This window comes from Mus musculus, chromosome 19 (genome assembly GCF_000001635.26).
Source record: "Mus musculus strain C57BL/6J chromosome 19, GRCm38.p6 C57BL/6J".
NCBI classification, from domain to species: Eukaryota; Metazoa; Chordata; class Mammalia; order Rodentia; family Muridae; genus Mus; species Mus musculus.
In genome coordinates this window covers 14,391,444-14,679,801 of record NC_000085.6, presented here as the reverse complement: position 1 = coordinate 14,679,801, position 288,358 = coordinate 14,391,444, and the positions used below count along the sequence as shown (strand labels likewise).

General features: G+C 40.1%; 1 protein-coding gene and 2 long non-coding RNA genes across 11 annotated transcripts; 2 read left to right on the top strand and 1 right to left on the bottom strand.

Moving 5' to 3' along the window:
* The first annotated feature begins 81,618 nt into the window (after positions 1-81,618).
* Positions 81,619-231,730, top strand: Tle4 (transducin-like enhancer of split 4). 9 transcript variants are annotated; one of them, NM_011600.3, is made up of 20 exons: positions 81,619-82,434; positions 82,948-83,045; positions 84,149-84,212; positions 85,374-85,418; positions 115,351-115,413; positions 134,940-135,014; positions 161,829-162,030; positions 163,427-163,443; positions 211,531-211,650; positions 212,569-212,622; positions 213,101-213,253; positions 214,384-214,516; positions 214,865-215,058; positions 215,417-215,493; positions 224,812-225,061; positions 225,976-226,223; positions 227,235-227,382; positions 227,588-227,738; positions 228,083-228,159; positions 229,961-231,730. In NM_011600.3, exons 1-20 carry the CDS (start codon positions 82,390-82,392, stop codon positions 230,066-230,068), a joined length of 2,322 nt encoding a protein of 773 aa, NP_035730.2. In that variant the 5' UTR covers positions 81,619-82,389; the 3' UTR covers positions 230,069-231,730. The 9 variants fall into 9 exon arrangements, with proteins under 9 accessions (NP_035730.2, NP_001289876.1, NP_001289879.1 ...); NM_001302947.1 differs by having other exon boundaries at positions 161,826-162,030; XM_030250862.1 differs by lacking the exon at positions 81,619-82,434 and adding an exon at positions 82,467-82,713 and having other exon boundaries at positions 229,961-231,659.
* Gm31441 lies at positions 112,809-113,937 on the bottom strand. Its single transcript, XR_386564.2, has 2 exons — positions 113,822-113,937; positions 112,809-113,094 (listed from the first exon to the last, which is right to left on the bottom strand). It is a non-coding gene; the product is annotated as a predicted gene, 31441 (long non-coding RNA).
* A 12,121-nt stretch (positions 231,731-243,851) lies between the features above and the next one.
* On the top strand, positions 243,852-282,315 carry Gm8630 (predicted gene 8630). The gene is made up of 6 exons (NR_152176.1): positions 243,852-243,946; positions 247,196-247,278; positions 257,082-257,232; positions 260,773-260,861; positions 276,640-276,715; positions 281,027-282,315. It is a non-coding gene; the product is annotated as a predicted gene 8630 (long non-coding RNA).
* Positions 282,316-288,358: the final 6,043 nt, after the last annotated feature.

Genomic DNA, 288,358 nt, shown 5'->3' with positions numbered 1-288,358 from the left:
ACCTTTGAAACTGTAGGCAAGTCCCAATTAAATATGCCCTTTTATAAGAGTTTCCTAGCTAGGTGACGGTGATATATGCCTTTAACCCCAGCACTTGGGAGGCAGAGGTCGACAAATCTCTACTAGTCTAAAATAGTAGGCCAGACTAGTCTACAGAGCAGTGTCTTGTTCCTACTGCCTCTGCTCCACAATCATGGACTCTATCTGGAAACATAAGCTCAATCAAACACTTTTCTCCTATAAATTCCTTTAGTTATAGTATTTTGTCACAGGAATAGATAAGTGATTAAAACACAGTCCACCACTGAAGAAAAGCCAAGGCAGGAACTCAAGCAGCTAGCCAAGAACACAGATAATCAAACACACCCATGAAGCCTTCATGCTTCATCTAGCTTTCTAGGAAAATGGTGTCTAGGTCATCAATTAACAATCCCCCATAAATATGTCCACATCAACTAACAATCAAGATAATCCCCTATAGACATGTCCACAGGCTAATCTGATCTCAATAATTCCTTAACTGTACCTCCTCCCAGGTGATTCTAGGTTGTAAAAAAGTTGGCATTTAAAAATAACCATTGCGTATTTAAATTATCTATCTTACATATGCTGTATAGCATTATATTTTTATCATTCTTGTTTAGTATTTTAAATAGGTTTGTGAGACTACTGTGCTCTGCATGGCTCCAGGGATTGACCTAACTCGGGTGAGAGGACTGAAGATAGGAAGGACACATAATACATATACAGAAAAGTTGGGCTCGGGTCGGCTGTATTAGTTCTGATGAAGAACACTAACTGCAACAACCTATAATAACCTCAACCTGTTATTTCATACACATGAGGCAAGGGGGGAAATCTATCATATACTGCTGAATTAGGAGGCAGGTTTATGGCATACAGCTGAACAAGGAGGCAAGGTTAAGTAATCTCAATAGACTAGGGGAGCAGTGTCAGTCTGCAGTCACCCTGGAGGAGGAAACTGTGGTTGATAGTTGTATATACACTGTCAACATCCCCACTCAGACGAGAGGAAGTCTTCGTCATCCCTCTGAACCTCACCTTTGGAGGGCTTTGCCACGCCTATGGATTTGAGGCCTTGGGTCGTTGGCATGGCCATACTCAAAGTCAAACAGTACAGACTCACTCTGTCTGCAATCCACAGCTAGAGCTATGGAGCAGGGGTAAAGTGCTTATTCATAGCCAGAGGACCTGAGTTTCGATCTCCAGCTCTCCTGTCAAAGCTGAGTGCAGCACCTGTCTAACTCCAGCACAGAAGAGTGGAGACAGGCAGGTGCTGGGTCTCACTGGCCAGCTAGTCTAATCAAAATGACAAGCTCCTATTTCAGTAAGAAACATTGTCTCAAAAAACAAAAGCAAAACCAAACAAACAACCAAACAACAAGTTGAAAGTAATTGAGAAAGACATCCTAGACATCCTGACATTAGCCTCCACATCTCCCACACAGATGATCATGCCCACAGGCACATGTCCATGCATATAACCATACTCTCATACACCATACATACAACACACACATATAGAGACACACAAGAAAAGAAAATAAAGTTTAATGGTTGAATTGTATTTCCAAGCAGGTTACAATTTAATTGTCCTGACACTAATTCCATAGGCTATTCATGTACTATGTAAAAAAAAAAAAAAATCAAAAGTAAATATAGCTACTTAGAAAAATAACAATGTTACTTTGAAACTGTAACTCTCCTAAGATATTATGGACTGTATGTAAAGTACAGAAGGACAGTATGGGGTGCTCTTTTGGTATCCTCCAGAGAATATTCTGGAGAGCTTAACTATTAACTATTGGTTTTTGGTTTTTTTGGATAGCTAAATTATAAGAACATTTTTTGCCAAAATAATAAAGACTGTAAGGCCATGTAAAAACATATCTTTTTCATATTGAGACTCATCTCTTGAGGGTAAATTCTTAGAAGTTAAAAACAAAATATCACAAGTGTAAGCTCTTTCATGAGTTTAAAGTTTTATCACCAATATTGCCAAATTTGCTTCCCAAGTGGTTCATGGTACATAGATATTCATATGACAAACACAATGTCATTCCAGAATCACTGTAATATTACAAACAATTCCTGTTCTCAGATTTTAATGTGCATGAGAAAACAAAGCAATATCCATTCAGCAATACTATTTCCACATCATGCTAGGCACACACTATTATTTTTCAAAGGCGTATCCCTGTGAGATTTAAGGACTCTGAGCCTCAGTAAATGCCATGTCTTGTGCTTCACCTTGTCCACAGTATGACAGTGTTGAGGTGGTAATTGGAGACTATGTCTTCCAGAGTTAATGCTGGTCTTCCATAGTAAATTAGTTCTCAAGAAAGTGGATTGTTACAAAGCAAGCCTGTAGTTAATCAAATTTAAATTTATCCTCATTAGTTTGTGAATGAATGAGACACATACTGTGGCTATTTCGTGTGACTTTGCTCCTTATCTACTCTTCTAACTGCAGACCTGACTACTTCCCCAGTAGGAAACTCCAAATGCCTGCTGTTTCTCCTGGCCATGTGCTCATGGTCCATCTCCTCTCACAGCAGCTCCTCCTCTTTCCTCTGGTTCCTCTTTCCCTTCCGCATTAACTCAAAACCCACCTACCTCTAATCCCTCCATTAATTGGCTGTAGCCATTTTTTGTTTAACCAATAGTTTTAAATTAAGGAACAAGGTTTGCACAACAAAAGCTGGTAAACGTGAGAATTCACTTGTAGGCCTAGACTTTTCAGGAGCAGAATTTAGCATTACAATGCACAGTAGCAGGCCAAACCTCAACACAAGCCTAAACTCTGAAATTTTCTCTCTTATTCTGGAATCTGTTCCATATTCATTTATTTATCTGCCAGGTTTTGCAAAAGCTAGCAAGCCCTGACCAGGATACCAGCACCCTTTGCTTTTAAGTTGTCCAGCCTTGAATATTTGGGTATAACAAGCCAAAATTAACTAAGACAATAAGATAGTTTTGAGTATCATTTATGCAGATTATAGACTAAAGTTCTGTTGACTATCACATATATTCAGATTATACTCTAAGACTATTTTCTATTGGTCACAAAGACACTAAGGGTTACACTGGTTTTTTTTTAAATACCTAGATAGAAAAAGACACATGATATACGTGTCTTTGCATATACCATGCAATTGAGCAATGATAAAGTGTATGTAATCCATAAACCAAAATGTTTTTTCCTAAGCACCTATTTAGAAACAGTCCTCTTTTCCCCGTCATCCCTTACTACAGTGCCGACTACAGAGCATTTAGCCAACTCTGAACTACCCGTGACCAAGTTATGCCACAGACTTTTCATATAACTGATGGGACCTTGGGGTGCTTGTAAATGCTGATAGAAGGAATGGGAGGAGAGGCCAGCTTTGGGAGACAAGGCCCTTTGTTAGCTATGTGACCTCTTAATCTTCTCTGAGCCTGAAAGTATGAAGAAAACAAATATCCTTTCATGGGTGCCTAGGAGCTCAAGTAGACAGAAAAGCACTTTGAGAAGTCAGTGCCACGTGGAAGAAGTAAAGCCAGATTACAGTTGCTTTCCCCAGTGTCACAGTGACCATCTTAGCCAGTGGGTAAGACAAAGGTAAGGGGGCCACAGGCAGGCACTTTTCACTGGGGATCAAGACTGGAGAGAACACCAACATTTTCGGAAGAACAAAGGTCTCCCCACTTGGTAGGTTTCCAGATTCTTTAGAAGTTGTTAGAAGCAACAAACCTCTGAGTAATTTTCTTGTTGACAACTGGGATTATATGGTATCTCTTTTATCCTAGACTTTTTTGGGTAATGCTAGTTTTATTGGGTTTTAATCAACATGATTTTGGGGAAAGCTTTGAAGTTTAATATAAAGGCACCATGAGTAAAGGTGAGTGGTGGAAAATAACAGCATTGTGGTAGACCTAATAATAAGTAAATGACAAAGCAGTGGTAATTATGTGTATTTACCGTAGACGTGTTACTTTCCTAAGACCTATAAACAAAGGCCTTTGGAATTTCCAAATCTGTGAGTCCAGAAACAGGAGCATGGTGTTTCTGCTGAAAGCCCCTGGCTCCTGGATATCAATGAATTACCTGCAAGTAGATGTACTCACTGCTTCCCAAATTCCCAGTTATTATCCAAGAACCCATCATTTATTTTCCAGTTTTGCTGAAGTATAACTCATATACAAAGCTGCATATATTTATTACATTCAACTGAGAGGTTTGGACATGTTCATACAACCATAATAGCAGTCATTATCACTACTGTCAAAGGGGAAAATACCATGTCCTTCATTTCTAAAAGTTAGGTGTACCCACTTTTTAAATAGTTTTTGGTAGTAACAACAATTATCATAAGATTTACTGTCTACCACCTCCTGTAGCCAGGCAGTAACCCCAGTGGGGCATTAGGGACTCCAACCCACCCATACAACTTTCAACCTTAAACTTATCCTGTCTACAAGAAATATAGGCGTGGAGGATGGAGCAGAGCCTGATGAAACAGCCAACCAGTAACCGGCCCAACTTGAGACCCATCCCATGAACAAGTACCAGTCCCTGACACTATTCATGATATTCTATTATGCTTGCAGACATGAGTCTAGCATGACTGTTCTCTGAGAGGCTCCACCCACCAACTAACTCAAAGAGGCAGACACCCACCGCCAAACAGTGGATGGAGCTTTGGGACTCTTATGGAAGAATAGAAAGAAGGATTGCGGCCCCCTAAAACAATAGGAACTCCATAGGAAGACCAATAGAATCAAGTAACTGAGACCCTTGGGGTTCTCATGGACTGAACCACCAAGCAAAGAACATACATGGGCCGAACCTATGCATCCCCACACATATGTAGCAGATGTGCAGCTTGGTCTTCATGTGGGTCCTGAACAACTGGGATGGATTGAGAGGAGGGAGGAGGGAGGATGAGGCGGAGGATGGGGGGGGTGCTACTCCAAAAGCTGTTGCCTGAATATAGGATGTTCTTCCTGGTGAGCTGCCTTTTCTGGTCTCAGTAGAAGAGGATGCACGTAGCTACCCTCAAGACTTGATTGCCAGGGTGGGGTGATGCCCAGGGAGTTCCCACTTGCTCGAGGAGAAGGAGAGATGGGAAGATGGGAGGAAGGACTGTGTGTGGGGGGGGGGGGGGGGTGGGGAGAGGGGTGGCCGGGAGAGAGGCAGTGAGTAGGATATAAAGTAAATAAGTAAAAAATGTAAATAATATTAACTAAATAAATAAAAATTGTCCCTCAGAAAAAAATTTTATGAACATGTTACCATAGTACTAACTATATAGCATTATGTAGTACAACAGACATCTAAAGTTTCTCATCAAGCTACTCCCCTTTCAACCTGCCCCACCCCCTGATGATTGTCTCTCTCTTCCTGTTCCTTCCATACACTCCTCTCCATTGTCCCAACCCTCTCCCTTCCTTTTCTCTCCATCCCATCTTTCCTTCCATTAGCCTTGACTATAAGTGACAGCATGTAAGTATTTCCTGTGCATCTTCTTGAATTTCTTTACTCCCGTACTACCAGTTGGCTTTAGAGGCAAAGGAATGTTTTACAAAAAAATAAAATAAAATAAAATGGATTTGTTTGTGTTGTTTGACTCATTCCATGACAACTAACTATATGTTACTTCTGTCTGTGTTCTTCTACACAGAAAATCCAAAGGAAAGAGCACCCTCAGGCTTCTCCCAGCATTCACTCGGCAGGATATAAAGACACCGCCCACCTGGGCAGTGGAGAGAGATATCTCATCTAGTGTGCAGAAGGCACTTGTGTTTCTCAGCACCTGACAGTGTGCAGCATCCCTGAGAACAAAGACTCACCTGACCTTAGATCTTAATAGGGCAAAGTATGGGAAAACCTAACTCGGGGAGAATTAGAATAATACTTAAACTCAAGAATAGCTGAAGTATTAAGCCAGTCTCTTGTCCTTTCTTATCTCTTTTAAACTTTCCTGTCCACAGACTCCATCCCCACTTGTTGCTCTATTTCACAGATTATGCTTGGTGGGGCAGAACCTGTCGTCCACAAGGAGGACCCGCAGTCTAAGGGTGTATCTCCAGTTCAGAAGAGTGGCAGGAAACCCACATGCTTATACTCCTTAAGCCATATTGATTAAGTGGGGGAGAAAAAAAACACGCTCTTTTTAATCTCTTTCTTCCTCCTCCCCCTCCCCCTGCCTTTCTCCTTCTCTCTACTCCCCTCTCAGTGCATTTAAGCATAGTTAGAAAATGGGTTACTTTTTTTCTGTTCCTTCAAGCTGCAAGATTATGTGTAATGAAGACATGAGATAGGAATGCTTCCTGGCCAGCTGGTTTACTGACTACCTACCTAGCTATAGCTATGTCCATTTTCACACTAGCTCTGCAGTTGACCAGTTGAAAATAAACGGTCACAGCAATGAGTGCTGGAGGTAGGGCAGTTGGAAACACTAACACCCTTAGAGGCAGAGACCGAGAGGACTGGTTTATTTAAAAATGGAAGAATGTTCCTGAATGGGAACAAAATATACTCGTGGTGCCCATGTAGGATGTACCTGGTACATCTATTTCCAATTTGAAGGCAAGAGTAGACATGTGTCATTTTTTCACAACAGAACCTACATTTGCTCCCATAAAACCACTTTTCTTATATTCTTTGTCCAGGTGGCCCAATTACGTACCCGGCTATAAAGCCAGGAATGAAGCAGAGGCCCTGCCCATGCCATCCTCAACTCCTCTAGGCATCCACATGGCTCAGCATAAAACACAAGCATATGGGCAGCTCAATAGTGGGGGGTCTGATGGAACAAACTAGAAAGAGGCATTTTTTTTTTTATTCCTACTGACTTGAGGCTATGAGATAATTAGCCTGAGCTGAAAGAAACATGATTCACAAAAGAGAAGCCAATATACTGAGCTGCAGAGATAGCTTCGTGGGTAAAAGTAATTGCCATCCAAGCATGAGGAACTGAGTTTAGATCCCCTATCACTCCCACAAAATCTGGGTATGGCTACGTGTACGGGCAATCCCCGTACTGGGCTGGGAGTGGAAATAGGAACAGGGGCTCACTGGCCAACCAGCCAGTCTAGCTGAAATGGCGAGCCCCTGGTTCAGTGGGAGACCCTGTGTCAAGGGGAAAGGTGAAGTGCTATAAAGCGGGTCACCTGATGCCCCCTCTGCTGTCTGCACAAGCACACACACACACACACACACACACACACACACACACAATCACTATTTACAGTTCTGAACACTGAGAGGCATAAAGGACAAACAGATCCTAATGGAATCATTTGATCATGCCCAGTTTTTAGATTTCTTAGTTACGTGAGCCAATAAATGTCACCGCTGCCATGCTTTGCAAGAAAAAAAATGCCCTAAGTAAACAAAGACATCAACCCTGGACTTGTCACGTCAATCTAACCCTAAATAAAATAATCTCTTCTAATCCTGGGTACTTAACACACCCCTCACCTTCCTTCCCAAATTATACACTTTTGGTCTCATTTGTTCAGCTTCTCTGTTTGCATTTGAAAGCATTTCCTGTTTGTCATGGATAAAATGTCATGGTGAAGTGATGTTACGAATGAGATTATAAGTGAACCATCATCGTGTGAAAACATGATTTCCACGCTTACCTGGCCAAATCCTTGGAAAGGCTCACCATAACTGAGTCTGATTCCTTAGTAATGACTAAAAATAACAACAGAATTTTGTCACTAGATCCTACCTTTCATTAGTACTTGGCTGATTTTTCCATTTAGACAATAATACATTGGATGTGACTCCATGTCTCCCATACATACCAAAATCTAAGGATGCCCAAGTCCCTGTTTACAAGATAGTATACCTTTTCCATATATTTTTGTATATCTCCCCATGCTTTGGATTATCTCTAGATTACTTCTAGTACCAAATGGGATATTACGCCAGTCTTTGCTATGATACAGTATTTAAAGAATGATGATATGAAGAACAGCTTGTAATAGGTCTTACAGCAAATTCTTGCCATTGTTGATTCAAGATTGGTTGAGTCCCACAAAATCAGGCCCTGCAGATCCAGAGGGAGATAGTGTTATGATAATTGTCTTCTGAATTACCTCAGTTGAGCCTTCACCTATAATGTAGACTTCATTTTTCTATTTTATAGAGGAGAAATCTGAGACATAGCGGGGCTTCCTTAGCAAGATACCAAGGGTCATGAATCTAACAGGAAGTGGCAGTACAGAGAATCAGATGGGACTCCAGACTCTATGGTCTTCACCACCCTCTCTCCCTTCACAAGAGCACTCAGACAGAAGTAAGTCTCATTGTAGCAAGTTTCCTTAGCAGTCAAACGGTGAAAATCAAGGCTAGGCCCTATTACTTATCTTTCCAAGGACATCCATCCATAAAGAAACCCCTTGACGGCATTGGCAGGGAATCATTTTAAGATTCAAAAATTTGCAGATGAAAATATCCCAGAGTTGGTACCCACTAAAAGATGTGAGTGCAATGACTTCAAACGACCAGCCTGCTGTCTCCAGGTCTGTTTTACTACTGCAAAGAGGAGAGGAAGGGAAGTGGGTGATAGCAGTGATTATCGGGGTTCCTGCTATGTGCATTAAAATAGCCCTTCCCGTCCATCTGCTTCAAACAATTGCCTGTTAGATCCCAACCTTCCGTGGTTACCGAGTGGGAATGAATGGAAATGTTTTGCAAAGGGGTACATAACACACAAATGCAACTGGCTGAAAGGCTGATTAAAAATTCTGTGTTTTACAGAAGGTCATTCTCCTTTTCTTCTTTGTAGGACTGTGTGTTTGCACTTGGCAGACATGCACACTGTGGCCATTATCCCTGCTCTGGGGCAGCAACCATTGGGTTTGGAGTGACTAAGAAAGAAAGTGCTTAAAGCTGAGCTCTTGGTGGTCTGTTTAACCTTTTGGCTGAGTCCAGTTGCCCTGCTGACACCTAAATGGACTCAAGAGAAGCCAGAAAGCTTTGTGAATATGCAGGACTTTCCTCAGAGGGCCACAATAGGCCTCCATGACTAAAAGAAAATTAGGTTCCTCAGCAGCAAACTGCCCTCTAGGGGAGGGCGGGGCGGGGGGGGGGGGGAGCAGATTCCAGAGGAGAGAAGGGGAGAGAAAGCAATACATTTCAAACTGTTCTTCCTAATTATAATCAAAACTAGAGCCGTAAATGACAGCAGACTTTTAGATTCTGCTTGCTTGCCTGGTAGTCATCTTCCAGCCCATGGTCTCTGTACGTGTTTATTTTTTTTAACTGCCGTGGGATCTTTGGAGCATCTCGGGTGTGCTGGGCCACTCTTGCGTGTTTGTACGGCTCCAGCTTGGTGCAGTGGCTGACCTGACTGGATCGTGCACTGCTTTGATCACTTAAAAATGAAAGCCGTTTTTATTGCAAATTGTACTGGAATGATTTCAAAACTAAACAAACCACAAGGGCTTGTTCTGTTTATTCTTTATTACTCGCACATTTAAAGGAACACAAAGGCTCTCGTTCCCTCACGCCCTCAAAGAAGGATGTTTAGGACATTATTTTGAAACCACCCTCTCTTTTCACATGTCAGGCCAAATCCTGGTGAGGGTGCTTCTGAAATGGGTCAACAGGTTGGCATTCTCCATATGTACAGGACATCTTGAGTGTCTTCACTATGTCCTTGCCTGGGTCTGGGTTACAAATCTGGGAGAATCTGTCTAAAATCTAGCACTGTATGGTCATGTATCATTGGGTACAATAGATAAACTCTGATTTTTCCCTTACACATAAAGTGGTGGTTAAAGCCCTGTCTTGTTTAATGTAGGTTTTAAAGGAAAATAAATAGATGTGATTTTTTTTTTTTTTTTTTTTTTTTTTTTGAGACAGGGTTTCTCTGTATAGTCCTGGCTGTCCTGGAACTTACTTTGTAGACCAGGCTGGCCTCGAACTCAGAAATCCACCTGCCTCTGCCTCCCAAATGCTGGGATTAAAGGCGTGCACCACCACGCCCTGCTCTAGATGTGATTTTTATTTGTAGTGTTATTTTCAACTTCCAAATGAGGAAAATGGACTCAAATACCCATTCAGCTATTCACAGATTAACACAGGTTAGGGTGCAAAGACCAGCCCTGCTCTGGTCTAATGGTTTTGTTGTTGTTGTTGTTGTTGTTGTTGTTGTTGTTGTTTTGGTTTGGTTTGGTTTGGTTTGGTTTGGTTTGGTTTGGTTTGGTTTGGGTTGGGTTGGGTTTGGTTTTGGTTTTTTTTTTGTTTTTGTTTTTGTTTTTGTTTTTGTTTTTTTCTCTTTTCTTCACAGGAAAGAGTTAGAGAAGGGAGAATTTCATTACCTTGAGTCTTTAACACCCCCTTAAAAAGGACCAGCACAGAGTCCTCCTTAGGAAAACATTTTAAAGCTGTCATTTTCTCTATCTTATTTTTTTTTATTAAAATGTCCCTAATTAACTGATACTATGATGACAATGAATTGAAAGGCCATGGCTTTAAAGGCACTATTTGCATAATGAGGTGTCTGTAGCAAGAGTTGCTTCCTTTGGTCTTTTTGATCAACAGTGGTGATAGCCTTATCTCCTCCATGCTATAGTCAATAGGTTATTAAAAGGCACCAAATACCCTAACAGCCTCATACTTTTGATTTTCTGCCATACTTTCCAAGTTAATGAGGAAGAGGGTCAAGGGAATTTATTCCTGTGCTTCAGGAAATCCACAAACAATATTAAAAGAGAAGTTGGTGGCAGATTAAGAAACTTTTAATAACCTTGTGCAAACCTTCCAGACACTCATTACTCAGTACAGGTGACTGAAATATGCAATCTCACAATATGCTATGGGATTTAGTGGCGAGCTAGAGGCTGGGAGTTGGGGGAAGGCAGAGCTAGGGGGAAGGGGTAGACCAAGCAGGTCAGTGAAAGAGTCAGCTCCACTTTCAAAAACATTACTGTATTTTAACTAAAATAATTACATAGAGAGGAATGGAAGAAACCTTGAAGGGCTTGGCATACAGTTTCTTGAAAGCCACTAACCAGAGACCATTGGTGACTCATCAGATGCACATGTGGTTCTTCTCCCTCCCCCCCCCCCCCACCGCAACCTCTCTCTGCGTATTTGCCCTTCCCCCTTTTCTTCTCTTTATCACTTCCTCTCTCTTTGTAAGACATTATTTTTGAAGAACTTTCCTGATTTCTTGACTACTTAGAGTCTAAAGGTTGGACATTTCAAGACATTTCCTGCTTCCTTATTAAACAGGTCTATTTCTCAGCACCAATGATGAATTCGCACACAGATAGGGATTATCGCCGTCACTCGCCATCTAGCCTCAGCTCCTTCTGGGGACTTAAGCCATCCACATAATAGATTAACACAGAGTGCATTAGGAACTAAAACCATTGCAGCTCTGCAGTCCTGTAGGCAAGAGTCCGGGTTCAATCTTTATCAATATGGAAAACAAGAAGGAGAAGGATCACAGCTGACAGAACTAGGTAGCAATTTGTGACTCAAAAACCTAAGCGACTTACCTGAAGTCACTCTAATATTAAGTGAGGTTTAGAATATCTTAACAAACCCTGGTTCCAAGACCTGCAACCTGGAATCAGTTTCTTCTTTATAAAAACCATCATTTTTATCATCTCTGCACCCCCTTTTTTTTTTTACTTAATTTTTTGAAATGGTCAAATATACTAATATTTGTGAATGATTCATAACGTCAACATAACTGTAAGCAAATGTGCTTCTGAGGTTAAAAGAAGGCAATGTATTAGTTCCTGTTCTTTATGCTGTGACAAACACTTGCGAGATAAAACTGAAAACCAGAAAGAATTACTACAGATCATGGTTTCAGGGGTTCTGTCTCTGATCACTTGGCCCCAGGTGCTTAGTTAGTATATCATGGCAGTAGGAGCATGTCGCTGAAGAGAACTGCTCATCTCTGGCAGACAGAAACAGAAAAGGGAGACAGAAAAGGGCCAGGAACAAGATAGCCCAGTGACTAACTGTCTGGGCTCACCTATTATGTTTTCAGATCCTCCCTAAATAACACCACAAGCTTGGGGCCCAGATTTTGACTACCAATCTTTTTTGAGGGTATTTCACATTCAAATCATAACAGCGAGTTATAGTGGTAGAAATCCCATGGTCAAGAACAAAGAGACAATGTCACGCCTACAATATAGTCAAGATCACAGGGGCTATAATGGAGTGTCCTGTGGCAGACCAGAAGTAGAAACTATTTGCTATAAAAGAGAAGAAGAGTAAATATTACAGATTTCGTGGCCCATTTGTTTTATTTCACATGCTCGACTCTGCAATTAGAAGCAGCCTTTAGCAATATGTAAATAAGTGAGTATGGCTGGCGTCCAATAAAACCTTATTTGTGAACACAGACATTTGAATTTCATATCGTTTTCATGTTTATAAAACATTATTTTTCTTGAGGTTTTTATTTTAATCATTTAAAGATGATATGAAAGACAATTTTAAATTGCAGGGCATTCTCAAGCAGATGAGATTTGGCCCACAGGACACAGTTTATAGATCTCTGATATAGAACAAAGGAAGTGATAAAATGGCTGACTTGGGTAAATACTATTTGGTAGGAAATACCTTGTTACTAAACTTCATTATGAAGAAGATCACAAAACTGTATTAGAATCAGGTGGTGGTAGTGCACGCCTTTAATCCCAGCACTGGGGAGGCAGAGGCAGGTGAATCTCTGAGATCAAGTCCAGCCTGATCTATAGAGTGAGTTCCAGAACAACCAAGGATACACAGAGAAACCCTGTCTGGAGAAAACACACACACACACACACACACACACACACATACACACAACAATAACAACAACAGAATGTATTAGACTGGGGCGCTTTGCATCACAAGAAATCTCATCTCAAAGGACTACAAAGACATTTACAATATGTGTAACAGGACAGTTGAATGTAGAGACCTCAGGTTTCATTTAGCAATGTAAATGCCACTGGAGACCTGAGTTCTTTCCATCAGTTGCCCCTTCCACACCCAGCACATGGACCTTCATATTTATGCATATCCTGAAGACTTTGGCCACAGGCCCAAGCACTGGATCACCTGAGCATTTTCACCTGGCAGACAGAAGTTTCTTTTGTCAGAAAGCAAATGCTTTCTCAGAAGCCTCCCTTCAGACAACCCTATTGTTAAGAGGGTGGAGGGAATGATGTGGCCACACTTTTGCATTGCAAACAAATACAAAGTTATCTCCGGTTGACTCAGACCAGTCATCAGTTGACCCAAACAGAACTGGGATTCTAGAAGCAAGATGGAAGTCATGGCTCTTGCCATGGTCACTGACAGGATCTGCCTTAAAGGAGCAGTGTATTGTGGGAACTTGAGCCAGAGGCCAAGTGCAAGTATGATGAAGCTTTATATTCTCATATATTTTTTATGTTGCCACTTACCAAAAGTGTGGGGGCTGAGGGGGCAGAATTAATGTTTCTATCTTGTAAATTGACAAAAACAAAAAAGCAGGATCCAGGTCTGTGTCTTACTGTCTTACTCGTTATGGTGCCTCTGCTCATCGAGGGTCTAGTTCTTGAGGTATAGTGAATACTTAAAAAAATGAAACAGGACTTATAGATCACATTAAACAAGTTATCCAGTTAGCAAACAAAAGAGAAGGAAAGACAACAAGAAGAGAAAAACTGAAAGGAAATAAGAATGGGGACAGTCCATGAATTGTGTGGCACACGAAACCTTCAGTTTTCCCTGGAAAAGAAGCCAAAGACCTCCTGGGAACAGTTTCTGCTCCACACCCAGGTTGTTTGGTATTGTTGGATTCTCTGTGGAATTGAAAGATTTTGAGCAGTCTTTTGTGTCATCGTAAGTTCACAATAACAGAATACCACAGTCTAACTATAAATGATGATGGGGTATGTGAAAACATTCAAAAGAAATGCCAGTTTAAAAAAAAATGACAAGAGATGCTTATATTTGAGATCCTCCATCAATCAGCAATTTGGGGATTAGAAAAGAGCTGAGATATTACAATGATTGTCTTGCTTGAGGGCATGAACTTGATCTCCAGAAACTACACTAAAAGAAAACACAGGCGTGTGTTCATAATCCCAGTGCCGAGAAGACTAAAACAAGCAGATCCCCTGGGCGCCCTGGTCAGCTAGCCTAGCCTACTTGGGGAATTCCATACCAGTAAGAGATCTTGTCTCACAATGAAACATAACACACACATAACACACACACAAAGAAAGACAAAATAAATAAATAAATAAATTTTAAAAATAGAGAGGAAGGAAGGAAGGAAGGAAGGAAGGAAGGAAGGAAGGAAGGAAGGAAGGAGGGAAGGAAGGAAGAGGCAGATGGCACCTGAGAAATGACACTGACACTGGATGGTCTGCAGCCTCCACAGGCATATTTGCTCACATGCACACACACAAAAGCAGTTTGGAGAGAGGTTTCCCAGTACCAAAATTTAGAGGTTTCATTTTGAGTTCCCCCATTTTATAAGAATATGTGTGAAACTGTATTACAGTCTTTTCTACCTAATAAACTGTGGCCTTGAACTCTGTACTGGTGCCAAACACCCAGTGAGTAAGATAAGGGAAGCTGTGTCAGGAGCAATAAAGACAGCAATGAATGTCTTTTGTGTCTAATTTTTGAGATCATGTATTATGAGTTCAATGTTGTCATCAAATAAAATATTTAACAGGTACATTAATAATGTGCTCATTATTTGTCATGCTGCATGGTAAAGAGACAGAAAGAGAAGTAGCTCATATACGTGGCTATAATTACTATTAATCATGTAGGAAAGCACACATTTGATAACCTGTCTTTATTACTTTAATGCTTTCTGTAGCCATGTCAGTGCTTATTATCTTGTGTGGTTTTCGATCTTTACTCATATGGACTCAGGTTCATGGGTAGCACAGTTCATACAAGAATTGCAGGCTCCTTACAGACCAGTTTCTGAGGTCTATCTCCTTCACTGAGTTTCCTTTGTCTCCACACTCTTATCTTCTTGTTTATTTCTTCTACGCTTCCCACTCCCTCTCATGTCCCATTAGGTCATAGAGGAATGAAGAAGGAGTTTTCTCTAGAAAGCAGGTTCTGTAGAACTACACAAGTTGCCTAGGGAGATGTGTTGAGAACACCATGGCCTTGGCTGTAAAGGGAGCTGGTGGTCCTCAGAAGGTGATAGTTGATTTTCCTGAGACCTATAGAACTTCAGCCTGCCCTAGTCCATGGTCTACTGCTGTGAGGAGACACCATGACCACAGCAAGACTTATAAAAGTGCTTGCTAGCAGTTTCATAGGTTTAATCTATTAGCATCTTGATGGGGAGCATGGGGGCTGAAAGGCAGACGTGGTGCTGGAGAAATAGCTGAGAGCTACATCTGAATCCACAGGCAGCAGGAAAAGAAAGCTACTGGGCCTGGCTTGGGCTTTTGAAATCTTAAAGCCCACTCCCTAGCCCCCAGTGCCACTTCCTGATGACTAACATTCAAATACACGAACCTATGGGAGGGAGTCATTCTTATTCAAATCACCATACAGCCCTTAGTGTCCCAGCCAGAGAAGGGCTTCAGACAGCAAGAAGGGCCTGGAATCTCAGTCCTTCTTGCCAACAAGACATCTTTTCAGGCTGAGGAGGTGGGAAAGAGAAAGAGAAAGGAAAGGTGCACTGAAATAAAATATGGACAGAGAACACAGACCATGGGGGGGGGGGGGGAGAATGGAACTTGAAAAAGAAGCAGTCAAAGGAGTGAATGGGAAAACATTGAGCCAGCGGAAGGAACTCGTCTGTGAGTACAGCTGGTATGCAGTGAAATCAATTCCCCATTCCGAAGACGAGGATGGGAGAGAACTTAAACTATTCATAAGAAAAAAATACCCCCACACATGCATGGATGTACAAAGACACCATCATTACACACACACAAGCATACATAGTCTTCACCTTTACCCTATTCAAGTCCCTTCAGCTCGGAGCTTCACACTTCTTAAGAGTTCCATTTTTATCCAGGATTCCCATCACCCTAAGACATTAGCTGCACAATTCCCAGTGGAAAATTTGGCAGTCTGCTGATCAGTATGCTGTGCAGACCTACAGATGTATTTTTCTAGGGGGTTGTTGCCAAGAAAGCAGAATTAGCAGCAGGTTACAAATAGTGGCTTAGGCATCTGTGTTTGAGAACTGGGGGAACCACAATGGCGCACAGCTTCCACTCCCGGTTGGGGGTATGAGAGCGATAACTCATTGGTGGAAACAGGAAGTACAGACAATGGTCAATGAGGCTAAACGCCAGACAGTAAAGTCCCTGGGGCAATCTATTGGCAAGACTGCATGCAGATTGAGTCTTCCTCTAGGAATTAGTCCTACCTGCTGTAGTAATTTACCTGAGGTCACCTGCCTCCCCTACCTTTTTTCTCATTCTCTCACAAATGCTTTGTTCTTTGTTTCTGGGATTCTCAAACCAGAACCTGAAGGTTTTTAATCCCAGAATTCACTTTATATCTCATAGATTATATGTCAGGTGCTAGATCTGGCTGTTTCAGAAATGAATAGTGCTTACTTAACTCAGGAGTTTACCATCTAAAAATGTAATGGAAAGGGATAATTAATTAGAAAGCCACATCCTTGCTCAAATTTGTATCAAAGTGCTAACTGTTGTCACCATCAGAAGACACCCTGTTAGGGCTGGAAAGATGACCCAGCACCCAATCAGGCAGCTGGAAACTGTAGCTCCAAGGAATCCAACACTATCTTCTGGACTCCGAGGGAACCCGTTCATAATGTGCATACCAACACGGAGACACCCTTGGACTGACTTAGGCCCTCTGCACTTGGTAACAGTTGTGTATCTTAGCAGTCACGTGGGACTCCTAATATCAGAAGCTGTCTCTGACTTGGTTGCCTGCCTTTGGGATCCTTCCCCGCTACTAGGATGCCTCCTCTAACCTCAGTAGGAAAAGATGCTCCTATTCTTACAACAACTTGATATGTCAAGGCTGGTTGGTATAAATGGAAGGCCTCCCCTTTTCTGAAGGAAAGGGAGGAGGAGTGGATGGGTGGTTGAAGGAACGACTAGGAGAAGACAGAGGGGAAACTGAGATCAGGATGTAAAGTTAAAATAAAATTTTAACAAGTCTTGAAAACAAAAAACAAGCAAGCAAACAAACAAACAAACAAACAAACAAAAAAAACAAGTTGTCTTCTTTAGACACACTGTCCAAAAATGAATCTCTGAGATCAGGAAGATGAATGCCTATAATTGACTGTAGTCTAGCAACTTTAAGACATGTCCCCCTTACTTCCAGGGAATATATGTGGCAAGATACATGACAAGGTTGGAAACACTTTTATCTGTAACAACTAAAAGCATGCACAGAAGAGATATAAGCTGGAGTGACACTTACCACCCTGTCCTGCGTAGTATGGACCAAGCAACAAAGAACATGGTCAGCTCAAAACCTGAGATCTTCTACACTATATTAACATCCCCACACACAGTTTATCCCTCTCCTTGTTGGGTGCACCATTGCTTTACATGTCTTTCTTCTCATTGAGTACAATTGGCACTATTAACAAATGCCGTATTTATTGGGTGCTCTGGTTTGGGATGTGGCCCCAGCTCTGCTCCAATGCTTTGGAAAGAAAGGTTCATCCCTTTTTTCCCACTGATCCATTCTCTCCACAACTTGGATGCACCCTCCTCCGGAGACATCCCAGGAGCTCACAATGAAGGGCTGGGAAGAATTATCAAATCAAATTCAGATGTGTTATCAAATCTGGATTTCAGAAAATTGGTAAATACTTCTTGAACAAGTAGGACATGTAAAATTTGAGACAATTAACATTGAGAGTTTGACTATAGCTTAAGTTTGTTTTTCGTTGTTGTTGTTTTTTTTGTTGTTGTTGTTTTTGTTTTTTTTTTTAAATTAGGGAGGATTGCTGAGACATGATCTCTTTCTGTAGCTCTGGCTGTCCTGGAACTTGCTATGTAGACCAGAATGTCATCAATCGCATATAGCTCTGCCTGTCTCTGCCTCTGCCTCTGCCTCTGCCTCCCAAAGTATATCCTGTGTGATAGTTGAAAAGTAGTTAAACTCTAAGTTATTCTTGAAACTAAAATTCAACTTTTAAAAAAATATTTTTTTTTGTATATGAGTACTCTGTAGCTGTCTTCAGACACACCAGAAGTGGGCATCGGATCCCATTACAGATGGTTATGAGCCACCACGTGGATGCTGAGAGTTGAACTCTGGACCTCAGGAAGAGCAATCCGTGCTCTTAACCGCTGAGCCATCTCTCCAGCCTCCCTAAAATTCAATTTTAATGGAGTAGCCTATATTTTATCTGGAAATTTTTTCTCACCTTTACATGTTTTTATATCCTCTCAACTTCTATGACATTATGATTTATATTCCATATTCTGTACTTTAATAACTACATATGATAATTTTCTATCCACAAGTATATTTTAGCCAAGCGAGTAAAATCTAAATTTGAATGTGTGTGGACCCTGTAAATTTGAGGAGTGACTTTTGTTTAGAAAAAAAATATTCTAAACATTTTAAGAACCCAATAAATATTTGGCGGACAGTGTTTCATATCACTTTGCGCTATGCTGGGAAACTCCAAGCTCTGTCATTTCCAATGGGTGTTCCTAAGCCATGACTGTGAGACAAAGACAAACTGATGATAACGATGCCAAAGGGAAGAAAGCATTACCACCAACACAAAACACACACACTGACTCGTCCCTTGTGTGAAAGCAAGCTGAAGAACAACAGAGCAGTCTCATGGAGAGCCTTGGTGCCCAGAGAGCCATGCTTCTCCAATGGTTCCCTCCATTCCCCCAAAGTGGACTTGATCCCCAAGTGTTTGCTGGATCTAGACCCGGCCCTCTTATCCACGTTTCATAAACAAAGAGAGCAAAAGAAAACGAAAAGTTCATCTACCATAAAGAGCTTCCTTTTGTAGAACAGAGCTGACAAGCTCTTTGCAGTTGCATGGGGGGCAGACATATATTCAGGTGGCTCTCATATATTCAAGAGAGAAGTAGACCAGCTTAATGTGAGACTAGCTGCTGGAAGACAGGGAAAATGGTTGCCTGATTGGAAAGGAACACCTTTGACCCAGAGCTTCTTCAAACCCACTCTCTAAGTTCATGGATGCTTGTGACATGTGCTCTTTGAAAACCGATTGGCAAAGCACTGGAGAAATTCCTGACCAACATCACTCTCAAATTCTTGTCATTTGTTTGCAATCGCCCTGTTTTTACCACCTTTCTCACGGTTTCAGTACACAGACCTGCCCTCCCTGAGATTTCATCTGTATCCTGCATCATGGTGAATTTTTGTCTGTTCCCATTTTATCCCTTAAACTGTAGATATCTTGAGGTCAGAGGTGACTTAGAAATCACGCTTGTGGTCTCCAGTTTTTTACATACATGACACATTTAATATTTGTTTCTTGAGTGAGTCTCTGCCTCCTGCTAAGTGTGGCAGTGTGGTATATATACACAGGCATGGAAGGGAGACATTCATTTTTATCATTAATGGTTGCAAAGATAATGTACTGCAGAGATTATTTCATTTTGTTAAGCGGATTTGGTAAAGAGGGGAAATGAGTTTGTTTGGGAACCATAGGAAGCTTTTTAATATAATTGATGTGAAAGTCTTAAGATTTGGGATAAAAAAAAAAATCCTGCCCCAGTCTGCTCAGAAAAGCTGAAAGTCTGCAAACCTTGCCATTACTGAACCGCACGGTGTAGAAAGGCTGTTAGGGAAGGCTAATGCCTATACAGCTGGTGTAATGAAGAAATGGAGGTTTAGGCACGGGAAACCACAGCTCCAACAGAAGGAGCTGAAAAGATATAGATAAGATTAGTGACATATGTAAAGGCCCAGATACTGTGTGACAAAGCCTACCCAGCTGAATAGGCTGAAGCCAGAAGTAATAGGAAGGCCGTGTTCTCCCTAATCCTCCCAGATAAGCTGTTCCATCCAGAATTATCAGCCAACAATCTTCAGGGTATCAGGCTGAAAATGAAGTTTCAGACTGCTTTGATTCCTCATCCATAAATGAGAAAGTGTCTGAAGGATCTTTATTTATTCTCGCTCCCGCCGAAACACTCTTCAAAAAGTGCCAATATACTAGCAACAGATGCAGAAAGCCTCCCTTCCTTTGATTGACAGAACATGATATAAAGCAACCCTCACTTGACATTTCAGTTTCATAAGGTTCCTAGCAGGGGCAGAGAAAAAAAAAAAATCCAGGAGGAAAAAAAAATCCACTAGAAAATAAAGAGGATTTATGCAAACTCACATGAATGTTTTCAGAATTAAATTTAACAGTTTTCTTTCTCTATAGTCCATACCTGATATTTTGGGTGTAGATAAAGAATTTCCGTAGAAATAATTTCAGCCACGTGCATATTAATGCTCATGGCTTACTAAAACAAAGTATTTACATGTTAATGTTTGTTGATTACCAGGTACTTAAGTTGCTTAGTTATAAATGATTGGGGTATTCACTCTGGGGAGGAGATGTCTAATTTGGTGTTGTGTGTGCTTTAATTTAGACTTCAAAATATGTAATTGAATGAGAAAATGTCATTCCCACTTTTGCATTTCAGTTTTGAAAGGTCATCCCATGGTTAGTTTGTACATTTTCAAATTCTTGTCACATTGCTCAATAAGATATTAAAGTCAACTGTACCCGTCGACACATTTCTTGCAATTGACATATAAATGTTCTATTGAAATAAGGAGTGAGCTTCAAGCCTACAGACACCTTAAGGAAAAGGGCTCAAAGAATCTTACAGGTGAGTCCTCCAGAAAGATACTAATTTTTTTTGTTTTGTTTTGTTTTATCAAAGCCAATTCTTTATATTCAATCCAAGTTTTCTGATAGATTCTCTGTACTGGAGTAGTTAGCTCTGTGGAAACTCACAGTCTTCTGGAACTCCTGGCAAACTTCAAAGCTACTTTAGATCCTGGGGTTCACTGTCTGTCATTCAAAGAGCATTTTAAATGGAAATCTTCAGATTGCAAAGCAAGCTTGAGGTGAGGAAGCCCACAAGGAAGAATGAGGCCCATGTGACAAGGCTCAGTTGGGTGGCAGCCAGATGTTTCCAAAACCAACTCTCTTATCTCTGTCTCTTCCTGCTTGCCCCTGCTTCCAACAAACCAAAAAGCAAAGAGCAAACAAGTGTTACTAATAATTGTATTTGGTGTTCATTGTGGTAGGTTTTGGAAGCATTTGGGTTGCTTAGAAATCTTGCCGGGCTGTGGTGACGCATGCCTTTAATCCCAGCACTTGGGAGGCAGAGGCAGGCAGATTTCTGATGTTCGAGGCCAGCCTGGTCTACAGAGTGAGTTCCAGGACAGAGAAACTTTGTCTCAAAAAACAAAAAAAAAAAAAGAAAAAAGAAAAAGGAAAAAGGAAAAGAAAAAAGAAAAGAAAGAAAGAGAAGAGAAGAGAAGAGAAGAGAAGAGAAGAGAAGAGAAGAGAAGAGAAGAGAAGAGGGAGAGAAAAGAAAGAAATCTTGATTACTTTGCAGAAAGAGGCAGAAACCTGAAGAAACCTGACAGAAGCAAGCAGAGGGGCAATGGTGGTTCCTCCAGCTGAGCTCTCAGATGCCACCAGATTACTTAGGAACCTGTCTCCTTGTCTCTTTTGATTGGGTAAGAAATAGCTGTAATGTTTTCAGACCCCAACCGACTACTAGGGGCCCTTAGACGCCTTAATGAAGAACAAGCTTCACCCTGGGAGAGGGAACCCTGTCTGAATTCCTTCAGCTGGGAGTAGAGAAAGAGACAGGAAGGGATGAAGGGAAACATCCAGATAGAAAGCTTTCCCATAACCCTGTAGAAGGGCACTTTAAAGGCAGACCTCCAAAGCCTGTCCATTCAGCACTGACATATCCAGCTTCGGTGCACAACTGAAATGATGCGTGCCAAATAGATTAGGGTAGGAGGGCATTGAGTGGAGTTGGGTATCAGACTATATGACTACGCCCTAGGAAAAATTTAACTAAATTTTGCACATTTGTTCAATTACAGGCCCTGACAGGGGAATAAATGTGAAAGCATATATAAAACCGACTCCTGAAAACCTCAGGGCTTGACTCCCCAAAACATCCATGGGAGATATATGAAATAACTGTAGTCCTCAATGCCTCAAGCCCCTTCAATTTATAGTATTATTTATTTAGCAATTCAACAAATGCTGTCCTGGGCACAATAGTCTTCTCTCTTCATTCCAACACATAAGGCTGGAAGTGGGACTGTGTCCACAATATCTTCCACCCACACTGGGCAAGACGAACATGCCCTTCGGGGTTCCAAAAGCATTGTATCATAACCACACCTTAAGAAGAAACACCCCAAATCAGCAGACAATATTGAAAATGTGGTTGCTATGCAAGTTTCTCCTGAAATTTTGATAGTCCTCTTTTAAATCTCCTAATGAGAATAGAACTTTGTATGTTTTGCCTCATTGAATTCCCCAATAGTCTCTAGGAGACAAGCAATGTAATAAGCCCTAGTTCACATACAAGTCAGAGCCTGACTGTGAGAGGTACATTGTTCAAAACCATACAGCTAATGAGTAGCTGAACTCAGTTCTGCATTCAACTTGCCTGACCTCAAGCCCAGCCTCTGGTCACCACTTTATATCGCTACATTTATGACTCTTTTACTTTTGCACCCTTAATTTATATTGTAATTTGCTTAAGTTCAGTCTGCATTTTATTTGTAAGGTCTCTGGCTCTTCAGGTGTGAAGGAAATTTCTGAGTATGCCATGTGCACAGGATTGCCACAATATAATTATATGGTATCAGTGTGTACGTGTGTGTGTGTGTGTGTGTGTGTGTGTGTGTGTGTGTGTGTATGCTTAAAAGTCACGCCATCATTCTAAAATGTACTTTTCATGGATAAGAATACATACTTTGCTAAAGGCAGCATGTCAGGATAGCAATTATAGTTTCAGGATAAGCACAAATTAAGTCTACCACTTAAAATGCAAAAACTTCAAATATACAGACTAGATTCCAAAAATGGCCATTTAACATAGAGGTGTTGAATAATTCATGCCACACTATATGGGCAAAGCTTGCATACAGCTGGCATTGGTACAAGTCACGTATAAGCTTACACACTCCTGGTTGCTATTTATTGCCCAAATTTCTTACAAATGTATAATGTTGATTATAGAGGAAAGAAATGGAAATGTGGATGAATCTGTCAAGACTCCCTGACTCTCTTACCAGGCCTTGTGTCAGCAGAATACAATATTTACAAATAAAGACTGTGACTTTTTTTATAAGGTAAATATAGGCATACACTCATTAACACAGGAGATGCATTCCCAGAAAAGGGAGTGCTAAGTGAGGAGAAAAAAAAAATGAACCCTGTTCATTGTGGCATAGCCGTTATGAATCTATGTCCCTGAGATGTTTGCTCAATCGTTGTTAACAGTGCCTAACAATCCCTGTCCAAGAACAGACACTCAATAAATACTTGAATGAATGGATTATCCCTTGACCTCAACTCTCCTGAAGTCCTTGCATGCCTTTGGCCATTATCTGTTCTGCATAGCAGCCACACCTTTGGAGCCTGCCCTCCAGCCAGGAGAAATGTCTATCTGATCTTTGCATTCTCCTTCCACACAGTGGATCTTCCCCTAGGGTGCCTCAGATCACCCTCACAAGTTAAAATGCCAATTGATAGGCTTTCAGCCTTCTGGTCCTATCTCAGCCAAATTTCCTAACAAGCCTTTTATCAGTTAGTAGGCATTGACCTTGATCTGGTGGACACAAAGGGACAGCAGAACTTGAGTGTCAACAGAGGCTGACAAACCCTCTCTTAGTTGAGGACAGCCCAGCACACTTTAAATATCAAAATGGTGAAAGAGTTCCACTGCTCCGTACCTTGAGCTTTAATACAAAGATGTGAGTCGGTGGGGAGACTGCACTCCATAGTCTAGTAAGAGAGTAAGAGATTTGTAGTACAGCTTTTTAAAATACAGCATGCTTATCAGAAAGTGTACAAATCTAAAGAATTTATTTGACTGAATTTGGCAGAAGTGAGGAAATCACCACATAATGCAGATACAGATGATTATCAGCGAGGCTGTGATCTTACTCATAGCCTGCAGCCATTACTCACCCCTTGCTTATCTTATTTACTAGAAATGGTTTATCCAGTAAAGCCTCTTAGTGCAATATAAACTCACCCAGTGTCTTTCATCCAATCCTTTATCCTAGTGATTGCTGCGGATGGTTACAGGTGCTGTGACTCATTGCTGCTTCTTGCTGGGGAGTGGCCCATTGCATCATTATATCACCATTTGTCTAGGGTTGGGCTTGGTTCCTCCTGTCTGTAATCCCAGCGAGCAAGAGGCTGAATCAGGACTGCTGTGGGGTTGAGGCCAAACAGGGTTATATCCCAAAACCCTGTCTCAAAACAAAACAAAATACAAACAACAAAAAAGAAAAACCATGCTGCCTGAGAAATGATTCAGCATTTAAAAGCATTTGTTCTTGAAAAGGACCCAGGTTTGAGTCCCCAGCATTCACACGGCAGCTCACAACCATCCAAAGTCCAGTTCCAGGGGATCCTATATCTTCTTCTGACCACAAAGGACATCAGGCATACGTGTAATACACAAACATACATGTAAACAGAACTCTCATAAACATAAAATAAATAAATTTTTAAAAAGCTTTTTCTTTAATTCTTTAATCTTTTTTTATAGTCCAGTCTTTATCCCCTGCCCCCCACCTCTCCTATCCCAGTCTACCCTCTGGCTGTTCCTCATCCCATACCTCACCTCCCATCTTCAAGAGGATGTCCACACCCCCACACCTCCATCCCCACTCCCTGGGGCTTCAAGTCTCTTCAGGGTTAGATGCATCTTCTCTCACTGAGTCCAGACCAAGCAGTCCTCTGCTGTAAAAGCAAAATGAATAAATAATATCTGGGTTATTTGTTTTGTTTTTTTCCTTTTCTGATTTGGGGCTATTATACATAACGCCGTCTTCAATATTGCAGTATATTTTTTAGTGTTGGTATATGGCACTTACGTCAATATATATCTAAGAGAAAAATTAAGAGAGGCATATGGGGGTATGTGTTTGTATGTGCACATTCTCAAATGTATATATAAATGCGGAAGGAGGGGACAAACTCAGGTGTCACTCCTCAGACACTGTTGGATTTTTGGGATGGGTGTTTGTCCTTTTTTTTTTTTTTTTTTTCATAATGACAGGATCTCACACTACCTTGGCACTTGCTTAGCAGGCCAGGCTAGCTGGCCAGTAAACCTTGAGTTCTAGAGACCCACCAGTTTCTGCTCTCTTCCTCCTTCCTACTTCTTCCCCTTCTAACCCCCCCCCCCACCTCCCCATGCTGGAATTATATGTGTGTACTACCCACCTAACTTTAAAAAAAAAAATCTTCTTCTAGAAGCCAAACTTGTCCTTGTGCTTGCATGCACATTATTGACTTTCCTCCCATCCTGAAAAAGCATATTTTTAATGTATGGAAGGTAACACCAAAGAATTTGCCAAATGCATGAGAATTCCAGCTACTCCATTAAGCTATGGTTTAGTATCATTTTGGACTCTTTGCTTTTTTTGTTTTGTTTGTTTTCCTGTGGTTTGGGTTTGTTTTAGTCATTCTGTGGATGTACGGGGAGGCATGAGTGTGGCTCTGTTTGCATTTCCCAAACACCTACTGCCACTAAACATATTCAAGGTGATTGAAGTCTGTTGCAGGATATTTGATCACACTGTGAAACAGAAGATTGTGTCATTTACTGGGGAAAAAAAATCTGTTTCTAATTATGGTGTGGCTCACCCTTATCATACCTTTAACCACCCTGGCTGGAATGGAGACTTCCCCTTAGTACACACCTTTAATCACAAACAATGAAGGTAAAGTTAGTTTGTAGAAAGAAGTACCTATGTCTGAAAATGATGTCTAATTGAGGAGCAGACAACGTGACAAATCAGAGAAAGATTTGACAGAATAGGATACGCCCAACTCTCAGAGGAGAAGAGAGAAGAAAGGGAAGCTACTTGAAGGGCATTGTAGAGAGAGAAAGAGGCAGTTTTACTGGGGCAGTTGTACAGAGGAGGTTGCAGGGAGAGAACAAGCTAGACACCAGTGAAGACAGTACGAGCCAGAGAATGAGAAGGAGCCAGAAGATTAGAACATATTGCCAAAGTTAATACGAGGCCAAGCAGAGCAATTCAGGGGAAGCCAGATCGAATCAGTCAGTGTGTAGAAGAGTTCTGAGCCAGAACAGTTAAATTGACTAGCTGGTAAAAGTTCAGAAAGAACTAGAAAGGATGAGCTTATTCAGCAGCAAGTCTCAGAAGCTGAAAGCATTCTAGGCCTAGATAAGATTGTACAGAGGCTAGAAGCTTCCAAGACGAGGCATGGGTTAGCAGAGGGAGACAGTAAGCCACCAAGATGACAATTACATCTGGTGAATAAAAGGCACTTTTACAGAAGTCATTTTCACAAAATGCTGTCTTGAATTATTGGCCACTTTATCATTAACTACTCTTATATATCTGCTTGCTTGCTTTCTTTCTTTCTTTCTTTCTTTCTTTCTCTCTCTCTCTCTCTCTCTCTCTCTCTCTCTCTCTCTCTCACACACACACACACACACACACACACACACACACACACACACTTATATAACTCTAGAAGGTCTTTGGTGAAGATATAGAACAAATATGTTTTCTCACCAGACCTTCCCACTACCTGAATGGTCATGATCTGCCAAGTTCTCAATTTTAATATGATTCAAGCTTGTCAGCCTTTATGGCTAGTCTTCTTAGCATGCCATTTAAGAGAAGCTTATAGCTGCCCAAGTGGAAAAGAATCTCTCTGTGACCTTCTAAAAAGCCATAAAGCTTTAATTTTTCAATTTAGTTCTATGATCTTTCCAGAACTTTTTTTTTTATCTTAGTGGAATTGAAGGATGTTTTTATGTTTAGAATAACAAATGAATCCAGCACCGTTTTCAAAATGTACTCTGCTCTGCATTATAATAAAACTTCACATTTGTTGGAAATAGTATTTTTTCCTGAACTTGATATTTTTCTAATTATCTGTTTGTCCAATGTGCATGAATACAACCTTAATTAATACATATATTTTGTTTGTTTTCTTTGTTTTGAGGCAGTGAGTGTTATAGGAGGTGGCCCTAAACTCATGGTGTTTTTTTGTTTGTTTGGTTGGTTTTAGCTAAATAGTAGCAAGTTTGCTTTACATTCTTTAAATTATAGCCCAACTACACAGTGATCCTCCTGCCTCAGCCTTCTGAGTTCTGAGGTGATAGATGTGAGACATCAACCTGGAATAACTGTATGTAGACCTCAGTCCCCCTCTGTCCAACAGTATCTCTGCTAGTCCTTCTCTCTTCACCTCCGAATAAACTTTAGAGTCAGATCGGGAATTTCTACAAAACAAAAGTTAAAATGGATCTTGGAGTTGGATTGTGCTATTACTGAATGCTGGTGAAGTTAGGATCGTGTCATAATGATAATGGGTCTTCACATAGTGCTAACCCTTTTACTCGAGCACTTTAAATTTTATGTTAGCAATTTTTCTTTTGCATTTTTCTGTGCAGATATTTTATAGAATGTTTGCTAAATATAGTCACAAGCACTTGATATGACAAAGGAGGAAAAAGCCCTTAGGTATGTTTGTATGTTTCAAAAGATACAGACCATCAGATTGTACACACTGCCTTCTATCCCAGTTTCGGGAGCTTCAATTATAAATAAATGTTGCTTACATAAAAATGTCAATACGTCTATGGAAATGACCCTGTCATTTTTCTCTTTTATTCAATCAATGAAGGCAATTCCATTGATTATCTTGTCAATTAGTTTTGTTTGTTTGCTTACTTGCTTTTATGGTTTTGTTTTGTTTTGGTTTGGTTTGGTTTGGTTTGGTTTGTTTTTGTTTTTGTTTTTGTTTTTGTTTTTGTTTTTGTTTTGTTTTGTTTGAAACAGGGTTTCTCTGTGTAACCTGACTGTCCTGGAACTCACTTTGTAGAACAGGCTGGCCTCAGAGTCAGAGACTCATCTGTGTCTGCCTCCTGAGTGCGGGGATTAAGGGTGTGCTTCACAGGGGCGCAGCAGACTGTTTTGTCATTAGGTCAATCTCTCATATTAGGAAAATTGTAACTAGCTTTCTCTCCCCTCCACCTGATCCTCCTTTTCCTTCCTCCTCCTGTTTCTTTGTTTTTTCCTGTTTCTTTTTTCCACCCCAGCACTAGGAGTTTATCACAGAGCTGCTCAAATGTTAGGTAAGTACTCTTCCAGCAAGCTACAGCTTCCATCCTACTTTGATTTTTTTCCTTTGAGACAAGGTCTTACTAAATTGCCTAGAATCGCCTTGAACTCACGAAGTCGGCTTTTTAATTTGTGAGCCTCCTTGTCTCAGCCTCCTAAGTAGCTAGTCATGACAGGCCTATGCCATCAGACCTGACTCTTATTCCTTTTACACATTCCAGCATTTAATTTGCAGATTTCCTTCAGAAATATTACCTCCATGTTAATAAGCTCTAAACATGGAAACCTGTACCAGTCAGCAAAACACAGAGCAGAGGGCAGGGGTGTGTAGTCAGAGTCATCATGGTGGATGCTCTGTGGTGCTGGCTACCTGCTAACTTCTGGGAAAGAAGGAGCCAGCCAATCGTGACCCTTCCATAGTTCTAAACCAGGGCACTTAACCAGATTGTAATTCTATTCATGTTTGTTTATCTCAGAGCTTCTGTAATGAGTGTTGTTTGAGGATCAGTAGGGGTTCCTCATTTCAGAGGGGCTGTGAGGTCAAAATTATAATGCTAACATAGCAACACAAATATTATCTGGCCTCTTTCCTTCATTACTTCATGAGAGCCTGAGAGGAGTTCCAGGAACTGCACATGAAGTAACAGTCGTTTATAGAATCTGACACTAGAGAAACTTGGTACCATAAGTACCATTCTTCACACTGTTTTGATCTAAATCATGTAGTCCCACTAATAAAATTTCTGTCCACATTGACATCTAAGGGTTTATTGCTTCATTTAAAAATAATTTAATAAATACATTAAATAATTTTCAATCATTGATTCCTACAATGATAAATATTGACAGATAAAAGACTATAGGACCAAAAACTGGAATTCTCAGGAGGACTTAGCAACATACATGGGTCCTGAGAACAAATGTTTGAGAACCATTGGTTTACCTGGCAGAGTTAAGGCCCCATGAGAAGAGTATGGTCCTGCGTGAATCAAATATACAAGATAATTATTAACAAATGATCTTGCTTGGGGTTCCTCTAACTTTAGGCAAAAATTGAAAGCACCCGCCTGCAAACTGACACGTCCAGCCAAGCATTTCTAATGTTCCCCCTACCCCAGTGTTTAGCAGGTTGTGGAGAAAACACTCTGGATATTTGGATGAGCAGGGGCAAGATCCATGATGAAATTCTCATCCAATTACCTGGTGCCCATAGACTCTGCCTAGGCATTTTCCATTTTAATTGGAAAAGTTTGCAGCTTCTTGCTTATAGCACAAGGGATAGGAAACCAGGCATGCTTATGTGAAATAAAAATAGAAGCAACTCCTCAATTTTAACTTCTGCAATGTTTCCCTTGAAATGGTGCCTACAGGCCTCTCCACCCAATTACTCCACACCAGGCCTATCTAGCCACTATCCACAGTGATCAAGCTTGAACCAGACTCCACAGAATATTCAATAACTTCATTCCTCAGCCTGCAATCTAAGAACCAGGGGCACAGTCTGTCCATCACATTTTAAAATAATTTGACCCCATTGACAAAAGTAAAGGTGATAAAACTGCTAACCATAAATGCTCCATTATGGAGGAAAAGTTTACCTAATGTTCATGAAAAAAGGTGATAGCACAATAAAACCTAACTCCATTCTTTTGTCATGCCAAAGAAAAGCTCCATCTGTAAGACCATACATATTAGTCAAAAACTAAACAAGCTCGCTCACTCTTTCTTCCTTTCTTTCTTTCTTTCTTTCTTTCTTTCTTTCTTTCTTTCTTTCTTCCTGTCTTTCTTTCTTTCTTTCTTTCTTTCTTTCTTTCTTTCTTTCTTTCTTTCTTTCTTTCTTTCTTTCTTTCTTTTTTATTAGATATTTTCTTTATATACATTTCAAATGCTATCCCGAAAGTTCCCTATACCCTTCCCCCACCTTGCTCCCCTACCCACCCATTCCCACTTCTTGGCTCTGGCCTTCCCCTGTACTGAGGCATATAAAGTTTGCAATACCAAGGGGCCTCTCTTCCCAGTGATGGCCGACTAGGACATCCTCTGCTACATATGCAACTAGAGCTCTGAGGGTACTGGTTAGTTCATATTGTACCATAATGCTACTTATACTATTAGTATAAGTAAAAAAAAAAAAAAAAAAAGCATGAATGGGGACCTGGCGAGCCTCTGGGTGGCTCAGGAATTGTGGATACTTGCTGCTCCTGCAGAGGACCAGAGTGCTGTTTCCAGTACCCATGCCGGGGGCTCAAAAATCAACCACCTGTAACTCCAACTCCAAGGGATTGGACATCCTATTCTGAGCCAATATACGCACATATACAAACATACATACATACATACATACATACATACATACAAAAATTCTCTTTAAAAAAAAAATCTCTTCAAATTAAAAAGAACCGCTAAAAATACTCCTTTCCAGTCTTCCTCTATCCATCTGTAACAACTCCTTACCAAATACGAAACCTTTTTTTTTTTTTTTTTGACTAATGAGACATTTCTAGATTGACACTGAAGAGTACACATGCCACAAGCAATCAGTGTGTAGCTTTCTTTGGTTAAAGACCTGCAAGTGTTCTAATCCATTTTGAGACGATTCTATTAGGGACATTCCCTACCATACCTATGTATGTATGGTATCTATGTCTTACCTATGTGAATACTGAAACAACAGTTATTTATTGCTTCTGTAATAAACCAATCTTTCCTATTATGTATTCTTCACACAAGTGTCTGTGAGACAATGACACAGGCTGCAGACGTAAACTTTCCAGTTCAGATAGCGGCAGCTTCTGAGGGGCTCTCAGGAATGAGGAAAAGAGGAAAGGCACGCACTGGAGTAACAAACTCGCTGTGTTCTTACTTTTTGTTCTGGTGATGCAGAGAAGATTTGACTGGAAAAATAATATTCAAAGAATGTAAGAATGTCATAAGACCATCCATAAGCTGTTAGTAACTAGAACTACATCGTGATGCTCTGTGATAAAAAGATAAAACATAAATTTGCATTTTTGTCAACAGAATTTTGTAAAATCTTCCATAAAGTGACCAGGTACTTGGAGATCCTTATTCATATTGTGTTAATTTTTCTAAGCTTTTCAACATAACTATGATTTAAAAATGTGGAAATATCTACATCAAAGTACTTGTGTGTGTGTGTGTGTGTGGCAAGAAGGCAATTCCATTATTCACACACACAAGCACTTTGATGTAGTTATTTCCACATCATTGCACACGTGTCTTTATCTTACCTAGGGGTTTCTATTGCTAAGAAGAGATACTATGACAACTCTTATAAGGGAAAGCATTTAATTAGGGGCTGGTTTACTTCATTTATCATCAGGTAAGAAGCGTGGTGGAGTGAAGGTAGACATGGTGTTGAAGAGGGGTTTGAGAGTTCTTTATCTGGATCCTCAGTCAGCAAGAAGGAAGAGTGAGCCAGTGGGCCTAGATTGAGCTTCTGAAACCTCAAAGCTCAGCCTCAGTGACAGTGACACACTTTTCAACAAAGCCTAATAGTGCCACTCTCTATGAGCCTATTGAGGCCATTTTCATTCAAACTGCCATTATGTATATGTATGTGTATATACATATGTACATATAAACATAGTATATGCATATGTATGTGCAGTATATGTATATTATTCATATGTAGCATGTTTACATATATGTGGTATATGTATATGGTGTTTATGATATAGATAGATAGATAGATAGATAGATAGATAGATAGATAGAGCTATATATAGATATATGTAGTCAGAGACCCTTACCTGAGTATCCAGCTGCACCCTATCACCTGTTGTATGCAACTGTAGCTTAGATAGGAGGGGAAGCTTCATCTATATCACAACAGAGAAATTATGGAGAAGCCTGCATCCTTGATGAGCAAAAACTTTTATATTTTATATACATATATGAACATATGCACATGTACACAGATACACGTATATATCATATACACATCATACACATGTCATATACACACATACACATATATACATCATATACATATATACATGTATACATAATTTGTATATTTATATGTATATATCATATGCATATATTTATATGTATACTATATGTACATAACTATATGCATACACACATATATATATGTATATCTATATCTATATCTTCCTGTGTAATGCTAATAGAATTTTATAAGTGTAAACACAGGAAAGAGGGCTGTGGTGAGTTGATTATGCTTGGCCCAGGGAGTGGCACTATTAGGAGATGTAGCCTAGTTGGAGAAAGTGTGTCACTGTAAAGGTAGGCTTTGAGACCCTCCTCTTAGCTGCCTTGAAGCCAGTCTTCTGTTTGTCTTCAGAACCAGAAGTCATGTTCTCAGCTCCTCCTGCACCATGCCTACCTGTATGCTGCCATGTTCCCACCTTGTTGATAATGGACTGAGCCTCTGAACCTATAAACCAGCCCCAATTAAATGAGTGCTTATAAGAGTTGCCTTGGTAATGTGTCTCTTCTCAGCAACTAAGACAAAACCCTAAGACAAGCTCTTATAACCATATTTATTTAAAACAAACCAGGCAAAATATTAAAGTCTAGTATTTACTATTTGACACAGATAAATGATTTCCGCTAGAATTTCAGGACTCTTCTCCATTCTCTCACTTGATAATGTTGCTAGAACAGTGCCAGCACACAAAACAGCTGACCTTGCTCATTCTGCCAGTTTGAAGCTAAGGAAATTAATTGGCATAGTCACTGGGCAGAAGTGACTGGCAGAATTAAGCCTGAGGAAAGGGCCAGTGAAGTAAGAACATTGATTAGTTACAGAATTGAAATAATAAATAAGTTGAAAATAATTGAAAGTGGGCTTCTCACTGTTGCAGGCGTTACACGTACAGAAAGGGTAGAAGTTACTATTGGAGTTTCCCAATGTCAAGTCATGATTTTTTAACAAACATGAACAGAAAACTAGAAGCGTGCGTGTAGATATCTGGACCCACACAGATTTCCTCTACTTCCCTCTGCAAAGATGGCCTCAATACAATAGCACAGGGATAGTTAAGAGATTTGTTTCTTGATTTTCTAAATAAAGGAAGAGTCAAGTGTCTTGGGGAAGGAAGCAGCTGAATCCAGAGTGAGGACACAGAAACAAGGTACAACTTGTTTTTGAGCTTGGAACAACTTAAGCCAGAAAGTAAGAAATCATTTAAAGAGTTGTTAACGGAAGTCAAAAGGACAAAGATTTATCTTGAAGACACTTTCATTAGCAAAATATGGGATAATTCAATCTTTGAGATATATAATAGTAGCAGTAATTAATAATATATTATTAATTATTGTTTTTGACATAATTATCATTATAATAATTATATGGTATATTAATTAATAAATAATAAGTGAGATTGATATTATTATATATTGTATGTTCTTTTCTTTTCTGTTGCAATGATAAAACACCATGACCAAAGCAACTCGTGGAAGAAAGGGTTTATTTGGGCTTGTGGTTCCAGGAGGTGAGTGTGGGACTTGGCAGGGAAACATGGCAGAAAGCAGCCAGCTTAACCAGGATGCCGAAGGCTCAGATCTTTAACCACAATCAGGAAGCAGAGGGAATGAACTGAGGATATCACATAGTTTTGAAACCACAGAGCACATGCTTTGAATTCCAGTGCTCAGGAGTGGCAGGTGGATCTTTGTGAATTCAAGGTCAGCCTTGACTACAAAGTAAGTCCTTAGACACAGGTCTGTTACAGAGAGAAACCCTGTCTCTTTACCCTTCTCCCCCACATACTACTGTAAATTATTTGACAGTGTAAAAACCTGAAAAGTACCTTTCTAAACTGAATGCTCAGATTTAAACAGCATTTAACCTGAAGCATACTGACATCCCATACTTCCAGAAAGTATCTCCTGAGGAACACATAGTAATTCTATCATACTTTTGCCAAAATGCATAAGTATCAAGTTAAAAAAGAGAGAGAGATTTAATCTAAATTTCTACATATTCTTCAAAATAGCCTGAAATTTTCAAGAATATCAAGGTCATAAAAGGCCAAGAAAGAACTCTGGAACTTTCCTTTTTGTGAAGAAGACTGAAGAACCATGTTGGCTAAGCGCAGCATGCAGGCTTTTTTATAGGATCCTGAGGTCTACAAAACCCTTTTTTTTTCGAAGTTGGTAAAACTGAATGGGACTCAAATGTGTTAAATGGTAACATTTCCTGGCTTTAAAGGATTATCTGGGATTGTGTAGGGCAGTGACCTTGGACATGGGAAACAGTAAGTAATTTAGAGGTAGGTTCTTTAGCTTCATAAAAATAGCAACATGTACACATCTGCCTATTATATGGGCATGTGAAGAAAAATACAGCAGCAAAGTTATTAAGTGTGCTGGGGCTAGGGATGTAGCTCTGTCGGTACAGTACTTGTCTGGCATGAAAGAGACTCAAGGTTGAATCCTCAGCACTGTATAAATGGGCAAGGTGGGACACGACTATAATCTCATCACTTGGGTTGGAGGTCAGGAAGATCCAAAGTTCAAGGTCATCCTCAGCTACATAGAAACTTGAGCTAGACACAGTTATCTCACATACAGACACATGAGTGCCCTTGTGGCAGTGTTGAGAAGTAGGACCACTAGGAGGTGATTCTGTCCTTAAGAGGATTAATGCCTTTCTCCCCAGGCTGAATTAGTTACTACTAGGGGAAGGTGCCTCTCTCATGTCTGAGTCTTCCTTACGTGCCTGCTTGTTCTTCTAGTTTTTTGGTTTTTTTTTCTGCCATTATGACGTGGCATAGACTCCTCACCAGATATAGCCATTGGACTTACCCTGTCTACATCTATAAATGTCTATGCTTTATAAATTACCTTGAATCTAATACTCTATTATACTCTATTATAGCAACAGAAAACAGACAAAGACATATGCCGGAGGTCTGTGTATTCATTTTGTGTGTTTTAAAATAAGTTTTTAAATTTAAAATCATTTCAACTGAAGTATAAGTGCAAAACCTCAATTTTCCCCAGTAGTGAATAAAAGAGGTAGACAACACAGTTTTAAAAGATGTAAACACACACAAGAAACAATGGCTCAGAGAGTTGACCAAAAAATAATTCAGGGTTATAGCAAACTAAAACAAGATAAAAAACACTTGTCTATTTCATACTGTTTTATCTCCCAAGAGATGAATCTCAAAATTTGAGTTTGAAATTTATATGCACTTTTCTCTATTTCAGTGTATTGATTCGCAGTTCCTTAGAGAATTATTTTGGCAGATGTGTCCTTTTTCTAATATTTCTTAGTGAGGCCACCTTCCAAATGCTCTGCTTAAGGTTTTATAAATGTTCCAGTGTGGCACATATATCTGCCCTATGTGAGAAAATAGAGAGATTTTTAAATTTCTAGAAAATTCCTAGACAACAACTAGCATTAGCTTGAGATAGTGTAGATGATATTTTTTTCTCCCACTAGCATCTGTGCTTGAATGTGGTAGAGGAGAAGGGCATTGTTAGAAATGGTTCTCAAGAGTCAGACTTAATGTGCAATCCCATCTTTTCTCTACGGTCTTGGCTAATTGTGAATATCATGCGTCATAGTTTAACTGTGAAACTATTTCTTAAACCTCTTATTAAGAAAACAAATCTTGGCCTCAATATTTATCTACGTTATGAATTGCAATAAGCAATTTTGTCATTTTCATACTAACATTTAACATTCTTTAAAGTAGTTTGTTTGAGGAATTTAAATAGCTTCCCCTGAAATAAACTAAATACTGTGTGGGAGAGATAAACCAATTGAATCTGGGTAGAAACCTAGACTGCAGAGAATGGGTCAAGGCGAGGCTATGGCGGCTCACAGCATCGTTAACCTTATGTAACTCTATGAAGCTGGTACTATAATTAGGTTCGTTTTATTAAGTGGGAGAACTGGGTTACAGCAAGAACAATCGCTTGTCAAAGATCGCAGAATAAATAAAAGGTGATCCGAGCTCCAAATCCAGGTCAAAATGTCGCTCTCACACCAACAGGGTTTGTGAACTACCAGTGGATCTTCCATATTTCCTCAATTTTCATGCATCATTTAGGTCTCCCCATCTCTGCTCTGTTCAAAGGGTGGAGGCTCTAAACTTAAAACTCTAAAGTTACACATTTTTCAGAGCCACAGGTCCTAGGCACACAAGGACACTTGAGTCAGCACAACTGAAGAAGCTAATCTGTTTTTTAATAGGAATCTATTTGTTTTCTACTATTGCTTTTTTTTTTTTTTTTTTTTTTTTTTTTTTTTTTTTTTTTTTGAGACAGCGTTTCTCTGTGTAGCCCTGGCTGTCCTGGAACTCACTCTGTAGAACAGGCTGGCCTCGAACTCAGAAATCTGTCTGTCTCTGCCTCCCGAGTGCTGGGATTAAAGGTGTGCGCCACCATACCCGGCTTCCTTTTTTATGATTCTCTATTCGTTTCTGCAATAAAAGGTGAGCCATGGAGAAAGTGAACAGCGAATTCGCGCATTTTTCTGACCACACAGGCATTTGAACTGATAAGCTGCTGTTCTTCAACCTTCTCACAGGTTGGGAGAAGCTTGTTTGAGTGTTTGAACAGGTCTGGTGCACCAACCATTACAGCACTCAGTAAAAACATTTGTAGAACGAGTTCTTTGTGCCAAGCCCTTCATAAATATGCTGTGAATTGGGCAAAGACGTCCCACTCTAGAGTCAGGCTAGAAAACAATGAGAGCAGAATAGGACCGGGCATGGGGAAGGTCACATGTGAAGGTAGAAAGTAGACCGGAAGTAGAAAGGCACCACAGAGGGAAGGGGACAGGAAAAGGAACGACAAAAAAGCTCTGCGTGAAAATGCCATAATGAAACCTACTTCTTTAAAGCTAATAAAAATTATTTCAAGAGCTGGGCATGGTGGCGCACGCCTTTATTCCCAGCACTCGGGAGGCAGAGGCAGGTGGATTTCTGAGTTCGAGGCCAGCCTGGTCTACAAAGTGAGTTCCAGGACAGCCAGGGCTACACAGAGAAACCCTGTCTCGGAAAACAAAACAAAACAAAAACAAAAAAATTATTTCAAAAGTTTTTCTTTTCTCATGGAGATCAGTGCAGGAGGAGCTTAATAAATTACTTATTAATTTATTTCCCACAGAGAAAAGAAGAGTGAAAGGTGTCAGCGATGGTAGGCAAGGGCTAAACAGCAGGCTGGAGTGTGAAGCAGGGACAGCTTCAAGGAGTTGTCATGGGAATCAGTCCAAGCTCTTTCATCTAACCTGTTCCCAGGCTGCTTCCACATGCATTGCCAATAAGTCACCATAAACTTGTGCAGATGAAAGTTTCAAGTGGAAATAATTTAACTGGAATGACTTAAATTATTAATTGAATCGTATAAACCTTGCATCTGGTGACACAATTGAGGGGTGAGTTAGAGAACTCTGAAGTTCTAAAAGAGGAAAAAGTCTCCTAGAAAACTCGTCCCATGGATAATGGAATTAAGGTTTAAGATTTAAATGATTAAGGTCCAAATCACAGGGCCAATAAATGGCTTAAGGAGAACTGAAACCGTTGTATCAAAAAGTTATTTTGTAAGCAAAAGTTTCAATTTTTTATGACGTTTACTTTTCTGTTTACTGTCTAGTAGGCACTCTGTCTTGTCTTAAAAGCCTGGAAGTAGGCATGTGCTAGCTGTCATTCAGCGGTCTATGGTGAGCCAGGAACCTGAGTCCGGATTTCTCTTGCTGCCATTGTTCAAAGCAGGCGAGCTTTCTGTGGCCTCTCAACTGTAAAAGGCTACGACGCTTTTAAGTACTATATGCCTCAGAAGCAGTGTAGGGTGGGTTAAAAGATCCATTCCGCCAGCATCTCTGCATCATGATTCAGGAGGGAAAGCCCTACCTGCCAGGCTTCCTGTTAGACCACATCACACAACAGATTCTAAACCAATTAGTGTATAAAACAGTCAATCAGCCCCAGGGGCTTGTGGGCAACTCCCACCCTCCCGGGGTCAGCCACCAACCCCTAAAACTCACCGGAGAATTGTGTTTACTGAGTCCACTGTTAGCAGTTTGTACACTATGGGAACCCAGAGTTGCATTAGCTGTGGTATGTAATCTTCTTACAACCCACACCACTGTGCCATTAGTTAGTGTTTTACCCAGCTTTCTAGCATTTGTAGCAAACACGTGACTTGTCAATTTAGGAGGAGGAAAAGTCACTCTGGCCACAGCTTCTGAGGTTCTGTTCTATGCTGGGGGTTGGGGGAGGCTGCTGCTTTGGGTCTGAGGTGAGGCATGTTGTAATAAGGACTGCTGTGGTGGCCCAAACTGCTCAGCCTAATGCATCCTGGAATCAAAGTGCAGAAGAAGGACTGGGGGTCCATGGATCTTCTAGAGCACACTCAAATTTGGCCCGGGGACTAATCTGGGGCCTCACTTTGTAAAAGTTTCCACGGCTTCTTAGTAGCTCATGGGTTGAGAACCATATATTGGACTTTAGGGACACTTATTCAAAACATACCAATTATCTACTGTTTTAATAAATACTTTTAAGGCCATAGATATTAAAACATTAGAGGAAAAACTCCATGAAATAAGAAAATGAAGGAATGAAGTGAATAATATCTTGGATACCACATGTGAGATGAAGCAAAAAAAAAAAAAAAAAAAAAAAAGCCAGGCTCACAAACCTGGTTATATTAAGGTTATTTCAAAATATAAACTTCACAGACTATAAGGAAGTGATTTATTACAATTATCTCAAAGGATAATTATACATGTGTGTATATGTAAGTAGATATGTGGGTATGTATGTATATGTATGTATGTGTGTGTGTGTGTATATATATATATATGTATATATATATGGGATTGGAATTGAAGGAGACTTTCCTCAAGCAACTTCACAGTGTTAGTTAACTCCCTTCTTACTAATATTTCAAAGAAAAAAAAAAGCCTCAAAGCAAAGACACCTAGCAGATATGACCTTAATCAAGGGGTCGTGTTTAACCTCACCAGCAATGAGACAAATTGAAGTCATGTGCTGCTGGATAAAACTGCAAAGAGGAGATTATCTTGCCAAATGTGAATAACCTGCATCTCATCAAGCCTAAATGAGGGGCAGGCCACAAATTGCCTCCTCTCAGTCATCTTAAGTGTGAAGGTCACACAGGTTAGGAGGACGGAATTTGGCAGCAAACCTAAGCCAGAGACTGAAACGTAATGGCAGCTGAATGCCTTGCCTGTCCTAAGGAAGAACAGTAACAAAATGACAATGTTTGACAGGGATTATGGGAAAGATGCAATGGTCATATTTCCTGATTGTGGTATCCATGTGTTTATTTTGGTGTCTTATAGGAGAATGCCTTTGTAAAAGAAAACGCATACCAAAGTGTTCGGAGGTGATACTCCGAACAAGAGCATACTCTCAAGTAACTCAAGGGGGAAAATGTACTTTTCATTATTCTTGCAAATTTTCCATGAGCTTGAGACCATTCCAAAACAAACAAACCAAAACTTACTCCTTTACCATTCAACTGATCCTCACCAATGTGAATCTTAGTAATGTCTGTAGAGTATTCCGCTGTATATTAGTAACTAGTTGTCTATGAATGGCATCAGGTTGTTCTCAGTCTTGTGCTATTATAACCTATGTAGCAATGGTTATCTAGGACCTTGTGCTATTTTGCACAAGTACTGCCTGATTAGGTAAATATTCAGACGGAAATCACTTTAGCTGGTTGTTAGTAAAACACTGCTATGATTTCAATGTATTCATTAAAGTTGATGTATTAAAATATGATTCTCAGTGCAGCTGCCGAAAGGCATGTCTAATTTGAGATGTCTGGGTCACAGGACACTGTCCTCTGTGGGTACTTGGTACCTTACTATGGAAGTGTTGTGGTATGGGGTGTGGCTTCCTTGTAAAAGAACAGGTTATAGCCTCTCTTCATTTCTTTGTCCTACCATGAAATGATTGCAATATAGGCCCTGGCCAAGTTGTAGTCATGTGACACTTTCCAGTATCCAGAACAGTCAATAATACATTTTGTCAATTACAAATTACTGGTCTCTATTATTCTGCTATATCGCTGAAAATATTAAGACAGAGATAATGTTCCAAGATAAATAGCACAGAATGCAATAGAGTGAAATTCACTAGCAGGATTTTTAGGATGATAGATCTGGTTGAATATCTCAGTGCATTGATCCTTGTTCAGTCCTCTATAGCAAACTGTTTAGTCTGGGACTATAGCTGAAAGGAAGTGACATGACTACTCCAAGGTATAGTTGGGGAGAAGAGTTTTATTGTAGAGATGAAGGAGGGCATTCAGAGGCATCTGGAAGGATCTAGACTAAACTGGTATGAGAGGCAAGATGGGGAAAGCAAGAGAGAAACATGAGAGAAAGGGGGAGAGGAGGAAGGGGAAGAGGAGGAGGAGGAAGAGAGACTGCAAGCAGATCAAGAGAAGAGCGCTAAGAGCCAAGAGCAAGCCAAAAGCCAAGAAAGTGAGTAGCCAAAATGACTAGTTTATATAGAAATCAGAAGGTGGAGAAAGAAAAAGGAAGGCTACCCACTGTGCTGGAGAGGTTGAGGTAGAGGACAAGGACAGGGTGAGAAGTGCTGGGAAGAGCCATGGGTACTGAGTAAGACTTGTCCTGGGTTTCTTGGGGACCTGAAATAACTGTAACCTTTTTCTTTTTCATTTTTATTGGATATTTTATTTATTTACATTTCAAATGTTATCCCTTTCCTGATTTCCCCCCACAGAAACCTCCCATCCCATCCCCCCTCCTCCTGCTTCTATGACGGTGTACCCCTACCCACTCCTGCCTCCCCACTCTTGCATTCCCCTACACTGGGGCATTGAGCCCTCATGGGACCAAGAGCCTCTCCTCCTATTGATGTCCATCAAGGCCATCCTCTGCTATGTATACAGCTGGAACCATGGGTCCCTCCATGTGTACTCCTTGATTGCTGGTTTAGACCCTGGGAACCCTGGTTGGGTTTTTCCTATGGAGTTGCAAACCCCTTCAGCTCCTTCAGTCCTTTCTCTAACTCCTCCATTGGGGACCCCGTCCATGCTCACTCAGTTCAATGGTTGGCCGAGAGCATCTGCCTCTGTATATGTCAGACTCTGACAGAACCTTTCAGGAGACAGGTATACCAGGCTCCTGTTAGCAAGCACTTTTTGGCATCCACAATAATGTCTGTGTTTGGTGACTGTATATGGGATGGATCCCCAGGTGGGGCAGTTTCTGGATGGCTTTTCCTTCACAGGAGCAAATTCGGAGACAAAGTGGAGCAGAGACTATAATCTTTTTCTCACTGGGATTCTTAAGCTTTTAAAGCTTAAGAATCATGCAGTCTAGAATGGATTCATGTTTTCTTACTTAAAGTATGTCTTAACACTAATAATTTTTAATGGAGGTTTAAAAAAATGTAATAGTCTCTCCCCCGCCCCGCCCCCCCGCCCCCCCGCCCCCCCCCCCCCCCCGCCCACTGCGTTTATAATGAGGAAACTCTTGAGAAGCGGATAGCTTAGTAAACATGCAGTTCTTTGTGTTGCTATTAACACTTACTTTGCTGTTGTGGTGGTCATTTCCAACCAGTCTAGTTTATAGTATGCCACAGGGATTTCTGGATTTAAGCTTTATCAGTTTGGTCTCATCTTTTTTTTTTTTTTTTCTTTTTAATGTATTTTTTCAAGTTTCCTTTCCCCACATATCTTCCAAAAATAATTCAGGAGCAAAAACATTCATAAAAATATTTCAGACATAAGTGGAGGCCACTGAAGACACTCACTCCAGGAAATTGATACTTAGAGAGCTGACAAATTGCTCAAATGGCCTTTTATGGATATTGATACCAGCTGTGCAGAGGAAGCTCTCCACCAAGAATTTATCAAAAAGAGCTACAAAATAAACAACTGATAATCTCAGAGTATCTCTAGTCAGAGTAGTTAAGGAATAAATAATAACAAACAATTAGGACACAATTATAAGGAAACAAAATCTCTTAAGGTCAGGAAAATAATTCTTCTAAATCAAGGGTTGCAGTCAGACCTGTCAGCCAGGTTTGCAAGCCGACTATGATCTTTACAGAGGGTCTGGGTGAGGCCAGGGTCTGGGATAGTATGCAGGAACACCTTGATGGCTTTATATTTCAGCTGTGGTGACTTAGAGTGGAAGGCTGTGATTATTTTGAATCAAATCTGGGTAAAAGCATGGCAGAAGATTGCATCATAGAGGTAGGACACAGACGTGAACAGGCAGAATCACTGGTGCCGAAACCTGGGCAGTTTGTAGCACTTTACCACTTTTACATTAGGGATCACGTTAGATGACATCTTTGTTAAAGACCCAGATGAGCTAGCTTCTTACCCCATGCCTGTCTTCACATTGCATCTCGTACATAAAACTGTAGAGAAAAGCCCACAACCCCCATTTACTACCACACTTGTTTTATACTCATGTTCCTTTCAGTTGGAACTCTGCTTCCCTCCTATTCAGCTGCAGGATAACATCTTCCAAGCTTGGTCTTGCTCACTGGCTTGTGCCTGTGAGCTTGGAGACGTGTGTGTATTAGGAGTGAGAAGAGGAAGTCATAATGGAGGAAGGGAGTCAAGCAGGAAATTCAAGATGAGGCTTAGCCTGAGGGAGTCCTTCAGGGCCAGCTTGACAAGAGTGCAATTCTAAAGAGCTGAATCTATCTATCCATCCATCTATCCTTCTATCTATCTATCTATCTATCTATCTATCTATCTATCTATCTATCTATCTATCTATCTCTATATCTCCAACCTCTCTTTCTCTCTGGATTGAACATGCTGGATAAACACTATACCACTGAGGTATAGTCAAAACTGGACTAAATCTAAAAAGCTAAAGAACATTTTAGTAGAAGCGAGACAGTCTGATATTTTTATTTAAGAAGATAATCTGCTGCAGTAAGGGCCAATTAGAGAGGATAGCAAAGCCACAAATCTAAATGGAGCCTGACTGACTGATCAAGAATTTCTAATGAGTTTTCTTCTCCTCTATCTCTCTGGTGAACCAAGTAAGGATGTTTTTTGTTGTTGTGGTGGTGGTGGTTTTTTTTTGTTGTTGTTGTTTTGTTTTGTTTTGTTTTTTAAACAAAAAAACGAAAAACAGGAATCCTGGAAACAGAGAAAGCATTAAGGAATGAGTGTTGTGGTCTCTGGGGTATGAGTCTGGCTGTGTCAGTCTGGCTTCTCCCCAGGGTTTTGTCTCTGCCCCTTTCCCTTTCTAACGGAGAAGTCAAGGGGTGAGATAGTAGTGTATTCCAATTTATCATATTGGAGCATGGAGAGATAATTGAAGACTCGAATGAAGAAGGAGCACGCTGATAAAGGCAGTTACCACTTTCACACGTGGACTCTGCTAGGAGCTTTCTAGCTTCTGAGTTCTTCAATTTTATCCTGCAGTTATCACTGGGAGGCTTATTAAGCTATAGCCTGGGTAACTCTAATTCTGCTAACGGCCAGGGATGTGGCCAATAATTTGCATTTTTAACAAGATCCCTTGGGGGGTCCATGATGTTGATCCTTGGGACTGCTTTTGAAAAGCACTGCCCTAATTTATTCTACCTTATTTTCTCAAAACCCTAGCAGGACGGTATGACAGCAACCAAACTGCAAACTGTCTAAAAATGAGAGAATTAAACAAACTGTGCTCTTCTGTACAGCAACTTGTAAGCCAGAAGCAGCCTAACTTCCACTTGCTATCTTGAGAAAAAACGCCCATGCTTTCCCCAACAGTTCCTTTTCTTCCTCGGCCGAGACTTCATGGAGACTGTGGAGCTAAAAGCTGCTAAAGCCAGCCAGCTCTTTCCATCACTCAAACTGCCTGCAGCATCTAAGGGGGATGTGCACTTAATGGAACTTCCTGGCCTTCAGTGTTTCCTTTTCTCCAGTAACGAGGCCTTTTCATCATTTCAGTGCCTTAAGCTGCAGTTGCTCATTCTAACCCTGAAGGTTGTCCAGATACTGAGTGTGCGTTTGCTCTGACACTTCCTCTAACTCGGGTTTAGAAGGAAATAAGTGTGTGGAAGGGGTGGGACCTGTGAACACCATCTGCCTTCCGTGCTTCCTCCAGTGAACCCCGGCCTCCCAGACTTGCCCTGTGCCCCAGGCAGTACTGGCGAGTGCACAGTGGGGGGTGGGGTGGGGACACTCCATTGTACTTGAGTCTTTCCAACTTTTCCCAAATATTTCTGCAGGCTGGGGATGTCCTGCCCAACCTGGTCCTCCCTTTTGAGTGTTGTCTCTTGGCTGTTGTCCACTTTCAGATATACAGAGAGGAAGAGAATCCTCCCGAATCCTCCCGAACCTTCTTTTTGTTGCCGTCATTTTTTTTAAAATTGACTATAATTACACATATTCGTGGTTACAATGTGATGTTTTAACATCTGTTCAGTGTAGGAGATAGTTAAGGTCTAGACTTGTACATGCAGCTTGTACAGCAAATTCTCCAAAACACGTACAAGGGCAAGCGGTGCTGACCTCCAGGGAACACTGCTGAGCAGCTGCCGGCTCGCAGGTTGGAATCACCACTTTTCTATGTCTGCCCTTTGCTCCTTCTTCAGTTTTTGCCACATGCTTGTGTTACCTTCACTTCACATTTAAGAAAATAAATACTTAAAATATTTAAATGCTTAAAAATACAAATTAATTCTGTTTCCAATCAAAATGCTAAGATATCAGTTATCTCGGGAAATTCCAACGCAAATTCTTGTATTTAAGATGGTATAGCCAAACACTACTCAAAACCACAGGATAAAGCAGTGCATTATGGAGCCAGGTGTGGTGGTGCACACCTTTAGTACCAGTACTAGAAGAGGCAGGTGGATCTCTGCAGCCTGGTCTACAGAGTGAGTTCTAGGATAGCCAGAGCGACAGCGACAAGAGAAACCCCGTCTCAAAAAACCTAAAACAAAACTAAACAAAACAAAACAGAAGATGCAAAAGGAGGGAAAAGAAAACCAAAGATTGTATTATAATACAGAGTAAAAGGGGTTTAGGTTCAAATCTGATGCTCTCAACAGCAGTGACTTTGGGCTAAGAACTTTTTCTCACCCATCATCCTCTTTCCTTATCACTAGAAAGACTTTGTTTGGCAAGGGTTCTAGGTTCTGCGCTCCTGGGGATGAACCCTGTAAACGTCACTTGTTGCCAACCAGGATCTTGGAGAAGTAAACGGCTCTCTTCAATCTCAGGCTCTTCATTTGCTATGAGTGTTTTAGCTTTACATCAGTATATCCAAGAAGCCATGGATTACTTCAAATGTACATTTTATCTTCTAATAATTTCTAAGAATTACAATTGGAGTTATATCCTGATTTCAAAGATTTTTTAAAGTGAAAAACATGTATGTTAAAGTTATTGTAATATACTGACATCTAAGGGTTAAATACACACACACACACACACACACACACACACATGAGAGAGTGGGGGGAGGTGTCCAGTGGTAACTGAGAAATAAAGAGACAAAATTAAAAAAACTCAGGCATGCATCAAGAAATTCTGGGTTGTTGGGAAGAAAAAAATGGTATACAATGGAGAAATAAATATTTCAATCTTTACCCAGTTTTGACTGTAGAAGCATAAACAATTTGCACATGCCTGTAAGTAAATTAAAAACATAACACAATAGTATTGAGATTGCTTCCCTGGAAGGTTGCACTGGTGTCAAGAAGCACAAACAAGAACCGCAAGCTGTTCTGTGTCTTGCAGTGACATGGCAATAGGAGTACCAGATGTGCAGTCTCAAGTTGGGAGTGTAACCAGACAGCATCAGGGGCTTCATAGGTAAGCACAGGGACAGATCGTCTTAAGCCAGCATCTTAGTGGAATCATAAAAGACGATAAAATAAGAGGCTTAGAAAATAAGTCAACCGTCACAGATATGAACTACAGGGAAACTGTGGGCCTGTGTAGTCTCCTGTTGCCCCTATGAGAAGAAAAACTAAAAAGTAATGTAGGAGAGTGGTCCAGAGCACCTTTGCAGCTCCCATGCCTGCCTGGTTAGCACCATAGACTGGACCTGAACCTAGAAAGACAGTCATTCATAGGAAGGTGACAGGCCACACCTTAGTGTCTCCAAGATGACAGGGGTCCAGTTAAACCTGTCCTTAATATCCTCATGGAGGATGGGTTTGGGGAGGGGGTGACAAAGAGGGCATAAGCTATTACATCCTTGAGGTATTGAAAGAAGAAATGACATCATTGTGTTAGGTATATGGTACATGCTCAATAAATGTTATTGCTAAAACATGCCTTTGTTGAGCACAAAATGAAATTCAAATATTTAGACTATATAATTTAAGAATCCCTCACAGTTAAATCTTGGGTCTTGGAGATCACAATCTAAATCTCTAAGCAGTCATGCCACACTATGCTTTTTTTTTTCATGCACTATGACTTTAAACTGAACCCTTTTAAAATAAACTTTATTATATATGTTTGTGCACAAACAATGTTTTTTACACACAGGTGATGTATAGCTTACAGATATTTCCATAATACTTACAGCATAATGTAACACAAAAACAGATATTTTTTTTTCTTTAAAGCGCAAAGCCTCCACAATTCTTTTGAGCTTTGTTCTATCATTTGACTGCATTAGATCTCTGATGTTCAATTTGCACTGAGTACATTATGGACTTCTCTAGGGAATGGATTTTTTTTTAAGTGAATGTAAAATGCTTTGATAAATCAAAACATGTGAGTGAAATTCTTTAAAATGTTCCAGTCTGTTTTGAGACTTAAAATAAAGCCTGGTCTTTAATATAATAAAATCTATTAACCTAACAGCAGCAACAGAAAATTTTTGAGAAGTAATGCATAAGGCATAGTTTAAAAGGTTAGTTAGATAAACTACAAGGAAAACTATTTCTTTACGATTGCCATAAGCTAATCGTAAGAAATAGAAAGCTGCTAAAGTCTATGTAACTGTTATATTGTAAATTGGCAATGGCATCTCTCATACTGAAAAGCCAGTCACCTAAATTTTATGGAATCTTACATCAGCACTACCTTGATAACAGCAGGGACCTTGACTGGATTATTTATAGTTGCATTTCTCACTAGAATAGGGTTCCCCATGTGTGGTGATTTGAATGAGAATGGCCCCATAGGTTCATGTTTGAATACTTGGTCTCTAGCTAGTGGAACTGTTTGGGAAGGATTTGGAGGTGTGGCCTTATTGGAAGAGCTATATCACTGGGAGTGGGCTTTATGATTTCAAAAGCCCACACTGGGCTCAGTCTCACTCTCTGCCAGTTGCCTGGAAGATCAGGAGATAGCTCTCAGTAACAACTCCAGCACCATGCCTACCTGCCTGCTACCATACTCCCTGTCATGATGATCATCGACTAAACATCTGAAGCTGTAAGCAAGCCCCAAATTAAATGTTTTCTTCTGTAGGTTGCCTTGGTCATGGTGTCTCTTCACAATACCAAAATCACAGTGTGATGCAAAAATCAGTACTCTCTTCTTCCTAGGCACACAAACTAGGCTATGTTTGTTTAATGGCAAAGTGCATGCTTGTGTACACATTATAGGGAAGTGATGCAAGGGTGTGCACTGGGGCTAATAAAATCTCCCATGTGTAGTGACAATTCTGGAATTTTGGTTTCTTTAAAAAACACAGAAATATTATATTTTCTCATTTTAATCTCAGGTCTGGGATATGGAGCTGCTTCAGAATGTTCACAGCAGCTGCCTATGATTTGTCTTGGACTCTAGCAGGGGCGTGGTGAGATTGTGTGACATTGGGAAGTCTGAGGACCTTTCAGAGCGTATATAAATGAGTCTCAAGAGGAATGGTGGACTGTTGATTGGTTGGTGGTTGGTTATTAGTAGGTTGTTGGCTGGTTATTGGTTTTGGTTGTTGTTGTTTATGGTTGGGCATGGTTTGTCAAGTTGTCAAGTACAAAGAAGAAACAGAAGAAAAAAGAAATTAGTTATTCTGACAGGTGAAGATTAAACTTGCCCCAAGAAATTCAAGGTCCCTAATCAGCAGGAAGTAGTCTAAGGATAATGTTACCCCTTTTCTGACCCCTGGCTTTATTCAGAAATCTCTTTCCTTTTCTATCCTCTTTTCTTTCTTATCTAGTGTTAGTGGCTTGAAGTCATGGAAGAAAAGGGGGCCAGGCGTGGTGGTGCATGCCTTTAATCCCAGCATTCGGGAGGCAGAGGCAGGCAGATTTCTGAGTTCGAGACCAGCCTGGTCTACAAAGTGAGTTCCAGGACAGTCAGGGCTACAGAGAAACCCTGTCTCGAAAAACAAAAAACAAACAAAAAGGGAGGGGTGGGGGGTGAAGAAGTGTCTCTTCTGTCTCAGACCAGCAGAAAAGAGCGACAACACAGCATTCGTCTCAAAGCAGTTTATTCAGGAACCTTTCAACATGCAAGCAGGAATCTCCCCTAGCCCCCAATCGCAATCCCTTATATAACCCCTCAACCTCGCCCCATCAGCCCAGTCCGGGTAATCTCAGTTCTTTGGCCTTCGTCAAATGGCCTGATCTTGCGTCACGGTGCGCCTGCACAGCTCTCACGATGGACGTGGCTTATTTTCGGGTGTATGAGGAAGTCAGGTGCAAGTCATAAGACTTGGCTGGAGTCCCGGGTGCCATCTTGGGACTACTGCCACACCCACTCCACACAAAAAAGGGTGGAAGAAAGAACCCACCACAAAGTAACCAAAGACAAGTAACACTCTCGTGTATTTCTCCAAGCTCTGACCCTTCCTGTTGTCTCAAAGGATGATCCCTCCCCCACCATGTCCCCTGAGTTATTTTAGAAGCTCTATTTTGAACATAATAAAGCTTCATCTGCCAGAATCTCCCAAACAACAGTGCAGAAAAACAGATACTTACTGACACTCCACAAAAGTAGTAGATAAACTCCACAGGTCCTTCATTTTACTGCACACTCGGCGAGCATAAACATTAAATGCCTTGATCCAAGACTATTTCTCCAAGGACATTTGTATAGCAAGCAACGCTGAAAGAGAAAGTCACCCTCAGAGGTAAAAGAGAGATTTGTTTATTTCCAGTAAAAATAAAGATAATGTCTTTTGGGGGTGCTAAGGGCAGATTTGGGTACCCTGTGTTCAAGGATCCTCGTCTCCAGTTCAAACTCACTCCATGAATAGCCTTCAACAGGTATGTCATACCAAAAGGACTTGAGGGTCAACAAGATGTTGCTTGCTACAAAATGAGTGATACAGACATTATTCTCTCACGTAAGAGTCTTGTGTCTTCTTTCAGCTTCCATGAGCCTGGAGCCAGCTAACCTGAGAGCCCTTGGGTAAGGGAACATCCCCTACATTCACAGTTCTTGGCACTGGCTCGCTCTCCCTCATCAGAAAAACAGCAAAGAATAGAATAAGGAGTCATTGCCTTTTGGTCACCGTTTATAAGCAGAACAGCAGTAGATACATCCCAGTTTTAAAGGACAAACAATAGGGTATTAGAGTAATAAAGTACCAATGTCTGCCAAATAAAGAAGTAAAAAATTAAAGAACATGAGTCTCTTAAATGAGGATTAAAACTAAACCCCTCTCTCCTGCGGCTCCCAATCTAAATGGTGGTTTATGATTTGAACACTTGTTCTTCCCTCTGTTGCTAAAATTTAGTTTATCCTCAGTGCAATGGTATTAAGAGGTATGGGTTTGAGAAATAATTTCGTCCTGAGACCTCAGCTCTCATAAATAGGAATAGTGACCTTAGAATTGAGCTTGGGCTGGGGTGGGGGGTGGGGGGTTGTTGTGCCTTTTGCCCTTCATCCTTCTGCCAGGTCAGCAAAGGACAGTCTTGGGAGCAGAGAGCCCTCACCAAACACCACCCCCAGGGGATGTCAAGACCCTGCTCCACAGAGCCCTTACCCAACACTGACTCTTCTGCTGCCTTGATTTTGCATTTTTTCAACTTCTAGAACTTAAGGAAATATGTTCTTACTGCTGATTAAACATGAAGTCCATGGCATTACGCAGAATGGACTAAGACAGATAGCCTATATATAAAATGTTTGTGAAAATGATGTACCAGGTTCAGCTGTCTTATAATCCTGTTTTTACAATCTCACTACGCTACCTTAGAATCAAAATGCAAATCAATGTATTCATGATTCTGAGAAATCCTGATGTCAACTATTCACATTATTTCTCCAGCAGGACTTTCTTTTCTTTCTTTCTTTCTTTTTTTTTTTTTTGGTTTTTTGAGACAGGGTTTCTCTGTGTAGCCCTGGCTGCCCTGGAACTCACTTTGTAGACCAGGCTGGCCTCAAACTCAGAAATCCACCTGCCTCTGCCTCCCGAGTGCTGGGATTATTAAAGGCGTGTGCCACCACACCCCGTCCAGCAGGACTTTCTAAACCTTCAATGAAACCCAACTCACACTGACACGCTGCGAGAAGAGAACTCAGTGCAATACAGAGGGTTAGAATGCAGAGTTGGGTGATATCTGAAATCCCTCTATGATTTAAGTGTCTGAAGTACGTAGCGAGTAGCGAGTGTTAACTTAATAAACAAATATGGCTAAACACAGGCCATATGGTGATCTACCTAAAATGTGCATTCAGGTTCAGAAGATCTCCACGGGGCCTGGTATTCTGTATTTCTAACTAATTCTCAGGTAATATCAACGTCCTGCTCCACAGAACACTCTGTGAGTAGCAAGGATCTTGTCCATGCAGGATCTAGAAAAATAATAGTTAAACACTCTTGATGATGGTTTAAAACTATTTAACGCATTCCTAGACAAAGATACATTACTGCAAATACATTGTTGTTGTTGTTGTTGTTGTTGTTTTGAGGGGGTAGAGAGTGAGCCAGGGTCTTCCTTTGTATCCCCAGACTGTTTTGGAACTCATTTCCTATCCCAAGCTAGTTTCAAATGTACAATAATCTTCCGACCTCTGCCTCCTGAGTTCCGCCCTGGCTGTCCTGGAACTCACTCTGTAGACCAGGCTGGCCTTGGGTTATATATTTAAAGAACCATCTCTACTAGACAACATGGGAGTGATTTCAGACTTTCTGAGTTACAATTAATGAATTCTGGGGCATTTTGGTTTAGTAGGAAACTTCTTGGATTTAGTATAGGATTCTGCACCCCTGTGCAGTCCACTTCTCTGTGAGAAGAGCAAGAAAGGCAGCCGATCCAGACACTAATATGAGCTTGTGAGCAGGCCCACTACAGAGGGATACATACATGGTTCCTTATACACTCAGAGCTAAAAATGACTAAAAACTGTTCTTGCCAGAAGACAATTTTTTTCTTTTGTTTTCTCCTAACTTAGCGTTGAACTCCCTTAGCCCTCGTTTCAAGGATCATCTTTCCTGCTTTGCTCTAACTGTTCTGTGGCAGAATGTTTCAGTGTAATAGAAGGCATATAAGATCATGTAGAAAGGTTACAAGGAGATGAGCTTTCCAGAAGAATAAAAAACCTAATATCAGCGAAGTGACTTCCAACAATGAAAATGAAGGGGAGTCTGACATGTGCTAATTAAGGAGTTTGAGATGTGTGAATTTGTTTCCAATTATGAGATCTGAGTCCAATAATGAATTCTTTGAACCTGTTTCCAGAGTAACATATTTGGTCCCAGAATAAAATCTTATACCAATTCTTAAACAAAAATAATTTGCAACCTTTATGACATATAGAAGGAAGATGTCAAAGGTACCCGGCATGATCTTAATGGGAAAAATACCATATTTAAAATTATAAGCATCACGGAGAATTCTCAATATAGCAAGTGAAATAAAAAAAAGGAAAGGAAATGTATCTTTCTATAATTTTAAAGGTGCTGTTTAGCATGAGGGTCACAACTTCAGGAGTAAATTTCCCTTTCAATCTCATCTCTATTAATATTTTTTCCAGTAGTGGTAGAAACTTAATCATGTCAATGTGCCTTCAGAAATAGTATTGTTTTTGTCAGAAGAACTTGGAACAATGCCATGTTTGTTTGGCTAGAAGTTTTTGTTGCTTTTGTTTGTTTAATGTATTAGGATGGAAGAAAGGTTTATTGGTCAAAACTTTGTCATAATGCATAAGACTAAACTCTACATAGGGAGTAGATAATATATAGAGTGAAAAGGCACATGGCATGCCCAGAATGAACAGTTGAGAGTTTAATAGACTGTACGGACTAAGAAAGGTTTAGAGTAACCAGCAAGGGATAATGCAGTTCCATGGGAGAAGGACTTGGATGTAGAAAGCTGTTGACATAAAAGATGCAAAAGTGGAGCATCCAGTGGTACCTGGCTTGGAACAGTTAGTGGGACAAACTACCAAAGGGATAGATGTAGCACATGGATACTAGCTGGACAGGGAGAACCTAAGGAATTGGTACCCCAACCACACATCTCTGCTAAATTCCAGTTCTAGATCCTAACCAAAGGCCACATTTCTTGGTGAAGGTAACCTCCATGCCCAGAGAAGGGCTAGAGGGGGTGGAATGAACAAGTCGAACACTTGTATGAGAAGCAGAGAGAGCTGTACAGCAGTGTAGGAAGCCAGCTGTGTCTCTGTACACAGGTTCACAGGCAGCTTGTGGCCAAGGACTTCCAGCTAATGCAAGTGAAGAGAAAACAGCTCGTTGCATGTTTCATTCTCCTTGTGTGTGAGAGGAACCATGCTGTGTATGCTTGGCCAAAATAAAATGGTCTCAAGCAGCCTGCACTCATGTCTCCATTAAAATCAAGGGCCAAGGGTCTTAAAAATGAGAAGAATTCTATCAGACTGTGATGTAAAAATCTGTCCCAATCACATTTTCTTATGGCATATTTTACATGTATTTTATGTATGATTAATCAATCATGCTTAGTCACCATGGTAACTTCCCCCACACACATAATTCTCCTTTGTGTTAATGATCATAACTGTCATATGTTAAATGTGTACTCTGTGTAGAAGTTTCTAAGATGCATCCACTATTATTTTCTCTATTTTAACATTACATGGATAAGAAGCTAAGGTGAAAAGTAAGTCCATTAACTTCTGCAAATCATATTGCCAAAAATGATTGATGGTTTGGAGTGAGTCAATCTACAAAGACCAGAATTTTAAATACTCTATTGCCTTTCTCTCTGGAAATATATTTTATTTTAATATTGAGGACGACAGTTGATAGCTTTCAAACTTTTTCTTGAAAGGTAATCAATAAAAGATAAACCTGTCGATGATGGAGGAAAAACAAGGGAAATGTCAGTCTAAGCAAGATGAACTGAGCTGAGATGGTAGACAAGGAAGGTCCTACACTGAGTTCAGATGCTCTCTGCTCTGTGCCCTTCCTTCTTCCCTCCCTCCCTCCCTCCCTCCCTCCCTCCCTCCCTCCCTCCCTCCCTCCCTCCCTTCCTTCCTCTCTTCCTTCCTTCCTTTCCTCTTTCTTTCTTTCTTTCTTTCTTTCTTTCTTTCTTTCTTTCTTTCTTTCTTTCTTTCTTTCTTTCTTTCTTCCTTCCTTCCTTCCTTCCTTCCTTCCTTCCTTCCTTTCTTTCTTTCTTTCTTTCTTTCTTTCTTTCTAAAGATTTATTTATTTATTGTACACAAGTACACTGTAGCTGTCTTCAGACGCACCAGAGGAGGGCATCAGATCTCATTACAGATGGTTGTGAGCCACCATGTGGTTGTGGGCTTTGAACTCAGGACCTTTGAAAGAGCAGTCAGTGCTCTTAACCACTCTGAGGCATCTCACCAGCCTATGCCTTTTCATTTAAACTGGATATTTGTCCTTCCCTATCCTTAGTGATTATTGCAAATACTTAAAAGAGGGAAGCCAACATTTTGATGTATCTGTGTTAGTGGCCCGTATTCAAAGGTCTAACATAACATCATTGCCATAGGCCTTACATTCATTCTATGCCAGCCTTGTTCACTAACAAGGTAAGAAGTATGATGGAATTGTGTAATGCGAATACAGCCATTATATCAGTCTGTGTGTTCTGTTACGCTACTCTGTTATGGTATCATTTATAAAGTATGAGAACCAAAAACAAAAGTTTTGGGTTTTTTTCTAATAGATTTTTTTCTCCCCAGCAGAACAAGATGCTCCTCTATCTCTGCATGGGTGGCTTATTTTCCTACTTATTTCATGGTAATTCAAATAATATGTACAAGTAGAACATTTCAGCCAGTTAATGAATGATTCATTAAAGCTTGGACAAAAGAAGGTTGATGATGAAATTGAAACACGTAGGCAAATGACACATAAAGGTTAACACTTAAGACTCAATTAACCATCGTATCCATCAGCGTGAAGATGAAGAAGTTGTTACAAACTTCCTAGAGCACAGGATGCTTCATAGTTGAAGCATCCATCAGAAGAGATGAGCAAGAATTTCCTGGCTCATCGGTCATCTGATTTGTCTGGTGGCATTATGGCAATCTCCATGGCGATAGATGTGTGAACTGTAGCCTACTAACACCAATCTTGTTATGGCCCTCATCTTAGCTACATTTGAGAAGAGACTTCATTTGCTCCAAATCTAAGCTTTTGAACTATTGTAGTGGTCACTGTCATATTTGCCTCTGTGGCATCTCTGTCTTTTCTCCTTCAGATTTTCAGATTTTCAATTTCCTTTGTAGAGTTATTTTATCCCAATCTCAGATCAAGTTGTTTGAGATGTCTCCTGTGATTGATACTTTTACTACCAAAGCACTGAAATTCCTTGGCCATGTTGACTGTTCAGAAATAGGCATATGAGCTAGGCCATCTCTTCAACAAAATTACATCTGTTTGTGTGTATTGATTGATCTGGGGATAGGTATAAATCCAAAGTAATCTAATCACAGTGTTGATTATAAGTATTGAGTAAGTGTAAAATTTTAAGAATATTTTGCCCCTAACATGACTGGCATTACCTATAATATAATCAATCTTAAAACTAAAGGCAATTTACCCAGAGATTAAGAATGGTGTCCATGAATATAATGGACATAAAGCAGAGGATCCTGGTCAAACCTTCCCTGAAGATATAAGCAATACATTTTTAGACTGGCAGTCATTTTTTCTTTTATTTGCTTAAATTAGCTTGAAGTAGTTTTATTTTTTTTTCCATTTGCAATAAGATTGTTCTAGAAAATACATTTCTTAACTCCATCTAGTGTCACTTGCTGGCTCTAGAAAAATCTCTCTATTGATTTCCCTTTTGGTCTAGCACTGTTGTGTTAAAGAAAATTGGACAATAAATCTCTGGTGTTGAGCTTGAAGAGCAGAGTCCGTTCTCTGCCTTAACTTGGCTGCATCCAATATGTGGTGTAGCAGCGTGAAGCCAGTTGAGAGACAGAGACAGAGCTTTAGGTGGGAATTGGTCAAGATGCTGTGGTCTGCCTGGGGAAAAGGAAGCTTTGGTGGCTAAGAATAGAATATTGCAATCATTTCGAAAATCAGAAGTAAAATAAGTAGGAAATATTGGAGGCACAAAATAAATCTCTTAGAGACATCATTCTTGGAAATCATTGCAGCTTAAAGTTAAGTTTTCCTCCATCCTTTAACTCTTGAATCAGATAGATGATACACAGAGAGCTAGGCATGTGACTAGGCCACCAGAGCTCATATGTGTGAGAGCAACCAGGCTAAATCTACCTAGTGAGGGAATGTAGGCCACAGCCAAAAGCACTAACCCTGTTGATATCTCTTCATGAAAATAGATAGTCCTGGGCTGAGCCCACAAACCCTTCATTAGTTTTAACTGGAGGAGACAGAAGTCAGGAAACAAGGTAGCAGCCAGCAGTTGCCACTGGCCTTCCTGTCCTGGTTAGGATTGGATGCTTTGGCCTGGAGAACAACTTAGACCTGGAGTTAAGCCCACCTCTAACTGCCACTTGTGTGATCTTAAGCAAATGCTTGTGTTCTCTGTTCTTTTCATCCACAACTATTCCTTTCCTTAAGTTATAATTGTGAGGATTAATTGACAAATGAATGACCAGTGCTTGGCACAAAGCATGCAGTAAATGCTATTTTGCCCTACCCTGAATGCTTCCATTGTGATCAGCTTGATACACCTTTCCGGTATATTCACAGTGCCTTCGGTATCTATGTGGTCTTTTTTCTTCCTTTATGTTTTCGACTGAAATGTTACCCATCCATTAACATTTAATTCAAAACTCCCAGTTTCATCACGCCTTACTCCCAGCTGGATGCAATCTTTCCTTTGACTCTGGCTCTTTGTGTCAGACAGAAAGTACATTCAGGGCAGTGCTTCTTAATCCTGGCTGCATATTAGAACCACTTGGAAATCTATTAAAAATATTGATGGCTGGGCCCCAATCCCAGAAATTCAGATTTAATTGGTCTGGGGTGAAGCTCAAGCACCAATATATTTATAAAGCTCCCCAGGTGATCCAACTGTGCAGCCAAGATTTAGAGTTACTGATGGGTGAGTAAGTACATTCTTAAATAATGTTTATCAATGAATTCAAGCTAGGATATTAATGGCTTAAAGTTTTAATAGACTAATCTTTAGAATACTTGCATTTTTATTAAAATCAATGCAATGCAATCCAAGAATACAAAGGTAAATAAGTTTTTTTTTAAATGTCTAGCCTAAAGGAAGAAATCACAATTTAATTAGATGGATGTAGATAGAATTGTAAACATAGGTGATATAGTTACCTCTAACATAGGTGTGAGGTACATCGGAAGCGTAATGAGGAAATGGATGTAGCAGAGAAGACAGGAAAGGGACTTCAAAATGTGGATGACATTTATCTAAATATTGAAGATATTAAACTGTTCCAGTTCATATATCTTACTAACAGAGTAAGACCACAGTGAAAAGATGCTGAAAAGCAGCAAGCTCTTCCCCAAGAGCTTCTCATTCTATATATGTAACCTGGGTTTGTTGATGGGCTCCTAAAGACCAGCTCCTAGCTTGCACTGAAAAAGAAAAGAGTAAGAATTGACTTCCAAAACCAACGCATAGGAACAATGGATGAGACAAAGTTTGTGAACTATTGTAAAGGAGACTGGAGAGAGCTGAGGTTTTGTTTTTCCATTGTCTAGGTACTCTCCAGGTGTCAATTTTAGTGTCATAGGCTTGCTTTCTCCAGGAGGCCTTGAGCGAGGTCAGCTCCTGGATTCATGGATTCTCATACCTCCCACTGTCAGAAGCATTTTGAGTGGCCTTCATTATTAAGCTGGATCATCTCCTAGGAGGGGGGAAAAACCGATAAAGTTGAGCTATGGGATAACCAAGGTTGGGATAGATATCCATCTCTGGATAATCACTATGGCCAGGGAAACAGAGTCTACAGTAAGTTTTCTGATAGTAGGATCTATGGTTAAAATAGGGACTTCTTAGAAAAGAGGTATGAGCAGCTTATAAAATAACAAGACTGTTGAGAATATCTGAGTGATAAAGAGATCCTGCCATCTCTTGGTCACCACCTCTTTCAAATACTCTCTCCTCTTATTTACATAATTCCCCAAGTGATTTTGTGGTTAACTGATTGGAAAAAAATGTTTGTAGTTCTCCACTTTGCCCACAGTCACAGTATTTACTATATGATGTTGTAGTAACCTCCATCAAGAAGTGGAGCCTAAATCTGGGCACAATTACATGTGCTTATATTGTCAGCTACTCAAGAAATTGATGCTGAATGATTGCAAGCTCAGAGTCAGCCTGAGCTAAATATTGAAACACTTGTCTCCAAAATGCTTTACTTAAAAAAAGAAAGTAGAGCTGGATCCCTGGATCACAATATGGGCCAGTCACTGGACCTCCTTTCTCTCAATCTCTTCTCTATTTTTGTCCCCACAGTTCTTTTAGACAGGGAAAATTCTGGACCAGTTTGTGACTATGGGATGGCAACCACATCCCTTCACTTGATGCCCTGTCTTTCTACTGGAGGTGGACTCTACAAGTTCCCTCTCCCCACTGTTGGGCATTTTATTTAAGGTCTCTCCCTCTGAGTCCTGAGCATCTCTGGTACATTCTAGAGGGTCCTTCCACTGACTGGCCCAAACTGGGATCCAGCTCAAGGGGAGGCTCCAAGCCTGATATTATTACTGATGCTATGATATGCTCACAGACAGGAATCTAGCATGGTTGCCCTTCCAGGAGCCCAACAAGCAGCTGAAAGAGTCAGATGCAGATACTTAAACTCAACCAATGGACAGAAGCTGGGGACCCCTGTGATTGAATTTGCGAAAGGCTGGAAGAAGCTGAAGAGGAGGGTGAGCACATAGGAGGACCAGCAATCTCAACTAATCTGGACTTCCAAGATCTCTCAGACACTTAGCCACCAACTAGGCAACATACACCAGCTGATATGAGGCCCTAATACATACAGCAGAGGACTGCCTCTTTTGGCTTCTGTGAAAGAAGACACACCTAACCCTCAAGGGACTTGAGGCCCCAAAGAATGGGGAAGTCTGGTGGGGTGGGTGGGAACATCCTTGGGAGAAGGAATGGGATGAGGAACTGTTGGAGGGTGGACCCCAGGAGGGAGATAACGACTGGTCTGGAAAAAATGATTAAAAAATAATAATAAAAAGAAGATCAATTTAATAGAAAATAAAAAGAAAGTAGAAACTATTTTCCCACATCTTTTGTGACTTGCGAAGGTCAGCAGAATAGGATACAAGGGATTAATTATAGAGTAAATCTGATTTCAAGAGGCCCTATGTGCTTTCACTTCTTTCAAAACCCTGCCATCAACATCAGAACAAGCCCAAGCTGGTTTGTGGAGGAGGAAAGATAATGTAGGCAGAGCCAGATGGTTCTAGATGAGTCTATTCTAGACCAGTAAACCACCAGCCAAACCACCAGTTGAGTCACAGACCTATGAGTAAGCTTAGCCAAGATCAGCCAAGCCTGGCCAAGACTAGAACTGCCCAATAAAGCCACAAACTCAAGAGCTAAAGAAAAAGATTGTTGTTTTAAGCTACTGGATCTTGTGGTTGAATGTTAACAGAATTTTTGTGGAAATAGATAACCAATATAGGCATGGATTTACAAAACAGAATAATCCCACATTTAACCACAGATATAATCAGTCTACCTCAGTGCTACTAGTGTAATATCCAGAATCCGAGGGTGGTCTGATCCCATCCACAGCATGCAAATGTGATCCTTCCGTCACTAACAGTTAATGCTGGTAGAAAATGACTACTCCCACAGTCGAGACTGCTCAGGTAGAAATGGGGAAAAGACGAGGTCACAAGTTGCTGGTTCTTAATACCAAATACTCCGAAGTAATTTGAGATCCCTCTCCCTCCCCCTCTCCCTCCCCCTCCCCCTCTCCCTCCCCCTCTCCCTCCCCCTCTCCCTCCCCCTCTCCTTCCCCCTCTCCCTCCCCCTCCCCCTCTCTTCCCCTGCCCCACCATGTGTGTGTGTGTGTGGTGTACCCTTTGCAATAAGGTAATTCCATTATTCACACACACACTATCCAGCTTGATGAGAATAATAAGATAAATGATGGCTTTAGTAGGTGTCATTGGCATCACAGTGTTGAATCATTTTCCTGGCAATACATTGAGCTCTTTAATTGGCCAATCTGGAAACTCAGCTTTTGCCAGCTGGGCAGTTTCCCTCCTCCATTTTCTTCAGCTGCAACAGGAAGATAAAGGAAAGGGACTTGGGGAATTTTCATAGCCCTCTAGCTTACTACAGTTGATTCAGGAAAACTTAGAGGACCCTGGATTTCCTTAGGGATTAAGCAATCCCTGGCTCCTGTATTCAGGTTTGGGATTACTCTTGCAACATCACAATCAACTCGTCATCATTGCCAGAAATAGAGTCCAGCTCAATATCACCCACACTCTTTTTCTCTTAACCTCTGTTTCCTTGGGGTTTAGTTTAATAAATCAGATCTTTGCCTATGTTGTGTGGTTACAAGGGTTGGTAAAGGAAGTTGGTAAAAACTAACCTCTCTCCTAACCCTAGCTGAGAACTGAGGAAAGAAAGCCAGATTAGACTTCTCAATTCTCCAGGGTTTTCCATAGAATTCCTTATCACATTGGACTGAAAAATAGTTTCTCAAAATTTGACAGGAATGGCAGATGAGCGGTATAGAACCAGTGCTGACAGATGCAAATGGCTCTGTTTGACAGTGATCTCTCTCTTCTGATGCCAGTGTGCTTTCCAGATGGGTGAAGTTCACCGCTTCTTGTAGCATCGTACAGAATGTCCCAAGAGAAAAGCCCTGAAAGCCACTACTGTGACATTTTTCTACCACATCCTTCAGAACTTTAGCTTCATGGATGATACATAGTTTGAATTCCAAGATACCACAGGCTAGAGTTTAAGCAACTCTAGCCTGTGGTATCTCCAGATTTGAACTCCATGGTTTGAAGGCTGTTTCCAGAAGCAGGGTGCTCTTTTTAGAACAAGCATATTCTGGGTAAACACAACAAATTCCTGAGCACAGCAGCTTCATATGGAAGACTTCTCCAGAACTGAGAGATGAGCTGCATCCCCAGTGGTACTGAGAGCAACCCCACATCATGTCCAGGTAGTATGTAAGAGATGCTCTTGATTAGTCAGTTCCATTTGCTAAGATCAAGGGGTAGCAGAGTAACACATTATGGTCATTTTTGATACTTCTGTTCTATTTAAATTTAACTGAAGATCAGGAATGTTATGTGTCTTTGTCTTTTCAGAATGGGAATTTAAATGTTGATGAGCATTTGAAATAAAATCTAGAAAGAGTCTAATGAAAAAGAATCAGCTAAACCTCCCAACAGAATACCATCACTTTTAAGAAAACGAATTCACTTGTATAGAAAATTCAATCCTGTTCAGTTTGTTTATATTTAAATATGCCATAGCCATTCCCAGCTGAAGTTGTCACATAGGCACACATATTTTTCTTTTTAAATAAAAAAATATAAAAATTCAGATAATAGTCATATTCCATAAAAGCAATCTTAATGTTTTGAGGCTCACAATCCGTATTCTGTGTGAATCTGTTTGATAAAGATCAGATACACTTTAAAACTGTTAGAATCATGATAAAAGTTACATTTACTGTTCTGCACTTTGAAAACTGTAGCTATCTATGGATGGGTATGTTATATTTACCTCTATGCACTTTTATATTTTTGGTGACTTAGCGTTGACCTGTTCTTTCCAGAGTCTTCTAATCTCCTGTGCCAGTTGTCAGAACATATTTTAGCAGAGTGATGGTTCTAGCACTCTATCCATAAAGAAGAGCGGGTCTGGCAAAGGCTATAATCCTTCCACTAACTCTCTGAAACTGCCAGTATGTGGGCACGTAAGGAAACCTAAAAGAAGCCAAGCGTGGTGGCGCACACCTTTAATCCCAGCACTTGGGAGGCAGGGGCAGGTAGATTTCTGAGTTCGAGGCAAGCCTGGTCTACAGAGTGAGTTCCAGGACAGCCAGAGCTATACAGAGAAACCTTGTCTCGAAAAAACAAAAAGAAAAAACAAAAACAAAAACAAAACAAAAAAACAAAAAAACAAACAAACAAAAAAAAAACAAGAAAACCTAAAAGAATCAGATGATGAGAAGAAGTTAGCTATGGCAGCAGATTTGGCCTCAGCCTTAGTAGAGACTGTGATAGTGGCAGTGTCCAGTCCATGGGACAAAAAAACATAGAATGTGCTCAACAAATAATTGCTAAAATGCTGACCTTGTTCGCTTTCTTTCCTTTTATTAGCCACATGCTTATCCCATTGCTCCAGACAATGTGTCTGAGCTAAAGTCAGGAAGTGCTGTGCCAGTTAAACCCGTTCTCCTTGATGAAGGAGGTAAATTCTTTCCTGGAAACCATCATCCAGAAACAGAAAGGAAGTTCTATTAATAAAGAAGAAGTAGATAAATGAATATTGCCTTGACAGCTAATGATGTATCCAACTAGGAAAAAGAATTCCAATGAGGCAAGAACTCTGGTCTCCTGACAGACATCCTGGGAGTCTGGACTAAGGAAATGAATACCCAATAAACATGAGCCCTAATCCCAAGGGTCAGAGAATCATTTCAGTTTAGAACCAGGCTCTATCTCTAGATATGAATGTGTCACCTCTGATGGGAGAAGACATCTTCATTTCAAAGCAGCAGAATTACTGCACTTCCGTAATCTTTTCCAATCTGGCAGGATTCTTTTGAAGGCAGAGATGGTCCTAGGTGTTCAGAATTAAAGGCATGTTCCCCAACATGTTCCCAAAGTAGCCGGGATTCTTGTTGCTTCATCCTCCACTAACTGCCTCCCAGGCTCCTGATCTGGATCTGGCCTCTTCTTTCAGTGTGAACTCTCCCATAAGGCCCCACTAACCCAGCAATGAACCTTACCCCTCTAACCTTTCTCTGAGTCCACTTCCTCTGACCACAAGAACTAAACAGTTCCATGCTCTACCCAACAAAGGCTCCAAACACTGGGCCCGAGGAGTAACTAATAGGTTTTTTTTACAAGCCTCAGATAATCCAGACATTTAAATATTGATGTTCACTTCTGGGTAGCTATAAACACAAAAGGAGGAAAGAGCATATGTAACCACTTCCTCTCATTCATCTCACCACCGTAATGGCCTTCAGTCAATAAGCCCAGCTTCATAAAAAGAGGAGCCATTCAAATTCAAAGAGAAGATCCAATGTGCTCTGTTATCATGACACAATGGGCCATCCATTTTATGTCACTTGCTCTGCTTACCCAACACCTATTACCTAGATATACACAAGTGTACACCCAGGGTTGGGAGTAGGAGGAGAACTGGAGGAATTCTGGTCCTGAGCTGAAGGAAAAAAAGCCACACAGATGATGTACATCAAGGCTGGAAGGCCATGATGTCATCAGTGAGGAAGATACATACGGACTGTTAGGATGCCATGGGTAGACCACAGTGCTAACATGCCTCAAAGAATCCACAGTTCCATTTCTATTTCTCTCCCAATCTGCTAATCCTCTCTGGTCCTTCTCTGCTTTGGCATACTGATCTTAAACACACTTCTCTGTGTATCTCTGCCATCTGTTTATCTTTCTCTAGCTCTATATTATTTCTTGAAAGTTCCTTCGAGAAGCAGACATTAATTTGTTGCAGTGCTGAAACTTCTGTTGTCACCTGTAACTGGCAGTTATGATTAAATGTTTATAATCCACTGCAATACCTGCTTGCTTCTAAACTAGGATCAAGGAATAGCATTAAGACCTCGCACAGCAATCTTAATACCGTCCTTAGGTTCAGTGAAAACACCATTAATGTCACAGATGATGCTCACAGAATCACAATGCGTTGACGTATTCATAACTGAAAGTTGATCTGCCTTGCACAGGCCTTCATGTTAATGGACACTTTATGCTATATTGATGTGGGTTTCCCTACTATCACTCATCAGAGTCTTTCCTTCTTGTGAGTGGTGCCTTCATTAATTACTCTGAGGCCAAGAGTCACAGATTCATCTATATTACCAACAGATCTTGATAGAAGCAGTTTCTCCCATTTTTCTATGAACTGATAAATACCTACCTAGGCAACGGAGATTCAAAAAAAAAAAAAAAAAGAAGAAGAAAGAAAAGAATATCACTGGATTTAACAATCTGGGAGACTGCATCCTCTCTCTAGTTTCTCTGTATCAACACTCAGCCTGCTTAGGTGAAGTGCTCAGCCTTAGATTTCTGCCTTTGTTCCCAGTTCCTGTTCAATATCGCCTCTGGGTACAGTGGGAAGGCAGGGACCTATGGAGCTTTGTGGCAACAGTAAAAAGAGAATCCTCAGAGGCACAGAGTTTACTATGGATGCTTGTGGAATCTAGGGCAGAATATCTCTGGGCTGAGGCGCTAATGACCAAAGAGGCTTAGTGCCGGGCCTTCTAGGACTGTCTGCTGCAGAATGATCGGGAGGCTGGTCAGTCGGCTCCTCCAGTTTGATTATTGTTATTCCTCCCTCTGATGGTTGAGTTCTGCATTTGTCCTCGATTATACTGAGCACTCTGAATGGACTCTTCTGACCTGCCAGTTTTCAGCTGCTGTTTTATCACAGTGACTGTCCTTTTAAGGAGCATTTGGAAGTCTACAACCTTTTTTTTTTTTTTAAAGATTCATTTATTTGTTTTATGTGAGTACTGTAGCTGTCTTCAGACACACCAGAAGAGGACATCAGATCCCATTACAGATGGATGTGAGCTACCATATGGTTGCTGGGGATCTGTACCTTTGGGAGAGCAGTCAGTGATCTTAACCCCTGAGCCATCTCTCCAGCCCAGTCTGAAACTTTTTATACTTTCTGGGTCTCATTCAAGCAACAGAAAAATAGAGAGCACTTTAGTAGCCTGTGAACCACCCCACCCCAAGCCTGAGTGTACAAGTATGTTTATGTTAACAAGGCCCTGTCTGGTTGCCTAGATGGCCTACAAGAGCCCCATGTGGAAGGTTACTTTTTCTTCTTCTCCCTAACTTAGCATGCCTCACTGGATTAATGACGTATTAGTTAGTTACACCAGTGTTCTGAATTAGGAAGCTCTGACTCACCCTGATTCATTCTCATTGGATGCACGAGAAAATGTGCAAATGCGAAGTCAGCGGAGTAACTCCTGCACCCAAAGGAGTCCTGCCTGCCCCCAAGTGGAAAGATGGTGGCCTGTCTGCACCGGGCTTCCCTTCCCCCTCCAGCTCTGCATTTGGTGATGATGCAGTTTCTGGGTCTAATGGTGGAAGAGGAGCAGGCTATGGGCTATTTTGGTTCTTGTTATATAGTCCTCATCCAAGTTTTCTATCTAGCTTTTCCTCAGCATCTTGTTAACTGCATCCAACTCCCCATGTGATGAGTTTCATAAGTGTTTGATTTCAAAAGCCTGATTCCAAAGAATACCATAACTCATAACAAAGTTCTCTTTTGTACTTAGAATTTGAATATTAGCTCTTTTAAAAACCTATTTTATAATTGGTGTTAGAACAACCCTTACTTTTTGAAATTTTGGATGACTAACAAAATGAGGAGGAATTCAGCTTTAAAACAAACAAAACAAAACAAAACACCCATCAGGAGTGGGAGGATGGTTCAGGGCCTAAAGTGCTTGTTTCACAAGCCTGAGAGCATGTGTTCATTCTCTAGAACCTATGCAAAAAGCTAAGCATGGCAATGTGCACCATCGAAGCACAGGAGGCAGAGGCAAGAGGACATGGGGAGGCTTGTCAGCCAGCCAGCCTACCCAAATTGGCAAGCTTCAGCTTCAGTGAGAGACACTGTCTCAAAAAGCAATGTAAAGAATTAGAACAGGATACCTGATGTTGACATCTGGCCTCCACATCCACCTGCACATATGCATGCACCTTCAAAACTTTCTGTTTCTCTCTCTCTGTCTCTCTCTGTCTCTCTCTCTCTCTCTCTCACACACACACACACACACACATAACAAAATATCAGAGTATATCAAATTCTGCAAAAATTAAAACTAAGCAAAAAGCAAAACCACATAAACTACTAACAGAGTAGTTTTTTTAAACGATTTATTTTCTATTTTATGTGTATAAGTGATTTGCCTGCATATATGTCTATATGTATACCACATGCATACCTGATGGCTATGGAGGTCGGAAGAGAGTGTCAAATCCTCTGGGACTGAAACTGTAGACTATTTTAAGCTACCATGTGAGTGTTCGGAACTGAACTCGGGCCTTCTGGAAGAGTAAAAAGTGCTCCTAACTACTGAGCCGTCGATCCAGCCCCATATCACATGAAAAGGCCTTAGCATGAAGCAGTGGACAGAATGGGCAGAAAGTAAGTTCTAAGTGAGAAAGAAAAGACAAACATCTCTCTCCTTATCTTCCCATTTTCTTCTGTAAGTTGGAAAGCAAACTGTATCATTGCCTTCCTTAGTAATTTCTCGCAAAGCTAAGTCAGCTCTTGTTTTCAAGGTATACAGCATGGATGGTGATTTAGTAATTGACCTCTTCGTTCTTTTCAAATGAAATGGAACCCTGGAGCCCTAAATGTTTTTGTAGTCTTTGGGTAGCAATCTTTGACAAGAAATGAACATTTGATTCTAATTGCTATTCAGTACTAATAACTCATAGGCAGAAAGAAGTTATATAAGAAAATTGATACTATATACAAATTTGACTTTTTAGCAGTATTTTGGAGCAAGCCCAAAGAGATAGCCAGGGGGCAGGTATCATATTATAAAAGTTTTGTCTGCTACTGAAGCTTTTTCTTCTTTGTTGCTTTATGAAGAAACTCTGGGTCTGGAGATGCAGGTCTATGATGCTAGCTACTCTGAAGGATAGGCAGGAAAATTGACTAAGCTCAAATTTTGCCTGGTCTGTAGAGTGAGTTTAACACCAATCTGGGAACCTAGTGAGACCCTGTTTCAAGAGTAAAAACTGGGAACGTGCTTGATCTGATGATAGTTACTAGGATAATCAATTGCTTTCTGATTGGATTAAAGGAATATTGCCTAGGAGGAAACCCATGCCTCCTACTATAATCCTGGCCAAGGACCCATGGCTAGGGCAGTCATAGGCCCTTGGGGAGAACCTACTATTACTATTTTTGCAAAGTGGGCATAAGATCAAACTATAAACTGACTGTCTAAATACTTGTCTTATGTCTGTCGATTAGGGCAGCACTCAGCCCTCATCAACGAAGCTTTCTTGTCGTTCAGTAGATGCAGGTAATAGAACTGGTCCTAGGGTGAAGAAAAAATAATTGCTACCTGCTCAGCTCTAAATAGGACCTTTGTACCACAGTCTATTCTTATGCTCAGGGAACATCTTGGCAGGGGGGAAAAAAGAGAGATATGCAATTATCTTAGACTGGGGTTGGGGAGGACTCCCGTGAAACTGTGTCCTCTGGAATAATGTGACTGGTACATAGTCATTTGTGGCTGCCAGCATAAGACCTGTACTAGATCAAGACAGTCTACATTTCTGCATGGCTCAGAAGGGGTGGGGCCCTCACACTCACCTGAAGAACTATTGGCACTCGGTGGTTTGTAAGGGAAGAGAGGGTCATTTTTCTCCAGGTATGTGACCCATGTTGTTTGCTTGCATTCCAGTGGGTGGTTCTATACATAAGTGCATATGGGCAGCTCTATTAGACTCAAAGGACTATTCCCTAAAAGAGCCTAGAGATAGACGTCAGCTCAGTGGTAGACTGCTCGCCGCTGTGTGTGTGTAAGGGACAATGCTAAATCTTCCACATTACAGAGACAGAAAATAACCAACTAAACGAACAAAAGAAAAAGAAAAAACCCAAACTCTCCTGAGAATCCTGATTCAGTAACAGGCTGAGCTTCTTTTTCCAGGAAGCCGTTACTTAGGTAGGAAGAATGTCTGATAAGGCCCAACGTTTGTACAAGCCTCAGGGCACTGACAACAGAATGTAAACATGGTTCTTAAATTGGCTAGTCGATATATGATCATGGAAGATTTTAGGAGAGAACAGAACAGGATTGCCCAGATTTGTAAAGTACAAAGTCTTTCAAGATGATATGGAGTCTTTCTTCACATTGTGTTCTCAAGCCTTTGTCATATTTTCAGCTGCAAAGCTTTAATCTTGCAGCTCCCATTTAAAAATAGACTGTTTGGAACTGGGTGTAGTGGTGGATCAATGCAGTATCGAAGTTTCAGTGGCAGCCAGAGGATAGCAAGGTCGTGGCCAGTTGGGCTACACAGCTAGATACTACCTGAAGCAAAAATAATAGAATGAAAAGAAACAAACCAACAACAACAACAACAAAAACAAATAAAAGGATACTTGGGAGGAGCAGATACCTTTTTTTGTTTGTTTTTCGAGACAGGGTTTCTCTGTGTAGCCCTGGCTGTCCTGGAACTCACTCTGTAGACCAGGCTGTCCTCGAACTCAGAAATCCTCCTGCCTCTGCCTCCCAAGTGCTGGGATTAAAGGAGTGCACCACCATACCAGGCTCAGATACCTTTGATGATTCATTTGGACATGTATTTATTGGGCAAAATTGTGTGTGTATGTCTGTGTATCGTGGGCATTGCACTGACTCTCATAAGCCTGACTTCAACTAGACATTGTCCAGGATGGAGGTGACAAACTCCTAAAATTCACATCACAGACATTCCTTTTGGATATTGATAGTCAGCTAAGCCACTGTCAGTCTTGCGAACTGATGGTTAAGATCCTAAATAATGAACGTTTTTAGTCAAATAATTATCACATGTCTGGAAGAAGGGCCTTTCTTTTTTTGGCCCCTCTGAATGGCTTCCTCTGGTGGTACATGCAATGTAGCTTCTCCTCATCCATTTCTCCCGATGTTTGAGATAGGGCCTGCATTGCCAACCAGCAAGTTAATAGGATGCAAAGCACAAAAAGGGCCAGGGAATCTGTTGGTTACAGTCTACTTCCTGAGGCCGTGGCTCGGGCACTGCTTGCTGAAGTAAGGGAAAAGGCACCACCCAAACATAATCCAAGGAAAATTCAAGCTGATGTAGCACAGAGATGCTTTGTTTAAGGACGGCACAGATTTCTAGCAACTATCTGCAGGATGGGAGGGAGTGTAATCAAATAGCAAAACAAACCCAAACTAAAAGAGAATCTTCATAAACCAGCACAAGGACACTTTGTTTTGAAGTGCACACAATGAATTTTAAAGATCTTTGTTCAGAAGGAAATAAAGTATTATGAAGGGCTGACACATTTGATAGATGGATGGTTTCTAAAAACCACATTATCAATTACTTTTTTTTTTTTTTCTTATTTGGCTCCAGTCCAGTAATTTTTATTTGAACAAGCCACATGCTAGCATGGATTTGATTGCAGGAAGTGCCTGGTTGCGGCTAAAGGGCACTGTTTTACCGATGGGCTTATCTCTGCTGTCCCCCACTCCCCTTGCTGATGGGACTATGATAGGAAAGACACAGCTTCAGTTGTTGTAAACAGTCTAGGATTGTTTGCTAGACCCGCCTGTGTTTTGCTTGCAGCCTTCTGTGGTACAATCCAGGGCCTGCATCCAGCAGTGCTCTAGAAAGCAAACCCTTGAGTTCGGCTTGTATTTGTCTTTAACTTGGGTATGAAATTTGGACTCTGCTTCGGCTGTGTGTCACAGATCTGTGTTGGTTAGCAAAAACCCCTGAAGATATTATATCCTCTTAAAAAATTCTAGATTACTCTCTCAAGTGAATCTTGCTGAAGGGGTTAGAAAGAACAGTCACTCTAAACTGTCTTAAGATTCTTTTCAAACAATAAAGTGCAACTGTTCTAGTGTCGTCATTTTATCTTACCAAAACATGTATATTAGAACACTGTTTGCTAGTATAATATAAGACACACAGCTAATTAAATGGTATTTTTAAGTATTAAGTATCCCCTCCCCTCTTTGACTAAGGAAGGTTTGAGAATGATCATCAATTGGAAGGAGGTTACCTGTGACGTAACTGAAGACACATTCAGGAGAATGCGTGCCAGGATCATTTGATCTCAGCTTTATGGCTGTACTGCTTTTACATCAGCATGCCAGGAACTTACAACATTTCTAAATTCCCAGGGGTACCAGGGAAACCCTAAGCTTTGGGGGCTTACTTAGGTATGCACCCTAGTTCTTTCTGTATTTTAAACACTAATTTTAATGATTATTCCTCTGCTGAGAATTAAAACATAAAATGATTATCTAGAGAATGGGCCATTTGATTATTCATCAGTACATGAGAACAATTTGAATGAATTAGAATTTAATCCTGTTCAATGGAAGAAGTATAAATTTAGCAGCCATTTGTTGATTTACTCTTCATAGGGCAATTCTGAAAGATCTCACATTAAAAATACACACAGCGCTTTAAACTAGGTGTGGTGGTGCATGCCTGAGATCCTTGTATTTGGGAGCGTCAGGCCAGAAGATGATAAGTTCAAGGGCACATTGCACTTCCTAGCGAGGTTCCTGAGCTTAGGATAACTAGAAGACCCTGTCTCCAAAAGCAAAATAAAATGTATTAGTAATCACAGGTTAATCTTTTAAAGCAAAAACAAAACATAAAATATTTATATATGTGTTTGTATGGTGTGTGTGTGTGTGCTTGTGTATACATGTATATATAGGATTTGAATGTTTGCAGGAACTTGTATGTATAAGATTTGGGTTTAGGCAGGGGCATGTATATATAGAATTTGGGGGTAGACACTCCATATATTTGGAGGCCCAAGGTTGATGGTGAATTCATTCTCTACCTTGTTTCGTCTCTTACAGAATCTAGCGACTGGCTTTTGGCTGTCTAGTGACTATTGGGATCACCTGCCTCCAGCTGTCCAGCACTGAAGTAGGCAAGTTCGCCACTCTTTATGTGCCTCCCCTGCTGTGCAGCAAGAGCTTCATCACCCAGCTCCAAAAAGGTCTTTTAAAAATATCAAAATTATGTACAAAAACTGGTCATAATAGCACACCACTTTAATCTCAGCACTCGAGTGTCAGAGACAGAGTATACATAGTTTTAGAGCAGTTAGGACTGCATATAAGACCCTGTCTCAAAAACAAAAATTAAAATACATACGTGTCTTCTTCGTTTCTGGCAACAAAGAGAGTGGTTTGGAAACCACAGGTAACCTTCTAGAAAATAGTCTTGGATTTGAATCTGACTCAGTGATTTGCTAGTTGAGTGAAGTTAGAGAAACCTGTCCCAGACCCCACAGTTGTACTTGTAAAGGCAAGTGAGGGGAAACGTAAGGTATTACAGTCGGTTTTATTTTACTTTATTTTATTTTAGTGTGCTAGAAATTGAACCTTGGGTCTCACATGCTGTAGGCAAACGTTCTGCCATGGAGCTATATTCTTAGTTCTCTTTTTAATTTTTCTTTCTTTTTAAATCTTGAAGCAGGGTCTCACCGAGTTGCCCAGGTTGGGTTTCAATTTTCTGTAGTCCAGATAAAACCTTGACCTTTCAATTTCTCCCCAGGCGCCTTCTTAGGTAGGTGAGATTATTGGCTGCCGAATCCTTGACACACTCTCAGAGACTTGGGCAGGACTGGGGCATTAGTAAGGGAATGAAGAAAAGACAAACAGATGGATCCACCTGTAGGAAGCTGGGGTCTGTTGGACTTGACTTTCTGATGGAGAAACTGCAGGACCCCCAGGACTCAGCATGTTTATTATAGAGATGAACAGGGAAGGGGTGGGGGAAGGAAGTCGATGCTATGGCGTACAGCTGGCAAAGAGACACGGTTGTTACATGCGGATAAATGAGGAGGAAAGATCTATGATATACAGCTGGATCCAGCAGACAGGTTTAGCTGATGTAGGTGGGTGCAGTTTCTGTTAGGCAAACAGTCTTCAGACCGCACGAAAGCTCTGGTGGACGTTTTCAGCACACGCTATCCACATTTGCGCGTGGGCCAGAGGAAGGCTTTGCCTTTGCCCTCTGAGGCTCATGGCAGGGGAGCAGCAGGGTTGGGAGGCTTTGTCCTCAGTCATAGGTCTGAGGTTCAGGGATCCTTGACAAGACTATGCCCATGACAACAGCACGCACTCACTCTGGACTTCTCTGGCTCAAGTCTTCCTCTGATTCCTACAACTGGCCTGTACCACCAGCGCTTACTGTGTTCAACCGCTGATTGCTGCAGTAGTGCCTTGCAGTCTCAATAAATGTTAGGGATAGCATACAGGTCCTTTGCAGGGGATAGCAGAACACTCTTCCAAAATCCTGAGAAACCACATCTTCCAACACTTTCTTTTTACACTCAAAAGTCAACGTAAAATTGCATGTCCTCTTTGTATTACTTTTTAAATTCCCATTGAATCGACTAGCTACTATCTCATTTGACAACCCTTCTCCCTTAAATGATGGCTTGAGATGATTTGGGCTTAATTAGTAAAGTTCGAGTTGTATATGCAGTAGTTTTGCAGATAATAATGTTTTAATTAGAGTTACTTGACACAGCGTTTATAAATTTCCTGAGCATTGCATAAATAATTAGAAAATATATGTGACTAACATACACCATTTAACAAAAATGTAGTTTTCTCAAACTCTCAAAATCAGTGTTAAATGCAGTTGTTTACATTGAATTATTGTAAACATTCCACCCTCAATCTAATGAGAAATGTAGTTAGCATTTGTTTTACAAGCACAGTAGCTATGCTTAGCATGGGTCTCTGAATGTGACTATTCTTTACAACGGGATTCACTTATTTTGTATTTTTGGAAAAAAAAATGTTGGAGAATAGATAGATTGCTGTATAGCAGCCTAATGTTACCCAAAAAAGTCTCTAAATTGAACTTGCAGTAAATATTTGGCAATTCTTTTACCTTGCCACTGTCTTATTAAAGTATATTTATACATGACAATTGCTATCATACTAAATAATTTTTCAAACAATTAGTTGTATTCTAGAAAATTTAAAGAACCTACAATTCTCCGCGGAGTTAAAAATGAACTGTTTCCACTGGGCGGTGGTGGCACACACCTTTAATCCCAGCACTTGGGAGGCAGAGGCAGGTGGATTTCTGAGTTCGAGGACAGCCTGGTCTACAAAGTGAGTTCCAGGACAGCCAGGGCTATACCAGAGAAACCATGTCTCAAAAAACAAAAACAAACAAACAAACAAAAAACAAACAAACAAATAAAAAACCTGTTTCCTTTCTAGAAATCCTAAGTACCAGCTTTCTAATGCTTGTAAAGGAAAAATTGTCTACACAGCATACCTGCATAGTATTCAGGTCCTTCATGAACCTTCTTGGAAAGTGTATTATTATTTTCACCATGCCTTTCCTTTTCAAAGCTTTAATTCCTTCTTTAAATTCCTACTGGATAAATTATAAAAGGTATTTTGCTTTGAGTTTCAAGTTGAGAGTGGGAAATGAGTGAGTTTTCTTCATCTCTTTTGTATATATGTTGCGAAAGTCAAATTCAAAAATCTATCCTAAGCTATCAAATACACTGCCCGGGTTCAACTCTTATCAGGATATGTACACCAGTCCCACGTTCTGTGGATTTCGCCTGTTTTTAGACATGCATAGGAACCATGTGGACCACTCTTTTCTGAGTTGTGTGTACCATTTGGTAAGACAGTCACAATTGCCATTTGTTGTTACTTAGCAGTTTTATAAGGGAACACCTCATAGCGCACAAGGCAATGAAATTATTGTACAGCATTAAAGGGTAGCTTTAGTACACTGGAAAGATGTGAATTCTGAAAGCTCAGTCTTTATTTCCAACTTGTTTGCTTACTACAGTTGTGTAAGATTAAAGAGACTATTGGTTTTACAGAAGCTCTGTTTGTTAGGATGTACAATGGGCATTTTAAGACTTGTTTACCTCTTGATGCTTGGTATATATTGATATATAATAATAAATGATGGAACTCTGTAAACACTTATGATCTATTCAGTAGCCATCTCTCTTTAAGACATTGTGTTTGACAGATATCCGTAAGAGACCCTGGGAAGATGACTTAACTCTTAGGATCACATAGGCTCTTTGCGAGAACCCAAGTTCTGAGCCTCGCTCCTGTGCTGAGTGACCCATGACTGCCTGCAGCTCCAGTTCTAAAGTACCAGGCACCTTCCTCTGGCCTATGAAGGCATCTGTACTCAAGTTACATACACATTTATATACATTTAGTTAAAAATAAAGCTTTAAAAAAAAAAAAAACTAGGATAGGGCTGGAGAGGTGGCTTAGCGGTTAAGAGCACAGGATCTGAGTTCAAGTCCCAACACCCACACAGAGACTCTCAACTGTCTGTAACTGTGGTTCCAGGGGGCTCAACCCCCTCACACATACACATGTACAAACAATACACCAATGTACATAAAACATAAATATATGATAAAAACTAGGATTAAGAGCATTACAATTTTGTTCTATGTAAACGAAAACAGTGAAGGAAGAGGGCAGCTCTGAGTGAGAATTCCTAGGGTGTCAAAGCCTTTTCCCAAAGGAGTAGAGCAATGGGATGGGTACACTATTCATACCCATTCATACTCTCGTACAGGGATTGCTGTTAAAGGAAGTCATGTGATTCATCAGAGTTGTCCTAAGCAGTATAATATTGAGAATGTGTACTAGACTGAATGATAGTAATAGGAGCCCGCATACTACTGGCGTGACGATGACAGACCCCTACAGTTTAGGTTACTTTGTGAAGCCATCACTTTTCCCCAAGTTGTCTTAAGCCTTCCCCCACGTCCCCCAATCCACATTCCAACAGTTTATTCCTTGGGAGATTCAGGAAGATGGGCAGAAGTCATACTCAGATTTAGCAAATGATCTTGACTAAAAGTCCTCTCTGAGTTAAGATTCCCACTTCCAGCTGATGTTTTTAGAAGTGCCAGTGCCTGTGTCTAGGTAGGAAAGGGTGTGGAGACCACATGGATCTCCTTTAAGGAAAGACTCCATGTCGATAAGATCAGAAAGGTTGCAAGCTGAATAGATGATGAAGAAATGGGCTACAGGTAGAGGCTAAGCTATAAGGGACTTCCATTAATTACTTTCTTGTATAGAATGATGGGTTTAGATGTTCTTTCCTACACCTATCCCGTTCTCAAACTGCCAATTTCAGAAAGTAAATATGCAGTTTTGCTCCTGTAAAATCTGCCCTGCAGGTTGTTGTGATAGTTAACGAGAGCAGGGCGCCTGTGTGAAGGCGCCATGATCAGCTGCACAGGTGTGAACCCCGCTGTTCTCTGAAAGCCAAAGTACTGCTTCAGCACCCGTTCATCTCCCTTGAATCTCACTTATCCAGCCTTCAGACACTTTAAGCAGGCAACAGAGAGGGGGTGCTGCTTCCTGTGGCTGTGGGAATACTCAGTTTCTGCTTTTGCCCCGAGGCACCGGCAAGTCATTCCTGGATTCGCCTTCCACCCACATTCCAGCAATAAAACATATGTTTAAAAAGGCTTAAACCAGGCAGGTGAGCTGAATAGTATTTAAATTGCCTACTTGAATTGAATATCCACTTGTGGAGTTTGGGTTTATGTAAGGCGTGCTATAAGGAGGCAGGGGACAGGAGTTCTGATGTTCTTTAAGTGGTTTCAACTTGATGTTCTTAACCTTGGGCGAGTAACTTGTTTAGGGTCTTAGTTGTTTAGCCTTTAAAGTAAAAACAATGATACCGTGTTTGCATACAGTCATAGGACAAAAGAGAACAACTTATTCAATGTTCCTTCTAGATTCAAGGAAAATGATGATAATGTGAGTTTTTCTCCAGGATGATGGTCCTAGAGTGAAGTGAATCTACAGTTCTCGTTAACTAACTGCCCAGGTTGGTGAGACTTCTAGGGTCTCCATCAGATTTCAGAACTGTTGCTGACTTAACGTCTGTCTATTGCTGCTAGTTTTATCTCCACACACTGAGTCATTGGGTTCAAAATACTCCAATAGTACCAACCTCTTTCAGTATGAGGAAGGTATTTCTTGAGCTACATAAGAGCCTGGTTCACTGGTCCACTCCGTATTCAATGCTAAAAATCCGATGGCCATTCCCCATCACACAAACACAAACCTTGTTGGTACCTCTGCCCTTAGCAGGGAGAAGGACCTTAGTTACCACCAGATGAGAGTGATCTTAAGAGGTTCAAATAATACACTTCAGTGAAGAATGAGGAGTGCTCTTTTCTCCCTGAAGTCTCCTCAGTACCTCTGTAAGTTTGTCTATTCCATTTCTGTACCATTCCTCTCCCAGTAAAACGGGAAACCAAATGTCTATTTGCCTTGCATCCACCAAGTTAAGAAGGAGCATCCCAACCAAAAGGTAGCCTTTCCATCAACACGAAGGCAACTACCAGGATAAAAATGGTCTTCTCTGTTGGAGCTTGCGTTTCTCTACCTCCCCCTCCCCAACCCCCAGTCTAGAAATCTGCCACTCCCTGAGACACTGATGTGGTAAGTTGTTTCAGATAATAAGACTACTGTGTTGTTATCTCCATCTTACCATAGATGAAGGGGTGGCAAATATTTTGCTGATCTAGAAATGGTCTCCGTGACTCTTGCCATTTCTGTTGTACATTCAGAGTAGACCTAGCATTTCTGAATTGCAGGTAGCCTCAGCTTAAAACTAAAATTTACCTGCCAGTCATTAGTGAGCTAATGGCAGATCCACAGTAGTGTCAGATCCACAGTAGTGTGTGTGTGTGTGTGTGTGTGTGTGTGTGTGTGTGTGTGTGTGTGTGTGAATTGTAGCATGTGTTTCCAAAATTAACTGCCCACAGATAAAAACAATAGATACATCATTATTGACCTGGACTCTTGAATTAATCTTAAATTGCTCCACCTGCTCCATACTTGTCCTTTGTTGTTTTTATCTCTCATCTTCATCAAATTTTTCGGAAATTGAAGCTTTTACATTCACCTGATTCATTCCGTGGTGAGTTTATTTAAATTTATTTATTTATCCACATTATAGCCTGATCACAGCCCCTCTCCCTCCTCTCTTCTCAGTCACTCTCTCACACCCCTCCTCCATTCTCTCATCCCATTTTTCTCAGAGAAGAGGAGCCTCCCCCCCCCTCCCCCATGTGTACCAATCCATCCTGGTACATCAAGTTGCAGCAGGACTAAGTGCATCCTCTCCCACTGAGGGCAGACAAGGCAGCCCAGCTAGGGGAATAGGACCCAAAGGCAGGTGACAGAGTTAGAGACAGCCCCTGCTCCAATACCCACACGAAGAACATGCTGCACATCTGCTATGTAACTGTAGGAGAGCTAGGTCCAGCCCCTGCAAGTTCTTTGGTTGGTGGTTCAGTCTCTGTGAGCCCCCCTGGCCCGGGTTAATTTACTCTGTAGGTCTTCTTCTCGGGTCTTTGATCCCTTCAGCTCCCTCAATCCTTCCCCTAACTCCTTCACAAGAATCCATGAGTTCTGCCTATTATTGTTCAGCTGTGGGTCTCTGCATTGTTTCCATCAGCTACAACTTGTTCTTGACATTCAGGTCTGTGCTTAAAACAGCATTTCTTCCAAGAATTCTTCCCATCTGATGCAGAGGTTGGGGTCCCCTCTCACTTCATTTCTTTGCATAGCATTTGCCTACTCTTCCATGTCATACTCCAACAGAGAAATGCAAGATCCCACAGAGAAGACACTTTTTGTTGATTAATATCAACCTGGGTCCATTCAGAAGAGAAACATACAGTAATCTAAACAAGTAAAGTTCAATATAAAAAAAATTACCCAAGAAAGAATCTGAGAGAAACGACTGGTAAAGGTTACAGGGCTCTACATCAATTCCTCCTTTTTCTACTTGTTAATTTTTTTTTTTTTTCCTGAGACAGGGTTTCTCTGTGTAGCCCTGGCTGTCCTGGAACTCACTCTGTAGACCAGGCTGGCCTCGAGCTCAGAAATCTGCCTGCCTCTGCCTCCCGAGTGCTGGAATTAAAGTCGTGTGCCACCACTCTCCAGCTTGTTAATCCTTTTTGCTAGGGAAATTTTGGGTAACCTTGGGTCAAAAAGTTCATTAAGTAGGGATACAAATGAAACATTTACTGATAATAAGCCAAAAATAAATTTGTCTTGAAATAACTCATTGATGTATATATAATTTAATCATTAAAGATGAAAGGACATTTGCATAGTAATGAGATGGGCTTATTTATTTTTACACAAAGAATTAAATCCCAGTTGAATATTTGATGCTGCTTCAGGACACTTCCACATTTTTCAGAGTTGACAGATATTATGATGATGATCATCGATCCGGAGAGCACCACTTTGCATAAACACATAAAATCCATGGCAGAAGTATGTTTAGGGCCACTTTGGAAATTGTTGGAGATTCTGTCCTAATCTCAAGCCAAAATTCATTGAATGATTTTTTTTTTTAATGAAGCTCAAGTCAGCAATTCAAACAGCAATTTTAAAAATCAAACATTCTTACACAATCCTATCCAAAGACATACTAATTTGATACTTACATGCAGAAGAATAGCGGTAGGAAAATATTAAAAGTCTGTTTTCTATAATTAAATTATTTTTCCATAAGAGTGGAAAACTTTGTACGTACACTAAAAACACTGAAATTTATCACTTACATCAGTCTAGACTCAGAACACCAAGGTGTTCCAGGGGGCTTAGAGTGGTTCTGTATGTCTTGGAAGCATGTACTTGTGTGTTAAGAATCAAGGCTACAGCCCTGCAGTGCAACGTTGGGCCAGAAATACCTTTGATTCATTACGTGTTTGATTTTGAATTTGTCTTTGGTTATGTGTTCAGATTATTTACTGTAGTCAGTGTGTGTGTGGGAGAGAGGGGGTGGGGTAGGGCCCTAGTGCAAAATAGGTATAAAGAAAAACATCTGCTCCCACCCCTACCCTTCTACCCTAACCAAAAAAGAATTGCTCCTGGAGGACCCTGGAAGCCTAAGGGCTTAGAACCTGACCTTGCTAGAGAGAGCTGTGCAAATGGTAGAGGAACAGGTGATTCCAGCTGGAAGTCTGCTTTCTGGAACTTGCCAGAAGTCCACACACCAGAATCTGCTGAAAATGCATCTTTTTGCAGTATCAGGAGAAACTGTTTGGGGGGGGGGGGGAGGGAAGGGACACTTGCTCCAAAGCCACCTAACTCTGGACTGTGGACTGAAGGAAGCTGCTGGTTGCTGCCTCCTCCTGCTCCTTGTCCTTTGGGGAATGACCCTGCACACACACTGGACTAGGAGGCAACCTTCTTTGTCTTGGAATCTCTCCAGGGCTCTCTATTGATGAACCTTTTCTCTCAGCTGGAAAATATTTAAAGGGCCCAGATTCAGCTTTCCTGAGCACACAAGGAGAAAGAGCGAGGGGTAATAAATCAGGAATATCCATGCTTGTGGGTAAATTCTCTTATTTTGGCACTTACTATATGCTCAGTTGGAATGTGGTAAAATAGTGATTTATAACCTTTGATCTTAGAAAAAGGTGTCCTTGGGAAGGCATCTGTCACTTTTGAGACTGAACCCGGCTAGGCCTGGCTTTTTATAAACCATTAGTGCCACCAAAGTCATCTCATACGAAAACTCTGGAGTCACCCAGTTTGTGGTGGAACAGAATAAGCCCCTAACCCATTTTCCAGATTGGCTCAGCAGTTAAGTGTTGAGAAGCAAGGGTGGGGCAGAGTAGGACAAGATCAACATTTAGTGCTTTGGAGCAGGGCTGAGTATGTTGGCCCATCTGACATCTTTCAGATACATGTAACAAATTATGTAGCTCTGTCACAAGGTTAAAATGTGACACATATACACAGGCTGAAGTTTAAAATTACATTTAAAAAAGTCAGAAACGCCCTGTTTTCTCCAGCTACTTTCTCTTGATATAAAGCTGGTGAGAGAGGTTAAGAGAAAGGTCTTTTCCTCTAAACTGATATTTCCACCCTGACCCTTTCAATAGCCCTCAGGCTCGAGCACTAAACTTCTTGTTTCCTGTCCCGGGAAATGACTGCATGGATCCTAATGACACAGCAGCGTTCTATACTGAGAACACAAGGCTTGGATTTGCCAAAGCCATCAACAAGCATTTACTGAGCGAGCACCAGGTACATGCCAGGCCCCATCCATGGCACTGGAGCATAGCCCTGATTAACCAAGGCCCAGTTCCCATGGAACCTACTGCCATTTTGCCTGAAATAGTGAAAGAACATGGAACTTCCTTCCCACAGAGACACAAAAAAAGTTCCAGGGAAAGCAAATAAGCAACCTCAGAAAAACGGCGCTGTTCTTGTTCTGAGACTCAATGTCCTAGTGCAGACACGGTTATCACTCAAGCCTTCTGAGAACGATTCAGAACACTGCTGTACATCTGCGAGCTTCAGGAAATAACTTGGAGCCAGCAAGATAGCTCAACAGGTACATGCACTTGTCACTTGATCTCCAGGGCTTGTGAACACACAAACACACACACACGCACAGACTCAAATCCCCCCGCCCCCCCCACACTAAATAAATGTATAAAATTTTTCAAAATTTCTAAGAAGCAAGTTTTTTTCAAACAGGCAAAATAAAGCCATTTTGCTTAACTGATAGCTTTAAAAATGCAGTCCTAATATGCAATTATTGTTGAGCTTAAAAAAAAAAACCCTCACGTGTTCAAAATCCTCTTTATGTGAATCCCCTTTATTCTGGATTGGCCGCATTTTAATAATTGGGTATGAGACAGAGGCAAGTCCTCCATCCTCTTATTTTGGAAATTAAATTTACAGAACGGAGGCATTGTATGAGCCTCAGTTCTGGATTTTTAGCAAGACTACTGCAGTCTTTCTTTGCCTCGGTGTCCTCAGTGGCCAGTACTAGTGAGGCCCACAGAACGCCTTGAATTGGGCATTAAGCTACCGGTTCCTCTGTCGTGGAAAGCGCTATCATTAGGAAAAACGTTTTTCCCACATTTGTTGAACCAACAGCACCGTATTAGCCTGCACTTCGAGTTAAGGTGGGACTCAGAAATGAATGTCCCAAACACAGCAGCCTTGGCTACAATCCTGCTTGACTTTTTCCGAATTCTTTTGATTGCCCAGGGGTCAGAGGTTCCTTAGCTCAGCCTTAAGGCTCCCAACACCCGCCAAGTCTCAAAACTGCCTCGGGCGGGCTGCCACTCCCGGGTTCTGACCCTCTTCCGTAGGCCATCACAAGCCCAAGGCCCGACGGTCCACACTCGGACCCTCTTTCAACCCCGGAGTAAGTTGACTGGTGCCTCTAAAGAAAGGGAATGTCAAGAGTCTGCCGGCCGGGAAGCTCTGGGACCGGCCCAGTGCACGCCTCCCGGCTGCGGCTCTAAACCGGGCCGACGGCGTCCGCGCTCACGCGGAAAATTATGCCGGCTCCAGCAGCGCGTAAAATGGATGTGAACCGCACGGAGTGGGATCAGCGCGATCCTCCCTCTCTTGTCTCAACAGGGGTTTCGGCGCGTTGCACAAGGCCGAGCTTGTCTCTTTACGGAGACATCGGGCCCTAATTAGTGCGCACCCCCGCGCGGTCGCCAGGCCTGGGCTCCGCGTCGAACGGGAGATGAGCCTCGGAGGGCGTCTTCGGACCGGCCTGCAGTCTCACCGCCATCGCCGCCGAAACCTGCTTCTAAAGATGCAGCCAGTGCAGCAGCGACAGCAGCCGCCGCGGCTCGCCACCCCACGTTACTTTGATTGACAGCTGAACAAATGTTTCCGCGGTTCGAACGCTCGCACTAGGGAACAGCGGCCAGGGCGAGGCTCCGCCCCGGGCGGGCCGCTGCGCCCCGCCTCCGCCAGCACCAATTCTTTGCAGTTATTGGTCGGAGCTCCACGCCACGCCCTGTCCCCACGTGGGCCTAGCCTGCCCGGCCCCGCCCTCCTGGCTTGCCATTTGTCAGCGGTGAAATGATGGGCAGTAACACAGAACCGCGATTAATGTTCAGCCATCTCCGATTGGTTGATGCGGCGCCCTCGCGCCGCGGGAGGGCGGGGCTCCTGGAGAGCGCCGCGGAGAGCGCGCGGGGCTAGCCGGAGACTGTAGTCAATCTGGAGGCATCCTTGGCCACAGTAGCCGCGCGAGGACTACATCTCCCGGGATGCTCCTTGGGCCCTCCGCGGATGGTCGTGAATATGTATCAGAATGTTAATGATTAGCTGCTGCTAAATTTGGTCAAAGAAGTCACCTACACAGAGCGCGTTGTTAGAGCTGTTCCGAGCGGGCGTTCGGCTGTTGGCTGCCTTCTTCCCCCTCTTACACACTCGTGTATTATTTTGAGGTGGTGTTCGCAGAGTTTGAAAGAGAATTTTAAAAAGCCGCAAGCGTTTCGCTCTTTTATTTTTATAATCCCCTTCAATTTGGGGCTAAAAAAACAGGAAGGAAGAAAAGGAAATGAAATGTGGTAAAAGAAGCTAAAAGGTGCCTTTTAAAAGATCGTTGCTGTGAAGTGAAAAAAAATCTCCAGAGAACCCCCAAGCGCCGCGAGACCTCTTCCGAACCAAAGGAGTTTGCGCTCGCTCTCAGGGAAGAAGCGACCATTCATTCCGAGGAATAGCAGCCAATTAAAAGACAAATAAAAAAAGTTTGGAGTGGGGCGCGAGCAGGCGGGCGGCGCTCGGCGGGCGCGGGGCTCGGCGGGCGCAGGACGGACGGTGCCCGCCGCCCTCAGTGACGCCCGCGGGGAATGCGGAGCCGGCCGCCCGCGCCCAGCCGCCGCGCCTGCCTGCCGCCCGCGTCACGCGAGACCCGCAGGCCCGGGACGCCGCCGCGGGGCCCTCGAAGCGGATGAGCCGCGCGCCTCTGCCTGGCGCAGCCAACTAAAGCGGCGTGGATGATTCGCGACCTGAGCAAGATGTACCCGCAGACGCGCCACCCGGTGAGTGGCGCCGCGCCCGCAGCCCTGTCCGCGGCCGGCCGCTCCGAGGGTGCGGGAGGCGACCGACTTGTAGCCATTTTCTTATTGTTGTCTCTGAAGCCCCGGGAAGCAGCGCGCCGCCGCTCTCCGCCCGCGCGGCTCTCCCGAGGGGGGCGAGCCGGGCGGCGCGAGTCTGCGGGGTGGAGGGCGCCGGCGGCCACAGGCCGGACTCGCTCTGCTAGCTGACGGCCGCTCGACGCCATGGCGCGGCTGCCTCCGACGGGCCACTTTCGATTCCGGGTAGGGAGGGATGGGAGAGCCGGGCCGGGGGCTCGGGGGTTTGGGGGGTGACGGGGGGAGGCGGAAGCCAGGCTGAGAAGCTGAGCCGAGGGAGGCCGCCCGGAGGCACCGGGACCCCAGCAGGCGAGCGAGAGGCGGGAGCGGCGCGACCAACCCCCCCACGTCTCGGACCGCGGGCTGTCCACCCCCCACCTGCGATGTGGGCTAATTAAATATTTTATTGTTGTTCTTTAGGCACCGCATCAGCCTGCTCAACCCTTCAAATTTACAATTTCAGAATCCTGTGATCGGATTAAGGAAGAGTTTCAGTTTTTACAGGCTCAATACCACAGGTAACGATATTGACTTTAGCTGATCCTTCTGTTTGCTTAGCTCTTGTCTTACCCCCTTCCAACACTACCCCCCTCCTCCCCCACCCCCCCACAAAGGTATTACCATTTCCCCCCTGTGGGCAGAAAAGGCAAGTCAGGGCCTCTTTTTCCTTTAGGCAGGTGTAAAGAAATTAAGCATTTTCTTCTCCGGTAAACAGAAAAGGAAGCAGAACAATCGAAACTGGGGAGACTTGGAAAACGCTGAGGCCAAACTTTCGATATTGATTTATTGGGTCAGGAGGCTGGAAGGTTGGGAAGATTCTGGGGCCCTTTGACTTCTTGCTTCTTTATTACTCTGGGCTGCATTTCTTCCTTCTACCATCATGGCATAATTTAAGAGCCAGGGAGTTAAGCAGTGAGCCATTTCATTACTTTTATTAAAAAAAAAACAAATAATAATAATAAAAACAGGACACCCCCCCCCCCCAATGCTTTTGTGTTCAACGCTCTTAGACTTGGAGTGCTTTTGAAACATGTTTGTTTCACCGGGTCCTTAATGATGCAGAATTCTTATTGCAAGAGCCCAAACAAGCTGCTGGACCAGATCAACACCTCCCACCCCCACATGCTATTCAACTTGTCTGTATTTTTTGGAGGGGGAAAAACAATTTGTCAGGAGACCGTGTTGATTCTGATTTTCATTAACCTCATAGAATATTAATGATAGAACCTTCCCTGTGGCATTTTCATGGACCTAACTTTGCTTATATATATATATATATATAATTATTAGCGATGTTTATTTCCTTGTTTTAGTAAGTGAATTTAGTGAAGAATAGTCAATTCTGGGTGAAGTCTCAGAATTCAATTGGGTAGAGGGTTTATTTCTTTAAGACATAAACCCCTCTTTCCCAACCCCCACAGTTTAACCTTATCAAAGAGGCAAGTCCTGGCTGGTTCTTGTCACTCCTTCCTCTCTCCTCCCTTTCACTAGTAAAGTGCTGTTTGATACCATTGATTTGACAATAGGAGGTGATGATTTAGAGGAAACGACGTGGATTTGGAGTTGGAAGGATACGCGTTAAGTTCTACACTGTACTTAGTTGATTTTATGTCTTGAATAGTCTGAAGCTGGAATGTGAGAAGCTCGCCAGCGAGAAGACAGAGATGCAGCGGCATTATGTCATGGTAAGAAAACTGTGTCACAGATTCAAAGTGCTCATTAGCTTGGGAGACTGAAAGCAAGAATACGTTTTAAATCGCTGGAGGCTGCAGGATCCATCACAGTGGCCCTGCCAGTGTTGTTGAGGCTGTGGGTATGTGTCCATTAGCAACCTGTAATTCTAGGTGGTTACAGCTTGGCTTCGACAACCAGCTTTGATTTAAATTTTCAAAAAGTTCAGTTGCGTGGGGTATAATTTTCTGTGCTTTGTTTTTACAGATTTTTACAAAAGTGGAAAAAAGAACTCATTTATTTTTTTTGTTTAGTCAGAAGCAAAATGTTTTTGTTAGTGGTTTTCTTTGTTGTTTTATTGCTTTTGCTCCAGTTGTAACCAGACAGCTTTCCTATACACTCTTAACATTGCATGCACTGTATGCCTTTTAATTAATGATTCGGATAGGAAATGACACCAGACCCCTTCTCAGAAAATTTCCCACTCCTCATGTTAATCTGTTTATATTTTTCTGTGCATGCCTTCAATTTCTATAGTGTTATTTTGGTTCTTAGGAGCGCTGATTTGAGCTGCCAGATTTTCTGTACTGTAGTTACACGCCCATTCAGACAAATCAAATCTATGTTTACAGAAGTATAATGAAGCATTTTTATGATTCAGAAGTATGTTTGGGGTTGAAAGAGCTTGCAGGCTGGTGCATTAATTTCCTACCCAGTTCCTCTGCTTTGCATGTAAGAGTGAGTAGTCCACTCTAAGCAAGAAACCGAACTCTGAGGAAACATCACCTTTTTCCAACAGTTCTTTCAAAACCTCAGCATTTGTATGAGATGCTTCTGCTGTGCTTAGGAATTAGGAGTCACGTGGAACCAAATTTTCATGACTTTTTCAGTTCATTTGCTTATGATGTAGAAAGACAGTTGTACAAGTTAAGAATGCTGCGTTTTAACATTTTTATTAGTTTTGAGAGTTTTTCTCTTGGGTGTGTCTTAACATGGCCTCTAGTGTTTTAAAGAGAGCAGCAGTTGGGCATCCTTTTTATTTATTGACTGGGGTATTTTGGTTAAGGTGAGGTCTTTGTGCTAGTTGCCTTGTTTTCCATGCATTCGGGCAATTTGAGTTTACTGGCGAGATGATTTGAAGGATACAGGTTTAATTGCTTCTCCTTCTTTGACAGTATTATGAAATGTCCTATGGGTTGAACATAGAAATGCACAAGCAGGTAAGTTATTTCTTTATAATCATTTTATGTGACAGTCATACTCATGTACTTTGAAAAGAAAATTGTATATTTTGTGATTTTTTTTTTTTCTTTTGTACATTTGAGATGTCTACCTATATCTTAAAAGACTTGGGGGTGAGTAAGAAGGCAAGTCTTTTGTGTGTGGTTCCTCTTGTTCCATATTATCCTAACTTTTGGAAATTTAAAATTATTAACTCAGAATGCGTATTAAACTTTTCTGCACTTTCAAAAACAGCATGCAGAATGTAGAATGTGTATTGTCTTTTTGTAAAGAGTTACCTTATATATTTCAGGCATCAAAATTCTCTTATGAAAGAACTTTCCTTGGAAAGTATTAATGAATAAAATTGTAAATTGTGTGAAACCTTTCCTGTGAAAGAACAGAGGAGTGAGCTGGGAGGATCAGATGAAATCTGCAGAGCTATAAAAGAAATTGATGTAAAAATCTGTGCACTAGTCCCTGGAGCCTACTTAGTAGATCTTACCAGGAACTCTGGCTTCGACTTCCAAAATTTGTGCAGAGTAAATGAACCTGATAGGAGGATGTGATTAATGTTAAGCCCTGGGTCTTGAGATCTAGCAATTACTTTGGGGTTGGGGGAGAGCGCATTGGTATAGGTATATGTGACTACTATAGCTGCTACAGGGTTTTGTTTTTGTTTTTGTGTTTTTTTTTTTTTTTTTTTGTTTTTTGTTTTTTGTTTTGGCTAGAGACCAAAAAAAATGATTTGGTTTAAGTTCCCTAAATGGAAAAGATAGCCATATGTATGTATGTATGTATGCATGTATGAATGTATATGTACACACACACACACACACACACACACACACACACATGTAAAATGCTATTTAGCAATAATTCCTTTAGGAAGCATTTCTTTGAAGTCATCTCCTCATGAAGGACTTCGGGTCTCATCACCCATTTCAGAACAGATAACATGTATATTTGCCTGCTGAGAAAGAAGCGATGGACAATTTTCTGTTTTCCATGTCTTATTTATTTGTGGTCAGGGTAATGTATGTACCTTCTAAGATTAAGAAGTGTGAGATGACTAGGTCATCAGGCTGTAAGGATTCTTTTAACTTAGTTATTTTCTACATGGTCAGAATGCACCCACATTAGTAGTTCATTAAAAGACATCTCTTGAACAATAAAAGCAACCAGATAGTATTTGAAAAAATAAAGTTGGGAAAATTACAACAGTATTTACATTGGTGACTTTATCTCAAGTTCTGTTTTACTCTGTATGCTATTTGGTTGTGCTGATGTTAGCATATTATATACGGTATATGATAATACATACATGTTGGAGTTTGAATGGCACATACTTACATTTATATTTTAGTATCTTTGCCATTTCTGTTTAGGTTAGTCATACATATACTGCTTAAGCAAAATGTATTCAGCTTAGGAGTGGACTCCCTTTAGCTCTACCTCCCAGGAATATTGTTACCTGATTACAGTCTGGATCTTGTAAATACTTTTGTTTGTTTGTTTGTGTTTATGTACCTTCCCAGAACTAGTTTCTCTAAAGGATGGACGGGGTGAATGCCCCTCCTTTTCCCCTTTGTATCCTTTCCTCCCCTGACCACTTAGTCTCACTTGGCCTCTGGCTTTTCTTGGGCCATCTACACCTGGAAGGGTCACATATCTTTATGTATTCATTTTGGTGTTGGGTAGATGTGAGAGCCTTTAAGTTTACACATTTTATATGACTATGAATTTTGTCATCTTCTTGTTCAACTGGCCTCAGATACCATCCATTTAAAACTGAGTAGAGTACACTTTGCCTGCCCCCTCCTCTTGCTTTTGAATTCAGTCATATCAAGAATCCCCAGGGCAGTTTATCACATTATGAAATACAGACAGCCCTGCAAACCACCTACTTATTATATTTTCTTTCTTTCCCCGCCTTAAGCGCAGAGGCAGATCTGTCTTTATTTGTTTTCCTAGGCAGACAGCCTGACTTTCTCTTAGCTGCTCTTGCAGATGCACTCGCTGGATACCCTTGTAATGGAAAGGAGCAATAATGCAAGGAAGTTGCCCCGAGGCATAATTGTGCCTATTTCTCAAGATCGGTTTAGGCTTATTCACTTATTAGATTTGTGTCTCAAAGGGTTCAAGAGTAAGAGTCCCAGGAGGCCTCAGAAGTACCCTAGTAATTGGTGGCCCCGATATTTGAAACCCCTGTGTATTTTTTCTTTTGTTGTTGTTGTTAATATTCCTGTGTTCCCATTCTTCTTGGCTGCAGCCAGCCACACAGAGTATTTTTTGAGGAATTTTTCACTGGGACAGAAAATGAAGGTTTTGAAGAAGCCATGACTCCGTGACTTAGCAAATGCATAAACAGTGGGAAACAGGGAGGGTCCCCGTTTTCCCCCTCCCCTAGGTGATGCTCATCATCAGTCGCCCTGGGTTGATTCTGATAGAGAACCATAAAATGAAACCTATGGGGAATTTGTCATTCTGAAATGAAAGCTAATGTAATTAGTACCAATTAAAGTACATTTAGTAAATTGGATTTAATCTTAATTAAGCCTGCGTAATGTTGCCAATTTTTAACAATTATGTTTGAGAACATAATTAATTTAAATTTTGGTAACTGAGTAAATAGCATTAGTCTGGTAAAATTAGTGGATTTTTTTTTTTTTTAAAAGGGAAACTCAGTGACATGACATGGAATTGGAGCATAAAATATGAATGTAATTTTTAGTAATCTTTCCTAGGATTGAACAGATGAAGCTGGGGAAAAAACATCCGGAGAAGTTCAAGTGGAATGTTCTAGGGCACAGTGGGAATTAGTACTTTTCCATTGTCTTCAGTTTTATCGTGAATATGGTCATGATAATTAGGACCTGATTAGAAATGGCCTGGAATTCATTCTGATGTCTTCAAAGTAGAGTTTTTAAAAATCAAAGAGCATTGATTCCTTCAGGATTTCCCTGTCTATAGGGCTTTGCTTTAGACAGAACGGTTGGTCCAGGGTTCTTGTTACTTTCTTCTGATCCTTTATATAGTTTGGTTGGGTCAGTGACCCTGGGCAGATAGGGTGTTGTGTGTGCAGTTGATGCCACAGCTAGATGCTGTTGGTTCGAGTCCTTTGCCTGCAACTCTATAATGGAAGAATTCTTCTCGAATGGAGTCAGACTCTGGCTGTTGCCACTCTGAAGTGTGAATATTGGATGTAGATTAGGAGTTATTGATGTGTGAATTCAACCTGTAGAAATGAAATAGGTGAACATTCTATGTTGTAAAAAGTGGGGATGAGAGTAACTTGCAATTTCTTCATTGTGTGTTTTATAATTGGAAGATCTCTTCTAAAATTTACTTGCTTGGTACACGAATTTTAAAAACTGTCAGAAAACCTTTGAAATTTGTTGACACTTAAAATCTAAGCATGCAACTTACACAATTATATGAAAATAGGTGTTTGCCATATGTGCATATTCTTGTGTGTAATTTTTTTGCCCTTAAGTAACAAAAATTTTATTTCATCCCAAGCCATGCAAATTTCATTACAAGATGTGGGCCACAACCATTTGAGTGCTGCTAAAATATTAATTGAATAGAAATGAAAGGCCTTGCCAACTGATAGGATATCATAATCATAGCCTCTTTGGTCAATGGTAAATGATGATAAATGACATTAGGAACCTTTTAGCAAACTGTAATAACTACAAGGGGGGAAGCAGTATGGATTTGCATTATATCTGATACCCTCTAGTACCAAGTGGATTGCCAATACTGCTTGTTTAGCATTTTCTAAGGGCAATAGGATATTGATTTCTGACTTACAAGGAACAGCTCTATTTTCACCATTGAAAAGTATTGCAGGTTGTTAAGAAGAAATTGACTTGAAGAGGCCGACTGCTGCCCATCATGGAGCAAATAAAGCAAACCTGCCGAAGCATGGTGGAGCAGCGAGACGGGCCCTCAGCAATTTGTTGCTATTAATTTACCATGCTCGACAGCAAATCAATCGGCATCTACTTCATCTGCTGGAGAAAATGCTGTCCAGGGCAGATAAAAGGCTCGGCATGGTACAGAGAATAGACTGGCTTGGCCAAAAGGAGGCTGCAGTTAATGTGTAAATAAGTGAAATCAAGGCCACTGTTGCAGAGGAAGCAGTTGTTAATTAGGTTGGTGCTTTTTAGTGAACTATTTTAGAAAGCAGCCTAGGATTTGGAGAATAAGGAGGGATTTAGTGAGGTTGAAGTAATATATGACTGGCTTGACATCCAGCCTTCAGTGCACTTGATTTTAGGGTGCAGTCAATTTATTTGAGGATAGCACTTGCAATGGAAGTTAAATTATTTAAAGTTCTGTGTAGAGCAGATTTCTCTTAAGATAATTTTGTCGAGGGTTATTACTGATATCTTAGATCTTGTATATGTTTATATTGGAAAGAATGCTTGGAGAAGCATGTGTCTGAGTATGTAGATAAAAGTAAAAATTTTAACTAGTGGCTGCTTTTCTGAAACGAGTGTGGTTAAACTTTTGCATATGTGAACAAGGGAAGCGTTATTAAAAGAGGGGTGCTCTATTTGACAATAACAGACAAACCAATGACAAGTTTTGCTACAAGAACTTTCTTTTATATCCATTAAGGAATAATCTACTGTTGGGCGTGGTAGCATACACCTTTAATCCCAGCATCTGGAGGCAGAGGCAGGCCTCTTTAAATTTGAGGGCAACCTGGTCTACAAAATGAACAAAGATGGATTCTTCTGGCTATGGGCTGGGACATTTTAAAGAGGCACAAATAAAATTCTGATGCTTAAATGTAAACTCCAGCGGGAAGAAAGGAAGGAAAGGGGCTCATGTTTGTTTGTGTGTTTTTTTGTTCTCTATTGAGGTTTGAAGCTTGAAGCAGCATTTTATAACGTAAGATTACTGATAATCTGATTGATATTAATGAAATAGAGGTTTATGGTTTTGATTTACCTCGTGGCTTTGGATGTTTTAGACTAGGGACAAGTTTACTCCTGTGTAGTAAATCTAAATGGTGGAAATTTAACTTAAGATTATTTTCCCACACAAACTGTCTGAGGACCCGATATTGTGCCAGTTAATCCCAGGAGGCAGTTTCTTGGGCAAGACCTAGGAGCCTTTTATGCTCTGCAAGAGGATCCAGAAGGTGAAATTTAACCACTAGAGTGTGTATATGTGTTAAGAGGAATATTTTCTGAATTCTTTGTGTGATTTTTTTTTCTTTCTTGTGTAAAAGTTTAAGTTTTGAGGCATCATAGGAAAATATCTATAGAATTGTTTTTTTACCTTCAGTTGAGATTGTTGAGTTGGAATTAAGAGTTTCCGTCCAATAGAAGTGAACATTTATTATATATCTGGCATGTGCTTACCACAGACCTGGGCATGCTGCCAAAAATCTTGAATTCTTATAAAGATCCCAAGAAAAGGATTATGTCCAATCAAAGGATGATTAAACAGGGTCAGATCTGTTCATGGTGATATAGTAATAGGTGGTAGGTTGGAGTGGATTGCCTAGGAGGCTGCCCTGTTAGGAAATGGATTGGCCATAAATTAGAGATTTAGGCCTGAGCTCATTGCTGGAATGGAGAAACCCTTGGCTACTAAGAACAAACTTTGATTTCTGCCTGTGAGCACCTGAACTTTGGACGTCCACCCCAGAACCCCTTGAAGAGTCCAAGGCTGGAACCATTCAGGATAGGCTCCCTGTCCAGGCTGCCTCAGTTGGTGGGAGGTCCTGGATGGCTTTCTCCTGGTCTCCCACTTGTCAGCAAGCAAAGCTACTTGCTGCTGCTTGTAAGGAAATTCTGTCTTCTCTCCAGGCTGCCTGTTTGTTTATTTACGAAGGATTCTTCTGTTTAATTTATCTTTTCCTGTGGCTTCTTAGTCTGTCTGAAGACAAGGGGGCTGTTTGTTAATCATCACCTCAGGGCTTCTGAAGGGGGAAGCTGGGAGGGGAAAATGTGATGTTTTGTGGCCTCTTTGTAGTTCAGAAAGAGGTTCTTAGATGCAGGAAATCACACAACTCAAACTTTTAAATGAAGGCAGATGGTTTGCTTTTCCTGTTGAGAATTTCTTTGTAGCATTCAAAGGCATATTTCCTACTCACTGCTCTGCAGTCTCTGCTTCTATTGTTTATTTTACTTATCATTTTGATTGACAAATTTGTATTTAGGCAGTGTAGCTCTGAGCTCTGTTGGACTAATGAGCTAGACAAGAGTGAACTGCATCTTAGATGCTTTCTTAGATGCATCTTAGATGTCTCAGTGAAGGTTCATGGCTACATTTCTCATTTAATTTTACTTTTTTTCCTTTGCCTTAGATAATAGTTAAAGGGAGTTGGTAGTTATATGTTAAACACCTAGTAGTTCTTTATATTTGCTTTTAATGGGAAACTTTTATTACATTTCATATTTGATAGCCTGGGTTGAGACTTTGGGTTAATAATGATTTGCTAGTTAGAGAGGGAAAAGACGATGTGATTTCTAAAAGGTAGTTTCCTTTACCATTTTCATACCTTCTTTTAAAATGTTCTACAGGCAGGCACCCAATTCTTCATCAGTTTGAGGTCAGTCTATTTTACAGGGTGAATTCCAGACCAGGCATAGCGGGACACTGTCTCAAAATTAAATGAATTAAGTTAAAAAGAGGGGGTGGAGAGATAGTAGAGTTGTTAAGAGTGCTCACTGCTCTTGCAGACCACTGGGGTTCTGTGCCCAGCTCCCATATCAGGAAGCTCATAACTCCCTGTAAGTCCAGTTCCAGGGGCTCTGACCCTATCTTTTGACTTCTGGATATCTGCAGTTCTGCCTCATCCATGTGCACATAACACACTTACAGTGTCATTTGGGTAATGGAGACATGCTAGGTTGTCCGTTTTGCAAAGCGTGAGGCAGCACATTTAAGCGTGGATACTGATTTACACTGATGACAGTTTGTAAGGTTTAGGACTTCTTTAAAAGTCAGTACTCTGAAGACCGTTTATGAAATTGTTAGACTAAGGGGGAAGGCCTTACAAGTCTTAGCCAAAGTGAAAGACAAAGCTGTTTTGACTTTGTCTTAGTAACAGCTGTCAGTGGGAGTTGCTTTCTGCCTGTAAAGAGGGATTTAGCTGGCCTTCATCGCTGCAAATCTATATATCCTCTCTGTTTTCACTGGAATTGACCCACAGCACTGATGCCAGGCTTTTGCTATTTCTATATCACAGAGCCATGACTTACCTTCTTCAGAGAGCTCCAGTGTGTAACCTGCACATCCAGGGGGACAGATGGGCAAAGCATAGATTTTCTTAGCTGGTTTGTCAAAGAAGCAGAATGGTAAAACTCCAGGTTACCCTTTGGGCACTCTGTCCTCTGGGAGATGAGTTGTCTTGTTATCTTTAGGTGATTTTTTTTTCTCATAAATACATATGGATTTGTGTTGTGTAGGGGCTTCTGCATCTTAGAACAAAGGCATAACTTCTCCCCACCCTGTGTAGGGCCTTCCCTCTTAACTACAGCCACCTAGGCAGGTGAGAGGTTGGGAGGCAGACTAGCAGCAATTCTTTGACATTGCTGCTAGTTTCTTTTCAGACAAGATCTCACTGTTGCTTTGACCAGACTTGAATTCTTAATCCCCCTGTCTCAGGCTCCTGAATACTGGGATTACAGGTGTGAGCGTCTACACCTGATTTTATTATTTTCCAACTCTATATTCTACTTTGAAGGTTTGTAGGTTCTTTTGGTTCAAGGTCTTAGAAAGGCCTGGAAATACATCTGGAAAGAATAGTGAGTGCTGTTGGAAATTAAAAACACTAGTACCTTTCTTTGCACAGAGCTTAAGGCATTTTACATGCTTACTTCAGGGATCTTGATGTTCCTGTAAAGCGGGTAGCAAGTTCGGATCTGTGTGTTTATTTAAGTAGCTTCTGTCAGTAATGTGCCCTACAGTTTGCCAAGCAGTGTCATTCCTCTGGCCTCCTTTAACAGATGACACTAAAGCTTAAGGGCTTAAGAGACTAGCCTGGTGTGACAGTCAGGAAGGATCAGCACATGGGTGGGGATACCAGAGTTCACAAAGGGCAGTGCCTAGGCCTGAGTGAGGTCACATAGGAAGTCAGCGGTTGGAGGGGAAATAGTTTAACTTCCCTTCTGGAGTCCCTCACTAGTAGTAGCCTGGCCATTTTAAAATAACAAATGTGCTTTTTTTTTCTGTCCTGTTCTTGGCTTTCTGCAATAGAGAAGTAAGGTGGCCAGGGGTGGCAGCCCAGGAGTGAGAGATCTGATCTGTGTGCTTGAGATGAAGTTCAACTGTTCCCCTTCCCGCCACCCTCAGTGTCCATGCCCTGCCCAGAAGGAGGCTGGGATCAGCAAATTGAAATCTAAAGCTAAGATCCACTTTTAGCAAAGTGGTTAATCAAACTGGCTGCTCCCTCATTCCTGAACCATGCCACACAAACAGGCTGTTCTAGACACACACTTGTTTATTGCCCGTTTCCCCTTCTCATCGACCATGTAAGCTCCACTTTTAGAAGTGCTTTCTGCAGCACACCTGATACGACAGTGTGCTGGTGCCATGGGATACTTGGAGAAGGAGAGAGCACTTGCATTCAGGTTGTAGTTGAGCCTCTGTGATTAGTATTTTTTCCCCAGGGAATATTTGGGTAGCAGAATAGATAAGCAGTACTGAACCTTCAAGGATAGCATTTCTTTTTTTTTTTTTTTTAATATTTTTTATTAGGTATTTTCCTCATTTACATTTCCAATGCTATCCCAAAAGTCCCCCATATCCTCCCCCGCACTCCCCTACCCACCCACTCCCACTTTTTGGCCCTGGCGTTCCCCTGTACTGGGGCATATAAAGTTTGCAAGTCCAAGGATAGCATTTCTTACTAGTGAAGTTTGTAGGAAAATGACATGTGGAAAGAGGAAGTGAAAACAGCTGAACATGGGGTTCAGGAATGAGAGCAGTTACAGTAGAATGTGTGTATTTTGATGTGATCAGTCTGAAAGTTTTCACTGGAATCATTTCTAATGGAATTTAAAATTCACTTTGAACCCTCTTTAGTGCATATTTTTGAAATGTTCAACTATTAATAACTGTACATGCGGCTTGAATGTATGTGAGGAGATATTGGTCTTTACTGTGGGGAGTTAGCTAATTTTCAAATTTTTTTTTTTTTTTTTTTTTTTGGTTTTGGTTTTTCGAGACAGGGTTTCTCTCTGTATAGCTCTGGCTGTCCTGGAACTCACTTTGTAGGCCAGGCTGGCCTCGAACTCAGAAATCCACCTGCCTCTGCCTTCCGAGTGCTGGGATCAAAGGCGTGCGCCACCACGCCCGGCTTCAAATCTTTTTAGAGAGGGCTGGGGAATTTTTGAGATGAGAGTTTAAGTAGTGAGATAGAATAATGTTGAAAGATAATTCTAATAGTAAGCAAGTTTCTACAAATTATTGTGTAGGTGTCTCCTTTCCCTAGGAACCTTATGAAATGACAGAATTATTATTTACTTTCAGCTAACTTTTCAACCTGTGAGAAGGCAGAGATATAGAGAATTTAAATAACTGCAATAGGCCCCAGACGTTTTGTTTTGGTTTTGGGGGTATAACAGGCTTTGCACCTTGGAGACTGGTGCTCTGTTCCTGAACTATACTCCGCACAGAAAGTTCCTTGTAAAAGTTTCTCTTAGTTTTTGAAATTTATAGTTGCCTGTTAGTCCAAGAAATGTGTATCTGTATAGATAATACTTAATATTTTGCAAGACGCTTTGCTTTGTCCATCTCTAATTTAAGCCTCAGTAATATCAGCATTATCCCCATCTGTTTATGAGTAAACTAGAGCCCAGATGAAGCGCCACAGTTAATTAGTAGACGGTTTGGAGTGTTTTGGTTCTCTTAGGATCTGTGTTCAGGCTGAAGTAATGCTCACGCGGGGTTAGTTAAAGCAGCTGTAGTCAACTATGTAGATTAAAATGCTTAAGAACCGATTTAAAGTTGTCAGGTTTTGTATTTTTCCTTTGGCATATACTGCTTGGGTTTCAAAGTTGTATGCCTTACAATGTGATTTGCAATAATTTCTTCCCAGGATAAGTGCAAAGGGGTATACAGGAGTTTATTACCTGTTGAATAACTAACCCTAGGGATTACTTCCTGAAGTCTGTGTAGATGCTGCTGCTCTCTAGCTGAGGTTTATCTCCTGGCACTTGGGGGGTCGGAGGGAAAGGATGTGGCTGACATTGAACTCAAGTCCTTGGATCCTTTGTGCCTCGTCCGTCTCACCAGGAGCCTTTACTTAGGGAAAGTTTAGACTATTGAACTTGGTTAAGACTGAGCTTATGATTTTAAACAAATGACAGTGGTAAATAACATAATAGAGGAATGTTAAATCTTGGCTTTATGATTCAAACACTTAGCAGCGATCAACTTCTTTCATGTGTAGTGTAAAGTCACTGCTATGTTTTGTGTGTTTCTGAGCTCCTAGGGTAAACTTAACTTTATGATGAGCAAAAAGACTTCTGCTAGGCAATCAGAGGTTGGAATATGTTATCCTAATTCTTTTACAAGTCTCTGAGTGGTTTTTAAAATGTAGAGTTGGATGTAGGGGGAGCTAGAAGAATACTTGCTTATCTAATGCGCAAGCCTGGGCTTCAGTTTTTACCACCATAAACAAAAAAGTGAAAGGTAGAATTAGTGGATTATTTTCTATCATTATTTTTTTTAAGTTTTAAAAACTTTTATGTAAATGGATATTTTGCCTGTTTGTATGACTGTACACCATGTGCATGCAGTGCCCGCAGAGGTGACCAGGGTGTCAGATCACTTAGAATCAGAGTTACAGATGGTTTTGAGCCATTATGTGGGTGTTAGAAATTGAGTCTGGGTCCTCAGGAAGAGCAGCCAGTATTCTTAATTACTGAGCCCATATCTCCAGCTCCTTTTAATTTTCTATTGTATGACACCAGTTCTGAAAGTTAAGGTTAAAGATAATGTTATGTAAAAAGAAATACAGTTGTTTTGTTTTTGTTTGCTTGTGCTTTTGGTAGAAACTCTGTCTGAACAATGTTAGGATATTGTAGACAGTTACAATAATTACTTTTACCAGTGATTCATGATCTAGAATCATCTACTATAGTATGGACTGGTTTTTGTTTTTTGTTTTGGTTTTTTTGAGACAGGGTTTCTCTGTATAGCCCTGGCTGTCCTTGAACTCACTCTGTAGACCAGGCTGGCCTCAAACTCAGAAATCCACCTGCCTCTGCCTCCCAAGTGCTGGGATTAAAGGCGTGCGCTATCACACCTGTAGTATGGACTGTTTTGTTTAGCTTTGTTCCATGCTTTTTTTCTATGTCAAGAGTTGACTGTGTATAGCTAGAGAGATTTAGATGTACATAATTGATCATAAGTCCAGGTTGACTGAGAACCTCATGGGTATCAGGATGAAGGAGTTGATTTTGACGTCTTAATTTAATTTCCCCATTTTTAAGGAAGGGATCGAGGTATCCTCACTGTGCTTGAAACCTAGATAATAAAGGATGTGCAGCTGGTAGGCTGAAGGATTAGTACTCAGGTGCAGGAAATCCGCCTTCAGAGCTCAATTCGGAACCACGCTTAGGTGAGCCTTCCCCTGAGGCAAGTTTTTTATATTTTAAATGTACTGTAGACTGCTGTTGTGCTCTGTATAGAACCAGATTGAATATTATAAGTGATAAAGAATCTGCTTTTTAAAAAAATGTTTGTCAACCAGTGTGCTAAATTAGTGGATCTACCTCTATCAAGTCTTTTAAATCGCAGATTCTATAGCTTGTTGTTTAACTGATGATCACAGGCTCTGGATATTCTTATTCGTTTCAAATTGGGATTTCTAACAAAAGCATAGTGTCTTTTTAACCACATGAGAATGGCTAGGCAACATCAGAACTTTTGAATCCCTTCCTGGAGTGGAGATGGGATGGAGATTTTTGGCACTTCAATGTTTAATTGCATGCTCTTGCCCCAGAAAGAGAAAATTGGGACTCAACGAAAGTTAGTTCAGGAGCTCCAGAGCAAGAGTCTCAAACCAGGACTATTCACCTGGATATGTTGGGTGGTACCCAGTGATACTTGAGACTGCAGTGGCTGAGTTGTAGCACTCACTTCTAGTGGGTGGAGGCTGGATATCGTTGAGCATCTTGCAGTGCATATGACAATCCCTACAACAAAGAGTATCCATCCTAAAATTTCAGTTGTGTCAGGGCTAAGAAACAGCAGCTCCAGAGAGTAGAGTATTGTTATTTTGTTGCATTTTTATGCTTGGGCGCATTATGACTTTTTTGAATAAAGAGATAACCCAAAAATCAGCCTTGAATGACTACTGAAGAGTCCTTCAAACTCTTCTTGACTTGAGTCTTTTCTCCTCCCTTTCCAATGTAGAGTTGATGGGAGTTTTATCAGGTTCTGAATGGAGACATTATATTACATGATCTTTTTGTAATCATTGTTGTCCTAAAGAAAGGAAGATAATAGAATCTTTTCACGAGTGGAGATGTTTTACTTTTTGACTTCTTGTTGGATTCTTGATTTTCTTCCAAAAACAACCCCATGGTTGTTATGTTGTTATTATGAAAGATGGAATATTTTTTCATTGACAGTACTGGATGGATCTTTAGAAGGCACTGGGATCATTATTACCCATTGCTAGGTAGGTTTTCAGAGGATTGATTTTCACTCATCCTAGCAAGCCTCCCTGGAACAGCAGTCTGGGTAGTACCACGATAAATATTGCCGACTGGACCAGCTGAGGATTCAGTAGACCCCTTTGCCTGATTTGCTCTAGCAGAGGGATCAGGACATAGCTTGCGGAAGAATAGCTCTTCTGTTCATTCACTTAGGTTCTGTTTGGAGCATAGTTTATTGCCCAGTGAAATACAATAAAATCCCGAGTTTTCTAAGTAGCTAAGGTCTAAAACATAGTGAGTGTTAACTTGACACAAAATAGAGTTACCTGCAAGGAGGGAGCCTCAAGTGAGAAAACGCTTCTTCTATAGGATCTAGCTGTAGGGCATTTCTTTTATAGTGATTGATGGGAAAAGGCCATTCTTTGGGTGGTGCCATTCTTGGATTGGTGGTCCTGCATTCTATAAGAAAGTAGGCTGAGCAAGCCATGATGAGCAAGCCAATTAGCAGCCCCCTCTCCACGGCCTCTGCATCAGCTCCTGCCTCCAGGTTTCTGCTCTCACTGCTTTGATGATGAACTGCTGTATATAACTGTGAGTGAAATATCTCTTTCCTCTCCCAAGTTGCTTTTGGTCATAGTGTATCACAGTGATAGTAACTGTAAGTATGACACATAATCAGTGAGCTTGAGAGTTTTGTGTTTGTTTGTTTTTGTGTTACTCTGGCTGTCCGGGAACTCAGAGATCCTCCTGCTTCTGCCTCCAGAAAAGGTGTGTGCCAGCAAGCTCCTGAGTTCTGTTTTGTCTTGTTTTTTGTTTTTGTTTTTGTTTTTGTTTTTGTTTTTTTTACCTCCTGTATTGTGCTGTGAATATGGAAGGCTTTAAAGTTTGGGTTTGATGGACATGTTTAGAGTGTAGCTTTTAAAGCATGTCTACCTTGATCAACCTAAATAATAATAAAGAAATTAATGGCCAGTAAAAAGTATCAAATTCACAGCTACTATAGTGTTTCAACTTTGTTTTTGAGGTAGGTGCTTGTTTAGAGTTTTTGAGAAGAGAAACCATGGCCCAAAAAAATCCCAAAATACTGATGGCTCTTCTAGGTATAGAGAATAGAGCCAATACTGGAGCTCTAGTAGGAGTAGTAGATTTGTACAGAGCTGGATTGGACATAGTACATTTCTGTACAAAATCCACATTTCTAAGTGTTTGATATAGCTGGTCTGTGAAGGCTTTGCTTTACCCAGATTAAAGTGGAATAGATAGAATTTTTTATACTTTAGGCAAGAGCTTGAAGGTTGTTTAGTTTCAGTTTGGGATGTGATTTAGTAAGATAATATCCTGCCTTCAAATTACACTTCTTTTTTTTTTTTAGATTTATTTATTTATTTATTATATCTAAGTACACTGTAGCTGTCTTCAGACACACCAGAAGAGGGCATCAGATGTCATTACAGATGGTTGTGAGCCACCATGTGGTTGCTGGGATTTGAACTCAGACCTTCGGAAGAGCAGTCAGTGCTCTTAATCACTGAACCATCTCTCCAGCTCCAAATTACACTTTTAATTCCCCTCTTTCTTTGGTATTTGACATTCCGTATTTTTGCTGTTTTCTTTTTGTTTGAGGCTCACTATTACTTACCATGTGATTGCACATCCTTCTGTATACTTTAGACCATCTCTCAATTACTTAAAATACATATATAATGCAAGGCCCTTGTAACTAGTCCCTATATTGTATTTAGGGAGTGCTCAAAAACCATCTTTATACTTATAAATTGACATAGTTAACTCCTTAAATCCAAGTATCTAGGGTTAAATTTGTAAAAGTTAAGATTGTATCTTGAACGCATAGCTTTGTGGGGTTACATAATTTCTCTGTTGGAAGGGTTATTAGATAAGAAATTATTACAGACCTGGATGCATCAACGCTGTGATGACTTTTATATTTTTAATCAAACAACAGTTACTTAAACTCATATTGCAACATAGGAGCTATGAGACCTATGGAGTTATGAGAGGCAGAAGGTTTGTCTCCTCAAAAAATAACATCTTTTCTTTTGACTCAGTGTAAACAGTACAGTGGAAACACAGTTGTGATAGAAACTGGAGAGTAGGTCACCTTTCCGGCTCTGGGGCTATTAAAGGTGCTGTTATAGGATGACGTTTAAGGAGGGAAGCCACTTAGGAAGAATAGAATGGGAAGGATTCTAAGCAGAGTCACAGAATCAAGAATGTTTTGTGCATGTTCACACTGGGTCACCATTTCCAGGCTTGTTTAGTAGTAGACAAGAGAGTAGTAGATGTTGGTTTAGGAGGCCTTTACTCCTCGGTAGAGTGCTTGGACATCTGAAGGACACAGAGTCAATTACAACCCAGGATCACATCTGTGTTGTTGGTAGACTCTTCTCTGGGTCCAAGAGCAAAGACCAGTCAATGTTGATTGAAGCCATGTGGATAGAGAGCCAGCACTGAGGAGGTTGTGTCTGAATTAAAGGAACATCAGGAGCAGCAGTGGGACTAGAAAGGAGGAGCCATGTCCATTAGGTCAGGGCTGTGATAGTGCTTTGCAGAGGACCCAAAACTCTACAGGGTGGGAGAAATGAGGGGCATCAGCAGAGACATTGGATGGGGAAGAACTGATGACTGACAGGTGTATTGCAGTATGAATGCCTTGGGAAGAAGGTGGGAGGGAGGGAGAAGTGGAGGGAGAGAAGAAGGGGGTGAGGATAAGAGCGAGGAAAAGAATGAGTTTGTTTTTTCATTTCTCCTGGTACTGAATCTTATGCTCTTGTCAAGCGGATTCCACTGTTAGTGCCTGTATTATATACCCAGACCACAAGAGAGTTAGCCAGGCAATCCTTGTGGGCAGTGGTTTGGGGAACGTTTCCTTTTAAGGGAAACATTTGGCTGTTGGGCGACTTTATAAGCTTTTGTGAATCATTTTGTGTGATTCTTGCCATAATTATTATATCGATAGGAATTTTGAGTAATTTTACTTTTAACTTCTTCCTCTTTGGAGATATTCTGAATATTAATATAGGTTCACAATCCTCTAAATTATTTATCAGGCATTGAAGTATTTCAAATATTCTTGTCTTTTATAAAAGTCTTATATCCTTGACTCACGTTCCTGAGTACATTAGTGATTCTTTTGTTGTGTTGTAACATAGTAAACATGAAACTTGAGTTAAATTTGCTTGAAGAACTACTATTTTTCAAAAGAAATAATGATTTTTTCCCATCCTGTTCTTGATGAGCTAAACACAAAAACTATAATAGGTACTTTATTTAGTAAACATAAATTTTTTGTGTTTGTTTACCCCTTCCCTCAATATGGAGCATGCGTCACATACAGTACCCTTTTAGAAACTTCTTAAGCTTCTGCAGTTGAGTTGGAATAGCAGTGATAGTAAGAAAAGTTGAGTACACATGAAATTAAGAAGCCCAAAGAAAACATTTGTAACCAAAATACTGCTTGGTGGCATGGCATGACGCCACAGATCTAGTCTAAAGGGGGGACAGGGTGTGGTTTTACTGCTCTGTCATGCAGTCTGTTGTAACCATCAGAAACATACGTTGCTTTATGGAGTGTGAGATGTTTTCTTTAACGTTAGCACAGCTTTACATTGCCTGTCCTGAACCCATACAGCTGCTGGTAATTTAGTGTCATTTGAATGATCATCAACAAGAAGGTCAACAGTGGTAGAAATGTTTTCTTGGGTCTGCTGCTTATGGCTTCTATGTTTCTGAGTGCTTTCTCTAAACACAGTAATGACCTGTTTGTTTTCAGTCTGAGGTAGACTGAGCTCTTTAAAGATAGGGCTTAGATGCTTTGTTTTGGGTATAGAAAGTAATATTAAAGGAATGGAATATTAACAGAATTTCAGCAAGCTAAAGAAGTTACTGTGGACCAGGCAAAGGCTGAAGGCAGGGACTGTGCTGTCTTCTATACACTGGCTGATGAGGTCCTGCTCCTCAATGAATTCAGATTCCAGTGTGAATACCGGAAATAAGTGTGGTTTTATTTCATTTTAAAGTATCAAAGAATATATGATAAGGTAATTTGATAAAAGACTTGTCTGTATTGATTATGCCCAGATAGCTTTATCTTTTCACTGTCCCCTAAACAATGAAGTCCACTTGCTACTCATAAAGCCCTTGCATTGCATTAGGTATCTTAAGTAATCTGGAGATGAGTTAGAGTATGCCGGAGGCTGTGCGAGCTTAGGTGTGTATGTACTAGACCGTTTTACACACTTGAATGTCTGTGGTGTTTGGTACCCTAGCGGTCGTCCTTCAGGCAGTTCACTGTGGACAGGTACCCTACAGGTCCTAGAGGCAGTTAGTTTCCTATGGATAGAACAGGGTGAGCTGATACTTCCTTTTCAGAACTTGGTCGTCTCTGCCCCAGTCTAGTAACTAGCAGGTAGACTGTTCCATTGTTACAGAGAAGATGGTGGTTTTTCGTTTCCCCCTTTGCTTTGTTCCCTGAGACACCCCACTCTAACGCATGACTTTCAAATACCTTTTTCATTGTGGTATATTTTCCAGATTGACCTCCACATTAGAGTAAGTAACCAAAAACTCATTTTGGAGAATTTATTAAATATATTAAGTTAAAGCAAAAAATACCACTTTAGAAGTATATTTTATTGTGGAAGTTCAAACATAATTTCGCTGAAGTACAATAATGCTAGTTTTCATCTCTCATTGGCTATGCTAATCTTAAATTTCATGTTATTTTCAATGTCTCATAGTAGTATTCAGTAAGAAAATTCTATTTATAATTTGTGGTTAATCCCCAGATTAGTAGGCAAGATCTAGGAAGACTTCTAAATGACTATAGACTAGTGGTTCCCAACTTGTGGACTGTATATCAGAAGCATTATGATTCAAAACAGTAGCAAAAAAAGTTATGAAGTAGCAATGAAATATGTTATGGTTGGGGTCACCACGACACGAGTAGCTGTATTAAAGGGTTGCAGCATTAGGAAGGTTGAGAAGCACTGCTCTAGGCCTTCACTCCCATAGTTCCCAAGAGATGGTATAGCTATGGCCATTTAGCTCCTCTAAGCCAGGAAAGAAGGTAAGAAATGTTTTCTTTCTTGGAACTGTGTTGGAGAAGCTTGCTGCCTTGGAGAAACATCAACTAAACAGTTTGGGGATTACAGCTGTTACTGTGGAGTAGGGTTACCCATGGTCTGTGGACTGGGGCAGCTATGTGAACTTTTGATAAAATTGGGCAATGAGATAAGGAGCTTGTACTAGAATATAAGTCAACACCCAGCTTCTTTTGTGGATAGTGTCTTTATCTTTGAAACAAAACAAGAGAGATCCACCCACCTGAATAAACTAATTGATTTACCTCCTGACCAAAATTGCTTTGCTGTCCTGCTGATTGGTGATAATCTGGGGGGTGGACAGCTTTTTAGAATTTGTAGTCAATCAAAAAATTGTCAGTTATCTATAAGGTGAATATGAGTGGATATATGAGTATATAGACTGACTGAAATAAAGTGATTTTTTAAATTGTCATCTTAAATACTTAAAAGCAAGTTAGTCAAAGATTTGATCAAATTTGGCATGGATATGCATAGCATGACCAAGACATTTGACATGTTCACAAGTTGGCAGCTTTGGTGGGCATTGCAGGTTGTCCTTCTGGGAATGTAAAACTTGTTTAAATTCTTCTAAATCCTTCTAAATTCTTCTTTTAGAGGATTCCCCTTTCCCTTACTTTTTACCATGAACTCAATGAAAAGAATGTTTCTATATAAATCTCACATAACTTTTATTCTGCAGTCCTAAAATTTAGGACGTCATCATCAAAGAAGCTTTAAAATCAATCCCAATTGTCTCTCCTGCACCCGGAAGCTGCTGTGCATAAGTTATACTGCACCCTGAACATGTATCTGTTTACTAAAAAAAAACAGAAGAGAGATCCTTTGTCAGTAGCAGAATGTGAAGACCAAGAATGTCTTTTCTGGGTCATAGTGCACCAAAGTTTGACATCTCCTGCTTTAGATCTTTCTTTAGCCTCCCCCTGAGTCCTACAGCCCTTCCCTTGTGGTGGTGTGTAAATTAGTGAGGGAAACTTTCTTAAATGAGAGTTGGAGCCCTGAGCTTCAATCAATACCTAACAATACAGCCATTTGTTTTGTTGTACTATCTAATCTCAGTTTTGTTCTAAAGTAACTATTGACCTTAAAGGCTTTTATTCATACCTGACCCACACGAATACTTCTGCCATCCATATCTGAGGCAGCTCTCTGATTTGAGGTTGTGAGAATGGAGTTTGGAATCACTTGGGTGGTTGCTTAGTCATGGCTCCACTAGATTACTAATTAGAAAATAACTTGCAGATCTGGGAATTCGTAGCTGAAGATGTGTATGCACTGTGTTTTCACAATGCTTATAGTCATCTGAGGCTGAATTGTCCCCATACTGTCCCACAACTGTTCTCCAAAACAAACCCTGACACAAACCTTTGATTTGCCTACCTTGATATGTATCTGTACATCCAGACTTCTTTTCTATTTCATAGGCTCCTTCTGTTGTCCAGTCCAGTCCAGTCCAGTCACACATATGCTTCTCTCCATGCAACATGCCTTCTTGCCTTATGGTCACTCTGGCTACCATAATTGTTCATTAGACTTTTGTGCTAGAGACTCTTGGCTTCTTGACTATTTTTTTGCTGGTAGCCTTTGCTGTCTCTGTATTTCTGGTACTGGGTCATGTTTAAGGGCAATGGAAATCCGCTGGCATCTTCAGTATCGTCTATTGATCCGTGGCTGCTTTATCTCATTTACTGTTAAGTAGATGAGCCTTGCCTCCCTGTCTTTCTCTTGAGTGTCTCATAGATCGTTAAACCCAACATGTTTTCAAATGTTGTGCTCTCCCACAAGCTCGCTTGTCGTTCAGTGGGCCTATGAAAGGAACCTGTCTACCCAGTTTCTTCAGGCAGGACGTCCTCAGGGGAGGACAAGATCTCTGTCCTGACTCATTAGCCACACCATGTATCGAGGCCACAGGTTTTCTACAATCTGCCCCTTGCTATTCCTGCTTGCTCTCTTTCTCTCTCACTATCTTTCTGATTATGATGATTTCTTGAACACTTTACTGTTCTTGTCTTAAAATAGGGATAAGAGTGAAACTCTTAAATTACTCTAAGCATTAAGTAGTAACACACTTTACACACAGGCTGTTCTTGATTGTTGGGATGGTTGGTGTGACCTGATGCAGCATTCCTTGCTACCATATTTAGAATCACTCAGTGGGAGTAAGGTAGTGTTTAAGTGGTCTCACCTGATGGGAACAGTCCTGTCTGCTAGGTCTCTGAACCTCTTCTGTAGCCACATCTCGTACTGCCATAGCTTTTCCTGTGCTGTACGTGCCCCGGGCTGGTGTGGTAGGATCAGGGTTTTCCTGCCCTTCCCTTCTATCTTCATATTTCAGGCTCACTTTATCTTGGTCCCTCAGGATAACATTCTTGCTTTAACCTTTGAGAAATACTATCCATCTCATTTACTGTATTATATTGGCTTTGTAAATCCCATCTGTTCTTCCATTCTTTTAGATGTAACATGGAACCTAGTATAGTAGTAGAAAATTATTAAAGATTGAGGTTTTACTATGTTTCATATAAGGCATTCCCCCCCTCCCCCCATCCTTAACCCTTTCCCCAGAGTGGGGGATTGAGCCCCAGGCTCTGCCTGTGATAGGCAAGTGAGCTAAATGAACTATAACCCAAGCTTTTACTTTACATCCTGGAATGGTGTATCATTATGTTGTCCAGGCTAGCTTTGAGCACATTTTGTTGCCTTAGACAGGCTTTGAACTTGTGATGCCCCTCCTTCAGCCTCATTAGTTCCCGAGATTACAGGCCTGTGCCACAAGCCCAGCATCTTGTGTTTATTTCTATTTGATCTTCTTCCTTGCTAAACCATAAACACCTCATGAGACCAGACCATTCTGCATTCACTAGACTGGGTGCCACAGCTGCTAGCTCAGGCGATAGCCAAAATTTGAAATCATATTGTTGCATTTCCTATGTTCGAGGTGCTTTGAGAATTCATTCTGTTCTTACTCTAAAATTATCTTTCAATTTCCATCTTTCCTTTTGTAGTATGTTTTGTGTTTATATTCTCTTTCCACAGCCATTCAAATGTAATCAGTGGCAAGAAGAGGGTTAGATCTCTAAAGACATTGAGATACCTTAACATGCTAGTAAATTGTCATCACTTTCCTAGAAATTGTCCCTGCTACCTCAATTTTGTCTTTTAATTGTCGTTGCTACCTAACAAAGTTTGAGCTCTGGAGTGTGGCGTTAAAGCCCTGCCACAGGGCTGCTTCTGTATCTCTTCCCACTCACTGCCTTTTACTGCATGTATCCTGTGTTCTAACATAATGGTTTCAGTCCTGCCTCTACATTAGAATTACACAAAGAACTTTAAAGTGGAACACTGATACCTGGGGCCTACTCTTGGAATTTTTGAGTTAATATATCTTGGGTGAGTTCTGGTTTATGAAAGTACTGACCAGCTCTTTCATGGGGATATTGTCTGAGATCTTTTAGGGTTTTATAGTCAAGGAAGTTTCAATAGTACTGCTTTTTGTGTACTTCATTCCAAAGATATTAAACTAATAGTATTAAATGTGAGGCTTTTAGATGTCTCATAGAGAAGAGAGCTGTTTAATTTTGTTGAGATAGAGTGAGGCCATCTGGTCAGAGAACACTTTGCATGTATACTTGTTAATGACTTCTACAAGGTGTGATATGGAACCGCATTGGGAGATGATAGTTTCAGACACATTTCAACTCTAAAATCACTTTTTTTGTCCTTTTTTGACTATCCTATCCAAACCAGACTCATCCTTACTCTAGGATTCTATATAAATTATCTTCTTTGTGGATACATTTTTTTTCAATACTTGAAATTCCCTTTCCTATGTCCATGAACTTTTCTTTGTCATTTTACCCTTGTGTGTTTAACTTAGAACAGCAGGGAATTTCTTGTTCTCTTCACTCTCTTCACCACCTAAGAGTCCTGACAGTAGTAAGTAGAAAGTTAATAAATACTTGGAGAATGAATACCAGGTAGTCATTTATTCATGGCTTAGGCTTTTACTAAGGTGCATGTGTTTAAATGTCATAAGTTATATGCAATTTAAAAGTTATTTGAAGTATAGTCAGCGTCTGTGTCCATGGGTGCGTTTATGTAGTCAAATGTCGACTCAGTGGATTTGGACGAAACGTGCCTGTTCTGAGCACATGTTTTTTTGGTTTTTTTTTGTCTTCTTTCCTAAACAATAAAGTGGATTAAAGGTATTTATGTTGCATCTACATTCTGTTTGGTGTTATAGCACCTAGAAATGACTTAAAAACAGACAGAAAGGATATATGGGTTATTTTCAAAACCCTTGCCATTTAATGAATAATAACTTATCTTCAGATATAATATTTGTGGAGGATCAAAGCACAAAACTCTTGTGGACACTGAGGGAGATGACTGCACTCTTAAAGTAACTCAGATTATAGAAATACAAATAGATAACAATAGTTTCCTTTACTTTTCTCAACTTCCCTCATGGAGTATTAAAAGGAAACGAATAAACAAGCAAACAAACAAAAAGAAAACAAGTAAAAGTTGCTAGATGTCAGACTACAGGGAACATTTGTGGGTTTTATGGTTATTGGGGCAAAGTGGAGCTTGGTCTGTTGAATTGGACTTTCTTTTTGCTGCTTAGTTTTTGGGCAAGTCTGTTCCAGATGGCTTCCCTCAAGGAAAAAGGGATTGATATCTCAGTGTGAACTGTTGAAAGAAGCTTGGATGAGAAGTCAGTGAGTGATGGCTCCCTTTTTGTAGAATATACCACTCCAGCAAGACCCAAAAGTTAGGCAAGGTATTTGTTTTCTCTTGGCAAAAATTTGTGATTATTAAAATATTGAGTAAGAGTGTATTCAAACGAGTTTGTCAGGTAGATTGAGGAACTTGTTTGGGTACCAGAGACAGAATCCCAAGTTGGTTTTCCTGATGCCCAGGGCTGATGGAACAATAAACACCGAAGCTATTCTTGACCTTCTTAACAAGGCCCCTGTTCTCGGGAGGCATTGTTGTTAGTGCAGCTATGTCCATGGCTCCTTGGACCTCGAGCTCTCATGGTGTATTTTGAACGGGGTTTTAATAGGTACAAGGTGAATATACTGTAGCACGTGTAGTTCGTGGGAACTATACATGCTTCCCATGAACTACACATGCATGTTGAATTAGCAACGGTACTTTTACTGCCTATGAGCCCTGTGATGTTGCAGCATGACTAAGGCCTTTCTAAGATTGATTCTAACCAAACTGATTTATTCCAGGTAGGTACTAGTTCAGAATTTATTTTGAACTCTCCATACAAAGTGCTTTCCCAGTCTAGCATTCTAGCGAGTGCTGAATGCCAAAGTCTCAGATGATCAGTCATCTCTGTTCTAAGCAATATGAGAGGGAGACCAAGCTGCATCTGCATCCTGTTTCTAAATAATCTTTTAAATTACATCTCCTGCCAAGAATTCAGAAAAGAAACGTGAATCATTGACTCACCAGCCAGAGGTTGTCCAGAAGGAATTTGCAGTTTTCCTTATTATCCAGTAAGAAGATAGATATATGTTGCTTTTTGAGTGACATGGCTTCCTAAATGTCAGAAAACATAATGTGCTAGGAAGCCAAACAAACCAATTTGGAATGTGAGTAGATCTTCAAGATGGAAAGTCATTTATGTTTGTTACATTGATATAGCATAGCTCTTCCATAACAATTTTTTGCCTGCTTACAAAAAAATTAGGAAAGTCTAACCACTTGGTTTGGATTGTAATTCATTTACAAAATTACATTATTAAATGCCTTTTTGTACTCTAACCATATATAAATGTCCTTGTTGATTACATGTCTGCCCTCATCAAGATTATGTGCTTTAAAAATTTGCTATTCCAGAGTAGAATGTTACCCAAGAGGGGCTTTCCCTTCTCTGAGGAGAAGGGGAGAGGGTATTTGGGGGGTGGATAGATTTCAGAGGGAGGGACTGGTAGGAGATGAGGCTGTGTGATTGAGTTGTAAAGTGACTAAATAAATTAATGAAGAGAGTCCTGAAATAATTTGCTATTCTGCTTGAGGTCTGTGTGTTCTATGGCACATCCGTGTCTCTCAGCATCATCTTGGAATTTGTTTAGAGTATACCTTTTTCATGCCCAACTCTATCTGCTGTATACCAAGATTCCCAGGCAGTTGGTAAACAGATTAAGACACAAGGCTGAAATGGGTCAGTGAGTATGAGAAGAGAGATTCTGTTGTGCAGACATTGGAGTAAGAGGGTATTTTATGGCCTGAGGTGAGAAATGACTCCTGGGACAGACCCTGGTGAAGGTGGTTTTAGGTAGCAGGATCAGCAAGAACACACTTAAGGAAGAGTCTCTGTCTCTGTCCTTGTAGTACCTTCTGTACCAGCTGGCCAGGGCTGGGAGTCACCTGTCCAGACTGTCTAATTCCGCACTATAGCACTGTAGGTTAAGAATAAATCACGGCTTTGATTTTGAATACACTGGGTGTTCATCACCATGAGAAAACATTCAAAGGACTGAAAAGATGCTTTGCAGTGATGGCTTTAAATCGTTGAAATTTCAACTATATTCAACAGCAGAGGGAGGATGAAGACATTAGAAAGACTGTGCTACGGCTGGAAGGAAGAGAGGAAAAGAAACACTCAGGAATACAGGCACAGAGGGAGATCTAGTGGAAAAAAAAGGGTGATGGCAAGAAGAAAACAGATAAAGAAGTGCTGACCTAACAAGTATTGTCTTTTGCATTGAAACATGATTTCATCTGCAAATGTCTTAGGCTGCATTCATAGCTGTCTTAGGACATGTGTGCCTTGTGGCCTGTGGCCTCCAAGTTTGACATGCCTGGATGTGACCAAGAAGAAATGACCAAATCATCTGGCATGGTTTCTGTCTGCTTTCATGGGTTTTACAGTGTAGGGATTGTTAATGAGATCTTGTTAAGGACCATAAGTTGGTTTTATTTTATTTATTCCTACGTTCAAAAGTCTTCACTTGGGCTGGTGAGATGGCTCAGTGGGTAAGAGCACCCGACTGCTCTTCCGAAGGTCCAGAGTTCAAATCCCAGCAACCACATGGTGGCTCACAACCATCCGTAACAAGATCTGACTCCCTCCTCTGGTGTGTCTGAAGACAGCTACAGTGTACTTACATATAATAATAAATAAATCTTTAAAAAAAAAAAAAAAAAAAAAAGTCTTCACTTTTGGTTATTTCTCACATCATTTTGGTCATATCAGTCCTGTTGGAGAAAACTGAGGTAAATTGTTTCCATTTGTTATCACAAGGAATATTTGTCTCCGTGCCTAGGTGTGTGAATGTGTAACTGTAAATTAGCATTCAAAGGCCCCAGTATATTTATGAGAAGAAAGTAGCTGACAGTACTTGCTGACCCTGACAGAGAAGTATTGAGGAGAGAAGCATTTCAGAGCTTGCTGAGCACAGCCAATCAGGTTCTTGATGAGCTTTCCACCCTATACTCTGAAAGCTCAGGTTAAGTCAGCAGAGAAGTAAAATTTCTTTGCTGCCTTCTGCTGATAGCTGACTTTTCTCTCTCATCCTCCTTTCTGTATTTCCTGCCCTTCCTCTTTGAGCTGCTGAGCATAACTGATAACATTAGTTACATTGTTTTTTTCAGACTTGAGAACTGCAGTGATTTGACCTTGTATGAGTGAGTGAATGTCAGGCACATGGATCATTAATCTTTCCTGGATAATACAGCATTCTCTGGGTCCCTCTTAAAGCTAGAATAGTATTAAATATACTATCAAAAGTCAACTAGTATGGTAATAGGTGACTACGTAAGGTTTTCTTTAAAGAAATACTTTTAGAATGTGTAGAGGTGAGAGGGAGCAGAACAGTTTATTCATTGTAGAAAGTTCTCATAAGACACAGGCGTAGGCTGAAATAGCTTTGTGAGATGGAGGGACTCTGGGCCTCCCTTGAGGATATTGTCCTGCTGCATATTGCTGCGTGAACAGCACCAATAGTACAATGTATCTTGTTAGTGCAAAGAAATGGAGTACTTGAAAGTGTTCAATTAACCAAGTTGTGCAGTGGCACTTGATAGCACGTTTTATCATGCACTAAAATGGCATACGAGTGAGTTCAAAACATGAGCCAGGATAACATTGTTGTAGTGATACCATTAGTAGAGACTTTGTTTTAGTGTAAGTCATTGAGGGATGTGTGGAGAAGTAAAAAAAGAAAAAAAAATTGTGTGATATTGTTCAATATAAAATACATTGAATATCAACAGACAGTTCCTCTTAATAAAGAAAGTAGAATGGGCAGCATTTAAAAATAGTCTTAGCCTGTTCTACACAGTAAATACCAGGACAGCCAGGGCTAAGTAGGGAGACCTTATCTCAGAAAACCTAAACAAATAAACAAATTTACAAAATAAAAACAGCTTTATTACTTTGCAAAAGTCTTTTCTATGCTATAGGATAGTTAATAAGTTTTCCAAGTTGTCTTGTGTCTGAGTTGAAATAGAGTGGTTTGAGATTTTTCCCCTGCATTCTCGCCCTTCATTATTGACAGGTGAATCCTCTGTTCTGCTCCTCATTGCTTCTCTAGAGTTAGCATGATGGTATCTAGTATCAGGGGCAGAGTCAAGGCATTTTCATTAAGTGGCTTTATTTTTGTTGTTACTTTTTTTAAAAGATATTTTGCCAAAACCAAATGGCTTTTTTTTTTTTGAGTGGGGATGATTGTCATATTTATTGATTCTTTTTGTTTGTTGTTTGCTTTTTTTGAGGAATATGATACAAAGGTAGAAAATAATAGTATAGTGGTGAATTGAGGGTAGGAAAATATGTTCAACTTTTTTTTCTCTAAATTTGAAGAAATTTTCTGTGTAGGGGGGACTGAAATGTGTATGCACATATGTGTGCATGTGCCAGTGTACAGAATAGGGTGTCTGATCTCTTTAAACAGGAGATAACAGGTCTTTGTCACCTGCCAGATATGGGTGCTAGGAATGAAACTCTGGTCCCCTGTAAGAGCAGCAAGTAGGCCTAAGGGCTGAACCATTGCTTCAGCCCCATCAACTACTTTTCTTAAATGTATATCTTTATGACTAGAAAAGATGTAATAGAAGTGTCAAATGTTAATGTATTTGTCAAAGTATGAGGGTTTTTTTGTTTGTTTGTTATTTTTGGACATGAACAATTGTCCTTTTATTAGGACTATTAATACTGATTTGGAGTATCGTGGGTGTTAAAGGCAGTAGTTTAGCAGTGCCCATAAACCATCAAAGGCAATAATAACACCATGTGATTCTAACAACGAACAGTATTGCAGCATCTTTGCCTGTTTCAATAGGCTATCTGTGAATGCATTGCTCAGGGATGCGTGACCCACATCACCTATAAATTTGATTGGAAGCCAAAGAACTGGCAGAGGCTGATGGATAGCAGATTAGAATCCTGATTAACCATGTGATTTGAAGACTGGAAATATATTGTCTAAGCCAGATTCATCAGATGCAATCAGAATTTCAAGTGGTCAAATGCAATTCAAATGTGTATTGTGGCTTTTCCTCCTCAGTTGTCTTTTTGCTTCTTTCCCCAAAGCTGAAAAATACTTCTTTGATGAATCTGCTTCTTACCCTAAAGCTGTCTGTCTGTTATTCATCAGAAAGCAGGTCGCAGTTCAGTGAGCAGAAGAAAAGATTTTAATAGAAGCTGTGCCAAGGGCTGTAATGCATCATTTTAGGGCCCTAATTACATTACAATGACAAATATCAATGGTGACAACAGCAATAACCTACATCCTTTAATGGCTGTGCTAGAAAAGGAGTTTGGGCCCCACGCCATTAGATTAGACTCAGTTTCAAAACATAGGCCATTAGAAGTGTGTGTCCACAGTATTACTGGTTGATCGCTGAAGCCCAGTGGAAAGGCCTGAAAATAAATGATGCCTCCCCAAAGCTTGGTCCTGTGGGACAAAAGAGGTGAAATTAGATGACCATGGAGGCAGCAGTGTTTCCGAGGCAACTTTAGCTTTCAAAGTGAGGAATGGCCTGCTTAATTGTATGAAATCACAGAGACATACCCCACCCCCTCGCTGCCAATTAGCCTGTCCAAGAAAATCTATTGGTATGACAGCATAAAGAAATTAAGAAGTCTTTTAAACAAAAGGAGACCTTTAAAGAAAAAGTTTGAAGATTTTACTCTTTTTCTGTTGGGATGTAGGTTAATATACATAATTTTTAGTACTAAGACTTGTTTTTGTTTTTGTTTTGGGTGGGTTTTGTTTGTTTGTTTTTTGTTTTTGCCTTAAGTACGTACTCAGACTTTAAATAGCTTATTAAAGCACCAAATACCTCATTTTTATTTTTATTTTACCAGACGACTGAGTTTCTTTAGTAGTTTTTACTGCCTACATTATGTAGGCAAATTAAAGAACTCAGTTTTCCTACATGCCCACATATTTTTTTTTCAACCCTCCTAGCAAGGGACTATTTTATTTATGTAAACAACATAATGAGGAAAATATGCTTGGCAGATGGTTCTAAGCACAAGAATCATCAGTTTGGTCTGCCCCAAAGTCTCATTATCTTTTATTTCTATCCCCACCTCTCCATACAGAAAGCCTAACCACCAATGCCTCTGAGGCACTGAGCATTCAGCCTTCTGAGTTCTATTCTGCTTTCTTAACTTACCTCAGAGTTTAACTCCATCACCACTGTGGAATGCTCATCCAGGTGGAGAGGGCCTTGGTGGTTCCCATTGCAGCCTTTCATGGTGGGTTAAGCATTCTTAAAGGATGGCTAAATGATCCATGGGGCCAGGGCAGTGAATTAAATCAGGTCAACACAGTGGACTCTCAGTCATTGCTGCTTACTGGTACTGGGCTTTGTCTGTCTCATTAGGAGATCTGGCTGGAATGGGAAGCCAAGCCGACACTGGGAACTTCATTGTAAATTGTGTGTGTGTGCTGATGAAGTTTTTAAGGTGCTGGCATTTAAGAAATTGCATGCTTACCAAGTTAAAAGGGCTGCGGCATAAAGAAGGAAGACTAGATTGCACAAGCACTGTTGCTGTTGTATAATGACTTAGCAAGAAAAAGCACGTTTGTGTGCTTTCATAAAATGAACTGATTCTGCGTGATATTTATTTTAATATAATTTAATGTCTCAGGGATATTAATTGCATTGCATTTTCAGTCTTAAAATTTCTTAACCTCCCCTTTTCACTACCCCATCATTAGAATATGAACAATTTTGTATGTATATATTAAAAACTATGTTTATCACAAGATATATAATATGCCATCTGAAGATGCATATTAAGATGAACACCAGTAAAGCTCTGATTAAAGAAAACATGTAACAACACATTTTCCTTTTATTGTTTTAAAAACCTTCAGTTGCGAGGTAGGAGAATCATGTGCATTGTCCCTGTATTTCCAAAAAAGAATGACTTCTATGGTCTCACTTTGTTTAAAACCTCTCCAGGTTGCTCTATGCTGAATGTAGATCTTAGTAGGCTCTAAATTGTACACTGAAAAATCCTAGCTGACAGTTAGAACCTTTACTGTTTGAAAGTATCCTATTATTCAGCAATTATTAATTATATCAGTTTACTTGATTGCTGCCCCCTTTTGTTGATTTCAAAAGATTGGAAACTAAGTATAAAACCACTGTAGTGTCTATAAGCAAAGGCCGGGTGCAGCTGCACATGCCTAAGACTTAAGCATTCTAAAGGATGCGACATTGAGCTGGGTAAGTTCAAGGTTTGCTTGAACTTAAGAGAGGGTAAGGGAGTGAGTATTTCTACACAACAATCATTTGGTTATGGAAACAGTTGGGATATGTAGAGAATAAAAATGTATGTTATCCCATTAAATAAAGACTTGGGGTTTTATGAGAACAACAGTAGATTGGGCAAGGGTCCCTCCTGCTGAAGGCTTTTGAAAACTGGTTTCTAGTCATGGAGATTAAATTCATTTTTTATTACTCTGGTGCTTGAAGATTAAATTTTAAGATGAATGCTGTTTAATAAATCCTGCTGTTAATGTGACTCTGTTGTCACTGCCTCCCTTAATGGGCTTGCTGAGAAGGTAGTTTTCCTCTTCCTTAGATGTTGCCAGCCAGAGTACAAAGTGCCTTTTAATATCATCTGGTTAATATTTTGGGAATCTATAACCATCTGACTATTTTCTTATATTGTGATTCTCTCTTTTTTGCAGGCAGAGATTGTTAAACGACTAAATGCTATCTGTGCACAGGTCATTCCTTTCCTGTCCCAAGAGGTAAGATTGTTGATCTGATAACTAGGAGTTGTGGCATTTTATTGATTTTTTTTTTTTTTTCCAGACAAGGGATTGTAGACCCAATTCTGGTCTCGTCATTTTCTTGATGTTCATATTTCACATTTCTAAAATATAGTGTTCTCATTTCAACTTCTGAACCTTATTAATGTTTACTGTGATGTAATTTAAATGTCTTTATTAATGGGATATTTTATATTAAGTAAAATTTAATTATTTAACTATTTTACTGTCATTTTTCAAACTAGTGTTGCTCAGCATTATACCTATTTGTTATAATGCTATCTAATCATAAAACTAACCAGCAAGACGAGATCTTGATCTGTATATCTTTCACTGAGCATTGAGACTCAGCAAGAAATGTACCATATGGGAGGGCTTCACCTAGTGGATAAACTAATGGGACTTTTTGCTGCTGCTTTGAGAAAGTTATTTTTCATTACCTGATTAATTCTTTATGTTGACTATGGATTTGGAAAAGACATCCAAGGTAAATCCAGCGTACACATTTCTGTGTCACTTTAGGCTTTTTGATAGGGGCCTTTTTATGTGGCCAGTGCCTGGCATGAGGCTCACTAGTTTTGCTTTGTTCATTACTAGGGGAAGTACAAACTTCACAAATTCATGCAGGTTAGAAGGAAGGTCTGTCTTGCTAGTGTTTGGTGGTTTCCTTTGTCTCCCCTCTCCCTTTACTTTGTTTATTTGCTTGGTTTGAGTAGGTAGAATACTATTAAGAATACTGGAAAAGGATGGTTTTGCTTTTAGATTATTGAATCTTTTATTTGCTCTCAATCCTTGATCAGCTGTAAGAAGGAAGAACTATTTCTAACGTCTTGGGGCAACAATACTTACTTGGTACTTTCGTTTTAGGCAGAGAAGGCACCTTTCTTCCACTCTTTTTAGTTTCTATGTTCTGTCATTGCTTTTCAGAACAGCTGTTCACAAACTTGTCTAACAATGGCATGGACTGGGTTGGGCACAAACCAGTATTCTGAATTAGTATATGCATTACAAACATGTGATTTCTGTCTGACTTATGTTGTCCAAACCAGGATTCGTTTTGAGTAGCTATTATGTTGAAGGAGACACTCTTATTCACAAACTTTGCTACTGTCTTGATTCACAAGCTGGGGATTTTGCTTCCCTTTAGCTGGAACCGCTGAACCTCATTATACTCATTTATTATTATACTCATTTATTATTATTTATCATTATACTCATTTATCTATTTTTACTTTGTATTTGCCTGCTACTGGATTAGGTGTGTTTTGACTAAGAGTGTCAATGGGACATACTTGCATTTCTTTCTTCCTTCCCCTCTTTCTTCCTTATTTTACAATATATTTTTCTTTATTAATATCTGTGTGTGCCTCTATGTGTGTGTGTGCGTGTGCTTGCTTTCTTGCTTGCTTGCTATGTATGTGTCTGGTGCTGACAGAAGCCAGAAGTAGTGCTGGAAAACAGGATCAAGTTCCTCCACCCCTGACGCAGGTGTTTGTACCATTCAGCCCTCTTGCTAGTCTGTATTTTCATTTCTTTCTCTTGGCCTCTCCTACACTAGCGAGTGGCTCTTATTTGAAGTTCTACTTGTGGCGATAGAGAGTGAGATGTTCTCAAAGCTGTAACCAGACTGGGATGTGACACCCAAAGGTAGCAGAAAAAAGCTACAATTATTACTAGGGGTGCTGTTAGGCTTGGGCCTAAGCAGGCGCAGACTGCTGTATGCAGTTACTAGGACAGGTTTGCCCCTATAGCATTTCCAAAGTCTGGATTATCCTCAGAAGTAGAAGGTGGTCTTGAGGGTACTGATAAGGTATTTTCCCACTTGAGTCATATTTTTTTGTGTGAGCAGGCCAGTAGGAACAGAATGTGAAATGGTAGCAGAGCTAAGTAAGACTGGACTGGAATTAATTGATGAGGATTTTGTACCCTGTAGAAGAAAGTCATGGGGGAAATATTAGCAACTCCTTTCTGCTCTAGGCTGAGAGGGTAGACGTTTAACTCTTTGCTTTCCTAAGGTTTTGACAAGTTCTTCATTTCGGTCTTTGGTATACATTTTGAGCCTATATCACAGTTTCCTAAGCCCTAATGCTGTATATATCTTCTTTTACTCTTTCTCATTTTCTAAGCTGGAGTATGTCTTTTAAAATTTAAGCTACAAATATGTGTATTCTTATTGTTTCAGGATTGCATTTATGTTTGAGGTTGAATACAGTCTACCTTGTTTCTTTGGCGTATTCTGTAAGCAGACACCTCACTTTTTCCCTGAGGACAGATGGACCTTAATCTGGAGGGCGGGGAGGAGGCAGGTTATTAGAGAAAGAAGGATTCTATTTCCTGTCTCTTTAGAAGCAGGAAAACTACTTTTGCATGGAGAAGGGCATCACTTAGTGCCAGGACTGAAGGCTCTTAATCTGACCTTTTAACACCAGCTCTCTGTGGGATAGTGTCACTGCCAGAAAGGCAGCTGTGGCATTACTGTTTATTTTTAAGTGTTTTTTATTTAAAAATTAAATGATTCTATCTGGAGAAGGAGGGGAGGGGGAGGTAGAGAGGGAGTGTGTGTGTGTGTGTGTGTGTATGTGTGTGTGAGTTCTCTGGAGACTAGAACATAAGCTACAGGACAGTGATTGGAGGTGTTTTGAGCATCTGAAAGTGGATCCTGGAATCTGACAGGAACAATAGGTAAATTTATATTCGTGTAGATTCTGCCTTTAATTTAGCTTTGTGTATTGATTGGTTTTGCTTGTGTATAGTTTATCATTTTTTCCCAAACTTACAAAAAATTAGTAGTGAATTATAATTATTAAATAAATTTGGTTGGTTTTAACTGTAAAATATCTTTATAAGTCAAGTTTTAGCTCAAATATACTTAAGGTTGATATACAGTTTTAAAATTACAGAAAAATATTTTTTGTAATATAATTCACTACAACATTAAAAACTAGAGCCAACAGGTACAGCTACGACTAAAGTTCTAGGCATTAGACAAAAATAGTGCCATCTTTTGCTGCCAAAAGTAAATAACAGAGTAACTATTACTTAGATTTTAGAATTTCACAGGATCCCCAATACTACAATTTAGAAACCATGAACCCTCATCTGTCTGAACCTTTCCTCGTCGTGTGCCCCCCTCCCCCCCTTTTTGGCTGTTTCTTACCTGATTTTCTATGATTTTTGTCCTCATAAGATATAGCTCCCGGTAATACCTTCATTCTCTCTCATGGTATATCTCATTTTCAGGCAACAAATTTCCAAGATACTGCCTTCAAGCTGGCAGTTTCTAAAGAAGAAACAACAGCGGCTAGTTTTTGGACCAGGAATCGGGTCCTGGCTTCCCAGCTACAAATCACATGACTTTGTCTAAGCCAACACAAGTGTGACTGTTAGCAAGTACTTTGCCTCTTTCAGCCTCAGTTTCCTTATTTGTGTGAAGGGCCTTTGTACCTGGGCAGTTAGTATACACACTTCCCATGTAGTCATAGTGGCTCTGGCTACAGTGGTTTCAGAAGACGGGGCTGTAAGTTCTCTTGGGGGAAGACCCAGAACTGCTTCTAAGTCCTTTTGAATCATTGAATTTTGGAAGCATGTGAATTGGTTATAGTCCTTCTGGTCCTCAGTCACATTGAATGATGCCATTAAATGTTGTCTTGATGTGTGTTGTCCCACCTCAAAACCACCTCCCCTTTTCAGGAGTTTGAGTCATGTATATATGTGTGTGTGTGTGTGTGTGTGTGTGTGTGTGTGTGTGTGTTTGTATATGTATAACGAGTACAGTGTAGCTGTCTTCAGAAACACCAGAAGAAGGCATCGGATCCCATTACCAGCCACCAAGTGGTTGCTGGAAATTGAACTCAGGACCTCTGGAAGAGCAGTCAATGCTCTTAACCACTGAGCTATCTCTCCAGCCCCAGCTTGCATCTTTTTTTGTTTGTTTGTTTGTTTGTTTTAGGTATTTTCCTCATTTACATTTCGAATGCTATCCCAAAAGTCCCCCACACCCTCTCCCCCACTTCCCTACCCACCCACTCCCACTTTTTGGCCCTGGCGTTCCCCTGTATTGGGACATATAGAGTTTGCAAGTCCAATGGGCCTCTCTTTCCAGTGATGGCCGACTAGGCCATCTTTTGATACATACGCAGCTAGAGTCAAGAGCTCTGGGGTACTGGTTAGTTCATATTGTTGTTCCACCTATAGCTTTCATCTTTTAAGGCCACTATGATGTGAATTGAAATCTGTGTAATAATGTTGCATCTTGGAAAGAGAGGCAACATTTTTGCTAATGTGTAATCAAATCAAAGCTCTTCATTGATTTGTTATCTCTGTAAGCCTTCAGTGTTCCTGTATAAGGAGGAGAACAACTCTCTTAAAATGTATATTGTATGTATGGAAATAGCATCTGTTATAGTAAGTGCCCAGTTCCTCCTCTCCTAGTGTTCTTTCAAGAAATGGAATCTGAATCCTAAGACGTTTGGCAAGGAAGAACAACCTGGGAAGAGTTGAAGGTAATATTTCAGAAGAGCTGGCAGTGCAATTTCTAAGCTTTACTAGTCTAGCAGTAGGCAGTCAGTTCTGTCATTATTTTGACTTATTAAATTTAAAGTATTAAATATTGAGCACCTAATTGTGTAACCAATTTGGGAACAGTTGTGGGTTTGGTCCCTTTTATTTTCCTAAAGGGTTATATTGAGTCCATCAGCATATTCTTGATGCTAATCAATCAAGTGTTCTAAGACCTTTGAGAATTTCAGAATCCTAATAGGCTGTAGGTTTATAATATTATAGTTGAAATTCTCTTCTCAGTGAACAGTATTTTGCATTGATAACAGGGAACAGAGGTTGCCGTAAGAGACAGATTATGTGACAAGTGGCAATGTGATAAGAACCTGAGCTCATCCGGACTCAGGACCAGAATGTTATATTCTTTGTGGTGGTGAGCAGAATCCTGGACTTTGTAAGGCTGCAGTTCCCAGGTTTCTGAACTAAGCTCCAGGGCTACCTATACTTATATAGGTATACCTATACTTATATACCTATACTTATATACCTATACTTATATACCTATACTTATATAGGTATACCTATACTTATATAGGTATACCTATACTTATATAGGTATACCTATACTTATATACCTATACTTATATACCTATACTTATATACCTATACTTATATAGGTATACCTATACTTATATACCTATACTTATATACCTATACTTATATAGGTATACCTATACTTATATACCTATACTTATATACCTATACTTATATACCTATACTTATATACCTATACTTATATAGGTATACCTATACTTATATACCTATACTTATATACCTATACTTATATACCTATACTTATATACCTATACTTTTATATACCTATACTTATACCTATACTTAGGCTTATACTAAAAATGGGTGATAATGTAAAAAAGACCTAGTTTAACAGAGCGCAACTTACCTAGCTGATTTATTTATTAAAAAAGCTTATTCTTCTCAGGTAATAGTTGTTCTATAAGAAAATTTTGGCAACTTCAGGATGCTATAAATTTTGGTCTCCATGTTCATTATCTCTTGTCCTATCTATAGAAATGGGAAAGGAGGGGGAATACTTTTTTCCTTTAAAAGGCAGAATGTGGAAGATGCTCATTTCTACAATATTTTTAAAATGTCCCAGATCTAGTTACTGTCCCTATGTAGCTATAAGGAGACTTTGAAGTGGAGTCTTACACAGCCACCTAAACCTTATAGTAAGGTAAATGAAGAGGGATATAGGGATACGTTTAGATGTAGCGCTATGCATAACATGAAAATAATGGCTGTTTTTGCTATTACATGGTATTATTGCTATTATGTGGTATATGTTTATATAATAAGTACTCTATCTGACCATATACTTAGCAAAACCCATTTTAATTGATAGCCTAATATATAAAATAATGTATAGGTTTTGCTATAAAAATTATACATCCAAATAGTTCAAATTTTGCTGTACTGTAGCTTATCAAGGAGTTTATACTTGATATAGTCACACAGTATAGAAAAGATTGGAGTACATATGAACAGATATGGACCATGTAGACTATCTGAACAACTTGTAGAGTCTATATGTGCCTGTTAAATATTTATAATCCTAGGATTCTTATTTGTTGTTGCTGTTTGTTTCTATCTGTCTTTCTTCCTTTCCTTTCCTTTCCTTTCCTTTCCTTTCCTTTCCTTTCCTTTCCTTTCTCTCTCTCTCTCTCTCTCTCTCTCTCTCTCTCTTTCTTTCTTTCTTTCTTTCTTTCTTTCTTTCTTTCTTTCTTTCAAGACAGGGTTTCTCTGTGTAGCCTTGGCTGTCCTGGAACTCACTCTGTAGACCAGGCTTGCCTCGAACTCAGAAATCCTCCTGCCTCTGCCTCCCAAGTGCTGGGATTAAAGGTGTTTGGACAGTAGCTGTCTTCTAACTACGAAAGTAATTTGTAGCTGTAGGATACAATCGTATAAATATTGTCAGTATATCCATTTTCAAGAATCATGAATTGGAGACATTGACATCATAAAGTAAAACAAACTCCACATACGTCTTTCTTACAATGTGATTACCTCTTTTTCACTCCAGCTAGACTACTTTTCCCACTCTTGTCTCGCCTTTGTATGACTTGATTGGAAGAATATTTTTCAGAGATGAGAACGTGGGAATACAGTTTGCTCTGTGTGCTATCTTTAACAAGATATTCCTTTTTATTTTAGTTAAAACAGAGTATAACTGACATAGATGAATAACCTGCATTACATTAATATTTTTTTTTTTAATTTTAGACAAAATTTTTTATTAGATATTTTCTTTATTTACATTTCATATACTATCCCAAAAGTCCCCTATACCTTCCCCCCGCCCTGCTCTCTAACCCACCCACTCCTTCCTGGCCCTGGCATTCCCCTGTACTGGGGCATATAATCTTTGCAAGACCAAGGGCCTCTCCTCCCAATGATGGCCAACTAGGCCATCCTCTGCTACATATGCAGCTAGAGACACGAGCTCTGGGGGTACTGGTTAGTTCATATTGTTGTTCCACCTATAGGGTTGCAGACCCCTTCAGCTCCTTGGGTGCTTTCTCTAGCTCCTCCATTGGGGCCCTGTGTTCCACCCAATAGCTGACTGTGAGCATCCACTTCTGTATTTGCCAGGCACTGGCATAGCCGCACAAGAGACAGTTGTATCAGGGTCCTGTCAGGAAAATCTTGCTGGAATATGCAATAGTGTCTGCGTTTGGTGGCTGGTTATGGGATGGATCCTCAGGTTGGGCAGTCTTCCTTCTTCTTGAATTTCATGCGTTTAGCAAGTTGTATCTTATATCTTGGGTATCCTGAGTTTCTGGGCTAATATCCACTTATCAGTGAGTACATATTGTGCGAGTTCCTTTGTGATTGGGTTACCTCACTCAGGATGATGCCCTCCAGGTCCATCCATTTGCCTAGGAATTTCATAAATTCATTCTTTTTAATAGCTGAGTAGTACTCCATTGTGTAAATGTACCACATTTTCTGTATCCATTCCTCTGTTGAGGGACATCTGGGTTCTTTCCAGCTTCTGACTATTATAAATAAGGCTGCTATGAACATAGTGGAGCATGTGTTCTTATTACCAGTTGGAGCATCTTGTGGGTATATGCCCAGGAGAGGCATTGCAGGATCCTCCGGTAGTACTATGTCCAATTTTCTGAGGAACCGCCAGACTGATTTCCAGAGTGGTTGTACAAGCTTGCAATCCCACCAACAATGGAGGAGTGTTCCTCTTTCTCCACATCCTCGCCAGCATCTGCTGTCACCTGAATTATTGATCTTACCCATTCCGACTGGTGTGAGGTGGAATCTCAGGGTTGTTTTGATTTGCATTTCCCTGATGATTAAAAAAAAGTTTAATCCTAGGATTCTTTAAAGTATTTCTCAGTTAAAGACTAGACTATGGCAAATTATACTTGGTTTGCTGTATTTGTAGCAAATTTGCTGGCTGGAAAATGCTTTTCTTTCCTTTACTATCTCACATATATCTTGAGGCAGTGAGATTTAAATATTTTCCTCCTCCAAATCAGGAAAGAATCATACTGTAGGTCATTGGTTTTTAGATGTTTTTTTTTTGAAAGATCTGCTTAAGCTGGGTGGTGGAGACACACACCTTTAATCCTAGCACTCAGGAGGCAGAGTCAGGTGGGTGGAACTTTTTGAGTTTGAAACCAACCCAGTCTATAGAGTGAGTTCTAGCATACCCAGGGTTACACAGAGAAGCCTGTCTTGAAAAAAACAAAATAAAAAAATTAATCTGCTTAAATTTATTGTTTTACAGAATAAGGTTGATCCATTTTAGTGACTTGTATTGTGGACGATTTTTTTTGTTTTGTTTTGTTTTTTGTTTTTTATTTTTCAAGACAGGGTTTCTCTGTGTAGCCCTGGCTGTCATGGAACTCACTTTGTAGACCAGGCTGGCCTTGAACTCAATCCGCCTGTCTCTGCCTCCCGAGTGCTGGGATCAAAGGCGTGCGCCACCATGCCCGGCTGTGTGATGATTTTTAATATAATAGTTTTATTCTTTGGGAGTTTTGATCATACCCCTTATATATCATCTCTCTAGTTAATGCCTCCCAGACCCAGCCTCTCTTCCCTAATCCCCAATTTTATATCTTTTCTTATCTTATTTAATAATGAAATCCATTTTGTGCTGCCCAAATATATTTTTTAGCATGGGCTGTCCACTGTAGTATGATTGAACTAGTAGGGGCCAAACCCTTAAAGAAAGCTAATTCTCCCTCCCTCCCCTAAAGTTGTCGTCTGTCCATAGCTTCTCAGCTAGTGGGGCTCACTCTTCTTCCATTTTTGTGCTAGATTACTGACTCAGCTGCTGCAAGTTCGTGAGTGCATGGCCCTGTTCATGTCCAGAAGACACCGTTTTGTTTTAGCTCTTACTGACTTCTCATAAATCTTCTGCTGCTCTCTCAGGATGGTACTGAACCTCGTGTGGTTGTGATGTAGCTGTCCCATCTGTGTCTGAGTACTCACTGACCTATTCTTTGCACTTCTGCAAACCATTTGTAGACCACAGCGTGAAATAATCATGTAGAGTGAAAGCAGGCAGTGGTTCCTTATGAGCAGTGGCTGCTCAAATCCCATTTCTTAAACTCATGGTCCTTGTTTTAAATCTTGCCATCAATAAATTGAACAGCTTGTTTCTAGTCATTCAGTGCCAAGGGGAATGGATGTTTGGTTCCTTCCTCCTTTTGGAACTCCACAGCTAGGTATTTTGTTTGTAAGTTATTTAAACAGGCAGAGCTCCTTGGGAGCTGGTGGAGGCATCATGTAGGCTGGACCTCACATTGACATGAAATTATTTGTAGTCTGGGCTCAGAAAGGAGCAGAGCAGTTTTTTTCTGTGCATCTGTTATTTTGAATAAATACTGGTTTAATAAGTGAAATAATTAATTGGTTTTTCTTTACAACACTTAACAGAAATGTTCTAATCATTAGACTTCTTAGACCTTAAAAGCTAAATTATGAGTGGAAAATTCTAGTCTTTTACTTCCATCTAACATTTACTTAGGGGAAAGGTAACTTTAACTTTTAATGCTTTCTGGTACAAATCAGTTACAGCTTAGAGCTCTCCTTTGCCCATTTCCGTTAGGTTTTCTTAACCAGTTGTATCATATTGCAAATTTACTTTGTTTTATTGTTTATTTCATCAGAAATTTGTAGATTAATTTGGACTTTCTACATTGCTTTACAAAGAGTAGACAATGGAGGTTAGAGAGATTGCTCAGTGGTTAAGATCACTGTGTGCTCTTCCAGAGGTTCTGAGTTCAATTCCTAGCACCCATATGGTGGCTCACAACCATCTGTAATGTGATCTCATTCCCTCTTCTGGCATGCAGGTGTCAATGCAGATAGAGCACTCATATTTAAAAATAAAAGTATCTTCTGTATTCATTCCTATATTGAAGGACATCTGGGCTATTATAAATAAGGCTGCTATGAACATAGTGGAGCATATGTCCTTATATGTTAGAATATCTTTTGGGTATATGCCCAGGGTCCTCAGGTAATACTATGCCCACTTTTCTGAGGAACTGCCAGACAGATTTCCAGAGTACTTGCACCATCTTGCAGTCCCACCCACAGTGGAGGAGTGTTCCTTTTTCTGCACATCCTAGCCAGCATCTGCTGTCACTTGAGTTTTTGATCTTAGCCATTCTGGCTGGTGTGAGGTGGAATCTCAGGTCCGCGCGCCCCCCCCCCCCCCCCCCCCCCGAACTAAGGATGTTGAACATTTCTTTAGGTGCTTCTCAGCCATTCAATATCCTCAGTTGAAAATTCTTTGATTAGTTCTGTACTCCATTTTTAAATAGGCTTATTTGGTTCTCTGGAGCTACCTTCTTGAGTTCATTGTATATATTGGATATTAGCCCTCTATTGGATGTAGGATTGGTAAAGATCTTTAACCAATCTGTTGGTTGCTGGTTTGTCCTGTTACACAGGGGAGTACTTACTATGCAGCTATTAACAATGAATTAATGAAATTCTTAGGCAAATGGATGGAACTAGAAAATATCATCCTGAGTAAGGTAACCCAATCATAGAAGAACACACATGGTATGCACTCACTGATAAGTGGATGTTAACCCAAAAGCTCAGAATACCCAAGATACAATTCACAGACCACATGAACCTCGAGAAGAAGGAATACCAAAGTATGGGTTCTTTGATCCTTCTTAGAAGGAGGAACAAAATACTCATGGGAGCAGAGACTGAAGGAAAAGCCGTCTAGACTCTGCCCCACATGGAGATCTATTCCATATACAATCATCAAATGCAGACACTATTGTAGATGCCAAGAAGTGCATGCTGACAGGAGCCTGAAATAGCTGTCTTCTGAGAGGCTCTGCCAGAGCCTGACAAATACAGTGGCAGATGCTTGCAGCCAACCATTGGACTGAGCAAGGGGACCCCAATGGAGGAGTTAGAGAAAGGACTGAAGAAGCTAAAGGGGTTTGTGACCCCATAGAAAGAACAATATCAACCAACCAGTACCCCCAGAATTCCCAGAGACTAAACCACCAACCAAAGAGTACAAATGGAGGGACCCATGTCTCCAGCCGCATATGTAGCAGAGGATGGCCTTGTTGGGCATCAGTGGGAGGAGAGGCCCTTGGTCCTGTGACCGCTTGATACCCGTAGTGTAAGGAACCTTAGGGCAGGGAGGCAGGAGTGGGTGGGTGGGGGAACACCCTCACAGAAGCAGGGGAAGTGGGGCTGGGATAGGGATTTCCCCAGGGCGGGGGGAACTGGAAAGGGGATAAAAATTTAAATGTAAATTAAGAAAATATCCAATTTAAAAAAATGAATCTTAAAAAATGTAGATAATAACACAGTTATATAGTAGTGGTCATATGGATTCGATAGAATTATAATTCCAAGTGATAACATACATTTTTGTCTCAGATAGAATGTGATGTGAAAAGAGTGTTTTCCTTCGAATGTGATGTGAAAAAAGCCTTTTTGGGCCTGTGATAGAGGGGTATTGTCCACACCATTTACTTTAGTATGTGGGTACTTCATTTCTCTGAATCACATTTCGCATGTACAGAATAATTGAGAAATGGAAGTTGAAAAATGTGATTAGGCTCTTTCTTACTGTGCCTTAGGGCGGAAAGGAACAAAATAATACAGTGGTTACATGCACTGGTAGCAGAGTTATTGGTCTGTAATGGCTCCACCCTAATTGCTCATATTCCTTCTTTACGTTTTAAGAAGTCACTGGCTTGTGGTGACATGGTGTGATGTAGGTGGGCTTGGCTGAACTGCTCAAACTAGGAGAACATAAGAGTGTCAGCAGCCTGTCTCACATAAGTCTCCCTCACATTATGGAGTCAGTTTGTCAGTTTCCGAAATGGGTTCCAGTGCATTCTATGCGGAGGATGTCCTGAAGGATGTAATATATATGCATTGGGCTTCTTCAGAAGATTTGGTCCCAATTTGTGAATTTTACATTTAGGTATATGCAGGGTAAACATCATTTAAAACATTTTCTTTCTCCTCAAAATCCTGAGCTGTCAGAGAATATAATACTCCCCTGTGTTCTCTTGGTTGACTAATTGTCTTGCTTCACCTGGCCATGTGTTTTCATCACAATCGAGTGGCATAATGGTAGCCGTATGATCTGTTTGACCTCAGGAAATAAAAGATAACTCTCAGGGGGTCATTTTCTGTTTCTCCTGCAGGTTTAATTAAATGTGGGCTTCCCTCCAAAGGCCGAATTGACAGCCTTGTATGCATGTTTCCAAAATTAATATATGCTTGAAAAACCTACTAACTTTGAGTGAAGATAAACTTCAAAGTACTCTGAGTATAAGCAGAGTTGCATTGTCTAATACAGAGGTAGCAACGTTAATTTAAATTATAATTAAGCCTTAAGAAAATGTAGAACTACTGTCTCAGTTACACTAGAAACATTCTAAGTACTTAGTGCTTATTCATTTGTGGTTGGTGGCTGACATATTATTAGTGCAAATGGAATGGTGTGAACATTGTAGAAGGTTCTTTTGGCCATCCGTGAACCATAGAGCTTGGGTATACAAATAGGAATTCCGAATACTTTTGTGAAGAAGGAAGGTGGCAAGGCATGAGTAGGGAAAGACTTGAACAGCTTTTCCAGTGTGTCCCCAAGAGCTTTCTTTTATGCTATGTTTACTTTTCATTGTTTTACAGAGTAACAGGCTTCTTTATGGTATTTTCATTCAGCTGGGTTGAACTCCTCCCCTCTCTCATTCCCTCTTTTCTCCCATCTCTCTGACCCCATTCCTCCTTAAAGCCTTCCATTCCTAGTGTTCTTCCTTCCAATGTCCTATGACCCTCTCGATTGTATTCATTAAAGCCCTACCCCCACCTTCTAATGGGCTCCCCCTTTTTGTTTCTTGGTCTCTCTACACACCCCACAGAAATACACTATATAGAACTAAGAGACTGGTATCTGCATATGAGTGAAAAAATGTAAGGTGTTTTTCTGAGCCTGGGTTTCCTCAATATTTTCCAGTTCTATTCATGCTCTTATCAATTCATTTTGTAACATTTGAATAAAATTCCATTAGTACATATTTAGTGCAGTTTCATTATTATCTATTTACCAGTGATGGACAGCTAGTCTGATGGCATTGTGACTAGAGCAACAGTAACTATTGATGTGATGGTAACTATTATAAAATAGTCCTCTGTGTGTGTGTGTGTGTGTGTGAGAGAGAGAGAGAGAGAGAGAGAGAGAGAGAGAGAGAGAGAGAGAGAGAGAGAGAAGTTCTATTTGTAATTGTTGAGAAACCTCACACTGATTTCTATAGTGGCTGAGAGTTTACTCTTTCACTAATAGAGAATGAGACTCTTTTTTTGCCACATCGTTGCCAGAATTTTTGTCTTTTTTTTCTCTTGATGATAGCCATTTAGCCAGAGTGAAATGAAGCCTCAAAATAGTTTTAAATTGCATTTTCTTGATGACTAAGGATGTTGAACACTGAAAAGTATTGGCAATTTGTATTTCTTCTTTTGAGAACTTTGTTTACATCTGTAGTCTTTGATCCTATGTTTCAAGCCAAAATTGTTTGGTAGGCTATGTGTATGTATCCATCATCTGAACTGGCTTTGAGAAGTTCTTCATTTTACCAAATGTTGGTGATATTTATGTCTTTTTTGTTGTTACTTATGTTTTATACCTTCTTTTGAGAAACAGTTTTGGAGCACTAGGACAGGCAGATTTAGGAGGTATATTTAAATTCCTTATGTCCCTGTAAACGTAGTAAGAATTCTGTAGAAGATAAGTAGGATTTCAGTGAGACTTACAAAGCATGGAGTGGTGTTTTCACTTGAACTTGATCTGTTCAGTTGCACCTGGAGTTTTGTGTTCTATCCACATTGAGTATGGCCTGAGGAATGCACAACATTAGAGCCATTGACTGACCTAAGACTGTTTAACCTGAAAGGGAAGTAAGCTGAAGACCCAGTATACTATTTTCAGATGCAAATTCAGAGAAAAAGTTGGGGCCAGCGGGAAGCTTTGGGAAAGCAGATTTTAAATTATAGTATTAGGGCTAATTATCCTCCAGTAGAAAAAGCTTATTAATAAGTATCATGAGTTCTTATCAGAGAATGACTAACAGCTGGCTAGAATGCTTCAGAGGGGAGTAAAGTAGTGGATATACTAGTGGTTTTTGACCTGTGGATGATACTGCAGTTCTCCCATACCAACCCAAACAGCATTTGGTTTTCAGAGTCTTGTTCGGTGCTTAATAAAGCCTAGTATCTGAGTCTTAGAATCTCTAAAGGTTCATTCTAGGGCCAAATTATGATAAATGGGTGGCATTTATCTACAGATGGCTAATGCTTCCGGTTAGGAAGAGCATTTGGTTAAGTCCTGTCTGGTATAGTGCATGGCTCTCTACTTGTCCTCACTTTGTGGACTCCCCGCCCCTGCCTTCTGTAAGGTCCATCTTATTAAACTCGAGAAACTGATAGAATTCAGTGGCTTAAAACATTTTCATTATGTCTCACTTTCTACCAGGGTAAAGTACAGCTGTTTGTCGTGTCATGCAAAGTCCTACACTGATGGCCATATTCCATTTCTTCAGATTTTATTCCTACCAATATGTGCATATCTAGAAATACCTCTGTCATACTCCTGTATCTCCATGCCTCCGCTTTTGTTGTGAATGCCTCTTCCACTTTAAAGAGATTTTGCCTGCCCTAAAGGCCCTATATATCCTACTCTGCCTGTCCTTTGGAGTTCCTCAACCCACTCTCCCCGTCACCCACAAGCTTCTTTCTACTTCACAGACCTTTGTCATTGCTTCTTTTGTCTGTTATTTTCTTTCTCTTTCTTCTTTTTCTCTCATTCTTCATCCTAAGAAGTCCTTCTAGTTTCAGCTGTCAGTTCAGCTTCCTTAGGGACTCATCCTCTAATACTTAGATTAGATTAAGATATTTCCTTGATAAATGATTGCATAACATCCTCTAATTTTCTCTCGGAAATTATTCCCCTGTAGTAATTATAGAGCTTTTTGAGTATTAATTCTCCATCTTTCTTCATAGAGTTTTTAAAATTTAGATCTATTTATTTTTTCACTTATGAGCGTTTTGCCTGTGTGTGTGTGTGTGTGTGTGTGTGTGTGTGTGTGTGTGTGTGTGTATGCGTGTGTGTATTGTACACGCATTGCCATGGAGGTCAGAAAAGGGTATTAGATCCACTGGAACTGATGGTAGAGATGATTGTGAGCTACCGTGTAGATCCTGAGAACCAAACCCAGCTTCTCTTCAAGAGCAAAAAGTGCTTCTAACTTTGAGCTTTTTCTTCAACCCCTCTTTGTAGAATTTAAACTGTGAGACCAGGGTGTCTGGTCTGTTGATATAATCCTAACCTCTGTGCCTGCTGCATATTAGGAACTTTATACATATTTGAATCAATGAATGAATGAATGAACAAATGAATGAAAAACAAAGGCTTTCCTGATTTCCTTCTAAAGCCTCTTTTGATATTTTATGTCTTACATTTCCTTGTACTCTGTCTGTGGGCTGTATATGAATAGGGAATGGGAGTGGTAAGTCTGTTTTTTTTATTTCTGTAGCTAGCAATATGGTGTTCATTGTAAGAATCTGATCATCTTTGCATTTCTGCCAGTATTTTTTCTTCCAGTATGGGCAGTAATTCTTAAAATTTTCAAGTTGTAACAATTTTGTTATTACTTTTCTTATTAACACCACATCTCTCGTCTGCCTCAAAATAGTGAAAAACCTATTCTTCACATAACTAGTTCATAAAGGTCTGTTTATCAGTAAGTTGTATTGTACCTACATGGGCTTATATCCTTTCAATTTCATGGAAGAAACATCTGATGCATTTCTTAATATTAAAAGTCATTTTGTAACAATGAAAATAATTTAGTGTACAGATTTTTGTCCCTCCTCCCAGCAACACCTGTATTCTTTAAATCACAGTATTCTTACATACACCATAAGTTCATTTTATTTTACATGTAACTCAATGGTTTTCAGTAACTCTGCAGTCATAAAGTTATTCCTGCAGTACAGTTTTTTTTAAAATATTAAAGTGTAATTTTTAATATTTTAAGGAATAAATAATTGGGCATATTTTGTTTCCCTTAAATCCCAGTCATCTCCTTTGCTTGTTAATCTTTCCTCAGTGACATTTTGCTTGGTGCTGCTGAAACAGAGAGGACGGTTCCCTTCTGCTGACTGGCTGGGGCTAAAGTGGCTGTGTCACCACTTGAGGTGTGGTAACAGGATAAGCCGGAAGTGGGGCTGGAATCAAATGAGGGCAGAGTGGAAAAGCCATCAGCATTCTAAAAATGTGTGAAACACTTTATGAATTTTCTGAGTCAGGGACCTTGTTTGCTAACAATCTGAGCATGAAAAAACATACATATATCCTTGTTGGGCCAGCTTTGGGGAATAGTGTGGGTTTCGGTCTCAAGAGTTACCTTCTCCCATTTATGGCCTTTTTGCCTCCTCTTTGTGCCTGAGTTTTAATGTCCATACTACCTAGTGGATGTGTCCAGTCTGTGTGGTGATGCGCGCTTACCATGTAGCGGAGTGAGTAATGGTGGAGTGCTGTTGGTGCTTTCAGAGCTAACAGGAGAGGTGGCGTTGTTTGTCTCAGCAAGCTTATATCATAAAGGTGCTTCGACAGTGAATGTTTCATGGACTGTGAACAGAAATAAGGAAGTTGAATTCCAATCTGCAGGTAAAGTCCAGAAACTGTATTAGCTCTTAGCCATTGCTGTCCAAACAGACAGCTGAGTCATGACTTCCATATTAATGTTAGCTTCCTAACAAGTTACTGTCAGATCTGATGGCAGATCAGTAAATTGAGCTTTCTCAAAAATGTACTTGATTTTAATGCCATAGAGCCTTGCTACCTGAGGTGTCTTCACCTGTCTTAGTAGTTGGGATACGGCTTATGAAGCTATAGTTGCACAGTCCTGGTACTAGAAAGGCCTATGTAGATACGTTTAGTATCTACTCTGTCCCAGGTAATTGATTTTTTTGAATACTATTAAATAAAGGAACTATTACAGTAGCTAGAGATATGGCAATGGGAGGAGCTTGTGCACACAGTGGTAAGTGAATGAATGTATGAGGAGAGCGAATGCTGTGCATTGTGGATGAGTGTAGATGTTATCTTTTGTTTGACTTTCTTGAAAATTTTAAGCAGCTATCCTTGAATGTTGCAAGTACAAGGGGGAAAGTTTTCTGCACATCATCATGCATGGAGGGAGCTGGAGAGAGAACTCAGTGGTTATGAGTGGTTCCCAGCACTCATGAGAAAGCCTCACAGCTGCCTGTATGTAACTCCAGCTCCTGCAGGGGATTCGATACTGCTGGTCTCCGGGGCGCACACCCGCAGGCACACACACGCATTTTTAAAAAATATATATGTTAAAAATAAATGAAGTATTAAATTGCAGAGTCCACTTTGCAAGTGCTGCTGCTTTTCATTGCACTGAAAACTATCATAAGTTTAAAATCGGCTTTGAGCTTGGAATATAGTACAAGCTCAGTAAACATGGTCCGGGGTCAGACTGACTTAAAGATAGGATGAAGTTGTTACTGGCCATTTTATTGACTTGTAATCTCATTTCCTTCTATGTATGTGTTTGTATGTACATACTTGTTTGTGTACATATGTGTATATGTGCTCGTGGAAGTCAGAGATTGAAATCTGGTGTCCTTGGTTCTCCTCTCATATTACTTTTTGAGACAGTCTCTCACTGAACCTGGAACCTGGTTGTACTGACTGGAGAGGGTGTTTCTGAGGTCTTTTCTCTGCCTCCCCAGTGCTGGAATTAAGTGCATGCTGTCTCAGCTGGCCAGCATGTGATGGGGAATACAGTTTACATCTATCTACTCACTCTTTTGTGACAAGCACCTTACTGGTCTCCTGAGCTATTTCAGTAGCTAGAGATATGGCAATGGGAGGAGATTGCGCACACAGTGGTAAGTGAATGAGTGTTTGAGGAGAGCGAATACTGTGCATTGTGGATGAGTGTAGATGCTATCTTTTGTTTGACTTTCCATTTCAAGACTTTTATTTCAGAAAGAGAGAAAATGAATTATTTCATTTATAAAGACCAAGCTTACTTCTTAGGCTATGGTTTGAAACTGAAACTCCTACAACTAAAAACAATTAATAAGTATATCATTTAATGGTTAATTTCTAGTGAAAACTTAAAAGGTATTAATGTGTTTAATATTTTTGTATGAAGCAAAGGATGAAAAGATTTTAATATGCAACTACTTTAAGGCAGTTTCCTTTCCCACAGAACTTCCTCTCATGCCTACACTCAGGTCAGAAGTAGAAGTTAAGCTATAGTATTATAGATGTTTGAGAGTTTTGAAGTGGAAGCTTGACAGTAAGGGAGAAAACTCCATGTTTGATGGCGAGCCTCTTGAATGTTGTAAGCAGTTTTATAGTTGAACCATGTGAAGAACATATGCTAAAATTTTACCAAAGATCAACTAACACATACATGCCTCTTCTGACCACACAGAGAAATGCCTGTAACATAGCCTTTTGTCCTTTGTCCTAAAGCTACTTGACAGATTTCCAAAGACCAAATGTGAGTTCTGTAGACCACACTCTTCGTGTGTGCTTGGAGTGATGTTACACTGAGGGTCTTACACAACCATTTGTGTATGTCTAGGTTTGTAAATGTCCCATGTAAGCACTTCTGTGTTAGGGTTTTGTTTTGTGTGTGTGTGGTTTTTTTTTTTACCACTATTACAAAATTCATATCAGTTATTGCTTGTTATCTTTGGAAATGAATCAAGAGTGGAGAGATTTTTTCCAGTAGTAATGACTCTATAGTGTTTCTAAAAAAATAATTTAAAGTTCTAGGTTTTAGTTTTTCTATTGTATTTTTAAAAAGGATATGAGTACTTCCATTTCATTTGCATGTTTGTTTAAGCACGCAACCCTTTATGACAGAAATACAAACATAGACTTTTACACTTCCCGCAGAGATAGAACATGGAATTAGAAATAACCTTTTGATGTTCATGCTAATAAACACCTGAGGAGAATTTAAAAATTAGTACCTGTAGAGAATACTTAAAGACTCGTTTTCCCCTGTAGGTGGCATAGAGAGAGGGAGCTGCAGAAAGGAACAGGGGATGAGTTGAGCTTTGTCTTCATACTTGCGGATGGTAGAGTGCTCTCTTGCCCTGAGCATGGAGTCGGTGCAGACAGTGCAGATGTAGGAGGCATCTTCCAGGAGCACAGAGATGTGTACACCTGACAACTTGTTACTCCTAATGACCCTGGACATCTTGGGTAGTCATCTACCACCTGGGGGTTTTATTTGGAACTCTAGAGACCCCTAAATACTATTTTGCATGTAAAGTTAGAGGACATATTAGGAAAAGTTGTTTCTGACTGAGTAGAAAACAAATAATTGTATTCTGTTTCTGATCTTCATTTATAGCACCAGCAACAAGTGGTGCAGGCTGTGGAACGGGCCAAGCAGGTGACCATGGCAGAACTGAACGCCATCATTGGGGTACGTGGCCTTTCCATTTTAGCTCTGATCTTAGTGTGTGTCCTTAGCTTTCTTGCTTTTCTTTTTTAAATTTTGTTCCCACAAAGGGGCAAAATGTAGTAGATGACCACAGTGACTTAAGCTCTTCCCTTCAGTCTCCTGAGGCATTTGCCAGCTTCTCAGAAGCTCTGGACCAGTTTACTCATTAAGTTGGCTCATGAAAACTCCCCTGAGGAGACTGGATAGCTCTTTCTCATGTTTCTTTACTGTGCCATTAGTTTCTATTGCTAAAGTAGACAGGGGAAAAAACAAAAGATACAGGATTGCTCTGATGTTACAAATGACCTGATTTTTTTTTTTTTTATCTTTCCACAAATGATTTAGATTGCCTTAATAGCACTTTTAGTAAAATACGCAGTTTTGTATCGTCTCTCCTACTCTTTCTCCTTTATGCTGAGTGGCTATGTCCATTTTTAGGATAAATAGTAGATGAACTAAAAGAAGAAGAAAGAAAATCCCTGGCACACTTGGAAAAACCCTAGCTGGCAGTAGAGGGAGTGGCCTTTCCTAGAACCTGCTGGACCCATAGGTTTGGCATTCCCTCCAGCTCCAAATGTAACATCTAATAAACTTAGAATAACAAAGAGGAGAACTCTTGTTTGTGCACAGTCCAGTACTAACTGAACAGTTTATGCAGAAGTGCAAGCCACACTTTAGCACGTTCCAAAGAAGACCCCCTTTCCTTCTTCCTGCTCCCTCTCAAATGCTTTCTGTTGTGTATACATTATACACAAAAGTCTTTTCTCTTTTTTCTTCAGTGTATCAAACACACTTTGAAATGCTAATTATTCCATCTACTTTCATTAAAATTCAAATTGCTAAGTGAAGATACAAATAAGGGTCGCCTGATAATCAATCTGAAGTGAAGACGCCTGCTTCAGTTACGCCAATTGTCCTTTCACAAGGAGATCAGAACTCAAGGATCATTGCACTGGTGTGGATAGCAGTAGTCTGATTGGAGCTTGTTACTTAATGGGCTATTTGAAGGTCTGTTTTCTGTCTCTCTGACCACAAGAAAAAAAATGCTGGAAATTAGCACACATCATAAACAAAAAAAAAAAAAAAAAAAAAGAGTTAGAAAAGTGCCCCTTGGAAAGGAAAGGCTAAATCAAAAGGGCCTATGGTCTCAGGAACCTTTGTCACACATCTCATGCTAGGTGGGGGGCCAAGGGCAGTGGAGAGAAAACATTTTATGATGTTCTTCTTTCTTAAAACACCAGAAAATGGCAATATATCTATTTTTTAATTAAGAAAGTTCAATTTTAAGTTAGTCTAAGTGTATTTAGTGATTCTACTTTTTTTTTTTTTTTTTTTTTTTTTTTTTTTTTTTTTTTTTTTTTTTTTGGTGTGTGAATGTGTGGTCATGCCAGAATAGAATGTATGTGTGTGGTTTTGTTTTTAAATTATCTCTCACACGTCAAACATGATAGAAACTACCTACAGTTGCCACTTCATGGAGTATAATGTACACAGTGGCATTGTACAGTATGCTGCCTGAGAACCTTGCAGGGTCATTTCATGAGCTAAAAGACAGCGATTCCTACCTGCATCTGATTAGCACCTGTTTCTAGGAAAACAATGCATTTTTGTTATTTATTGCTTTTCTAGTTTCTAGTGACCAAGTTGTGCAATTGAAACATGAGCTAAATCAGACCTATATTGTTTTAGATGTTGCTTAAAAATGAAGAGAGGTGAAAATTACATGTTTCCTTATCTTTATCATTTTACATATATTTTAAGGCTGTTTTATGCTGCTTCATTTTGAATGGGACAATACATTGCTCTTAGAGAAACCACTTATAAGTTGTAGCTGTTACTAATAGTCATATTGTCTATATAGATTTAATTTTAAAAATTAAGCCAATTTAATTTTGTAATCTAAAAGCTTACTTGAAGAACGTAATCCAGAGAGCTTCATGCTATCAAAGCAGCTTCTGTCGGTGCTGACGGGGTTTGTGGAGTTTCAAGCTATTTGTATTAGACAAAGAATGGAGTTTAAAAATACCACGTAATCTGACTGTTCTGAAAAGCAGACCTTACAAAGTGAGCGGAGCCATTCTGGGCATCCGAAAACTCAGAAGAAAGGAACCTGGTCACAAACTCATGTGACCAGTTCTGCTGCTGACTCCCTCCCTCTCTCCCTCTCCCTCTCTCTCTCTCCCTCTCTCTCTCTCCCTCTCCCTCTCTCTCTCTCTCCCTCTCTCTCTCTCTCTCTCTCTCTCTCTCTCTCTCTTTCTTTCTTTCTTTCTTTCTTTCTTTCTTTCTTTCTTTCTTTCAAAAGCATGGTGCTAGTCTTCTATAAGTAGGTTTCAGAGAGTTTATGTGGGATTGTGGGATTTTAAATGCACCCATGTCTTCAGTCCTCTTGAGTATCATACTAATAGTGATAGATTACATTTTTTTAAAGCATTTATCTATTTGTGTTGGGGTGGTAGGATACTTGGGCCATCTTCATTGGAGAGGCTAGAAGGCAACTTGGTGAGAGCCAGCTCTCTCCTGCTACCACGTGGAATCCAGGGATTAACCTCAGTTTTGCAGCCTTGGTAACAAAAGTCTGTCTTTATTGGCTGAGCTGTCTCACCTTTCCAGGAAATGGCAGTACTTTGATTTGTTACCAAAATGATGACTAGTCAGGTTTAGAGTTCTTTGCTTAGATGTTAGAATGGAATTGGCAGTGAATTTCTGCACAGAAGAAAGAAATGACAGTGTTTCATCTAGGAGGCACAAGACCCATCTCTGCCACTGCAGACCTTCATTTATTTATGCCTCCATATGCACCTGCTTTATATGTATGCACACCATCAAGACAGGAGGGAATGTTCCCAGATTTAATGAAATCTGATGAAGCACCTTTTAACTCTGCAATATTATTCTACCTTCATTGGTAAATGAGCCAAACCAGTGATCCATGCAGTTTAAATGCAAAATGCTGAAGTGAGCCTGAAACCTGGAGAGGTGACTGTTCTCCTGACAATAAGCTAGTGTGTTTAATGGAATGAAACAGTTATAATGATTTCTTTCACAGGTCATGTTCAGTTTAAAAGTGTTGATAGATTGAAATAAGTTAAATATCATTTTATCTTTTAATTATAAGAAAGAAAACCAGACATTTTCCCTTTTTGTTTTTGTTTACAGTTACTGTCTTGTATTTTGATTTCATATTTATGCATTCCTTGAACTACCCTAAATGGGCTGGAGGAAATGTTATGTATGTAGTTTGGTCCTGCCATGTGTCCTACTAGCCACTGTGTTTTTAAATTAGAATCTCTGTGAGATTGCGCTGTTGGAACAACACACAAATTGCAGTTTTAAATCAGTAATATGATCTAATTAGAAATGATGTTTTCATTTCCTGTATTATTAAATTGAGTCATCTGACTATCTTAAAATGCTTTTTAAATCCATTACACTACATAATCAGTGCATGCTGTGTGAATGTGGTTATGCTTAACAAAGGAGGCTAACGTAGATGCATAAGAATTCCAACAAACTTCTATTAAGAAAAAGTTTCTTAATGTGAGCATTAGGAAAAAAAAAGAGATTCGGCTTATGAAAATAGAAAATGTATTTTAAAAAAATTCCTCATCTTCATTTCTGTGCTAACTTTTTAAGGGGAAAATGATATAAATGTAAGCATTAAAATCCCCATCCCAATAACCTTTATGAACAGGTATGCCATGGTGTTGCAGGAAAATGCAGTTTAGCACTAGAAACGCCGAACCTCAATTTTTAGCAGTGACATTTTAATGATAGGAAGTCTGCAAAATTATTTGCCATCAATTGTGAAGGCAATAACAAGCCTTGGTGGTTTTTCACACTTTCTGTGTTAAGTGCTTTCAGAATGACAGCGTAAACTGTGTTAGAGAACTCCAAGGAAGGAAAACTGATTAAAATGTTCATGCTTGAATGGTGCTGATGGAATAGTTCATTTGGACTTTCTCTACCTCCTGCAGCTCAAGCTGAAATATTAAAATTCAGTGGATTTAAATCTCTCTCCTCTCAGCTCAGGAAAAAAACATTACATTTTAATAGGTTTTAAACCCATAATTCATTGGTTTGGAGCAGCACTATTAAATCTATTTAAATATTACTTGTATTACTAAAGAAATGATTTAAATGCTTTTGCCTTTTACTATCCTATGTGTTTGAATTATTTTTTTTAAGAGGCAATATTTACTGTTTCTATTTTCTGTCTTAATACTTCCTTGTCCTTGTCATATGATTGACCCTTACTGAGATATAAATTGTGTGTGCTTATTTTTGCTGACCCTCATTTTGTGTGTGTGTGTGTGTGTGTGTGTCCACGAATATGCATTTGTTTATTTCAGATGGACATTCTAGGGCTGAGTCCCATACAACAATTTAGAAAATATGTCCCTTCTTTGCCATTATAAATTTCAAAACTACCATTTTATGTTTCAAATGCATTGGGATGAAGCATTTCGATAATTTCTCAGGTCTTTTAAAATAAGTCTTTAGGTAAAAACCTTAAGGGCATTCGTGTATAGGGTATGTGAGATAAGTGCATGCAGCTGGCTCAGCATTACGAGCAGTAACTATTGTAGAGGACCTGAGTTTGGCTTCTTAGCGTCATCCACATTAGGCAGCTAACAACCACTTACTACTACAGCTCTGGCTAGTCTCATGCCTTTGGCCTTCAAGGGCACCTACACTCACATGTACCCCTTCACGTATACATAATTAAAAATGAAAATAAAGGTAAAAACAAGTTTGTGTAGGGTATCCTGTAGGCATAGTGTTATTATGCACTATGTAATGTTTACCCTTGTATTATTCAAATACTGGCTTCTCTTTCTCATTATCTGGTTTCAATCATTGTAATACTTATGCTAAAAATCTCCTGCCTAAAGTTTCTGTAAACAGTCTTCACCCATTTATTCTTTGCCTTGTCAATAAAAGCTGGAAAAGCCAATAATTAGGCAATAAAAAGAATAGGATGGGACTTCTATCAGCCAAGGGAGGGGGAGAGAGGGAAGGAAGAAGAACGAATTCACCATGTTGAATGGGTGTAGAGAGACATTGTGAGAGAACACAGGTTGAAGCCCAAAGAGCCAGACCAATACAAAAATTCAAGTTTCTAGGGGATTTTGCCTGAGAGGTAGCCAGATTAGATTAGAGGATTAGAGTAGAATTATAATGCCTAGTTGTGCTTTTAAGTTATAAATAAATCTTAGTCTTTCTGTGTTGTTATTGGGGAACTAACTAGGATAAAGAAAAACAGCTGCTCTATTAATTAATTTACTGCATATATTTATAATACTATTATTACAGAATTTCTTCCCTTTTATAAGAATTGTATAATGTATATACCTGTGAATACATAACCTCTAGTAAGATAAACCTGAAGGAAAATGAAAAGCACACTTTACTTTTTTAATAAAAGCCAAAACATAGTAAATATCCAAGAACACTTTTTCTATTTCTTTATGTTCAACAACAAGCCACCAAAGGCCTTGATTTGTCTTGGCTGTCCTCCTATACTGAGCATGGCTATCCTCCCACACTGCTGAAGTTGTCTTTCCTAGGCTCATCTCATTCCATTAACACATTTCTCTAGATGTTGCTGCTAAAACATGTGCCACAGTTTGAGGGTGCCAGATACGGAAGGCTTGCTTTCCTCTGATGCTTTGTAAAAATTGATCCTTCAAAGGGTCCTGGCAGGATGGCACTGAGTTGCCCACCATAGTCATAAAATTATGAATACCTCCTTCTTTTCTCAGTCCCCTTTCCTTCAACAGCAATACCATTGTTTAAAAGAGTAACACAGCAATGGTGTTAGCCTTTCCTTTCCTAGAATTTGTATCACCTGCAGGGTTTAGCTTCATAGGTGTCAGTTTGTGAATGGGCTTTATCATATAGGGAGATTACTGGGTCACATGTAAGAATTGTGGCTTTCTTCTGATGTCAGGGTTATGTGTAAACAGTCTTTAACAGCTCAGCATTTACAACTTAAGTTACTTTTAAAATATAAGCAAACCTATGGCCAGTCATTTTGTTTTTCTCTTTAGTCTTTACTATTGTTACTTTCTATTGCATATGATATGAAACTTTTAAATGAGCTATAAAGTGGATATGTGTTTCTCAGAGATTGCTATTTCAACTTGGTCATTGCCTTCACTGAATAGTAAGTATTCCTCCTGGACCTTAAAGGCTTTGGAGACCAAGACTTTTATTATTTTTTTTAAATTGTATAAAATAAATTTTTCTCATTATTTTATTATTAGATATTTTCTTTATTTACATTTCAAATGTTATCCTCTTTCCTAGTTTCCCCTCTGAAAATCCCCTATCTCCTCCAAACTCCCCCTGCTCCCCAACCCACCCACTTCCTGGCCCTGGTAGTCCCCTGTACTGTGGCATAGAACCTTAACAGGACCAAGGGTCTCTCCTCCCTTTGGTGACAGACTAGGCCATCCTCTGCCAACTATGCAGCTAGAGCCATGAGTTCCACCATGTTTTCTTTGATTGGTGGTTTTAGTCCCAGGGAGCTCTGGGGGTACTGGTTAGTTCATATTGTTGTTCCTTCTGTTGGGCTGCAAACCCCTTCAGCTTCTTGGGTACTTTCTCTAGCTCCTTCATTGGGGACCCTGTGCTCAGTCCAATGGATGGCTGTGAGCATCCACTTCTGTATTTGTGAGGCACTGGCAGAGTCTCTCAGGAGACAGCTGTATCAGGCTCCTGTCAGCAAGCTCTTGTTGGCATCCACAATAGTGTCTGGTTTGGTGGTTGTTTATGGGATGGATCCCCAGGTGGGGCAGTCTCTGGGTGGAGACCAAGACTACCTACACTATATTATCAACCCCTTTCATTGAAGGTATGTTTATGTAGTTCTGGATATAGATACACAAATAAAGCATTTACTGATTATAAATCATAAAGAAATTTACCATAAAGTAGTTCTTTGGTGTTGTGTGAATGTAATGTATGTATATAGTTTTACTAATTAGTAAGATGAAAGAAAATTTGCATACGAATGAGATAAATATTGGCTGAGTATTTGGTAATATAAGGTGTAGGGCAGTTCAGAGTGTTTCAGAGTATTCTTATTTTATAATATTGAGTGCTCGCAACCCCACTTCACATAAACAGAACAAAGTGATCAGCGTAGGGAGACTTCCAGAACTATTGGAATCTGTCCTAATTCTAAGCAAAGTTCACTTGGTGATTATTTGTGAACTTGAGTCAGCAACTCCAACAGCAAATGTTAAAATTAAACATTCTAATGTAGAACAATGCAGAGATATTCTTGATAAGGAAGAATAGGGAGATAGTTAAAATCTTTATTTTCTGTAATTAATTAGACCATTATGTTTTTATAAGAGCAAAAAAAATTGTATGTGTAGTAAAACAGTGTAATTTGTAGCATACAACAATCTCAGTTATGAGCTGAAGTGTTGTAGGTGGTCTTTAATGGTGTTGTATGACTTGATGTGTTTAAAATCAAGGCTGCAGTGCGTTTCCATGCCACACAATACAGGAGAGCACTGCCAGAAACACCCAGGTCCATAATGCATTTTAAATTTTGGTCATTGCTTTTAGAAACATTTTATTGTGGCCTTTTGTTTGCTTGTTTTTCACCCACAGTTTAAGAAGTTTGGTTGTGGGTTGTGCTGGGGGAAAGGGCACTGTGTAGATGTTCCTGGGCCTTAGGCACTTACAGGGCTCAGCTTATATGTGAGCTGTGATGATGCTTAAAACTACAGCACTTTTGCATCAAGTAGTTCAAGTAGTTTATGTTGATTCTCTGCTCTCTTCCCCCCTTGGAGAAAGGAACTGCAGTACTGAGTGATGTAGTCGCAATTCAATTTTTGTGATGCAGTGATGCTGAGACCCTTAAGAGGCTTTGATGTCTCTTGTAACAAAGGCTCTCAGATATTTAAATATTTTTCAGTTCCGTTTTCAGTTCAGAGCTCACAAACTTTCTATGTTAGGGGTATGGTTTCTGATTTGTTGCTTGTGCTGTGTATTCAATTAATTTTTATTGGAAAGCTTCTCAGAAAACCAGTCAATTTATCTTCTCTCCAAATTGTTGGTAACCTGAAATACTACTTATTTTTTCTGTTTAAGGAGGAACTTTCCTTCCTCCCTTCCTTCTTTCTACTAATAACTACATGTATAGAGCTCACTTTGAAATGAGCAGAGTCTCACCAGAGTTCTAGAAATTGTCTAGGGTTGGGTAACCAATGAAGCTTAAGGCCAGGTGGGCCCTGGGACTCCACTGGGAGCAGCAAAGCTACTAGATTTGCTAACCTGTGCATAGACTGGGTTCACTATTACACAGAGAAAGCAGTTTGCTCAAATTAGCTTGTAGGTTGGCAGTTCTGAATTCTTAATCTCTTTATTTTATATACATAATATATGTATATCTACATTGTGTGTGTGTGTGTGTGTGTGTTTATGTATATGTGTATATTTTGGTCTTCCACTTTTCTGTGATAATTTCTTGTGTTATTTCACCATGCAGCATCACCAGTTGCCATTCAGATTGCTTGTGGGCTCAGCCTAGCTTTTGTATACCTCAAAAAATGGAGAGGGTAGAACAAACCCAGGATCTAAGGGAGAGACGGACTTACCTGGAACAAGCGTGACTGACTGTGCATGACTCTCGGGACTTTGGGAAAGGCGTAAGGACTTTTAATCTGAACACTCAGAATTCCTAAGAAACTAATTTTAGGTTTCTTCTACCAAAAAGTGCATTTGTGCCATCAATGCTGTCTTAAAGATTTTTGTGGAAAGATTAGATTAAAAAGGGTTAGATAAGTCAGTTGCCACACATTTCTCTTCCTCAATTCAGCACTTGTTCTGATGCCTTCATTACCCTGTTCAGTATTTTCACTTGAGGGCCCTCAAATTACACCTATCTTACTTAGGATTTGGGAGTTGTAAGTTTTCTGGTATTACATTTTACTGCCCAAATCTACCTTAACACATCTTAATTAATTAATTAATTACCAGACGGGGTTTCTCTGTGTAGCCCTGGCTATCCTGGAACTTACTCTGTAGACCAGGCTGGCCTCAAACTCAGAAATCCACCTGCCTCTGCCTCCCAAGTGCTGGGATTAAAAGCGTGCACCACCACTGCCCAGAATTTTATTTTATTTTATTTATTTTATTTTTTTTTACCACCACCGTTCTGCCCTATTTTCTTTCTTTAAAGATAAGTATTTTTTAATTTTTCAGGCTTATTTATTTTATTTTATGGATATGAACATTTTGTCTGCATGTTTCTGTTGCACCATGTAAATGCCTGGTGTCCACTGAGGTTAGAAGAGAACAACATCAGATCCTCTTGAATTGGAGTTACGGCTAATAGTGGGCCATCATGTAGGTGTTGGGAATTGAACATGGATCCTCTGCAGGAGTAATGATTGGTCTTACCAATGATCCATTTCTTCAGCCTTGCATATTTTAGTATCAAAAAAAAAAATGTTTGGAAGGCTCTTAAAACAAGATAAAAATTGAGACTGTAAACATTAATGAGAATTAAAGATACTCATGTATTCTTCTTATATTTGTAGATAAAGTTTTTAGATGTCTGGAATTAAGAATTCAAAAATATACATTCATTACTGACTTTAATGTTCTTTTAAGATTTAGTGTGGTGTACGGATTTTGATAGCTGAATACAGTTGCAGAGCCACTACCACAGTCAGCAGGGAATAAGCTCCCCCCCCACCCTTCATTCCCCGTTTTTCTTTTCATAGACAGTTTCTTTTCCGTTTGCATCCTCTCTGGAATAAAGGTTGTTTTTCTCAAAGTGAGGTTGTTGGCGAATGTACTATAAGTGGACTTGTTATTACATAGCCTTTTAAATGCCTCTTCCTTGAACATAAGACCTTGGAGACTTGGCCATGTACTTGCCTTTGTCCATAGTGAGGGTCCCATGTATTGCTGAGTGATTCTCTATTGTGAATGTAGTCCAGTCTGCCTATTCAGTCAGTTTTCAGAGGACAAAGGAATTGTCTTCAATTTTGAGTGATTGAGAGTAGTACTATAAGAAATAGTCACATCCACATTTTTGAAAGTGAATGTCTCATTTCTTCTGGGTGATTACCTAAAAGTGAAAGTGCTAGGTAAGTGATATGCTGAGTGTGTTTCAATTTGTAAGTGCTAGACTGTTTTCCACAGAGGCCCTGCTGTTCTGCAGTCTTGCTGATAGGTCTAGAGAGCCTTTGCTCTTTATCCTCACCAACACTTGAGATCACAGCTTTTTAGTTGGTAGTACTCACTATGCATTTCTGTTTTGTTTTTTCACAAATGTTAATGATTGTCTTAGTTAGGGTTTCCATTGCTTTGAAAAGATACCATGACTAAGGCAACTCTATAAAGGACAACATTTAATTATGGCTGGCTTATAGGTTTGGGGGTTAGATCCATTATCATCAAGGAGCATGGCAGCGCCTAGGTAGACTTGGGATTGGAGAAACTGAGAGTTCTTCTATATCTTGATCCAAAGGCAGATCAGAGAAAACTAACTTATAAGCAGCTAGAGAGGAGTCTCAAAGCCCACCCCCACAGTTACACACTTCTTCCAACAAGCCACACCTCCCAAAAGTGCCACTCCCTAGGAGGCTAGTATAGTCAAACCACCACAATGATGTTGTCTTTTTATGTGTGTTGCTAACTCTGTTATCTAAGTGTCTAATGAAATCTTTACCCTTTTTCTCTAGTAATTTATAAGTTTTGGATGCCTTTTAATATCCTAGTTATAAATATTTTATGTTTTTGTCACATATATTCACTGAGGATACACCTATATCCAGATAACCTCAAACACATATCCTGCCTTGGCAGTAACAGTCAGGAGCTGCTATGGTTAAGTGCACACTTTTATTTTTTCAAAATTGAGGTAATTCCAGTTTGATAATTGTTTTTTTCTCGTGTGTTTTTTACTTTAGTTTTGTCTCTAAGTAATATTTAACTCATCACAAAAAGTTTTTCCTATTATTTTCTTTGAGGAGTTTTAAGTTTAGGTGCATGGTCCCATGTATTTTTGTTATGGCAGTTGGTTTTATTTTCTTTGCTAAATATACAAACCTTTTGTTAAAAGTGCTGTATAATTCCTATCTTTGCTGCTCTAGTCCTTCATAGCTGCTTTCTTTTTTTTTTTTTTTTTTTTTTAAAGATTTATTTATTATATAAGTAAGTACACTGTAGCTGTCTTCAGACACTCCAGAAGAGGGAGTCAGATCTCATTGCAGATGGTTGTGAGCCACCATGTGGTTGCTGGGAATTGAACTCGGGACCTTCAGAAGAGCAGTCAGTGCTCTTAACCGCTGAGCCATCTCTCCAGCCCCCCATAGCTGCTTTCTAATAATGATGGGATTTTTAGGTTTTGGATGGTGTTGGCTGTTGTTATTCCTTTATTTTAATTTGTGGACCAAGGCTTCAGTGATCTTTGTTTAATATGTAAATCAGATCTCATTGCTCCTTTGTTTAAAATTTTCTGGTCATTGACCTTTTTTTTTTTTTTTTGGGAGGGGGGAGGAGTTTCGAAACAGGGTTTCTCTGTGCACTCCTGGCTGTCCTGGAACTCATTTTGTAGACCAGGCTGGCCTCGAACTCAGAAATCCGCCTGCCTCTGCCTCCTGAGTCCTGGGATTAAAGGCGTGGTGGCGCATGCCTGGCGGTCATTGACCTTTTTGCATAGGAAAATTTCTCTGGGAAATTGAGTATCTCACAGTGCCTTCAGACTCCTCCCCCCCACCCCCTCACCCCCAATTTAACAGTTGATAAGCAGCTCCCAGCATGTTCTTGGTGAGGTTGTGTAGCTGGTCTACTGTTCTCCACAATGCCCTCTTCATGTCCTAAGCTTTCTTAGTGCTTTTCTTCAAATGTTGATTCAGATAGCCTTGCCTCAGGAAAGGTCTTCCTGGCTGGCAGCCTTTCTTACGGGTGTGTCTTTTCCTTTGGTCTCTGTGCCATTAGCCTCTTGTATTTTCTTCATAGCACTTAGTATTGATTTGTGTGTCACTCTTGTCTTGTTCACTTTTATAGCCACGGTGCCAAAGCATTGGGTATCTCATTTTTTCAATAAATGTTTGTAAAAAAAATATTAAGCACTATTTTTCAAAAGTAATATGGCTTATAATAATTAGTAAATCTATAGATGTTTATATTTTGAACTGTTACTTGACTTTTTTTCCTCTACAGCACTGAGCCCAGGTAGAGAGGAAATGTAGACTAGTAGGAAATATACAAACCACAGTGTCAGATCTTAGTAATGCCATTTAATGTTTCTTTTCTATAAAATTCAAGGCTGGAGTTGATAGCCACCAATTTGTCTAATTTAACCTTATAATCTTGCTTTAATGATTATGGAATTGTTATTTTAAAATTTAGGCTCCTTTTTACTTTAGTTATCTCTCTAGATTTATTACATTTCTAGGTTTTTATTCTTTACCTCAGAAATTTTCTGGATTTGTTTTTTGTTTCAAGCACTATGCTAATAAGCATTTATATATGTTTTGTTTACTTTTTACATGAAACTCTATGGAGACATAGTCACATAACTTTATAATAATGAAACACAACTTGGAATCTAGAAGTAACTTCTGTAGGTGGTTGGTTATACAAGGAGGAAGGGGCAGAACTGGGTTTTCTACTTCTACTGTTTGCACCATCATCCTTTATTTGTTCATGACTGCTCTCTCTTTTACAGTGAGCATATTGTCTTTAGCTTCCAAGATATCATTTAGGTGTCTCAGGGCTCAGTGTTGGGAGGGAAGTGGGATGAATGTGACTGATACACATACTAAATTAGTTAGCACAAATTATCTGATTTATGTCACCTTTATAGATTGGTTGCATTATCTTGATTCATACCATGCTTCTTCCTATCTGCTGATGTTACTCTTACATGTAAGAATCAAAAGCTGAAATATATATGTAAATACCACCAGTAAAATAAAGTTTCTTATGTTTAGATACAAAGGGGCTCATACTGCAAATGATGTTTTGATCCTATGCATACTATGTAATAAAAGTAACAACAAAACAAATATGAAGTAGTAAACCACTATGGAATATATGTACACAGAATGTTTATGTTCCTAGACGTTAAAGAGGCATTGTTGGCATGATCTGTTTATGCACTAGGTAAAGATTTCCTTAGTATTATTCATAATGCTGATTTGATTTCTCTGTCACAAAACATTGAGTGCAGAACCCATTTTGGTACTGTTATTCACATTACTGCATCATATCTTGTAAACTCACCATCCAACAGCTTCTAATTGATGTAATAAAGAGCTGACTGGCCAAGAGGCAGGACAGGAAGGGTGGAACTTCTAGGGAGAGAGAGAATTCTGGGAAAGAGTCTGAGGGGAGGGATTTGCCTGTTGATCAGAGAGATTCATCAGTCAGCCAGAAACTGAGTGTGGGAACAGAAGAGGTAATTAATAAGCCACGTGGGGGGACAGTTAGTTGAGGGTCTGTTAAGCTAGGAACAAACTTTCATAATTAATAAAATGTCTCCATGTTGTTATTTGGGAGCTGACCAGCCAAGAAAGTCACATTATAGAACAGTGCAGAGTTTATTCAAAATTTGCTAATCGGGAGTCTATAGTGAAGTTTTTCCATATATTGTCTAGGGAATTAGAGACAGTAGGGCTTATTAAGGATTGGTGCTTGCTAGCTAATTGTAAGCCATGGCTGAGGAAGCAGGTGACTGAGGAAGAGGAGGACAAGGCCAAGACCAGTCAGGGAGAAATTGAGTTAGAAGTCACAGGAGTTGCCTTACGGTTCGAATAGTTCTTTCCTTGAAATTATGCCATTTTCTCATAGTAAGCTTTGTTCCTTTTTTTGTGGTTCTATTTTCTTGTCTTGTGTTTCTATGTTGCTTATGAGTAGCAAATACTTTATGAGATAAGAGTAATACTCAAACCTAAAAAGTGTTGTTAACCTGATAGGAGTAAGAGCTACCTCCCTACCCTCTCAAGAAAAACTCAAGATGATCATTCTTGAAACTTTTAAAAGGTTTGTTATGTTTCTTACTTTATTTTGTTAGTGGAGCCATAAAATAGGAGAGGTGAACATCACCCAGATTTGTCTTATGGACAGTGCCACTTAGGTGCCAAAGCAAAAGGGTAGTCATTAGTATCATTAGTATCATTAGTATTTTCACTAGTGTGTTTCTGCGTTCACTCAAAGCAATTGCTAGATAGTGCTCTGTACAAATTTCATACCTAGGAGAAGAAACCATTGAGGGAAAACAAAGCAAACACCCTTCCAGTCTAAGTTGCTTGTTATTCGAATTGAAAATTGGGAAGTTGTTTTTGGGTTTTTAAACAACTTGTTAGAATAATCAAGACTAAATGGTAGTTCTTCATTATACATGGGTTCCACCTTCTGTAATGGAGGCCAGCATTCTTGATGCCTTGTCCTCCTTACAGGTAAGAGTGCCCAAGACCTATTCAAATTACTGAGAAGTAAAGGTTTCTCCTTTGGAGAAAATGTCTTGCTGTCTTCTTATTATATGAGAAATAAAAAACCTATTTAGACCATGTTTATTGGCTATTCTATAACTTGAAGAGTTTTAATGCCATGTGTCTATGTGAAAATAGTGGAAACAGCCTGAATATCGAGTTACTGGTAATCACTTCAGTGAACACTCACCTATTACCATCAAAGCAGAATCACTTAGAGATACAGACAGCAGACTAAACTAAAAGATATCTTGATGTTTTCATGTAAAAATTCTTATATGTGTTGAAAATATACTACATACATACAGGATATTAGTGTTTACTTTGGCTGGTCAGATTAATTTTTTACTTTTAATTTTTTTATTCTTTATCTCTTCATTTCTTATTGCAAAAACAGGGCAAAATTCTATTCCTTTTTTCTCCTGCTCTACATAATTGGTTTGATCTGCCTACTTATGTAAGGTCCAGTTTTATAAGGTATGCTGAGTTCCCTAAGTTCTTAAATCCAGCTCACATAGCCATGGCTTTGGAATTGTCTTCATAAAAAGGTCTCAGTTCCTCTTTTTCTCCGGTTTGGTTTGAGCTCCCGATTTTTTCTGTTTTCGTGTTGTTCATTCTTGCTGCTTTCAGTGTAGTCTCTGCATAGTATTCTAAACTTCAAATAATTAAATACCTTTTTGTTTTATCTTAAAATAGTCTTTTTAGGCTATGTTTAGGCAAGGTTTATTTTTCAGCCAAAATTCTAGTTGCTTTTTAACTGGTATCAGGATCATGAGCATCTGTTGGTTCTATGTTACAAACTCCAGTTCTCAGATTCTAGCTTTTCCTCTCATTTTCTGTAAGGTGTCAACAATAATAATAATGATAATAATAATTATTATTATTACTATGACTCCTTTTTGTCATACTTGGTGCTTCTTGTGGCCTATTTAAGAACTTCAACTCCAAGATTTAAAGTACTCAGACATAAGGGCTGTAGAGATGGGTTAATGGTTAAAGACGACTTATTGCTTGTGCAGAGTACCTAAAGTTGGTTCTTAAAAGTTTCTGTAACTCTACTCCAGGGGATCCTCTACCCTCTTCTGGTACATATATATACATGCAGCCTCTCACACACAAAATAAAAATAAACCTTTAAAGTACTCAGACATAGATATGCTTTTGTGACAAAAGTATATGCAGATAAGAGAAACTTACAGGAGCCAGGCATGGTGGCGCACTCCTTTTATCCGAGCACTTGGGAGGCAGAGGCAGGTGGATTTCTGAGTTCGAGGCCAGCCTGATCTACAGAGTGAGTTCCAGAACAGCCAGGGCTACACAGAGAAACCCTGTCTCGAAAAACCAGAAAAAAAAAAGAGAGAACTTACTGTATGTCAACAGCTTGTTAGGGATAGCAAACTGTTCTTAGGGAGAAAATGGAAGTTTGACTCCTATATCTCCTGATCTGTAATAGTCAAGAGGTTAAAAATCGAAAAATTTCAAAAAAAATTATATTTAGTTTAACTTCTTAAATGGGTCAAAGAAAGCTCAAACTATGAGAAAATGATTAATAGTTTTTATTACTCAGTTAAAACAAACACAACTGTTTCTTCAAAAGATACCTTACAAAATGAGATGACAAGTCAGCTAGCAGGAAAAGGCATTCATAGACATAACCAGCAACAAATCCTTTAGTAGCCAAGTATGTTAGCACACACCTTTAATCCTGGCGTTTGGGAGACAGAAGCAGGTTGATGTCTGTAAATCCAAGGCCACCGTGGTCTACATATACATAGTGAGTTCTAGAAAACCCAGAGCTGTGTACTCTGTATACTCTGTATACTCTGTATACTCTCTGTATACTCTCTGTATACTCTGTGTACTCCTGTATACTCCTGTGTACTCTGTATACTCTGTATACTCTGTGTACTCTGTATACTCTGTATACTCTCTGTATACTCTCTGTATACTCTCTGTATACTCTCTGTATACTCTCTGTATACTCTGTGTACTCCTGTATACTCCTGTATACTCTGTATACTCTGTGTACTCTGTATACTCTGTATACTGGCGAGAGCCCGTCTCAAAGCAAAATGAAAACAAAACCAAAAGACAAACAAGCAAAAGCAAAAGAACACCAGAATGTGATGTCTCAAATAAAGATGCTCACTGACTAGCACCCCCCCCCCCCCAGTTCAATCCCCACAGCCGACATGGTAGGCGAGCACTAACTCTGACTTCAGCATATGCGGTGTGGCAGGTGTACGCGTGCATATATGTACACGCACACACACACACAATAAGCAAAGTTACTCTAGTTCCCATCATCAGTCTTTCTGTTAGGGTCTTATTAAATAAAGGTACAGAATAGCCGGGCGTGGTGGCACACGCCTTTAATCCCAGCACTCGGGAGGCAGAGGCAGGCGGATTTCTGAGTTCAAGGCCAACCTGGTCTATAGAGTGAGTTCCAGGACAGCCAGGGCTACACAGAGAAACCCTGTCTCGAAAAAAGCAAACAAACAAAAAGATACAGAATAGAAAACATAGTGTACACATAGTATTTGTTTAATATGTATATGTATATGTACTAAATTAAAAAATGCTTACTCTTTTTGATATGAGTAATCTGAGTAAAGTTTTGTTTTCTTTTATATATATATATATATATATATATATATATATATATATATATATATATATAAAAATGTACATATATGCACAACACACAAAGGTGAAGCAAACATAAGCTGTCAAATTGTTGAAAATCAACATAACTAGAGATAGCATCTAGGGGTTCCCTTCTACCTCTCAAATTAAGGGGACATGAAATATTTAAGTTTTTTTAAATGTTGCCATTTTAAGATTGTTCAAGTAACTACAGAAAGCTTTCTCATCAAAATCCTTTCACTTGATGACTTCAGTAACTAAAACTCACAAAATAGAAAAGTCAGAGGTGTTAAATTTTATTTTTGAATACTTTATGCCTTCATTAGTTGCTCAGAATTAGATTCCCTAGTAAAGCCTAAAACAATTAAGGGGGAGAAAAAAGTGGCAGCATAGTTTCCAGTAGGAAGGTTAATACCCCCCCCCCCCAAAGTGTTTGGGAAAGGACACAGGCACAATGTTGGGCCAGAATAGCAGGTCAAGGAGATGGATGAGGAATATGAAATTTTCAAGCAGAAACAAAGAGAGGCGCTAAAAGGGAAGGGTCTCCTGGCCACAGGTAGAATTAAGAAATTTTACAGAAGCAAGCTGCTCCTTGTACCTGAGGTGATACCATCTTCCGTTCCGACATACACATGTGGATGTCCAACCGTAACACCTTTGCTACCTATATAGCTAGAATGAAATGTTGTCCAAGAACCCCATTGCTCAGTGTAGTAAGCATTGGTTAAGTGCAGAAGCCTCCTCTCATTTTCTTCAAGTACATCTCAAAAGTGAGAGTATTTCACCATTAATACTTAAATATGTGTCTTCAGTGGGCAAGACTGTTGGAACAGTGCAGTTAACATATCCTTTGGCCTGTGTGAGAGTGTATCATCCTCTTTCTTTGTCCAACTGCCTATAGAATGTCCTTTAGCATTTCTGTTACTCTTTTTTCTTTGTGGTGTTTTTCCAATTCAGGGTTCATATATACTCACTGTTCTTTCCATCTCCATCTCTCTCTATTCTTCTTGTCTTTAAAACAAACCCCAAACCACTTTGCTGTATATTTTGTTTACATTTCAAAGACTTTAGACTTGTCTTGTGTAATCTTCTGTATTCTTGATTGTTTGTTTCTAATTTTTTCAAGGTTCAAATCAGGTTAAGGGTTTTGTTTTGTTTTGTTTTGTTTTGTTTTGTTTTAAGTAGGAATACTACCAAAGTGACATAATATATTTCTATTTATCACATTATAGAGAAGCTAACTAATCTATGGAGTGATTCCTGACACTGAATAACCTGTTTAACAACTTTGTACCCCATAATCTTAATATATGTTTTGAATTAATTAAGAATGAAAAGGTAATATCTTATAAAAAAGAGCTTCTCTCCTTTGGTGGCCATATGATAGCAATAGAAAAGAATTGATACACCTTGTGTGTGTGTGTGTGTGTGTGTGTGTGTGTATTTTGAGAGGGTATAGATACCTGTTTTATAAGTAATAGTAACAGGTATAATATTCACAGCTACTCTGGGACGTAGATGTGTGACTGTCCCACATTTGCATAAGAAGCAAGCTTGGGAACATCAGGTGACTGTTTCTTGTGCACTTCCTTGGAATGCTTCTTGAATAACCTTCTTTCTCAGACTCATCCCAGTCTTGTAGTTATGATCTAGGTTAACAATGCTGTTTGTACTAAAACACTTTTTTTTTCCCTCACCATTCACTTACATTACTTCTGTCCAGCATGGTGCTTCCTTCTGGCTCCTTAAGTCTGTTTCAGTCTGCCTTTCCTTCCTGGTATAATTTCTTATAGCTAGATCAGATCATTTCATTAGATTAGATCAGTTTATGCTCTGTGAATAGCTGGTAGGATGGGTGTGCTCTTTGGAGCCAGTGGCCTCTGGGTTTGAGAGTCTGTACACCTTTAGTGATTTACAGGAAATGTCTGTACTTCCATTTGTTTACTCAGGTTAACAAGGAAGGATTTGTGAAGATTAAACAAACAATAAACACTATGTTGCAGTGATTTATAGCTGTCTTTTAAGATGCTGTGAGGCTGTATCCTTATTGCCAGTGAGTTCCTTGTTCTGATACAGTTTGTCTGGATAGATTTCTTGCTCTCTAGCAAAGCTCCCCCGAGTCCCACACACCTTTTACTCTGTTCGCTTTGCTTTGCTTTTGAAAAGCCAAGATAAGAGGGAGTCAGGGGTTAGGAACCAATATGTGGCATAGTGTTTGAGAAGTTCGCTGTTGAGATTTTGGTAGATATGAAGGGTGGAGTAATGATCTTGGGATGGGCAGAATTCCTGGGCCAGTGTGTGGGAGCTATTCTACCCTAGTTAGCTCCTGTTTCATTTTTGGCTAGTCAAGTCCTGGTGATCAAATAGTTGAGGACCTTTGATTTAAAAAAAAAATCCTCCCTTTTACTAATAGAGAACGCATGCAAAATTGAATTCTGCTCTTCTTTCTGAACTTGAGATTATACGGGAATAGTTGTTTATTAAGGAATAGCAAGTAAAATGCAATTAACAGAATTGATTGCACACAGCAAGGCTTTGTGTGCCACCTTGCTGCTAGGTTTTTTTGTTTTGTTTTGTTTTGTTTTTTGGTTTTTTGAGACAGGGTTTCTCTGTATAGCCCTGGCTGTCCTGGAACTCACTTTGTAGACCAGGCTGCCTCTGCCTCCCTCGAGAGTGCTGGGATTAAAGGTCTGTACCACCACGCCCAGCTATTATTATTATTTAGCTTGTTTTTTATTTTTCAGAGTGGTAACTACTTTGATAACAAATCTGTGTCAGCATTCTGTATCCACATAGCCCTTCCTTTAATCGTTTAAAGGCGAGGATAAAGTAGGAAACCTACTTACTTTGCAGTAAGCACAGGTGGGCAGGGATGAAAGGATTGTGGACTCATGGTTTTACAAGACAGTCATAGATAGTAGCTGCAGAAAGCTTACTCCTTTCCACACATTCTGCTTTGTCGGGAAGAAGCCATAATAAAGATTCTTTTTAAAATTTAACTCTTAAAGAAGATGGTACCTAATGCTGGCTGTAGTTCTATCTAGGTCTGTTCTTATGGTGAGAACTTGGAAACAAACTTTTAAAAAATGGCTGCCAAAGTTAGAAAGGAGCCTGTTTTTCTGCTGTGAAAGTCACTGGAATATTTTGGAATATCTACGTTTTGTCATACACATTTTTTTATTGGGTATTTATTTCATTTACATTTCCAATGCTATCCCAAAAGTCCCCCACACGCTCCCCCACCCACTCCCACTTCTTGGCCCTGTCGTTCCCCTGTACTGAGGCATATAAAGTGTAAACGAGTAATGGGCCGACTAGGCCATTTTCTGATTCATATGCTGCTAGAGACATGAGCTCCAGGGGGGTACTGGTTACTTCATATTGTTGTTCCACCTATAGGGTTGCAGTTCCCTTTAGCTACTTGGGTACTTTCTCTAGCTCCTCCATTGGGGGCCCTGTGGTCCATCCAATAGCTGACTGTGAGCATCCACTTATGTATTTGCTAGGCCCCGGCATAGTCGCACAAAAGACAGCTCTATCTGGGTCCTTTCAGCAAAATCTTGCTAGTGTATGCAATGGTGTCAGCGTTTGGAGGCTGATTATGGGATGGATCCCTGGATATGGCAGTCTCTAGATGGTCCATGCTTTCGTCACAGCTCCAAACTTTGTCTCTGTAACTCCTTCCATGGGTGTTTTGTTACCAATTCTAAGAAGGGATAAAGTGTCCACACTTTGGTCTTCGTTCTTCTTGAGTTTCATGTGTTTCGCAAATTGTATCTCATATCTTGGGTATTCTAAGTTTCTGGGCTAATATCCACTTATCAGTGAGTACATATCATGTGAGTTGTTTTGTGATTGGGTTACCTCGCTCAGGATGATGCCCTCCAGGTCCATCCATTTGCCTAGGAATTTCATAAATTCATTCTTTTTAATAGCTGAGTAGTACTCCATTGTGTAAATATACCATATTTTCTGTATCCATTACTCTATTGAGAGGCATCTGGGTTCTTTCCAGCTTCTGGCTATTATAAAAAAGGCTGCTATGAACATAGTGGAGCATGTGTCCTTCTTACCGGTTAGGACATCTTCTGGATGTATGCCCAGGAGAGGTATTGCTGGATCCTCTGGTAGTACTATGTCCAATTTTCTGAGGAACCACCAGACTGATTTCCAGAGTGGTTGTACCAGCTTGCAATCCCATCAGCAATGGAGGAGTGTTCCTCTTTCTCCACATCCTTGCCAGCATCTGCTGTCACCTGAATTTTTGATATTAGCCATTCTGACTGCTGTGAGGTGGAATCTCAGGGTTGTTTTGATTTGCATTTCCCTGATGATTAAGGATGTTGAACATTTTTTCAGGTGCTTCTCTGCCATTCGGTATTCCTCAGGGGAGAATTCTTTGTTCAACTCTGAGCCCCATTTTTTAATGGGGTTATTTGATTTTCTGGAGTCTACCTTCTTGAATTTTTTATATATATTGGATATTATTCCCCTATCTGATTTAGGATAGGTAAAGATCCTTTCCCAATCTGTTGGGAAATCTGTGTCTTTTGCCTTGCAGAAGCTTTGTAACTTTATGAGGTCCCATTTATTGATTCTCGATCTTACAGCACAAGACATTGCTGTTCTATTCAGGAATTTTTTCCCCTGTACCCATATCCTCGAGACTTTTCCCTACCTTCTCTTCTATAAGTTTCAGTGTCTCTGCTTTTATGTGGAGTTTCTTAATCCACTTAGATTTGACCTTAGTACAAGGACATAGGAATGGATCAATTTGCATTCTTCTACATGATAACAATCAGTTGTGCCAGCACCAATTGTTGAAAATGCTGTCTTTTTCCACTGGATGGTTTTAGCTCCCTTGTCGAAGATCAAGTGACCATAGGTGTGTGGGTTAATTTCTGGGTCTTCAATTCTATTCCATTGGTCTACTTGTCTGTCTCTTTACCAGTACCATGCAGTTTTTATCACAATTGCTCTGTAGTACAGCTTTAGGTCAGGCATGGTGATTCCATCAGAGCTTCTTTTATCCTTGAGAAGAGTTTTTGCTATCCTAGGTTTTTTGTTATTCCATATGAATCTGCAGATTGCCCTTTCTAATTCATTGAAGAAGGCTACCCACTCTCTCCCTACCTATTCAACATTGTACTTGAAGTCCTAGCCAGAGCAATTTGACAACAGAAGGAGATCAAGGGGATACAAATTGGAAAGGAAGAAGTCAAAATAATCACTTTTTGCAGATGATATGATAGTATATATAAGTGACCCTAAAAGATAAACAGCTTCAATGAAGTAGCTGGATATAAAATTAACTCAAACAAGTCAATGGTCTTTCTGTACACAAAGGATAAACAGGATGAGAAGAAAATGAGGGAAACAATACCCTTCACAATAATCACAAATAATATAAAATACCTTGGCGTGACTCTAACTAAGGAAGTGAAAGATCTATATGATAAGAACTTCACGTCTCTGAAGAAAGAAATTAAAGAAGATCTCAGAAGATGGAAAGATCTCCCATGCTCATGGATTGGCAGGATCAATATAGTAAAAATGGCTATCTTGCCAAAAGCAATCTTAAGATTCAATGTCATATACATTTTAATGACATGTTATATTTAATATTTTACGTGTAGTTTTATATTTTAAAACACTTAAATAAAAACCATTCCATTGTGGAGAAAACCATGATGAATATATTTTTATTGTTTAGACATTTGTAGGGATGAGAGACTTGTGCCATGAGTTTATGGTAGCCTTTTTCAGTTTGTTTCCTTCTCCAAATCTATTCAAACCAGGTGCTATTCATCAGTAGGACTATACTTGATTGTAATCATTCCTAAAATCTTTAAGGGATGTTTAAAAACAGAAGTGAGATGTGACATCTTTAAATGTCAGTAGTCTATCATGGTCTGAATTCTGGAGCAGAAAAGGTACATTGGTGTCGGGTAAGCAGGGTCTCAGTTGGTTGGTAGCTGGGGTGATAGTGATGTGCCGGTGTGAATTTTTCTAGTTTGATAAAATTGGTAAAACATTATATATGACATTAATGTTAGTAATGGAAGGTAGGCAAAGAGTAAATGGGAATTCCATATATTCACTAGAAACAATAAAAGCTTTGGATATACAGTCATATGACTGAGTATCTTGAGTTCATTTGTTTAAGGAAAGTTTGGTGGTAGTTCTCTTTAAGAAATTTGAAATTTATATGAAAAATAAAAAGCTCATCAATAAAAATAAGCCCATAAGTTTTATGTGAAGAGGTACCAAGCTCTTTAATTTTATCATGATACTATGGATCTTCCTTATTTTAGATTGTAGTTGTTTATTTTTAAATTGTCATAAATGAAAAATATAGTAGAATGAGCTAGCTTTCTTCTGGTTGTATTATAAATTTTGAACTTCATATCATTGGAAGCCCAATATTCATCTGCTTATAGTATGGTGCTGACCTTAGTTGATAATCTATTTGATACATACTAAGAATAAGAAATCTCTAGTAATGTGAGAATTTTTTTTAAAAGAAATAGCTCTATGAATAAACTTGTAACTAATGTATTTTCATCTAGCTATCCCTATACAAATCTCTTTATTTTCTTGGGTTCTTGAGTGTTATTTATGTGATTTGGCCTCAAGTGCCATCAGAATTCAGAGGCAGTGCTAGAGCACGTACAGTCAGTGATTGAGTATAATCAGGGTGAGGCATTCCCTTCCCAAGGAGGTTAGAATAGAAGGATGGAGAGAATTTCAACACACAGAAACAGATTTATTGAGTCCATGTGTTTGTTGGTAATGACTAGCGGTGGTAATAATAACAATAATATATGAAAATTTGGAGCACATACTCAATTGGCTAGTATTTCAGCCAAAGTTCCTTTGCTGTTGTATAGTAGTGCATAGTCAAACTGATACTAATTTTATGGAAAATCTGAGTGGTATGAAATCTGAGCTGCTTTTATTTGGAGAGTGGTTATTGTTTTAAAACCATGGAATACTTTTCAAAGAGGCATTTTTATTAGAGTACTGTCAAGGCTGAAAACCCCTTTTGGTTCCCTACTGTATTGGGGTGACTCTTGCTCTTTATCTTGTTCCTCACATAAAGGAGGAAGGAGATAAATGGGCCCTGTTGGAACTAGTCTGAAGGGGAGTAGACCAAACGGGACCTAAGAAGCTTACTGTGGCTCTCATGTATAGCAAGACATATATATTTTCTGTCCTTGAAAAATGTCATGGTTAAATGGAAAAATAAGGCAGGTAAAGGTTTTTTCATTTTTCTTTCTTCAGAGAGAAGAACAATATACTGTAATGTATCATTTAGGCTGTTTTCTTTTTATCATGAATTATGACACAAATATTCTTGAGCATATCAGATAATATGCAAATGCTCTGTGTCTAAAAGTTCTGTGTCATATAGAGACTCCTCCCGTCAAAGAAGAAATACATTCTCAGCTGCTTGTACTTCCCTGACAGTTGAACTTAGAGATATAAGCAGCTATAGGCCCCAGCTATACACAGAAATATTAATGGAATTTTGAGGAAAAAGAAAACTGGAACAATTTGTCAACAAATTGAACTAGATTTTAAGGTAAATTTAATATGTATTTACTTAAATTACTATATTTATCAAATATGTATCTCTACATATTTAGAAAATAAAATTTTGATGTACACTTTGGTCAACTAAATAATATTGAAGGATTGTGGAGGTGACTTAGGTCACTCCTGTGAGGAACCGTCTAACTTTTCTATATACTTCCTTCTTCTAGCTTTATATGAGTTTTTAATACTTTCCTTCCAGCCCTTCCCAACTCCCTTCCCTCAAACCCCTCTCGTGCACCTCTACTTTCAAGTTAATAGCCTATTATTGTTATACCTACATGTATATGTATATATGTGCACAGGTGTGTATATGTGTGTATGGGTGCACTATATATATAGAGAGAGAGATAGATGTATATGAGCTAGATGTATTTATAGGTATGTGGATATCTATTATATATTTATACATTACATATCATGTAACATGTATTATATATGTGTTATATGTACTATATGGAATATATACATATCTGTCTCTGTACTGCCTAGTCCATTTTTGTTGTTTATATGTTTTCAAGCTAACAGCTCTGTATTGCGTGACCAATCAGGGCTGCTGTTCCCAAGGTTCATGTTCCCAAGGAAGAAGCGTCTGATTTAAAATCTACAGGTAGAAAAGGCTTTCTGTGCATGGAGTGCGAGGCTAGGTTAACGGAGGGAGTTCTGCTCCCACTTTCGATTCCTTGTGTGCCTTTGCTGTTTCAGTTTTACTTGCTACGTGTTAAGTGTATGAACCAGATGGTAGATGCAGGTCAGCAGGAGAAAAGAACTGATTCATGATATACTTTAGTTACATACAGGAAGGCACACAGTCAAGGACGAAGAAAGAAAGTAACTTGAAGAGAATAAAATTTTATTGTTTTCTTTGAAATACTGAAAAAGCTACTTAAGGTTTCTCTTTAGAGAATAATTTCAGATTTTGAAAACCAGTGAAATCTTGGTACGAAGAAATCTTGATATAGAAGTTCTTTATCTGTTTTAGATTTAGCATAAAAACTGGTTTATTTAAAAGAAGTAATTAATACTTAGTGACCATAAATGTTAGTCTTAGATTCACCCAGCAATTGTTCTGATAGTTTTCTTAGCAGGTTTGAGTTGAAGAGATTCCTGTTGAGGGCTGTATTTAACTCCGCATCCTCCCTGTCTTCTCCCTTGCCCGTTCACCTACCCATAGTGGCTCCTATAGTCAGGCTTGATTCAGTCTCTGCTGAGGTCAAGCGCTCCCATTCCAACCTCTTAAGGGCGTTCTCTATGTGTTGCCAGTGTGCTGGTAAAAATGACTTTAAACTCTTGTCAGCGTAGTTACTGGTGCATGCATCACGGTCCCACTCAAATAAACCTGTCACAACACAAAGTCAGCTGCTAGAGAAGAGTACAAGGGCAGGCCTCTAGCTTTTCATTCGAGCATCACTAAACGTGCACAGAGTGCCCAATTATTTCAGCATTATTGAGCAAGCCTACAGGAGAACCCAAGCCTTGCTACATTGGATTTTCTTTAGTAATTTGCTCAAGTGCCGCTGAGGACACTTAAAGGGCTTAAAAACTGTGGCTGCAACCAGCTTCCTTTTCTGGGTTGTTAATTCAGGTTTTCTCTTTCAAATTAACTCTCCCTGCATGCTGTGCAGTGGTTCTGGGACAACTGTTTAACACTAATTTTCTCCATTTTCAGCTTTTCTTGTTCAACATCACTGCCTTAACAGTTATTCACATATACATTTTGATTAGAAATACATGATAGTTGGACCTTTGCCTTTTGTTCTAGAACAAAATATAGAGGCTTTGTTAAAGAACCTTCAGCTTTTAAAAGGCATTTAAACAGTTTATCATATTTTAAATCTAGGTCATTTACCTTACATATTAAAACAACAACAGCAACAAAACCCATAGACTTTAGAAGAAAAGCAACATCAGTTATGCATCTTTCCTCCTTCCCCTCTCCCAACTTTAAAAATGATTCAGGAAGAGGGTAACTCCTTCCTGTGTACTGTTTTCTTGTGACTGCTTCCTTATGCTAGTACACCTACTGTTTTCCTTGTAGGCTATACAAGGGACAAATTCAATATCTGTGTCTGATTTTTCACAGCAGCAACAACTCCAAGCTCAGCATTTATCACATGGACATGGTCTGCCTGTGCCTCTGACACCACACCCTTCAGGGCTTCAGCCCCCAGCCATCCCACCTATCGGTAGCAGTGCAGGACTTCTGGCCCTCTCCAGTGCACTAGGAGGTCAGTCTCACCTCCCAATTAAGGATGAGAAGAAGCACCATGACAATGATCACCAAAGAGGTGAGTGGGCATTTGGGCATCAGCGTGGCGTTATCTACCCTCTAGGGGTAGATTCCAGATGCCATCATTTTCTGTTTCTGAATTTCATTTTGCTAGTGTCTAAATAAAAGGATTTCCACCAAAAGGCATATTAGTTATTAGAAGGAGTCATTTGTCACATGGAACCCACTGGGTTGCTCAAAAGACAAAGAGCTGATTGCAGATTTTGCCACCCCATGCCCTCTACTTCTATCCTGACTTTTCTGGTGATAGAAGCCAGGGACCTTACACATCTAGTCAAGGGTCCTATAGTGGGGCTACATTTCCAGTTCTTCAGATAATTGGTTGCCTTTGATCCCTTGCTTCCAAAATTTAGATCAGTAGTGAAATCTTGTTTAAAGTACATGTATCCTTAAAAGTCAGCTGTGACCAGATTTTTGGACAGGAAAACTTAAAAAAGGCTTATTTATATTTGACTAAATCAGTTATTATTAGTAAATTAGAAGAATTTATAGAGTATAGTAAGAATTCCGGTTGTCATATTGAGATGATTTAGTTCAAAAACAACAAGTTGTTGAGTTACTGCTATTCAAAGCATGAGATTAACTGTTTTTGATAATAACGACTGAGGAAGTTCACTGTGTTCTCATGCTTGATCTCTTTTCTCTTGTAAAGGAAGATGTTGGTACCGAGGGTTCCTGTGCATTTGGTACATTGCTTACTGATAGTTTTCAGTAGGTAACTAGAAGAGTAAAAAAGAAATTCTAGCTGGATGTGGTGGCACACGCCTTTAATCCCAGTACTCGGGAGGCAGAGGCAGCCTGGTCTACAGAGTGAGTTCCAGGACAGCCAGGGCTACACAGAGAGAAACTCTTGTCTTGTAAAACCAAAAGTAGAGAGAGAGAGAGAGAGTAAGTCTTTTACCATTCCTGTATGATAATTTAGCAAAGGGATGGTTTGTTGGTTTGAAAGGGTGTGGCTTGTAATAAAAACATCCTATCTACTGCTTTTTAAGTATCATTACCAAAGTTTAGAGCATGGGCAAATTGTTCATATTACATAGAGCTAAGTTTATCTTCTGTGATCCTAGGAATATTGTAATATTTGTTTTAGAGTTATCTTAATACTATGGTACAGAGTTGACTCATGATTATAAACTTAAGTGGAAAAGTCAATAAGATACACATAAATAAGAATGGCTAACTTTGGTTCATTTGAAATTGTGTCAAAGGTGAACCAGTGCTTTGTGAATTTTGTTAGAGTAGTATTAATAATTAACTTTACAGTAAAGTTGACATCCGTTCAATTTATTATTTAGCAGGGTCAGGTTTGATAAGTATGATTTTATGTAAACTAACTAGCCTGTGTCTTTTTTTCTTGCATCTGTTTGCTTGCCTTGCTGCTGTTCTGCCTACAGACAGAGACTCCATCAAGGTAGGACTCAAAAACATTCAGACACAAAGTGTAGAGGGATTATGAGTAATATGAATAAATCTAATAATGGATTCTTTGAGATTTAGAGACCAGTATGGATGACATTTACCAAGTTGTGGTCAGCTTAGTCAAGTAGTCTTTTTAAACAATGATCATATTTTTCTAAGGATCAGATTTGTAGAACACAAATGGATTGCTCATATTAGACAAAAATGTAACTGCTTTAAGATACTGCAGTGGAGTAAATGTATTAACTTATAAGACATATATACCTACCAGAAAACAAAGCGTTAAACATCTGTTTGGGCCAGATGTGTGGTGTAGGCTCAGTGGGAGGCTTGAGCTTGACGTGTAACTAGGTGCATGCTCAGCATGAAGGGGGGCGACAGAAGCCTTCCTTAAGAGTATTTCTGTTTACCAGAGACATTGCATTTTCTTTTTGTATTATTTGGGTTTGTAGTGTGGCAAATAATTCTTTGAAGATTTTAATCTGTTTCACCTGCCTTCTGTGTTTCATTGTATGTAAACAAAATGCACAGGCTGTAATACAGGAAATGAATAAACTATGACTGTATTTCAACCACCTTGAGTCAGGTCCGCTTAAATATGCCATGTGCGTGCATAAAGGTGTAGCACATAACATACCATTGTATTACCCATCAGAAGTAACCTACTTCTGGGACACTAACCAGGGTATGGATACTATCATTTTGAGTTTTAAATAATTAAATGTAGTGGCCCATAGGTTAGTTCAGTGGTTCCCAACTTTCCTAATGCTGTCACTCTTTAATAACAGTTCCTTATGTAGTGGTGACCCCCAACCATAAAATTGTTTTTGTTGCTGCTCCATAACTGTAATTACAGTACTGTTATCATAGTATAACCATCTGTGGTTTTGGTGGTCTTAGGTGATCTCTCTGAAGTGTTGATTCACTGCTAAAGGGCTTGCGAACCACTGGGTTATTTAGACCTTTTGCTGTTTTTTGTGAAGTATATACAAAACTAGTCTTTCCCAGACATAAGGTCTTTGACTATGACTATTACTTTACTCTTTGACCTTTTGAAAATTCAAATGGTTTTCATAGTCCTTAAATAACAGAAATTCAATATTGAGTCTATCCATTTTACCCTTTGAGAATCTTTAAATTTAAAAGTGCACTTGCAATCCCAAACAACTGCCAACAAGTAGAACTATACATATTAAATGTTAATTATGGACATGCAATTGTACATTTTCACATCAGTACCTACATTAAAAAATTTCTTAGAGTGTAATTACATGTTCTCCACTTGTACATTAGGAGTAATTAGTAGATAAGGTCGTCGGGATCAGCTGATAAGATCTCTAGGGAGGCCTGTCTGAGGCTGTAATGAAAGCACTCCTGGTGGCTTATGATGAATCAATGCCTTCAGGTAGGCCAGTGGACTAAACCAAAGACTCTTCTCCAGCTCCACTCACAGATGATTGTGAAAATGTCTATATACCACTGTACACTTCATGCTATTTACATTTCTTATGACCCCACACAAGAAAGAATGTGATGTATATTTTTAATCATCTATAATCCAAGTGAGCCTAAACATGGCAGAATAGCCAGAAGCCTTAAGAAAGTCCTAAGGAAATAAGTTGATGTTTTGTTCTGATTTATTATGAATGACAGCTACAAGTCCATGCTTGAAGTGTGCTGTGTGCGTTCTGGCATTGTCTTAAGGTTTTCAAGTTGAAATAGTTGGCTAATTTTTTTCCCCATGTTTCTGTGATGCTCCAGAAGTGGCTGCCAATTCTAATGAGCATCCTTATCCTTATGTAAGGAGTTCCTGTTTAAGAGGGTGTAGTTTATGGTTGTTGGCTGATGCGTGACTGGGGGTGGTTTGTAGCAACCAGTTATCCAGTGGTCTGCTAGTTGAGCTAGAATGAAATAATTCATTCATGTACAATAGTTCTCCTTAACATTTAACAGGTAATGAATGTGACATAAATTTCCTTCTGGCTCTAAATTTTTCCCTTTCCTCTTCTAATCTGCAAACAGGCAGCTCTTGTACTCTAAATAATAAGTAATTTTTGGCCATCTGTCAAAAGGAAATTTCAATACAAATTTAAATTAATGGTGCCTGAAAATTTTATAGCTCCTCTAAAAGCCTGTAATGTGCAGAAAAAATCGGAATCTGCTGGTAGTAATTAGTGTTGCATGTAATGAGGATGTGGGCAGTGTTACACAGCTTCATTGGAACATTTGATATGGTAGCAAAGTTTTGATTTACACAAAGTTATGGGTGGGTTTAATTGTGAGAGACACTCTTAAAAAATGTTTTCCTGATGCTACCGATTATTAAACAGGGCAGATTTGAGAACAGCTTATAAAACAGACGTTTAGGCTCACTGTGAAGATCCAAGTAATTAAGGAGCTTTTCCTTGAGGAACTGAGTAAAGCAGAGCCATCCTTTACTGAACTGTTAGGCCTTCCCTTCGTTTCCTTTCCCCTCTCTGAAGTTTCTGTCCCACTAAATCACAGACTGTTGGCTTTATTGATCTAGTCGTCTTTAGCTTCAGTCGCCGAGTTCATTCTTAAGCCTGTTATTTGCAGAGTTCCATCTGAAGTTTTTTGACATTGATAGAGAATGTAAATATGGATCTAAAGGAGAAAGCACTATAGGGAGTCCTAGAATCAATTTACTTGGTCATGAGAAACTAAAGCATTGTGTACAGTAGTACTGTTGAAATAAGGGGCCATCGCCCCTGCCACCTTCCTTATTTGTCTTGGCTGTCTGCTGACTGTGACCAGCGGTAAGCCCCTCATGTGAGGCCTGGAAATGGCAAGAAACCAGTTGCTGGAGGTATTTGTCCACGAGGAGATGGAGTGCTCCAAGCCATTCAGGTCTTACATCACCCTCCAGTTTTCAGCTGACTGAAATGGGGTTAGTAACTTAGAACAGCCACCACCAAACTGCCTAAACGTTATAGAAACCTAAGGCTCTCACTACTTTCTGTCTCTATATCCCGCGTCTACATACTCTAGGCACCAAAGTTAAGGTCAGTTGAAACAGATAAACTCCCAACTAGGGAATGTTGATCAGCTCCATGATTTTTTCCAAGATGCTAATATTGAGCATATTTTCATTAAAATCCCTTTATTTATGTCCTCTTTTGATTTCTCTTAATATGGCATTCTTCTGTATCAGAACTGAAGGATTTGCCATTTTTTAATCTGCAAAATATAGCAGACATGCAAATTTTTCCCCTGTAAGTGGTGAAGGTTTTATTTTTGTTATTTTATCAAAATATCTTGCCAAGATACTGCATGCTTTCATAGAATATGGTCATTTTCAGTGAGTCCAGTTTATCTCCCAAACCTCTACACCCATTTCAAATGCTGAATGCAGTATTTGCTTGTATTCTTACAAACTCCGTCAATATTGAGCTTATATTTTACATTGTAATAAGTACAGATGTTGTACTTAATTTTAAAGTCTCACATACGATTTTTCACACTAAATGCTTTTCTGTGTGTATGCATATTATGTTTTTATCCTATGAGAATTCTTTACTTTTGCTTAAAGGATTTTATGGTAATCTCTTCAAGTTGTGTGTAAGGCAATGCCTATTTATTCTGCTTCATCTGTATGTTAGTTGCTTAGTCTGCACAGATGACTAAAACATCATATGTTTCTGTTTACTTTCCCAGTTAGTCACTGTTGGCAGTAAAGGTTTATCACTGGAAAATTAGAAGAAGGATTTTATGTTCATACCGAAATGTATGATTCAGGCCAGGAGAGTACTGTTGCCTCATTAGCAAGGTGCTACAGGTGAGAGTGGCTTTTGAGCCTGAATTAGCAGAGTGATTACTTCTATTTGCCACTTCACTTTGCACATTAAGATTTAATGGCCAAAGCTCTGTTCCAAGATCTGTAACCTGCGTGTGCTTGCACCAACCCGCCCTTTCCCCAAATAAGCATACGATTTTTCCTGTCTCACAGGTTTGTCTGTTTAAAAGGCATGTGCTTTGAACATGTTTAACTCTTTGAAATCTCCTAAGTGAGAGAAAGCACTGAAGAAGAAACTGGAGGAATGGTCAGGAGAGGGGTAACCATGTGCCTCGGGCAGTTTTGTTCTTCATTTTACTGTATGGATAGTAGGCTTTCTGGAAAGCATGGTAGGGCAGTTTGCATTACTGTAGATTTTAGAAAGGCACATTGTTTTCCCCCTGTACTGGCTGGTTTTGTGTGTCACAAACCAAAAACTTGTCACAAGCTGGGGTTACCACAGAGAAAGGAGCTTCGGGTGAGGAAATGCCTCCACGAGATCTAGCTGTAAGGCATTTTCTCAATTAGTGATCAAGGGGGAAAGGCCCCTTGTGGGTGGTGCCATCCCTGGGCAGGTAGTCTTGAGTTCTATAAGAAAGCAAGCTGAGCAAGCCAGGGGAGGCAAGCCAGTAAGTAACATCCCTCCATGGCCTCTGCATCAGCTCCTGTATCCTGACCTGCTTAGTTCCAGTCCTGACTTCCTTTAGTGATGAACAGCAATGTGGAAGTGTAAGCTGAATAAATCCTTCCCTCCCTAATTTGCTTATTGGTCATGATGATTTGTGCAGGAATAGAAACCCTGACTAAGACACCCCTCTTTGGTTTGTTTGGCTGTTCTAGAACTTGCTCTGTCTACCAGGCTGCCTTTCCTCCCTAGTGCTGGAATTAAAGCATGAACCACCACCAACAGCTCTTTGTTTTTTTTTTTTTTCTTAAAGGCATAAAAGAATAGAAAATGAAATTTGAAAGGGAGGAATAGAAAACACTAGTAAAGTACTATAAAGAATAGCTAAAGGACGGAAAAAGTGGTAGACATGTCTTAAGACTTGTTTTCCTTCAGTAGTCAGTAATCTAAAGAAAAACTACCCAGTCAGAAAATACCATTTGGCTTTCTGGTTTCCTTTTAGCCACACCCACTCTGTCTACAAAGCTGTTTCTTCAAATCTAGAAAAAAAATGTGGGTGAGTTCCCCTGAGTCCCCAATTAACTTCTTTCATGTCTTTGAAGACACCACCATCTTGTATATTGAGATCCTACTTATAGGTGTCACTTGTAAAAGCAACTTTCCTATTGCATACCCTAGGAAAGAGTTAGTGCTGGGAAGGCCCTGCCAAGCTCTTTGCAATTTAGTCTTATATTTTGTGTTAAAAATTAGAAACTGTTACTAGAAACAAAAAATTAGCCCTTTCTTTCACTGAAGTATCTTCAAGCAGATTATAGCTAACATGCATTTGGCCCTTGGGGAGAAGGCACACACATTTTTTTTTAAAAGATTTGTTTTATTCTTGTATTTATGTATTGAAGACTGGATATGCACATGACTTTTAGGGTTGTCAACCATCTGATGTGGCTGCTGGGAATGGAACTCTGATCAGTTCTCTTAACTGAGCCCTCCCCATGCCATTGAACACTTTTAGGATAACCATAATGTCTTCCATTGTTTAAAAAATAATATGTTTATTATTAGATAAGCAATTTTGATAATCATAAATAGAGTTCTATTTGTGGTTTTGTGTCTACACAATTACATAATCAGTAAATGAACTTGTAATTATTCACAAAATTCATTTTCTTGAAATATAATCTAAATAGGATTCATTATTCTTCTTGTGATAACTCTTAAACCTTTCTTCATCTAAAAGATTTCCCTTCTAATTTTTTTCTAATGACACTGTACAATTTTTTTAATTGTTGATTTTCATGTGAATGTGTATGTGACTGAATTTATTTGTGTCCTACATTTGTACACCTGGCTCCCACAACAGCCAGAAGATGGCATTGGGTCCTCTGGATTGGACTTAGAGGCTGTTGTGAACCACATGTGATATGGGTGCTAGGAACCAAACCCAGGCCCTCTGCAAGAGTAGCAATCAGTCTTAACATTTGAGCTATCTCTCCATCCCCACAAAGAAAGCCCAGGCTGGCCTTGAATTCATGATTCTCCTGTCCCTACTCTTCAGCATGTCCTACCAATGTTCACCATCACAACTAGCTACATTTATGTTGTGTGTGTGTGCACATATGTGTTCCATGGCATGTGTGTGGACGCCAGAGGTCAGATTTCAGATGGTTGTTTTCTCCTATTATGTAGGTCTCAGGACTTGAACTCAGGAGGTCATTAGGCTTGGTGACAGGTACCTTTACCAGCTGATCAGTTCTGCTGGACCTGGTTAACTTAAAATACCCTTCTCAAACAGCCTTTGATTTCCCCCCCTCCCCCCATCTCATTGCCTCACAGATTAGATTCTCTCAATATCCTAAAAATTTAGTGAGAGAGAACTTTGTAGTATTATGGAGAAACAGATGTATTTAATGTATTCTTAAAATCCTATTAAAATGAAATTCTAGTTTACATTAAACATATTAAAATATACTTTAGGTTAACCAATACTTCATTTGGAATGTAGATTTATATTTTCAGTATATAGTAGTCTACGTATAAAAAAAACACAAGTGGAACTCTATTTACTGATGATCAGTATTGCATTTCCCCCACTTCTAGTGTATGTGCTGTCAAAGCAAACACAAATCTTACTTTTTGTAACATTCAGTTTTTTGTTCATCCCCACATGTACATGCAAATAATACTTTATTCTTTATGTCCTTCTCCAATCATAAGTAAAAGGGTCTTCCTGTTATATTTAAAACCACAAGGAAGCACGTGGAAACATCTAGAATCTGAACTAGTTTACAGGAAGCCAAAGCCAGGTTCCTGAATAAGTCTATTTTTTAGTACCAGGTAAGCTGTGTGTCACATTCCTTAAGTCACTTTTAATCTCCGATCTGTAACTCTAGGTACATTTGGAATGTAGTTGTTACATTTTGTTCAGGCCCATCCTAGAAGTTAATTTGGAAATGAAAATCTTAAAGTATAGGGCATAATGGGTAATTGAGCAGTGAAAGTGGCCATGTCATTAACCAAATGTGCGTATTGGTAATTATAATTCTTTTGGAGGGTGGGTTGCTATAAGGGTTGTTTAATATAGTGCTTTCAGCTTTCTAAAATACAAAATAGTAACTTGAAATGTTTTAGTATTATTGTTGCTTTCTAATTCTGGTAAAGGCATTTGTTTTTTGTTTTTGTTTTTTTTTTTCTTTTTACTATGAATTTTATTGTTAACAGGTACCTTATCAAAGACCCATCCGGAACTTTTGTTCTGTTGGTTTATGATGCACTAATTTGTGCAGTATTAATTGATCCCTGCCTCCAGGCATGTAAGCTGTGTGAAATGTAACAGGTGCCCTAATTCCAGAAAATGTGTTGTAATTGTTTGTTTGTGGAACAGATGAATGAATGTCTGTAGGGCACAGCTGGTCCTCAGGTGGTGAGCATGAGTGGATTAATGATGTGACGGGGGAGTCACGCTTGTTTTGCTGCACTTGCCTCCACCGATTGCTGAAGCAGAACAAATATTAATTAACAGGGTAGGCTGATTGTCAGATCTGCCTTCCCTAGCTGATTTTGCAAAGGTAGTTTAATTCTTTTGCTCCTTAAACCAACAGTTGCTAGACATTTTCATCTTGATGCTTATTATCTCTAATTTTTTAATTAGAATGCATTTTTCTCTTGAAAATATATAATAAATTTATATTTAACATTTAAACAATATTTCGGAGGAGCCTAAGATTGAAGTGTTATGCTTGGCACTTGAATTTCAAAAGCATTTACTTCTCAAAGTATACATAATTTTTTCTAAAGAGTATTTCCCAAGTATTACTTACTATGTTTTGTGTTAAAAATACTCATCTATTCAGGGTGGAGGAAACACAAAAATGACCTAGAAGGACACTTAGTGTGTCTCTCTCTCTCTCTCGCTCGCTTCTGTAATACTACTTTTCATCCTTCATAGTTTGCTCTGTGGTGTAGTGTGTAATAGTTCAGATATCTTCTGGCTTAGACAGCCCTCTGCATATGGGGACACCACTAACAAGGATCATCAGCACTGTTAACTTTGGACATGCATAGTCTGTGTCATACTTAACCGTTCCCATGCAATGGTCTGTGAGAAAGCAGAAGAGAATTGGTAGGCTCAGGAACAAGTGATAAGGAGTTTGCTGAGGGCTAAGTGGTACTTCTCAACAAGTTTTTGCTGTAAATAAGCTTGCTGCTGCTCATAGAAATAAAATCATCTCAGGATTGATACTGCTTAGTCAGATAATGCAAGTCAAAGTGTTACAAGCACTTAGTATTCCAAATAGTAAGGACCATTTGTCATCAGAACTAACCGATGTGGCCTCTATTTCCACATTTAGTAAGATGTAGTACTGACAATCCGTGTAAGTCACTGTCTTGTGTTTCTGACTTAAGCAATGCCTGTTTGGTGTTAATTTTCATTGGTGGTCAGTACCACTCTGATGTTGGTGTTTGTGCCTAGGTTTGTCACTAGAGACCAGAGCAACATGTCCTCTTCTTTCCTCACACTGTTTAGTATTCCATTCCCTGTGCACTCATCAGATGTTCCTGAAAAGCTTATGTGTTTCCTGTCTCAGTCTTTACTGAACTGCAGGAAGTGAGATGGACATAAAAATCCGTAAGTGTTCTGGGAAGTGAGAGTTCAGAATGTGGATAGGGGAAGTGTGAAGAATCCTTTCACATGGAAGTGGACTCATTATATAACTGCATCACATCCTGAAGGATTCTTCAATTTTCTTCTTTAACTTGGTACTTTGTTGAGACCCCGATGGTTCAGACCCTTTGAGGGCCGAGTAAACAAGCTTGGATGTGGATCGCCCTTAGAGAAGTGCCTCTGGTGGGCTAATAACCCCACTTTGTATTTAGTCCTCCTTAGGGTAATCTTAATTATTCTTGAAATTTGTGAAAATTCTGTTTAGCTTTTAAAAACACTTCTGTTTCTTGAGTGACATTTGCCCCTTTGAAAAACAAAATAAAATTGGAAATGCTAATGTTTTGAGCCAGCTAAAGGAGGAAAATAAAAATGTCACCATGGTAACAAAGCTGCTTTCTAGATGGTTTCCTAAGATATGCCTGAACTAGAGGCAGATGTCTGATTTGAGAATCTTGCCTCCTTCAATGTAAACAAATAACTTCTAGGCAGGTGTTGGAAATAATATGGAAATCCTATTAAGGGGCCTTGGGTTCCTGTCAGTCAGGAAGCCTGTGCCACAAAAGAGCTGGTTGTCACATAAAGGAGCAGAGTAAATTCTCATTAGGCTTGAGCTTTTCCCAGGAAATGATTGTCTCCTTGTGTTTTTTTTTCTCCTGTGAATCTGAATGTAAGCTGTTGCTTCTATTGATCTATTCACTGGCTTTTTTTCCCCTCTTCATTACAGATCTTCCCTGTCCCTGCCAGCCCATATTCTCCCCTTCACCCACTACTTCCCTCCAGATTAACACTTGATCTCTTCTATTGCCCTGGGAGTTGTGACATTTGTGATTTTAACCTCCCAACCTGGGGGTTGGGGTGGGGTGGGGTGTTCCTGGAGGAGGAAGTGCAGCCTGCTTTACAAATAGCCAGGCTAATTGGATGGACTCAGTGCTCAGGGCTGTTTGAAACCAGCACAAACATATTGTGAATATATTTTCACAAATTAAGCAATATTTGAACTATGAAGCTGCATTGTCCAGTACTGTAGCTGCATGAATCATTTTTTTAAACTTAAATTAGTTAAGATAAAAATATAAAACCCAGTTTCTTAGTTGCACTCATCACATTTGAAGTACCCAGGGGAGACACAGAATGCATGGCATTGCAGGACGCTCCCTCTTTTTTTTTTTTTTTTTTTTTTTGTATTTTAAAATTACTATTATTATTATTAGATATTTTCTTCATTTACATTTCAAATGCTATCCCCTTTCCTATTTACTGCTCCAAAAATCCCCTATACCAACCTCCCCCTACCCCCCCCTCCCCCTGCTCCCCAACCTACCTACTTCTGGCATTCCACTTAATGACACTGAAGAGATGGGCCTGATTAGGCTTAATGGTTCTGCTATTCCATCTGGCTGAAGCAGATTGCTGATATTTAAAAGCATGGTCTCCCTGGTTGTATAGAAAGTAAGGGCCATGCTGGGCCTGGTAGTGGAGGCCTCTAATTCTTGTCACTGAGGAGACTTAAGAAGTTCACCCCATTCAAGGCCAGCCTGAGTAACTAGTGAGATGATTCCAAAATAGAAAGTAAAAGCTAAGCTGAGCTGGGCTGGGCTGGGCTGGGCTGGGCTGGGCTGAGTGATAGAGAATACTTGCCTGGTAGGCTTTAGGGTTTAGGGGACAGAACTGAGGGAGAGAGTGAGAGAGGGAGGGAGGGAGGAAGCCAGCAGGCAGGTAGGCAAAAGGCAAGTCAGAGGGTGGTCAAAGCTATATGCGTATTGCCTTGGTGGTCAGTGCTGGTGTGGTGGGCTGCACTAATATGGTGATCTCCAAACTGGTATAGGATTTTATTCATTTATATTTTGGCCATGAGATCGGATGATCAATTTAAAGGAGTTTTTCCTGAAATGGAGCTGTAAGATGTATTTTCATGGTTCAGTAAAGAAATCTATGGCACAGGAAGAGTGGGCAGTGTCGGAGGTTATAGGGAGGGGTGCTCTTTATACTACTTAAAAGGTTAACAATGTATAAACACAAAACAAGGCTTCAGAGAAGCCACACGATTATTATGCAGCATTTCTTGGGCTATAGTCCCTGAGATGCACTTCATAAAGCCAATAAAGCTCACACTGGTGGTCTTCTGTTGCCCTAGCAACGGACCATGGGGCACAGTGTATGTGAAATGCATGAACATCTGCGAATTAATCTTTCTTGGTTTGTTCTTTTCTTGGCACTGATTGGGCCACTTGGGCTTGGGCCTGTGACACTGAGTGTGAAGGGTAATCTGGAGCTGTCCCCAGGGCCTTCCCCTGAGTGGGTGGTGAAGGGAGATTTATCCAGGTAGTATATGCAGGAGTAGAGGGATTTAGCCTGACAGCACTCTCAGGGGGATGTTATTAGCTTACTTTCTGGTGGCATGTGGAATTGAATAATTTTTTTTGGCTAGTAAATCTGGACATCGTTGAGTTCATTGGGCTGCCCTGAAAAAATAATCTTCAGAGAAAATTGAAATAATCACTTGTGTTTATACGAGTTATCGAGACTTGAAAGCTCTGAAATTAACTTGTCCTTGGCTTAGCCCTTGCCCCAATATTGGACTATTAGTGGTCTGAATCAGCTTTCTGAATTGGATGGTTCGGCTGGGTTTTGTTTTAATAATAAAATTTGGTAATTACCTAGTGTGACCTTATTTTCAAAAATTTCAGAATACGCTAGTGATGTTTTTGCCCTCTGGAGAAAAAACTGTAAGCAAGATTAGGTTCCCCACCAGCCATCAGGATTGACTTCTTTTGCACAGTTCTTCCTCTTTTACACACTGCACACACCTTCTCTTGCTCTTCAGACTGCACAGTTCTTCCTGCTCTTAGAAATGTAAATTGTTCTGCTCCCCCTGGTCGCTGTCAATTCCTTTGCCCTTCCTTGTTTGCCACCTCTGCCTCTTTCCTTCTCCATAGCCTTTCCTATGGCTCCTTTTGGGGAAAAATAAAAGAATGCTGTGGCAGGAAATTCTATCATGATGGAGGTAGGCTTTCTTTTTTTCTTTTCTTTTTGAGAGTAAAACATTTAGTAAATACATGAAGACAAGAATCGTCACAGTCGATTTGACTTGTTTAGCACTATTGAAGGATATTTGAGAGTGAATTAGTTAATTCTTTCAGGTGAAATATCTTCTTTTGTATCAAAAAAAAGCATACATGAGATAAGGTCCTTATTTTTGTGAGGCAACTGGTCAAAAGTTGCTTTAACAGTTCCTGACCTTTGAAACCTGATGACATTAATAGTTAAACTTGATTTTCTTATTTTATTTATTTATTTATTTATTTATGATTTGTCATCTAGCAGACAGACTGTACTGTTTCATTGGCTTATTTAGTAAAGGTTAGAGATACTCTTTACATAAATAAACTTTTTGTAGAATCAGCAAAACAAGAGGAATATGGAGACTTTGATCAGTGTCACTTTCAGGTGATTCTCACTCAGGTTTGGCTGTGGGGAGTAACCATTGACGCTTCCCCACTTCTCCACCTGTAGTTCAGACGGCCTCCTCTTTCTTTCTAAAGTGAGCAGCTTGGGTTATTGACTTGAAGCCAGCCTGAAGAGTAGAACAGTTACAGGAACCACAAGATACCATTAGAAGGAAGTAGAAATCTTCAATGTGGCTTTCGTGTCCTAGACTACTGTGTTTTTAAGCATAATTCTTTATGCCAACACCTCGGGATTTGTGGTACCTTGTGGTAAGTAGTAAACCCTCAGAATTAAATGGACTTGGCGCCTGTCAGTGAGTCAGCAAGCTATCGGGGTAGTGACAGTGATGGCAGGAAATACATTTGAATCTCTACTGCTTTCTTCACTTAGGTTTGACAAAGTATCTTAAAAGTATAATTTCGTGCTCTGTAGGAAAAAAGAATACCACTGTAGAAGAGAGTTGGTTAGCATTTAGATATTTTTATCTCATTGTTTGTGTTAGCTTGACAAACAGCATTATTTCTTAATCTTTGATTGATTGATTGGCTGACTGACGTTCTGGACACTGAATGTAGATACATGCACATGTTAAGCCAGTGCTCTACCACTAAGCTTTAAACACTATGGTAGGTGAACTGTTTCGTGGAAGAGTTCGGTGTTTTAAGAATGGTCTTTTGAAAACTCTTTACATCAGCAATGTTGAGACTGCCCTTACTTTTTGTCAGTCAGGGTAAAATCTCAATGGACATCCTAATGCCACATGTGTATGTATTTTTAAATTATGTATATCATTGTCAAGTATACCTTTAAGGATGTAGGACACCAGGTGTTAATTATCAACCCTTTGGAGTTGTCTTTGTTGGAACCTGGTGAGCTCTCCTATATTTTCTTAGAGAAACCTGAGTTCCTCACAGTTTTATTATACCCTAGATACTGCCTTCATGTCTAGGTGCTCCCAAACCAGCAATTTGGGAGGCCTCAGGAAGGGGCTGGATAAATCCTGGAAGTAATATCCCGGCTCATAATTTGGAGGGCACAGTCTTTGTGTACAAAGCCTGTGTATGGGGGTGGGGGTTCTTTGTGGTAGCATTGAGATGCTCGGTTGGCAGAGGGCCCTACCTCAAGTCAGGAACCTTTTTGCCAGGTTCTTTGGTTTCTATTTTATTTCACAAATCATACTCTTCAGGAATCAAAACAGACCTGGGAACTTTTGCATCTTGAAATACTGTTTTTTGAATAAGCATCATTTTTATGAAAACTAGGCCAGGGAATTTTAAGATATCTTCAGGATCCAGTACTTTTAAACTACATTTACAGCTTGCTTACAGAGTCTAACTGTACTTAAAAACATACTCTTTTCAAACCCTGAATTCATGTGGTACCCAGAAGGGGAGAGAGATGAGTGGAGCTCTCTGGGGCTCTGTAGTAACAGACACACCCCCACTACACACATATACGCACTCACATACCACCACCACCACCTTCCACACACCTCCACACCTGCTCCTAGGCAGTGGTGAGAATGCCATGCAAAGGTTAGACCTAAAAGGATTAGTGATAAAGCCTTGGGCTCCTTAGAACAGAGATTATTGCTCAGAACTAGCTAGGGCCATGATTTCTGTTTTCATCTGCCTGTCTTCCTTTATGTTCTGCTTTGGTTGGCTAGCTCCAAGTGCCACAGGAATATTTGAAGAGCCTTGTTTAGTAGTTTATGTGGGAAGTTGTTGAATTATTCACATAGCAAATGATTAGACAAGGCCTTGTCCATCTGACTGAATTATTCTACATGTTTGCTGAAGCAGCTAAGAAGGTGAACAGCGTCTCCTCCTCCATAGGGTATACAGTGGCGGTATTGACCCATCTCGTTATTGGGTTTCAGCCTTTTGTTGACATTGTTGTAAATGAAAGCAGCTCCCGCCGATCTCCGAGCAGCTGGGCTGGATAATTGTGAAGGGTTCCTGCTTGTTGCTCTTACCCTGGTGTTTGCAGTGCGTTGTTTGCTTTGACTTTTGTTGAACTGTTGACAAAAGCATTAGATACAAATGGGAACAAATAAAGTGGTGAGATGCCAGGAGAGCTTGGCAGGAGTTGCAGTTTTTATCCTGACTTAAAGGAGGATGGTGGAACTTACCTAAATGGGGGGGGGGGGGGGAATATATATATGTGTGTGTGTGTGTGTGTGTGTGTGTATGTATGTATGTATGGTTATTTAGTTATATAACATGTTTTAGAGACCAGACAAGAAAATGATTTGCTGATTGTGAACATAGGCTTTTTTGAAAGATCATAGAACCAAGGAGGCTACCAGTGCCATAGCCCTTAAAAAAATGCCATGCTGTATTTCACCTTCCCTATCAGGCATGCTGCTGACCAGTAATGATAGAACGGAAATAGTTTCTGGGCTCCTCTTGAACAATTAAGGGTATCATTACTTTTTTTTTTTTTTAATGACAAAGGTTGTTTGAATTGGGTGATGACAGACATGATGTCATAATGGGGGGAATTAGGAAAAACTGTATATGCTAAAATAGTATAGCCAGGAAAATGGGGAAGTCATTTACTGGAACACTTTAATTTGGTTGAAACAAAATACTCTTTTGTATATTCAAATGTGGAGTAGCTCAGCTGTTAAAAAGCCAGAAAATTAATGGTATTTTTAGTGAAATAGCAAAAGCATGTCAACAACATAGCTGCAGATGATAATGTTGGCATTTTATTCATGAGGAATTATCAATGCACGTTACAGGACAGCATGTGTGACTGACTGAAAATGATTGAGTGTTGGAGAAGCCACCATCCTTCTGCTCTAAGATTTCACTTTGAATAAGTCTTCTGGCTTTTTTGTATATGTGTTTTCCCTATCAGAACCCAGGATGTAGTCCCTTTTGGCCCTGAGTATTTGCTCACAAGCTAGTGAGAGTGTTTTCTGGACACAGATTGTCAGTGGAGGTAAGTCATCTTTTAGAGAAAGGACCCTGCTCACAGATTCCTCTCAGAAATTTTGTGAAGGTAGTCTAAAAGCATTGGCCAGCAAAGCATTCTCATTCACAGTGCAATGAATGAGAACTGTCAGAGTTTTTTTCTCATTTGGAATAACTAATGAGGCCAGAAAAATGTTTATGAAACATTTGTACACCTAAATGGAAACTGTATTGAGGGAATTAAAATGCCCCTGGAGCAGTATACTTTGATGATGAAATGCTTGTCAAATTGACTATATTTTAGTGAAAATAAGTTAAGCCCTAACTTGGGTTTGTGGTTTGTATGTTGTGGTCCAGGGTGCTCTGGTCCTATCAAGGGATGTTTTGTTGGGGCTCCTGTACTCCGTTTTAGAGCAGGGGGGAAGCTAGGACTCTCTACCCTGTTCTTTTCTTCACCTTCAGATATTTCGTTCCACTCCCCCTCACCCCCCAGCAGTAAAGAAGGATTGTATCTTTTTGTCTTTTTGTAGTAAGGCTTTGGCTAACCTACTTCATGGATCAAATCTTAAGAAATCGTAGTCAGAAAGTATAAGTGGGTATTTCAAGGTGGACCTTGCAGGTTTGTACGTTATGCAATCCTGGTGACCAGTAGTCAGCTGAGGGTCGGAGACGTGACTGCAAAACCAGGTGGACATTATGCACTAGTTTACTGAAACGTGGTGTAAAATACAGCTCTCAGACTTTGGGTTCTCAGATGTTGGTTCTTTTTCCAGTGAGAAACAAAAGGATCTATGTCCTGGAGTTCTGTTTTGAGTAGGAATACTGTCTCTGAGATTAAAGAGTTATCGTTTCTATCAAGTTTAGTATTCAAGGAGGAAAAAGAAAAAGAAATCTCGAAGAAAAAAAAATAGCAAGACGAGTTTATCATCCTTAACAAGCTTAAAAAAAAAATAAGAGTGGGAGGATACGAAACATCACATGCTTGTCTCAGCCAGATTTCCAAAATTATGAGAGACCTTAGGCAAAGCACAATAAAAGACACACAAGTGAAAGAATGAGTTCAAGGGAAATGTATTTAGACCAAGACAAATAGATTGGGACACCATGCCTGCGGCAGTGACTGGGACTGCAGGGGGAGGCATGTTTTCCCAGAGACTTTACAGCCTTCTCAGTAGGCTTACTCCTCCTGCTGCTCCTGATACCACTCCTCCTCTTTTCCCACTACTTAAGCAAGTATTCATACTTGCTTTGCTCTTAACGCTAAAATAACATCCTTGTAAAGAGTGACTCAAGGAAGCTCTTTACATACTGTTTGAACCTGGTTTCTGAAGGTTGGGAGGCTGGCTGACACGTTGGGGCCTGTCCACTTCTGTGCATGTGTCAGGATGTAAATGAGGAAGCAGTGGAAGGATGCTTGCTGTAACAACCAAGGGGCAAAGTATCTGCACTTAGCACATGCTTATTGTTACTCCCTTAAAATAAATCAGTATACTATATGAATAGTTTAAAAATGAATTGGTTTTCTTTTATTCTTTGGAGTATTTAGATTAGCTTGTGTTCCATAGGCAGACAGACAGCAGAAAGAAACAAACTAGAAATGTGTGAGGCTGTGGGGGAAATTAATTCTGGGATTAAATTTTAGTACAACAAATCTATGAAGTGGATCTTAAAGTGCTGATGATATAGAATTAAATGTAGGTATCTGAGTGCTTTTGTGTTTCAGGTCATTCAGCCTCTGCTGAGATCATGACTTTTATGTGTTTTACAGCAAGATCCCTTGCCACTCATAATACATGAAATCGGAGATCACACTGGGAGAACCTTGTAGCTTCTTGTCATTTCAAATCTTGGTTTAAAAGGCTTCATCTTTTGTGTATGTGGTTTCTGCTAGGAAAGGCCAATAACTACCCGTTCAAGAGATGAGTGAGTGCCTGAGGAGTGTGGTTTACTTGTGTTTTACACAGGGCCTCTTTTATTTTCATGTCAGATTATCTGTGAAATGGACTTGTCCCTCTCGTGCTATAAAGCTTCACAGTGCCTCCTTCCTCTAATTGTGTGGGGAGGGAGCATACCCAGCAGAGAGTCTGCCTCTTCTCATTGTTTTACTACTCACACACCTAATCCCTGTCAACAGGGTTGGCTGTTTGGGGAAAGAGTACACATCTCTGCACTGTACTACTTACTGATTGATTTGCAGCTCCTTTTTCTTCAGGCTGAGTTAACGTAGGATTCTCTTGAGGCATTAAGAATCAGTTTGGTGTTGTACATGTGCAGGGAAGGGGCCTTTTGCAGCGTTTAGGGTGCTTGGGGGCAGCAGACTTTGATCCAACAGGGAAGACTAAAGGCTATGCCCCATCCTTGTCTGAATCATGACTCCTTCCTTCAGAGTATTATCCCAGGCAACCTCAGTAGCATCCAACTTCACTTTTCTGTTATAAATCTATGTGTGTGTGTGGGGGGGGGGGGGAACATGTGGGTTTAGAGAGGGAGTTTTGTGCATTTTTGAGGGGTCAGCATTTTGTTGGTTCATTTTGGCGTGTGCTCCCTTTAGTTATCATTGTTGTCCTATGAAGCTGTGTCCACAGGTACAGAATGAGGGAGACCATCTATCAGATACAGAATAACCAGAATGTAAAATAATATTGATAAAACCAATAGGGATATAGCCTGTTCCATGATTCTTAATAGAAGTGCCAAAGATGCCAGAACTTTTGAAAACAAAATGTTGGACGGAGGGTGGTATTTGCCTTTGGCAGATAGGAGAGCTAGGACTGCAGGTTAATGTAATTGAATTTTCCAGTGTGGTCAAACTCTCAGAGGCTTCTTAATTGTGAGGTTTTTGTCTTCCCACATGAGCCAGGACTATTCTAGCAAAGATCTGTTGTCTAGAAACTTGCCTCATCCGTAAGTGGAAAGCCTTTTTCATGGGTAATCTGGGTGAGGCTTGGAATCATCAGGTCACCCTTGGGGCAGCCTCTTCTCACCGGTCACTAGACCCTTGTCTTTTGAAAAGTAGGTCCACCAAAGCACCCAGTAAAAGACATCTTTGTGTTTTGTACTTGCCCTGCTTTCTACCTACCTGGAGTGCTAATTTACGTGCTTAGCTAACATTCGGAATTTTATTAAGTAAGAGGGGCTCATATTTCTATAGTTATCGAAGTAGGTACCCATTTTGTTTCTTTGAGAGTTTGTTTTATGTAAAAATCATAACTTTGCTAGCTCAGAAAATACTAAGAGGAAGGACTGGATTAAGTGGAAATATTATATAACCTTACAGTTTTAGCGGCGGCGGGGGGCGGGGGGGGGGTGTGTGTGAGAGTGGGCAAGGTTCAAGGGAGAAGGTAGAATAGAGAAAGCATTCAGCCCAGGGACTCAGTTAAATAATAGTGGTAGAATGGCTCACCTGAACTAGTCCCCTGCCACCGGACTTGACAGCCTGAGTTCATTCCCCATCACCTACATGATAGAAGGAAAGAAGGTGGCCTCTGACCACTACATGCATACATGCCCACAAACAAAATAAGTAATGTAATGTAAATACTATATTTTAAAAAATGGATTTCCAATAAATTTAGATAGTCTTAGAACATTGTAAGCTGTATGAAAGTATGCTTTAAATGTCAGCAGCCAGTGAAAAGGGCACTACTGATAGAAAACTTTGGCCTTCCAACAACTTGGAGGATATATCCCTAAAATAGTCAGGATAAATGCCAAAGAGAATTGTCTAGTGTATTGATCCCGTAAGGAATGAAAATTTTAATCTCTTTTTGTTTGGCTTTAAATCTAGAAATTTTTAAATGGTTGTCATGTTTATTTTGGGAGACAGGCAAGTAAAATCTGATAATAACAAATACCATTATTGTAAGTAATTTCTAGACCTCAACCCATTGTCCACTTAAACCAATGTTGAACACAACTCCATTCCATTAGGCAAAACACCATGAGTTAACATTTGAGACTTCCTTTCATGAAGCACATTTGGCAAATGAGGAGAGTGAGTGAGGTGTTAGATAAAGTCTGTTGTCAGTTTTTCTGCTCAGTTTAAACTCTCATCTCTGATGAACTGTAGCCTAGGTTGTAGAACTTAAAGACACCAGGAGGCCCTGCCATTTAGAAAAGTACTTAACTATTATGTGAGCTGCTTCCATTTCATGCTTGTCAAATCAACAAAAATTCAAACTAAATAGATGCTGCAATCTTATATGTTTGATTGAGCTCTTTGATGTATTTCATCTATGTGATTGATCTGTAAACTCATCTTGTGTTCACAGTATGAAGATCTCTCAAACTAGTGAATGAAGACAATTTTTACTTTACAGCAGTTTAAAATGTCATCACACAGCCTTGTGTGTTTTGTGTTATATTTTTCATTTCCAGCAGATGTATCTTTCTTCTGCAGCTTAGAATCTGTTATCTGATTAATTAAAATTTATGCTAATGAAAAAATCTTGACAGCATTTAACTTGTAGCTTTATCAGTTTGTTGGAGGTTAATAGCAATGTTTGTATAATAACAGAATTCCCTGATTTGGGTTTTATAGTTTGGTTTCCTTTTTATATCATGGACAACCAAGGATAGCTGTTTTGAGTAGAGCCATTAGCTGAACTTAGTGGTGATACTTTATAACTTAAGTATCTATACTTATTCATAGTGTAAAAATCTGTTCGACTTTTCTACTCTTCCTTAAATTCTGTGCTACCGGCATTTTTGCTCTTATTCTCTGCTTGCTAGCTCGTGGAGATTTATGGCACAGATTAAGTAGCAACTACTTGTGATAAATACTGTTTCGTTTTCCTTTAGAGCCCTTCCTTTCTGTCCTTCTGCTACCTTCTCTTGTCTCTCCACAAAAAGACATCTTGATACATGTAGAATAGAACAGATGGGATAGGTGAGTGGCAAAAAGAAATGCTTGATCCAGCACTGTATCAATTTGTGGAGAATGCCTTGAGGAATTAAGCTAAAGGCTGAATGATATGATGAGTTACACTTTGAAAATATCAAATTGAGACCTGTGGCTTGACACTTTTGGATGGTTTCTGCATCCGTTCCCAAAGAATTAAGACAGAAATTAAGTCTTAAGCCAGACCTCGTGCTACTTGAGACTTAATCCTAGCTACTTGAAAGACTAAAAGAAAGAGAATTTCAAGTTCAGGCTCTGGCTGGACTACAGAGTGAATTCAAGAGCAGCTTAACAAGGCCTTGTCTAAAAGCAAAAGGAAAAATTGCTGGGGCTATATATAGCTCAGTATTAAAATGCCTGCCTACTATATGTGAGGTCCTTATTTATTTATTGACTGACTGATTGATTGATTGATTGATTGATTAATTTTTTTGAGACAGGGTTTCTCTGTGTAGCCCTGGCTGTCCTGGAACTTACTCTGTAGACCAGGCTGGCCTCACTTTTTTTTTTTTTTAATTGAATTAACCAATGTTATTTTGGATCCAAAACAAAACAAAACAAAACAGGACATGAGAATAGATTTTCTAAAAATATTCTTACAGTTAATGTTTTTCTTTTTTCCTTCTAATTTTACCTTAATGTATAGATGCTTCACCTGCATGCATGTCTGAGTACCACATATATGCCTGGTGCCCTTGGAAGCCAGAGGAGAATATCAGAGCATCTTAAGATGGTTATCACCACGTTCGGTTCCTGGGAACTGAACCCGGGACCTCTGGAAGAGCAGCCATTGTTCTTAACCATAACCACTGAGCAATTTCTACAACCTCTTTAAAGTTCTTAATTTGTGTGTGTCTGCGCGCACGCACGCACGCATGGGTGCGTGATAAAGAGCCAGACAGAGCATGTTCATGTGACTAGAGGCTAAAGATATAAAATCCCTTGGAGCTGGAATTTCTGGTAATCAAATTTTGATTCTGGTTCTCTGCCAGAGCAGTGTATACTAAGCCATCTCTGGGTCTGAACTCTTTGTAACTGGGGCCCTAATCTCTGTTAAGATCCTATTTTCATTTATTAAGCACTGTTAGTGCCACTTTTATTATTGGTTTTTGCATCCCTTTTAACCAAAAATTTTAGGTCAATTATATAGGATCCTAAATGATGTGAGAGATGATAGACTCCTACACCAACCACTTTGATCTATCTGTATAGCAATCATAATGCAAGATTCTTAAAGGTAGACTGCCTTGGTTGAATGGAAATAGAGGGATTGCTATTTTATGTCTTTTTCTAACTTCTATATTTGATAGTCTGTTAATTCCCACTGATACTCATTTTAGATGCAGCTTCAATTAGTGGGATTCTTCACTATTTTGCCCCCCCACCCCAAGAATTAGTCTTTATTACCACTGACTATAATCTGATTGAGTTTGATTGTTGTTTTTAATAAAATATATAATGACAGAAGCCAACCCTAGGTGGAAGGGAAGAACACTAGCCTGAGATGGAGAGTTGTCTGCCATCACTGTTTCAGCCCGTGCATGTTCACAGTTCTCTGAGGAGTCAGTTCTTATGAGCCTAGACTCAAGGCTGGATTAGATGGTGAACCACATTGCATTTGTTAGTTTAGTATTCAGTAGTAAAACTTATGCAAAAGCCCTGTTTTTTGGCTTAAGATAAATATTACTCTTGTCCATGTGGCCGTTTGGAATTAATGAGAGCTACTTCATACATACATACTCTACTTCAGTTTACCTCCTCTTGCTTTCCTCTAAATCTATGTGAGAACAAGTTACATTCACAAATTAACCGTGGTATAGTAGAAAACATTAGACAGAGTAGAAAGTAGTTATACAAGGTCTTTTATAATTTATAAACTAGAAGTGTGTACTTAGCAAATTACTAAGCATCTTATGGTTTCTGTTTCTTTAATGATATAAAATGCCTTGCAGAGTAACTAGCATCATAGTCACTTCTCAGTAAATATCACATGTTCTAGTCAGTATTCTGGCTAATTCTGCTAAAAGGTAAAGTCCTTAGCATGAATCAGTTTATGGCATCTTGAGGATTTTCTGTTCTTTTGTACATGCATCAGTAGTAGAAAAACTCTTACTGTGAGACCATGGATCTTCAGGCCTTATGCTTTGTATTAGGGCTTCTTTCTATTGTTTCCAAGTTGGTAATTTTTATACCAACAATTAATATAATTGTTTCTTCATTAAACTTCTTAGAAGACACTTCTGTATTTTGGTATGATTAGAGATAACTTTAATTGTTTTTTTTTTTTTTTTTTTTTTTTTTTCTGCAAACAAAGTTGAGACTGGTACTATCAAGATGTGACATCATCATGGCTCTCCTTGAGAATTGTGTTTGCCCATCATTACCTCTACAATATGCATGCCATCAGACCATGGATGCTGCGCTTTGCTTGTGAATCAGAACTGAGCTGTCTAGGGTTTAATCCACCATCAGACTCTTGATACCTCATCAGTGTCTTTGCTCTCTTTTGAATGTTAGATTATATATGAGAACGAATATCACATAAGGAGATGGTTCAGTAAAACAAGTAGTGACTGATGTAATTGATAAACAGATGCAGGGAACTATTTATATTGTTTGTGTATGTGTGTGTGTATGTATGTATGTGTGTGTATATATATATATATAGATAGATACACACATATATACATATATGTATATATACATACATACATATACATACACACACACACATTCTCTGTTACAGAAAATAAGTGTATGAACTATATTATGAAATGTATGAAGCAAGGCTGAAAAGAAGTGTATGGAAAAACATAAAATCCCAATGGCGCTGAGGTCCACAGATGATGCTCTTTGATTTATATGTATAAACTCTCTCTTTTGATATTTAGCGCCTTTGTCTCCTGACTCTCACTTTGTGATGAACCCGATTAGAAACAGAAGAATTGCACAGGCTTCAGTCAGAATCCATGAAATGCACCGGCTGTCTTGTACTCATCAGGAAAATTCGATTGCAGTCATGAGTGGGATTCTTAAAACACTACTTTTCCTCTTAATGGTTGCAGGGCCTTGGGGAAGACCTGTCTCCCATGGTAACCTAGTATTTAACACTGAACTAGTAGTGTACTAGGCTTTGTGTAACAGCTAAAGACTAAGATTTAGCCTGGAGGCAGTTATGTATTGAGGAACTAGAACAATTTCATGTACTTAACCACTGTGGTATAAGGAAGTCACCATCAGTCAAGTCAGTGAGGAGTGATAGAGCAGATAGCCCTGTATGCTATAGTAGGGGTGAAAGTCCACTACCGCCCTCCCCAGAATGATAGCACTCCTGTAAGAGCTATCCGGAAGATACTAGCCTTCCTTAGTTTTATGTGTTCTCTTGAGAATTAGAGATCTGATAACTACATTAAAGTGGCCATTGTAAGTGAACATTAACTTTTAACACGACATAGATGCTGCTATTTAGTGATATAATTTTTTCTTTCACTTCATAGCAAACTGAGCCTGGCCTGAATTAACTTAAGATACTAACTTTAAATTCTGGATTGCTACTCCAGACCTTGCTGCAGTATATTCTAGCTCCGCACAAGTACCAAGCATACTTATAAAAATTCAAGTACATGTGATCTTTAAGGCTTTCCTAGTTTGCATTCTCCAAGTCTTGCTGCAGGATTTTCTCACTTGTTGTATTCCATTGAAGAGGCAAAGAAAACAAACCTCTTGTTCATTTCAGCTTTTCACACCTCTGTACTACGGGACAGTTATCTGCTGCAGTGCATAGTTTTTGCACTTTTTAAAGACAGGGACGGTAAGGAGGAAAGTTCAGGTGGCTGCTGCAAACCATTTAGTCAGGAGTTTCCCTTAGGGTCTTCTCTGTAAGTTAAGCCAGGAGTGTTGGCTGTCTGATAAACATGGTCATTGGACAGCAACTCCAGACCTTCCTCATGCATTTAAATCTCAGAATATGTAGTATGTCAAGGTGGAGTTGGGTGACACCATACTCAGTACAGCCAGCATCTTACCTATTAAGGGTCTGCAGAGCGTGCCCTGAGATCTAGGTAGTGCTGGGAACTTGATAGAGCCACTATGGTGATTGAGTCTAGATCATTTAAAATTTATAAAAATTCATGATACTCTAATGGTGACCTCAGACCAAATCTACTGCTACTGCTTTTTGTGTGGCCTGTAAAGGGAAAGTGAATTTACACTCTTAAAGCTTTTGTATAGGTACAGGAAGGAAATTGCATTGAGTATGATATGGACTGGGAAGCCTTAAATGTAATATTATCAGGTTTTACAGAAAGAGTGTCAGCTTTTGATGTAGATCACTGACTTATCTCCACCCGTATTCCTCTGTCTTCCGGGCTAAGTTTTTCGTTTTGCATGCTTGTTCTTTTTCCTTCAAGTCAAGACTTGTCATTTTTTTTTTTTTTGCATGAAATAATAACCATATGATAATGTAATTTTATATAAAAAGTTGCTCAAAGGAAAATGTAAATGAAAACAAAATACAGAATTCAGTTGACCATACACACAGAGTTACTTTTCTGATATAGAGAGAGCCAGTGATGGCGCTGCCATGATGTTTGACCTGCCAACTTCCAGCTCTCATTGTTCTGGTACCTCTACCTCCTGAGTTCTTCTAAATTACAAAATTGTACGTTTTCAATACCAAGAATTATTTTTAAAAGACCGGGCAGTTCATGACTCTTTAGAGAAATGGTATTTTTACAACTGGGATATGTACCTAGATTATATAATTCTAGAATACCACTAGTGTAATTTAGAAATTAGGCAAAAAGGCAGATTTTCTTACTTTTGTTTTTCTTTTTTTTTATTAGATATTTTCTTTATTTACATTTCAAATGTTATTCCCTTTACTCTTCCCATTCCCACTTCCTGGTCCTGGCATTCCCCTACACTGGAGCTTAGAGCCTTCACAGGACCAAGGGCCTCTATTCCCATTGATGACCAACAAGGTCATCCTATGCTACATATGCAGCTTGGAGCATGGGTCCCTCCATGTGTACTCTTTGATTAGTGGTTTAGTCCCTGGGAGCTCTGGGGGTACTAGTTGGTTCATATTGTTGTTCCTCCTATGGGGCTGCAAACTTCTTCAGCTCCTTGGATCCTTTCTCTAGTTCCTCCATTGGGGACTCTGTGCTCAGTTTAGTGGTTGGTTGAGAGCATCCACCTCTGTATTTGTCAAGCACTGGCAGAGCCTCTTAGGAGACAGCTATATCAGGCTCCCGTCAGCAAGCACTTGTTGGCATCCACAACAGTGTCTGGGTTTGATGACTGTATGTGGGATAGATCCCCAGGAGGGGCAGTTTCTGAATGGCCTTTTCTTCAGTATCTGTTCCACACTTTATCTCTATAACTCCTTGCATGGGTATTTTGTTCTCCCTTCTAAGAAGGACTGAAGTATCCACACTATGGTCTTCCTTCTTGAGCTTCATGTGGTCTCAGAATTGTATCTTGGATAGTCTGAGCTTTTGGGTTAATATCCACTTATCAGTGAGTGCATGCCATGTGTGTTCTTTTGTGATTGGGTTACTTCACTCAGGATGATATTCTCCAGATCAATCCATTTGTCTAAGAATTTCATAAATTCGTTGTTTTTAATAGCTGAGTAGTACTCCATTGTGTTAATGTACCACATTTTCTGTATCCATTCCTCTGTTGAGGGACATCTGGGTTGCTTCCAGCTTCTAACCATTATAAATATGGATGCTATGAACATAATGGAGCATGAGTCCTTATTACATGTTGGAACATCTTCTGGGTATATGCCCAGAAGTGGTATAGCTGGGTCCTCAGGTAGTACTATGTCCAATTTTCTGAGGAACCTCTAAACTGATTTCCAGAGTGGTTGTACCAGCTTGCAATCCCATCAGCAATGGAGGAGTGTTCCTCTTTCTCCACATCCTCACCAGCATCTGCTGGCACCTGACTTTTTGATCTTAGCCATTCTGACTGGTATAAGGTGGAATCTCAGGGTTGTTTTGATTTGCATTTACCTGATGACTAAGGATGTTGGACATTTCTTTTTTTTTTTTTTTTTTTTTTTTTTTTTTTTTTTGGTTTTTCGAGACAGGGTTTCTCTGTGTCGCTCTGGCTGTCCTGGAACTCACTCTGTAGACCAGGCTGGCCTCGAACTCAGAAATCCGCCTGCCTCTGCCTCCCGAGTGCTGGGATTAAAGGCGTGCGCCACCACGCCCGGCTTGGACATTTCTTTAGGTGCTTTCCAACTATTCAGTATTCCTCAGTTGAGGATTTTGGGTGACCTTGCATTTGGAGCATGGATGTTCAGAATTGAGAGTTCTTGGTAGATTTTTCCTTTGATGTATGAAGTATGAAGTGTCCTTCCTTATCTTTTTTTTTTTTTTTTTTTGATGACTTTTGGTTGAAAGTCCATTATCCAATATTAGAATGGCTACTTCTGCTTGTTTCTTGGATAATTGTTTTCCAGCCCTTTACTCTGAGGTAGTGTTTGCCTTTGACACTGAGGTACATTTTCTGTATGCTGGGTCCTGTTTACATATCTACTTTGTTACTCTGTCTTTTTTTATAGGGGAATTGAGTCCATTGATGTTAAGAGATATTAAGGAATAGTGATGGTTGCTCCCTGTTATTATTGATGTTATTTTTATGGTTGTGTGGTTATCTTCTATTGGGTTTGTTGAAAGATTACTTTCTTGCTTTTTCTAGGGTGTAGTTTCCCTTCTTGTGTTGGCGTTTTCCATCTATTATCCTTTGTAGGGCTGGATTTGTAGAAAGATACTGTGTAAATTTGTTTTTGTCATAGAATATCTTGGTTTCTCCATGGTTATTGAGAGTTTTGCTGGGTGTAGTACTCTGGGCTGGGATTTGTGTTCTCTTAGAATCTGTATGACATCTGCCCAGAATCTTCTAGCTTTCATGTGAGAAGTATGGTGTAATTCTAATAGATCTGCTTTTATATGTTATTGACATTTTCCCCTTACTGCTTTTAATATTCTTACTTTCTTTAGTGTTTGTTGTTTTGATTATTATGTGATGGGAGGAATTTTTTTCTGGTCCAGTCTATTTGGAGTTCTGTAGGATTCTTGTATGTTCATGAGCATCTGTTTTTTTGGGGTTAGGGAAGTTTTCTTCTATAATTTTGTTGAAGATATTTACAGGCCCTTTAAGTTGGGAATCTTCAATCTCTTCTATACCTATTATCCTTAGGTTTGGTCTTTTCATTTTTGTCCTGGATTTCCTGGATGTTTTGGGTTAGGTACTTTTTGCATTTTGCATTTTCTGTTGTGTCAATGTTTTCTATGGTATCTTCTGCACCTGAGATTCTCTTCTTTGGTGATGCTTGCATCTATTACTCCTGTCTCTTTTCTAGGTTTTCTAACTCCAGGGTTGTCTCCCTTTGTGATTTCTTTATTGTTTCCATTTTCATTTTTAGATCCTGGATGGTTTTGTTTATCCCTTCACCTGTTTGGTTGTGTTTTCCTGTAATTCTTTTGTGTTTCCTCTTTAAGGTCTTCTACCTGTTTTCCTGTGTTTTCTTTAAGGGAGTTATTTATGTCCTTTTAAAATATTTCTATGATCATCATGACATGTGATTTAAATCAGCATCTTGCTATTCTGGTGTGTTGGGGTAACCAGGGTTCACTGTGGTGGGAGAACTCGGTTCTGATGATGCAAGTAGTCTTGGTTTCTGTTGCTTATGTTCTTGAGCTTGCCTTTTGCCATCTGACTATCTCTGGTTTTAGCTGGTCTTGCTGTCTCTGACTTTGGCTTGTCCCTCCTGGAAGCCCGTGTGTCAATACTCCTGGGAGGAATTTGGGTATGGAGAGCTGTGGTACAATGTCGGCTCTGGGATGTAGACAGAAACCAGAAGGATCCTTTCCCCATCTGATTTTTGGTTCCTGTGTCCTGATGGCTCTGTGAGTGTCCCTCTTAGGCCACGAATTTGAAGAGAAGTGGTGGTCTTACCTGTTCTTATAGGTGTGTAGGCACTCCTGCAAGACCAGCTCTCTCCTGGAGGTATTTGTATATGTGGCTGTGTGGTACAGGATCAGCTCTGGGCTCAGAAGGAGATCGGAAGACTCCTGTTCCAGGAAGCCCCTTGGCTCCTGTGTCTAAGGGTTCTGGGTGGGTTCCTCTGGGCATCAGTGGTGGTCCTCCCTGCACTCACAGGCCTGTCTGCACTCCTGGGAGGCACCCTCCCTCCCAGCACTATTTGGGTATGGAGCCCTGTGGCAGAGGATCTGCTACAAGTGGAAGGCCGAAGATAGTTTTTCTAAATTTTGTAAGTTATACCACCATATAGCTTTGTAAAAAATCGTGTGCTTTGTCTATGAATAGGTAAAAATGTTTATAATCTGACTGGCCTTGTCATTTTACTGTATTTTTGTTCAGATATTAGTGAAAATCATTTGGGGTCCAGAATCGGAAACCCCTTGTTCTAAAACTCATTTCATTCCTGGTTAGCTTTTATCATCTTAATCAGCCACTTAATCTTACTAGTTTTGCTTGCTTAACCACTATTATAATAATACTAATATTCAAATAATTAAGTTTATACAACAGGCTGTGTGTGATAATAACATGGGAAAACAGTAATAAGTTTATAGTAGTATTATCTTTTCACCTGTTCCTAGCATGGATGATCAACAAAGAGAAAGGGGCATACATTCCGGTAATGCATTCACCAAGTTAAATGGCTGTGTCAGTTTAAATTATGTAAAGTTTCTTTCTAAAACTTAGACTGGAAAATCTCAGCAGTCTTCCAGTGCTGAGAGTGTGAATGAGAGATTTTATCCAGGTTATGCTAAGCTACATTGACTTTGCTCATATAACACTGAGCAGTCTAGACTGTCTTCATCTCAAATGGTAAGTGTCCCTATGTATCTTTTTGTTACCCCCTTATTTTGTTAGTAGTGGGGAAGAAACTCTGTTGGCCTTAGGTTTGTTATTGGATTACTGACGAAAGTACGTGGTGTGCCAAGGCACTGCCAGCTATGGACTCTAGGTAAATGTCGAGTCATGGATGCCATGGCAGCCCGTAGCCCACAGCCCACAGTGATCCTGGAGGCAGGAATTTCTGACTGAGTGGGAACCAGCTTGGAGTCCAGTGTGCGCGCGTCATGGTGCTCTTATGTCTGGATGCCTCACACAGTAGCAGTGCTCATGTCCCTGTTTCCTGTCGTATTGGAACATTGACAGTGCCAGCACTTGACTGCTTCATAGATGTAGCTTGAGCCCAACCATACACCTCTCATGTTTGAAATAACACAAAGAATATTGTTTCCAAGACAACTTTCCTGAAACGTCAGCTTTCTCTGGTTGTTAAACTCACACAAGAAGCATTGTTCCTTTCATTCATGCTGAGTAATTTGTATAACACAGTAGTTTGTTTGGAAACATGCCTGTTGTTCTTTAAAATATGCTTAATGCTAGATTAGAGAACAAAGTTTGTTCTCCCTGTTTATACAAGCTCATTTCTAAGGCATTAAAATAAAGAGCTTGGGCCTGTATGGTATTTAAAAACCCTTCACATGATGTTTTTAAAACAGATCAATTTCAGCATTAAAATGCTAGGAATCCAGCCAAGGAGCATTCAGCATGGATTGTATAGCTGTAATGATAATGTATTATAACTATCTTCTTTGAAAGTGATTGTAGCAGCACAGTTGAACCTGGTGAATTACATAATTCAAGAGTATTTGCCAGAATACTGTTGGAGAGGGATTTTTAAGCCTTTCCTGAACCAAAGCAAAATGAAAGATGGATTTTATTATGCAGTACTTAAATCAGTCATCACAGAATATCTGAAGATAACTCATTTAAATTGAACAGAAGGTCATATGTCTGAATGTCAGTTATTACACCCAATTGCTGCTTTGCCAGAACATTGGGATGTAAGAGAACATGTTTTGTTTTGTTTTGTTTTTAGCTACCTAAAATTAAATTTAAAATGTTTTGTTTGTTTACTACCTAAAAATTCTGTCAAATCAAAGATAATCTTACGATTGAAACAGTATTGAGTTCAGAAATTGGCTGTAAATAGAATTTGAGTACCAATCATACCATTTAGGTATATTGTTTTTGTTTTTTTTTTTTTTTAAGAAATTGCTCATTTAGGTATTCTTCATCCTCAACCTAATCGCTCATTCTAAAGCTATTTGTGTTGTGTTGTGTTTGTTTCTTTCACTGGTTAATTTTTTTTTTTTTTTTTTTTTGATGTGTCTGTTACATCCTGTGTGCCGCTGTCTTCCTTCATCAAGGAATCAGAATGTTTTGGATAGCCTCACCTCTAACTTTTGAATATAAATTTTATTTCTTTGAAGAACTAATACAAGTTGAATTCCATCAGTTCCTCCAAAACAGAAAGACATGAGGCAGGATTTCAGAAAAGAATGAGAAGAAATGGCAGGACTTCTACATAAATTCTGACCTAGCCCCCTCCACTATGATTCTGAAGCTAGTACCTGTGTGCAAAGCAGTCCATAAAGGTAGTTGCTGAGACATGGGGCATATGCCACTCTTATGAGAAGTACATATGTAAATGAGAACATTTTTCAAGTTATAGTTTTTGTTGTCAAGAACACATGCTTACCAAAGCTTTGAGTTTATTACATATATAATGCTGGCTTCTGTAATGGGTTAAATTGCATTCATCAAAAAGATGACATACAATTCTGATTCCTGAACTTTATGAATGGGACTTACTTGGATGTAGGATCTTGCTGGTCACACTGGAAGAGAAGTTTATCTGTCAGTTTTGTTTTATTAATGTAGCATTTGCTGTATGGTGCTAACTTACAGTAATAAACCACAAATGATACATGTTTAAAGCTTTTATAGTTGTCACTTAGTGCTGAGCCAGGTGCAGGCTCTGTATGATTTGAGTGTGTGTATAGTAATGGTAAAAAGGTCAAGGAGTATCAGCCATCATGCAGCTCACATTTCACCTTCCTAGGTTCCCTAGGAAGGGATCCTGTGGAAAATTCAACCTATAGCAAATCGCCTCAGTCTGCTGTCTGTAGACTGCAGTTTTTATTCCTACTGTAGGTGATGCAGTGTGCTTGCCTGTGGTCTTTGTGCCTTCGTGTACTGGTTTGCTGTTGCCATGAACAGTTGGCAGTGCCTATGGTGCGTTCTGAGTTATGCAGTCTGCATCCTGTGCAGTCATCTGTGGTTGGCCCTGTTAATGCCAGTGCTTCTCCTTTCCTGCCTCTCATGATTTAAAAAATAAAATTAAAAAAAAAGTCTCCAAGAGGAAATTAGAACTTGGCTTTTTAATTTTTTTCTCACCTCTCTTTGTTAGCAGTTCCATACATTTTGCATTTTTTCATAACCTATAGAAAGTACAAGCTTTCATTTCATGTATATTAAGAGTTTTTGGCTTAAGATAGTCTTGTAAACAAACTCCTACACATGCTCCTATAAATCACCATAACGAAGTTGGGTTACAAAACAAAATGCAGACTAGGACATGGATTATTGTGGGTGGGAGTTCAGCTACGCAGAAGAAAGGGATGAGGAGACGACACAGAACAGGGAATAAAGGGGGGGCGTGAATATGATCAAAATTTACATACATAGACGGGAATGTTCCAGTAAAACTCATTATGTATAATCAGTATATGCTAATTAAAATATTTCTTTTTCATAAAAAGGTTTTTGGACTCAATCAGATTTGAATCTAGATCTATTAGCAAGCCACCTGAGTATCCCCCTCCCCGTCTATCTCATGTTTGCACCCTTTTTCTGATACCCTACTGCTATTTGTTGATTTATTTTTTTTTCTAACACAGTAGCTAGGCATCGTTTCCTTCGACTTTTATAATGTAACCAAATCCTTAAAGAATTGTCTTCTGTTATCAGCCATTTATTTGTAGTCATACATGAATTGCCTTATTTCAGGAATTTTGGTTTCCTTCTATATAAAATGAGAGGGTTCATGGATGCTTTTCAAATTCTCAGTGAATAATAAAAAATAACCAAGCAGTTTAGTTACAGTACAGCTGCTGATTTAGGAAACTGCTGAAAGTCTGCACCGCCAACCCCTCTTCCTCCTCCTCCCCCGTTGCATATGCTAGGCAAATGTACTACTATTGAGCTATGTCCCTTGTTTTGGGGCGCGGGGCGGGGGGGGGGGACCTCTTTACACTGTCTATCAAAGGAAAGGTCAAAACTGTACATTTGGAGCTTGAGAAGACCTCTTACTTTGAGTTCTTGTTTTATAACTTGTCTGATTTTTTTTTTTCCTCTTCTGCTAAAACTAAACATGCTACTTAAAGTAATACATAATTTAGATTCCACCTTCCAGTGTTTCCTTCTTATGGCTATTTGCTTTGTATTTTGCATGTTCTTTTATCCCACAGCAATGGTGATGTAAAGCCATCTACATAACTATAGTGAGATGTCTCAGTCCTTTTGCTCAATGTGACATTTTGGGCACTTAATTACACTACATTAAATGCTATGTTTTGCTGCAGAAAATTAATTGAACTGCTGTGTGGATAGTATCTTTGGATTGTTTTGAAAACATCTCTATTGTATAGTTTGAGCTTATAAGCAGAAGTGGCCCTTTTAAGGTAATGCATTTTACAGAATTAATTTTTTATTACTGTTTAGTGGACTGATGTCAACACTGAACATCAAGACTTTGATGTTTTATGCAGCATTCTTCCCCACTAATTAACTTCATTAGTATAGCGGGAAAGAATACCATATAAAACATCAAAGTCTTGATGTTTAATAACAATTTTAAAGTCTTAACACTCTTCAATTGCCAAACATATTCCAATTAACTGAAGGAAGGTCAAAGATTCTATTTCCCCTCTCTAGTCTTCAGAGCTTTTCCAGATTATTTTCTGGTTGGCACTTGGTACTTGAGCCTAAATGTTAATCTAGACAAGCTAAAGTGGCATGTGGAAAACAACAATAATCTCCTTACACGCTGTAATCGAGTCTCCTTGAGAGACTCCGCTTTTGACAAAAGGCAGCCATGACTGCTTTTGAGTACTAATGAGAAATGAGCGTAACCGATATAATAATGGGTTTTATTACTTTGTTTTCTGTTGTCATAAATATTGAAGACTAGGGCTTTGTTTTTGGTTTTGAGACAAACTTTCTCTATGTAGCCCTGACTGTCCTGGGACTCAATCTGTAGACTAGGCTGGCCTCGAACTCACAAAGCTATGCTTGCCTTTGCCTGCAGAGTGCTGGGATTAAAAGGCATGCACCACTATGACCCATCAAGACTAGATATTAAGAAAACAAACAAACAAACAGTTTCTTAGGCTTACAGTTTTAGAGGCTGAGACATAATAATAGGTTGTATTTCTTTGTTTTCTGCTGTCATAAAATACCTGAAGCTGGGTATTTTAAAAAGATTTAATTGGTTTACAGTTTTAAAGGTCAGCCTTAAGTGGAGTGGATCTATTTGTCATCCTTTGGTGGAGCCTTGTATGACATGTTAATGGCATGAACATACATGTGGTGAAGTAGGAAGCCAGAGGGATTCGGGGGCTGCACAAAGTGTGAGTCATCCCTTTTAAGAGCAGCTTTCTCTCCGCTGCCTAATTACCTTGCACTAAGCCTCATCTCTTGATGGTACCATGACCTTTCAACATACGGGGGACCAAAGAACAAGGATGTAGTCAGCTCCTCTCTGGATCACCGTGGACTTCATTTTTCTGTGTTACCGTGCATTTCAACAAGGAATCCTGTGTTTACATGCATTGAATGTGAATGAAGGCCCAAAAATTTTTTCAGAATTCCTAAATGACCAGTAGTTGAGCAACAAAAACTACTCCTCCTAGGTCATTCCAGTCCAGTATGTGTTTTTCTTTCTTTTTTCTCCCCCATAAGGATTTACAATAGCAATAATGTAATTCAGATAAGCAATTACTGTAATTGACCTTGATGATAAGTGTCCTTGGCTTTTACCACAGTTTGCTTAAATTCTGAGAATGACCAATTATCTCATAATGCCCACTTCATTCAGATTATTGTTTTAATTATCACATTCAGAATACATCTCGTTAGCATTGTAGAGTGACACAATGTAAAAGGAACGTTACATTCAGAAATGGGTTAAGAGCACCTCACTTTATCTCAGGACAGGGTTGTGGTTGAAGTTTTTCTTCCTCACAGCTCTGAACTATGGCTTTGGAATTTGCAATTTCTTATCTGTTGTTCATTATGGTAGGAGTGGCTGCAGGGTGAGAAAGTCTAGGATCTCCCTGAGCTAATTGTGTTCTTGCAGAGGTCCCTAAGGTGATCTCAAGCCAATGTGTATGCAGTTCCAGTTGATTAGGCATTCTAATTGATAGCAATCAGCAGTGGCTTGCCCTTAGCTTGCTCTGCCTTAGGTCAGAGGTTGTCAACTATAGAATCACCCAGGAGTTTTGGAAATATAATTGCTCTGGGATAGGGCCAGGGTGTCATCCCCACCACAACACAGCCCATTTCCCTGCCTGCCTCCCTCCCTCCCTCTTTGCTCCCTCCCTCCTGTCCCCTCGTAGTCTCTTGTTATGTGCTCCAATGGCTCAGAGCCAGTACGGAGCACTCAGAATGCTTATCCCTTACTGGTTTGTCTTACTTGCACAATGATCTGATCCTAAACAAAAGAAAACCGTTTTCATTCTAGACCTCTAAAACTTGGCCCAGCTGCTTCATATGCTAACATAGCCATAGTCCAGGGTTTAGTACTGTAACTGCTCAGCATTAGAGTGCCTTACCTTATCGTTGAATGGATAACCTTACTCCTTCAGAAGCCAGAGAACACTGTTTCTTACTGTTGGACTGTGCTCTTACCATCATTTTTCTATTGTCTAAAAAAAAACCCCAGCCTTTTCTCATTTTTTTTTTCAAGTTTGGCATGTGTGTGAGCATGTGCGTTAGTGCACATGTGTGCATGCAAGATGAGGATTTATAGTTTAGCATCTCACTTAGTATACTTGCCACTTTGTGAAAATTCATTCTTCCTGATTTTATCAGGGTATTTGTAAGCATTTGGGCTGAATTTCTCACACTTCTCTGATAAATGTAAGGATGCTGTTTGTTACATGAATTATATGGCCCTATAAGCCCTTTGAGGCTAAGAGTATTCTCAGGAGGTACTTCAGACTCCTTCTCTATTTAAGATGGATGAAGCTGACATTATTGACCAACGTGTTTCCAGTTTTGTGTTACATACATCTCTAAAGGAAGCCTACATTTAGCTACAACTCTGACACGTTTTTCTGATCCACCTTCTCCTCATCGTTCCTGCTCTGTGTTCCGGCTGTAGGAGTTGCTGATTGAGGCCTGCTTCCAGCCACTAAGACCATCTTTCATGATCTCATTCCAGTTTTTGCAAATTTCACTTACCATGGATTAACGCATACAAAATTTATATTGTACATTTATATAATTCCCCTCTCCCTACTCTGCCCTCCATGTGCTCCAGTTCCAACCTTTGTTTATCTCCATGTGTAGCACAGAATGTTTGCACTTGTTTTTAATTTACTTTATTCATACTGTAGGCTATGTCCCCTAATTAAGGGCCTTTGCCTGTTCTTTTTCCTGTTGTCTTGGGCCCAGCACAGTGCCTGCCGCAGAGTAGGGCTCAGTAGCAACATGTGGCTTCACTAATTATAATTAACAAGGTAGTGTTGCTGCCTTGTACTTGCTTTCTCGTTACAATCATTTGTCAGATTTCAGAGGCTGGCTGTGCACATTCCTGTTGCCATGAGTCAGGGTTGTTCTAGAGGCACAGGTAACATGAATTCTCCAGGTTGGGGAGAAGGGAGAACTGCTGAAAGAAGCACCAAGCTAAGTGTGTAGCTACAGGCACAGAGCTGCAGCCATCCTTCAGATATTCTCATCTGGAGAAGGAAGTCAAGAGGCTCGTTCCTAGTTATCTTTTTATTTTCATACTTCATAGTAAGTCTGTTGGCTTCCAGCTGCCAGAGTGAGTTCTTGGTCAAGGTTTGTGGCCTGTTCCTTTCAGGACAAGTTCCAGAAGTAAGCAGAGGAGAAAGGACAGCATACCTGCCTCTTCATGTAGTTATGTCATTGGCTGCCTTAGTCCATTCCATAAACTGGATAGTTTAAACAGTGGAACTATATCTCTGACAGTTCAGGAGGCTCAGAAGTCATGGTCAAGGTACCTCCTATTAAGAGTCTGTACTAAGGGCCTTTTCCTGAGTCATATGCGGCACCTGGCTGTGCTTGGAATAAGTGGGAAGGGCAGATGCTTGCTCTAGCTGTCCTTCCATAAGCTTACTCATTCAACTCTAAGGCTCTTGACTTAATCCCCTTTTAGAGGCCCCACCTCCAGGTACAAACATTGGGGTTTAGGTGTTAACATAGGAATTATATTGAAGCATAGGCATGCGGACTATAACCTGCAGACTTTGTAGGGAATAAACCCAATTTCTGTTGGGCAGCTTTGAAAGTTGAAACCTAAAAGGGTTGCATGACCCAGAATCATGTAATTGATAAATGCTAGACCTGAGACTGAAACCAGAGGTCACATACTAAAGCACATGCTTATTGCATTCTTTGCTTTTTTTTTTTCCCTTGAGATTCTCTGCTATACAAACAAAGCTGGTGCCCCAAGTATCTGGCACATAGCCAACATTCAGCTTAAGGTAGCTGGCATTTCTGTGCATGCCTGTTTGATCAAATCTTTTCCCATTACTGGCTAAACTGAAGCTCTGCAGTGAATCTGTCCCTATGCTGTAGCAACTAATGCCCTCTCCATCCTGCTGTCTGTTTCCAGTGTGAAGAAGTCCATGAGTACCTGTTTTGGAAAACTTTCATCAGTGGCCCAATGTCCGTGAGGGACATTTGATTTGCCCTTTGTTCTTGGAGATGCTCTTGAATGCTCTAGCCTAGAATTTTCTGAAACAGATTACTTCTCCAAGGTACAACAAACTACATGGCAGATCAGTGAACAGTGATCCTATTAGCAGAAGGCTGCTTTGTGATGGGATGTTTATACACATATCTGCATGCATGAAAAGAGACACTAGAGAACCCAAGTCTCATCTGGGTTTCAAAACACTTATATTCAGTCATTTGCTTAGCAAACACAGCATTGTACTTGCACTATAAAGTAAAGGGTGTCCATTGAACCATTTTAGTCTTTAATAGCAAAAGTGTACTCCTGGGCTAGTGTTCTTTTTAGTAAAATGTTCAATTATCAAATAGTATTTGTTTTATTTGTCCATATTGCAACAGTATTTTCTTCTAGACTATTCCTAGCATGCTGCTATCACTGCACCATTTAGCTTGATCCTGAATTATAGTTAGTTCCATTCAGTTCTGTTTATTGAGTAGCCTTGTAGTGATTAAATGTCATAGGATACACCAAGTATACAAAAGTAATTAACCCAGGAAGGACATGTTAGAATAAAGGTCAACAGCCTCTTGAGCCGATAGTGCCAACAGCAAGATTAAGTGTTGACAGAGGTGTTGCTAGTAGGCCTAGAGAAGAGGTAGAGGGTGAGGGTGTGCAGTGTGTGTGTGTGTGTGTGTACACGCGCTGCCGGTGCGCTTCTGAGGTTGAGAAAGTCAGATGGGGGAGAGGAAAAGGCTAGAGGATCATTCACATTTGTAGAATGGGGTGCTAAAATCTTTCTCATCGGTCTGTAACTTAGCTCTCTACTTACTGTTTGGGAAGAGGGTGAGACTGTAAGCTGCAGTTGGACTTGCCTGTCAACATTTCAGTACTGGTTAATGCCAAGCTCTTTGGTTTAACCAGATTAGTCTTTTCAAAATTAAAATATGTAATTATATCACTTCCTCTCTTCCTTTTCCCAAGTCCGTTCCCTCCAACTCCTTCATGCACCCACACCTCAACTCTCAGACATATAGCCTCTTTTCCCTGTTTTTTGTTGTTACATATGTGTATATGTATTATGTGTTAGCACACACATGTAAATACAAGTGGGTGCGTCTGTTTGTGTGTATATGGTAACCAGAGTAACTATGAATCAGTCTTTCTTCCAGTCAAACTCTGTATCTGCTAATCTAGCTGTCAGTGAAAGCTATTGCTTAAAATCATTTCTCTTGAAACCTTTGCACATATTTCTAAGTATTTGTATCTCATTTGCTTTTATCCCAGTATATTCAAGTCACTAGCAGTCACAACTAATAATGCATTATGTTGTTTTACTTACTAAAATTTTACATAAGACAGTAAAACTTTAGACAGTAGTCTAAAACTTAAAAATCACCCAGTAGAAACCTTTTCCCCATAAGTACTACATTTTTCACTAGTCAGTTCATGAAAATAGTTATTCTCCCTAGTCACAGCACTGCGTTAACAACAGGGATAAAGCTAACTGGTCAAAAGTGGCTCATCTCCTAGAAATGTATTCCTTTTAGGGATAATGAAGAACTCTGTGGCCTTGGTTTATTTCTTCAGTAGTACTTATGCAGCAAGAGGCACAGACCCTGAAGGAGGACCTGCAGCATGGATTGGGGCATTGCAGCAGAGAAGGAGATCACTTTGGGCTTACTTCTCCTAGCACCATTCTTACCTCTATCTTAGCTCTATAGTTTCCACTGCCTCCTCTTAATACCTTTTAGCCTCATACCTTTGTCACTCTCATTTTCAGAATCACCACTTTTGAAAGCCTTTGGTGTATAAGTACACAAACTCCTGCCCACCCCACTCCCTCACACATAAAACTATTGAGATGACAGAAGTGATTATATTGAATACCAACAATCCAAAAGAATATGGTCGAACAATATATTCCTGCTACATATGCTTAATGTCCGGCCTAGATAGCGAAACTCACATGTGACTGACTGAGCATATTCTGTGCTTCTTTGTTCATCAGCTGTAACTGAGGCACTGGTACAGATGCCAGGAGAGGATGAGAGGCTGACATGGGAGTCACAGCAGGTCCTGGCCTCATCTCACAGGTTGAGGACTCTCAGAATATGATAGTTTGCTGATACAGAAAAACTGAGAAATGGGCGAAGAAGAAAATTCTTGGCAGAATTTGCATCAGCCTCTAGAGGAGTGCCTCTCAACCTTCCCCGGTGCTTTGCCCTTTACTCCAGCTCCGTCTGCTGCTGTGACCCCCAACCAGAAGACGGCTTTTCTTGCATATTCATACTAATTTTGCTACTGTTATCAATCATAATATAAACATCTGTGGGTTTTGATGGTCTTAGGTGACCCCTTAAAAAGGTTATTTGATTTCTGAAAAGGGTCATTCAAATCCCCGAAGGGGTTGCAAGGCACATGTTGAGAACTACTGCCCTAGAGTGAAAAGGCTTAGGCGTATCCTCTAAGGAAGAAACTTCGGGTAAAATCACGGAAAGTAGACATGGCACTGTTCATCTGTCTTGTCGTGCTGGGGGCTTGCAGTGTTAATGGGTGTTTGTTTCTCTTATGGCTTTGAGAACTTTTGCATTTGTGTTGCCTAATATGATACCCACAAGCCGTACACATATTTCAAGAAACAGAAATATGGCCTATCCAAAAATAAGATGAACTATAAGTATAAACTGCAAACCATTCTTCAAAAGTTTAGTTCTAAAGAAGAGAGAGTATAAGATATCTCAAAACATTTTATATTGCTTATATATTGATATGGTATTTTTATGTCATGGGTTATGTATATAGTCAAAATTAATCTTATGATTCTTTTACATTTAATACTATGATGTCTAGAAAAATAAAATACATATGTGGCTATATTATATTTGTATTGACAAATTCTATTCTGAGAAATAACCTGCTTTTTGTTGAAAATCTAATTAGCTGTAATCATTGAAAACTAGCTATTTTGTCTCAAAATGAAGAGCAGAGTTCAGATTAACAATTTTAACTACTAGGCAGTTGGTCTTTAAATTGGCTGACAGTTATTTCTTTCTGTGTTCTTGCAGAAAAGCTATCAGATATTTTATAGGACATTTCCATGTATAACACAGAATATATATATGAAGTTCTTTGGAGTTTACACTCTTGGAAGAAAAATATGTTAGGCTTTCAAATAGATTAAAATAGTTTACAGGAGAAATAGTAACATGGGAAGGCCAACGTGAGTATCTTGCATTTGCATTACATTAAGCTATGGCTTGCCAAAGCTTAGTGCTCAGACATTATCCTTTAATTTTTTTAAAGCAAGTGTTGAAATTATATTGGTGTACACACACACACACACACACACACACACACACTGAGAGAGAATAAACAATGCTCCCCTGCCCCCAGAATACAGCACAAGATAGTTCTTAAGCCAGTTCTACTTAACCAGAAAATTCAGGAAAGAAATGTTGCCACCTTGGTTTTCAAAATAGTCAGATTTATATACCCCATTGGTTGAGAATTAGTGGCATTGATAAATGACAGTGGACAAAAGAGTATTGCAGGGTATGTGAAATGTATTATTTCTCTTCCAGGAGAAAATGGCTAATATGTGTAGCTCTTAACTAGTACATAGCCCACATTTTAAGTTGTTTGTACAAACATTTTAAGTTGTTTGTTGATGAAAACAGGGAATTCATGAGAAAAACAAAAGTGTATGAATATCTTAAACTTTGCAAACCTGAGGGCCATTGAATTATAGGGTGTACATAGAATGGGCTGGACAATTAAGTAGTTGCATTTAATGTAAAGTTCTATGCACTTGGCAAATATTTTTTAGTTTCTGTAAAAATTGTTATAATCACTATGAAGTACTTGTGTACACACTCAAATCCCTGCATCTTTGCTTCCTCATGTAGTCCACAACTTGGACCACGTATAGAGTGACATTAAGTGAGGGACACTAAATCACCTGTATAAGAATCAAGCCCATATCTTTGGCATCAAAACATCATGTTCTTGCAGCTATACTTGCAAGGAAAAAAATGTATTTAATGAAATTTCAGGTGCAGAGCCAACAGCTTTATTCCAGGAAGAGGAAATAACAGTCAAGAAACCTCAAGAGGACGTTAAGATAATGTTCTAATTTAAAACAATTGTATTGATAATTTATAAATTATTAGGCATTTTATCCTGACCAAATAATGCATAATGCCAAGACCACAGAAACAAAGCACAAGAGACTGCATATCAAAGCATTGCCTTTCTATTTCATAAGGAAAAACTACATATCCCTTTCTGTTATACATACTTTGACTTCTGGTGGAAGGGCAGGCAGTGGAATTCACTTCTCTCCTTATTTTTCTTCACTTAAAATATATTCAGTAAATCCTTGTTGGGTGAGCCCATAAGTGAGTGAAGATTATACAGTTTCCACCATTGCCAGTGAGGGTTGGCTTATTATACAGGCTTATTAGAATAGATAAGATATATAGATATATAATAGATATCACAATATGAACTCTTAAGTTCTTACGGAATCCTTAGAGTCATGCCCCCACCCTATTCCCACCCTCTGTTAAATGAACACTGCATACATTTTAGTAACTTGTTCCAGATAATAACAGAAGGGTTACAGGCTGGTCTTGAACCCAAGAGTTTATGTCCACACTGTGAAACTGAAAGTCCTGATTCAAAGTCATCTCACTGGTTTGGTGTTATTTTGATTATTAGTAGCACTTTGTCTTGACCCAAGTTTTTTCTTACCAGAAGAAAACCAGAAAGACAATAACAACACATGGTTTTAAAGAATATGCCCTGCATGAAATGTTACAAAGATGAAACATTGTAGTAACAATAGACTTTATTATGTAGAGATTGTATTAATTGATTCTTTTAATAAGGGTAGGTCCTCAGAAAGTTCAGTCAATTTTTGAGGTTAGTTTTGATTTATGTCAATTTGAAAAAGCAAATTCTGTGAGATTGTCTGCAGAGTGTGCTTTTTATTACATCTTTAATCAAGTAGGTCATTTAAATAAAAGTCTTGGTGAAATAAGCAATAAGCTAACACTAGTTACTGACTCCGAGCTTGGCCATAGTCAACAAGAGGTACTCTGAATTTTAGTTAATTTACATAAATCTACATGTGATACGAGTTGGTATGTGAAACTTTTTATTTTGACCAAATGTTTTTTATTTTTAAGGTATTATTTTTTTCACAATTGCCATAACGAGCCTCCGCTCTGCCTAACTGGTAAACAAGTAATGTGCGCAGGTGCAAGAGTAAATTCGTGCCAAGTCACTGCCCATCCTGGGGCATAGTAGTGGGGTGATGAGTGAGCAGCTAATCAGGAGCTGACATGTCACATGGAGGGGTACATAAGCAGCATCATTTTCCTTGTTCGGGGTTGTTCTTCTTTCGCCTATGCAATCAGTGCTCTCCCAATATACGTGTGCAGAAGGATCCTGTTGCAGCGTCATTCTTCCTGGCCAGTTGAGCACGCGCAAGAAATGGTTTTTTTTGGGGGGGGGGGGCGCAAATACTATTGCCCCATTAGCCTCTCTGCACAGGGGTGATGGAGAGCTTGACCAAAACGATGGTCCCTCAGATGGCAGTGGCTACCTCCTTGGATCACCTAAAGCCAACACCAATGTCACGTGACCACTGTAGTCTCCAATAGTGACAAAAACCTTGAGTCTGGTCGGTTGGCCAGCAGAGTCTGCGTCTGCACTGGCAGGATCTTCAGAACTTCATCCTTTAGGGATGTGCCCAGGAAAAAGTCAATAATCTTGGATTCCTTAATGGGCAGGGAGAACAGGCAGATCTCCAAGGACTTGATCTTCAAATTCTTAACCAGGCGGCCCTGCTTGGTGATGGGGATCCGGTCCTTGTCTTCAACTTTACCTCCATGATCCTCAAGGTCTCACAGAAGCCACTGCAGCCTCTAATCCTGAGCCCCTGGGTTTTCCCCAAGAAGCAGCTATAGTGATGCTTTTGGCCTCAGCTTAGGCTAGTTCCCCAGCTAGCTCTTAACTTAAATTAGCCCATTTATACTATTCTACGTCTGCCAAATGGCTGGTCACCTCTCCTCGGTTTGGGTGAGGTACCTCTCCTGTACCTGACCCCGTCCCAGAGTTCCTCTTTCTGGATGTACTATGTTAGTATCCTGCCTTCTGCTATAGGCTACAGGCTTTTATCTTAACCAGTCACAAGGTGCTTTTTAGGAAGGCAAGGAAGGGCAGAGACACACTGTCACATAGTGTACACTTCAGCAACTAGGCAAATACTATTATTATTATTTTCATTTGCTCTCTGAATGGGAATATTTTGAACAATAGTATTTAATAAAATATTAATCAGATGCTACAGAATATGGTACTGTGTAATTTCAGTGTACATAAATTTATTGGGGCTATCGCCTTTATTTCAAAACCTTGGAAGTATTTTTAGAATGTGTAGTGCTTCATTGTTAAGATACAGCAAAACCATGGCTTTTCTGAATTAAAGGACTGGAGGAGGTGGCTCATAGTTAAGAGCATCAACTGTTCTTTCAGTGGACCTGGGGACAGTTCCCAGCACCTACCTGATGGCTTGCAGTCATTCAGAACTTAAGTTCCAGGGCATTCATGACACCAGGTATACCCTCAGGCAAAACATTCGTGTTTGTGAAGTAAAAAGGCATCTTTTTGAAAGAAATGAAGTCACCATTGTTTGCTTTGGTGTAGGCATGAGTCTTCAGCTTGAGGAATGGTTGATTCAGGACTTCCGTTGTAGCATCAATAAAGGGCCTCTGGGTATCTTGGTCTTCCCTCTCTTTTTTTCTCTAAGCTAAACTTACTATGACCCACTCATATTAAGGTTTTAGAGTTTCGGAACTACACTGCAGTTAGAGTAACATGTAATTTATCACTCATATGTTTATTGTTGAGAATAAAAGAAGCCCAGAAAAGAAAGCACACTAATTGGATTTTCATGGAACCCATTGACTCTTCATTATCCTTGTTTACCTGTGATATAACTGACTTGCTCTTTAATACCTAGTAGATGCGAAGTCAATACCAATAATGGCCAGTGAGTTTTAGGACGTTTCTTCCACATTCATTCGTGTTTGTTTGTCTGTTTGTTGGTGGGGATGCACACTTGCTACAGAGGAGGTCAGAGGACAGCTTGGAGAAGTTCTGTCTCATGTTCCACAGTGTGGGTTCCAGGGATCAAACACAGGTTTTCAGGCTTAGTGGTCAGCACCTTTATCTGCTGAGCTATCTTGCCAGGGCAGATTTTTAGTTCCTTATCTTGGATGCTCATTCAAACTTTAGCATATTCTTTCTGCTTGTAATCTGCAAATGGGTAGTAGTATCTAAGAGTAGTACCTTTTGTGAATGGAAAGGAGAATTACTTTGGTAGATATTTAAAAATCTAATTAGAAAATTCTATGTGAATATAGTATTTATAGTCCTTTCTCTGCAGTGTATAATCAAAACTGTATTATAATTGTTGAGAGGTGTGTTTTGGTTCATTGAAACCCTATCATTATTAGCCATTGGAGTATCTATGCTGAGGGCAAGCACTACAGAAGTGCCTAGAAAGTCCTCACATAAACCTTTTCTTTCCTCATCTATAGAAAATGCAATGGACTAACCCACACTGTAGTGACATCAGCATTAACTGTTGTTGAGGAGCTAGGCTCTGTGCCTAAGACTATCTCTTGAGCTCTATGTAAGTTGTTGTTCTTCATCCTCTGAGAAGCCCAGGGCAGATGAAGTTGGTATCCTGTTATCCCAAACTACAAAGAGACTGGCTGAGAGTGAACATCATTCCTGGGGCTACAAGGTTGGAAAATGGAAGGCTCCATACTGTCTGACTCCAGAGAGGTGCCCTTGCCTGCTATTACAGGATCCCTGTTATTACAATTAGCCAATTATATTAATATGGCTTTCTTTGGAGAATACTTTATAGAACTCTTTCCCATACATGGCCATCTTTGATCTGGAGGTAGACAGGTATGGGCTACCCATTTCAAGTTGCTGGAGAACCCTGATTTGCCCAACAGCCCCAGTAACATCTAAGGTGGACTTCACAATAAGGCCTGGAAATTTTTCCTTTTATAAAAAGCCTGGTTTATAATACTAGGCATACCTGAAATGCATTTGTTCTGCCAGTACAGTTGGGGTTTTCTTATGAAACTTAAGAGTTTATAGTTTTCTCCTGGGTTCTTTTTATGCCGCCATTCCTCCTCGTCCCCTTAAACACCATTTTGTTTCTTTCCATGGGAAAAGTGGATGCTTATTTTTAAAGGAAGAGCTTTTAAAAACATTAACATCCAGAGTATTTTTGGCTTCTAAATTGATCTGATTTGCTTATGTGTATGATTAGCTGTAATGAAAATATTTTTCCTAATAAGTCTAAATGTTTAGATATATACGGTGCCATGATTGAGTTCCAGTAAGTACGTTAGGTGGTAAGCTATGGAAATAACCAGCCTAACTAAACTTTTATAATAATCAAAGAGATATGGAAATAATCTTTCCCAGGGTCTTAATCATCATATAAATCTTTCTCATGCTCAGGAAACCCAGGTACCCATCCAGTAGCAGAGTGCTGGACTTCTAAGTTTGTTGTGGAAATCCATCGGTTTAACTCTAGAGCTGTCATGTCACTAGGGTATTGCTGATCACCTCGGTACTCAGTGTACAGCTTAACCTCGAAATGCTAGTGATAATTAACTATTTTATTCTTTTACTAGCAAAATCAAATGTGTAATTCTGCTCTCCAATAAAATTATGACAGGAGTCTTCAGAGACGGATGGCTCATTGAGTGCAGATTCCCCAAACCCACATAGTAGTAAGGTGGGCATGGTAGACCCTCTGTAATCCCAGCACTCAAATGGAAGACACCCTATTTGTAGAGGAAGCTGCCTAGGTAGACAAGCATAAATGACAAGCCCTGAGTTCAGCAAGAAACTTTGCCTTAATGAATAAAGTGACAAGACATCAAGGAAGACAGCCAGCCTCAAACAGCACATGCCATGTGCCTATATACCTGTACTCTCCCATGCATACATGTGGACAAGTATGCACACACACAAACACACGAAGGAAGGAAGAGCTGTCTATACAAAGACAACAAAAGCTATTTGATTTTACACATATGCTAATAAATAGGCACCAAGGTTAAACAGGTATTAATATTTGAGAATATGTTCAATATTATTTAGAAGTTGTCTTTTCCTAAACTTTTGAAAAAAATGGAAATGACTGGAAGTAGAGTGTCAGAAGGACCAGGGTTAAACACACACATGGATGCCATACACAGACAGTCGCACACACACACACACACACACACACACACACACACCAACTTTTTCATCACTGACTTCATTTGTAGGAAAATGCATCTTGTTGGCAAAGGAATAAGATGAAGAAAGTGTGGAACTTTTACCCTCCAAGGTGCCCAGCCCATTTTACACACATGACTTCCTGTGGAGTTCATTCAGTGACCTTCTTCAATATATCTAATATGAGTTTTGTTCTTTGAGAATTTTATACAATATGTCTTACTGAATGTATGAGTAGAAACTAGTACATAGAGTTTACAGAGCATTCATCTAAACCCCAGCAAGGGTGGCTAGACTAAGGATGGGTTTAGGATTGGCAGCCTCTTCCTCAGTAGTTCATAACACAACCCCTAACAGCATCCTTTAGAAGTTTAGGCATTTAGGCATTACACTGTGACTCATCCAAAGTAAATGGAACCTATAGAAGCAGAAGTTCTGGCTGTCACATGGCCTATAGTAGTTTAAAGGCACTGACAAAGGTTCTGGATCTGTAAATGTTAATCACCACCAGACTAAGACAAGGAAAAAGGATCAAATGAATTGTTTGTCTGTGAGACAAGTTCTAAATGAGGAGAGCTTTGCTGAATAGTTTTCTGGATTGCTTTTCTGATTTCAGGCCAAAGGATGTTTTTATCATAATTCTTTTTTCTTCCTAGAACTTTTTCCTTGATACTTTAGTTCCAGGTATTCTTTTTACTGCTTTTCAAAATGAGCTGACTCTTAACTAAGCTGCATTGATATTCCCCTTGGAAAACTGTCTCAGTGCCCTTCTAAGGGAAACGCCTACTCTGCACACCTTTATCCCCTCAATAGAGTTGTTCAAGTCTGGACCCGCTCGCTTCCTTTCAAACCGCGTGTTTACTTAAACTTTCCCTTTGGTCAGGATAGATTGGTTGGGCTTTTATTGTTGGTTATGTGGTTGGTTTTGTGTGTGTGTGTGTGTGTGTGTGTGTGTGTGTGTGTGTGTGTGGCGGGGGCGGGGGTGGGTCGGGTAGGGTTTGCATGGAGCTTAGTGAACAACTTGAGGTATTGGTTCTTCCTGCCTTTCACCTTTTTTGAAACAAGGTCTCTTCTTGTCCATGGCTGTGTACACCAAGCTAGCTGGCTTATAGACTTCTGGGATTCTCTGGTCTCGACCGTCTATCTCCCTGTGGAAGGGCTGGGATTATAGGCACATGCTCCTTCCAGATTCAAAAGTGGGGTTTTAGAGATCAGCACTGAGACCCTCATGCGCTACCCACTGAAAATCTCCCCAGGCACTGACAGGTTATCAGGGGTAGTTTCAGTTTTCACATTTCCAACCATAGGTTTAAGCTCTCACACATATGCTGACTTTTGTGACCAGGAACCACCAGGCTTCTAACCTTGTCACCAGTATTAAGTGTGTGCTGAAAGAACAAACATGAAATCTGAGGCATGAACCCTCTTCCTCTGTTCTGGTCACAGTGAGTTGTGGTTTCCAGAATGAGTCAGCTTATAAAGAATATGCAGAAATATACTCGGTGTTTGCAAGGATTTTATTTTTGTTTAAATTCTGAATGTTCTGGACTGTAGATATAGGCTGAGCAAAATATTCTGTAAATATGATCATACAATCTATATATCACATGGCCACCATGTTTGGTTGTTCAAATCTTTAATGGTTAGTTTTCTTTTTATTTTAGTTTTTAATTGAAAAATTATTGATTACCCTTTAAGCTTAACCATATTCAATTTTTCTGTGGCATTTCAAATATATACTTTCTGTCAGCCAGTAACCTTTTTGAAACAAAATAAATAAAGAGAACCATCCTGTCTTTCCCTCTGTGCTTTCTCTTGTGTCTCCTCCATTCTCCAACTCCCTGAAAGCCTTGAACAGGTAACATGCTTGGTGTGCGTGAGACTTGATCTGCCCTCTGGGTTGTACTCATCCTACTGTTCTTCTTCGCGTTGTCTTTCTCCGCTTCTTTCCCTCTATACCTCTCCTCTCCTCTCCTCTTTGTCTCCTCTTAGCTTCCTGGGCATGTACTGCAGAACAAAAGATCTATCTAATTGCTCTCTGAAGTGAATGATCTTTTTCAATCCCGCTTCTATTTCTAATTCCAGAGCTCTTCCGTATCCCCATCAGCCAGTTTCCGGGGTTCTGAGAAACATAGGAACTCTACAGACTATTCCTCAGAGAGCAAAAAGCAGAAAACAGAAGAAAAAGAAATTGCAGCTCGCTATGTAAGTCCATCCATCCACCATTGCTTTGGGAAGGCTGGTTTGTCGTGGTTTTTATCAGTTGGTAATTTTAACCATTATCAGACAATTTTAGAACACACGATAACAGTATCCTTTATACGATTTAAAAAAAAAAAAGAATTACTGTGTTTTTATCTGTGTATCAAAGCTATTGCCATCAATTATCTGAAGACTATGTTTATGTTTATATATATGCAAGACCACAGTGCTTTCTGTAGCAAGTTATCTAAGACCTGGATATACTAAGTTATTATTTCTGTTAGATTAGATAGAAATGTAAGTGGTTAGAGATGTAGAAATGTTAAATCCCAAGATGTTTGGATGGGCTAGAGTACTGAGGAAAGGACTAAATGTTGTGGACGATGTATGTGCATTGATGTCCTCCATGTGAATTGAATCGTGATTTCCTCTGTGGTCTGAGCAGGTCAGAAGAGAAGGGAGCACGCTGGGTAGGAAGTGTGGAGGCAGTGTTTGTTGTTCTGCTCCCTGCCAGCTGGTTCCCTGCAGGACTGCAGGCTTCGCAAGAAGCTCAGACTTTGGATTTTTCCTTTGCAGTTTAACACACAGTGACTTATTCAGATTTTTTTAAAAGCTGCCAGTCCAAACCACACCCCATCACTTGTAGGATGTTTAGGTGGGCGTGAAAGTTTGTATTCTGGGTTCTAGAGTAGCAAGCAGGCCATTGTACTTCAAAAATGGAAAATGGAGTCATTACCTAGCTCATAAATAACATGAACATGAAGAATAAAGAAAGGGGTATTTTGCATAAAGTGTTTGACTCTGTTGGGTACAGTTTTCATCAAACATAAGGACCTCATGTGGGCACATAAATGTAGCTGAAATTGATGGTGCTTCCTTTCCCCCTGGGGATGGAAGTGATGCCTCTCCTCCTCTTTGCAGGACAGTGATGGTGAGAAGAGTGATGACAACTTGGTAGTTGATGTGTCCAATGAGGTATGTTAGTAGCTAGCCCTACTTCTGCTGCTCTGCAGCTATGGCAGAGGCAAGTGTCCAAAGCACTTAGGAGAAACTATTACCAACTTTATACATTGCTGGGTCTTTCAAAATGCTGCTCCTTCCTTTCAGATGTCACTGTCCTTCCCACCACTAGAAATAACAGGTGTCAGTGGTCACCCTACTGATTTTATGTTCCTTACAGGCTCATGGAGTTTTTGATATTTGCTTTTGTTTTGGGATGTCCTCTCAATACCAGATGTTTCCTTCAGTAATTTCAGTTAATGTTAATTGATTAAAGTCCAGTTAATTCCAGACATTTTGTACTACTAAGTGCTTTTAGTTAGAAGTGCCCCCAGTAAAGGACTTGTGCTATGAGTCAGTTGTCAGTCTTCTTATTATTATTTTTAATTTACTCTGTGTATTTCGTCTTCGAAAAGGCGGCGCAGTTGACAGTCTTACTTGTTTGTCATTGTAGGATCCATCTTCCCCCCGAGGAAGCCCAGCACATTCCCCAAGGGAGAATGGCCTGGACAAGACACGACTCCTCAAGAAAGATGCCCCCATCAGCCCCGCTTCTGTTGCATCTTCCAGCAGTACTCCTTCCTCCAAATCCAAAGAGCTTAGCCTTGTAAGCTGCTCCCTAACCAGAACTGCCACTTCCAAGATAGTTATTGGGTTTGGGGTTTTCAGTTTTTGTGTATTTCCCATTTATCTCTGGGGCTTAGATTTCCAGTTTAATTAAAAATATGTTTGAACCAGAAAGGTTTACTAACTTGATGGTATTTGCTTCCTGAGTTTGTATGCTTAAGAGAGACATAGGTGGATGAAAATGAGAGAAAAACATCATAGTAAAGTTGAAAAGTACAGATAAGAGTTAGTGTGATGTTCTCATTGCCTGTGGTTTGTGGTGAACTCGCTCAGGAGTTTAGCTGTCATTTTATTAGGTGCTTCATTTGAATTGCCACGCTAGACACAGCTGCAATAGTTTTGCTTCTGCCTAAGTACTCTCTCACTAATACGAGGCTGCTTGGACTCAACACGAATGCCTGACTGAATTTGCCAGCAAGCTGCATCTTTCCCTACGCCGTCTCCTGTATAGGGCTGTATAGGGCTGTATAGGGCGTTGGTTGCATTTGTGTGTCGTAAATCCCCTTTTCTCTTCACCACTTATTTTCATCTTTTAAAAACCATGTGTTTTTCAGTGACCTTTTGAATTCACAGCTGAAGGATCAGAGAGAGGATTCTTGTGTTTGTGTGCAGATAGCGAGTGTATGTGTTTAGAATGGATGGAAGGCTAGAGTGAGGTTTGGATCCCACCTCTGTCCTTCCTTCTGGAACTCTGGTTATCTTTTCATGGCCTCTCCTTCCTCCTCTGGGATCTATGGTGATTCCTGCGTGGGTGTATCCTGAGAGCAGCAAGTCAGATACGGAACTTCTTAGGATGTGAACAGTGTATTGGGGACCTGACTTAACCATGGCCACCAGCATTAGCCCACATTCAGGATGCATGCTTGGTGAATTTCTTTGGCCTCTGAGTGAGACCAGATTCTTATAAATAATTTCCTGAGTTCATCCTCAGTTCAGGTTTTCCTGAACTGTGTCCTCTTGGTTCTTTGCTAGCTGCTTTTAACTGATGTAAGATATAAGACAAGCTAAAGAAATTGTCTCATTTTTCTGTTTTGTTTTGCTTGTTCTTTTAATATATAAGTAACTCTTAAAATTATGCTCTCATAGCTGATATATTCCATCTCTTGTTAGAATGAAAAGTCTACTACTCCTGTTTCAAAGTCCAATACCCCTACTCCACGAACTGATGCACCTACCCCTGGCAGTAATTCTACTCCTGGACTGAGGCCTGTACCTGGAAAGCCACCAGGTGTGGACCCCTTAGGTTAGTAAGGAAAAATATATGTTGTATATTTATTTATACTTCTTTTTTTTTTTTAATTTAAGTAATTTAAGTAATAAAATCTGTTAAAAGTAGTAATGAGCAGCACACTGACTGACTGTTAGAGAAGGCAAGTATTCCAAACCAAGCATGTGGCCCCATCCACATCTAACAGGTCGTTAAGTGTTAAACAAAAAAAGGGGGGAGGGAGGTAGATAAATGATTGAATCACTCCAAAGGCTGACTGATTTTGAGAGTAGTAAAATCAGTTCATTTGAACTATGGCTTGTACTGTTGACCAACTGAAGAAGGTGCAACAACCATTTTCTGTGTGCTTGACTTTCTCTTCAGCATCAAGCCTGAGGACCCCGATGGCTGTACCTTGTCCATATCCAACCCCCTTTGGGATCGTGCCCCATGCTGGGATGAACGGAGAGCTGACCAGCCCCGGAGCCGCCTATGCTGGGCTACACAACATCTCCCCCCAGATGAGTGCAGCTGCTGCTGCAGCTGCGGCAGCAGCAGCCTATGGAAGATCACCTGTGGTATGTTTACATGCATTTATAGTTTAGAGTTTCAGAACACACAGCATTCTTTTTTTTATTAGATATTTTCTTCATTACATTTCAAACGCTATCCCCAAAGCCCCCTATACCTTCCCCCACCCACATAGGAGAATAAAGCCTTTGTCATTAGCCTCAATAAATTAGTATAATTTTTTATATGTTCCAGTCCTGAATAAAGGACCATTAAATTTCAAGCATCCTGTCATTTTATTAATAGATACTGCTGTAAATGTCTCTAAAGTCATATTTTCAAATTATCTGTGATCCTAGGCTTTAGGTGCCACATTATGCAAAGCATAACATATCTATCTGTTGTTTTGCATATCAACAATTTTAGGTGGGATTTGATCCACACCATCACATGCGAGTGCCAGCAATACCTCCAAATCTAACAGGCATTCCAGGAGGAAAACCGTGAGTACCTTTTGTCCTTTGGATTCATTATCTAAAAAGCTCTGGTCCTTGCTTTCGTTTTGGAATTGGGGCATTGCTGAATAGCATCAAAGTAGTTTTCATTTCCTCTTAGCAAAAGACAAGGCATAATAAGGTTCAGTTTTGTGTGTTCCATTTTAAAAAAATCAAGCCTTCATATAAAATGTAAGTTGGGAAGGCAGCTCTGGCAGTCAAGGCTTCTCTCTGTCTGTTGCCGATTTTAAGGCAGTTGTTCAGCAAGTGTGATGTTTATATGCAAACTTGCATGATTAGAATTTGAACATGTAGAGACAGTCTTCTGTTCAGTTCTATTTCTAGAAAAGGTAGTTTGCTCATTTGGCTTCTCTACTGTGAGCTGAGCATTTGGAATGTCTGTTCACACTCTCCTGGAGTGATAACAGACCAAGTACAACACACCTCTTCTAGCCTCTTTGTATAGTCTAATTTCATCACATCCTACTCCACAGTCTTGGTTTCTGTATACATGCGCTCTTCTGTTCTCACTACCTAAACACAGTTCTAATTGGATTAGAAAATTGGACAAGAAAACCTTCAGACTAGTATTTCAATCTCAAAAAAAAAAAAGAAGAAAGAAACTTTTTTCTTTCTTCATAGGAAACATTCTTGCCTCACATGTATACACATGTGCTCTCAAGCACCTGCCCCGGGTCGTCTCCCCCCGCCCCCCAACATCTTTGGCTTCTTTTCTGAAATTGAACCAACCACACATATGCTACATCTTCATTCTCCTGTACAATCCAGACTTGACTGAGTAACCACAGAAGTCTCCCTCTCCTGGCTGCTTGCCTGTTGGGCATTTATTCACACTGATCCTCCTCTATCAACATTTTCTATGATTCACTGTCTCACTTCACATCTCTGTTAGAAGCCCTTATGACAGCATTCTGCCCTAACTCTTGTCTTTAAATAACATCCCTTTTTGCCTCCCTCCCTTTTGCTATTTTCCTCTACTTTTTTTTTTTTAGATAGAATTTCACTGTGTACCCCAAGTGGTCTTAAGTTTGTTGATCCTCCCACTTCTGCCTTAAGTGCTAGGCTGGTATTAGAGAGGGGCACCGTCATGCCCAGCTTTTAAAAGTTTACTTGTAGCCATTGCCTGCCTCTTCCCACTTGAGTATAAGCTCTGTAAGAGCAGAAGCAGAAGAGAGTCTTCCTTGTTTGTTTTGATATAATGTTCAGAAATGTTGATTAGAGTTGTGGGGTTGAAAAGTCCAGTTGGTGTAAGGTGCCATATTTGATGCTGCCCCATTTATTTATTTATTTATTTATTTATTTATTTATTTATTTTGGTTTTTTCGAGACAGGGTTTCTCTGTGTAGCCCTGGCTGTCCTGGAACTCACTCTGTAAACCAAGCTGGCCTCGAACTCAGAAATCCACCTGCCTCTGCCTCCCAAGTGCTGGGATTAAAGGCATGTGCCACCACGCCCGGCAATGCTGCCCCTTTTAAATGAAAGATATTTTGATCATAATCTTGTCCTCCCCAACTCTTCCACCCAACTCCATGTTCTTTCTCAACAAAGTAAACAAACAAGCCCACATACATACAAATGCATATGGATTCCATATTGCATTGGCCAAACTACTCCTGAGCACAAGGCCCACCATGCAGAATGGCTGTTATATTTAGTACTGCTCTACTGAATATTTTTCCTCCCTTGGTAGCTATCGTTTGTAAACAGCATCTTACTTAGTGGTGGGCCACTTCACCTTTTCCATGCTGGAATTTTATCTGGCTTGAACTATTGCAGGTCATATGTATGCTATCACAGTCACTGTGAGTTCATATGTGTATCAGTTCTGTTGGGTCTCAAAGTGCTGCTCCCTTGGAATCATCTGCTACCTCTGGCTCTTAGAATCTTCCTGCATCCTCTTCGACATAGATTTTGAGCCTTGAGGAAAGGGGTGTGATACAGACATCTCAAGCACTCCAAAAGTTTTTCACACTCTGCACATTGTTCAGCTGTGGGTCTCTATGTTAATTACCACTTGCTACAAGATGTATCTTCTCTAATAAGGGTTTAGCAATGCACTGATCTATGGGTATATAGTAGATATCCCCCTAAGGTCCCTGAGCTATCTCATTTTAGATTCTTGGTCTTGCTAACAGTGTCAGGTTTGAGATCTGTTTCATGGTGTAGACCTTCACTTTAATCAGACAGTAGTTGGTTACTCTATTTGTGTCTCTGTTGTATCAGGGGGTGTATTTTCCAGGCATATTGCTGATACAGTGCAAAGGTATTGTAGCTGCATGAAGTTTATGATTCCATCTCTCCTCCAGCCACATGTATACTGCCTTCCAGCATTAGGAACAATACTCAGGAAGTGAAGCTTCTAGTTGTGTAACAGCTTAATTTTTCCATATTTTCAATTTTTGATAACAAGTACATGGTATCTTCAGCAACAGTGTCTAACCATCAGGTTGTGGAAGGCTAACTAATAGCATGGACAGTAACCTAGTAATGTTGAGCAGGGGTGAGGTTGACTATGGTACCTGTACCGGCTGCTTTTGTGTGCCAACTTGACACAAGTTGGAGTTATCACAAAGAAAAGAGCTTCAGGTGAGGAAGCAGGCTGAGCAAGCCAGGGGAGGCAAGCCAGTAAAGAACATCCCTCCATGGCCTCTGCATCAGCTCCTGCTTCCTGACCTGCTTGAGTTCCAGTCCAGTTCCAGGTGATGAACAGCAGTGTGGAAGTGTAGGCTGAATAAACCCTTTCCTCCCCAACTTGCTTCTTGGTCATGATGTTTGTGCAGGAATAGAAACCCTGACTAAGACAGTACCTTTAGTCAAAAGTTGCACGCCCACTGCTAGTACTGCAGGTTTGTTTGGTAGCATATGATGTCTAGTTGCAGCATTGTCCCTGCTATGTATGGTTAACTCCATTTAAATTCCTTTTAAATATTTTTATATATTTAGGAAGCTTCTACAATAACAGGATTCTGTATGATATTTTTATACGAAAGCTCAGGCTGCTTTCTTATAGAACACCAAGACTACTATCCCAGGGATGGCACCACCCACAATAGCGCCCCCCCCCCCCCCATCACTAATTGAGAAAATGACTTATAGCTGGATCTTATGGGGGCATTTCCTCATCTGCACATAAAAAGGCCTTCAAAGTTAGATATTTCTACCAATATTCCCTTTTCTACTGTGTCCTCCTGTCTCCCTCCCAATTTAATCCTCCTATTCTAGTTTCCTCATTATTCCTTTACATTCTATTTCCCCTTCTTTGGAAGACCCTTAGTCACTTACTAGATACCTAACTCTAGATATTCTGAATAGAGCACACACATTTAACATTTAAAAGCTGATGTTCATATATAAGAGAACCTGTATTACTTGTCTTTTGGGGTCTGAGTTATTCTCACTCAGGATGATTATTTCTAATTCTATTTATTTATCTGCAATTTTCACAGTTTATTTTCAACAGCTGAGTAAATAGTTCATTGTGTAATGTACCACATTTTCATTATCCATTCATTCACTGATGGACACCTAGGGTGTTTTCATTTTCTGGTTGTTAGGAATAGAACAGAAATGGATATCGATGAGCAAGTATCTCTGTAGTAAGATGGAGCATCCCTTTGTCTAAGCCCAAAAATGGTGTTAGAGGTCAGCTTTTTGAGGTACCCACACACTAATTTCTATAGTGTCTGTACCAGTTAGCACTCCCCACCAACAATGAATATTCAGTTATAGAAGTAACTTCCAAAGCTGGGCAATGGTGGCACCAGCACTCAGGAGGCAGAGGCAGGCAGATCTTGAGTTCAAGGCGAGCCTAGTCTACAGAGCTACTTCTAGAATAGACAGTACTATATAGAGAAACCCTTTCCTGAAAACAAAACAAACAAACAAAAAAAGCCAACAAATAACTTCAAGTGCCTTAAATACTGCATAGTTTACAGTTGATACTCATAGTACAAGTTTATTCAAAGAGTAAATAAATATGATATGATATGCTGATGTCTTCCTTCTCTGTCTTCCTTTTTTATTACTTCAGTGTTAGGTACTTGCTTGCCATCTTAGTGTCTCCTTGTGTTCTTGCTCTCCCTGTTTCACCTGCCCTTCAGTGGAAAGCATGCCTGATTGACCTTGACTCTGTTTTTGTTTTCTATCTGCTGAATAAACTCAAGGTTGTTCCTTCTATACCTAACTTTACTACAGACTAACCCAAATGTCCCAGTTGCATCAAACAGTGCTGGCTCTATAAGCCAAGTTGTTGAGTAAATATTTGGCTTATTAATAAGGGAAACAAGGCAAATTAGACTTTGAGTTCCTTGAGAGTTGAAGATATAAATATCAATTACCATAAAATTCTGTGTACCTGTGTATGCTGTGCAAATAGTAGTTGACTGACTAACAAGTTTTGTTGGCCAAGAACTGTGAAGGTGAAAGATTAGTCTATTTCAGGCAGTGGCTAAATAACAGGGCCATGGGATTAATCAAATAACAGCTCAAATGCTGGAATAGCAGCATTAATCAATAACAGCTCAAAAGATGGAAGGCCTCTTTTAGAGAAGAGGTACAGTCCTTTCTTTAGGCACTGTTGACAGTCACCAAGTAAGTAGCCATTAGAAGTAGTAGAGTGGATAAGTTGAGGATTCTTGGTGCAGGTCAGCCTTGAAGCCCCAGGAGTGTAAGTGTGTTTGAATATTTAATAAGCAGTGCTCACCTTGGTCTAAGGGTCATGCCGGTTAGACCCCTGTAGAATTACAGTCTGTTTGGCCCATGATGCTTCTGAGCCTTGTGCTTGATTCTCTTCCTTCAGTCTTGACTAATGACACTAAGTACCACAGATTTCCACTGCTACAGCAAATGGACAGCTGCCATGCTTTCCCCAGAAACCTGAACTTAAACTTAGCTTTTCTGGTAATAAATATACAAGAGGTTGCTTTGTTTTGTTTTCCCAGTCATTCATGTAGTTGCACTATAGATGGTTACATGGTAGGTACTCTATGTATTATATTGATAGAAATTTTACTAAGAACCTTGAAGAAAAGTATGCTTTTTTAAATTATTTAAATTCTTAAAGTTCTAAATTTTTAAAATTCTTAAAAGTCTCATTTAATGAGACTTGGGAGGAATTGTTTTATGTTTTAAAGAAACTGTCAGGAAGAATGTATAACAGGAGAGGTGAAGAGCTTCAGGAAGCTAGCCTTGTGCTGCAGCAGGCTGTGTACCAGGCCATCACAGAAGGCTGTGTACCACATAGTGTGAAAAGTGGGGCTAAGCCAGACATGGCCCCACCCACTGCTTCTGCATTTGGGGCTGGCCGGTTTCATAGATGATGTGGTAGCCCAGGTCCTGCCAGTGTCTGCGGAGGCAAGGGGCAAACATAGATAGAGCTCATTTGAGCCACTGAAAAGTATATCTTCAGATGAGCGTTATGGAGGCAGCTGCCCTGATCCTAGGTGCTCATGAGGCTGAGGCAGGAGGATTGCAACTTCAAGGCAGCCTGGGCAGTTTAGTGAGACCCTGTCTCAAAAAAGTTGAGTGTAGCTCAGAGTAGAGTGCTTATACTGCCTTACATGAGTGAGTCCCTGGGTTCAATGCCTAACACTGCACACAAAGTATATCTTGGCCAGGGATTGGACAGCAGTAATGAGGGTGACTGTCAGTGTCAACACCTCACTGGCACTGAGCTTGTGTGAGGTATCCTAGGTGCTCTCAAAGGAGCATCCTTGGAACTGGACTGGCATCAGGCTTGACAACAGCTTGCTCAAGGAGTCAGTGTAGCACTAGGTCCTCAAGGCTATTCTGGAAGACTCTTTGAGTGTCCAGAGAGGACATGAGGTAGGTAGAGGACAAATGGACAGTAGCCAGGCAAACATCAGTCACCAGGTGGGTAGGATACACACATTTAGCCCAGTCCGGGCTCTGGTGTGACCCATCCTGCCAGGTGACCACAGGAATAAGGAATACTGGTCACCAGGAAACTGTTTCTGTTGGGGAGGGGGACAAGGGTCTACTCTCCAGGACCAGCTCTGGGCTGTTTTGCATCATCTTGCCTGGAGGCAAACAGGAAGAAATCAGAGAGGACAAGGAAGACATTCAAGGGGACCATCTCCACACATGCTGACACAAAGAAGGCTGTTTAAGGACCAGGGTATGACAACAAGATGCCAGGATACACACTGCAGCTAGTGGATGGGCCACTCTGAGGCTGTTCCCTCCCATAATCCCAGACATCTCTGGGCAGCTGCCTACCACAATTGGGTCCAGTCTACAATGTTCCACCTTGGAGAAGGGCCTTAACTCTTGCCCTGTTGGGCTGGAGCCCTTAGGCATCAGGGAAGGGAGTGTGGCCCTGATTGTTGCTGGGAACCCCTCAGCAGGCTCTGGTAGACAGACGTCTTGCCACATTGGTATGGTTTAGCAGCTATTCCCAACTTGAAAAATCAACCTTCTGCCTTCCCTGGGGAGCCTCACTCAGCAGTGTGGAGCACCCATCCACCAGTCAATAGTGCTAGTATTAGTGTGGGGGATGTTGGAGGATGACAGGGTGTGGCAGTGCTGCCCCAGCAGCAGTTTCAGGTGGTAGGCTGAAAGGTCCACTTGGTGGAAGAGGTTGTACACTTGCCCACATGCTGGCCATAGCTGGAAACCTGGGAGTAGAGGAGTGCAAAAAGAGAAGACTTGGGGCAGTAAGTGGGGGCTTGGGGCCCAGGCTGCCTTTGCCTTGAGGTGTTATCAATTTGGAATCTTTGTGGATCATTGTCCCTTTATTAAGAAAGAATTTGAGTTTGTGGAGAAAATGTCTAATTGCAGGGCAGTAGTTGTATGCACTTTCAACCCTAGAACTCAGGATTAAATTCTGTCTTGAAAAACCAAGAGGTAAAAAAAGTATAACAGTACCTGAGCTTGGACTTAACCTTCCTTCCCTTCCTGTAAGACCCCTTGTGACCCCTTGATTGCTACATCAGTTAGCCTTCTCTCAACGTGGCTTCCCTGATGTGACCCTTTCCTCTGCAGCCCCCCAGGAAAGTACCCTTGCATTTCCTCACAGCCTGCAAGCCACCAGTCCAATGGTATTTCTTGAGTGCTTTCCATGGCAGCTTTATGAGTTAGATTTCTGGCTTCTGTAAAAACCATGCTTCTTTCAGACCTCTGTCTGCTATTTGAGGTCCCCCTCCCCCCATTTTATACCTTGAGGGAGTTTCCCTTAAAGGTCTGACACAAGGCTTAGAGTGTAACTAGTGTCTACTATTAGTGAAGCCCCTGAAGGCTTTTTCTGTTCCCAGCATCATCTCTAGTGAAAATCTGCCTTACTCAATTTCAGTTACTTATATTAAAAGCTCTCATCACCCCAGATGAGTCCACAATCCAAGTGTCCTAGCCAGTGTAGTCTTACCTGGCTTTACAAGCCAGGTCCTGTCAATTACAAACCCTACTCCCAGCATTTCTACCAGATCTCATATGTTCCCTTTACTGAGGCCACACATAGGTGTGGCTCCAGGTCCTCCTTATTTGACTCAGAGAATACTGTCTATTCACTTCCCAGCTTCTCCACCCTTTCCTTAGCAGCTGTGGCATCCCCTCAGTGCTGGGCTGCTTTTTGTAAACATGACCAGCTTAGACTTTTGCAATAAAAAACTAAAGTATCAATTTCAGTTACTTTTCTGTTACTTTGATAAAATACCATGACTAAAAGTAAGTTGTGGAAGATGATGTTTATTTCGGCTTAAGATTTTAAAGAACTAAGAGTCTGTCATGGCAGGGAAGCAGCAAGGCACTGGTGTAGTGACTGGAGCAGGTAGCTAACAACACATGTCTTCAAATGCATGCAAAAAGCAGAGAGAAAGCTGCAGTGGCAGGAGGATTTTAATGTCAAAGCCCTTCATGCTTCTTTCAGCGAGGATGCACCATCTAAAACTCCTAATTAGCACCACTGCTGGTGAACAGAAAATTCAAGTACCTGACAACCCGGGGTGGCATTTCTCATCCAAACCACCACACTATCTCAGCTTTGATTCTGATCTGTGCCGGTTTAGTCCAAGCTCCTATTTGTCATATACCCACAAAAGCTTTCTCTTGGTATGGTACATATTTCTCAAAAAGGGCTGTGATCACTAAGAGCTACCAAGGTAAGCTTAGCTCCTTCCTACCTGCTATTGTGATCTGTTTTCCCCTAAAGTTGGTCTACATCCCAGAAGCCTCACTATGTCCTTGCTAACATTAATAGTTGTCTACTAAAAGTAGAATCTGTGATGAAAACTTCAGGTCCAGTTTAATATTTTTACACCAGAAGGTTTCTAAGGCTGTCAACTGGAAATGGAAGTGCTGTACGCAGCAAGACGGACCTTGAGACTTTCTGACAGGACAGGACACTTTTCAAGTCCCCATTACTTTTGTATCTTTTAGAATTTGTGATTTTCGAGTCTGATCAATGTATTAAAACTATTTTCTTATACATCTGCCCTTTTAGTGTTTTTACCTAAAGAACCTGAACTCTTCAGAGCTTCATAATTTTAGCTTACTGATCTCTATTAATAACTCATTTGATTGGACTGAGTCCAGCTGTATAGGTAAAATCTGTTACAGCCCATGGAACCACAGAAAAATACCAATGAAGGTTTAGAGTGAAAAAAAATAGGTCATATATACACACACACATATATATACACATACATATATATATATATATATATATATATATATATATATATATATACATACATACATACACACATATGTTATATGTAGTATATATATTATATGTCATTAGCTATCCTACTTAGTTCTCTGCAAACTATACACTCATCCTTTCTTTTTGAAGTTAGAATTACATTCAGAGAGGCTCAGTAACTACTGATGATACATAGCAACTATTAAACAACCAATGGGTATTTGGTTATAGACCTAGCACCATGTCTTGAAAGGTAATGTTATTGTGTTGTACCAGATTCATTTGATTTTTCTATTTTTGTTTCTTTGTTTATGCACATCTCAAGTGGCACTGAAAGAAAGGATTTTCTCTCTTCTTATATTGGATAGTTTAATAATATTTCCAAGGAAGGTAGTTTAGTGGATAGTGTGTTTCTAGTATGCATGGAACCTATGTTTGATATTCATCACTGCTTGAACCAGACATGGTTAAGTGCATACCTCTAATCACAGCACATGGGAAGTAGAGACAGGTTAGCTATCCAGGACCACTCTCCACTCTATAGTGAGATTGAGGCTAACCATGCATACATAAGACCCTGATGTAAAAGAAAACAAGCAAAAGCTAATGCTTTCTACATTGTTCTGCTGTTTTTCCTTTATGTACCCTAGAGCATACTCCTTTCACGTCAGTGCCGATGGCCAGATGCAGCCTGTCCCTTTCCCCCCTGATGCCCTCATTGGACCAGGGATCCCCCGACACGCTCGACAGATCAACACCCTCAACCATGGGGAGGTGGTGTGTGCAGTGACCATCAGCAACCCCACAAGGCACGTGTACACAGGTGGCAAGGGCTGTGTTAAGGTCTGGGACATCAGCCACCCTGGCAACAAGAGCCCAGTCTCTCAGCTGGACTGTCTGGTAAGTGAGCAGGGATGATAAAGACCCCGATTGTGAAAATCAGCAGTCCTAAGAGAATAAGTGGGTGTTTTTCTCTCAGAGTAATCCAGTTGTTTATGTGTGTTATATGCACCTGTACAATCTGCATTTACCCTGTCCCCAAGGTCAAAGGTAAGTCACTTGGTTCAAGAATACTAGGAGTTCCTTACATTGGTATGGAACATAACACTCATACCTGAGAACTTTCTGAAGTCTAGTTATTTGTGTGGCTACCAAGCCCCTTAACTATTGTCACCTTTTGTCCTTTGTTTGCACAGGAAATTGAAGCTTACTTTTCTTCCCTTATATCAGAAGCATGTTTTGGTACATCACGTAATCTAACATGAGTATACCTAAGATTTCCACCAACTCATGAACAGGGGAGACAGTTTCTTTTCCTGTCTTGCTGCCTGTTTGTTGGTACTTCATGGAACTCATATGCCTGTCAGTCAGACATAACAATGCTAGGCCGAAAGAGCCAACTGCCAAGTGACTTTTAACTGATATGGCTTTAATACCGAGACCCTCGATCCTCAGCAAAGTATGACAGGGCTTCAGAGCTTAGAGAACTGCAGTAGTGTGTACACAGACCATATGGATCTGCGTGTGCAGATTACATCCACACTTGTTTAATTTGGTGGTGGGAATGAGACTAGATCTTTGCATTTGGGTGCTAATTAAGATTAAATATCTTGGTACTGAATTTTGTAGATCAAGTTTAAATACTTCCTTAATTTCATGTAATTTTATAGCATTAATCTACTTTATCATTGTCATAAGTATAAATGGCTCATTAAACCAGAAGGGAACACAATACTTTTATGGATTTCTGCTCTCATGTTAATGCTGTTTCCTTTTCCTCATGAGTAATCTCATGATGGCTTTTGTCTCCACAGAACAGGGATAACTACATCCGTTCCTGCAGATTGCTCCCTGATGGTCGCACCTTAATTGTTGGAGGGGAAGCCAGCACACTGTCCATCTGGGACCTGGCAGCTCCAACTCCACGCATCAAGGCAGAGCTGACATCCTCAGCCCCTGCCTGCTATGCTCTGGCCATCAGCCCCGACTCCAAGGTCTGCTTCTCATGCTGCAGCGACGGTAACATCGCAGTGTGGGATCTGCACAACCAGACTCTGGTGAGGTAGGTCAGCTGAATTTACTTCTGTATTGAGAGGGAGAGCTAATTTACCACGTGATGCTGGACGCTCTGTGTGGATGTCTTACTATGTGTCGTATGTTTGTGTGTTTGTCTCCGTCTGTCTGGATGGAATGTAACTACTTTCTAAAAATGTTATGAATTAGATACACGTTAGAGATAACAACAGATTTTATATGTGAAATCTTTCTTCCACACTATCTTTTATTTCTGTTTCATTTTATACATGCACACACATACACAGAGTATTCCTGAGTTTTAGAATTGAAGGTCATTTTTACATAATGAATGTTGTCAGGATCTTGTGGGCTCATTAGAGGTAATTTCTTATCAGTGCCTGCTAACACTCATCATCACCCCTAGCTCATCAGTGAGAAGCCATAGTACATGGTTATAGGATTATAATTTAGGTGACGCATGGGGCACACTTCAGCAGTGGTTGTAGGACTCTTGCCAAGGACCCAGTCCTGGTAGTTTGTTGCTTGCGCTCACTTGGCCTAAATTGTCTGTGTTCTCATATTTAAGGACAAGTGGACGGCAGGGTTATAGAAATGAGAACGAACAGTAGGATTCAGAAAAGGGTCTGAGAAGATTGGGAAATTTAACTGTGAGGCAAGGGGTGTGAATGGAAGAGGAGAGTCGTTTGCACTCTTATTTTGAAGGGCTGCAATTTCAAAAGCAAAATACTTGTTCTTGTGGCTTTAGGGTAAGAATCAGATAATCAAGGTCATCCTCGACTATGAGATGAGGACCCACTTTGAACATTTTACTTCATGCCTCATGTACATTTTGCCAGAAGTGTCCCTGGGCAGTGTCCCGCAGAGTGTGCTTACATGAGGTATTTCTTGGCGAATGGCCTTCCCCCTGCACAGGCGACAGATACCAAATGAGATCTGTAGATAAACTCGGCACTGAACTTGATCAGAAAAGAGTTCTCAGTAGAATTCAAGTAAGAACTAGCTTTTCAAGGGCTTTCCCTTCATTTTACGTTTCCAGGCAATTCCAGGGGCACACAGATGGAGCCAGCTGTATTGACATTTCTAATGATGGCACCAAGCTCTGGACAGGTGGTTTGGACAACACTGTGAGGTCCTGGGACCTGCGTGAAGGGCGGCAGCTGCAGCAACATGACTTCACCTCTCAGGTGTGGCCTGTGTGTGGGTAATGTGACCTATTAAAAGAAAATGTGCTGGCTTTGAATGTGGATCTCTTAGAGATCATCGCTTAGACTTGGTTCTTTCTGTACATTTTGAGTTTTGTTGATTTCCTCTATATTTAAAGAGTATACCTCCTGGTTAATAAGATAAGACCTTGTCCTCTGTAGCTACCATCATTTGTTATTCTTCCAGATCTTTTCATTGGGCTATTGCCCAACTGGAGAGTGGCTTGCAGTGGGGATGGAGAATAGCAATGTGGAAGTATTGCATGTCACCAAACCAGACAAATACCAGTTGCATCTTCATGAGAGCTGTGTGCTGTCACTCAAGTTTGCCCACTGTGGTAAGCAAACCCCCCTTTTCCAGTTTCTGTAAACTGAATGATTGCTTGGTTCTTCTTTTGACTCATTCCAAACCGAGTCTTCTATTTTGGCAATGTGTCTCTCTTGACAACTATATAGTTTACTTAACCATGCATGCTTTCCTAACAAGCTATGTAAATTCTTAGTCTTAGTCCACTTTATTCCTTACCACAACAATCAGTGACTCATAAAATTCAGAAGGTCGGTGGGCTTTACTTTTGAAGTGAAAAGATACTCTTATTTGTTATAAATGGAATGAATTTCTATATCAATTCAGCAGTCTATGAATCACATGACAAAGTAACACAAAGCCTTCTTCCTGTAGGCAAATGGTTTGTAAGCACTGGAAAGGACAACCTTCTGAATGCTTGGAGGACGCCTTATGGGGCCAGCATATTCCAGGTAATGCCTTGCTTGCTGAGCAGCGCGTGTCCTGTGAGCCTGCAGAGCTGTAGCCATGGCCTCTTCGTGCATCCTATGAGTAGTGCCCCTGCTTAAGTGCTTTGAAATTACGTTGGGGCACCTGACACCATTTCTGCCAGGCAGAACAAGACCCTGTCTGGGAGGGGGATTAGTTGCACAAGGGAGGGCCATCTGCTGAGATTTCTGATCTCAATATCAAAGCCTGAATTACCCATGACTCAATCCTCTAATTAGGGGTTTTAGGTCTTCTGTGGCATTTTCGTGTTTATGTATACATTTTCTGTTTTCAATCTTGAACATTTTGTGTTCATGAGTAGTATTGGCTCTTTTCAAATTCTTTGACTCACTTTCTGTTACCACTTCTTTTTTCTAAGCGTGTTCCGGAAAATTTCAAACTGCATTCATTTTATAAACGTCTTAGTAGCACAATAGAATTTTGTGTAGTTTTGGAAATTATTTGGGGGAAAAAAAACCTACCAGATTTAAGCATAGCACAAACACAGACACACACACACAAAAACTTTCAGGTCCATTAATGACAAGTCATAATAGAGTGGATTAATTGTCTGAATCCAAAACAGAGCACAATACAAGGTTGGTGGCATGGCATGACAGAGTAGCTGATGTTACTGTCATGACACTCATACCTGCCTTCTCCCCTTTCTTGTTTTATATGACACAAGGTTTCACTATGTAGCCCTGGATGGCCTGTAACTCACAGAGATCCACTTGCCACTGCCTTTGAATGCTGATATTAAAGGCATGCATTACCATGCCTGGCTGAAGCTTAAATTTTAATACTTGACCTTTTAGGTATACAAACTGAAAGAAAAAGATTAGACTTTATTTTTATTAAATACAAGTATTATATCGATGTATATACTGTCTTAGGTATTTTAATTATTAGCAATTGCAATAAAAAAAGTTTGACATGCAGTATATTAGGTACTTGTCTTACACGTGTGACTTCTGATGCTCCCAGTATTCTTGAGGGTCCTATTTTAAGCCTTGTCTGTGTGTGGTCTTCCCTCATCCCTTCATCACCCTTCACCTCTCTTCAGTGGAGTGTGTTTCTGTTTCCAACTATTGAACTCCTCTTTCCTGTTCTCGTGTTCTGTGCTAGTAGCAGTGGACATTGTGGCTCATGTCTGCCTTTAGTTGTTAGGCCTGTGCAGTGCTTGCCGCTCTGTGGTACCGCCGAGAGCCAGGCTCCCTGTCTGTGGCAGCTGAGGTCTTGGATCTTGAATGTCCTACTTGCTCTGTACTCTCTAGTGAAGAAAGGGGGGTTGTTTGTTTGTTTGTTCTTTTATTTTATTGTCTGTATGCTTGTCTGTTGACCAGGTTGTATACCTGGTACTTGAGGAAAGCAGAAGGAAACCCCTCCCCCAAACTGGAGTTTAAAAACAAACAAACAAACAGTTATAAACTGCCATGTGGGCTCTTGGGTTTGAACCCATGTTCTCTAGAAGAGCATTCAGTGCTCTTATCCAGTGAGTTCTCTCTCCAGCCCCAGGAATAGAGTTTAAAGAACTAGGATTTGCCTCATTGCAGAGCCCGCTGACCATTGAGTTACCTCTCTTTGATGCCTCAGGACAGGAATCCTTAGCCTAAGCTAAGGATGATGTCCTCCTGCCATGTCTAGGAATGTTGGTGCTGCCCTCTATCTGCAGATGTACTTGGTGCTCTGGGGAGCACTTTGGTTGTACATCTGCTCAGCCACACCCACCAGTCCTGCTGCTCAGTTCCTCTATGTGACATTCTTGATATGTTTCTTCCCTAGTCCAAAGAATCCTCATCGGTGCTTAGCTGTGACATCTCTGTGGATGACAAGTACATTGTCACTGGCTCTGGGGACAAGAAAGCTACGGTTTATGAAGTTATTTATTAAGGACAAATCTTCGTGCAAACTGGACTCCTCCTCATAGCACTTTGCGCTGTTGTACTTTTCTGTTCACCCCTCTCCCATTCTAAAACCAAGGATTTCCAATACTCATTGCAGTTGTGGAGTTTAATCCCTTCCCATAGCCCCACTTCCTCCTTGCTATTGAATTGTGAATACTCATTAAGAACCTGTGATACCAAATCTTCAGCTATCGTCTTGGAAGAACATGGAATACCTAACAGTGAATGGAATCTTTAATTATGTATTATATCTGTAATATATTTATTTTGTTTAAAGAAGGCTTTCTAACAATGACTGACTAAATAAAGCTGTCCGCTCCTGCATTGATAATGAAGGTGCATTGTATTTGATGCTCCACCCCTCCCTTTTGGTGAGGGAGGGGAAAGGAAGGTTTAAAATAACTGATTTAAATGTCACTAAATGTAGACTATTGACTGTATAGAGATGTGAAATGTATAATTACACACGGAAGCAATATGTTGCTGTGTTGTTATGAGGTTGTTTTGTTTTATTTTCTACTTATATTAAAAACATTTGGAAATTTGGCTGTTTGAACAAGTAGAATATAACAGGCCAAGTACTATTCCTTTGAGTCTATTTGGGCAACTTTAACCAATATGTCTATAACTTTAGATTACATTCAACAAAAATAATTAGATGTTTTTCTTTTTTATTTTTTACTTGTTGACAAGTATCTTTGTAATATTTTTTAATTCCTTTTTTTATTGTATTATAGACAGATCAAAAATTAAATTGGGCCTCAAAGAGAGAACTTAATTTCTTCTAAATATTTTTGCCAAATTTCCTGGCAGAGGAAGCTGTGTGTCTCTGGGCAGTTGTGATGCTGTGAGACATGGCAGGCTGTTTTGTGTCATGCTCTTTAGGAGCTGTAGGTACAGGAGGACTGCTTGCCTACCGCTGTGCAAAGCAAGTCTTTCCCACACAAAGGCCAGCAGAGGAGGGTTTGCAGAGCCCACCCTCTGAAAGCCACAAAGAAGAGCCTCTCCCGGGATGGTGGCTTGCTTTATTTACCTCTGGTTCTTTCCATGTCTTAGTTGGATGTCCCTGAAATGGACACAGGCTGTGCCATTGTGCCAGAAACATTGTGTTATCTTTTATGTTGTTGTTGTTGTTGCTGTTAAAACTATAACATGTGACTCCTTTTTTATTATTATTTTTTGTTTGAATGCTTTAAAAAGATCTTTTAAGTCTGTGGATCTGCTGATGTACAGTGCCTTTGCTGCTATGGATCAAAATCAAGAACTGTGTAGATAAACTTTATTGTATAAGTAGAAAAATCACTTAATTTCATACTAGAAATGGATGGATGCTGCAAGCTGAAATGGACTGTCATTGACGTTCTTTGTGTGGTAGCAAAAAAAATGGTGTCTTAAGTGCTTAGTGTTTGATGTCATTAACAGTTTCATAAAACTCTACAGTGTAGAAAGATTTTGATACTAAACTGTGCATTGTACATAGTTCTAACGCATTGTGTTGGCCACCAGTACTTCTATGATGGTAGATTGTTTGTGCATTCAGACTTTTAAGCATTAAACATAAATAACTTCTAGAATGATTATTTTCTAATTATTTTTGCTAATTGCTTTGTCTATGCCACTCCCTATATTAAAATCACTAGTTATATTCAAGTCAGATTGTTAAGTACTATGGGTTTTGAACTGTTTCTTTTTTTTTTTTTTTTTTTTTAATTTTTCTTTTGAGATAACCCAGAAAGCATGAAAGAAGTTATGGAAGGCAGGTGGTTGCCAAGTATTTACTGAGCCTCTCATTTTGTTGACAGTCTTTCATCTAGAAGCAGTCCAAAACTCTCAAACTTGAACCATTTAGATTTTTACTGTCATTCTGGTAAACTAGCCACTTAAAGCTACTTAAACTTAACTCTTGGAACTAATTAATATTAGAAACCTTTTTTTGCCAGTAATACAGACTAAATTTCAAGTGCTCAATAGCTCCACAGGAGCTAACAGCTATTGTACTGGACCTCACAGATTTTGGTAATGTTTCCCACACTGTTGTGAATGCTCTGGAGCTAACACAGCATTCAGAATTTGACAGATTGGACCATTGCCAAGTGTGGGGGTTTGAGGACTTTTCAAAAAAAACACACAAGTTTCTGGAAGCATCCTGGGTTAGATTTTTTTTTTTTTTAAGACTAGGGCAAAGAAGAACTTGAATCCTAATTTGTGGGACAGGATTTGGGATCGTCATGGTAATCTGCAGTGATCAGCCATAGGAGACCCAGCTAGGTACTAAGTGAGTGAATTCCAGCGTTATTCACCCATGTAGACCAAATCAGCAAGTCCAGTGAGATGCCATAAGCTGGCTGCATTGCAGGATGGTATGCAAATCCACTGAAGCTGCTGAGAAATAAGAGATCATTTCTTAAGATAGTAAGTGACTATCCATAGAGATCAACTCGAGGTGGGGAGACACTCTTTGTTGGGCGTGGAAGGAATAATGGATATAGAGAGGGCCTTGAACTTCTGTTAGTTACTCGTCGGCATGGTTCTGACAACATAGAAAGTCAGAAGGAAAAAACACGTTTGCACATCAGAAAACACAACTTATATGTCTGGTAGGGTTACCCAGAGAGGCACAGAGAATTGGCTTTATAAACTGACTCTGTGGCAGTTGTTGTCGATAGATAATGCTGAGAGCTTATCCATTCCCCAGTACTGGGCTTATAAGAGTATATTTTTCTTATCTCTGTGACAGAACACCTGGTGGAAACAATTTAAGGGAGGATAGTTGGGTTGGGGGGCAGAGGGGCAGGCGAATTGTTCGGTTGCTTTTTTGCTCACTGTTACAGAGCTATTTCAGTCCAGCAGAAAAGGCATGGTAACAGTATTGGCTCCATTTGTGATTGCAGGCAGAGGCTTTAATCACATGGTGCTGACTGGGAAGCACAGTTCACAGACTGGAACCAGGGGCAGTAAAACCTCCAGAGACCCCCACCCCTAGTGACCTCTAGTGACTACTGCTAGGCCTCTTAAAAGCTCCACTGCCTCCCCCAAATAATACTACTAGCTGGGGAATAAGGTCTAGAATCAAGAGGCATACCTGTATAAGTTGGAGGCCTGTCTTAATGTACACAGAAGTTTTGCCATAATTATTGAACTATAAAGGTAATTTTAAGGGTCTGGGACTATGCCTCTGGTGTGGCAAGTGCTGATGATCTGATACCTCTGAAAAGAAGGAAAATAAGTAATTACTGAAAGTCAGTTGCTGCTTTCACCATAAATTATGCTCTTTGTATAGTTCTTGCAGAGTCCGAAGAACAAAGAAGAGGCATCTCTCTCCAAAGCAAGAGAAAATTTAGAATGGGAGAACAGAGTTGAGTAAACAAACTATAGAAAAAGGAAAAGGCAGGTCAAAGCAGCCATTGGACCTTCCTAGACAGGCGGTTCTGCTGCAAAGTGGCAGACCTCCAGATTTCAAAGCTGCATACCTCTCTGAGCTGATACTTAGCAAAATGGCTTCATTGGGGTCTACCTGGAATATTGTATGTGCCTGCAACACTTAGAAGTGCTGGGAATTAAACACTAGGTTCAAACTACATCACACAATCACAAAATTCCTGCCAACCGAGAACAAAAGATGGCATTCTGGACAGATATGCCAACCCGGCGAGCAGCCTGAACATGAGCCAGGAGGATTGGTTGTTTTTTGGGTGCCTCAGTGGACCTTCATGGCCTGGTGCTGTACTGAAAACGGACTAGGATATTTGTGGATTTATTTCTGGTAATAGTAAGAAACTTAGCCCCGAGATTCATTGTCCAACCTTGAATAAGCAATTACAAAAATCAGTTTTAAAAAAGGTGCTAATTCAGCTATATTCCAGAGAGATCTAGCGTTTCAGTGGTGACCTGGATCTTGCCAGTGCTCGGGTTCTGGGGACATTTGTCATAGAGCAGTAGCAACTGCTGTCTCTCTTCTTTTGAGCTAATTCCATTTATTCACTTTGGGGTGCTGACACATTATACATTGGCAATGGAAATGGTTTATTTTCAGTCGCTTGAATACAGCACAAAGGGTTTTATGAGAGTGTTCAAACACTATTGAGCTAAGGGCAGAGAGAACTCTGCCTTGTTAAGCTGTAGTGGCTGTTTCCTTTTGATGGGGTGTTTGACAAGAGGTGTAATGGGTGGTAGAATTTTGAACCTCCATGTTAGAAGTTTGCAGGATAGCTGGGCTTCTAAGCTACAGACTTCTCAGCTGGGACTTTCATAGTTGCCTGCAGATAATTCCCATAGGACTGACCTTAGTCTAGAGTACTATGAGCACAGGGGCCCTGTTTGATCTCACAGTAGGCCCAGCAAGGAGAGAGGGGCGGTCATAGTTCTGTTTATATAGAAAGGAAAAGGTCACAAGGGAAATGCTATTTATCAAAACTCTGGTGGGAATTTGAGGGGCTAGCAGACTCGAAACTGGTCCAGAATCACCCTGTGTACAGCAGAACTGGACCAGAAATGGGAAGGGGCATTCACAGTGCTTCCACCTAATTGTGCAGTGCTCCATTTCATCCAGGTCATACAACTTGAAAACTCCTCTGTTCCATCGCAGATTGTCTTTATAGTTCCTGTGCTGTGACCCCCTCCATAGGCTAAATGTTCTGGTACCTCCTAGGAAACTCTTGGTTGTGAGTTGAACTAGGATTGATTATTTTTCCTCTTGGGAGGCCTTGAAGTTCTAGAAGGACTCAGTAGGAATTCGTCATGAGAGACCTGTGATAAACAGACCTACCTTATCATAGGCTGCTAGAAAATGGACCAGAAGAGATGCCCTCAAGAAGCAAGGAACAATGGGAGATGCCCAAACTAGTGTCCTGCAAGCAGACCATTGTCCCAGACTTTATAACTTCCCATTACTTGAAGAACTGCAAATACTTCAATCCCGGTAGAGTTTAGCTTAATAAGGAGAAGCCAGGTACAGCTGTGACTAAAGTACAGCTCCTCCCCCCAAAACAAAGCTTTGGAGATTCATTGAAATCAGCCGTTCAAGCTTATTGTTAAATACCCATCACATGTTAGTAGTTCTTCATGCTTTCTCTAAGCAGTCATGTTAATGAAATCTGATTTCCACTTTTATGGCAGGATCAGGAAAATTAGTTATGGTTCCCACAGTGATAGTCAATTCCTCTCTCCATGACAATTTCTGGGCACCATGGTTTGTAGAACAAGAACATTCCTCTGATTGCAGGAAGTCTGAGGTACTTGCTGGAACAGGACCTTGGTTCGCTGCCTGTAGTGTAAGCAATGTTCTTTGATAGCATTTGCATAATTCCACAGTGAGTGTTAGTGGGGGCTTAGGTGATCAGGAATGAATGGACTTTGCTGCAGCCCCCAGAGCGTGGGATCCCATGTCAGGCCACCTTAACTTGAACGTGGAGTGTGAAGAGTTCGAAGTGCCCTGCTGAGCTCAGCAGATAGTGATTTTTGTGCAGCCCCAGCTTTAAGTGGGAGCTCGTAACCCTACTCCACATGGGCTACTTGGGACTTCATACCATTTCTACCTCACTGCACGTCACGTTTTTGTTGTTTGAATGCAACATCCCCACCACACCCCTAGGATCTTCAAAAACATGAGGTCCGCAGGACCTTGTTATTTGTATCATATTACATCACATTAGATGTGTAAAACTTGGAAGTTCATGACCCAATCACCGACCTGCCGGGGAAATGAGATAAGGTGAATGGGTTGCTTCAGCTTCTGGGGTTTTCTTTAATGTTTTGAAGTCTTGTGTTAGATGTGAGTGTGGTGTTGTACCTTTCACCTCAGGCTTCTACATTTCCATATAACTGGCATTTACTTCTCGAAGAACCAAAATGTAAACTTGGACCGAAAACAAAAAAATCCAACTGTACTGAACTGTCTCTGGCCTTTAATTTCCTTTAAAAGACATTAGAAATGTCCCCCTTGGCAGAAAATCAAACAAGGAGGTCTCTGATTCTGTGCTCTGTGCCTGTGTTGTCACTGTTTTCAGTACTGAGAAGCACTAAGTTACCACGACACCCACCACCTGAGGATGCTTTGCTTCCCGCTTTCCTGTCTCTGTCTCTGTTTCAATCCCTCTTCCTGAAGGAAGAGGGTCTCAAACTGCTTTTAAATCTTTAGGCCCACAAGTATTTAGGGGCACAGAATGCTTTAGGTCTTTTGAAGAGATGTGATCCAGGCACGATGGCACAACACCTGTAATCAGCACGTAGAGGTCAAGGTGGGAAGCGCAGAAGTCCAATCCCATGTCAGTTAACATGAGCTTTGAGGCCAGGCAGGGCTACATGAGAGGAAGACAGGATGCAGCATCTTGTATGGCCTCCCAGCCAGCAGCATCCTACAGGCAAGCACAGTGCTGTTCTGGACAGGACATCCAAACTGCTTCTGCAAAGTGACGTGTGCACTGACTATAGAAACGTACAGCTCCGGAGCTGGTCACTTTTGTCCCCGGTCATGGATAACTTCCAGTGACCCTTCAGTATTTAATTTGGAATTGAAGAGAAGGGATTTTAGACTATTTGGTTGAGGAGGTACCAGATGTACAGAGGTCAAGTGCCTTGATCAAGAGGAAATAATAAGACAGTTGCCTGAACAAGACTTATAAGCCTCCCTGCTTTAGTCTGTGTGCCTCAATGACCAATAAGACTGCTAGAATACTTCTTTTTCTTTCTCTTTCTTTTTTAAATGAGGTCTGGGTTTTACCACAGACACTGCCTTCACTCTGAAAGGTTTGTGGCCTGTATGTAACTAAAACCAAAATATGTGACAAAGCCATATACTTCCTTATTGATGAAGACATTTAAAAATGCATGACATCAAAAATATCTTTTAAATTTTCTAATAGAAAAGTGTGTTCTTTGTTTTGTTTCGTTTTTGTTATTTTTCTCATTCCAAATTTCAAAATGTGGTAGACTTTCTTTTAAAAGTTTGTGTTAGTATGGATAAATAGTGTGTTTTGTTCTGTTCTGTTTTGTTGTTGTTTTGGTTTGTTTTTGTTTTGGGGGATGTTTTTGCACTCTGAAACATGTCCAATACTCATATAGTCATATTTGAGAGATGGGTCACCCTAGTACCTTTGATGATTTTTGGGGGGCTTTGAATCACGAGCTCACAGAGAGGCCACCATGACAGTTAACACAGATTTGTTTGAGTCACGTTAAAATGTTTCTGAGATAACAGAGGCCCCACCCTCAAAGGATTGGTGGGCTTCAAGGCAAAGGGCATGGTTATCTGCAGACCTGAGAGCCACTATTCTGGTTGCCCAAAGGTGTTTCAACCTGTGGTTCACGTTTAGACTCCCTCAGGGCTTAGCATTCCTCACTTGTGTTAAATAAAGCCACTAAGAAAGAAACTCTTCAGCAATGCAGTGACGACTTTGTAGTTTTAGTTAACATGTTATCCCAGAACCAAACCAACTCGGTTCTTTTCTGTAAGGACGTCGGGGCCTGTACAAGATGTAGGCTGTTTAGATAAATGCAAAATCGGCTCCCATGAGGAGAATTAGGCATCATCTTTTAGGAGTGTCACCTAAAATCTTGTTCCTCGGTGGTCCCTGGGTAATGTTTTCTGAAATAAATTCTGCCAAATCTAGGAAGGTGTCACATCTAGAACTGAATGCTGGCCCATGGCTAGTCTTCTTTTCCCTGTGGCGATAACCAGTGACTGAAATGTCAACCAGTAATAAATGTCCCCTCTTTCCCTGATTCAGCTTCTCCTCCCCAGCTGTTAGATACGACAGCATCTTCAGCGGGTATTTGTTCTAGTAACTATTTGACTCATGTGAATAAAAGTTGGTGTGTCAAGGATGGTAGGGATGACACAGGAAACAACTATGATGTTTTTTTAAAAGTTTGATTTTCAATCTAACATTTTAAGAGAGGTCACATCTTCATGTCTAATCATATGCACGGGGTAGCTAATGTGTGTGGCCACCGATCATGTGCTGCATGCCTTGTGGACTCTCTCCCTCTGGAATGGTAAGCTAAAAATCTTTCTTTATTAAGATGCTTTTGGTCATGGTATTTTATCACAGCAACAGAAAAGTAACAAACAGAGAAGTTGATACCAGGACAAGTGGAATTATTCGGGGACAGGGGACAGTGCAGCTGGAGAGGAAAAGCTGGACGAGCATTGTCATATTGGTGGGTTTGTTTGGTTTGTTTTTTGAGAAATATGCAAGACTTTGGAACTTGCGGCTGGAAAAACCAGTGAGTACTGTAAACAGCACTTAACCAGTTTTTCTGATAGGAACATAGTTTACAGTAGTGCTAAGAGTGATGTGGACAGTGGATATCAACGACTACATAGAAACAGAGAGAATATTGCTGTCTTAAACTACTACCTATGGAAGTGATGTGATAATATAGCTTCCAGGAAACTCAGGCCTCATCAGTGCCGTGCTTGAATCGTAACAGCAATCTGTAACCTTGAAATTTTTGACTTTCCATCAAATTGTTAAACCAGTAATGGGCTTTCAGGGTCACTTGTCAGTTTTGTCAGTTTTAGTCAGGTTTACTCTTGCCTCTCTCCTTAATGGTCATATAATTTTAACTTGTTGAGGGTCTGTTGGTTGTATCACCCACAGAGGAGGCTGCACTCTGTACAGTGGAGGAAAGAAAGGGCCAAGAAAACTGAACTTCTAGAAAGAAGAAAGAACAGTTGTCAAAGATCTCAAGACTAGACTGCAAGGTTGCTTGCCCAGGGCTCTCCCTGAGTCAAAGCAATCAGCTCAGCGTGGAGCTGTAGCACTTTTCCTCGAAAGGAAGTGAATGCTGGGGGTTTCAATGGTTTTTTTTAAAAAAGCCTTAAAATGTTGATTTTGTGCTGATTAAATTACTTAATGATATTTAAGAATTAGTGGATATTAAAGCTTTCAAGAATGCCCTAAATGCAACGTTAGTACATTTTAAAAATCAGGAATAGATGTGATTATTAATTCAACCTCTAATTTGTTCTTGTAGAAGGGCATAGCAACCAAGCAAATAACACAATTATGTGAATTATTTGCAACATGTGATACAAGATGTTAAAATATTTTATATGTAAATAGCTTTTTGCAAAACAATCGGAAAATGCACCAAAGGAGAATTAGGCAACGGATTCAAGGGGAAGCAAAATGAGAATTCTTTCATACACAATTTCAAGGAAGATTTTTTTTTTCTCCTATATACCAGGGGAAAAGTGGTTTCACTGTAAAAAGGAATGAGTATTAGAGTTTTTCAGGACTATGGATGAGAGTTAAAATGGGTAAAATTCTGCAAAACTTTTTGGAGGGTGTTCCAGTCTCAAGAATTTGCATGAGCTTTGATGGGACAATACGGTTTTTCTTTGTCTTGATGTGTTTGAGGGTATGGTCAAAGGTGGAGTTTTTGCTTGTTTGTTTGTTTGCTTGCTTGCTTGCTTGCTTGCTTGGTTTAGTTTGTCTGCTTTTTGAGACAGGCTATTCGAGACAGGTCTATGCAGCCCTGGCTGTCCTAGAATTCAAAGAGTTCCTCCTGTTTCTTCCTCTGGATGCTAGAATCAAAGGTGTGTGCCACCATATTCACCAAAGACTTTTTAGGAAAAATAATTATTTTGTGATTTAAAAAAAATTGGAACCTAGTTCTAAATAATAACAGTTAAGTGGCTGAGATTGTCGAGTTTCGAGAACTAAGCTGATAGAGTGCAAAGATAGAGGTGTGTGCCTGGAACAATCGAAACAGAGGCCTGAATAGTACTAATCTCACTCCATTTCTCCTATCTCCTGCTCTCTCAGAATTCTTTTATTAAGACCGATTGGCTTATCCTCATGGTGGGAGATATTGTTTTAGTGGGACAGTATCAGCAAAAGAGAAGTTGGCTCACAGCTTCTCTTAGTTCTAATTAAAAGACAACTCCATAAAAAGACTCTGAGGGTGGAAGGTTGGATTAGATGACTACTGGCTAGGTTGAATGTACTCTTCAAAAAGCTCTCTCATCAGATGCTGAAACCCCAATTCATAGGTTAATGATGTTTGGAGACCCAAGCTTCTTGCCAGATGCCTTCAATCTCTACTACTCAGAAGAATGGAAACAGGAAGGCCCAGTCACAAGTTCAAGACCTACCTGAACTAGAGAGTGAATGAACAGTTTAGTGAAATCCTGTCTAAAAATAAAAAGTGAAAAGAGGTTGGCTATGCATCTCAGTTGCAGAACACTTCCCTAGCATGTGGGGAGCCTTAGATTCAATCCCCAGCAGCAATAATAAACAAATGCATTATATAAAGATTTCCGAAAGTGGGGCCTTTGAAATGTGCTTGGGATTAACTGAAATCAAAAGGGTGTGATCCTTATGATGGCCTCAGTGGCTTTATAATAAGGCAAGAGATTTGGGTTGGCAACTGGCTTCGTCGTGCCGTGTGATGCCCTCTCCCATGTTATGCTACAGAAGAAAGCTCTCACCTGCTAGACCCTTCAAATGCCAGTGTTATGCTTGTAGATTCCCCAGCCCTAGACCCACAAGACAAGTAAATTTGGATTCTTTATAAATTGCTTGATCTCAGATAACTTGTTATGGCAAGTTAAAATGGACTAAGGCAGCCATTGATGCACACAGTAAGTATATTACAATGGTAATGGTCCAGCCTTGGCTCAGGTGCCCACTTCAGATGAACTGAGAGTGGCCTGGGTGGTGCTGAAAACATGGGTGTCATGCAGACAAGTTGGAAGAGAAGGTTATAGCAAAACATTTGATTCCCCACCCCAACATGATTAGCCAATTGCTAAATGAAGCTTGTATCTAAAATATCAGGGGATACACAACAGATACCCATGGGTGACTAAAAGTACTGCCATAAGAAGAGATCTTGGCAGACATGTCACTAAAGCTATGACCAGGTGCTTTTCTGGATACACTTACCTGCATGGGAATAGACGGCGGGAGTTATTATTTTTCACCTTTCTGCAATATGGCTGACCCTGGGGTAGGTGCCTCTTAGTATATGGCTACCTAAATAAACACGCATACTTGTGGTGTGGGTGTGCATGCGTGTTCTTTCTGATGTCAACTCTATAAGGTTTAGGAGAACCAGTGTACATAATGAGGAGTGAAAGGCTAAGCCGAGTTAAACATCTCCCAGCAAAGAGTCATACTGATGAGTGCCAGCAAGCGTGTTGTCAAGCCCTGCCTACAAAACATGGGGTCCTCTGCATCACTGAGCCTCACTTAAAAGTTGCACTCCAAATTCGTGAAGCGTTCCATATTTTTTGCAAAACACATGAAACTCAAGAAGAACGAAGACCAAAGTGTGGACACTTTGCCCCTTCTTAGAATTGAGAACAAAACACCCATGGAAGGAGTTACAGAGACAAAGTTTGGAACTGAGACAAAAGGATTTACCATCTAGAGACTGCCATATCCAGGGATCCATCCCATAATCAGCCTCCAAACACTGACACCATTGCATACACTAGCAAGATTTTGCTGAAAGGACCCTGAAATAGCTGTCTCTGGTGAGACTATGCCGGGGCCTAGCAAACACATAAGTGGATGCTCACAGTCAGCTATTGGATGGATCACAGGGCCCCCCAATGGAGGAGCTAGAGAAAGTATCCAAGGAGCTAAAGAGATCTGCAACCCTGTAGGTGCAACATTATGAACTAACCAGTACCCCGGAGCTCTTGACTCAGCTGCATATGTATCAAAAGATGGCCTAGTCGGCCATCACTGGAAAGAGAGGCCCATTGGACACTCAAACTTTATATGCCCCAATACAGGGGAACACCAGGGGAGTGGGTGGGTAGGGGTGAGGGGGGGGAGGTTATGGGGGACTTTTGGATAGCATTGGAAATGTAAATGAGGAAAATACCTAATAAAAAAAAAAGTTGCACTCCGAGATGTAGTGAGGGTTTGCGTGGTCTGCCTTTAACTTAACCAGCATTTCATAGAACATCCCTTTTGCATTTACAGAGTTTGAACTTGTATTGCTTCTTTCTAATCCCATATAAATGGTGTACCATTGTATTTGCATATGTATAAAACCACTCAAAATAATCTATAACTAAATCTATGGCAGACAATGTGGAGCCTTTACCTAATGTAGTTTCAGCTCCCTGGGGAGTTGCCTCTTCAGAAAGGAGGGACATGTTTCTCCTCCTCTAATGCTCAGCCATTCATTATAGAGTCGTGACAATTTTCCCAGCCACTACTGCCCTTTCGTTGCTTTAATGAGCATGTAGTATGTGTTAGGACTCTGTTTGATGCCAATAGGCTTCTAAGAGGCCTAAGAAATGAGTCATTCCCATAAGACGCCTACACTAAGTTCCCTCCTCCCCAGGGCCTACCTGTCAAGTCAGCCGCAGACACATGAGAACTGTGCCCTTTTGAATTCTATCTCCGCAGAGTTCATCTGCTCTGAAGTCGCCTACTGATGAGCATTGCATGGAAGAGAGACTCAAGAGCTTTGTAAAATTCAAGCTCAGTTACATGCACTTCATCCCTCTGATCTCCCGGGCCTGTCACTCTGCTTTAGAAGAAAATTAGATGTTCGGACAAGACTGTTCCTCACAGAGCAATGTTGATTATTACCCGGTATTCTGTGATCCTATGCCTGTTTGCAAATTGATTTTTTTTTTTTTTTGATGATTTGTTGTAGTATCTTCCAGGTATGAAAATTTTCTGACTGCCCTGTGATTTTCAGGACAGTCCTTTTTCTCAGCTTCAAATAGAGATTGCTCTACCTTTTAACCAGTTTATAGTGTACCCACTGTTTCCTGTCCAATCTGTCAAATTGCCTGTGAAAGACATTGTTAGCCTTGCTTTGAAGTTACCTAAGGACAAACACCAAAAGGAAGCAATGGTTGAAATTTTCCAGTTCATTTTTAAAAAACGGAAAATGTGATAACAGAAACCATGATTTATGGTGTCTTTAGGGCCTGCAGAGTCCTGAGAGCAGCAGCCCAGCCTGTCAGTCATAGCTGAAAGGCGGGCCTTAAACAAAGTCAACAATGTGTACCAGGGGCCATTCCACATAGCAGAACTATAAAAATAGCAAGATAGTTAGATGTTTAAGGATATCTACTGAACCCTTTCTGACCTTTGGCAAGCTTGCTTTGTTTGAGATCTGTTTTCAGGGATTATAGGATAATATACATGTCTGAGATCTAAAAAGACACCTCTGGATGAGAATAATTTAAGGCAAGTATAACCCATTTCCTCCCCCATTATACAAGTAAAACACTGAATTAGGGACAGTGTTAATTAATTAATATTCTGTGGAATATAGAGAAAGATGGCAAGCGTGAGAGGTTGCACGAGAAAAGCAATGGTCAGCCGTGAGCTGCCCCCACCTTCCAGAGCTCCGGATAGAAAGATCATGGACTTAGCTTTTTTTTCGCGATGGCTTCTTTCTTGGCACCACTGTGGGCTCCTTCATACTCTTAGCTGCGGAGTCTAAAAGGAATAGTTCAGTCGAGAGCTTTGCAGCTCCCAGGCACACAGAACCCTTTCTGAATTGCAGAAGCACTTAATTCTTTCTCACTTTAGGTGTGAAAGCCACTTGGGCGACAGCCCAGGCAGGGTATTGCAGACTAGGAGTGAAAAAAACTCTTGGCCTCTGAAAAGAAACAGTAGGGGGGAAAATATTCAGTTACCATTTACAAAGAGACCAAGTGGGGGGGGGGGGGGGAACGACTTGCATTTAGAAAAACTTGCTCTGGCAACCGTGCTTAAGACTCTCAAATTTGGAAGTTAAACATGGGGAAATGTTCTAAACGGATTGCAGCCTATTTGTCTATCACTCCCTTTCTGAAGTGGCAATCTGGGTGACTGGAAAGTACGAACACATCTCTATTCTGGTACAGCTTGCGGAGAGCTGCAAGTTACAGAACGGAGTGAGTCTGTTGGGCGGCTGCTTATAAATAGAAGGGACTTGGTTCATGCCATCGAGGGGGAGCATCTGTTTGATTGTTTTGCATGTGTGTGAGGGCAGCTAGTGTGTATTTGATGGGACAGCTTGGCTTCTGTGAGCCAGCAAGTAGTGACAGAACGAAGAAAGGGCCCAGTGACTAGCCATGCTCCAGTGTTCTCCGTGGAGGAATTAGGATGTTTCCAGAGGCAGGAATCCTCGTGGCTTCCTCATGCAAGTGTCTCCACGTTCTGGGAGGAAAGAGAAGGGGACTCTGAGATGGCACACGACCCTAGAGCTGTCTGCAGTTATCTGGCAGAAGTCATTTTACAAGACTAACAGGCTGGTAGAAAGTTTGAGAGGACTGTATTATAGATATAAAGTATAAGGGGATGGTCATATTCAGGGAGAAAATCCTTAGGGAAGAGAAAATAATACAGTCATTATGGAAAACAGCACGTGTATTCTTCCAATATGAAAAGTAGAAGGGCCTCATGGCCAGGTCATCCCACTACTGTGTACCCAAAGAAAATGAAATCTGTGCCAAAGAAATATTTATACTATTCATGACGGTCATGACCATTGTGACCTAAGGGAACTGACCTAAGTATCCATCAGTGGGTGACTGGGTAAAGAAAAAGTGATAAAATGCACAATAGAAAACCAGTTAACTCTAAAAAGACATGAAATGTCTGTCCTTTGTGGCAGCATGGATGAAACAAACATGAAGTAAGACAAATACTGTGTGAACTGAGTCAGGCATGGTGGAATACTTGGGAGGTAGAAACAGGAAGGTCAGGTGTTCGAGATCAGCCCGAGCTACATTTCAAATTCAGCCCAGACTACATCAGGTCTTGATTGTGGGTTTGTTGTTGTTGTTGTTTTGTTGTTATTGTTGTTGTTTGTTTGTTCTCAATAAATGATATGATGTGTGTGAAATCTAAGTCAACAAAGAAGACAAAGAGTAGTTCAAGGTAGATGCTTCAACACAGTATTCTTCAGCACAATAACTATAACTAACTATAGTTAATACTGATATCTGATTGAAAAAAAGGTAAGCGAGTAGCCTTTGGGTGTTTTGAGCATAAAACCCAACAATCTGGGAGTGATACATACACTTTATGTGTACTTTAGCCATTCTACCATGCACACTTGCATCAAAACATGTTGTCCATCATCAACTACTGTTTTTCTTTATAAATTAAAATAATTTTTAAAGAGATAGAAGACAGCCCAGTGAGTTTAACCCTTAAAGCCAATACTAAAATGCCAGGCATGGGGATAGGCATTGTCATCCTAACAGTGAGGGGCAGCCAAGCAGGTTCTTGGAGCTTGATGGCTAGCCAGCCTGGCTAACCAGTGAGTTCTCGATCCAGGAAGATTGCTGTTCTTAAGAAAAGGTGGCTGGCTTATTGGAACAGTAGCTCAAGTTGTCCTCTGGCTTCTGCACATTTACATATATGTGCTTACATGCCCTCACATATGCACCTGTGCACACATGTGTATACAAACACATATACCAAAATAATAATTTAATATTTTTTAAGAATAAAATGAAGTGAGGTGGTAATGGTGCACACCTTTAATCCCAGCACTCAGGAGGCAGAGGTAGGTGGATCTCTGTGGGTTCCAGGTCAGCCTGGTCTGCAGAGGGAGTTCCTGGTAAGCCGAAGCCTTTGCTGAGTAGGCTGCTACATCTACAACCTTTCACTGAGTTTCTAGATTGATGCAGTTACTGCCATACACAGGGTTTATGAGCCTTGGCTCATGTAGGTCCACTCTGTGATCCTCACTAAGTGACGCAGTCACTGAACCATGTGGCTCTCTGAACACACCCTTACCGTGAAGCCACATTTGACTTAGTTCGGTTGCTGTTAGCAGGGAAAATCAAGGCTTAGGAGAGCAAAGAGATTAGCACAAGTTGCTTTGTGTTGGATATCTCCCCTGCTTCACTGTTCAGGGTGATGGCTTTACCTTCCCCTCCTAGGAGAAACGGTGCACTTTGAGTTGCACCTGGGCCCTTGGAGGTCAAGAGCATCAGCTGTTCCTCTAGCTTTGCAATGGATATGAATACACAAAAGAGTATATATATATATATATATATATATATATATATATATATATATATATAAGCAATAAGGTTGTTGAACTAATTAATTTGAAGTAGGAATATTTAGTCTATTTGATGATATCTGTATATGTTAGAAATGTCTTTATGTTGGAAAGCCAGCAGAATTTTTTTCAGAGAGAGAGAGAGAATTTATTTATTTTTAATTAAAACAAAAAATTTCAGCTCGGGCTGGTAGCATACACCTGTAATTCCTGCACTGAGGGGCTAAAAGGGAAGACTGGGTTCAAGCCATCCTGAATGCATAAGGAGACCTTACCTACAGATAAAAAAATAAACATGCATTTTATTTATTTTTCCAACATAAAAAAGTCTTTGTTATAGCTGATGGAGACAGCAGATGGCTAATGTTTGGTTTTAATGATCTATCTGCCCTCCTCCTGTGCAAATGATCAACTATAAATGTGATGTTTGCTGTCTCACGATCCTATACCTGCGTTGCCCACCTCATTAGTGGAGACGTTATAGGGATATAAAAACAGAAGGGACTAGAAAGAAGGAAACAATCTGATTTGCTGCAGAACAAACAAACAGACAAGCAGAAGGGAACCACTGTGTGTGTGTGTACCTGTAACTCTATGTGTATAACACACACGAAGATGTTTTATAATTCAGTATGATTGAGATTATTTGCATGCAGGTTAACAATGATACACACGAAGATGTTTTATATATATTCAGTATTATTGAGATTATTTGCATGCAGGCTAACAATAGTTTTCATGATTGTTTAAGTGCTTACAGGTCTTTGGGAAGACTGTTAGTATCAGAAGTCAGAAGTTTTAATCTCTTGACATGTGTAAAGTAGTTTCAGTTGTTTCTTGTCTATTCTACCCAAACTCCTTCCTACTCTTCATTTCCCCTGCTTCTTCTCCATACTAAGCCAAGATCAGGTGAGGCTCGGTTTCCTAGCCTCATACCTTAGGGAGCCCTACTTCTCAAAGAGACCAAGGTGGGCTGACTGAAGACCATCTGGGACCCTGGGACTTGAGATCCAGGGCTCAGTGCTGGGAGCAGTAACCTTAAGCCACAACCCTCATAACTAACATCATGCTGACTTTCGGGAACCACTTTCCGACCCTCACCTTTTACTTAAATGTCTTGAAGACTTAGGAATTGCACTCGGGCTGGTACATCAGAGGCGTGCCCACTGTGGAGTGTGTGAAGATCTGAACCGCCGAGGTGCTTAGGTAAGAGGAAAACCAGGAAGATTCACTTGTCAAATTGTTTTGCTCCAAGAGCAAGAATACAAGAGTGTCTATTGTTCCCAGTTGTGCTAAGCCTCCATTTTCTTATTTATGTTTGTGGATGCACAAGTCACCTACCATTTGGAACACAAATTGAATGGAATCTGCGGAATATTGTCCATTATTTAATAATCTAAATTTTCCTGTCTGTGGCTGTATACCTATGATAGAAGTTCTAGCTTTCTGTACACAGCTCTAGATATTCTTTATGATATGGTGAAAGTATCTTTTTCTATATTTATATAGAGATGAAAATAGTGTGTAATTTTACCAGTGGTAAAATTGTCTACTATGTATGGTCCCAAAACAGAGTTTGAACATGGTATGTAAGATAATTTTGTGGATGTGTCTAGTTGGTACTGCATCAGCAGAGCACATTCTCTCAAAATAAAAAAAATTAAAATATTAAAATAAATAAATAAAACTCCATAACAATGATATTTGAAGAAAAATGCCCATTTTGGCATTGCTGTCAATTGAATGTAAAATATGCAAAAGTGTTGACTATAACATAATTAGTGTTGCTGAAACAAAGGCAAGAAAATTAAATTTTATGGGCTGTATTTGTGAGTTAATAGCAATTATTTTATAGCTATCAAGCATCACTGGCCCATCAAGGAGACAGGCGAACATGTATAATATAATTAAGACAAGTCATTTTGGGAGTTAGCTGAGTCTCAGTCATGCAAAACTATACGATTAAGCACAGGTTTTGTTTTTTGTTTTTTGTTTTTTTATTTCATCGCCCTGAAAGCATATATTTGTGTGAGGAAGGGGATATAAAGTTTGTTACTTATGACTTCTCAGCGTTTTTATTTGTAGCCATTTACGCCAGTGTGAACATACATTGTTACTTCTCTGCCTTTTGCCTTCATTGCCTGCTCCCTTCACTTCCCTGGTTGTTTGCCTCACTGTCCCTTTCTTTCCTCTTTGTCCTTACATCCATCAAGTGTCTAAGGGGTGCGGTTTCTTTACTTTTAAACATTACATCAAATGCATCTCTGTGCCTTCATATCTCTCTCTTCTGCTTCCTCTCTCTCTCTCTCTCTCTCCCACCTCCCTTCCCCTTAGAGCAAGAGATTTCACTCCTTGTCATTGTGTGAATGGAATCCTTTTCTTTTTTTTCTGGAGCCACATAAGAATCAGGAATTTTAAACTGAAATCAGGAGCCGGCCCTCTCACCTCCAGGCATCAGGCTGAGTGTTGAATCCTTGTATCCCAAGCTTCACAGATAAGCAATCTTGTGGCTTGTAGGCTGCTGCTGGGAGCTTGTGTTGATGAGTCCAGACTCACCCAGTTCTGGCATACATATCATTCTGCCACCTTCCAGGTTGGTTGCAGCAGCAATCTGGCTACACCCAACACCTAACCAGTGGTGACCCTTTCATACAGTTTCTCATGTTGTGGTGACCCCCCCCCCCAACCATAAATTTTTTTAAAACTCTTTTTTTTTAAAAGATTTTTATTTATTATTATATGTAAGTACATTGTAGCTGTCTTCAGACACACCAGAAGTGGGTGTCAGATCTCATTATGGATGGTTGTGAGCCACCATGTGGTTGCTGAGATTTGAACTCAGTATCTTCAGAAGCGCACTCAGTGCTCTTAACCACTGAGCCATCTCTCCAGCCCAAAATTATTTTCATTGTTACTTCATAACTGTAATTTTGCTACTTTTATGAATTATTATGTGAAAATCTGATATGCAGGATATCTGATATGTGCCCCACGGGAAAGATTATTCTATCTCCAGAGGGGTCTAGATCCATTGATTGAGACTGGTGCCTTATCCAGTCTAGGGACACTGTCTTTGCTTCTTGGAGTTTCATTCAATGCCTCCTCCCTCTTCATCCTTGGGGAAATTCCCTCAGAAATCCTGTGCTTTTGCAAAACACATCTCTTAGGCCAATCCTGTGAGGGAACTTGTGCTGTTATAGGTCACAAACGTCTCCAGAGCAAAGGACTAAGCCAAAATATTTGAGTATCTGCTGGAAAGAAGCGAAACAAGGATACAAGAAGAATTTAAAGAAAAAAGATGTTTAAAAACATTATGTGACACAGTAGGATTTGTATACACAGAGAAAGATCTGCTTAATTTTTGAGACCAAAGTGGTTTTGGCTCTAAGATCAGAGATCAGTTAATTCTGAGCAATTTAAAATGTAAAAGGAAACTCCAGGTTTGACTCTACTTGGCTCACAGGGAAGGAGTTAGAGATGGCAACTCAGTACCTTACTGGCCAGAAAAGAAGCCACCGAATCCAGCCGCTGCAGGTTCTAAGGTGAATCTGAGGGAAATGACATTTGAGTGTAACTCTGGTGTCTACCCACCTTCCACTTCGGCCATCACCCCAGACACACAGAGACGAGTTCTAATGTGCTTGAGGCATTCTTTCCTTCAGATATTTGTTCAACAGAAATTTGTTACAGTCTTCTAATTGCTGAGCGATAGGTTTGGGTGCACATAAAATAGACTGCTGTCTAGCAGATCTTATACATCAAGATAGAAGATACTCAATGATTAAGAACACACATTAGTACAAATTAAAGATTGTGCTCAAGAGCACAAGTAGAGAAAACATCAGAAAATTGAGGAATTGAAAAGTATTGGCATAAAAAGAATGGAAAAGATTGGGAAGATTGTTGGTTTTTTGTTTTTTGTTTTTTTGTTTTTTAGTTGTTTGGTTTTTTTTTTTGTTTTTTTTTTGTTTGTTTGTTTTGTTTTTACCTTCTTTATAGAAGGCTCAGAAGAACTTAAATATAGGTAAAATGTAAATATTGCTGTACGAAAGACTTTTGTTTCATTCGTACTAGGGAACTCAGCAAGTACCAAAGCTGAGATTGGATTGACAGAACCAAAGAAGCTTCAAGCTGGAAAAGGATGGAATAGACTCTTTGGATGACCACATTATAAGTTTTCTAGATTATTTCTACTCAGTAATGAGAGAGAGAATATATAATAACATAGGTGTATCTCAAAAACATGCCTAGTAAAAGAAGTCTCTACAGAAGGCCAAATACCATCTGCTTCCATTTACTTAAAATCCTAGACTAGGCTAAACTAATCTATCAGGGATAACCAGAACAATGAGTGTCTGGGGACAGGTGGGAACAAAGAGACAATATTCTTCATCTTGACCGAGATTTGGCTTAGAGAGGCCAAATCTCTGCCAGAGGGTCTCTGCCAGCACCCATCCAATGGTTACTTAAGAGATGTGAATTCTATTGTGTGTGCATTTTACTCCTGAGTAAATAAGCAAGAAGAGAGAGGGAAGGAAGAGGAAGAGGCAAAAAAGGAAAGGCAAGAAAAGAAAAAGGGAGGGGGCAGAGGAGAGACAGAGAGAGAGAGAGAGAGACACACCCGAGAGACAGAGACACAGAGACAGAGAATACCAAATAGTGAACTTAGTTAATTACACATTCTTGATGGAGTTTCCAGGGCCAAGGTATACTTATTTCCATAACCTTGAAATACATGCAAAAGACTAGAAGCATGACTGAATGGAAACATAGATCTGACATGTGAGAATAAGGCCAGTGTTAATCTTGTTAGGATCTCGGTGGTGGGTGTATGGAGTCAGTTCATGGCTTTAGATTGAACAATGTTTTGACAATTTTCCTTAATAAAATATTAAGCAAAATTATTTCCTATTTATTGAAGACCTATAATTTATTCATCAGCATCATATGTATTTTAAGTATATTATTTCTAATATGGAAGACAATATAGTAAATTATATATAAATTTATAATAATTATAATAAATGATTTTTTTCTCTTGTAAATTAGGGATTTGCTCAAATAGCTTTACCAAGCCTCAGTGTTAGGTCTGTGCATTTTCAGGCTATCCTGGTATTAACTTATGAACTACATGTGTCCCATGAGCATTCAAAACATGGCTAACATGACTAAAGAGTTGAGTTTAAAATTTTATTTATTTATTTATTCATGTATTTGTTCTTTTGAGATGGAGATTCTCTGTGTAGAAACTTCCTGTGTAGACTAGGCTAGCCTCGAACTCAGGTCCACCTGCCTCTGCTTCCAGAGTGCTGGGATCGAAGGCGTGTGCTACCACGCCTGGCTATAATTTAATTTAAAGTTTAATTGAAAACCTGATACTCTGCTCAGTTAGTGGAGAACTCCAGAGGAGCGCTGGAAAATGTGTGTATGTTATAGTGTGTGTGTGTGTGTGTGTGTGTGTGTGTGTGTGTGCACCTGTGCACATGTATGTGTGTTATGTGTGTGTGTGGGTAAGTTATATGTGTGTGTGTGTGTGCACCTGTGCACATATGTGTGTGTGTGTGCTATGTGTGTGTGTATGTGTGTGTGTGAAGTGAATCTACCTTTCCTTTAATTTGAGCATAAATATTTCTATTGAAAACAGCATCGGCACTGTGTTGCACTGTAAGTGTTACACAGACACATTTGGAATACAGTAGAGAACCGTAATGTGGATTAATAATTTTTATATTGAAAAAATGTTTAAAATTTTGGATATATTGGGTTAAATTTTCAAATATTAAAAGGTTTTTATTGAGACTAGAGAGATGGCCTAGTGATTAAGAGCACTTGCTATTCTTGCAGAAGACCAGTGTTTGGTTCTCAACACTCACATCTGTTGACTCACAACTGCCTGTAACTCCAGTTCCAGGGAATGGATTCCCTCTTCTGACGTGTACTAGTAAACACACACACACACACACACACACACACATTTTTAAAAAATTAGTTTTACCCCTCTTTATTTTTAAGATATTTTAACATCATCTATGTTATGCATATTATATTTCTGCTGGACAGAGTCAGTACCCTTTCTAGTGCCCTTTGAGTGAATGGCTCAGAGTGGGGATACGGTGGAACGGCAGTACACTGAGTCACTGGGAAACCTCTAATGGCACTTAATATATACCAGGAACTACTTTTGTGGCTCAGTACGTATTAATCCATAGAATCCTTACCACAACCCTATACATGGGTGACATTATTATCCCATGTTACACAGGAGAATCTGAGACACAGAGGTACATGCACAAATATTTAGGAGCAGCTATGTCAAAGTAAAGGAATTTCTGCAGCTATATAGTCTTGAATTTTAAACGTAGTCTTTTGGAACTGTCTTTAAATGGCTTCATTTAGAGCTTCAGTTTCAAGCATGGTGACTCCCGAGAATGTGCTGAGAAGCCTGGCCCAGGTTCCCTGTACAGCGGCACAGTCCGAATTGTGTATCTCTTCCCAGGTCTTCAATGCTTTACTAAACAATGCAGATGCAAGTAAATAACTCACCAACAAGGGTGCAGTGTTGTGGTAAAGCAAAGGGCGTGTTAGAGGGGCTGCTCTTGGAAGCTTGCCCATTTAATTCAGAAGAGCAGGAACACCCGCTCCAACCCCCCCCCCCCCCCCCCCACACACACACATACACAGCAGCAGACAGGCGGAGAGCAATGGAATTGCCTTCCCAGTAGAGATTAGACAGGCTGGAGGTCACCAGGAATAGCTTCCTTGCTCTTTCCAGGAAGCCACAGATGAAGGAAGGTGACCAGTGCACAGTCAGAGGCTGCAAATATCCTGTGTGAAAGCTTTGTTTCGAAGAAAACACAAATTGGCTTGTATTCAGAAACTGTTAACAGAGAAACACAAGTTAGCCCTCAAACGTTACCTGAACCTCTTGGATGGCAAGGCAGTACTGACTACTGCACCAGCGACCAAAGCTTTCTCCTTTTATGAGAACATTTGAGAAGCTGAGGTCAGTACTCGATCTTGGTAGTCAAAATCCACACCTGGTCCGGAAAGTGCTGCCTGCACGCGTCGTAAGTCTCCCCGCACCAACAGATCCTTCGGTGAACAGGCAATTCTATAAAGCCAGGCTTAATTATAAGAGTAGAAGGTGAAAAGGTCGGAAAGCCGGTACAGCCAGCCGGTCAAGGACAACAAACGTTACTTCAGCACTTTCCTGAAAGCCAGGGCTATCAATTATAAATAGCTATAGGCGTTACGTCCTAGGATCACAAAAGGGAAATGCCCAGGTTAGTTAATTATCAGTGCCAGATGGTAGGGAGTGGCTTGAGCGTTGTGGGGTATGTATAGACTTGTGCTCCTCACAGTACAGTCAGGGCCACCGGCAGCAGCGTCTAAATCTTTGAGAGGCAAATTCTCATCCAGTCTCACATCCACTGCCCCATGCACAACAGCCAAACTAGATAATCAGCCTGGCGCCTATCAATTGAAAAACTGATAAAGAAAACAGGGACCATACATACAACACAATAGTGTTCTGCCATAAAAACAAGAGAAGCTTTTTCATGTTTTGGGACAACTTGGATGAAGCTAGATGGTGTTCTGTTAAGTAAAACAAGCCAAGCACAGTCAGATGGGTATCCGGTGAGTTCACATCTTTGTGGAATCTAAGCATGCTGATTAGGCGTTCGAGAGAGCAGCGTGCAGTCAGCGGAGGTCAGGGAGGCACAAGGGCTGAGTTCATGCAGTTAGGCAGATGTGTCTTAGGTAGAGCCCTACCTTAGAGCCAGCTCACCAGAGTTTAGAGTAGTGTGACTATTCCCAAACTGCTAATAGGAGATTTTAAATGTTGTCAACAGTAAATCAGTAAGTGGGCCTGTTAGTTCCTTTGGTTTAATCGTTCCACAGTACATCTGAACAAAACGCTGTGCCCCATAAATATATACCGTTTTGTCAATTAAAAACAAAAACGCCTGCCTTTTAACAGGAACACAGGCCTTCTGCTTTCTAGACTGTAGAGACAGAGATTGAGATACACTTTCTGGGTTTTCCCCTCTCACTTTTATAATTTTTTCCTCTGGTAGAGCCTTTATCAAAGCTTCTGATTCCACAAGGCAAAGCCAGTGATTTGCTTGCTTGCCAGCCTGTCGTAGCTGAGTCCAATTTCTGTAAGTCGGAAACATGTCTTCTGAACTCAGCAACCTTTCTTATCAGAGGCTGATAAGTGTGGCCACCACACGCAGCCCACAGACCTCCTTTGAGAAGCCCTAACCTGGATGGTACCTCTCTAGTGCCCTGGACTCCTGACCCACAATGGCCCTTGAGGCAGCCTCACTCAAGGGAACGAGACACAACCAGAAGTCACATATGCATCCAGGTTGGTCAGAAAGTTACTGCACACATATTACACTGCCCCCTTCAGCTGAACTGCATCAAGCAAGGTGTTAATCTGTAAAGTGCACTTTTTTTTTTCTATCAAGATAGTGAATTCCATCGACTTACTTATCACATATCCCGGCCTAGTTTCCCGCTACTGTGTTGGTATTATGGATTTAAAGCAAGTTTGTTCCCACATCTCCCGAGTTTATAATCTGGGTTTATAATTTTCTGCTAAAAGGTTAGGTTGCCGACTTTGGCTGATCAGAGCACATTTGGAGTCCATCAAATTTTAATTTATGAATAAACACAAGGAGACTGTCTCTCTCCTGGACATAAATCGTGAAGTTGTTTTTGTCACCGGAGACAGAGATGTTGTAAAACTTTGGCTTTAATCTCTTCCCCGTTTGGCTGTCCTTGTTCCAGAGTCGGGTCTTTTAAAATCTTGTTAAATACATTACAGCTTGTTACAGCCTCTGTTTATATTAGGGACTCACTAAGAGGAGGTGTCAATGATGTAAACATTACATGAAAGTAAGGGTTGCAGAGATGAGAACAGTGCTTAATGGAGCAGCTTTGCTAGTGGGAAGGGCTCTGACACTGACCAGAGCTGGTCTCAGAGGGAGCAGCTCCCTTGCCACACCGCCTTTTAGCAACCTTTAAAAAACGATCTACGCTTGTTTACACAAAAGTGTTTCAAGCCCTCTTCTGCTATAAATTGTGTATGGCTCAGCCTGTGCATTAGGACTCATGCTAAATGTCTTTATCTGGAAAGATAAAAGAAATATTTACGATTCCTCTGAAATGTATTTGCCTTCCCATGGCTTTGGCTAATAATACGATCAACTAAAAGGAGCCGCTTAAGAACTGCTGTTTATCTTACAAACAGTAGCCTAAGGCCTCTGCTATCTTCTAACGGCTAACGTCTAATGAATAATTAGGGCTCTGACACACACACACACACACACACACACACACACACACACACACACACACGTTCTCTAAGAAGAGAAGCTTGCCTGGTTCTTAAGGAGGAGCCATGATGAATTGTTATGTTTTCGAAGATTGGTTTCTTAAGTTCATACATGATTAAAGTATGCCCTAAAGGAAATACAAATTGAAAACATGCTGCAATCCCATTTTATACCACCAGGCTCCAGAGTATAAATTCCAAGAGCATCAAGTATTAGTGAAAATGTGCTACAAAGAGAAGTTTCCTATCAGCTGGTGATGATGTGATTTGGTTCAGAAAGTTTGTAAAGACAATTTCATCTTATAAAGTGGAACTCATGAATACAGCTGGGCATTTCCCCCTCTTAGCTAGGTATATTAGGGCATTATTGTATAGGTATACTAGAATTGAGACAAGAATCTTTTCGTTAATGTAATTTCTAATAGCAAAATGCTCAAACAGAAACTCCAAATGACTATTGTGTGGTATTTGATTCATATAATGGAATATACTACTGTAGCAAAAACGACTTAAATGCAGCGACATAGGCCAAGCATGCATGACGCTGAAAACAAAAGATTAGATTAAACAGAAAGTTTCATGGGACTGCAGAGATAGTACAGGGATTGATACCACTCACTGCTTTTCTGGAGGCCCTGTTTTGGGTCCCAGTACCCATGTTTGGCAGTGCAATTGCCTGTAACTCCAGCTTAACAGCAATCTAACACTGTCTTCTGGACTCTAGACACCTACACATATGTTGAGCATGTGTATAACATGTACAAATGCAGATACACATGTACACATAATTTAAAAACATGTTTAAAAAGCAAGTTCAAGAAAAATATAAACAAGAAATTTTTGCTTGAATAATACTAAACAAGTAAACAATGACCTAAACTAAGAAAGATAGGGCAATATGATGAAAAATGATTAAGGAACATGAAGGGATTATTATTATTATTAACTCAAAATGAGATAGTGGTTACATTTGGGGAAGGGAACATCAACTATGGGAATCACAGTGGAGAAACCATGTCCATTTGTTAACTTATTTAATTACTGTTTTAAATTATATATTTGTGTGTGCACGTGTTTGTTTAAGTGCCCATAGTGGGGAGAGATATAACATGCCCTGAGAGCTGAGTTGTTTGTGAGATGCCTGATATAGATTCTGGGAGTCAAACTCTGATCCTCTGCAGAGCAGTATGCTCTCTTAACCACTGTGCTGGCTAACTTTATGTCATCCTGACATAGGCCGCAATCACCTGAGGGGAGAGAATTCCAATTGAGAAAATACCTACATAATGCCAGTACATAGAAACAAACGTTGGCTTGAGAAGCACTCACGTGGAACCAGTTTCTAGTTGGTTGCAGTAGGCTATTCTTCAAATTCTCAGTAGCTTTATGAAGAAATCAAAATTTGTTTTTCTCTCATGCAACATGCTTTTGACTTCTGTGGTCACTCCAGGACCTGGGCAGCCAGAGATGCCAGAGTAAAGACTGCTGTGGCTTTTCTTGTACCTCTAGATCATCACAGGGGTATGTTGAGGGGAGTGGAAGCATGACGAGTCAGTCAGGTTGAGAAATGTTGTGGTTATTACTGTGTTTTTATTTAGTGTTCCAGAAGAGGACAGGCTTATTATTATTATTAATTTTCTTATTTTTATTTTTTTTGCTGTCACAGCTCTGATTTTGTAAAATCAAATAAATTAAAATAAAATACTGCACTGAAAAGCATCTTCCTTGATGGTCTTGGGAAGGAATCCCTCCTGGAGATAGAATACTTTGGTTTCAAAGAAAAGCTAATACACACCAACTAAACTCTCCTAATCAGGGTAAGTTTTTTGGGGGGCTCTCTCTGTTATCTGTGGTGAGGAAAGGCTCACCGCTCTCCTTCCCAAAACTGATGAAAGGCATGTCACAGTGGTGTAAGAGGTGGGCTGGCAGACACAGCAGCAGGAGTCCAACATAGCAACTAGACACCACAGTTGCTGGTCAAGAGTTCCCCGTTCCTCCACGGGTATCAGATGGGGCAGATGGGAGGTACACCTAAACCCACAGAGTAAAAAGGGGTGGGAAAATGGTCAGCATTATGGCCTGGTAGGTGAGGTCCAGCTCTCTGAGTTCATATCTCCTATATTCCTTTTCCTTCAGGTTAAGGCTGTGTGCTCTGGATAATGGGACAGAGTAGATATACTATAATATCTATATTCCCCACATAAAGTGATAATGCAGTATTCTACAGTTCTCACGCTCTTTGTCTTTTGGCCAGCTATAGATCAACTACCCTGAGGAAACACCATATGTTAGGAGTTTGAGTATCTAATGACTATATGGAAGGTTGGCCACGGAAAACCAGTGGATGATGGTGGCGGCAGGAAATAAGCTTGGGTGGAGCTTCAATGATCTAGAAGTTGTTAATTTTATCAACTAGTGTTAAGTAACCATAAATCATGTGAAGAATCGCAGCTCTTCAAAGCTACAGCTGGCAAGGTCCTCCGCTGTGCTGAATTTAGATAGCTCTTTGGGACAAGTCTTCCTGGTGCATAAGAATGTCTTGTCATCTTTTCTAGAAAGCCTTAAAGTGGGTAGGCAAGCCAGACTTCACCCACATGGTGAGTGATCATCCAGATTTGGTATTATAATTTGAAAACACATACACGCCTCATTGATTTAAAAAATTTCATCTCATGTAAGACTTTTCTGGTAGTCTGTAATTTTGAAAATTGGCTTACCTTTGCAAATGATATACTAAGAGCCAAGTATTTTTAGCAAAACGTGTGATATGACTTCAGAGTTGGTGTACTAATTCTGTAAATGTCTGTCCAGGATCCTTTCTTTTTCTTCAGGGAAAATTAGAAATGATAAACTCATAAGGCAAAAGGATTCAGATATGATTTTTTGTGGCGAATAGTGAGAGAGCCATGCACAAAGGAAAAAGTAGACTACTAGAGTTGCAAGTAGTCAGATAAAAATGGCATCCAATTGTTATATATGCACATCTTACATTAAAGAAGGGGAGTTATACATGCCAAGGAACTAGGAAGGTGCCTATAAGAGACAGAAGAGGAGACATTAAGGGCAAAGGGGATATGGGTAATAAAAGAGATGCAATATAAAAATGAAAGAGTGAATAAGGGGCTGGGTGGATTTAGGTGGGCACGGAAGGTGGAGAGATCAGGGGTAGATGCAGGATCAACAAAACCCAAACACATATGAAAATGTCATAAGGAAACCTGCTACAGTGTATGTCAAAGTTGTACAAAAATTGTTCAAAGTTAGAAGTGAGATAGATCTTCATGTTAGTGTTTTGTGTGTTTAAAATGACTTCCGAATCCAATATAAAAAGCATATTTAATTACATATGTGTATGTCGGTGTGTGAGAAGTCATTGCATATCCAAGAACTTCCAATGTGAATAGCAACAAAACTGCCCCCACTGAAAGAGGCTTGATTAGTCCTTTAGGGTGGGTAGATTTATGGTCCCAGACAGTGAGAACGCAGAAAGCAACAGAACAATGGGGCAAAACTTCACTGACGCTCTCAGGAAGTTGGCCATGTCTCTGTCTCTCATATTCCTTTGCCGGGAAGTTCTCACTTAAACAGAGACTGGAAATGTGATGTTTAAAACTTTTCAAGTAAGGGGCTGGTGAGATGGCTCAGTGGGTAAGAGCACCTGACTGCTCTTCTGACGGTCAGGAGTTCAAATTCCAGCAACCACATGGTGGCTCACAACCATCCGTAACGAGATCTGACTCCCTCTTCTGGAGTGTCTGAGGACAGCTACAGTGTACTTTAAATAAATAAATAAATAAATAAATAAATAAATAAATAAACAAACAAAAAACTTTTCAAGTGAACTTGATGGTAGTGACACAGGCCTTTAATCTCAGCCCTTGAGACAAAGGCAGGTGGATCACTGAGTTAGAGGCCAGCCTGATCAAAGAGTGAGTTCCAGCACAGCCAGGGCTACACAAAGAATCCCTGCCTTGAATAAACAAAAGCAAGCAAAACCAAACAAACAGACAAACAAAAAATGATTCAAGTGGCTTACATTAATTGGATGAAGAGGAGCAAATATAATAATTTGATGTCCCCTCCACAATCATTCTCCTGAAAGTTAGCTTAGATGAGGAAATGGTTGCTGTTATCTATCCAGGACCATATGCTGAAACCGTGATAATGCTAACCCCTTCCAAGTGATGGAGGAGAGAAAGTCTATAAGTATCTCAAGCCTTCCTCCAAACTGGAAGCTCCCGGTGGCCTTTAATGGCCTCTGTGACTTTGGACTTTTGTTATCTACACTAATATTCTAAGCAACACAGTGGGCGTGGTGTGCATGTGAGTCTGTATGGATGTCTGTGAGCTGGGGATGCATAGCTATTTTGCCCATGCTCAGTCTTATGTATTACTCACTGGGGAACAGCCAGCCAGCCTTTCTGTCGCCTTACTCAGCAGCTACACAGACCGGCAGCAAACTAGTTTTCTCTTCACCCAACTGTGACTTCATTCTATTAGCCTGAAATTTAAATTCGGAGTGAGTTAATATAGCAAACTGTACCCCAGTGGCCTCCAATTCGTTCTCTTTTCACTTAGAGGGTCAGGTCCCATATACTTATGTCTCACACTAGCTGTACAAATTGTACAAGACTCTAAAGATATCAAGCCAATCAGAAGTAATAAGACAATAAAGAGCAGTCTTTCCTCATTGTAGGAAACCTTGGTGTGTGAAAATACAGATACATTAGAACGAGCATGCCTCTGTAAAAGTATGGTCCCTTTTCAGAATCATTTAGTTTATGCCGAATAATTTGCTGAAACTCATTTCTTAAATGGCACCATTTTCTTATACATTGATAGCACTATGTCCAAATTCTTTTTACTTCAAATTTTCACAAAATCCTTCTGTTACATAAAGTGAGATATGTGGGCTCAAGTGCCTCCTGGGTCCAAATGAAATAGATGGACATTTACAGTGTAACTGTATTGGCATGAATAGTTAGAATAAGGGTAGGGGATACAGCTTGGTGGCAAGGGGGCTTGCCTAACAGGCAGGCATGCCGCCTGGAGTTCAAATCCCCAGTACCACAAAAGAAAAAGCAAAACAAGCAAAAGAAGGTAATCAATATGAATATCCGGAGAAAATAACACAGAACTGTTTTCTAAAGCAAAAGTAAAGGGAATGAGTGGCTTTCCAGTTCACACAAGGTCACACCATCTGTATTTCTTCCTTGTCACATGTTAACTTAGTTCACATACATCCTTTTCCTCCGACATTCTAGAGTCCATGTCTTGTGTACTCTATAGCTTCAGGTCTTGTATATTTTTAATGTAATTTTAAAAAGTTTTAACTCTAGGCAATTTGCTTCTTACAGCATTGCTGTGACACTCCAGAAGGTTGGAACTAAGTAATTATGATCCCGTAAGGCAAGACTTCCAGCTGCTGAAGTAGGTCAGACATCCGGTAAATACCTTTAACTTTTCCCACCATGGAGGGCAGATGAAGAGCTCTAGTGGGAGGCCAGGCTTTCATGTGGGCTACGCTTGCATCCTGAGTCCTTAGGAGGTGCACTGTCATGAAAAGCTGGAGAGCTAGCTTCCTGTGTTGAAAGGTAGCATCTTTCCTTTCTCATCTATCTATGGAGAAATTCTACTTTCACAATCTGTATCATGGCCTCTTGCTACGTGCTGGAGATACATGGGAGGAGAGGTCATGGTAATGTCTGATTCCACACCAGGTTCGAAAACTAAAGCTGGAGATGTGCTCAGTACCATCTCCAGGATGTTCTGTCCTACCTCAGCCTCTTGAGTTCTTCATTCCCAGAAGAAATGGAGATGACAAGTCTTTTGCCTGGACTCTAAAGATAAATCTATAAAAAACAATTGGACAAATGATATCACTGATACAGATGACATATGTTGCTACAAACACCATTTATATCCACAGGCTACAGGATGCTTCGTTCCCAAGGTTCCTCATTCATTGTGTCCTCATCCATCAGTTTACATTGTGACCAGTCAGTGAACTTGAACCTACCTACAGCTTCTTGGGTCTATCCAAGTATCCAGTGGGGTGATAACTTCAGTGGTTTTACTTGCTTTTCTTTGGGAGCAGTCAATATTGATTCCACTTCGGATGAAAACCGCCCTTCTCATTCATTCTTGAAGCTTTATCTCACTAACTTTTTTCCAGTCCCTCTATCCATCTCCATGTTAGACAAATTACATATGTAGACAGACAGACAGGTAGGCAGGCAGGCAGACAGACAGACAGACACACATAGACACATACACACACACACACACACACACACACACACACAGAGAGAGAGAGAGAGAGGGAGAGAGAGAGAGAGAGAGAATAATAATTGTAATCTCTGCTCCAGAAAATGGCTAGCAGAACCTCACCTAAGTGTCTGGGCGACAGATCTCCTTGCAGATGAGCAGATGAGCTCTGGTGACCACTTTCTATTCTGTCTTCCCCACCTCCATTTGACCACAGATTCAAGTGGGGATAGAATTGAGAGAGTATGATATACTGGAAAGCAAGGACCCATTACTTCAACATGTGAGTGAGAGTGTGACTGCTTTGAGTTTTAACTGTGTGGAGACTCAATTTCTTCATCTGTGAAATGGATAAACGATCGACCACTGAGTCAGCAGGACCCAACAGAAGCCATGAGACTTCAGACCATATGTGCTTATAAGGATGAACAAGTGTTCTGTATGCCAGAGTTGCTTGAGAAAGCAGAAAGGAAGGCCAGCATAAAAACCTAGACATTTTCTAATTATGTGTTCGTGTGCTTTAAATACTAGGAAAGCCTTAACTGAGATTAGTGTACAATGCAGGCCTGGCAAAGTTGTTCCCTGCTCCTCCCTTGCTACACAATCCTCTACTGAGTCTGATAGCTGTGTTTGCACTTGTAGATCTGCACAGAAGTTCCTAGGAAATTGGGGAAGAGGAGGCAAAACAGAGCATTCTCATGTTGCAAGACTTGGGTGCAGTTGGGTTTTCCTTCTTGAAGCTTGTTTATTGTTAGATGTGCATTATCCAAATGTGTTAGGTATAAAGCTACATTGCATTCTCAGATACTATGATCCAGACAGATGCGACAGAGCTAAGGTTGGGAAGTGGCTGGAGGTGAAGTGTCTAAATTTCCAACAGCTGCTGGCTTCTTACTGACTGCCTGCCTATAGGAAGGAAAGTAGCCTGGCCAGCCATGGAAAGAATTCCTGATGTGTGTGGTTCATTCGAAAAGCCACAAAACTATGCTGTGGTCAAGGCTTCAAGGGCTGGGAGGGTTGGGCTTGGGTGGAGGAAGGCTGAGGCTTTTACCAACCAGGGATTCTTTCTTTAGAACAGCTTTCCAAACAGCATGCTTTGGATTGAGTCCAGTCCCTGGGTTGCCACTGAGAGATGGATGGCTGCCCTTTCATATGCTCGTCCTGCGCTGACTGAGTGCTCACTGTGCATCCAATGGTGCTTTGAAGCACTCTAAACTCAATGCACTCATTTCCCACAGCACTTCCACAACGCAACCCGCTGTTTATCCCCCATACTCCAAGGAAGAAACTGAGGCAGAGGAAGGTAGTTTTCTCTATAACCTTCCATTGCTAGCACTTGTTTCAGTTTTGTAGCTGTTGACCAGAAAATAGCAGTTTCTGCAAATCTTTTGCTAAATGATTTAGCTAGAATCAGTTGTTCACTCAGCAATTAGCATGTGTATTTTGATGGACTTTTGGTGAGTACAACAGGGAGCCTTTCCTATATTTGACCATTGCACGCCATGCAGCCCTTGGCCAGGAGAGTACTTACACAGAGCACACCCGGGTAGCCAGGTCTTATTTCTTGTTAAAGCAAGAACAACAACATGCACTTTTCTACAGAATTTTTAAAAGGGGTCCCAGCAGTGTATTCAGTTTGAATACATTTGTGTAACAAATGCTGTGTTTTATTTTGTCCACTGGGATGATTACCTTAAAATAAAAAAAAAAAAAAAGAATTCTAAATGCAATTAAATGCCCAATTGCCCCGTCAGCCATCATTAATAATTTTTGCAGGATAGGAGCAGCTTTTATGATGCATTTTAGACCCCTTTGAACCCAGAAGAATCTGCCTCAAATTGAACTGGCAGTATGCAGGGTAGGATGCCTGGAGCTGGAAGCTACAAGAGACATGATGTAATTACCAAAGCATGTCAGATTCTTTATTGTGATGATAAACTAGACATCAGATGCCAGCAGATAGCTTAAAAAAAAAAAAAAACTGGAGCAAAGGAAGTTAGGGAGGATCTGGAGGATGAAATTGAGTAAGGCGAGTGGTTCAAAATTCACTGTTAATTCCAACCATCGTCACTCTGCTTTCGTCCTGTTTGTTTTAGTAATAACTAGCACTGGCGCGGGCTACAGGGGAACTATGCTGGACCATGCCGAACTCTTACAAGCCAAAGAAATAGTCAGTGAAATGAATGGAGAGTCCTCTTTATCCTGTTTTTTAGCCTGCGACCCTAGTGACAACATATTGCGTTTTCAGTTTCTTCCCGGTGCCTTTGGCCTCTTCAGATGGGTTAGTTTCATGAAGATGGAAATGTTAGTAGTTATTCTTAGGCAGCCCAACCAGGGTTTGTGGTCCTATTCCCCCTCCTCTCTTCCTCAGTTCCTTTATATCGCCCCCCCCCCCATGTGTCTCTGAGGCCACTGGATCCACGATACTTCCTAGCATCATGCTTGCTTCTTCCATGTCAGCTACCTTTAATTTTTTTCCTCTTTGTGCTTCTTGTATTTGTGCTTCCTGCACACATCAAAGTATCTTGTAGTTACCTTTATTATTTCTGTTCATGTCTTACCTTGGCCAAAAGCTCCCTGAGGGCAGAAACCATGTTTCGTTCATCATTACTGCCTCCCTATCACCTGGCACAGTGCCCTGTACAAAGTGGATGCTTAATAACTTCTTGTTGAATTGAAGTAGCTTAAAAATCTCCTGTCATCCAGCTTGAACTGAGAACTTGAAATGTTTTTTGCAAGAGTGCAGATTATGTAGTGGATGGAGAGAGCTCTCCCAGGGAGGGTGAGTGTGCATATCAAGTCGCTCTCCTTCTGCTCCTTCCTTGAGCAATTGATCTTTGTAGAGTCAATTTCTCCTTGCTCCCGTCCCCCACCCCCATTCTCATCCCCACCCCTTAATCCCTCTTGCATTTCCAGAGAGGAACTGAGCTGCCCTGTTTTTCTCACAGCCTCTTTGCTTTGAATTAGCATAGCTTGGTTTGTCGGGGACAAAAGGGTGTTCCAGGCTCCAATAGTGCTTCTAAGCTGTAGCCTCTCTCCTTTCGGTGAGGTTTCCTCTGGAATGCAGTACTGACCTCCTCTCTCCACAAGGCAGCATGTTCACCTGTGTTGTGCCAGGAAAAGATGGGGTTAATATAAACAATGGAAGTTTCTTTAACATTTTCAGGGTGGGGCTTCGTCTTAGCATCCTCAAGGCAAAACTTGCATTGGTTCTTTAAAAATAACAATTATGATGACTTTTGTACATCTAAGAGTCTAACAGCAAATGAGCACAGAGATCCTTCATTCCTGCTCAAATGTTCTCATTTTATCTTGGGGCATTTGGTTTAAGACCTAGGGAATGTGCCATATCTGTAATCTGTATCTTCCACCAGATAGAGTATTCAGCACCCTCTATCTATAGACCTTTATGCTAATTTCTGTCACCGCTACTTACTCAGATGAGCTTGGCTTTTTACCACACTAGAATATTCTTGTGGCAAGTCTTAAAATATATAAATGGAGATAAAGTGTGCTGGCCACAGGAAGGATTTCTTCTCAACTTCTGGAGACTGAGGGAGGCTCCATTTCCAGAGCCACACAACATCACTCTTGTGTGTGGTGTCAGTGGAGACCAGTGTTCATTAGTTCTTCCAGTTCACTTAGATTTCAAGTGTTCTCTAAAACACCTTATTCTAGGGCAGGTCGCCCAACCCATTCCACTACCATTTTGATAGGGGAAAAAAAAAAAAAGACAACAAACAGCAAATAGCTAAGGTTATTAAAACACAGTATGTCTTTGAGAACTGCTAGAGAACATTCCAACAGATGTTACTATTGTTTACCCCATTGTGTCAAATTGTCCGCAGTGGGACGAGGAAGTTGGAAGCTTGTCTATGAAGAGGATAGAAGATCCTCTGCCTTGGCTGCTCCATCACAACTGTTTGCTTCCCCAGTTGAGTTTTGCTCAGTGTTTGTAAGCCCCTGGTTTGATGGTGTTACCTTTGTTCGTTCTCCTAGTCAGGCTATCCAGTCCTTTCTGTTGGGTGTTCTGCCATCTGTCTGCTGCTTCTATCTCTGACGGTTACCCTTCATTCTTTTGCTCTTGCTTGCTTTAAGCTTAGTAAATCCACTCATTTGAAATGGAAAGCATGGCTGTCACTGATCAGTCTTCAGCCTTTTGAAAGCAAAACATTCAGTGCAACAGGCAAACCTGGCAACTTCTCCCACGTTTCTGATCTTTCCTGTCTGTTATGTGTCTGAAAGGCTTAAGATTCCTGGAACCATGCTTTGGAGCTCTTTCCTCTAGGTACCAAACATGAAGATGAAGGAACTCCTCTTCGTATGCTGCATCAGTTCTCTGAACCCAGTTGAAGCTGAGACTGAAGTAATTCACTCCTCATATGCGTCACTGAGCAAATCTGATTAGACAGTTATGCACCTTTAATCTGTCTCTTCTCAGAAATATTAAAAAAGCTACTGGGGCTGCCATCTCCAGAAACCACAGAGAATAAATCTGACCTTCATTAGGAGTCTTAAAAAATGCTGATATGTCTACATAGTTCTTGGTTTCAATGATGTGAAGGGCAATAGGCATGTTGGGTCTTAGCTCTCTGTATTAAGAGGAAAAACATAGCAAAAACATTCTCTACACCATGTGTTTCAATATGCAGGATGAGGTAGGAAGGGAGAATACATGTAAATAGACATTTAGTATCAAGTCGAGGATTCTTTCTGAAATTAGTATGCCTCTATGTTCTATATTGACATATTTGCCCTAAAAGGCTATACTGACTACTTTTCAAGATGGAAATGCATATCACAAGCCACAGATTCAATGAGATATTAAGAGATTATGTCCATTGCTCATGCCTCAGGGGTCAATGAGATAGCTCTGTTGATCTGGGTGGAGCCTCTCATGTGAATGAGGACAGTATAGACTGATACAGATGTAGCTGGTTTGGCTCTCTGGTTCTGTTTCCTGTTCTGCCCAAACTGGGAGAGGAGCAACACTGAGCAGAAATATGCTTGAACTCCTGGGGTCTAGGCTTGCAATGGAGAACACCATATTTCTATCTGGGGACTTTGTGTTTTTGTTTACTAAGATTTGCAACTTTATGCTTTATTTTAGTGACTGTATGGCTAATACAAAAGTGAGAGGGTAGCTTTATTCACTGTGGAGGCTGTGCAAGTTACACAAGAAAGATTTAGGAATAGAGCGATTAGAACAATCAAGCCCATGGACTACTTGTTTCCCCCTCCCCCCCCCCCCCCGAAAATCATCACTTCTGTATAGACTCTGTATTTGGATTCCTTGCAGTGATCATGGGTTTTATATTGAGAACCAAAATGTTGCCTGTCTAATATATCTTGAAGGAAAATTAATGGGTACATTTCCTTATTAAAGTGACCTCTGATCTCACAATAGTCCTATAATGCCTTTGAAGGTTTGTGCTTTAGTGACACGACAGATTTCTTCGTCTTTTGATCCTTCATCGTTCCAAGGAGTCAAAACTATAAATGTCATCTCTAAAGCCATTAGGATATAGTATAAAGGAGATAAGAAAGAAGGGCCTTGGGAGTGAAGAGACTAGAAGAAAAAAGTACAGAGCCAAACAGTCAGATGGGAGTGGAAGACTGGGAAGGAAAGACACAGGACCAGCAGAAAGGAGGAGGCAAGCAGGAGGGAGCTGCAGCCATGGTCCTCAGATTGTGTAATCATCTCTATCAGTGTGATGCTTTTAGCCCCTTGCATTACTGGGAGAATGAGAGATACTCCTGATCCAAACCAGTTTTAGACACAGTGAACTCATCTTAGCTAGTTCCTTTAGAAGTTTATTTATATGCTACTGGGACACATAGCTTCCTTCACTGAAAGAAAGAATGGTTAGGAAATTTTAAGTGAAAATAAGTTGCACATAATTATTAAACCATTTTCTGAATTGTATATTAATTTCTGATTAAGATTTCTAGTCGTTGGAGATGAAGAATGAAAAAAAAAAGTGTATTTGACTCACATTTCTGAGTTAAACCTCTCCTTAAATACTCTAGGACATTCCAGAAAAATATTCTAGAATATCCTGAAATATTCAGAATTCCAAGCATACTTTTGTTAAGCGCAGCACCTCACTTTTTTAAAAGCATTTTTATTAGATATTTTCTTCATTTACATTTCAAATGCTATCCCCAAAGCCCTCTATACCCTACCCCTGCCCTGCTCCCCAACCCACCCACTCCCAGTTCCTGGCCCTGCACTTTTCAATGATATCTAAGTGTTTGTGTCAAGGAAATAGTAAGATATGCAAGAAGAAAGGAAGCTCTTCTCCTGCTCTGATTGTATTGCTACTGTAGTCGCAAATACTCATTGGCTTAAGGGTGAATTGTTAAGTTCTTCTGAAAAAAAGAAAAAAGAGTATGTGATGATGGTAGGTGATGTTTTCTTGGCAAATTCCCTAGGATATGTTGTGTTTCTTAAGGATGTTTGTAGGAAGCCACTGTGTCTTCTGTTTGGTATGTGCTCCTTGGGATGTCTTCTCTTTAGATTTTTTTTTTTTTCTGCTTAGAATTTAAATTCTGGGTAGAGAAACCACTCACTGTGTCTGTTTTAAAACTTTACTTGGGTGGTGGCACACACCTTTGATCCCAGCACTTGGGAGGCAGAGGCAGGTGGATTTCTAAGTTTGAGGCCAGCCTGGTCTACAAAGTGAGTTCCAGGACAGCCAGGGCTATACAGAGAAACCCTGTCTCGAAAAACCAAAAAAACAAAACAAAACAAAACAAAACAAAAAACCAAAAACCAAAAACCAAAAAAACCAAAACTTTACTTGGTTCATCAAAAGTGCATTTAATAATTACATTTTGTACAGATTAGATTATGACACTAAATGTTTAAAGTCAGTAGAGTAACAAATCTGGCATATTGATGGAGCAGAGGAAATATTTAATAGTGGGTACTAAATTTTTACAAATTTTACTAATAAAGGATAATTATATATTGAATATCTATATATTTAGAAAAAACTTAGAAACTATATATTGAAAGTAGTGCCTTTTATTTTCACAGCCTGTAGCCTGAGCTGATTCTTAAAATACTCTTGTGTGGTCCATGCTGGTCAGGTTTCCAGATCCCCAGGTTAGTGATGAGAAAATAACAACTCAGCCAGATTAGGCAACCTTCAGAACCAGACTGGGAATCCCAAGTTCATGTGTTCAACTAGAACTTTTTGCAGAGTAACGTTATGATTGTCAAGACAGAAATGTCCAGCTAGAGCTAGACTTGAGCATGTAAAGAAGAATGGGACACCTTGATTCAAGAGCTAATCAGAATTTCGTTTGGGAGACTGAAATGTATGGCACCTTTGCAGTGTAATTTACTGAAACAAACTGCAAGAGCTACACAATAAAGCTTGGGCGATTTTCTGCTTCTGTAACTTATTATTTTTGGTTTATCTTTCTGGAAGTCCAAGTGCATTCTGCCATAGCTATTCAGTTTTTGGTTTGGAGCTGTATGCTGTTTTAACACAGGGCAGAAAATAGAAGGCAAGCGAGCGCATGTCGATGGGACAAAACAGGGCCAGATTCCGACAACTGAGAAGCATTGATCCACATATGAAGGCAGATCCCCTGTGACATCAAATGCCTCCCGGAGTCTCCATCATCTCTCCACACAATTACATTGTCAGCAAAACTCAACAGGATGCTTCATAGGGACAAAGCATGTTTAATCAGAACTGGCTCTAGGGGAACAATGGCTGGTTCTGTTAAAAGCAGGAACAGGAGAAGTCAGGCCTTCTGTGTTTAGAAGAAGAATCTTGGGTCCATGGCAATATTTTCTTCCACTGTCTGTGGATGTGGAAAAGGGAGTTCTGTTTTTTGTTTTTTGTTTTTTTTTTTCCTGTAGTTGAAAGAGGACTCATATTGAGGACACTAAATAAAGAAACTAGCTGAGCAAGAAACTGTCAGTTGAAAAATTTGGGGTCATAAAGAAAGGCATTGGGGTGCAGATATAATAAAAGATAACTGTAGACCATAGACTCCACTTGGAGTTTCAGAAAGCCCCATGGCAGATGGTAGTTCCTAAAGAGGACTACAATCATGTTTCTTATCTCCTAGGTTTTACAAAGTAGCGTTCTATATCAAGCTGAGTCTAATTCTCTCTTTGCAGAGAGATGGCCTTAGGACTGCCTGCACAAAGAGAGTGTATGGAAGAGATGCTGTGTGTTTTTTGAGGAGGCATGCGGGGCAAAGCAGCATCCACCCTGTTATTGGAACACACTTGCCTTACTTAGGTGCTTTCAATAGAAAAGACTTAGATGTTATCAAGGATGAGCCAAGCACTTATACGAATTCCCTTCTTCCCATCCTATTTTATTACTTCTACTTACGTTATTATCAGAGCCAAGTCACTGAAGGAAAATTTTATACAAAGGGAAAGAATGAAGGCTTAGGTTAAAAATGAATGTATTTGCTCATTAAGAGGAAACAGAGAAGGATTGACAGGAAAAGATATCAGTGGCCCTGCTCCTAAATTGTCTATAGTTTATTACTCAATAGTCACTCATTTTTTTGAGGGTTATCTCTGGCTCATTCACTTCTCCTACTTGGCCTTACTGGTAACTTCTTTTTGTTCTACACTCCCCTTGATTATATTTTTTTTGTGGTGACTTCCAAGGTCCTATCTCTTCCTTCCTTTCCTTTTTCTTTCTATATTTCCTATTTGTTCTCCCTTCTTCCTCTCTAGGTGATCTAATTTTCCCCTTTGGATAAACATATTTACTCTCATTGACTCAACAAACATTGTTTTTTTGACTCCTTATGAGTGTCATGCACTTTATAAGAGTTCAATGTATCCATGCCAGGCTTTACAAATACTTTTAAATCTATCTATGTGAAATGCATTGATCTTTATGTCTTTTAGAATTAATGGCTATCCAGACCTTTACATATATAAATTGCTTTACATTCCTTTTTATAGATTTATTAAAAAGTATGTATTTTAAAGTAACTTGTGACTGGGGGTGTGGTTCAGTGATAAAGCATTTTTTTTTTTTTAGCATGTGCAAGTTTAATTTCCAGCTTGACAAAACTAAACAAAAATTTAAACTACAAGTGTTACGGATACAGTTACAACTTATTTCATGGTTTCATGCTTGTGAATTTTATTTACAAATGGCAATAATCACTATATTATATAAATATAGATTAACATAAAGTGTGTGTTCTGAAGATGAAGAAGATTTAGCAAAGTTTAACAACTTCTTCAAAGCTGGAGCCAGCACTGTTTCCTGCCCCTCTCACCCTGGAGGGGGTATCTGTTTATACATGGGGTTTCGGTAGCACAATTGATGAGAAAATAGTTTACCTCTTGACGCATATAACACTGGGTCAGATGCCATTGGAATGTTCTCTATGATGGCAGCTATTGATGGCAGTAAGTGTGCTCAAGGTAGGTGTCAAGAGGACAGACTAGGAAGCACTCTCCTCGTCCACTGGATCTTCTTGGCTCTCAGAAGTTGCTGTGAATGGGATCATTGCAAGCTTGGACCCTAGGGTATCTTGGCTGACTTCCTCTTGGGCTGGAACTATTTGTTAACATGAGTAGAGATGTTCTAGAGCAATAACTAGAGATAGAGAAGTATTTTAAAACCAGTTGCAGAGCTGAAAGCAGGAGCCTTGGCTGTTATTTATATTGGGCACAGACTACACCATCTTCAGGTTATACCGAAGGACATTCTTGGCATCCATCAAATTCCACTCAGAATGTACCTTGCAAAATTATTTGGTTTGGAAAAATACAAGAAAACACATTTTTAAATTGCCACATAGCACTTTTTTTTCCACTGAAGGACTTAAAATTGACATAAACCACTAACCCACCAGGGCTATTATTTATGTATTCAGATAATATGACCATACTTCAAGAAAAATCTATCCAAATGGGGGGAAAAAGTGACGTCTCTTCAACATGACCTCTAGAATGTTTGAGTGCTTTGTGATCATGTTCTTTAGGATTTTTTTTTCCCCTTTGAATTTTAAGACATCATCAGGACTTTTGTCCTGAAATTACCTTTCATGAAAGTAGCTGAGTCTGGATACAGAGCAAACTTTGTAAAGTTCAGCATCCCCTTATTATCTCATGTTTCCTCAGTCGTCCAGTCTCCACTGGGACACTCTCTTCCCCGAGGAACCTTTTGGCACTAAACATTCAAGTAGTTACCAGGTCAGCCCTCACTCTGACAGTGGCCTTGTTAGCTTGGGGTCCTTTGTTAGCTTGCTTGAGTTCCCAATTTTGGTTTGACTTCACTAAGAGTTGTCATCTGAGCAGAAGAGAAAGAGTATCTGTGATAGGATCTTGAAAGAGGAAACAGTGTAAACTAACAGGAGAGTGGAGTGTAGTTTTAGTCAGGGGCAATATCAAAATCGCTCACAGGATGTACTGCTGAGTATTGCAGAGAGAGGCAGGGCAAAGCCATAGAGATGCCTGCCAGTATCCACGACAGTTCTTACTTAAATCTCAACACAACACAGTCACTCAGCAAGTCAAAGGCAGTCAAGATTTGAACCCGATTTGAACCCCAAAGCTGCTCTCCTCCTTATATACTGTACACATCAAACTCTGTACAATGTCATAGCTTATTTTGTTTAACAGTGCCCCAAAAAAGAATATGGTACACTAACTCCATGATTGCTGCAAGTGTCACCTTCCTAAGGAGCGATAACGATAGGAAATACCTTCAAGGAAAACCAGGCAAGCACATCAAAGTCTTCAAATATTGGTCCGAGAAACAAGTCTGGACTCTCAGCTTGAAAAGTCCCACCCGCAACAAAAGATAGTCATCGCCGAATCTGAGTCTCTTATTCCTCCTATTGAAGCCAAAGAAAGGTTGAGACCGTTGGCTGGCTTTTCCAGGAAGGACTATAATGAATGATTAGAAATATGTTACCCTTGAGGTAACCAGACTCCTGAATGCTTTTCAGATGAAAGCATCTTAGCATCTTACTGGATACTTTTGCAATGTGAAGAGGTGTTGTTGTTTTTGTTGTTGGGGTGAAGAGAAAGGGGGAGGAGAGAGAGAGAGAGAGAAAGAGAGAGAGACAGAGAGAGAGAGAGAGAGAGAGAGAGAGAGAGAGAGAGAGAGAAAGAGAGAGAGGGAGGGAGAGAGAGGAGAATTCAGTCAAAGCTGAGTTCAATATGGTTGGGTTCTAATCTCGCATTTCTTAGCAGAGGCACATTTTTCTTTTGGATCTGAAAGCACTGCTGGCTGCTATCTGCGGTAAGAAATACCGTCCTGAGGCAGATGTCTATTTCCTCTGCCAGGCTGGTGTGGAAGCCGACCCTGTTTCCTCTTCCATCTGGATGCTGGGGAAGCAGTAAGGAGGTGTCAAGCATTCTGCCCCAAACATTCTTTCTCATCCGCGTGCTCTCGTGCTAGCTAACATCTTTTAAAATAGCAGCAAATGGCTCCGAAAGAGATAACTTAAGCCTGTGAAGCCAGGACAACAGCGAGGGAAGCGGAATCTCTGAATTTGTGATCCATGCCCATTCTGACATCTAGGCAAGCTTTGAACTACAAGTCCTGGCTTCGAATCTCAGCTCTTAAGCAGCTTGCCGTGGACAGTATTGGAGGGTGTAATCTCTGAATTGCATTGCAGATTCATTAATATGAATGTGAAACACCCACAGTCTGAAGGAGAGGGAGAGATGTTTCTGCCCAGTTTCTATTGGGAAGGAGTCACCTAGTTTTGGCTGTTCCTGCATTTTGGGGCTCTGTCATTTCAGGTGATGAAGAAGAGAGGAGAAGGGCTATAGGAACGGGGTGAGCAGGTGTTTCACCCACTCTCCTGATCCTTGATCCTCAGGCCATGGTTGGAGAAGGGAAGGAGCATCGCTGTTTTATGCTGCGGCGGCTGCTGCTTGATGATCACAGCAGAACTCACAAACATTTCTTGTACAGACAGACCCAAACAGTAAATAGTTTGGCTATTTTGGGTTGCGGTTCGTTGTTACAACCCCTGAGCTCTGTTGCTGCTGAGTGAAAGTGGTTGCAGATGTGATTTTATTCAAATTAAATTTTATATTTAAAAAGAAGTCATACTGGTGAGACTTGGTAAAAGGGACACAGCTTTCTGGTCCTCAGCCAATAGATTTACCTTTTCGTTATTTAGATTAAGCTACAAATATATTTCTGAATAGCTGATGATCATTTGGGAAAATAAAAATTAGGATATTTCTGGAAAACCATGTAAAGGAAATGTGAAAAACTTTAAGACCAGGAGAGAGGGATATATCTTTTGTTGTTTTGTTGTTTGTGCCTTTCCATTCTGCCATCACTAGAGCCCTGCATGTGTGTCTATATATCATATATGTAGGTGATGTGTGTGCGTGTGTGTGTGTGTGTGTGCATACTCTCTCTCTCTCTCTCTCTCTCTATACCTATCTATCTATCTATCTATATATTATTGGGAATATTGGGAATTGAACTCAGGTTGTCAGGCTTGCTCCATCAGGCTTGCTCTGTTACTGCTTTTACCCACTGAGGTACCTGGCCCGTCACCTGCACTTGGGATTCTCATTTTCGCTTGCTTTAGCATCATATTGTTCCCTTATCACACAGACAGTTAAAGATAATCTGGATGCCTGCTGACTTCATATTGTCATGAGAACTATGATTTTTATACATTAAAAAAATCAATTAACCTAGAGCATCTGGAAAAAGATACCGACCACAGGTGACAGTGTGGTGGGCACCTCTTATGTACCTATCTGCCATTCCAGTTGCTACCAGTACAATGAGAAGACAGGAACCTTCCCCAGACCCAGACTGCAAAGCTTTCCCTTCCTGGTTACAGTTTCTTGGCAGTGACCTTGGAATCGTTCTTACTCAGTTTGAAATTATAAGGGCTTTGGATCGCCACAGGGCCAACTGGAGATGAGAAAAGGGGTTGGACTTTATCTCTTCCCTCGACTCCATTGACCGCAGCTTGGAGTTGTGCTTCTTAAAGGCCTGTGATCTATCATGATGGGATACTTTGGCTGACCCCCACGAGAGCCAGTTTCCTAAAGCATTCTGGTTTGGCTTTGGCTTCCGTTGCCCCTCCCTTGCCTGCTCTCATTTCTTGGAATCATAGCTCCAAGTACAGACTAGTAAGCCTCTGTCCTACTTCCAACTTTTGGAGAACACGGCTACACCAAGAAAAGACCTGAACTTCAATTATTTTCTTGAATATTGCTGGAGGTGACATTCGCCAGGAGCAGGGCCTGTAGGACTGACCTCTGCTGGGACAGCTCAGTGCTAAAGGGACATCTTCTAGGGGGATGGATTCCTAAGGGAAGCATGATTCCATGCAGCCTACAAAGTCAAGAACCGAGGAAGAACCGAAGAACCAGGAAGTTACCGAAGACATGTTGGAGACATGTAGTATGAGCCCCATAGAAGTCAGGATCTGAAAGGCTGCTGGGCAAGATCCATAGGCCAATGGATCAGACTCTGAGATGGATAACTAAGAGAGGAAGCTTGACTCTTTAAAGAATTTTACAACTTGTTTTCTTTTCCCAGCAATCTACCGGCTGGTCTTGATCATGGATGATTGAGTGGGTGGGTCTTAGGGTAAGGATAGGAGAGGAAGATACAGCGTTTCCTGCCCTCTGTATGGTCATATGCTCCCTTCCCTTCCCATGGCTCTCAGCCTACTCTCCTCCCCATGGCTATCGGCCTGAGCTTGTCACTGGAACAGAAATGGAGTTCTGCATTGGTTGAAAGATTGAAGGTATGATTTAGAAAAAATTTTACCTTACATCTGAAAAGCCATGGCACAGACGTCTTCACTCCTCAAGAGACTCTCCACCGTGAGATAACTGCCGAGCGCCACCTGTGCTTCCAGTCACTCTGGTTTTAAATACTGACCTAATTGTGATTTTTCTTTAGGCAACTCAGTTGGCTAGGTACTATGTTAATGTGTTTATAAGTTTATTTCATATCTATCAGAGGAGCTGGACACTTACCCATCATCTTCTTGACGGCTCTGCTGTGTAATTTTCTCTTTGTTACTGAGGAATATGAAGGCTTATTCCACTGAGCTGAGAACACTATTGGTGCATGAAGCTGAGACCCAGACACACACTTTTTTTCCTTATCAAATATTGTACTTTCAGCAATTTAATTCTGGGAGCACATACATAAATTCTGCTTTCGTTCATAAACTGTTATTTGTCGCTCAATCAAAATGAAGATGTCGTGTTAAAGATGAATTTACAGAATTGCTAGAACCCCAATTTTTGACAGAAGAAGACGTGATTCCTCCTCACACTACAGCACGTCTGAGCTATGGTTCATTCTTCTTATTTTAACTCAAAAAAAAAAAAAAAAAAGTGCAGCAAAGCACTTGGTCCAGAGACTATATCCAAAAATGACTTAAGAAGGTTTTCTAAAAATTCTGTAACCAGTAGGAAAGTGATCCTTCCCTTCTCACCAGTGTCTCCCTCACCTAAATTTACTTTATAAAAATCTCCCCAGAAAGATCAGGACGTGTCGACGCATGCTCATAATCTGAACAGTGAGAGAGCAGGGATGAAGGATCTCCAGTTCAAGGCCAGCCTGGGCTATGCAGTAGAAGTGGGCCGAAAGAGAAAGGAGCAGGTGAGGGGGAAGGAAGGAAGGATAAAAATTCTGTGGTATGTCTTAATTATATCAATTATCTACAAAAAGTTCATAGGAGAAGGCTTAACATCTCTTTGATTCCATGTACGCACAGGGTGTCCTGAATACTAGCAATAGCTCATCCCTAGCAGGAGTGCTTGAAACACATGCCTGCTTTGTTTGAGAAAGAAGAAGTCTGGGCAATGACTCTGGGGGACTATGTGAAACATCTTCAGTGATGAGTCTCAAGTAGCCTGTTTGCCTATAGTCAAATGCTGAAAGTGTACAATTTTGCCTCTGTAAATTTTGATTATTTTAACTTAATTTTTTTTTTATCTCCAGACTCAACTCCACTATCCCCTGCTCAGAATCTAAGGTGACTTGCTGTCTTGTGGGCCCCATGTTCTTGATACTCACTGTAAGTCAGGCAGTCTGTGTATCGAAATAGCTAACGGTTCACATATAATCTAATGTCATGGATAAACCAAGAAATTAACTGTGTTATTATTTTAGTATAACTATCCTCTTTATATTACTATAAATTATAGAAAAATTCACTTTTTTCAAAGTATTTTATTGATACAGAAAAGATATCAATGCTGAATAGGTATCTCCTTTACTTGGTTGGTTAGTCACATACCTCATGTCCTTGAAGAAACTCTTTTCAGAGCCAGAGATGAGTAGTCCACTCCCATGGTTTGACTATTGGTTCTGACCTTTTCTTTGCAATTGGACTTAATGTTTATTAGTATGCTCACCAGAAAAGACAAGAAGAAGTTTGGCATGATACTGCTTGGTTGCAAATGTTTATAAATATTAAAAGCAGATTTGTGTGAAGGGTAAAGAGCCATGCCCTACTTGAATTCTGACTCCTTCTGAGAGCGTTCAGTTAATTATAACAGGCCAATAGCTCCCCAGTTACCATGGCTAACTTAAAGCTGACTGTCATACTAATTGGTTTTACAGATCCTAACAGTGGATATCAGAATTTCCGAAAGATTGTTTTAAAGACTTGCTTCTGTGCTGGGAGAAAGAACTGATTGGGAGAATTAAAATGAGGTGGAGAGTTGGCCCCAGCACAAAAATGAAAGCCTGTGTGCTGTGAGAAGCATTCAAATAATTTTTTAATGAACTAGTTTCTTTGACTTCTTTTAAGACCTGTATGAAGTGGGGGGTGGGGGTGGGGGAACAAAAGCATGACAGGAATATAATAGATGGGGAAAAATTAAACAAGACTCCATGCCATTAGTTATGACTGACAAGCAAAAGATAATAGCCAAAAAAGCAAATGGACTTTATTAGCAGAGAGAGATAATGGTGATGGGACTTTTACAAACATATCAGGGAAGAAGTAGATGGCAGTTTTTTGTTTTTTTTTTTTCAAGTTCAGTGATCTCTAGAGATGGGCATAAACACAAATGCCTCTAAAATGGCTGTGATGTTGATGTTTAATTCTGTATTTACCTGAGAAAGGACAAGGGGACATTTAGGTCAGCAAATGAATAATGAAGACATTTGAAAACTTGCCTGCTAAGAACACTCAGTAAATGATGGTCAATACTTGCAGAATGTGAACTTAGATATATTAGAAAACCTGGCTGACATGCCTCCTCTTAGGTGGCATGAGCAAGGCTAATGTATTTTTTTTTTTTGTCTATTTTACCAAATTACTTGGAATGCATAATTTTTCTAAAAACAATTGTGTTGATGCAGCATGAACTAGATATTTAAATGCACTGAGCTCCGCAACTTCTAACTTTCAAAGAGAGAGAGCAGGGAGAGTGGGGAAATAAATATCTGAATGCATGCTCTCTGTACCTTGGTCTGCTCTTTCTGCTCACTTCCCTTTTATATCAGAAGGTCAAAGGTCAGAAAAGATTTGACCCAGCCCCTTACTTAATGTGAGGTTTAAGTGAAGAACCATAGGCATACTTCATCTTCTGTCCTGCCTCCATTAAGAAAAAAGGTGTTTTGTTTCCTGAAGTAAAGGACCTGACAATGACAGGTTGTTTATTTTCTACAGCATATCTCCATGGAAGGATCTATTAAAAATTGGGGAAATAATACTTTATTAATATGGTAATACATTATCCGAAATAAACAATTGTTTACTAATATTAGCTTACTGGCTAGCAAGGAGGTGGGGATAGAAGTTTGCCCATTTGTTTGCATTTAGCCATTTTTGTTGTTGTTGTTGTGTTTTGTTTTGTTGAGATTGGGCTTCTCTGTGTAGTCCTGCCTGTTCTGGAACTTATTTTGTAGACCAGCTGTCCTCAGACTCAGAGATCCACCTGCCTCTGCCTCACAAGTGCTGGGATTAAAGGCGTGCACCAGGTCAACATTCTGCCTTTTTTTAAAGATTTTATTTTATTTTTTATTTTTTTGCATGTGAGTACACTGTTGCTGTCTTCATGCACACCAGAAGAGCATCTGTGTTGTAGTGGGCTTTGGACTCTTTCTAAGGTCCCGCTTATGTGAAGCATAAGCTAAATCCAAACAATTAAAGAAAAGATAGACAGCAACAAACAAGCCACAAGGCTCAGTGTATTCCACCCTGAGGGTAACAAGATTTATTCTAAGAGGAAAATTCTTTCTCATCTTCTTGGAATCAACTGATGAAATTGAAGTGAAAATAATATTCCTTATTAAGAAAGGAAAACATGTTTGGAAGACCAAATTTAATGTCTATCACTACACAAGCTAGATCTCCTATAAGTATTTATTTAAAAATTTTAGAACATATTAAGAGTTTTAAATAATACTTGATTACTTTAAGGGAATTCGAAATAAACAACAGTGAAAATAAGATGAAAAGATCAACAAAAGTCTTAAAGCCCAAAGAAATTGAGTATTTTCTAGGTATGTTTTCTATTCTGCCTCCCTAGTAAGGAAATTTAAATTAAGACGTAATAAACAGAACTATACCTGTCATCCAAGTTTGTTTTTCTTGTTTAGAAGGATATGTAGAGCATTCTATTTAAAGAGATATAAAAGTTTGGTAAATCCCCCATATAGTTCTACCCCATTTGTTTTATGTTCATCTCTCTTTAGTGTGAAAATGAGTGGAGACACAGTAGTTCATCTTTCACAAAGCCTTACTGAATTCTGCTACTGTATATCTAAACTCCAGATTGTGCTTGATTCAGAATTAAGGGGAAATGACCTGATTAATCAATTGGTTATATAAGCCAATAAAGATAAACAGCTGCCCCTTAGTGCCTCCGGCTGATTGGTTCCAGAACACATACTCCTGAGACACCAAAATGCCTTGCCTTTAGCTGACACCCAGCCCTCCTGCACTGACATCATCTTTAGATGTCTCACAATGCTAAGTAGGTTATTTTTGCAAGGCAAATGGTTATTAGACTATATTGTTTAGGAATCATGACAAGGAAAAACCATTTGGGAATGTCCAGTGGAGACAATTTACTTTCCTCAGATCTTCTCAGTTGTAATTTAGTTGAATCCCTGCATGTGGAATCCATGGATACAAAATGTTGATTGCTTTGTGCGATGTCAACCACTCAACATCATGGACAATGGCCCTTTGAAGCAGGGAATCCTTAAGGATTGCAATTCCTCAAAAGAGTGGCCATAGACAGAATGAAGGCTGTCTGTATAATACAAGAAATCTCCTTACCAAAGCATGAAAACCCAAAAGGGAATTCTACAACCATTTTGATTTGTGCATATGCATAGATTCTACGAGAATTTCTGAGTTACATTTTGCCCAAGAGTTATTAAACAACTGGTCTCTACTCAATCTTATCAGTCTTAAAATCAAAGGCACATATCAATAACCAAAAATTTGAGTATGTTTTTATTGACATTGTCTTTTCTCTCCTTCCCTTCCCACAAGTCAGTGTTGAATTCCTAATGTACTCAAGACTTTACAATCCCATCTTCTGTGTTTTGAAAAACAGGTTACTTTTAATTTAAAAATGACATCAGATAACTCTAACATTTTGTCAATTTTACAGTCTCTTTGATCCTTGAATGTTAAAGATCCTCACCTCTGAAACCCACCTCTGCTAATTTCTGTGGGCTTAGGAGTATTGTTTGAATGTATTTAAATGTTGAAACTTCTTTTATGGTCTTGAAATTAGTTCCTTCCCTACTCAATGTATTTGGTTTTTCGAGACAGGGTTTCTCTGTATAGCCCTGGCTGTCCTGGAACTCATTCTGTAGACCAGGCTGGCCTCAAACTCAGAAATCTGCCTGCCTCTGCCCTCCAAGTGCTGGGATTAAAGGCGTGCGCCACCATTGCCCGGCCCTACTCAATATTTTTATCTTCAATGGTAGTGCACAAATTTGACTTTGATCCCATGGAAGGGACACACCCAAGAACATATGGACAGTTCACAGTTACAGTGACAGAGTGTAGGACCGTGAAAGGCAGTCTGGTTCCTGGTTGAGCTAAGTCCTGGACACTAGGTTCCTGAAACAAGGCCACAGCCCTCCATAGATTTGTGGCCATCAGTCATGTAAAGGCAATGCCCTAAGCCCCTCCACAGATAGAGGATGTGACCTGTGGTCATGTAGCCTTAAGACATTTCCATTTTAATGAGGTACCTAAAGACCTGGAGGCTTAGCCAATAAACTCCCCTTCCCAGACACTCCTCCCTGCCTACCCTCAGGCCTACCCTGAGAACTGGGGTACAGTTTTACTCATCCACTTTCTGCCATGCCAATAAATGACTTAAAACCATGGACTGCCTCTTTTCACCAGGATCCGCCATGGGGAGCCATAGAGAAGGCCTTCACCTGTAGAGCCAAGTCTAATCTCCTGTACAAGGCCTCTCTGTGCTCCCAGCCATGACCACCAGTCCAAGCCAGCTGCTGTAGACAAGCCAAGGACACCTTCCCATGGGATTCAGCTGGAGCTCCCCTCTTTTCCCCCTAGGCCTGGGCTAGATCCAGCCCGTGGGCCTCCCACTCAGTTCTCAGATCTTCCACGGCTCCCAGGACTCTCGGCTCTCAGTTCCTGGGTGCCCAAGAGCCTGAGAACCAGACTGCCCTGGTCCCTGCAGGCCCGGGGACCCACCAACCCTGAGTCAGTTCTGGCTCACCCCCACCCCCTGACCTCAGACTGTGCTTTCCCACCCCTGGAGCAGTGTCCTGTGGCTGACATCCATCCCCAGGCATGGGGTAAGCACAGTCAATACTCCCTCATCCTGCCTCCCCAAATGGCCAGAGCCCTGTGGCAGAGAAGACCCAGAACCCCATTAACCCCAAAACAGAGCATAAAGGATATCTTTCTTTCCTTCTCATTTTACTAAGTCATGGGAAACTCTAGAATTTAGTCCAGCCTGGAAATTTTGAAAGGAGAATCCATGAATATTCAGAAGATTAATGATAAATATTCCATATGTTACAATATAATTAGTATTTTTACCCTAGATGATATCTCATCCCATCTATGTTAAATAATTGGCTAAATATTGCAACCATAGCTAATATTTACATTGACCTTAAGTGAAATACTATAAGATTGCTAAGATTATCTTGGTACATATTTTTCTGAACTGAAGATTATAAAAAGAGACTTCTATATAGTTCATTTATCTTATATGTCTTTGGTTGAATTTTGAAAATATACATAATGCCTTTTTGGTGATGTTCTACTTTTAAAAACACAACAAACATTTGTTTCATTATAATAATAAAGGTTAATGAAAACTCTTATTCCCACACTTTCCTATTTTTGAATTTTATTTATCCATATTTAGGCATGCTGGTGAGATTTAAGTTCTTGTTTATTCAATTAAAAGTGCATTCTTTCAATTCAAAATTAGTCAATTAGGTAATATGGCAGTTTATTATTGAAATGATTTAACATCAGGAAATTAATCTAATTATGTGATTACTTTATTGAGTATATTTTTTGAGTTGCATATAAACAAATAGATATTGTACTTTCCCCCCAAAGGATGACACTGTGGATAGTATGAAAATAAAATCAATTTATGTGAAAGTAAATCTAAATTCCATCTATAAAATAAAAAAGAATTTTTTACTTCAGATTTGTTTTATATCTCTGAACATATCTAATAGAATGGTTAATTCTCATTATTTCTTTTTAAAAACATTTAAATTTGGAAATATCTAGTGAAAAAAATTAAATGGAAAAGTGAGTAATTTGTCTTGTTGTTGTTTTATTAGATGTTTTGTTTTGTTTTGTTTGAGATAGAGTCTGTCTATGTAACCCTAGCTCTCACACGCACTATTGTCTCGCCAGCAAGAACACACGCGTGAGAAACCGGATCCTTCTGCAGCAACTTTATTACACCAGTTTCAACATGAAGAGGAAGACCCCAAGCACCAAAAAGGTGCTGCTTATATACACCTTAGTGTGGCATGTCCACACCTGATTGGCTGCTCTCCCAGAGCCTCATCGCCACGCCCCGGGATGGGCAGTGACTTGGCACGAATTTACTCTTGCACCTGCGCACATTACTTGTTTACCAGTTAGGCACAGCGGAGGCTCATGATGGCAATTGCTCACGGCTCTCCACACCTAGCTGTCCTGTCTTACTATGCACATCAGGGTGGTATTAAACTCAGAGATCTGCCTGTCTCTGCTTCTCAAATACTGGGATCAAAGGTATGTACAACTATGGCATTCTTAGGCTTTTCTTTCAGTTATCATTATACTTAAGTATTGCCAGTTCTGTTCTGACAAAGAACTAAAAGCACATCCCCTGCACTCAAAGGATAATGTAGATAGAGACAAAGCTAACAATTAAAGCATCCAAACATCAGCTTGATGGAGAAGTGTGGCATGTGAATTTATAAGTAATACTATACGAACACGAAAGCCTTTATTAACATTTCACCTTGAGATATAACTTGGCAAAGTTTGGAAAGAAATCATCCCAAAGACTGTGTCTGGGAAAATGTCCTGTTTTGTCTTGTGGACTCAGAAATGCTAGGAGCTCTGAAAGGAAAACCTGGCTTTCTCTCCCTGCTCCCCTGGGTAGTTAATGTGGAGGACTCAGGAAGGACAAACAGATCAAAACTTCCCTCCATGGAGAAGCAGTACTATCCCACACTTCTCCCATACTCAGCCATAGGGGCTTCTAGAAGGCTGCTCTAATTTGGTCATTCTGCCATGAGTTTTCATACATTCCTGAATTTCACAATAATAACACTGATCTTGAATATTTTATAATCTGTAGGTTCTTTATATCAGAAATCAAAACATCCCATTTCCTGGTGAGTGGATGGTAACATCTCCTCAGAGACGTAAATGTGAGAGAAGCTACTAAAATCTAAGCAAAAGCGCCATGCTAGGTGTGATATAAGCACACGTAACTAAAATAGGCAACCTTCATGTTTCTTGAGTAGAGAGGTAGACTTAGTCATCTCAGAGATACACCAAGGTCCTCCTCAGTGTCTTTCAGTGCATGAAAGACAAACAGGATTGATACAGAACACTATCTCATGCTGAGGCTTGCTATATACAAAGGAAGACAGAGAGGAAAAGACCAGATGTTGCAGAGTAGCATGTGGAGAAAACTTGAGTGACTGGCCCACTGTAAACACAAACAAAGGCATTTCTATCAGGAATGAAAGTAAATTACATAGGAACAACACTTAAGTTTACAATAGTAAAAAAATTATAAGGAAGACTAATATATTGGATTTTAAAGAAAATTGAGTGGAATTTCAATTTCTGGCAAAATGTAAAAGACCCAGTGACAAAAGTACCATAGTAATAATAGCTTTGTGATGGGGCTAATTTTCCTCCATCTTGACCTGACAAGTTCTGACACAGAGCTGACCCTCATCCCACTCTCTCCTATGGGGAAAAAAAAAAGTTCTTTAGAAAATTGCCCAACCCTATGCCAGGGACTTGAAGTCAAGCAGGTAACTGCTGCTCTTTGCTCCTGTTAAACTGCTAGCTTGCTCTGCTACCTCTTGCAAATGCCAAACAGTATATGATTTTTGCTTTAAAAGTTCCCCGCAGAAAGCAGTCTGGGCTGCCTTGTGAGAACTGTTTCTCTACAGGTAGTCACTGGTTTAATAGAGACTCTCAACTTTGAACTCTGTTTTTTTGTTTTTTTGTTTTTTTTTTGAGTGGTCCTTGGGTTCTTTACCCCACGACAGCCTTGAGGGCTATGAAGTAGGAGAATATTCTTAACAACATGCAATAAACATATTTGTAAACAATGATGTGAACATTCAAGACAAAGAAACACTGGGGACTGATGATGAGGCCACTGAGGAAGGTGGGGTGAGTGACTTCCAGGGTGGGGAAGGTGATTTGTCTGTTTGACCTGGAGATAGGGCATTGGTTCTGAAGTTGCTGGACATATATTTTAATATCAAATGCTGACTCTCAACCATGTAAAGAGAGGGTGTGAAAGAGCAACTGAGACTCTCTCTGTGTAGGCACTGGATAGGAATGGGCCAAATAAAAGACATATTGGAGAAAAAAAAAACCATAAGGAAATGCAAACATGCCAGACTAGGGAGGTTAGATAACAACATTGCTTCTGTGATTTTGACTTGGATACCAAATGGAAAAAGCAAGACTTCAGGATTATAAGTATCCTTAAATGGGCTTATTAAAATACTTGCATAAGTTTATAATCTGTGAGCCAAGAATTTATGGCAAAATTGATCAGTGCTTGCCAATCTTTCTGGCATGGTGGCCAGAAAAGCCAAAGGTTTGTTTTATTTTGTTTTGTTTTCAGATTTTCTCATTTTATTTTTATGTGTATGGATATTTTGCCTATATGTGCATATATATATATATATATATATATATATATATATATGCATCACATATCTGTCTGGTACCCATGGAGATCAGAGTAGGACATTCCATCCCCTGGAATTACAGATGATTGTTACCATAATGGAGGTGCTGAACTTGGGTTCTCTGGGAGAACAGCTAGTGCTCTTAACCACTGAGCCATCTCTCCAACCCCCAGGCATGGAATTATCTTAGTTGGACACTGTATCAAGCTATCTCTTTAGTAATCCCATTGTGCTACTTAGGGTTCTCTATAGGAACAGAATAAATAGAATGAACACACATAGGCACAGACACACAGACACACAGACAAACACACACACACACATGCACGCACGCACGTACTCAGACACACACACAAACACACACACAGACACACAGACAGACACAGACAGACACAGACAAACACACACACACACACACACACACACACACACACACACACACACACACACGTCTTAGCCATCCCAAACTGCTGACAAGTCCTAGAGATTTCTCAAAGAAGTGGGGTTGAATACCAGTGAACAAGATCTATGACTTGGCCAGCAAGAGTGAGGGCAAGCAAAGAAACCACAAAAGTTTCCTCGTTCCACATCATTTTATGAAAGCTGCCACCAGAAAGTGTGGCCCAGCTTTAGAGTACGTCTTTCCATGTTAAATGATCCATCCAAGAAAATCCATTACATGCCTGCCCAACTATTTGGGTTTTAGTTGATTCTAGGCATAGTCAACCTGACAACCAAGATTATCCATCATCCTTACTTACTATAAAGTGAAAGTAAACATAGGTTTATAGTCCATAATTATAAAATATACTAGGAAAAACATCCAGATAAAGAATTAGTAGATTCAACAAGCAACTAAAATTTAAAAAGCCTCAAGAACTTAAGGGAATAAAGTCAACTTTAAATACTTAAAAATGACTAAAATATAATCCACACAATTATACTTTATAAGACAAGAAAAGAATCCCAGAGAAACCAGAAAGCAAAGATTCAGTTTCTAAACGGGAAAGATGCTCAGCCAGCAGGCTTCTTGTATGTACCAGTAAAGGATATAAACATGTTACAAATATCAAGGATGAAATAAGAAATAACACAATAAGTATAGACATATGGCCTAAATTTGGTAGTTAGAAGTCAATGACTTCAATTGCGTTAAAATTAAAAAAGCAAGGGCTAGGCATGGTGGTACATGTCTTTGATTCTTTCAATCTGGAGGCAGAGGCAGAGGCAGAGGCAGAGGCAGAGGCAGAGGCAGAGGCAGAGGCAGAGGCAGAGGCAGAGGCAGAGGCAGAGGCAGAGGCAGAGGCAGAGGCAGAGGCAGAGGCAGAGGCAGAGGCAGAGGCAGAGGCAGAGGCAGAGGCAGAGGCAGAGGCAGAGGCAGACAGATTTCTGAGTTCATGTCCAGTCTGATCGACAGAGTGAGATAAAAGGACATTCAGAGCTATACAGAGCAACCCTGTGTAAGGAAATAAAGAATAATCTCCACTAAACAAAAACAAAACAAAACAAAATAAAAATTAGAGTCTTTCATTGGCTTGGTTCTCACTGATTAGGTCAGACCGCTTCCCCAGTAAACCCTAGAAAGTCTTCTCTTTATGTTTCCCAACACTGGGATTACAAACATGTGCTATCTCATCTGACATTTTTACATGTGTTCCGGGGATTAAACACAGGTCACCGTGTTTGCTAAATAAATATTTACTGACAGAGCTACTGCTCTGGCCCCAGACATTTAATGTTTTTAATATTAATTTTTTATTTGTGTTGGTTTGTTCCTCTACATTCCACTCACCCTCTCCTAAACTCTACATCCTTCTTGTTGAAATGCGACATTGGTTAGCATGGGGTATTTCTTTGTATCCGCTGTTGGACTTTTCCTGGGCTCCATGAACACATGCCTATTCACCCTACATAGGGCACCACCAGCAGACCAAAGAAACAGCTCCATTCATGTCTAAGTTAATGAACCATTGAGTTCATAAAGATTACTTACAGGAATATAGGTGACGGGTTACTTATAGGAACACAGTTCCTAAAGATAGCTACATCGTGGGAAAGTCCACAGAAGCATGGTGGACAACTTCTGAAAGCTGAGTCGTTGGAGCTCCCTAACATAGTTGGGCTGGTCAGAGTCTCCTCTTCACAGGAAACTGTTATGCAGCTTTGGGAATGGCTCTGTGAGTCTTGAAAGTTTCAGAAACTTCCTGAGCCTTACAAGGTTTGTTTACTTCCTGAGTCTTAAGAGCCTCTCTGTGCTTAGAGGCAGGGTTATTTCAATTTGGAGGAAATAGTTTCATAGTAGCATTGATCATGCATTCTAACATCAATACCTTACATTTTGAATTATTTTTAGAATAATTGTAAACATTACAAATTAGAATTCTTGAAGGTGATGAAATTTACTTTTGGGAAGAGATTCACTTTTTTTTTTTTTTTTTTTAAGTTCTGTAACATAAGTAAATTTGCTCTGGATATTTTTAAACATCCAGGATCTTACTAATTTAATGAAGTTAATCTTTAAATCTTTTAGAGTCAGAATTACAATCACTTTTCTCATTTGTAAAAAAGGTATGATGGTAGTATCTAATTCATTTTTGAGGATTAATATAATATACATGAAAAGTACTAAGAATAGTGCCTAGCACACATGCATTACTATATAAATAATTTCTTTAAATTTTTTATTTTCTCAATTTTATTATTATTATCATGGGTGGGCTTTGTGTGTGTATATATGTATGTATGTATGTATGTCTGCATGCCTGTACTGCATTTGTGTGGAAGTCAGATGACAACTTCATAGAATTTATTCTCTCTCATCTTTTTATAAAAAAAAGGATTCATTTTCAATTTGTGCATATGCTGTTTTGTCTGAATATATGTCTATGCTGCATGTGTGTACCTGGTACCCTTAGATAGCAAGCATTTTTAGATGCTGAGCCATCTTGCTGGCCTGGTGATTCTTTAAATGAAATAAAGAATGTACATTTTAAGCAAAAGTGGATGGAGCAGTTCTAGAAGAAGACAGTCATGTCAGCCTGTTTTCTTTTTCTCTGGAGTGCTCAGTAACAGGAAGACTATATGAATGAAGGTTGTGAATGTGGAGGGTCCTCATCTTGACCATTGTCTACAGTGGTACTTGTGGGATTACAAGGTGGAAGGTCAACATTTGCTTCAGAACCATCAGAAGTGAGTTGAGTCCTTTGATGTCTGCTCTAAGATTCTTCAGTAATGTCCAACTAGGATTGGAGTGCCATAGAAAGCTGTTCTTCTCTTTCAGTGTTTACATTGCATC

What these genes read in the sequence shown, in the direction of transcription:
- Tle4 (NM_001302947.1), top strand. Translation starts at nt 82,390, where the DNA reads ATGATTCGCGACCTGAGCAAGATGTACCCGCAGACGCGCCACCCG. An exon ending in TTACAGGCTCAATACCACAG is followed by an intron (nt 83,046 to 84,148) that starts GTAACGATATTG and finishes TGTCTTGAATAG; the next exon opens with TCTGAAGCTGGAATGTGAGA. An exon ending in AATCCAAAGAGCTTAGCCTT is followed by an intron (nt 213,254 to 214,383) that starts GTAAGCTGCTCC and finishes ATCTCTTGTTAG; the next exon opens with AATGAAAAGTCTACTACTCC.